Source organism: Salminus brasiliensis, chromosome 21, assembly GCF_030463535.1.
Source record: "Salminus brasiliensis chromosome 21, fSalBra1.hap2, whole genome shotgun sequence".
NCBI classification, from domain to species: domain Eukaryota; kingdom Metazoa; phylum Chordata; class Actinopteri; order Characiformes; family Bryconidae; genus Salminus; species Salminus brasiliensis.
The window spans coordinates 12,828,580-13,106,128 of NC_132898.1; the positions used below are offsets into that span (position 1 = coordinate 12,828,580).

The 277,549-nt window shown below is 39.5% G+C and overlaps 2 protein-coding genes across 3 annotated transcripts; one reads left to right on the forward strand and one right to left on the reverse strand.

Moving 5' to 3' along the window:
- The first annotated feature begins 45,438 nt into the window (after positions 1–45,438).
- On the forward strand, positions 45,439–151,577 carry fbln2 (fibulin 2). Of its 2 annotated transcripts, XM_072665405.1 has the most exons (18): positions 45,439–45,526; positions 47,625–49,542; positions 81,545–81,659; positions 83,489–83,618; positions 88,894–89,089; positions 97,050–97,259; positions 101,806–101,913; positions 105,540–105,641; positions 117,083–117,223; positions 128,582–128,716; positions 133,224–133,364; positions 137,107–137,250; positions 137,614–137,742; positions 139,097–139,222; positions 140,297–140,413; positions 141,420–141,548; positions 143,605–143,728; positions 148,096–151,577. In XM_072665405.1, exons 2-18 carry the CDS (start codon positions 47,754–47,756, stop codon positions 148,451–148,453), a joined length of 4,194 nt encoding a protein of 1,397 aa, XP_072521506.1. In that variant the 5' UTR covers positions 45,439–45,526; positions 47,625–47,753; the 3' UTR covers positions 148,454–151,577. The 2 variants fall into 2 exon arrangements, with proteins under 2 accessions (XP_072521506.1, XP_072521507.1); XM_072665406.1 differs by lacking the exon at positions 117,083–117,223.
- A 100,425-nt stretch (positions 151,578–252,002) lies between these two features.
- wnt7aa (wingless-type MMTV integration site family, member 7Aa) lies at positions 252,003–273,714 on the reverse strand. Its single transcript, XM_072665643.1, has 4 exons — positions 273,030–273,714; positions 272,114–272,340; positions 262,477–262,748; positions 252,003–254,480 (listed from the first exon to the last, which is right to left on the reverse strand). The coding sequence occupies exons 1-4, from the start codon at positions 273,098–273,100 to the stop codon at positions 254,001–254,003; spliced, it is 1,050 nt and encodes a 349-aa protein (XP_072521744.1). The 5' UTR covers positions 273,101–273,714; the 3' UTR covers positions 252,003–254,000.
- Between the last annotated feature and the right edge of the window lie 3,835 nt (positions 273,715–277,549).

Genomic DNA, 277,549 nt, shown 5'->3' on the forward strand with positions numbered 1-277,549 from the left:
CCTCATGTAATGTAAGATTTCATCACATTTCAAGCTTAAAGATGGCCTTTATGTTTTCCAGGAAATCTGACATTTTCTCTCATTTTTTATGACTTGAAAATCGGTCATCTGTTTTCCTGTTTTTCTAGAATGCATAGGAACCCTGACACACACACTATTGAGCGCACACATTTTATCCACATTATTTACCCACATAATTTACCCACATACTTTATTCATATTTATTGCAACCTTAATATCTATTTTGGAGTCCCATCATTAGCGTTGGCAAACCCTAGACCTGGTCACTTTATGTAACTAGTATCTGGGTTGTATCCTGATAAGATTTAAGCCACATGCATTTATACTGTTTAGTCAAATGTGTCTCTGGTTAGACAGAATGAAATCCTGTGTGGGTCTGAGTGTGTAAATCTTTTCGTTATTACTGGTGTTTTGAATGTACTGCATAGAGTTTTAATTGTAGAATGTGTCTAGGAGGGATGGATGTGTTTCCACTGCTATAATGTGACCCAAATGCGTCTTAGACCACCTCTTAGACAACCTGAAGTGGTTTGAGTGATGGGATTTGAATCTGGTTTAAATGTGTTTAGGGTGCGTTTACACTTGCATTTTAATGTGGCTTGGCCCCTGATACTCAAAACGCATGTAGTGACCAAGTGTAAACGGGGTCATGGCTTTTTCGCTCGACAGCTACTTAATGCTTCAAATAAAACTAAAGAAGCCATGATGTGATTTACTATAGATCTCTAATGCTATGTTACGAACTCTGGGCCTAAGCTGGATTTCGCTCTTGACAAAATTGCCACTATCTTGGCCTGTAGTCAAAAAAGAGGTTCTGAACTGGATACATTTTGCCTTGTCGAAGTTTCTCTTCGTTCCCCTGAATGTCTTTGGATCCTCTGGTCATTAAGGAGCCAAAAAATTGCTAATAGTGCTAATAGCAGGCTAATGTTCTTGTGAATTTAAATGACACTGCGTTAGGTAAGTATACAGTTTAATAATTAACACTATTTTTAACCAGAACCCACGGATTCAACTGTTCGCTACTGTTAGTTTATTTGGTGTAGTTTGTTTAAGTTTCATGGTCAAAAGACAAAATCTACAGATATCTGACACACCATGCATGTGTTCCTAGCTTAATAGCAGAATGCAACTGAGGGTGGCATTACTGTAGTAGCTGTGGTATGGTCTTGCCATGTGTGAGATAAAGATGTTCCCCACTCTTTTAAACTAAACATATTGCAAACACTGCTAATGCTGATGTTTCTAAGTGGGTGGCTGTTGGGCTTGTGTGTGTTGTGTCTAAGTTGATAACTTAGGCTTTGTCTTTCTATTTGTGTCTTTCGGACATCAGCGTCCATTGGCCGTCACGCTGTCAACACAGCATAAGGTCTTGCTAAGGTCTAATTAACTGGTTTAAACTTAATCAGGTGTGTTAATTATAAAACCTCAGTACTAAAGTAAGAATGGGGGGGGGGGAGTGCAATATATACTTGGTTAACCTAGATCATTAGGAAGGCAAAAACGAGGGTTATGCAATTTGTTACATAATGCAGAACATGTAAATTGTGTTTGACGTTGCATATTGAATATTAAATCTGAGAGCATAGGAGTTAAGATTTGGTTTCTGCATAACCGCTTCAGTGTGAGTGTTTTGAGCTTGTTCTGCACTGAATACCTTCATCCACCCCTTTATCCTTGCCGACAAGCTTTATAATCTCGCAGATGGAATTGCGTTTTCATTGGAATTGCTGGTAATCAAACATAAAGCTTTAAACAAATTCCTGTAAATTTCCCAGAAGACAGTCTGCTTTAGAATTGGAATTATTTAACCTTGTAAATGTGAGGAATGTGGTTTATTCTCCGACAATGCAGCCAGCAGGGAGAGATGTTTGATCTCGGTAAATCTGTGGGTGTTTGAATCATATTTCAGGTGTTGGTAAATAATGCTTTGATACCAAACACCCACTGTTTGACTTCCAGCTCCAAAGCTTTCATAATCTTATTCACGGCAGATAACATTTTCAAGAGCACAAACACAAGGGCTGCTTTTGCGGAAGATTAGATCTTACATACGGGCGTATCTGTTTAAGAGAACTAAGGCAGTCACTATTCAAAATTAGAGTAACCTACTGATTGGTCAGGGGGGCTATGGTTTTAGGCATGTTTTGGATTTTGTTTTGGAGACATCCATTTTTCAGTTAAATCCTTTTAACAGAAGGTTAACAAATACGTGGTCTTACAAATGCTGACCGTGGCAACACATCCCCAAAGTGTGATATGGTCACCCCTATGCTTCACAGTTGGCAATGCGGTTCCTAGTTTTCTCCAAATTTACCTTTACAGACTGTGGCCAAAAAGTTCTATTTTTGACCCATCAGTTCACAACGCTTTCCAAAACCCATCTGCCTTGTCCAGATTCTGTAGCATACTTTAAACGTTGAGTTGTGCGGTAAGGTTGCAGGTAAGGTCTCCTGCTACTCACTTTTCTATGAAAATAATGCTTGTGCAAGCAACACTCCACAGTGGAAAAGTGCACAGCCACTCTTGGCTTAGCTAAACCACTTTGCAGGTCATTGGTATTCTTATGAGGTTTTGATTTGCCTTTCTTACCAGCATACAAGCAGTTCTCTTAGATAGGTTTTGTTTGTTTCCCAGACCTTATTTTGATTTCCACGGTTCTCATGAACTACTAATTTCCTAATCACATATCGCTCTGTTTAGACCACAGGCTCAAAAAAGCTTCTTGTCTTCTTACTGCCTTGTTGGCAACAGGTACTTTTGTTTTTAGATCTTTAAACAGTTGCTTGGATGAGCCCATGGTTGCTGAGTGTTAGCACTGCCATTTATGCATCTATCCATCCATTTAATCATTTAACCATTAGCAGAAGCATTCATTGGTGACCAATTCCCTCACAGCTTGAACTGGCTTCAATAAAAAGGCAACCCTTCTGCTCTAGTGTAGTGGGGAACACCCTGGGGAGTTTGGAATATTGTAATGGCAATGCAATATAGATGGAAATGAGATTAGACTGTTTTATTAGATCTTCAGTTCAAGGTAAGCCAGTGGGCACTCTGTTGCTTCTTATTAATCTGTTTCGGGAGGGGTTTCTGGAAGGCAGCAGGTGCATAATTTATTGTTTGTATTCAGTCTCTTGTTACAGGTAAACACTTTCGTGGAGGAATATTTTTGAAACTGAATACGTTTGTGATTGCTCTCATCCATTTTGAAATAGGGCACATTCATCAAAGCTCTGTCGCTTATTTTAGGAGACATTTTTCAAGACTTTCTTGATTCAAATTTCTGCAATGGCAAATAAAATTGTGCACAACCAAAAGTGGTTTACTCTGAGGGTATGCTAAGCTGTTTTGTGGAGGTGCAGTAGTTCTTTATCAAACTCAGCTACAAGAATCATTTGGTTATCTGATTAACTTTAAACCATAAGTATTTGCCCCCCCCCTTTAATTCCCCAATTTTACAGCTACATAAATATTCATTAATAGTAGTTACTATCTAATAAGCACTGTTGCACAATGGAACACTGCATCACCACTTTTGCTAACGTTAGCGTTGTTTAATTATTAGAGATTAGTAACCAAACCAGATTAATAATCCTGCATTTTAAAGTAATACATTTATTAATCTTTGTCTGCCACATGTGTAGCATATTAACTTAGATGATGATGTAAATTTACAGAAACTATTGTCATGTGCAGAATTATTGTGATAAACGATGATACCATGAACAATAATATGTAAAGTACCTCATTGAGTGTTTCAGAGCTTTATGCAGCATCTTTTTGCAGTTTTGAGATTTACTAAGCTTGTCCAGTTTACTGTTTAGAGAATAATAAAAATAAAACATGCTGTCAAAAGTTGATGTATTAAACAACGCCTGTGCAGAAGTACAATGAACTTGTGAAATCCAGCGATATACCCAAATACCTTCGTTTTCCGATGTCTTTTAGCTTTTGCGTTCTCCATTTTTGAGTCTTTATCCTCTAATCATGTGTAAGTAGCTAGAACCGAGCCTGTAACTGTAGTGTGTGGCCAGCTGACTAAGTTAAACTAAGCTTAGCTAGACAGACATAGCTCCAGCAGCACAGCACCACAGATTTCTGTCATTCCAACACAAATCAGTCATCTTTGCCCTCTCAGAAATTGATGGGGTTATTCTTTTATAATAGATATAATAAGTAATATAATATGTTTGTAATATTAAATAATACATTATAATATAATATAAACACTTTCATCTCACCGGTGAGCCATAGGCTGTTTAAGGGAGTTAAGCAAATAAAATTGCTGTCCAACACCACCGACACACTGTCCTCATCAGATCCTCCATGATTTTATGAGTATACTTATTATAATTATTATGAAATAAGATGAAAAAGGTCAGAATACTTTTATTATTGTTATTATCTATATAATAATTCAGTGGATTTTCAGTGGATGAAGAACAAAGAAAGTAAAGACTGAATGTATATGAGTCACACTCTCTACCTGCGGCAATAAAAAAAGGAAAGACAAGTAGGAGGGAGTGAGGGGTTTGGGAGGGGGGGGGGTGTGCTCGCTTGAAATTACTCTATTTACTCATTTAGTCTGTACCATGTATGTGCATCAAACCCAGGTGGTACAAATTCACCTTTGATGGAACCCATACTTAACGTATGATTTTTTTAATGTTACATTTTTATGTACAATTTGATTAATATAATGTATGTGATTTATTAATATGAATGCTTTAAAAATCATTATAAATAATTGTCTGTTTGGTTTTGCTTAACTTGCTCATAAAAATAATGTAGTTTAAAAGGTGGTAAATTCTGTTCACATTCAGCACTGATGCCTGATGTTAGCTCTACTCTAATGAGGCCAGACTACAGTCCAGTTACAGAGAATAAAGAAAATAGACTTGTCAAAGAGAGGTTAACAGCATCCAGCAGTGCTCTCACATTCTTGGTTATGTGTCATGGACACAGATTTCCAAGCTAATGAATGCTCAGCAGGAATGGGTAAACACGGCTTACTGTTTGCATTGGTTAAAGCAACATTATGCGAGAACTGGCATTTCTTAATCTTGGGCTCCCCCTACAGTTGGAAATAAATTTGCACTTTGAGCCACCCCTAAAGGACATGCTTTTCACTTGCATTTTACAAACTCAGAGATATATAACCGGCTTCTGAGGTGAAAGAAGCATGTGGGCTGATGCTGATAATGTAGAGTAATATAACAGGATTTTACGCAAATGTGACTCGGCTTACACAGCACTACATAATTCACAATTACGCGCCGGAACCTGGAGTGGCAACAATAACAGTGCTACTACATCATTTTGAAGCAGTTATTTTGAGGTAAAAATTCGACATAAGGCTGCTTTAAGTAGTCTGTAGTAGTAAAACTAAAATATATACATAAAGTACAATTGGTTTCACTAGTTTTACATGTCAAAGAGTAACAGAACCACATGCATTTAACAGCATAAGCTATGCCACAATTTGTAGTCATTAATGATGTTCTTGCCTATTTGTATCATATGATATTATATCTTACTTTCATTTTATTTTATATTTTATAAGTCTTGTTACTGACTTCTCATTTTCTCTCAGTTCTCGCCGTCTCGTTTAGTGCGTGCATTCAGTTTTCAGGTTGTTATGCTGTTGTTCATTGGTTCACTGTTGCTATGGGTACCGGTCCACTTGCACTGATCTAACTTACACATGAACAGCATGAATAGCTAGCCAGAGTGCTCTCCTTCACTCCATTGCCAGTCCAGAGTGTTTTTAATTAGTGAAATCTGGAGTGGCTGCTGTACTGGGGAACTGTATCAGTATTCAAATTCAATGGTAAGCAGTTTGAAGGAGAACCGAGGGGTCATTAAAAATGCATGAGACATGGCAAGTGTGATGTGAGATTAAACCTAAATGAGTTAGTCTCACTGCTAATGCATGAACGAATGAAGCATGTACTCTAGTGTGTGATGCTGATTACATCTATAGCAAGATAGCTAAGCTACCATTAGTTCCAACACCATAGAACAGGTTTCATTTTGGCTCAGCATGAAAAACACAGAGAAAAGCTCTCTATAGATACCATTTATCCTTACTGTGTCTTTCCCAGATTGTGCCTATGCAGTGAATTAACCCTAAGGCTACAGTCTTCACATGCAGTAACGCTAGTAAGCTGTTGTTAGATAGTAGCAGTTAGATAGTCTCTTCACTTAAATTTTGGATTTTGGACTAAGTCAAATTTATTTGTATATATTTGTTTACAACTGTTGTTGTCACAAACCAGCTTTACATAATTACGATTAATAACCGGATAGTAAGGAATATCCTGGTGCCATTTAGCAATGCTTAAACTGTTACAGACGCTTCCGAATGGGCTTTGTCACTAACTCTGTGTAATTCTGATGGTTTAATCCGAGCTGTGATTCTGCCCAGATTTGACTGGAGCAGCTGGGCTGTCTTTAAGCAGGCCGGAAGCCAGATCCATCAGCTTTCGCAAGACAGCGAATCGCCAAAGATAAGTGGCACCTGTGCTGTGCAGGGAGCAAGACTGCAGGAGCTGTTATTAAAATCCTGTCAGAGGGAATTTACTGCAGGAAGACAACAACTCACAGCGTGACACATCACTGGCATTGGCTGGCTCTCTGCTCTGCAGAGGATCGCCAGCGGGGGAACCACGAGGGCACCTGCAGTTCCTGTACTGAAACTGTGGAGGGTCTAAGACTGTTTCTCTGTTTTTTACACCTCAGCATGGACAGGAGTTACTGCTGCTTTTACTGAAACCCCACCGGCATGTCAAATAACTCGCATAACTGCAGTGGATGCAAGCATGACTTATAGCACATTCTTTTCCGCCGAAAGTTCGGAATTGTGCATAACATTCGCAAACCATTTTAATGGAAACCCGGCTTGTGGCACATCATTTGTACACTACTTTTTGTGGTGCCCTGTGGGTTTGTATTGAGACTACACCCTGCCATTACTACTGCATGTAAAGAATTGCTGTGGTTTTTCTAGTCTTCACTACAAACCATTACAAAGCAACGCATAACAAAAGACATACTCTGACTGAATACAGTCTTTAAGCCAGCAGGCAGGACTGGTAAGACTGTCAATCCAAACACCAGCTTCTCTCCCATTGTTCTCTGCATGAATGTGAAGAAATCATATCATATGAAATCAATGGAGCGGGCCGCTAACTCTGTTCTTCAGCCACGTGCTCTGCCCAAGCTCCTTCCACTTCTAATATAATGACAGCACTCATTATCCCACACGAAAACTGGAGAGACATTTACTGATTTTACACCTTTGTTTTCCCTCCTTTGGTTTAGAGGGGCTTTTTCCCCTCCATACGCTTATTGCTGTAATCAAACAGCCTGAGCTAAAAGTCCCTTCTCCTCTCTCGGCCTAATTGAAAGGTGTGTGAATTGATATCTGCGCTGCAGGACATCACACTTGCATTGAGCACTTTCTCATCATAGCGGGAGTAAACACTGCTGATGGCTTTCACTGGATGTGGTTATGTGGTTGCAGCTTGTGTGTGTGTGTGTGATGTGCATACCCCCTGAGGTGGCCTCCAACATGACTAGTGAGAATCTGAGAGCATTCCTTTGCTTCTTCTTATCTTATTTGCGCTCCTCTGTTGGAGAAAAAAAAATGGATGGATGGATCCTAACAATCTGGAGAGCTCTCAGACGGTGGGTTTCTTTTTATTACAAAAATCTACATCATAAAGCACTAGAGACCCGCCGCAAGGCTGCAAGTGCTTTTATATGCTCATCAGTGACATTACCCTTTTGTCTATGAGCTGGGGGAGTTTTGGGCTGCACTTACTGGCATGAAGTCAGTCATTATTTGTGTTGCAGATAGCACAAAGTGCTTAAACAACTGGGCGGTGGCAGCCTTTAATCCTGCTTAACCAATACTTTTTATTGTAATAGGCATTCCCCACAAGGGAATTTTAAAAATGTCAGTGTTTGTCTCTATTGTTTCCTCCTCTCAAAATCCAGAAATTTCATAATTCCACTTTTAATATCTACTATAATATCTAATATATACTATAAGTGTACTTATGAAATTGCTGCCTTTTTGAGGGAGGAACATGCCTGAAGCCCCTCCTTTCATCAGTCTAACTTCCCATTTTTACCTATATTATGTGCATCTGAGCTCACTTGCTGTCTACCGCCACCTCACCTCACTATATGTCTTACGGACGTCTGTCTGCATTACCATTAGAATTATTCCACCTGTAATCCAGACTGAGGTCCATTCTCTAAATGCCTCACTCCAATCTGCCCACCCAGTTGCCCTCTTCTTCATCCCCCTTTCCACATGGAATGCCGAACTCTTATCAGCTGTCTCCCAGCTCTGTCTGTGGACTTATTCCTCGTGACATTGAAACAAGGTTTGTTCTACCCAATCCCACCCCAGCTACTGCTGTCCCCATCAGATCCAGTCGGCCATTTTCCCCAGACTGCCTAGACCTTGCTCTTCCCACATGGCAAGCTTGCGCTACTGTCTCGGATGCTTCCACTCTGAGATCCTGAGCTCTTCCACTTGCAAGTTCTGTTCTCACGGAATCTCTGACCAACCTCTATTCAAGCATCTGGATATAGGTTTCTGTCTCAACCTTAGGAAGTTTTCTTTGCCACTATCATCCTTGGCTTGCTCATTAGGGGGTCAGACCCGGATTCCTAGCTTTTAACATTGATTTACTCTTGCTCCACCTTGCAAACCTTACCTCTAACCTATAGAGAGTTATTTCAAGCAGTCCACCAAGTGCTATATCCAACCCTGTCAAGGCCAACACCCCTTCTCTTTAATTCAAAGTCTCTCACTCCTGGCCCACACTGGCCAAACACAATTGTCTTACACTAACCCTCCGGGCCCACACTGGCTGAACAAGTTCTACCTAGCAGCTGTGCTCCATAAGAAACACCATCAAGGACTTCCAATCATCTCAGTCTAAGCCGCTACTGTTGGTGTTCTTAGGTACACTCTGCACATAGCCAAACATTATCAACAACTTCAGAACAGTTCCTTAGTCACCTAAGAGTTTTTCCAGCTAAAACGCAGAAGCCATCTGAACTCTGAGCTCAGAGGTAACTCCCTCCTACAGTTTCCTTCTACACTATCATATCCCAATGGCATGGTCCTAATTTACAAAGTGGAGTTACAAAAGAACTGAATTTTGAGGGGAGGAACATGCTTAAAGCCCCTTCTTTTCTCAATCTAGCATCCTAGATGTCCACTGTCCCTTCCATGTCTCATGACAAAGTATCACCTCTCTTTAACTCCACACATTAGATGGGGCTCCAGCCTTCTAGCTCAAAAGCAGAAGCCACCTCAACTCAGCTTGAAAGCTCCATCTTACAGCCTCCTCCCATTTTGAAGGACAAAGAGACCCCAAGAAAGGGAGAAAGGAACAAGAGGAACACCCAGATGAGAGAAGCCTTGGCCCAAGATTTCAATTCACATGATCATGAACTCATAGTCATAGCTTTCCACCAGTCACCTGCACCATTACTCACAAATCAGTGAGTCTCATTACACACTAATCTGACTACTGTAAGCAATCCAGAGAACTGATCCTGTGCTTCAAAACAGAAGAGAAAAACTTTTTTGTGCATCTGATTATCATGCAATCTTCCTTTGCAGGGTTTTGTAGCCTGGCAGTACTGCATCTGAGGCTTCCATACTTTGTATTCACAAGGCATTTGCTGCTTTTTTGGAAAAAGAAATTGCAGAGAAATTTCGTAGCGGCTGAAATATGTCAAGAGGCATGGTTGGTTTACATTTTCCTTATGCTGATCTTAAAAAGCCTGCACCGAAGGCTTCTCTAGAACCTCATTCCAAAGTTCAAAGCATCCACCCAAAGCATCCACTTGGTTATGGACCTGAGCGGGTTTGCGATGATAGGAATGTGAGAGATAAACTCTTGATAGACTAGCTGTAAACGACAGTGTATACTTAATACATTTCTTGTTTCGCTTGTTTCCTTATTATGGCCAATTATCTCCAGATGGCCATGCATTATTCATAAATGCTGCAATATGTGCAGTGGACCAGCAGGTGGCTGCAGGAGGAGAGCATGCGTTTTGGACTATAACACATGCTGGTGGGACAGCAGAAGTTGGCCATATGTGCACATATAGGATCACTGTACTCTGTAGTGAAGATTTTCTAGCATTACACCAACATTATGTGGCATTCTTGATCATATTTTTGCTGTGGTAGATTTGCGACCCCAGACTAAGATGTCTGCATAAAATAACAGCCGTGGAACAAGGACAAAATTCTAATCTCCCTGTCTGAGGTTCTGGTCCACAGTTGTCAGTAATTAGCCAGTTTTATTTGCATCATAGGCAATGTTTCATTGGCAAAGAGAAATGTTTTCAAAACCTGTCATGACCTACATCTCCAACTCCAATGTCTGAGACACATTGTTCTGGTCAATTAACTAACCCCTTACCTTTCCAGACATTTCCCACTCATACTTTGTATTTCTTGAGTGTGATAACTGTATCAGGGTCTGTATTTAGGTCAGAAATAGAGACAGATCTCTGTTTTTTAGTACATATGTTTTAAGAACACATACACCAATCAGCCAAAACATTGTAAACAACTGCCTAATATGCTGTTGATTCTCTGTGTGTCACCAAAGCAGCTCCAACTCCCTATTTCGACTCTACATGACCTCTAAAGTTGCCCTGTGGTATTCGGCAGCAAGACATTAGCAACAGATCTTTTAAAGCATCAGTATGTAGCATTCTTACTTCAAATTAACAGCTTCTCAACCATTGTAATGCTTGCAAGATCTGCAAATCGCTGGGCGACGCTGTGTGTCATATTTGTGTAAAATCCTGTAATATTACTCAACCGTCTCAGTCCACATGCTTCTGTCACTTCATACGCCAGTTCTTTATATCTCAGCTCGTCCAGAAACGTGTCCTGTAGTGGTGGGCCAAATTGTAAATTACTGTACTGTACTGACTTTAGAGGAAGCCCAAGAGCAAGAAATACCAGTACTCACATAATGCTGCTTTAAATCCTGCAAGTTGTAAGGTGGATCACACTTTTTTTTCCAGCGCAACCCACAGATGCTCATCGGAATGAGATCTGGTGAATATGGAGGCCAAGGCCAAAGCAACTCTTGCACTCTTGATCATTCTGTTCAAGCCATTACAGAAGAATGTGTCTTGTGTGTGAGGGTGCGTTATTTTTTATTTTAAAGAGGCTGTTGCCATGGGAACGTCACTGGTCATAATGTTTTATGTTATCACATATGGGAACATTATGAAGTTTAGAAGCTGATAAATGACACTATTATTCAACATTTGTTGTTTTATCCATCTTTGACTTGGTTCGTCAAGCATGTCCACCGAGGCTAGGAGTGACGGTCCACAACGTAAACAAAAGACAGAATGGCAAATTCAAGAGTCTGTGGTGTTCACATAACAGAGACACGAGATGGATTTCCGACCGGCGTCCTCTGCAAAAGTGTGGAAGCACTTTGGCTCTGTTTGGCAACAACTACAGCCGGGGGTTTTCATTACTGCCAACCAGAGGACCATCAAGCGAGGGATGGCAGAGCTTCTACCCACCTTGGAAAGGGCCAAGCGAATTACAAACTCTGTTGCAACTTTTATTGCCAAGGATTTGCGTCCATATTCAGTCGTTAAGAATCAAGGATTTCAATGCTATGTTGCACGCTTTGGAGCCAAGATACAGCAACGTCTCGTAACAAACATATTTTACTGAGCGCCATAATCCCCACAGTCTACACTGAGATCAAAGTCTCAGTGAAAACTGGTAGGATAGATGTAACGTGATGCGTGAATCACTGCCACAGAACATAACTGCACAAATGAGTGGCAGCTACCGTCTCATGCTCCAAACAAGAGCAGTGATTGAGAGCCACACGGACGCAGATCTGGCTGAGCTGTAGCAAAGACTGTAGCAGAGGAACAGCAGATCACTAGGAAAGATCTAGCTGTAGTTACTGATGACGCTCCTAAATGGCTGTTGCTGCTGAACTGGGTGAACTCCGGCATGTGAAATGCTAAGCACACGGGCTAATCCTTTTCACTCAGCCAGCGCTCATGTTTCCCACTGTGTCAAGGCTACTAGGGAGGGTAAGATGTATTACTGAGTTTTTCTACCAAAGCCCGCCTTCTAAACCTTCCAGCTGACTTTCCCATCGCTTCAGTTTTTTAAAAAAGTTTTATTAATAAAAGAAAAGAGATTTCCACTCTTAACTGTGGCTCACAAATTGTTTTTGGCAACATTCACGTTTTTTTTTCAGAGTTATAATTAAAATCAAATATGAAGGTTTGAGCTTAACAGGCAGTGTGTGGTGGCCAGTTCAGGAGGAAATATTCCACCTTGTCACATTCCCCAGCTTTACATCAATATGATACAATTCTCATTGTTATGTTAAATAAAAATAATATCTATCATTGGTAAGGTGGGCAGAGCTGGTCCATCTTTATCAACCTTCTCAGATTTTTTTAAATCTACAGATTAAACTTTAAATAGACAGTCTACAGTTAAACAATTCTAAATAACATCCTTTATTTGTGTTGGGTTACATCTCCAGTACACGTCACTTGGGCGTTGTACTTTGCAGCTGCCTCATGGGCGGAGGTTGCTACTATTGGATTTGTGTGATCATACTGCAGATTTCAGTGGGGGAAAGAGAGAGAGAGAGAGCGAGAGAGAGAGAGCAAGGAATGAAACATTCCACAATCCTTTGTTGTGATGGTTGGCTCGCAACAGTAGAGCAGGCCTTCTCCAAGAATGCAAATTAGGCCGATAAAAACACAACACAAATAAATTTACCTCTCCAGTGATTACTATTAATGAAGGACAAGCTTTTCTAATGAACATGTTGCGTCGTACTGGGTTTTAACCGGGATGACGGTTTGCACACACTATGTTTTGGTTGCAGTCTGCTCAGATGGGTGGAGGCCATTTCCAGCAACTCTGCCATAACATAAAAATGATACACAGAGTAATAAAGGTATGGCCCACAGGGAAAGAGCAGCAATGGGAAAATCCAGTGGGGGGCCTTTCATTTCCACAGGCCCATCAGAGCTAAGCAGATGGCCATATCATTGGACCAAACCCAAATCATACTCACACTCACAATCACACTACTGACCAGCCATGACATACTCAGACATACACAGTGTGAAACAGAGACCCCCTTTTTTCCACTCAAATGAAGAGCCCATGCCCAAGTTCTGTGGCTCTCGTTGCTCAGAGACGCTTAAATCCAGTAGACACTTTCCACGGAAATGGCTCTAGTGAATCAAGGTTTTTTTTTATGCCTTCCGTCCACACTTCCAGAAAAAATAAGGAACTGTACACTGTACTCAGTGGAATGTTCTAGTTTACTGCCTTTAGTTAAGAAACATAACTGTAAACTTTATTTTAAAAAAGGTAATTTGAATAAATATAACTAGGTTTTATCAACTCAAACAAAAAGCAATTGTGTAGATTTGCCTCTCCAGTCATCACTATTAATGAAGGACATGGGCGTACGTGTGAGTTTGCTACTATGAATCAAAGCACATCCCATCCCCTAAAATATTATCTAACTATAAGCTGATTCCACTGTAGCAGCAAAGTACTGTAGCCTATGTATAGTTATGTGATGTGGAAACTCTCAGCAATGATGTGTCCTGTGATGGTTTATTGAATGAATGAATGAATTTTATTTATAAAATTTATAATTATTTTTTTTTTTGGTGGCTTTATGCAGAAATGGGATGACAGCACAATTTATGTTAAGGTTTGAGCTTTACCAGACTGATACAAGACTAACACACTTGGGAACTTTACATACTAAACTACTGAAAGCCCTTTTAATGGTGGTCCACAATTTGTTACAGACCATTTAGTGTAGCAGCATGCAGTTTCAGACATAGCCAGAGACTAATGTTATCTGAGTGCTTTCTGGTAACTTGAGTCAATGTTAGCTAACCCAAACCCTCCTAGTACATTACCATAACAAGTCATTTACATAGCTATAATGAACTGCTGCTGCTATCCATTGTGCTCTCGTCACTGACCTCAGGTTCAAATCTTCACAAACCCTACGCTCCAACAAGGCAAAGGCTGAGGCCGATAAAGCTGGTGATTGGAGGATATTTCTGAACAGGCACTTCAACACAAGCCTCAACAGAGACTAAAAGAAGACCCAGCGCCACCCAACACAAGACAGAGCATGAAATGCAAAGGATGTCTGGTCAAAGTCCTATCACTCGGCAGCCATTTTCGCAACGGCACTGGGCAGTTATGTCCACTCACACAAGACCAGGCTCCTATCTCTATGAATGAGAAGAGACCAAAATACTCAAAACTGAGGGATAGATAGATAGAAAGGTAGATAGATAGATACTTTATTGACCCCAAAGGAAATTTAGTAGCCTGTAGCAAGTACACAATACAGCACTGTAATACAATACAATAATGACAATAATAACAATAAAAAGAATAAATGCAAATATGCATTTGAACCAAACAAATCCTATTTTAAATCACTGATAAAATCGGACAAAAACCTCAATTTTTTGTGTGGGGCAAATGCAGCTGTTTTCAATATTCGGTGGGACATGTTCCACCCGCCCCACTCGATTCCTGCTCCAAAGCTCTGAATTAATTACTTGTTCATTTAGGTTTTCATTTATATTTACTACAGTTAAACTACTTCTTACCACATGATTAAAGTGTTACATGTGTCATTACACGTATCTGTTTCGTGCTTAAAAGTGTGTAGCTGTATTTGGCATGGATGTCGGTGTGGCCTTAATGTTTTCCATTTACAGTGTAAATGGAAAACATTAACACATTAAAAACTTGTATGATGACCATTTAAGGTATTATATGTTTTTCATGTTTCCAACTGAGGCTTTTGCACCTCCTGCACATCCTGCGCATCTGTCTTATATGTAAGGTATTTTTGTCCTGGGAAAATGAGAGTAGTATACCTTTCAGTATTTCGAGAAAATATATCATTTAATGGTTAAACATTTGAGAAAATAATTATTTCCAGATATTAAGTAAAAACAAAAACATATTTCCACACGAAACAGGGAAGGAGAAAATAAATTGCAGGTGATTTTCTCCCCCTCCACCTGGAAGGACTCAGTATTGAGGCTTCAACACCTTGCTTAAAAGAGTAATGTGGTGGAAAATCAAATTGTCACCTTAGCACAAATGTAGTCGATCAGCCAAGACATGGTTGGTGTCTGAGGTTTTTGGACTGAGGTTTTGTTTTTGTCTGTTCACTTAACTCCTGTGGGCTCTGCAAAAAAAGGACGTCTTCTCTAACCCCAAGGTTAATGAGGAGGTGAAAGAGGACACAGGACTGTGAGCCTGGCTGAGCAGACAATATTATGGAAAGGGGGTAGTTTGGAGAACTATAGTGAGGTCAGTTACTTGACCCATCAAGAAACGTCCAGCTGCAGACGTCTAGACAACAGAGAGGCCATGTTTTAGGTTGTGCTGTGTTACAGCACGGGCCAGGATCCGCGAGCGTTTATTTATTTCACCCCAGAGCAAACCCCCAGCTTGCAAAACCACCGTGCGAGAGCTGAACGGCCTCAGTCAGCCAGAGGAAGTTAGGCTTGTCGTCTAAACCGCAGCAACAAAGAATCCTTTGGCAATGAAATATGAATTTTGAATTGAGAACATTTAGCCCTTGGAAAGGTTTTTTTTTTTCCTTTGAGCTTTTATTCAGGATGTACAGTAAGCCTGAGATATACTGAAGGTCACCAAAAGTTTCTAAAGCTAAAGTGGACAAGTTGTGTCAGGAGACAAAGAGAAAAATAAATAATTGGTAAGACCTGCAATGACTGGTATGTATTTTACAAAACATACAGTCTTCCCAGGCCTATGTTATCTTTGTCAGTGCATTTTATAACAGATAAATAACAGAGAATGTTAAGAATTACACTCATAAAGAATCTTCAATTGAATTGATTCCACAGAGTAGTAATGTGTGAACCACAAAAGAGTTGTGTGTGTGTTTTAACCTTTAAATTAGTGAAGAAGCTCTATATCAAGCGATTGTTCTTTAGACCTGTAAGAGATCTTTATATTCACACCTCACTATTAAAAACACGGTTATTTATGGAACTAAAAGTGGTTTTACTATCACATCGCAAAAAAAAATCCCCGTGTAGGTGGACTTCATGACATTCTCTACACTTGCATCGTGTCTGGACTGTATCTGTAACCGAAGTCTCCCGTCTGGAAGCAGGAAAGACAATGTATAAGGTATCAATAATATGAGGCACACTTGGGCACACATACCACAATATTACCAAGGTGAGGGCAGAATATAAAGGGGACGACAAATGAATCCAGATGCTTTCTAGTCCTAGGTTGATTCCCAAATCTGAAGACAGGCTAGGCCAAGGCTTCTAGTCTGTCTGGAATTCCAGTGAAGAATTCTTGGCAAAACAAGACAAGAAAATGAAACCCCCAACTAGATAAACTGAAGGTACAGTATGTCAAAATTTATAAATGAAATGGAGAGGGATTGTGCGCATAGAGTGATTTAAGGATCTCAGCAATTACAAAAATACGCCTAGGTGCCAACCATCTGTGGCCAGTTGGCAAATACATGTTTTAACCTTTTAATGCTGTAGCAGGAAAGAAGCTGTTTGCTTATAATATGCTCTTTGCTGTTAATAATGTGGGTTGTGTAATAAAATGGGTTGTAGGCATAGCTTACAATTCTGTGAATACTTGTTGGGGAAACTACCACAATGCATCCAACAATAACAATTTTATGTAGTGGCTAAAAAACTCAGTCAGAACCTCTACCTGCTGATCCATTTTACTATGGCCAATGGGAACATGCAGCAGGGCACAATAGCTACAGAAGCACCTGGGCCTCCCCACTTGTGACACTAATGATAGTTTAATCACTGTGATGCATTGTCAACTGTTATTTTATTCAGTTAAGGATGAAGTCAGCAGTGGTGTGTTCTTTTCCCATCTCTAATTCATGTCTTTTTATGTTGTTGATTTCTTGTCTTTTACTGATTACTGATTGTGTAACACTGCTTTATGACAACACCAGTTATAAAAAGCCCTATTTAAATACATTTGATTTGATTCGATTATGTAAGATACAGGGATGTGGGTTAGTATAGGGTTATATGTAGAAGCTAGGGCTAGTATAGGGTTAGGAGCTAGAGTTAGGGATATGGTTAGTAGATAGGGTTAGGGTTGGGGTTAGTATAGGGATAGGAATTAGGGTTAGGGTCAGCGTGGGGTAAGGAGCTGGAGTTAGGGTTAGTATAGGGATATGGTTAGGAGATAGGTTTAGGGTTAGTATAAGGTTATGGTTAGGAGCTAGAGTTAGGGACAGTATAGGGATATGGTTAAGAGACAGGGTTAGGGTTGGAGTTAGTATAGGGATAGGAATTAGGGTTAGGGTCAGTGTGGGGTTAGGAGCTAGAGTTATGGTTAGCACAGGGTTATGATTAGGAGTTAGGGTTAGTTTATGGATACTTTAAGGAGCTAGAGCAGTGGTGGCTCAGCTGTTAGAGCGCTGGGCTATCGATAACAGGGTTGTGGGTTCGATTCCTGGGCTCAGCAAGCTGCCACTGTTGGGCCCTTGAGCAAGGCCCTTTACCCTCTCTGCTCCCCAGGCGCTGGAGTTGGCTGCCCACCGCTCTGGGTGTGTGTGTACTCATTGCCCCTAGTTCACTAGTGTGTGTGTGTGTTCACAACCACAGATGGGTTAAATGCAGAGGACACATTTCGCTGTACGGTGTACACTGTACAGTGAAAAATACTTGCACCTTTTTAGAGATAGGGTTAGGAGTTAGGGTTAAGGATAGGGATATATGTTTAGGAGTTAGGTTTAGGGTTAGTGTGGGGCTGGGAGTTAGAGTTAGGGCAAGTAAAAAGTTAGAAGTAAGGGTTAGGGTAATTCCAGCTCCTTAATGTATCCCCATAGGGTTATGGTTAGGAGCTAGGTTTAATGATAGGGATATATGGAATTATGGATAGTATAGGGTAATAATTAGGGGTTAGGGTTAGTATAGGGATAGTAGTTAGGGTAAAGTTAAGTGTAGGGTTAGAAGCTAGAGTAAGGGTTAGTATAGGGATATGTTTAGGGGTATGGTTAGGAGCTACAGTTACGGTTAGTGTGGGGTTAGGAGCCAGAGTTGAGATTAGTATATGGATATGCATAGGGGCTAGGGTTATTATAAAGTTAGACGTTAGAGTTACAGTTTGTGTGGCGTTAGGTTTAGGAACTATGGTTGTGAGGTCAGGAGCTAGTGTTAAAGTCAGAGTTCTGGACAGTTCAATTCTGGCAATACACCATTGACATGTACTGTCTAACTACTTTGGAGGCAAATTAGAATGAGTTAAAAGGAACAAATGCTCTGAATGCTTTGTATCCCCAATGACATATTATGCAAGGTAGAGCAAAAATGTATGTAAGGCTGGAGATTCCTCATTGTTTTTGAGAGATGTCAGATATATTTTTTAGATATTTACTATATGCTCTGTCAATGGAATTCATGCCCCATTTCTCAAAGCTGTCTTTTGTTCACTGCCCTATTTCGAGATGTGCGTTGTATAAAATGTACTTTGAAGCAGAAAAAGAAAAGGAAAATAAAATTGTCTGCTTGAAAAACATACTGATTGTCAACTTCATTGCTGATTCTCTTGCATTCCTGCTTGAAATCATGAGAAGGCAGGAGCTTAGAGACATTTCTCACCAGTTTTACTGACATGAAAGACCAAGTGCAAGAAACCCTGCTGGTGCAATCACCATGTGCAAGGCAAAGAGGTTTATCTGGGGCTATTAACATATTTATGCTTTCTGCATTTGTGTGTTTGAGTATGTTGTGCCGACTGCTGATTAGATGGTAGGACAGATAGAGACACCTGCAGAGAAAAAGGTTTCACAATTGCACACACATGCAGTCCATCCACCATCCTTGCTCACTGAACACCCACCCCAATACACACAGGTGAGTTTTACATAAATGTGTCAGCAACTTTATGCAATGTGCTACATATGTTTTATAGGTTGTTGGAACAAAACCTTTTTTCCTTAAAGTGGTCACTTTACAGAAAACATCATCACCTCAACTATAATTGAAAGTTTAGTTAATGATATTTGATTCCTTTCTATTTGTCCATTCATCATGAAATCTGATAAAATCAGAGGACCGGTGCAGAAAGCATGAAAAGCAAAGTATGGAACTTTTGTAAAAAGCACTGAACCATTCTGTTTGTGCTGCAATTTAGCTATGTCTGAAAATCTACTTATCCCCTTAACGCAGGTAGGCTTATTACACACTAAAGCGTGGAAAGAGCTCTGCATGTCATGCATGTCATTACAAACTGTATCATGAACTTGTGGTGAAATTATTGAGTAGAGAAGAGCTTGAGGAGAGCTTTTGAATGAGCTCCAAAAGCAATGCTTACCTATTTCTTTTTCAGAAAAGGTCAAAGTCAAACTAAATACATTTGTAAATTATTATAACAATATGAAATTACATTGACATACACACATCATAGACATGAATGGCATGGTAATATTGAGCTTTCAATGATTTCTTTGTGCACATTCAAGTTTGGGATTTTGGGGATTTTAAAATCAATACAGAACCACAATGATACAGGTAGTAACAATTACCTGTGAGCTGGGATCTATGATGGGATCTATGATGTGACATAATTTGTAAAGGGACATCATTTCATAAGGCACATTATTCAGTAACTCCAGGGACTTCTGTACAGACTGGTGGGGTTATTCTTTAGTACTAGAAAAGATTTTAAGAGGTTTTACTAAACCATCAATGGTGAAATTGGTAATATGTTAAAACTAGTCTATAGAAGTTTAACTGCTAGCTACAGTTAAACAAACTATTGGACCAACTATAGTTTAAACTAGCTTGATTGTCTCCTTACCTATACCATGTATACATACAGACTTGTGGCCCATTGTATATTGCCAATGCCTTCTATTACTGCACATGTGCTACTTTCTTGTTATTCAAACAGGAGATGCACAGTGCTGTATGTTCACTGAGGCACTCTTTCAGTGGTTAACTTAATGCAAAACAAATGTCTACCTACCTCACGCACACTGTGGGTATTTTTGACTGTTTCACAAGATCAAACCTAATTGCGCTTTACTTTTACAAGAGCCTCTTTGAACATGAGACTCTTTTAGGTCAGAGCAATATCAAAGTGCTTTGTGCACTGACTGAAACCCCACTGCAGTGCAATCACCACTTTCAGGCATAGCATAATACACAGTACTGCATACTATAAGGATTTCCAAATGGTTCCAATTGAGACTGTAAGCAGTCTTGTTACATTCCCCAGTATGTCTGAAGGACAAGGTAGCTCGAAGTGCCAAACTGGCCCCACACCAGACGTGCAGAGAACTCTGCATGTCATGCATGTCATCACCTGCAAATGTACAAGAAGTGTTTTAAACACAAACTGTATCTTGAACTTGTGGTGAGATCAGAGAAGAGCTTGAGGAAAGCTTTTGAATGAGCTCTAAAAGCAATGCATACACTTCTTTTTCAGAAAAAGTCAAACTAAACTAAACTACTAAACTACATTTGTAAATTTGTAAATTATTTCAATAATAAGAAATTATAGCTGTGGTCCGATATTGACATACACACATGTCATGGCAATATTGAGCTTTTAATGATTTCTTTGCCCTGTTGTTTTCTCTTTTTCTGAATGTACAATCTATCTGTTAAAAAAGTCTACAAACAGAATTACAGGATTTAAGTTTATGTGATTTTTTAAATCAATACAGAACCACAATGATACATACAGTGTCAAAAGTACACATTCACCACCAAAGAACCACCAAAGCACATACGTATTGACAGACCTGCCAATAAAGACTTGACCCTATTAATACCGAATGGAAGTTATTATTGTTACTGCATATGCATATTGCATAATTGCATTATATCATAAAAGTCAAAAACAGCAAAAATGGAGACACAGTGTTTTTATATGACACTGACGAATTACATCTGACAACTAATATCAGTAAAAACTTAAATTTTTTGACGTTAAAGTTCAAAACAGGTAGTATCAATTAAAGGTGGGACCCAAGGTGGGACAATTTTAACTTTTAAATATTAAAAACTTGACATTTTAAGAATTGCAACATGATTTATTGTCACATATGCAAAGTATATCTGTTCATGGCCTTCCACACATAAATACCAAATATCTTTATATTTTACTGTATGGATTTTAAGTATTACCCATAGTATCCGTTATATATTACGGAGCAATGATAATGACAAACTAGCCTTCAAACCCCAAAGAAGCTATGAAGTGTTACATACTGACTCCAACAGCTGGAATGCGAGATGAAGAAGATCACAGCTTATGATCAAAATTCTTTTCTTGCTGTAGGCCTACAGACAAACGTTCTAGCCTGCAAATATGAAAGCAAAAAAGCCACTTCGCCATGAATAATTCAGTGATGCATGTGATGCATGTCACTTGAGTAGTCTGATCACACCATGCTCTAGCTCCTTTTCATGTGAAGCTGTTTTTGATTTTTGCCCCAAACACACCACAGCAAAGCCATGCTAATGGACCAGGACATTAGCCATTAGCCTCCTACTGCTATTGCTGACATACCTGGGAAAGCGGCCCGTAAAAGTGTTTAATGTAGTGGGTGACATCATTACAGATGTAGATGTACCCTTGTATTGTCTCAGCTGAAGAGTGTCATGAAGCTCACACAAAGGGCAGTAAAAATCCCAGTGGTGTAAGATCACAACTTTGATTCTTAGAACAGCATCTGCGTCTTCCAACTACAAGCAAAATAGATTTACTTTATGGTGCACAATGGAGCAATTCATCTTTGAACCCCAAATTGAAGCTCTCTGGAGCTCATCCTACGCCTTGATTTCATTACCGTCCCTGTCTCTCTGAAAGTGGAGTCTCAGCAAAGCAGGACACAAGAATCCTTAAAGCAATACTTCTCCACTGTTCAGTCTATTCATAATCTTCCACATCTGTAGTCTATGACTGAATACCACATATAATAATTGTGGCATGTATCTTTGTATAATATGAAAACTTCTTTTTAATTTTTTAGGGAAGGGTCTAGTTTTCCACATAGAAGTATTTGTGGTAATACAGAGAAAAGTGACTTTAGTGATAGTATTTACATGCATCAGACACCTGAGCTCAAAATCAAAGACTGTATCCTGGTTTCACTTGTCAGTTAGAAGACAACGCAAAAGGGCCCGGTTTTAATTTTCTCTAAATTGTAAGATCAGAAATCCATATTTAATTTTGTTTCTTGACCTAAGTTGAGGCACCCTCTGACATATATCTGAATGGAAATATATAACTGCATATAAGCAGCATAGCTATGAAAACTGATCTCAAATTGCCTGATGATATGGCCTAGTGGTAATATACAAAGAGAAAAGCAAAGGCCCTAAAATTGATCCTTGTGGGACTCCTATATATATTTATTATATTTTTTGGAGTTGTGTACTTTACACATTTATTCCTGGACTTCAGCAACTGTCTAAATGCTTGGAAGTACATTTTGAGTCAACAGATCTTCAGTTTAAAAAAGTTTTTTATAAACCCACTGAAACATTCCTTTAATTGCCTAGCAGCCACAGCTTCAGCCCCAACAGTATATGAACACTGTCTGCTTGTCCATCCTATTCATCCCAGTAGAGTGGTATCAGGGAACTATGGTATCACAAAGAAAGAAAGAGAGAGAAAATAAGAAAGAACAAAAAATATGAGGGAGGTAGCGCAACTGCCTCAAGCTATGTCCATTCTCTCTCTGCTGTCCATATGGCGAGAGATCTTATTTCTCTCTTAGCAACAGATCTTTTCCCTGGGTTTCAAAGGAGCAGAATGACAGGGTGGTGCAGAGTGAACCCACTCAGCTTTGTTAACAGCTGAACATTTTTGATCTTTGGTGATGGTAACTCTGAAACATTAATGAATGTCTGAGTCATGGTCATTCAAGGTCATAGCCATGGCAGTAAGACTTCAGCAGCATCACCTTTAAATGTGATTAAATCAAATATGAATAGTTAATACTACAACATAATATGGCAGATAAAAAACATGCAAAGGATGTTACTCACAGCACTGCCGTGGCACATTGTGATGCCTCTCATGATTCAATAGCATCAGTTACAGGAGATGCTGCTGACCATTGGGTTTGACTTTTACTGACATTTTGATATATAACTTTGGAAAGTTCATTCTTGGTCAATGTGGGATCCAATCATTTAATTTCCAACATGGGCCATGCACTGTCTCCTGCTAAGCTTTTCTTTCTCCCCTTCTCTTTCTAAGTTCTTGGATAAATCTGACATTTAAAGGTCCTCGGGAGTCAAAGCGAACTTCAACAATGCATCCCACACTTATATTAGTGTCAAAACCTGGATTCAGCTTGTTTGTGAAGGGATCTTTTTTCCCCTCAAGAATCCAGTATAAAAAGCCAAGGCAAGCTACTGCACTTGTCCTGGAGATTAAGCTAAAGGTTATGATCAGGGCCCACTTCAGCTATAGACTGAATAGACAGCTGTCTAGAGCCTGTGCATTGTCGAAGCCTCCGCATATATTCTGTGCATCGATGAAAGGAATAAATAAGTATTATTGCTCTTATAGGGTGTCTTGGTTGCTGCTAGTCACTGATTTAAAGCCCCTAGGAACCTAAACTGTTTTGTAATTTACTCTGGGTTCTCAGGGCCCCCCAGTGTAAATGTACAAGGTATGTCTTATGAATTTATTCACAAAGTCTAATCCATTTCTGCTGTATTTCACCAGTACTGCCTTCCTGTCCATGTACACCGGGTGGGTCAGGTTTACACCGATCACAAGGCTAACATGACTCTACCCTCTCTCTGAGTCTGAGATACCCGCAAAGATAAAGCTAAAGCTAAATCTGGCGAGCTAAAGCTTGAGCTGCCCCGCATGCCCCGTTGTCTCTCAGGTGTACAGCGCCTGCCGTCTCTCCATTTCACCATGAAATCTAGGGTCTGGGTGGGAAGGACAGGAGGTCCAGACATAGCACAGTAGCCAGGGAGATCTGCTGCTTGCCACCCATCCGTACCTCGCCCTATCAGCACAGCGTATAGCTGTCCACCAAAGCAGAGTAGCAGTGAGGCGGCAGGCACTGGATGGAAAGGGCCAAAGCCTCTGAGTCACAGATCGAGCTTGTATTTATTTATGGGCTGGTAACTCAGTTACAGATATTGAAACACTATTGTAAATTGTAATTCCTATAGATCTGTGGAATCACAACCGCAATTCAAAGTAAAAAGCTAAACAACGCAACTTCACTTTGTCAAGGCTGTGTGCATTGCCATGGTTCCCATTCTCAGAGAGGTTCTTAGGGTTTTTTGAGGAGTGTTTTATAATTTTTCTGCTTTGTGTTTTCTATTTAAACTTTGCTAAACGCTTCACATGACACCCAAGTTTAGTATTTTACAAAAAAAGGCAATATATCAAAATGTACTCCCAGGAGCTTATGGTGGGCCACCAACCATTTATTGTAAGAGATTTGGTTCACATATCCTGCTTTTTGTAATGCTTTATTAAACTTCACAGTTTACTAAATCACAAATACATCAAGTCAAATGTATTTGTGTAGTGTTTTTTTACAACCTGATGTTGTTGCAAAGCAGTTTCCAGAAATAAGACATAAAGAAATGAAACAAATAAAACATGTAACCCCCAGTAAGCAAGCCAATAACAAACCATGGGAAAAACTAAGACTCATCTTCCTCTTACAAACCACTTACAAATGACTAATAAATGGTATGAAGTCACATTAAAAAAAAACCTAGGTCCATTGTTATGCACAGGTGTATTGGAATAATCATTGATATGCTTAGTGGTAGTAACAGCAATATTAACAGTAGTACTGATTATGGTTAATATTAATAATAACAACAACAATTATATTATTAATAGTTAGAGATTGTGTAAATTACAGCTTCAGCTTAGTCTTGATGAGTAAAAAGTGGAAAACTGCATCGGAAGAAGCAGTGGAGACCCCGATGGTCAGTCCTCCACCAGCATCAGAGTCGGGCTGAACAGGTGGGCAGTCAAACAAAAGGTTTGAGAAATCAGAATATTTATAAAGATCAATAACTAAACTGGCATTTCCTAGCAATGACTGAACAACCCATAGCCCTAACTAAGCTATTCAAGGTTTGAGGCCTTGTTATTTGAAAGCTCAAATCTCTTGGGGTGCTCAAATTTTTGCATGGTGTTCCATACCGTCATTCACTCTAAAATTGTGCAAAACTAAACGTTTGCATGCTCTTATAAATCCTAGACATGTATTTGTTGTTACTGACTGTGTTCTGTGGTATCGTTCTGGACATTTGGCCTATGACCGTTCAAGTGGAAATGAAGGAATATGTTTAATCCTGAACCATCTGGAAAATCAGATCCTGCACATTACATTACCCCACTGGGATTACTTACTCAAAATACTGTCTGAACACTACAGAGCCTGACATTGTCCAAAGAACACAACCAAACACGGTGTGCTTTGCTATCTGTCTCCAACAGTTCCCACCTGTACAGCACATAAACCAAAGAGAGCCCTCATCGATTACGGCCTCTCTTCATTTTCAGCATGCATTAGAAAGTCTTAATAAGGATTCAACAGTGCTGTATCCACACAATAATAGACACAAAAGACGTGGGTAGGTGTTAAAGTTCATTGAAAATTTAGTTTACAGAATTTCCCCCTCAGTCCACATGTTTGCTTTTTTGGTTTTGCAGATACTAGACATACTGTTTTCTACAAACATGGACAAACCTACAGAATAAATTCACGCTTCCAGGTGGATGCTACAACAGTATTGGGGCATCTGGTCATGTATTATTTCTTCCAAAATCCAGGTTCTTATTTGGAGTTGATCCTGCTTTTGTTGAAATAACTGTCTCTACTATACAGGGAAGGCTTTCCAAGATCACTGGATCCACTAAAAATCAAGATGTTGGATGATCACCATCCCAACTTCATCCCCAACTAATCCAAAAGTATTGAAGAGAACACAATGCCACTGCTCCACACCTCAATGCTGGATGGCTTTAGGCCCATCTAGCCCATGTCTGCCATTAGGCATGGTGCCAATATGTTCATGTATATCTGTTCCTAAGAATCCTTTTATATTGGCCAAACCTTTCTACAGGGACTAGACAAGTTGTGTCTGTGTGTGTGTGCATTTTCACATCTATGTCAGCAATGTGTGCAACCTAAAGTAGCTGAATGCATTTATTAGAAGGGTTGTCCACTAACATTTGAGTATATAGTGTACTGTGTGAGAAACTGCATATAAAAGCTGATGATTTAGAAATTTGCACAATGCAAATAGGTCCTGAATGTTCTCCCATTGCTTGTAGCTACATTAACTTTGTAGTTCCAGCTGATAAAAATCTCCTGGCTGATCGACTACATCTGGAGTATGGGGTAAATTGGGCAAATTAGATTATTCACCAAACTATCACTTTGAAGAAAAGCAGTCATTCTGGCTCTCAGTCCAAGACATGAGGTTCACCTGCAGGAATGTCAATGAGGCAATGTTAGAAGAGCTGCATGATTTGGATGCACTGTGCATCTTCAATACACACACACATACATGCACACTCTTTCAATACAAAGAGCCATGCTGAGCGCCTGCAGGTAAGAAATGAATATTTCATGAAATCAGGAGCTGATTAAGTGAGCAGGCCACGACAGCTCTAGTCAAGAATCCATTCCTCACCCACAGAAAGGGATACACTCCTCAGACATTAGTCAAAAAACACCCAGGGAGGAGATACATGAAGCCTGAGGCAGTTTCCAAACATCTTTAACCCTTTAAGACACAGTTATTGGCTTGAACACAAGCTTGTTGTCCTTGCATATTCATTTCTTATTATAGCTTCTTGAAACAAGTAGAGAATTTCTGTAAAAATGTGCAGAGCCTACACTTTTAATCCATTCCACATTTGAGTGTGTAAGTAGAAATTAGTTATATATTTATATTTGAATGAAAGTGTGTCATCTTTGTTTTACAGGGGAAAAAGTATCCATCACTTTTTTGGCATTGTTTTGGCATTTTATGACATGGAAACAATGAAAAGAAAATGCTGACTTGAACCTTGCAAAAATGTGCATTCCTGAGAAGTGAGCTTGGACAGGAGTGGGTCTGGGGTGCCAGAAATCACTATTGAGCCTTCTGGAAGTGTCATGGGCTTAATTTAGTGAAACGCTGACAAAGGGAGTTGTCTGCCTGATGACCTCTGTGAAGAGCTTGTGAATGTAGTAGATGATTGGTGTATGGCGTAGGATCTTATCAGTCCCAGTGGAAGTGTTACTGATCTGATCATAAACGTGCCTACCTGAGCTTGAGATGTAGTGGGTGGTTAGAGTATAAAGCAGGGGTTGGCCCTATGTGTAACCCCAGTTGGGCAGTGGTGGCTCAGCGGTTAGAACTCTGGGCTATTAATGACAGGGCTGTGGGTTTGATACCGGGCATGGCAAGCTGCTGCTATTGGGTCCTTGAGCAAAGCCCTTAACCCTCTCTTCTTCCCGACAATGGCTGCTCACCGGCCTCTCTGCTTCCCAGCAATGGCTGCCCACCTCTTGGGGCACGTGTGTGTATGTGTTCACTGCACACATAAGTTAAAGGCGGAAGCTAAATTCCATCTGTGTCACAAAAATGTCATGGTTGTCTTGTCTTGGTAAGTGCAGGATTTTGCCATCCTATAATATTTCAGATACATTTTTCACACAGCTTTTTGTGTGATTATGCAATTTATTAAGTAATTCCTTTTTTTGTTTTTACAGTACAATATCTAGGAATGTCCAATGCCATTTTATTTTTTGGCTTGATCCTGCCTTTCTGAGCACCTTTATGCTGAGTGTTAGCTGATACCACTCTAATTTTGTGTGTTTTTCTACCTAATTTAGCCAGATACAATATACTGCTAATCTTACAGTAAAATCACTCTTTACTTGACTATGTATATAATGTGACACTCTGGCCTACAATCTTACAATCACTTTTACTGTGTGTTTATTATGTTATATTACAGTATTACTGATCATTTGATTGCCAGTTGACTAGCCATAATTAATGACTGAAATATATATAGATAAACAGACATATAGACAAAGTAGTATATTTTCTACATAGTTTTGGTAAAAAAGTAAAGGTGCACATATTTGTCACTGTACAGCAAAATGTGTCCTCCACATTTAACCCATCTGTGGTAGTGAACACACACACACTAGTGAACTAGGGGCAGTAAGAACACACAAAACCAGAGCGGTGGGCAGCCAACTCTCAACTGTTCTCTTCACTGGCTTCCTGTAGCTGCCCGCATCAGATTCAAAACCCTGACGCTGGCCTACAAAGCTAAGAACGGACCAGCCCCTCCATACTTGATGGCAATGGTCAAAAGCCGATCCGCACCTAGAGCCCTTCGCGCTTCAAGTATGGCTCGGCTCGACCCGCCATCCCTCAAAATCCACGGAAGACAAGCGTCCAGGCTTTTTTCTGTCCAAAGTGGTAGAACGAAATTCCCCTGGGTGTCCGAACGGCCGAGTCGCTCGCTGTCTTCAAACGCAGACTGAAGACCCACCTCTTCAGAGAATACTTGGACGAATAGAGTACTATGGTCACCTTATTGTCTTGTGTTTAGTAGAGTCTAAGTTTAGAGGTATCTTTGAACTATTAGTCTATTCTAACTAGCTAAGGTTTTCTTTGGGTAAACAGTGAAGCACTTTGTAAGTCACTCTGGATAAGAGCGTCTGCTAAATGCCGTAAATGTAACTCCAGCGCCCGGGGAGCAGAGATGAGGGTAAAGGGCCTTGCTCAAGGGCCCAACAGCTTGCCAAGCCTGAGAATCGAACCCACAACCTTGTTATCGATAGTCCGGTGCTTTAACTGCTGAGCCACCACTGCCCACATGATAGACAAGTCGTGTAACAGCCGTTCTCTCTTGTTTCACGTTTGAGTTTCTATGTGATGACTTTATCAAACATGGTGAAAACACTAGATCAACAGGTGTTTTTTAAGTCACTGTATAAACAGTTACCTTCAGAAGATGCACCTCACTGCTGGAGGTTGTGAATATTGGCCATTTACACTGCTTCTAACATAGCAGTATAGTACTAACACAAATTACACATTAGTTACGGTAAGTATCGTTCCAACTGGGCTGATATTTGTGAATCGCCATGTGCTAAAACAGTATCACTCTGCTGACACTCTTGACACTTGACAAGTCTGTTCACCTGGGAGCCATCGCAGCAATTCCACTAGTCACAAAAGACTAGGCTCCCATCTCTATGCTCTATACTAAAGGTCAAATCACATTTCAAACACATATTTTAAATCACTGATGAAATCTGACTAAAACCTCATCACTCGTTTTTAGCCTTCGACTCAATAATGCACAAAACCATGCTTTTTGTGCTTGTTCTGCCTACTACCCTTGCACAGATGTCCACATCAAGGGGCGCTTTCCCCCTAGCACGTCATCCCAAGGGCAGGACATTATTTGTAAACAGACTCCATGTTGAGCGTCATGAGAACTCCCATTCATATTTTTAACCAGTGGCCAGTGTCCTCATTTACAACATTTGTAACTGCGTACAGGACTCAACAGAAACCTTACCCAACCTCTGCTTAGGCGGTCCCGGTGTATTGAAATTATTACTGTTGAATAGCAATTACTTATTTGTTGTGGAACTACTTTTTGGCAGAAGGAACTGACAGTATTAAAGCATATTGCTGAAAAACATGCATCTCCGTTCTTGTCCCTTTTTTAATTTTATTATTTGAACCCTGTAACTGCCCAGTCAACTGTAAATAACTCTGGATGAATAGACCAACAGAAATGCTCTACTGAACATTCTGTGATCTCCTGTGAAGTTACAATTTTGACAATGATCCTATCCTATACAAAGTCAGTGCAGGCTGCATGTGCAGAGATCAGGACAGGCAGAGGTCGAGAAACAGACAGGCAGTTACAAAACATATGAATTTAGAATCCAGGTCAAAGATTGGTAAAATAACAGTAACTTAACCAACAATACCCAAAACCGAGGGGCTTAAAAGAAGTCCTAAACTGTCTAATCATGAACAGCACTGAAGAGCACTCTCTTCTTTTTCTTTCTTTATGGATCAAAAAAATGGTTCTTACATGCCATCATAAAAAGAACTTTATAGCACTGTTATAGTATTGTAGCCCTTGATCTCCATTATCAGGAAACTGTCCACACGTTTGAGGAAAGACTAGAGTTCTTCCCTTTATCTTCATGACTTCTTTCAGAATCTTGATTTATAGTTACTCACTAAATCTCCTACTGGAAGTGCGTATAATAATGGGCTGCTGCGATAAGGGACTTAAGCTCAGGGATAATTAGACGGAAATTAACGAACTGTCACCAGTGCTTAATAACTAACGAGCGTGGAAATCCACCAAATCTTCTCAGACTCTTACCGTATCAATAGCTCAGATCAATGTAGCTGCTTTTTTGTCGTGAAGTGCTCAACAGCTCAACTCTTTAATTACTTTTGATCTAATAAGAGCCTTTCTTTGCATAAACCTCTGCAGGGAAATCACATAGATCAGTTATTAATGTAATTATCTGTGTCATGTACCATTTGTATTCAGTATTTAGCTTCTGGAAGCAGATCGGCTAATCTACCTGATAAGGTGTTCTTTGAAGGTCACAGTGGGTTTGGTAAGGAACATACGGTGTTCTTCCCACACTTTTTTGTGGGTTTTTTTTTGTTTCAGAGCAGACATTGGTTTTCCTTGTCTTATTTAATCACTGCAAAAAAAAAAACAAAAAAAAAAAACGAGCCCGACATCCAGGCTGCACCCACAAAAATCTAGTCTTCAGTGCTAAATACTACAATGCAATGCGAAACCATGTTGTTTTGGCTAATGTAAAGTAGTCTAATGAAAAGCTAATGAAAAGTAGTCGGGTTGGAAAGGTCAATGACAAATGAACCACTATGGTAATGTTAGCCTCTTTTCTAGATTACATGACAAAAAACACTAGAGCTGATCTTAACTTTGGGGCCTTCTGTAAAATATGTGCTAGCATAATATAAACAAGCATCTGTGGAAAAATCATTGTCCTGATAACGGCATTTATGTTCCAGAATTGAAAAAAGAGCTAACAGTTATTAGTTGAATTTGTTGTGAAACTAACTTTAAATGTGCTAACTATGTGCCCATAGTTCCACTAATTTTGCACAAATGAGCTGGTAAGAATGTGGCGAGCTAATTAGCAGAAATTGTGAACTTAGGCAAAGAAATATGAAACCAGCTGCACACATCATTAACACTGGAACACTCACTGATTGGTGTGAGCCCTAGACACAGACAAACCATTAAGGAGAGGCACAAAGAAAGAAAAAGAGAGAGAAAAAAACTCATTGCAAGTGAATGTAGGCTAGTTTCTGGTGGCCATCTCGTTGATTCACAGACATGAATTAGATTAACTGTACAGATGTGCAAACAAAAGTATGTGAGCTAAATATATGAGTTCCACTTATGTAAATTTCATCTATGAATTTAACTGCATTATCCTGTGGAGCTTGGAGGAGAATGGCTTTCACTTTCAATTCTGGATCCTCTCAGTGTTTCTTCCTTGTGCTCTTAGAAGCTTTACCCTTGCTATTTCTAATACGCTGCTTTGAGTCTAAGAAGTAGGCTACATATACAAAAGTCCTAAGATATCTGCTTTTTGAAAAGTCCCAATATGTCATGTTTAAAACAGAATTTTAAGCATGAAGTGGAAATAGGAAAAAAGCTAAACAATCATATGACCATAACCTTTGCACTTTGCAGGCATAACAATGTCCATCAGTCCAGTGGTTTCCTCTGAAACTGATCTTATTTGTCAACTGTTTGTTAAAGATATTTAAATGACCAAGACCAATTGAGTTTCCTGGCAAGTGCATGTGGCTGCAGCAGGTGAACAGCTTCTTCTTTTCCTAATCATTATTGTTAGTGGACTGGAAGCAGCAGAAGGTGGTCAAGCTGAAATCAATATCTTTAATGAGCCTGAACTCTGCAATTCTACATCCAAACCCTTTAAACAGACAAAAAACATTATCTGCCCCACCATACCCATGGCACCAAGTTTAGGATTCCAGCTGTAGCTCCATATAATTCTGTCCAAACTGCAGACTCACATACATCTGTCTGACTGTTGAACAACCAAATTCTGTCTGAACCCAACTGTAGCAGATGTTCTGTTCTGTTTGAACTTATATATATATAAGCCACAGGTAAGATTTCCTTCTTATTACTCTTCACTGAAGATTTTTTTTTTTTTACAATTTTACAAGCAATGCACCATATAACAGTGAAACACCCTTGCCTAACTTTTATTCAGGTTCTTATAGAGGTTTGATTTGCCTGTCTTACCAATATTATGTTTTCTTGGTCTTTCAGATTCTTTCTCATTGTAACCTCCACACAGCTGAACAGCCATGTCTAACTGACACAGCCTTTTATAGCCTTTCCCTTCCTTGTGGCAATCAATTCCTATCATTTCCAGGTCTGTAGACAGTTTCTTAGATTAATCAACGTTTGATGAGTGATAATATATGGTTTGAAAAGTGAGATAATGTATAAAACTTGGAAATTTGATTTAGATGACAGTTCTTAATTACAGTTGGTGACTTATCAAACTAAACAAAAAATATTATGTTTTATGTTTGATTAGCTACAGATACTTAATAGGAATGTCATAACTTGTGTTTTATCGTTAATCTGAAAAAACCCAGAAAAATAAGAACATCCAGCAACATAGGAAGCCTCGTATCATATTTCATTCATATACTGATAGAAACATGGTAGCAGAGAGTAAGCTCTGATTCTACACCATGATAAATACATTCACAAATGGAGATGCAAGTGCAAGTGCAAGTGCCATCTGTGCTCTAGCAATAAAAAGATTTAAGCAGTGGATTTCCAGGACACAATTAGACCTACAGAAAGGCAAGAAAAGGAAGAATGAAATTGAGGTAGAGGTGTATATCAACTAAAATACATTAAAGATGGGAAAATCTAACAATTCTAGATTTGTTAGAAGATTAATTAAGAGTATTTTAATCACAACAAAAACACAAATTTAAGAAATGATTGTTGAAAAGGAAATTCTGTGGAGCTTTCTATCTCTCCCTCTCTCTCAGTTGACAGGTCTCTGATAAAGAGTGTGCAAACTGAGCTCAACTTTGTCTTCCATAGTGACCACCTCTATCAGTGAAAGTATGTTAACCATTTCCTGTTTGTTAAGCCTGTGCTGTTAATTCTTAGATTTTGCACTTATGGCTGGCATTTAAATAACATTCTATTAATTATCTGCCACTTATTGAAACAAGCTGAGCTATTTAATATAAGGGGTGAGTTCCATATATGCACAATCCAAACAATCCTTTCTTAGCATATAAGTTTTTATATGATTTCAATTTGCTAATACATTGCATTACATTGCAATACATTGCTAATTGCATTGCATACAGTCTAGCACTGATGTTGTAACTGACCTATATAGCGAAAACATACACAGACCTGAAGGATCTGCTGCTAACATCTTGGTGCCAGATATCACAGACCACCTTCAGAGGAGTCAGTGGAGTCCATATCACAGGTGGGGCCTCCTCAATATTAGGCATATATTAGGGGCCTACTCGATATTAGGTGGTATTAATGTTATGGTGTTGACCAGGGCTTTTAAGTTCCAGTCCAACTGTTTTGCTTAGACTATAAAATAAAGTAAATATAACATTTTAATAACTAATCATTGGTAATGATACTTTTTCTCCCTTTTGGTCACTATATCAGTCAAGCTATTGACCAGTGTAGTTTTTACTTTTAGGCTTTGATTTCAGATGACATTAATCTGCAACTGTCAAAATAGACTTTAAATGAGTTATGTAAATATATTTATTCTATTATATATTAATTATGGAAATTGCATAGCAAACTGCAAAGATATAGTGAAATAGTTACTGATTTTCTCAATGCTGCTGGCAGATCAACCTTCTTTCGAAACTACTGAAGTACTGAAGCTACTTTTTAATCTACTGTAGCTGCTGTCTGTGAGTACCTGTCATGATGTTACATTGCTTAGATTAGCCTGAACACAAAGCCTAATGCAGATTCCAGACTTTCCTGCTACACCCACTTCCTCTCTCTGTGGACATTCCAGCGTTTTCCCACAATTTAACAGCACTGTCGCACTGTGGTGTGATACAGATAACTTGAGCTTATTAGTGAGACAGGTCATGGAAATTCTCCATAGGTGGTCTTTCTTGATAGTGCCTAGAAAAGGTGCTTCTGCCTAGGAGTTTCTCTGTGATACCATGCTCATTTCCCCCTATGTTTTCATCTGAAAAGATACAGGGATGAACTGGAATTGACTGATTTCTTTTTGAAGCAAAGATAGAAGTGAGGGAAATTCATTTTACACTATTTAATCTCCCAGCTCAGAAAAATGAGCCCAAAGCAAATAACAGGATAGAAGAAGAGAGTGATTCTGTTCCTTCTGACTGACTGACTTTATGAACGTACAGTTCTTTTGTGAAGACCTGAGCACAGAGACACTAATATTTGACTAACCAAGCCATATTGAATGTGACAAAAAGACATGGCCTATTTAAAAAGATTCTTTTACCATTTTCCTGGTATGTTTGTGTTTGGATGTGAACATTAGAAGACTAAACTGATGATTAGCCACTAGCCAAGGACAGAACCACAGCATTTATCTAATGAAAGCAAGTTACAGACCTCACAGCACATGAATTTGCAAAGAACCCCACGCAGAACCCCATAATTCAGTGTCACTGGGCTTTGTGGGTGTATCACATGACCCACAGTAAGATTTCCTTGCTGATTAGAATCATATGTTTGGGACCAGGCCAGAAAACCAAATGAAGTTTGCCTGTCCCTTAGCCAGATGGAGCCCTCGCGATGACTTCAACACGGCTGACGTATTGAGCCTTTTAGGCAATTGTCAAAAGCGTTCTTCATAAATCGAGTCGATTCTAATTCACGGTACAATTACATCTCATATTGCTCTGTCAAATGCAATTACTTTCAACTTCCCTTTTAGCCAAGGCTTTATGGTCTCTAAAATAATTTTATAAGTGGATTACTCAGGCTCAGCAGTAGCACTTTACATCAGTCTTAATGGCAGAGCAAAGTGCTCTGCTTGTAAAACCCAAAATGAAAAATAATTGGCATCTGCACATGCAAACGAGGAAATGATCAGCCTGGCCATGAGCAGGATCAGGTGAGAAAGGAGTGTATCTTGAGATTATAAATCTTTTCAGAGATCATATAGAGTTGAATTAAGTCAATGGACTTTTTATATACCTGCTATGACTTAATCTGTGCTCAAACAGGTTTCTCTAATGGACATGCACATTACTTAAATTATAGACACACTCTGCTTACTTACTAGGCTTGGGCGATTTGTCATAATTATGATTGTGACACCAAAAGACAAACGGTACCCATAAACTTGAGAACTGACCTGATCAGGCCTGACTGGTACTAGTCTATTAAAAACCCAAGCCCAACCCAAACTCAAGAGACAGAGGTAGCCCATAAAAGAGAGAGACAGCACAAGCACAGGCACATGAAAGACATTCTTTGAAAAAGAGTCGATCCAGAGCCTGGTGTTTTACATGAAAATCAGCCTGAAACCCAGTATTTTGTTGGGCCCCGTTGGGCTTGGGTGGGTGTGGGTTTGAAAAAATGTCAAAAACTAGTAAACTATTGTAAATTATATTTTTTATTATTATAAAAAATCTGCTTAAATAAAAAAGCACAGAAATGTTGTTATTTCAGTATTTAATTCCTACTTTCATGTAAATCAATGTGTAAAAAAAAAAGGCAAAATATGAAAAATATATGAAATTGCAAGTCCTTGAATCCTTGAAAATCCAAAATAGTAAAAAATACAAAAAGAGTTCAGATTGTTGTACGCAAGATGGCAATCTGTGCACTCTACAACTATTTAACACTGCTGTGTGGTCAATTTATACCATTTTAACACCAGAAAGGTCATAATTCTGCTACTACTACAAAGGGTGTGGCAATCATTTTGACTGTTTATAGAATAGCAGACAAAAAATTATATTATAAAATTCCATGATGAATTATGCCTCAAAGTACAGGCAGTCTGGAGTAAGCTACTGCTGTGGACATTAATCATAAAGTAGCTAGCTATGCTAACCCAACACACCAGCAAGCTATTTACCATTATTTAGAGCTAACTAGCTTTCCAACACAACACAAAAGGTCAGACGTGCTGTGTGGCACCATATAACATCACCCCCAAACATCCACACGTCTGCTCTTAGCATTTTGTGGAGGGGAGATTCTGTTATGAAGTGGGCACGTGGGTGCTTGTGAAGCAATCAGTTAAGAAGTTAGTGTAAGGGCTAACCTAAGAGCCTCACAAGCACCCAAAACCTCTGCATCACCAGAGCGTCAGAACCGTCTGGTGTTCTGGTGTTGGTTTTCCCTCCACAATAAGAGCAGACGTATGAACATTTGGGTGGATGTTTTAAATGTAGTGCCTTCAACCATGGAAAATCCTCTGCTCTGGAAGACTTTTAACATGGGGTGATTAACACATTTACATTGCTGTTATGCTGCTGTCTTAAGACGAAATTTGACTTGTATAATCCATCTCCACTTTGCAAAGCTTACACACAGTTCTATTGCCACTGCTTGCTCTCCAGAGAAATCCATGCCTGTGTCCCAAACCACACACTTCTATACTTTCACTACTACATTAATAAATGCACGTCTAATGTTGGTGAACTGTTTTTAACACACTATTTAGTGTGGTGGACCATGCTTGTTATGAAAATCGGCCTATTTTTGTAATTTATGGTGAGTCACTCCAGCCCTATTCTGCACATTATCACCAAAAAAAAAAAAAAAACTAGAAAAAAACCCAGCATGCTGCCTTTACTGTTGGATGCACTGCTATAATTTCTAAGCAATAAAAATCAGCTTTGTTGAATCTTGCACGCTAAAGGTAATGGTGCAACAGGACGTTGTCAGACATTCGAGGGGATTGTTATCAAAAGAGACGGGTAGATGAACAGGAAGTAAATTCCATTTTTAAGGGTTGATGAATGTCTGCAATTTAAAAAATGAATATTATTCAATCATACTCACTACATAATGACATGTGACTCCTTTCAGATAAGGCTATCTCCCGGCTTTTTCAAAGGACAGTCTGTGCACGATAACTCCCCTCCCTAAGATCACACAGGGATTCCACAAATCTCACCCTTGCGCCAGTCAGCACGCTTGACAGAGGCAAAGGCCCCAGTGTGCACTGCACACTCTCAGCCACATCAGCCTTCACCTCAGCTGTGCAGAGAACCCTTAAGCCAACACCAATCAGAACAGAAATGTGTCATCATAGGATAAAGGTGATCAGTCAGAAATACTTTGTTATGATTTGCAGTGACTGTTCCCTCTGAGAGGACAAGTGGGTTCAAACTATGCCAGCACAACACCCCCCTCCCCAAGCATTTTAGAGCCATCAGACCTGACCTGACAATAGGGGTCAAGCATTCAGTCTCCAGCTTTCTGTATACCCCATACAGTCAAAAGGTTACTGTGATAGCTGTGAATAGCTGTAAACAAAATGTACCCATCAAGTAAAATTTAAGCAATATTACTTTTCCCCATCTCGTACATCAAAATAACATAAAACAACACCTGAAGCTAAAGTTTGCATTTCCTGCTCTTTTGACGTCTATTTACAGATTTTTGATAGAATCGTATTTATTTGAACCATTATTTCCTCATCAAATGTTTACTGTGCTACTTGCTGCAACACAAGCTCAAAACATGACACCTCCACTCTGTTCCATGCATGTTTTTTCTCCAAACATGCCTTTGCTTATTGCTGCCAAAAAGCCAGTCCACAGGACTTGTTTCCATTATAGCATCAGGCTTGTTTAGATGTTCCTTTGAAAACATCTGGTGGAGAATTTTGTGCTGATGACTCTTCTACGAAGGTTGTATTTGTGCAAATGCTGCTGCACAGTAGAACAGTGCACCAAACCTCCAGAGTCTGCTAAATCAAAGTTTAGTTTTGAATTTGCAGTTTGCAATTAAAAAGGGGTTGGGATTTGTCTTTCTAGCAATCCTGTGAGTCGTTTGCTCTGAAAGTATTTTGGTCTTCCTCACCCTAATTTTACCCTACACTGTTCCTGTTAACTGACATTTCTTAAATACATTATGAGCTAAAAAAAAAACAAAAACTGCTACCTGAAATGCTTTGTTATCTTGTTATAGCCTTCAACTGCTCTATTGGGAGGGCTAGGCAAAGTACTAAGCAGATGCTTGGAGGAGCCCATGGCTGCTGATTTGTTGGGACAAGGTTTGAGTCAAAGTAATTATAAAGCTTTAAAAAGACAAAATAAAAATATACAAAACAAAATCTCTAAGAGACTATGCCTTTGGGAAATTAGTTTATCTTCTACTTACTTAACTTTTGCATGCCATTGCATGCTCTCACAAACTAACTCATTTGACCAGAGCACATTTCCTCAGACCATTTTAACACCTCATTTGTAATGAGGGGTTGATGTCCTGCAACCCCAGTGTTTCCCACACATAAGCTATACTTTGGCGGTGTGCCCAGCAGTGTCATAATCAAGACAGAATAAAAAAGGAGTCAATACCAAGTCTCTGGAGTAGTTAAGCTGGCCAAGACCAGATTAAGATAAAAAAATATATATACATGACATATTGTATAATAGTGAACAAAATATTCTATCTGATCTTAATATTAGTTCATTCATCAGACCCTGACTAAAGAGAGCAGACCAGGGAGCTTTTTTTTCCCTACTCTCATACTGTCTCAAAATATTACTGTGATATATGGTATTGGGGGGAGGGGGGTCTTTGCTTAGCTAGTATACCAATACACAGAATACCAGACAACCCAGTTTAGCTGCTGTTTACTAGTTAGCTAGTTGAAAATCTCGACTTAGACAAGTTAGCTAGCAGGTTACAAAGCACAGCACAGATTGTATTCCAATAAATTGAGGTGCAAATCACACAAGTTTAAAGGATAAAGCCTCATATCTGACAGTGAATGGTCTTAGCTCAAGTGTTTTCGACTGTTTTAGGCACATTTAGTAGACCATCCAGGTTTGCTTGCTTTCTCGTTTATTCAAACTTTATTTTTAAAAATTTAAACATGTCTCTATCCTCACAATTATCCTTTTTTTCCTAGTTTTTTTCTTTTCTCAACCTGTTTTTAAGGTGTGCCATTACCCTGTGGCTCCCTAAAATGACCATGGCGGAAAGAGGTAATTTGGCCATGAACTACATAGACATTTGAGACATCAGCCCTGTTGTTATTATGAAATACTGTCCTCATTTTAAGATACTGTAAAAATGTAAAAATTGGTATAATATAAGGTTTAAAAAATCTCCTTACCTTTAACTCCAATGTAAAAAGATAATTTCAAAGTATTTCTAATATATGAACTTGATGTAAAGAAAAAAATGCAGAGCTGTGTCCAAAACTGTGCCTTATTCACTATATAGGGCACCAGTTTGGGGTTCTGCCATTTTGTACTGATATCTGAAAATGTAGTGCTGAATTTTCAGTGCTCTATAACAATTCCACAATGCACCAAACCATGTACACTAAACGGACATGAAATGCCCATAATCCATCGCGTTGTCTGGTTTGAGGATATGCATCTCTGAGGCATGTGGCATTTCTGAGGCATGTGGCATCTCTGAGACCGATGTTCAGACTGTTTATCCGGTGCAATCTGCTGTTGCACAGCAGTGAGCTCACACACATAACGACATGTCTGACATCATTTGCTACCTTCATTCTCTGCAATAGTGCTCTACATATAGGGCTACATAATGTTACTACAGAACGGAGTGGTTTTTACTTAATAAAGACTTAGACTGCCATAAAATTCAGCTTGGTTGGTAGAAGGTTATTCGCTTGAATCTTCATTTTTTATGCATTTAATCCCTTTTTGCCAGAGATTAGTTATAGTTTTAGACATTGAACAATGAAAAATCATTGGACCACAATTTCCAGCCCCCTTTACTGATGTCTTTTCCATTGATCTAAATGCAGAAGTCACTTTAGTCACTGTTCCTAATGAAACACTTGCCGGGAGAGCAGTCCTTGTGACTTAAGCTCCAGCTCAATCCATGGCCTAGTCATGGACTTCCTGTACATTGTTTTGTTTGGATTGTTTTGCTCTGTTAAAATTACACTAAAAGGAACCTTATACAGCATTGTAAATGTTAACTGGACAGAAGCCACATTTCCAGGACGGAAACTTACTGTTTTTTTTAACTGTTATTTCAAAACAATCTTAGGCACTCAGCCACTGACGAATGTTGCAGTTTGTCCACTAATGTCCATTAGTGATATTTGTCATTTCCCTTATTACATGTCCTCTGAGCTTGCATGAGCACAAATTTTACATACATTTTCAAATCAATCAAATAAAATAGCTGAAAATGAGCTGTTAAAATGAGAATTTTGGTGGCATGTAAATCATTTTGATGTTTGAAGTTCACATTCTGTGGTATTCTTTCATATAATACAACATTTATTTCTAATACATAACTGGGTTAACTAAGGTTTTGCAGTATATCCATAACACTTACAGAAAATCAGTATTCTTAGCTGTAGAATTGTTTTTAGTGCCTTGCGCTACCGCCCACATTGTTTGTTAGCAGCATCGTACTAAAAGTCCTCAATGAATAGTATTTTCACAAGTTCGTCAACAGCTTTAGCGCGGCCTCATGAATTCCCCATTATCGCGCCCACTTCAACAGGGAACATCTCCTTGCTTCAGTTGAGCAAATCAAAACAGGGCATCTAAATGCATTCAGGAGAGCTCTCATTTCTCCATCTCATCTGCTGGCTGTGTGCTCGGCTGGAGAGAGATGGCTCAAACCTGGCAGAGAAGTATCAATTACAAGGATCACAGCAAGGCTCGTTTGTCTTCCTAGCAGCCAGACAGTTTCTGGACTCGTGAAACTGCCTTATTAGAAGGGCCTTGTCTGAGACAAGGGCCAGAACTGAGATCAGGACACTTGTCCAGGAAGTGCGGTTAACCAAATTTCAGCCATAGAGGATGGCAAGCCTGTGTTCACAGCATTTGGGGTAGGGCTGCACAATACATTGTATGTTAGATTAAACTTTATCGCAATACCAATCTTTGAGACTGGCTTTCACTAAAATATGCAAATAAGTCCTCTAAGCAAGGGGTAATAAAAATGAAAATATTTTGAAATGGTGTCCTTTGGCTTCTTTCTTTATTTGTTATTATTTTCTCCAATAGGAATGAATGATGGAACTTTGTGGGAACAAATGTGTAGACTTCTCTTGGATCACCTTGATGCTTGCACACTTGCAACACTATTGCAACCATGTGGAATACCAAACCACCAACCACCTAGCAAGCCCACAGCAACAACCTAGGTACTACAACCTGAATACTGAAAAAATGCTTACTTGGAACCACTTGGAACAACCAGGCACGTTTACATAGACTCAGAAAAAACTGCGCACCCTTGGCTATACATCATGGATCCTTTCCAAACTTTTAGAACGACGGTCCAAAAAACAGTATAATGGGCCTTATTCACCAAGCAATTCCTTCTTAAAGCCCACTAATGCAGTTCTTATGTAGATTCACATTCACCAGTGTTCTTATTTGGATTTTTTACGAGGACAATGGGATCCATCATTATTTCAGCAGAGTTGTGAACAATTCTGTGCTTTAAAATCACATCCTGAATCTGACATAGACTTTTTATGAATTAATTTAATAAAATTCTTAGATCTTGCTGAATGAGGCAGTCCCAGAATCACAGTCCCATTTATTAGTAAACTGATGCAGTCCAATATTTAATCACATACATTTGTGCAGTTTTTTGAATATATTGCGTGATGTATCGGAAAGGCGCTACTAGTAAATTGCGATGAAGGTATATGATCCTGCGTTTTTGCACATTTACCACACTAAATAGATTCACAGCTTCACAAAACGTTACATACCAAATGTTATATAAAATATAGAGGCAAAGTAACACAAAACACAGCTTTGTAACCCTTTCCAGAACAAAATATTGTGGTAACTATAACGTGCTGGGCAGGGTAGGCATAGTGACCTGCTGGAATGGTTCTGTTTAAGTGATGTTCTTAGCAGTGAATGTCCAACTTTGGTCAGCTTTGGTCATTAGCTCTGAGCTGAAAGCCTCCATTTCCAGTAAAATTGAGATCTGCCGGCCATTGAAAAGAATGGGCAGAAAAAGCAATGATGATGGAAAAGCAAGAGATGATGACGAGAGTCCTTCTGCAGTTTCACTGGGTGCTAATGATCTACCCTATCTCCTGCCCTAGAGACCTGTTTGACAGATGAGGTCCCTGAAAGATCCTGCCCTGGCCTGTTTCCTGGCTTATTAATGCACTTATGTCTGTCTGGTTTAATGGATCTCAATGATCAATTAAATTAGATTAATTGGGTGATTAAGTAACTAACAGCCCTGACTTTTATCCCTTCAATTAAAAAATTAATATAAATCTGTATTTTATGTTGACTTTAACTTACTTTTGATTTGGTTTGAAGATCTGACACAAATAACTGACAGATATGCAAAAACGGAAGAAATCAAGAGGGGCAAATGCTTTTTCACAGCACTATTCCTTCATGTGCAGTGATTCATTTATGATTTTCAGCTCCAGTTAAACAGGCAAGCATTGATGTATACAGTGTTGAGAGTTATGGGATGGTAGCAAGTGAAGGAAATAATCATCTTTCCAACAGACATTACCTACCCTTCACTCTCCATTCTATTGCACTGTTTTTATACACAGCCACATTGATTGTGTACTCTAGTGAGAGTGTAAGACCAGATGTGAATCTGCTGTAAACTTTGTATGAGAGAAGTGAATCTCGAATCTGCCTAATGTAAACCATAGAGGAGCACAATAATGCGAAGTGGATGCAGCAGGAGATTACGCTGTATTCAAGTCAAGAGCATCCGGGATGCCTGATGTATTTGTGCTATTGTGTATTGTGTGTTAGCTTGTACCTACCAGGGCTGGACGGCACTTTCAGCTGAGCCTTATGTGCTTCTTTTCTTTGGAAACACTGTTTCTTTATTTTCCCTGTGCCAAATTTCTTAGGTCATGGCAAAACTGACTATTGAATGTGAACTTCTGCGAATTACTAAAGAAACACACACACACACACACACACACACACACCAGTATCCTGAGGCGGTTCTCAAAGGTTTTTAAACAGACAGGCCAAATAATCACATGCCGTCCTTAGATACATCAAGGTCAAATTAATTCTACTTTAAAGCCAACATTGTTTCTTGGGCTTCTGAGGCTACCACAAGCTGTCATTTTTGAACACACAAGTGCCAAGAAGTCAAAGAACACCATTTAGAAGTGACCAGGGCTAAAATTCTCTGCGTTCATTGAAAATCCCTTTGTATGCTTCCTGCAGTTTTGAGCAAGCATGCAGGCTTGACTATAACATCGGCTTGAATAGTACTGCAGGCACAAAAGCCATTTGTTTAGCCAAGGTTGTAACCTTTGCTCTTAAGTGGTCGTCTACTAGAAAGGTCTGAGAAAAAAACAATATAGTGAACAAAAGTGAAGTTGACCCTGGTGTCAGTTTCCAAGGCCCTGGAGGTGACATGCTTTGAAGGTAATGGCTTACAATTTGTACAATTTTGCTGGCACCTGTGGTGTTGTGAAGAACTTTTTTCTTAGTGTTAGGAATTTCACGGGCCTGAGGTTTAATACACACTTATCAGCAATAGTAGGATAGTGAGCTATGCAAGGTATTTTTAACACAGAAAAATACTGCACTTTTAATCTTTTTCCTTGTGATAAAGGTCAGGTTATTAATATGTACTGAAGGAAAAATAACTTGCCACTGTAAAAGCAGTATATGATGCATATGCTTAATAACTATGTGCTCTGTGCTGTATATATATACTCATTCAGCACTTTACTTGGAACACTATACTAATACTGGGTAGTACTTTTATTTGCTCTCAGAGTAGCCTTGGTTCTTTGTGGTATGGATTCTGCAAGTTGTGGAAAACATTCCTTTGAGATCCTGGTCCATGTTGACATGACTGCCTCACACAATTCCATTTCCTGCTGATTTCCAGGTGCACTCTCATGCTGCCAATCTCCCGATCCCCCAATACCCCAAAGAGGTGTTCCATAAGATTCAGATCCGGTGACTGGAAAGGCCACTGAAAAACACATAAAACCAGTTTGAGATGACTTTTGCTTTGTGACATTGAGCATTTGTGACATTGAGCATTATCATGCATGAATTACCCCTTAAATTGAGTAAATTGTAGCCATATGAAGGGATGCACATGGTCAGCAACAATGCTCAGAGGCTGTGGCATTCAAGCTCTAACCAGTCTGCCCATTCACCGTTGACATCTCTCGTCAGCAAGGTGTTTCTGTCTGTTGAGATACACATGCCCGCCTGGCGCCAACAATCATGACACTGCCGTTACTTTGACTAATTGTTGCAGCCCAAGCATGTGTAGGATTGTGCAAATGTCTCTATTTACTGTGTTTTTGTCTGTAATAACGCTACATAACTTTAAAACACATACAAACATCCAGACATACTGTAGACTAATTTAATGAAACAAAAATATTGATGTTTAGCTAAACTAAGAAAAAAAAGGTATACCATTCTTTTTACTTTTACCATATATATATTTTCTTCTCACATTATATAGTGTTTTATATGCAAAAACACATTTTATGTTTTCTTGTTGTAACAGTATTTCTGTTATACCATTATTGTGTAGAAATGCTACATAACATTAAAATACATAAAAACTACTGTCGACGAATTTCATTTAACAAAGGGATTGATGTTTAGCTAAACTGAGTAAAGCAAGTATAATATTCTTTTTACTTTTACCGCATACATTACTTTTATACATATATTAATATATTCTCACATTATATATTCTTATGTTGTATATAGATATATACATATATTTATTTTTTCCTCCCGTTGTATATATATTCTCATTCTAGTGTTTCGTATGCAAAAACATACTTTTTTAATAAGACCATTATTTCCACCGCAGCATAAACTGTGAAAGTGAAGCCACGTGTGCTGAATAACAGCACCCACAGCGCAGTCACAGGCGAAGCTGACGGGTGGTGCTGTTGGGTGTCAGAGACGCTGACTGAAAGTCGTCCATTTCCCACCGTTTTACACTGGTGTGGTTTTAAAGAACAGTGGGGAAAGTCTGCAGCTCGGGTCCCTCCCCTCTTATGTACACACCAGGGTCGCGGCTGTGTGGCTCAGTAGAGGCTGCAGGCTACAGGGGAACTTTCTCTGCTGGATGGAGGAGCATCAGGAGGTAGGAGAGCAACTTTTTCGCGCGCTTTCTGGTGGCGCGCGCTGCATGTACAGCTGACTAAACCTTTTGAGGGGTTTCGTGAGGCTGTGTTTGGAGGTGGGCTGTGTTTCTGTAGGCTTTCTAGCGTCTAGCCATGTCCTTGTGGAAGTTCAAGCTGACTGCAGGAGTGCAATGAGTGGAGTTTAAACGGAGAAGGATGTAGACCAGGGGTTCCCAAACATTTTCCACGTCAGGACCCACCTTTAGAGGCAGCGTTTGTGTGTGACAAACCCAAGACTTTCAGCAGTGAGAGCGGAAATCAGTTCGTCCAAAAACTTTTGTCCACTAAATAAAGCGTGCCCTGCACTCATGCACGTTTGCTGAGGCAGTGGAATAGAAACACAGCAAAACAATGACACACTTGTTTGTTGGGTTATTGGATGTGGTCCATTCAGCTCTAGCCTTCAGCATGAACACATTCCTACATAGCAATAATAATATTTAGGATTGTTTTATTTCTTTTTTCTATTTTTTATTTTTTATTTCTGGCTCTGAAATGTTGTTAGCTATGGTTTGATTACCCCTCAGAATTACTGATATATTTATTTGTATCTATTCTCATGTTATAAAGTGTTTTATATGCAAAAACACAATTTTTATTTTTTTTCTGTGGCAACATTAGGACCTTAAATCCTCCCAAATCTGTATTTGTATAAAAAAATAGTTAAGATGTAAACACAGTATCCAGAGTCCACAGTAATGGTGATAGGAACCAGGTATCAGAATGACCAAATGTTATTCAGTCATATATTACATGTTGTCGCTGTCCAATAAAAACATGTATCTCCAAAATGTTGACTTTATAGGAGGATGGCAAAACTGTACCTAGCTTTGAATGGAAGAGTTTATTCCAAGTCATTTAGAGCATTTCTATTGGTCCATTCATTTGGAAATATTTACACAGTGTATAGAGCAGCCACAGGGTTTAAACCATGGTGCAAACTTTAAAAATGGACAAAACTGGAGATACATGGTTTTCATTGTTATTGACTTGGCTTAACGCCATGACCTTGTGCTTCCCTGATACTGGAAAAGAGGTTAGAGGTCATGATTGATGTTAGAACATGACTAGGCCAGGTAAACTGTTCTCACTGAAAACACACACGTTACACAAACGAACACAGCTGTCCTTCTGCAATTTTTTAGGCCTAATCTCTTTGGGTAAGCTGTTTCACTGCCCAGACTTTGAGACATTAGGGCTAATGTGTACTTTGGAAACTCTCAAAGTGTTTTCCTTTATCTGCTGTGAAATCTGAAGGTTCAGATGCTTAGGTCTTGAAAACTCTCCAAAGCAAACAGGACCTGTATCCCAGCTGGTTCCCAAGGCAGAGTCTTCAATACAACGGCAATTTATCAAACAATGTTTAGTTGCAATAGTGGCGCATAGTAACAGGTACTGTAGCTTTTGGGAAGAAAAAAAAAAACAACCAAATTGTTGAATGACTTTGCAAGTCTCAAATGTAAGTCCTGAATTACCTTAAGCCCACTTGACACGTCTTTAGCAAATTGCTTGACTGGAGAAAGCAACTCATGTTCACTCGGTCAGTAAAAACATCTGTTTGTAAAGTCTGCAAATGAGGGACTTGGTCTCCAGAGACTTTTTTTATTAGAGAGTTTCATTGACTGCCCTGTGCCGTAGGGAACATCGCAGTTGCATTATGAATTGCCAAAATTGCTAAAGCAATCAAATGCAATACATGAATAATTCAATGTAGCACAAATGCTGAGATCCCCCTGTGCAGCTTGTTAGTGAAAAGTTTAGTGTAACAAAAACATACACCGCCCTTATTGACTGTCAGATAATGACGATGAATTCACTCCCACGCTGTGCATGGAGCTTAATGATTATGGGGAAATAACATCGGGATTGAACAGCCCTGTGGTTTTAGAATATGGGATGGACTTAAGAGGCTGAGTTAGACTATGAAGCCAGATGTTGGCTTTCAATCCATAACATTGGGCTGCCTGAAAGAGCTCCACAGGAAATCTTCAGTGCACTCCCAAACTTGCTTCTCTCCTTCTTTTCTTTCTCCCTGACTCACTCTCGCTTTCTTTCTAGATTCAGCTGACTGCTGCCAGTTCATGAGACGAAAGGAGACCTTCTGTCAGATTGTGGAAGGCTGCGGAAAGTGGCGCACTGAATCCAGTAAACATTTGCACTGAAACAGCTGGCAGCCTACTTGTCGGAATGGGGCTGTTCAAGTTGCTGCTTTTGCTTTGCGTGAGCGGCTGTCTCTGCCAGAAAGACTGCACTGGAGTGGATTGCCCTGTTCTTAAGAACTGCATTGAGGAGGTTTTAGAAAACGGTGCCTGTTGTGCCACTTGTGTCCAAACTGGCTGCACGTGTGAAGGCTACCAGTTCTATGACTGTGTAAACGCTGGCTTCAGAAAGGGCCGGGTGCCTGAGGGAGAGTCTTACTTTGTGGATTTTGGAAGTACAGAATGCTCTTGCCCAAAGGGTGGTGGAAGGATCAGTTGCCATTTCATCCCTTGTCCTGAACTTCCAGCAAATTGCATTGACGTTTCAGAGCCTGCAGATGGATGCAGCCAGTGTGAGCGGATTGGCTGTGTGTATAAGGAGCAGAAGTATGAAGCTGGGCATTCTTTCCACATGGACCCTTGCCAGGTCTGCCACTGCCCCAACGATGGCGGGAACTTAATGTGTTACCCGATCCCAGACTGTGACCCGAGGAAAGTTCAGAAACCAATGCTGGCGACTACAACTGAGGCAAATCCAACTGGGAGGCATCAGAATGACCCCGTCCGGCATATCTTCAACCCTCAAGGCTCGAGGGCTTCCTTCTCCAAACCCTTTCCAGTATCTCACAGAGACAATCTGCCTCCTTTTAAGCTGAACCCTCAAGAAAGCCAAATAGAAGAAGAAGAGGAAGACGAGGAGGAGGAAGAGGAAGACTATGACTACTCTACAACAGACTCCTTGGAGCCATCTTTGCATGAGCTTGCCTCTCCTACAGAGCCATCCAATATCTCAGTTTCTTATCCAGAAAATGTTACACCTCATCAGGCCATCCACAGGGGGACCAAGCAGGAGCTTAGGGAGAGACTTGGTTTTCATGAAGCGACCACTGACAGACCATGGTTTCCCTTACATAAAGATAGAACGCACGAAGTAGCTCTTCACAAAGGCAACCCCGAGAAAGACATGTTGATCATTTCTAAAGATGACTCTAGAGAAGCTAAATTGAATACCCCTGAAGATAGTCCAAACGAGGAGAATTTTCCCATCTACAGAGAAACCACCTATGAAGAACAGTTCTCTATTGACAGGGACACCTCAGAAAGACAGAGTTTTGGCCTTTATAAAGACAATACCAGTGAAGAGCCACTCGAGGAAAGCAATACAGACAGTGAAGGACTTGCTGCTCCAACAGGAACCATGGTTGCTGAGATGTTTGACCTCTACGAGGATACTACTTACAGTGAAGCAGTAACGGACACTCCAATAGTCGTAGATCACACTACACCTCAATTACAGGAAACTAAGACCACAACAACGTTGCAACCTACCAGCACGGGTCAGAATCAATCACCCACACCAGAAGCTAGGGAGCATTACAGCACCCAAGTAGAAGAGGACATCCCAAGAGAGAACAGAAGTGAGGGAACTGTCATGTTAAGTAATGTCACGGATAGTAACACAAATCATGGGACTGAGAGCATGGATGGCAAACAAGAAGAAAACACTGTTATCGACTCAAACATTCAAGACAGCACCTCAGCGTCTTCAGTGACATCTGAAAAATCTTCCGAACTGCACAGAATCGAACTGGAGACCTACACAATTCCTTCTGTGAGTTTTAGCCCAACCAGCCAGCCACCCTTGAAAGTGAAGGCAGATGATGGACAACCAGGAATCACACAGTCCCAAAGCCTGTTTGATTTTGTGGAGGAGGCGGGAGAGGAAAAGAGGGAAGAAAGAGAAAACACCCTCAGTCCCTTCCCAAAGGCCCACGAGGGTGAGTAAACAAGTGCTTTGTTTTCATTTTAATCACTGTTCAGAATGCACAAGTGGTTGTGCAAATGTGTTGGGGCGTGTGTTGAGAATTTAATTAATACCCCTTTTGATTGAGAGCTGACATTGACCAGGTATTACACACTGCTATTCAGCTTAATTAGCAAATTAGCTCAGAACAACTGACGCCTGCAGCTGCTCAGAGACAATGGTGATGCATAGACACTGAACACGGTTGGAACACTGTTGTATGACAAAGCTACACAAAAGGGTCTCTCTCCTGGTGCCTGCATAGCTCACAGCTCACTTCACAGCTTACATTTGCCTCCATGGTTGATTTCAGCAGTGCTGGCTCTTTTTAGTTGCTGGAAATGTGAGAGCCAGTGAACGCAGATATCGAGCGCAGGGGGTCGGGTTGGATTGCCAAAGCCAAACACCCCTCCTGCTGTGTACATCCTTTCTACCCGGCCTCACACGAGTTAACACAATCCTTCACACACACAACAAAACGCCCTCTTGTCATTTAGAGAGCTCAAAGCATCTGTTAGTACAGGACGCTGAGGACTCTGAACATGCCACTGGCTGGAAAGTAACTTGCAACTTTAAGCCAAAAGGTGTTTATAGATTCAGTCCGTGTAATTAATTCTGATTTGGTCCACATGAAATGCCCAAGAGTAGGCATATGTGCGTTGTTGGATAAATCCGGAGGTTGTAGAAACCCAGATGTTCGCACCTGGCAACGGTGGAAAATACCATGGATTAATTAAGGGTGTAAAGCATTTATATCAAATCAAATCAAAGTTTTCACACCATTTCCATGTTTAGTCCTTTCTAAAACAGCACTACACAGCATTGACGTTGTTTTCAAAAATGCATCAATCTCAGCCTTCGATCCGTCCTTTGTTTGCCACATTTTAATTACTGTTTGGCATTTCCCCCAACTCAGACACAGCTCTTTCATTATTTAAGCATTATCGCTGTGCAGTCATCTATCTCCTTTGGATGAAAAGGTCAGCTAATTGTGTGCTGAGATCCTAGAGTAACCAGCCAAACATTATTCCTTCCTCCCTGCTTATCTGGCCTTGGGAGTCTTAGCTGCTCCACATATAACTAGGAACACTATTGCAGTAGTCTAAGTTCTAAATCCTCTAATGGTCAAATATGTGCATACAGTATTAATATATACAGTCACAGATTATCTAATTGGCCAATCGTGTGGCAGCAGTGCAGTGTGTAGAAAACTCTAGAAACTCCAGGTGACATTTACGTTAGCTGTCAAAATTGCGGGGACACACTGATATCAGTGATTTTTAGCGTGGCATTATGGCATGATTAGGTGGAAGAAGCGCTGATTTTAGGATTTGTATCTGCTAAACTCCTGGGATTTTTAGCTCAACAGTTTCTAGAGTTCTAGAGACAAGACTCGGCAGCCAATGGAAACGCCCTGTTGATTAAAAAGGGGTCAACAGAGAATGGCCAGACTTGTTTGAGCTGACAGAAAGGTTACAGGAACTCAGGCGAGTCTGTACAGATGCAGTCTGGGCACAGGTTCACCAAAACTGGACTGTTGAAGCATGGAAAAAAATTAGACTTGCCTGATGAATCACAGTTTCTGCTGAGACATGAAGATAGTAGGGTCAGAATTTGCTGCCAACAACATGAATCCATGTAGCCAACCTGCCTTGTTCCAACAGTTCAGGCTGGTGGAGGTGGTTTAAAGTTTTTCACTGTGTTCTTCAGAGGTCTTTTTTCACCAGATCTGAATCCAGTAGAACACATATACCTAGGAGTGTAAGAAAATATTGATAGTATTGTGATATTTTGTTGTGCAATATTGTATTGATTCTCAATTTTCTTTTTTTAATACTTTACATGTAAAGATTGGTGGCAGTAACAATGGTATAATTTTTTTGTTGTAATTAAATCCAGACTGCTAGATAACAGTGTTGGACATAAAAAGTGAAAATGATTTTACTCAAATTTTATAAATATATGATTCTATGTTTTACACTATGACAGTTTTCTTAAAATTTGATTATAAAAAAATCTCCTTTAATTACAGTATCACAACACATTGCATTGTAACCCCTGTATCTTACCTGTGACCTTTTTATCGTATCGTGATAAATTTTGTTATCGTGGTACACAATATGCTTTTATGATGCCAGCTGTAAATGCAAATTGTGCCTCGAGCTCTTGTTAAGGGACATATGCAAATAAATTAGGGTTTTACATAAATATGACTGGAGGTACACAGTGTTCTTATACGGCTTCACCAAAGTACTGCAGTATGGCGTCCCTGGCCCAGAGTGACAGTGGCACAGATGCCATTCTCCCTATTACAAGTCAGTGTACCTTTAACATGAAGTTATTTTGAGAGGAAATTGTTATATAATGTTGCTTTGAACACCATAAAGGTTTGCCCATCTTAACTGTGTCTTGTTGCTGTTAAGACTGCCTAAACCTTTTTTTTCATCACCCTCTTATTCATTTTTTAATAAGAGTATGGGTGTCCTGACTCTGACTTTTACTCAACCTTGAGCTTAATAACAAGTTGATTGGCTGGTTTTATTCAAGGGCAGAACATTCCACTCTATAGTCATCATGTTAAGAGGTTGTATTTGTATCCCGCAATCTTCTCTCATTGACCATTCTGCATTCAGAGACTTCGTCTTTGCCTCATTAGTAGTTGAGCCTCATGTATGTCCACACTGGAGAAAATGGATAAGCTTGTGGATTCAGAGCTGCCTGTTTTCTGCTGCCATATGTAAGAAGCATCATGCTGATGTTATTGTTGGATGACTCATGATAGTTTCTGAGCAATCATGTACACACTCACAGAATGCAATTTACATCGCTGTGGAATCACCAATTATATCATCCCTGTTGTTTCTACCTATGGTTTCATCAGAGGCCACTGAACTGTGAGGTTCTATATATTCCTATGTATGTGTTGGCTAGCTTAAAAGTTTAGTTTTTGACACAAAGTGTGTTATTCAGTAACTACAAGGACTTCTGTACAAACTGGTGGGGCTATTCTTTGGTAATAGAAGGTTGTAATAACACACTGATCTTGTTTGGCGCATGAGATGCTAGCTGCCACTCATCTGTGATAAAATGTGCAGTTACGGGGACATGGATATCCATGCATCACATGTTACAGGGATCCTGCCTGTTTTCTTCAGTGATTCCAGATTTGGCCTTGTTGTAGAGTGTGCAGATCATTGTGTCATAGCACGAAAGCCCTGGTTCTTAACAACTGAATACAGTTGGGCAGAAGTTTTGACATTGCTTGCTCAATGGTACTCTGGTTGGCAGCAAAGAAAAATGGCCCGTTGTCTACCGAGCTTCCCCCCAACTTGGAAAGGGCGAAATGATTTACAAACACTATCGCAACTTTTATTGCCAAGGATTTGTGTCCATATTCAGTGGAAATGTTTAATATGGCTTCTCAGGTTTGTTTCCAAAATATTTTACAGAAGGAGTGGGTTCTTGCTCGACCATCTTGAGTTTCTGGTATGTGCACAGCACTAACTGTCCAGGTTGGACAGGTTGGCGTTCCGCCAACAATAGGTTACAGTGTAAAAACTGTCCATGTCCACATCGAGATGCATCTAATAATCAATATTTCTATGTATGTGTTGGCTTGCCTGAAATGTTGGTTTGTGACACTGTAAATAAACCAAATACACAAAAAGCTCTTAACTATAGTGGAACCCTTTGGTGTTACATAGCACCAGTTAATGCCAGATGTGTTTTCCTATCATAAAGAAGTATTATTTGACTTACTATTGAAGTAATATTTGCCATCGTTCTATATGGAACTGCTGCATTTGCATTTAAGAACCTCCTTTTTAACCCCCCCCCCTTCTTAAAATAGGTGCCACATAGTGGAATATAGTGTAACTATCACATAGAAAAAATGTTAAAGCTATTGGTTCCAAAGCAAGAGGAACCAATTCCTTCACAAAAAAAACCTTAAAAGTTAAAGATTTGTAAATCTAGGTGCAAGTCAGCGTCGAGGGGTGTATTCTTCTCAGATAGCCCATGTGTAGCAAGATAAGCAGAGGAATTAGCTATCTAGCCATGTGCCAGCTGGCAAGTACTCAACACAAACAGCTCTCTTAGAATAGGAACACTTGAGGCTTTGACAGGTAACTTCTCCGCCTCGTATATGTCAGATACCAGGGGGAAGGGAAGGCTTCTTCATGCTGATAACGCACGTTTTTCTTAGCTTAGGCCAGACATTTATCATTACACACATACAGGGTCAGTAGAAGCATGTCCTGAATGTGAAGTTATCTTCAGGTACTTTGTTTCATATTCGGAGGTGAACAACTTCTGCTGGTGGTTGGTGTGGCGCAACAGATTACACCACTACCTGCCAGTGAGCTACCACACCATGTGGGAGACTGGGGTTCGATTCCTGGTCTGGGTGACTATGCTGTGCTACACCAATAAGAGTCCTTGGGCAAGACTTCTAACACTACACTGACCCACCTCTGTAATACCAGTAACCTTGTAAGTCGCTCTGGATAAGAGCGTCAGCTAAATGCCGTAAATGTAAATGTAAATGCTGATATGTCCAGGTTTATCAGCGCACCTTATGAATCATGGATGTCTGCTATGTTAAAAAAAAAGGGTAGCTTGTCATATGGAGCCACACAGCACAATACTGGAGATATTGGAGTTTGGATGTGATGGAAAGTCCATCACTGCCTCAGAAAAGGCCCGAGAGCCAAACCTGAGGAAGCAATTTCAAATTAATAGCACATGATGAAATGATAGAACATATGTGAGAGCTCATGTCCCGCTCACAGTCTCTTGCTTTGATGTATTTTACAGACATGTCATAACTGTAACTTTGATGGTATGACAGATGGATTCCTTGAGCCAAGTTAATTCGGGAGAAAAAGACCTTGAAGTAGTTTTCGTCATATTCCGAGGCTGTTCAGATTTAGCCAGCGCTGACAGACAAACCTGCAGTTTGGGACGGCTCTGGGAGTATTGGCTGTATTCCCAGATGAAAAGCTTTTGATGTAAAGGGTGTGATGCTTTCTCTGTCACAAACAGCAAGAAGTGTTTTGTATCTGTTCCTACAGTGGTGCTGGGTGAAACATCATCTGTAGCAGTTTAGCAGTATCAGTGTTGTACAACAATTATGATTGTGGGATGCACAACCATATCAGAATCATATCAGTATTGGCAGATAATTGCTTTTTGAAATATGTATTTTATGAATATTGGATGTATTTATTGTTCTTTATATATGTATATATATGTTGGATGTATTTATTGTTCTCTCTGTAAGCAGAACAATTGTTGGCTTGTGCTGATATGGGAATTGTGGGCTGATGCATCTAATATCCAGTATTCGTCATATTCATATATGCTGATGCTGATACGTGTAGAAATTATGACTTCTTTTGGATCACCACTACAGAGATATTGAACATGTCTGTAAAGTTAAAAATGCAGTATAATTAACAAAATACAGTCTTAAATTTTCTGCTCGTCTGAGATTCGGTGAGTTAGCGATGCCAAATATGCTTTTTTATTCATAAAATATACTTTTAACAGAACAACTGAACTGAACACTACAAAATGTAACACAGTTCTTGAAGGACTTTCAATGTCTGTTGTTTTGCTGGGTTCTGTGTTTCAGTTGGAGCTTTAAAGCTCAGCATGAAACTACTGTTTGACTTAAAGTAAAAATGCAGTTGGTCTACATGGCCAATCTTGTCCCACTCTTTATCTACTGCTGCTCAAACAGTTTGAACATATCAGCTCTAACTGGGTTGAGAACATGAGGAGCAACTTTTTTACTCTGCAGTACACTAGTATTAGTGTTATACAACACTGATCATTAGTAAGTACCCAGGTAGCAGACAATTCTGGTCGGGATAAAGCTCTTATGAGTCAGTTATGGCGATGGCAACTGTATTACGGCCTAGCTATTACAGATACAGTTGCAGGCAAGCCTTTTGGAATTGCCTGGCGCCCACTGAGTAAACATCCACAGCAGGGATGGGTGATATGACAGTAATACTGTATGGTATTTCACATGTCTGATGTGACCGTTTTTTGTTAAAGGCCCAATAAGCTTATTCCCACTTGTGCATTTAAAAGAGCCACAGAATAGGGGCGCCGTGGGAGCTTACTGATTGCTTATGTCATGCTCAAAAAACAGATGGGCAACAAACCAAGCCCACTGTAGTTGTGAGTTAACGACATGCGAAATTCGTTTGAAAGTGAGAATCAAACAAACCTGGATATCAAAGCCTCAGGTAGCTGGAGCACGGACTGTGCTGTGGTGTTTAGTGTGCTGCTAACTTACCTAAACACAGATAGGTAGTTCTAGCTAAGTCCAAACACAGCAGAACCTGACTCTCAGTCTACCCTCCTGTTCCTCCCAACACCAGCCGCTCGTCTTCTCTCTCAGACAGGAGTTTCTATTCTCAGCACTTGTGTCCGGAGCTCAGCAGCTAGTCAACAGCAGCTGGGCTGAGCTGTCTGAGCCTCGGTGGAGCTGCAGCTGAGCTAGCTCAGCAAAGGCTAGCTTAGCGAGTGAGCTACAGATCCAAAACCATGAAGACAAACCTTTCATTTCAGCTCTCTGTCCTTTTAACAGCAGTCGCTCCATCTGAGTCATTCTCGTCTAGACGTTTATAAGAGGCTTTCTGTCAGACAGACTCGAATTTGCTCTGTAGAGACAGTGAGACTGTTGACCTGCTAACTGAGCTAATGCTAACTGAGCTAATGCTAACTGAGCTAATGCTAACCAGCTTCTCCCTCCTGATTCAGAGTAGTTTACCATTACAGTTGTTTTCAGACTGACGATTTAACACTTATTGAGCACTTTTGCCACATAAGCACTAGCTAAATGTACAACTATTTGCACTACTTTCACAACTTACAGTGACTTTGATTAAGTAGATAACATTGGAAATGTGAGAGGGGTTCTTTGCTGCTTTGATTATTAAGTACAGACACAAAAAGTCTGGTTACTGACAAATTGTGTTCTTCTGGTAAGTGTGAACCTTGCCTTCATACAGACAACTCTCAGAAGACCTCAGACAGTTCCTGTAAACATGGTGGCTCAGAGCACCGGGCTATCAATGACAAGGTTGTGGGTTCAGTACCCGGGCTCTGCAAGCTACCACTGTTGGGCCTCCGAGCCCGTTACTCTCCCTGTTCCCCAGGTGCCACAGCAATGGCTGCCCACCGCTCCAGGCATGTGTGCTCACAGTCACTCTGTGTGTTGCGCTGATATGTCTGTGTTAGCTGCACAGATGGGTTAAAGGCAGAGGCCAAATTCCATCCCTGCCCAACACAAACAGTGAATGTGGTTGTCTTGTCTTGTCTTACAAAACAGTCCAATTAAATCAAACCATTTATATATTTAAAACAATTCATACCACCCAACACAACTCTATCAAAATGTACAAATTCTGTAGTTTTCACCTCCTTGTTCTTTTATCTGTGATTTTGCAATGCCGCTGCGCCTTCCACAGACAGATAATGTGATTTATAAGAGGTCCACTCACACGCCGCAGCTAAAAAGAGTGAATAGCGGGCCTGGCATGCACAGATAATGATGAGAGGGGCTATTAAGAAGAGATTATTTTTCCATGATTTAGTATACTATAGGAAGCAGATTTCAGCAGGTGAACCTTTTGGAGGTATCTGATAATTCGCAATATTTCTTTGCTTGGGGGTGGGGGGTGGATGAGTGTGAGGATGTGTAGCTATCGCTAATTCACGATTCACTGGCCATTTGATTAAAAGGCTCATGCAGAGAGGATTTCTGCGCTCCATTTTCTTTGATAAATTTTGTTGTCCCACACTTTGATCTATGCCAAAAAGTAGATCCTGACAGTATTTTTAGAGATGCACTCACAGGCTTGTATTAATAATGCATGAAAAACATTGTTGGCAAGAGATTTTCAACTTCCAAACCACTGACAAAATAGAAGGAAAATAAATTGTTTTTTATTAGACCTAAAGCCAAACAGGATTTACTCAGGCTGACAATGTACACTGTTTGTACATTCGTTTCCTTGATGAATAACATTTAGAATTTGGCATTTAAACAATATTGAAGCTGTAGGAACAGATTGGTGTTTTCAGCATCCCTGGAAATACTTGTTTAGCGTTGGAGAATTGACCTTGTAGAACATGCACAGCAACAAGCTGAGTAAATTGCATTCTACATAAGATTGTGAACTGCAGACCATTGTGCACTGTAACCACTAATCTACAACAGTGATGAATGACAGAGTTTAGATGAAATGAACTTTGTAGTTGACATGCTTCTCTGACCTCTGAGACGTCTCTGACCTGCGTGTAGCCATTTGTCTTTCAGTTTTATGTCAGAGCAAGAAATGCAGCTCTCTGTACACATCAATAGTAATCATAATTTCTTTCACTGTCATATTTATGACCCTGAAAACATTTAGCATGTCCTTTGGCAATACTAGGTAATTGATTTACTTTAGTACAGGGGTTGTTCTGCAGAGTTTTTCATGCCAGAAAAGTAAATGTACAAGTAGTGTTTGTTTATATTTTGTGACACAAACTCATCAAGCTCATAAAAACCCTTTCAGAAATTAAGACTTCACCTGTTTCCTGCTTTTCAGTAACCTTCAAACAGCACAGGAGCTTCACACTATCCTGGATTTGCATGTACAAGTCTAAGGAAAACTTTCACAGGGATGAGTCTAATTATTTGAATGTACAGAAATCCAAATACAGCTTCAGCCCTATTCGGATTGAATTAGTTTATCAGGTGAACATCTGTAATATAAACATTACTAATGTGTATATAATGTAATTAATAACATAATTATATATATATTCTAAACTATTTTATACAAGCTATAAACAATGATCATATTTGTAATATCACACGTGCTACAAATAATTGTCATTAATCATTTCATTTCTTCAGTTTTATGTTGCATCCATCTCTCATATTGATAAAATGAAGATGTCCATTTGTTTAAATATCATGCTTTTTTTTTTTTTACTTTTTGACTATACATCTGGTCAGCAATGGTCATTTGATGGTCCTTTCTATAGATGGATAAATGGTTTCTAAAAGCGGCATTCCTACAAAGTGCACCTATATGGCAAGTGTAGCTGGTAAATTGGGAAATACATGAGCTATCAAGCATATTATCATGCTGTATATAGGTATGCTTTTGAGTTTGTGTATGATAGTAGAACATCTCTCCTCAGCCCAATGAAAAAGTACAAACCTCCAGAGAGGAAACACAGGCCTCAGCCCCATCTGTTATGTCCATCAGCACCCCACAAAATAGTGCTGCCTCTCCGAGAGAGAAGAAAAAGGAAAAGATCCTCTAGAAGAAACACTAGATCAAGGATTGGAGCATGAGTATGCACTGAGTCTAGTAAACATAATTCACAGTGTCAGTGCAGTTCCTTGCTTGTGATAAATACTGCAGTAATGTCACAGTTTATCCTGGAGTATATTTATCTCTGCATTTGTTATTTTGGCCATGCGGAGGTCAAGACTGTTGTAGTGTTGGATTTACACCATTGAGTGTTGATATTGGACAGGCCTGGATGGGCTGCTCCGTGCTGACCTCACCTCACTGTTGAAAAGGGTGGGAAAGGGAATTTAGCTGAGGCTTCATCATCTCCCCTGATGCTACGATCCATTGCATCATAGAACAGAAATGCCTCATGATTCATTTGTGACTTGTGGGATTAGTGAATGCTAATCTCTCTTTGTCGCTTTGCAATAACTGAATATATTAAAGGCTCAGCGGTTTGTGCCAGTACTGTGATAGTGCTGGCTTAGAAATAATGGCAAAGATTTGAATATCTATCATCTTGTTATGATGTCAGTAGTCATCATCACTTAAACCTTTCAGGTGTTTAAACTACCATTAGGCAAAAAGGCTTCAGTGTGTACTGTGTGTTTAAAGCAACATTATGTAGCATTCTTACCTTAAAATTACAGCTTCAAAATCATTGCGATTCTACATTGACATATACAAGGGAGAATAGCATTTCTATCAATGCCTCTCCGGGCTTGGCACATCGGTTTCTGCAGTATGTACCTTTGGTGAAGTGGGCAGGACACTGTGTAACCTGAATCATATTTGTGTAAAATCCTGTCATACCACTTTATCATGCCAGTCCATATACTTCTTTCGCTCTGGGCACTTGTGCTCACTGTCACTGTGTGTTTTTGCTCACTGGTGTGTTCACTGCACGGAAGGGTTAAAGGCAGAGGCCAAATTCCATCGGTGTCCAACACTAATGATAAATATATGATGTCTTGTCTTGTCTTTCACTTTTAGTGCCTCAGCCTGTCCAGAAATGGATCAAAGCATGAATTACAGTTCCCTGTTGGGACTGTAGTGGGGAGCCCAGGAGCAGAAAATGCCAATTCTCTAATAATGCCGAGCTGAGTTTAACAGAAGTTGGCAAAATACACATAATTCAACATGTGGTTTGGTATAAAAAGTAATGCGCAGCTTTTCTGAGAAAGGCTGTTGTTCAGATTGCTTGCAATCTGTTGTCGCATCGGTGAGCTCACACAAAACGAGGCATCAGAAATTGTTTACAGTCTCAGATACAGCTACTAGGCAAAGCCTCCACTTTTCAGAGTAAGACACCTTGAACAACATAGAGCTGAGTGCTAGTCAGGAGCTGGTTTACACCAACTAAACCTTTTACAGGTATTTGTTCTTACTTAATAAGAAACTAACAGCAAACATCACTTTTCAACAGTCATGAAATGTCAAAAGGGAAGCTGCCCCCAAAGCTCTAAAAAGCTCCCACGTTACCATGAAAGCTTGCAGCTGGACAGGAGTTGTCTGTCCAGCTCACAGCATGAAGTTGTTACCCTAGTCATACTTACATGTTACGCTATCACAACTAACATGAATGACTGTTGTAAGTTCAAAAGGTGAGTTTAAAAGTTCATAGCCACATGGGTCCTTAAACAAGGCCAGCTTCTTGCGCTCTGCCAAAGAAAAGCAAAGACGGGCAGAGAAGGAGGATTTTCAGAGGCTTCACCATTTCATTTGAAGTCACAGTGTGAAAACAACATTTCAGATGATGGATGAGAGGATGGGATTATTGCCTTTTCGAGGCGTCTGGGTGCCCCCGTATCCTCTCCTTTGAGACGTAGCAATTCTTCCATCTCCATAGACTCGTGGTTCCTGAAAAACCCTTGACTCTAATTAAAAATACCAGCAGCACACTCAAGGACGTAGTTTTGGTTTGAAAGCTGAGAAGGACGTTATGAAGTTAGAGCTAACATTAGCTAGCCAAGTCAGAACCTTTTTTTTGCTGTTTATGTGAATGCAAAGCTGGAAGGTTTTTGGCTGACACACTTATCTAGAGCTGCCTACATCTGTGCGCTACACAAGTAGGTGAACGTAGAAATGATATTTGCCCAAAAATTGCTTATTGGTGTAGTGCTCACCCAGCCAGGGAATTGAACCATAACTGGCTCCACTGAAGGCAGTGTTGTTACCCACTGCGCTACACCAGCCACTCTATGCACTGATTAGGTCATTTGCATCATTAGGTCTTCTCATTCTGCTCAGTAATTTTAAATATTTTACATTTTTCCTTTTTATCACAGTAGTAGCACTCAGGCATGTGTAAAACATAGGTCAGTAATAGCCTTTATAGATCTTGATACTAATGGAAGTATATTAAGCATAATTAAAAATGGAAAATGGGTGTTACGTTGGATGGATTTAGAGTAACTCTGAAAATGAGTTTAGCATGGCTTTGGAAATGAATGTAACGTAACCATGGAAATAGGTTTTACATAGTTAATGGAAGATGGTGTTGCATAACCATGGAAATGCCTGTAGTGTAACCATAGAAACAGATGCAGCAAAACCATAAAAGCAACCATAGCATAGAGATGAGGAGATGAAAGAAGATGAAAGGATTGACCGGCTGTGTATCGATATTGGCTGTTTTTCTACTAACATATGCAGTCGGTAATCAATAATTTAGCCAATCCTGAGAGCTGGCCAGATCATATGGTCCATATTTTGCTGCACCTCTGCGTAAGGTCTCAAAACACTGCAGTTGCTCATTCAACCCCTAGTCAGCAATATGAACTTCACTCATTGCTAGCCACATCCGAGCTCCACGGAAATTCGTCCCACGTAACCATACAAATAGGTTTAGCATAATCAAAGAAAAATCAGTATAGCATAACCCATCATTAAATCAGGGTACTGAAATCATGGTCCAGGTTATAGTTTTGTTTCTACTGTCTGGATAATAACAGCCAGGCTGCGAAAACAGACTTTTAAGTGGACTATTTTGAGATTTCCACCATGTCTAGCTCACTCTTAAAATTGGGAAGGGATAAACTCGAAGTTTACAATGGAATCTCCTATTTCCTGCCTGTCTCAAGGTCTCCGTCTCAGAAACAATGGCGCATTCCAAGACTGGACACTGATCCGTCAGCAGTGGAAAATTGACCAATCGTGCTCTCTGCTCATGAACACGTTACGAAATCTCTCACATCAACGCTTGAGACAAAGCCAAGGGAAATATCGATCCTCTAACAGCGATTCTGGGCACATGCCAATGTGGGTTAGCACTTTACCGTCCTTGACAAATAGCTGAAGAACATCACCACACCATTTTTGTCCCCTGCTTTGAGGCTCTGTTTGTTTGACCTTCGTAGATATGTAGTTATTTAGTTAGTTATTCTTTCATTATCTCAGCTTTTCGAAGTTTCACTACATATCCAAATGTTTGTGGACACCCCTTCATATTAATACATTCAGCTACTTTAAGTTGCACCCATTATGACACAGATGTGCAAATACACACCTACAGCCTGTCTAGTCAGTCCTTGTCTAGAGAAGTACTGCCAATACAATAGGACTCTCTGGAGCAGATAAACATGAACCTATTGGCACCATGTCTAATGTTAGGTGGGGGCTAGGGGGGTAAAAAAACCCTGCATGATTGACCTCTGGAGCAGATAAACATGAACCTATTGGCACCATGTCTAATGTTAGGTGGGGGCTAGGGGGGTAAAAAGCCCCGCATGATTGACCTCTGGAGCAGATAAACATGAACCTATTGGCACCATGTCTAATGTTAGGTGGGGGCTAGGGGGGTAAAAACTGTGTTCTCTGGAACGATGGTGCTCCATCTAGTACTTTTGGAGAAGTTGGAGATGAGGTGGAGTGGTGATTATCCAACATCCTGACCTCGCTAACACTCTTGTCACTATATTAATCAAATGCTCACTACAATGCTCTAAAATTTTGTTGAAATCCCTGGACAGAACAAGGAAAAACTCTTGCTTTTGGAAGAAGCAATGTATGAGCAGGTGTCCCAATACTTTTGTCTATATAGTGTATGCGTCACAATCACAGACCCTACAGTATTCAGGGAAATCAAGCTCAAGGTCAATTACACTCCACTTGGCTAACTCTTCACATACTCTGTTTTTGAGATGAGAGATTCAAGCCGAAAAAGCCTTGTATAGTAAAGTTATCTGAGCTAACATACGAGTAAGATTTAGAGTGGCTGACTTTCACTGTGGTCTCGTTTTGGGTTTAATTTAACACAGTAATAGAACAAACCGAGTGGCCCAATGTGTTCCAATACTGTTGAAAGTCACTAAGCCCCATAATGACGTCTGGATTTTTTTGAAACAGGCATATAAGGCTATTCACCAAACTCATGGTGTACAGATGTCAAAATTGAGCTTCCAATCTGTACAGGTTAAGACTTACACATAAACACTACTGACTCTGACCCTTACTATTGTAAGTGTATCTGAAACCATTAGCAAGGCATGACATCAAAAATGGCATGACTAGCTCCACTTTTTCCGAAGTCCAGTGCTAATGTTGCCAACAATGAATGAAATTGTACAGCAACCAACTATGCTAAGGACACAATGCTAATTGATAGCTGCTTCCTTCTAGACATTATAAGTCTTATTTTGTGTTTATTTTACACATTGTTTATACTGTGATATACTGTGTCTATTCTTTGTTAAGCAAGTCTTTTTCCCCATTTTTCAATTATTATTTGTTCTTACATGAGCTGACAAACAGTGATGCGTTCAATTTCACATTACAGCCAAATGTATCTTATTTCTTGTTGAATCTAATTACACGTAATTCCTAGTTAAATCTTCCCAAATCTGTCTAATGACTCACATATATTTTCATTGGCGGTTGGACATTTTCAAAGCAGATGACTTGATGACTCACATTTCTCACATAAATTCCTGAAGACCCTGAAGACATTTTGCTAATCACAATTAATAAACTCAGTCACATCTGTCGAAATAATCTGTTTCCATAACTCTACGTGCCTGTTTGTAGGTTTGGTGCCTGTTCTGTCAGCTTATCTTTAAGTACAGTATGATGAATAGACATGCCATAGACTTTCCTCCTTTTGTTCAAGCTCCATTACCAGCCATGGTTGCCCTGTGTTATGTTGCTTGTTTACTTTTTGCTTTCCTTTTTTACACCAGGCTAAAGCTGCTTTACAGTTGAGCAGGGAAACCCGCTCAGCGATGATAAGTTCTTGTGGCGGGACAAAGCTGGACGCAAAACTGTGTTTGGGAAAAACATGGCTACAAAACGATTAGCTGCCACTAGAAGTGCACTTTTCCCTCACAAGCCAGCTGATTGCAGACACTATGTCGCTCTTTTTGAAAGTAATTAAGATAGCAATCTTTGTCAAACATGCAAAACAATGGCCCTCTTAGGGGAGATCTATCAACTATAATTACTCCAGAGAGAGCGCAAGAGAGAGAATTCCGCCTGGGACGGTTGACTTGGAATTAACAGTTGCTTTTAAATGAATAAACTATATATTCATTGTTCTCCTATTCAAAATGCTAATATGGTCCACCCAAGTCTCAAATCTGTCCACAAACTGGTCATGTGAGCCTTTTAGTAGAGGGTTGGAGACAGAGGCGACTTGATTTACTTTCACTAATGCTAGATATGCATTTCTAGGAACCCCCAGTGAACTGATTTACGTCCCATATGTGCGTGTGGATGTTTACATAGGTGTGGACACCAGACTGGGAACTCAACTCGCAGCTTCAAGGCCATTTCACACTGAACTGCATTTCTAAACTTTTCTTTAGTCTGATGGAACAGACATGCCTCCATTTTACTCAGGAGTCCTGCACCAGCTCCATAAAGATCCATTCAAATGTCTCATTCTGATGTACTACAGTGTTTGTGAGCTTCTTGTTGTGCTGAAGTTCCACTCCAACAAATACGCTGCAGTAAAAACAACTGTTGCCTTTTTTTGGTTAAAGCCCTTGGAACCTAAATCTGGGTTTTCTTTCTAATTAAGTTAGTCTGGCTCCTTAGTGCCACTAGTTAAGAAAAAGTATGTCTCATGTCTAATGAATTAAAATCTACCCTAAGTCTAATAAGTGTCTGCTGTATTTCACCAGTATCGAGAGGAGAGCGATACTGAGGTTTTGATATCTGTAATCAAATAAACCCTCGGTAAACCCTAAAGATCAATGAAATCACAACCCCAAAAAATGCAACTTCTCTCTCTCTCAAGATTGCCCGTGGTCTATGGCAATCAGTGATAGAGGGCTGTCAGTTACGCAGGTTTATTAGAATATTAAGACCAGGCTGTTCTTAGAGAGGTCTAAGGAGTGCATCTGGAGAGTTCATCTCATACAACACCAAAGAATTAGGTAGTAAAAGTAGAAAAAAGAAAAAAAAATGAATAGTAAGTAATTCGTATAATTAAAAAGAGTTTCCTCAGTGTTTATGTGCAGCAGAGCGTGCTTATAGAATTATTCTAAATAATGTAAGGAAACTTTCATGTTTATCAGTTTTCGTTTCTTGATTGTCTGAAAATCTAATAGGTAAATCTAGTAGGTAAGTAGGTAAACAGAAATATATAACATATATAGAAGATATATAAATAGCACTAAACCACATAACAAAGTCATTACAATAAAATATCAAAATAAAAATAAAATAACACTGAAGTATATTAAAAGTATCTTAAACCAACAAATTGACCGTGACTTGCATTAAAACATTCTACATATGATCTCAGCAACTCATAAAACTAATTTTAAGCCATCCCTTAAAAAGCAGCTGGGGCTATTTGACAGTCTAATATCAAGGTGAAGACTCTTCCGAAGTTCAAGGGCATAAGCAGAAAAAAAGCAGAAAAACACAGCCCCCCTTCAGAGCTGCACCGTAGATCAGGCTCCAAAAGGGTAGAAACACATCACTCTAAGGCCTAAGCTCTAAAGGCTATGCTTGGACATATCTTGTTATAACTGTTAAACAGTGATACAGCACACTATCTGCAAGTGTTGTGTTTCATCTCATTCAGCACAAGCTCAGCTTTCCAGCAGTACACACTTTTTAATCGTTGAAACGATTTTTCATCTCCAGATATTTACTGCAAAAGAACAAGAACAATAAGATCTACAGAAGAAAACAATTTGAATAAATAATACCCAAAAATAAACATCAGTACAAACATAGAAAAGTCACTTACGTCTCTACTGTGTGTTTTTGTACACATTTTGGGCCGTTGCTTTTTGTAGCTCTTCAGTCCCCATCTTGTTGAAAATCTTGTTTTGTAAAAGTCTGAAGATGTCTTTTAAAAGTTGAGCTGGATATGGGAAGTTAAATCTCATTTCATTGGATCTGGCTGGTGTATTCTTTCCTTCTCTGACTACGATGACCAAACAAAGGCCTCTGAACATTGATCTGTGCACACTGGGTCTAATAGGTGGGCAATACAGATGACTCTAAGGACATAGACAAGATCAGACCAAAGTCTTTGAAGTGGTGGTCCCTCAGTACTGCATTTAGAATGTTATCATCTTGTCTTGTTTGATTTAGAATGTTATTTCAGCTCAAAAGCATACTACCAGCTTTAAAGGGTTAATCCTGCTTCGTTAGATCTGCAAGGATGAGCTGCTATTACTGCCTGAGAAAATTGATGCACTGATACCATTTTTTCCTTTCCAATATTGAGAACCAATACCAATACCAACACAGACTTAAATACAGGATAGATAATTATATAGAGATATAAATTGTGATCAGTGCAACATTAATATATTGTGCATCCAGTGGGAAAGCTCGCTTATAATAGCAGATTTCCTCTCAGAAAATGACTATGGGCTAGTAATTCTCCTTTTTTTAGTTGGTAAACAGCAAACGTTTTAAGAAGGCTACGAAAATGGATAGGCCTGCCACACCTCTTCTTTGACGATGACAATCCAATGCAAGTGCTGTTGTTATTGTGCTTCAGCAGTGTTTTAGCTGTGCTATAGTTTGAAAAATGAAACGCTTTTTTAAACTGGAGGTAAAGGAGTTTTTAAATTCATGGGACACGTCCAACTAAGTGCAAAATATTTATTTTTAATTTGACGTTTGGAAAGTATGATTTTTTTGCAAGGAACAGGAGGATTAATCAATCAACTGGTAAAAGTAAATATGATAATGGCATAATGTGCAGACAGCCAATCAGTACTTGTTATGCTGTTTATGCAGTTACTGTACACATAGGTTGTTGTTGTATACAAGATCTTTGTAATTGGTCACTGGTCCTTTTAATTTTTTTTTTATTGTACAGGCTCTGTGTTCTAAAAGTACTGGCGATACTCGCAATTTACTCAAAAAAGTAGAAGAGTATTCGTAAGAAGAGTGACGTAATCTATCAGAATAACCACCCACAAATAATATCATTGATTCAGTACAGCACATTCTTGACAGGAGCCTGTGGCTTGTTATTAATTGTGTTCGGTCTCTGTCTTTCTGAAGCTCTGTCTGCTTTGTAGAACAGCCCACAAGGTTTTCGTTGGTGACCATCCAAGAGGCCCAGCCAATGGCTTCATCTGATGTGTTGGCGACAGATTGACTGATTTGGCAGGCGGTGGTCATTCCCAAGAAATGAAGCAGGAGACGAATGATTGAAAATTCTTGATCATTTGTCATGGAGTGTATGGTGTCCTTCCACAACTTATTATAAAAGATAAATCTGTCTGCAAAGTAAAATGGTTGGCTGTTAATATTATTTGTGTAGACAGATGTTATTGTGAGCTGACCAGCACATTACTGCAATAATAGGCTGCCTTTTGGATGTGTCTGAAATTAATAGACTATTTAAGTCTGAATGAGTTATTGACATTAGTAATTATTACTACATTATTAACTGTATTCTGTGATGACATATTTGAGTCTAGACTTGCAAACACAAATGAAGTGTGGTCAGAAAGCTTACAAATAAATATAAGGGAGAAATTAATAGTAGAAATTGATGACACATAATTCGTAGGGTTGTAATGGCTGTAATGTGGCTTATCTTACTGATGAACACAAATACTTTACTTCTTTGCAACACATTGTAAAGGATGTGTTCCTAAGGATGTGTTGTTAAGGACGCTTGGCAGTGTGGCTATAGGCTACTACTACTTTAGCTAGCATCAAACCAATAAAAAACATATCCTCAGAAAACTCATCCTCAGCATGTTAGAACGTTCACTTTAGAAAGCCCACAAGTCATCGCCGTCTACTGCTCTACTGGTTAGCTTTAGTGTTGGAATGAACTCATTAGCTCATCTGAAGGGATGACCTCACTTGCTCATCCACAGTAATCCACTTGCAACAGTTCACCATGCACATGTTTTTCAAACTACAAGTACATTAAGGGCAAAAAGCTCTTTAGCTGTTAGTTTCTTCCTGTAGTTGACTGAATATCATAATGAACATCCCTAGAAATAAGCCGATTTTAGTGCCAGTAAAAACTGAAACTTTTAAGAGCTAACTGAGGAAACCTGATGATTGTAGGTGATTGACATAGTAATCATGGAAAACATGACTAGCATCGATGAGTCATTACAGTGATGCAGTACTTTTGCTAATTAGCAAGGCAGTTTCTCACTGAATGAAGCCAAAGGCTTGCTTTTGGAGGGTCTTTGTAAGCAGAGGACTGTGCTGACGCGTCTGCAAGTGATAGATTAGCAGACGTGTCTGGCCTGATGGCAGCCGGCGACTGGATGGAAACTCAGGTCAGCATGAGATTAGACATGCTAAACAAAGAGACTTCATATAGTGTTGAAACAACAAAGCTAGGGAGTTCATTGTCTTGGGAGAACGGATTATATAGACTCAGAGAAGGGAAAATAACACAAAATAGCTTTTGGTGTGGTTTGTGTGTTGTTTGTCATTCAAAGGAGAATGGCAGGATGGGGTAAATTGCAGGAAGTGGAAACTTGTTCACATGCAGTGGAGTGTAGTCTAAACTAGTATGGTGAGAATTTACATCAATGGGAATTCAGTTGAAGGCTGTCATTTGGAGGTCAACCGGAAGGATCTACTAAAGTGAACATGGATTTGAAACCAGTAATTAATCCTTTGTGTTTTTCTGGTTTATATGAGGACAGTAAAAACTAGAACTGAATGATGCGGATGTAAAATACATCAACATCAAAGCACGGCAGTTTCCATGATGACATGAGAAGTGATATGCTAGCTTTTTTGGAGGTTTTACTTAGTGGGTGTGCAGAAATGTTTATTCATGCTGTGTACCTAATATCCTTTAACTTAAAATATAAATCTGAATAAATGTCTGCTAAAAGTCATTTGTAAAAATGTATTGTATTTGGACATAATAATAATAATAATAATAATAATAATAAAACCATATCACCTGCAGATGACTATAACATAGTTAGAAGGAGCCTGTCTTATTTAAACCTCAGACATTTAGTTTTCTCTTGATTAGTAAAGTGAGTTTTATCACTATGCCCAGATCCAAAGAGCTCTCTGAGGCCTTTAGACAGAAGGCTGTAGATGTAAATGAGTCTGGGAAGAGATTTAAAAAGACGATCAATCCAATGTCCAGAGAATGTTTTACATGTGAAACATCAGCCAACATCTCCAGGTCAGGCCATCCTAGCAACTTCATCCCAAAAGGGAGGGGTAATGATGTCACTTCCACTGCTGGTCTTCCATATAAAGAGAACCGAGAAGGGTGGAGCTGCTAGGACTTTGAATCTTTGAATAAAATTTCTGAGCCCAGACAATACTGTGCCATGATCCAGCACAGTTATTAATTTTAGTGACAAATAAATAGAAATTTGGGTAATTTATATCTGTGTTCATTTTATATATTTTGTTTAACAAAGTAAATCAATCCTTTGGGTCTTTTCTACACGATGAGGTATATGGTTTATTTATTCAACAATGATACTGGATCAGTATCGGCCGATGTGCTTCGTTAATGAATCATATAAGAACAGAAAAAGTCGAACTGGTGCATCCCTAATTAAACGTGTTTATCTGCATTCTCATGGAATGCAAAGGTAATATTGATTAAATGTTATTTATGTCATATTATATTTCCCTGACTATTTAGGAGACCCAGCTAATGACAGATTGAGTGATGTGGCAGACGATGGTCATTCCCAAGCAATGAAGCAGAACATGATTAAACCTTTTTGATTGGTCATGAAGGATATGCTGTCCTTCCATTTGTATATCATAAAATATAAATTTGTCACCTAAATCAAAAGTTGGTGGCTGTTGATGTGCAGTCGATTGTGCAATCAAGAGCTGAACAGTACATCACTAAAATTTAGTCTTTTTTAACCTTTCTGAAATCACTGTTTACAGTCTAGAAGGCAGCTGTAATATTAGATGCAGGTTTTAGTTCTACATTCCCATCAATCCCATCAATAACTGTAATGCTTGGTGTCTGTGATGTAATTTAATCTCTTCTGACATTGAAGCCCTTAATGATTAATCTATCTCAGAAACTCATGTCAGTGATAAAAACACAATAAATTGTTCAGCAATACAGTAATAATTGGAAACGTTCAGAGAGAAAAATGAGGTGTTCAATGATTTCTTTCTTAGTGTGAAGTTCAGAACAAGGTGCTAACTGGAGAAAGAGAAAATAGAGTCAAAGTCAGCCAGAAACACTATGTTCTGAGAAGAACCAGCGATGTGACCTGCATTGGTCTGTGAGTTCTTAACCTCTTAAGCTTAATCCTATAAAAGGGCCTTTATGTGGCCCAAGGGTATGCCCAACATCCTTGAGGGTGCATAAAATAAAATCAGACATCTTCATTTAATTGCATTCCGTTAGCTAGCTGTGCGCAGTTACATAAGTGTGTTAGTTATGAAACCCAGAACTGATCGGCTTTTGATCACTGCCATCAAGTACGGAGGGGCTGGTCCGTTCTTGGCTTTGTATCTGATGCTGGCAGCTACAGGAAGCCAGTGAAGAGAATGCAGCAGAGGACTGTCATGGCTGAACTTACAAACACTGAAGACATTCTGTGCTGCTGCATTCTGGATGAAGTGCGGGGGCCTGATGGTGTGCAACGGGAGATCAGCCAGAAGGGGGTTGCAGTAGTCAAGTCTTGATAGCTTAGCTGTCAGTACTTTGGTTATCTAGTCTGTCATAGTGCTTTGGTGGTCTCTTTCCATTGATCAGCATTGTAGATGTGAGCTGATGCTTTGTACAGGTACAGATGTGCTACAGTCAGTAAAGGTAAACATTACACAGTGCAGTTATATGGAAGGTATTTCTGAACTGCAACTGGAAGTGTAGGTACTATATACCTAATAAATTGACAAGGTGGTCTTTCATGGATGATATCAAAAATGTATAGTAGACCAAATTACTCACTTTTGTCATGAAAACCAACATATTCAAAGTTATCTGGCTGTTCAGCCTACAGCAGTTTAGCTCCACCCATTCACATTTATGCTGAAGTTATAAGGAGTTTTTATAAGGACTGTTTTTAGGTGAGATCCCACAAAGGGCAGCAACCAGAACTGAAGTTTTTATATTTACATTTACATTTATATCTATCATTCCTAAAGACACTGTTACAAAAACAGCTTGTTTAAGTCTAAGGGAGAAACAGGGGAATATGTAGAACCCTTTAAGATTGATAACTGAATAATAAGCATGCTCTTTACAAGTACAGAAGGTCTTATACATGCCATTTTGTCTGTTTGTTGTCATGATTGAGGCTTTATCTTTTATTCATAAGTCAAACTAATATAACACCAACCTAAAAATCACCTTTACTCCCCATCTTAACCATCAAATTTTCATTTTTATATTCATTCTTTTAATATTTTACAGCTGTGCTGGGGAAAGCCATTCTGCTGCCATTCTTTTTCTCAGCTGGGTTTGTGAAACAAGCAAGAACCAAAGAGGTAATTGGGATGTGAGCCTGCTAATTTGTAAAAATTGATTTTCATTCTTTAAGCAGAGGACGATTTGGCTTGCTCATTTGAAATGAAAACGCTCCAGGCTCTTGTTCAAAGCACCAGACTGATAGGTATTGTTTATCAAATGAGGGATTCAAGTGTTTGTGAAAAGGGAGCATGCAAAAGCACATGTTAAGGGCTCCCTTTGCTAAATTGCATTGTGAAATAAAACAAACCATTAAACTACTCTGGGACTTCTAGTCAGAGTGATGTAGGCGGTGGAAAGTTGGTTTGCTGTAATTGACTCAATGTTAGTGTGCGGATGTCCATTTGTCACTGTTTAAGCTAAGGCTGGGATGATGCCATTTCTGTCGCCGTTCACACACTCTGCAGTCCCGTGTGAGGTGGCATTTGCCATCATCCTCAGAGCATGCTGAGCTTTTTAATTCTTTTGGATTGCTGCATAAGAACACATTTGTTTTTGGACATGGCGCATCATGTATCCTTAGACATCTTTAGACACATAAATACTGGTTTTTATACTGTATTAAGAACAGATATGTTTTATACTGTTGAAACAGATATGTTGTAATGGATGAACTGGCCTATCCATGCTCCACATAAGCATTCTTTCTTTCATAGCATCTACTAAATAGGTCAGCAAAAAAGCCCTGATCAGCCTCATTTTTGTTAAGATGACAAATTTGTCCAATCAGTGTGACATTCCACATTCCTGCAAAATAAACATTTAAAATATTACATCATAGGGAGCTTGAGAAAAGTATGAATTGACTCAAATTGGTTTACACCTAGCACAAGCTTCTCTCAAATTTCAAGGTGGTTCCTCCAGGGTCCTACTAAAAATAAGTATATTGAGATATGTGCAAGCGTAGTGGTTCAGGGACTCCCTCAGGACCTCATTAATGAGCCACTGGAAGACCTTTGGAGCATTCATGAGTCCAAATGACGTGACCCAATACTCTTAATGCCCAGAGGGTGTGATAAAAGCGGTCTTCCACTCATTCCTTTGTTGCCCTCCAATAAGGTCCTAAGCACAGTGAAGGTCCAGTTTAGTAAAGATGGAAGCCTCCTGCAGTGATCATGAGTTCATGAGAGACAAGGGGTAGTGATCCTTAATGGTGTTTTCCTGAAAATTAATGTGGGCTGAAGACACCTGTATTTGTTCCCCACAAAGAAGATCTGGAGAGAGTACTTGGACGAATAGTTCTATGGTCGCCTTATTGTATTGTGTTTAGTAATGTCTAAGCTTGGAGGTATCTTTTGTATTATTAGTCTATTCTAACTAGCTAAGGCTTTTTCTTGGGTAAATAGCAAAGCACTTTGTAAGTCGCTCTGGATAAGAGCGTCTGCTAAATGCCGTAAATGTAAATGTAAATGTAAGTAAGAAGTAAGGATTCGCATTCTAAGCAATAGGATAATTTGGTTGATGGTGCGAGAGAGTTTTTGTCTTCTTCTTGGTGGCTGTGGTATTTGAAGGGAACTCAAGAGAGGTTCCAGGATGATGGGCAAAAATAAAGGAGCAGTGGGATTTGGAGATTCTCTGGCACTCAACCCCCAATATCACTGTGCGAGTTGGCTGATCACTTGGGGTTGTGTCATTGAAGCCAGGGGAATCCCAACACTGCAGTTCATAAACATAGATCAAGTGCTACCCAATGGTAAGGGTGACAAGGCAGGTGTGGTGAGTAACTAAACCTAAAACAAGTGTCCAGCCATCAGTGGCCAACACAGAAAGGGGATATTCAGGAGGGACAAGGGAGAACCTCTGTGAGGGCACAAGTTTGTCTGTTACTCTGGTGTCTATGAAGGCTCTGATAGGGTGTGTTTTTATAATAGAAGTACTTCCCTGAGGTCCAGGAAATAGTCACAAATATACGTAAACGTAATAAATATTTTGGAGGTGATGGAAACAGCGTCGTCTCCCCCTCTTTTTCATGCAGCACTCCCACTTCTGAGGGAGTGCTAGAGTGGCTTATTTGTGTGGACTGTTCTGGGAGCACAAAAGGCCTAGCAACCACTTGGGTGAAGAGCTTGGCAAGCACATACTTGATTTGACTAGTAAGAACTTGCTGTTAAGCAGCCATAAGTGCTTTAGCGTTCAAACCACTCTCTGCCTCAGTGGTATAGTCTGTCTTGCTATGACTGCACTTCTAAAGATGGCACGGGTGGGCAGCTGCCTCCTTACCCTGCACTGGGTGGTCAAATGTTTTGCACAGTACCTGTCATGTCACCCTAACCACTGGATAGAACGTAATCTATGTTTCTCGCCAGATTCCACTGAATCTTTAGTATTGTCCATCATCCTGGACCTCTCTAGAGTTCCCTCCAAGTTTAACTCAGCGGGTTGAAACTCCCACACTGCATTGTTTGAACACCAAAGTTTGCAAACCACCAGCACAAATCAGCACCTCACTCCAACAGAATAATGTCATGCATTCCTATGTTTCAGTTCTCGTCTCATTAGTAGATTATTGAATCATAGTCAGTGCTGAAGTGTTAATTTGCAAAGGCCCCAAAATTATGTTTTTCCGTTGCTGAGAGTTAAACTCTGAATAAATGCTTTGTGCTTTAAACATCTGTTGCTGAGTGAAGAACGGTTTGTGCCTTAATGAGCCTCTTGTTTCTGCCTCAGGACAAAACCTCAGGAGTAAGCAGTCAAAATAAGAGCTTTTTACAGGGACTGGTCATAAAGGAAGGAAGTCTGTTAGTGTTGGTGATCATTGTTGAATGTCTAAAGACATCAGATCATTAATGTCTAAAGACATCATTTTCATCATTAATGTCCTGCTTTAATACAGTTAGCTGTGCATTAATCTTCATAGCTATTTTTGAATTATTAACAATAAAACAGATGAAATAATAACATCCTGCCCACATAGAAAGTAATATATTAAAAACATATTTTGTTTCATATATATGTTTTTTCCCCGTTTTCTTTATTTATGTCTGTATCAGAAGCAGGGAATATATACCTCAAGTCAGCTTTTCATTTCAGTTTGTATTTCAAACACATGGAATGTAGTGCATTGTATAGAAATCATACTTGTAGTGCATGGTGAATTCACAAACACACACATGCACACACATTTACTCTTACTTGTTTTGATCCCACAGCTGCTGCATGCCCGTATGTGAGGGACAAGGTGAAATCTGCCTCATTGAAAGCTCAATTGTTTTTATAAGCGCTGTGTTTCATAACCATCTGCTTGGCAGATGAGCTTCAGAAGAGGAAAAAAAATGTTTATTGGTTCAGTGCTAGTGTGTAAAACCAAGGCAAATTTGCTGAAACTGAAAGTACATTTAGTGGGGTGAGATTTAAAAATTTAAGAAAACCCATTGGGGGTGCATGACACCCACACCTTTCATTGCAATTGACAAACCTACATCAACATCTATAGAGACTTACTTGTTAGAATTGACAAAACACCCTTTATGACAACTGATGAAGTCCTCATAGAAGTTTATGTAGGTTTATGTCGGTTGCCATGAAAGTGCTTTTCTTTGTATTTCCTTTATTTTGTATCTGCATCTAAAAGTAAAGAGGAAAAAAAAACACAACAAATCTTTAGTCTGCTTTTCTTTTTCAGTTTGAATTTCAAGGACAATTTGCAGTGCTGCATAGAAATCAGTAATGCATTGGGTAATTTACAAACACACACAAACACATATATATTTTGTCTCATTTGTTTTGATCCCACAGCTGATCCTGATTTTATGTTTATGTGGGCAGTAGTCATTCATTTGTTCAAAATGCTTGAATAAATTAAAATAAACAATGCATTGTATTCCAGTCAGTGTGTTGCTTTAACCGTGTCAAAGCCCCTTTGCCAATATGTAGTCTGTTACTTCATTAAATTAAAGGCGTTCTGGCGGTGGAATAGCCTCATCAGTTTCACAGAAATCACAATTTTATAACATCTTATTATTTCTATCCATCATTGTTCTCTCATTACCATACCCAGTATTACCCAATTACATCGTACAGTCATAGGGAATGCCTGCAGTGCTCAACCACCAGCCCTGACTGCTAGCCTAGCCACTGAGTCATACTTTTACTTCAGATTTTTAAACAGAATTTTTATATATATTAGTGAACTCATTCACAAGTATGCTCAGCTTCGAACTTGACTCAACAATCGGCTTAAGTTCTACTAAGTTAAGTTCTACTTTCATAGCAGCAAGTCTCATTGGACAGCACCAGCTAGTATGCAGTAGAATTGTGTTTGACAGTAAAATAAGGCATCGAACCACTAACCATTTCCGTGCTGCGTTCTGCAGTTTTGAGAAATCTGCTCATATAATGCGGCATTTATTTATAACACAGTAGCAATGACAAACAGTGGTATCTGTTGTGAAGGGAAAATGTCCTCTGTGTGCCGGAAGAGAAGCCATCCTTGTATTGTTTAAATCATTACTTAAGCCCCCCCTGTGTTTACAGGCTTATAAAAATGACTCCCATTGAATATATATTTGCAACCCAACTCATTCATATGCACCCTTGAACAAATAAACAAATCAAAACACCAGCGATACTGGAATAAAAGCATCAATCATGCTGTGCGGCTGTGAAAGCTAAGCAGGAAAGCTAGGAGAGCTCATTTATTTATTTCTTTATTTATTTATTTGTTTGTTTGTTTATTCATTGCCCTCAAGTCGTTTTTTGTGGTCCTAATGCTACACTTGCACTCATTTCAGCCTCCCTCTGTCTCTCTATTTCGGTCTCTGGAGACACTTAGCTGATGAATGTTTCCACTGCAATTTGTAGGTCAGGCTTCAGAAAATCCATTATGACTTTCAGTTGTTAAACACAACACACACACGCCTCGGCTAATGTCACTGCCTCTTCGGGTTGTTACTGTCTTCTTAACATTTCAGAATTTTGTGTTTGGCCATTTAGGGGTGATGCAGTAACGGGACTATTTGTGTCGTATAATGTACTCTATTTAATCTGCAACCAAATGCATGAACACAAGTCACACGTCTGATGGGAAAAAACAATAAACTCTTACTGACCCAAACTATGCTGAATGGGCCTATAGAAAGAGGTTAATTAATCAAGTAAGGTTAGTACATTAGGATACAGCCATTGCTGACACAGATGTTCAAAAATGCACACACAGCTTGTATAATCTCCAGAGAAAAGCGTTGCCAATAGAATAGTACGCCGCAGCAGCCCCACAAAAGCTTTAGGTTTCTATAATGTTAAGCGTTGACTTGAGGGGTATAATGCCTCCCAAAATTGGGCTGTGAAGCAGTGAAATTGTGTTCTCTGGAGCTGAATCAGAATCAGTATGTTCCAACACTAAGGTTCTTGGAGTTGAATGCAGTCAAAACCTCAGAAATATCTAAAGTCTTTACCCTTTCCAGACTTAGGGCCTGTTTACACCTGGCATTAACATGCTTTTTTGTATCTGGATAGTATCTGGACCTACTTAAACTGGATTCTGATATATATATATATATATATATATATATATATACATACATATATATATATATATATATATATATATATATATATATATATATATAGCCAGAAAAGACCAGAGGAAATCAGCACAGTGAAGTGGTGCGTTCTTGCCCTCATATAACCCAACATAAAGGAGAAATAAAGCGGCCAATGGTGACCTGACTCAGACTTTCCATGCGTTGATACTTCCACACACTGCAGTTCACACTTCTAAACAGTAATTACGCCTAATCACATAAAATCATTTAGCTGATTTACAGCATGTCACTCGCTCACAAAAGCCAAGTTTTTGAATTTTTTATTGATAGGCTTTTTTCACGCTTCTTTCCAGCAAGTTGATTTTGTCGCAGTAATTAGATTCAGTCCCTATCGCTCGCGCAGAGAGATGAATTATTCAAATTGGTATGAGAATGGATGTGAGCCATTACTGAATCCTTGTTGCTTTTTTTTGTACGGATGTCACTTGGTTTGTTGAAAAGATCGGGGTTTGGAAGGTGGGGACTCAGACTGGAAATTAAAACCAATTCAGTCTCTTTAGCTTTTTATAGCTGTGGCGGCTTAAGGCATCACTGCAATACTATTAACGCTATTAACTATTCAGCGGAAAAGTCGAGGCTGATGACGCACGAACCACAGCACGCTCTCATATCTCAAGTTTTTTACTTGAACTTGATGTTTTTCTTTGATATCTTTGTTGCAGATTGACTTAGCATGCTCACTGTCCACTTTTAAGAAACTTAAAAGAATACATAAACTGCTTTAACCCCTTAACACTCCAAGCCTTGTTACATACTAAGGTGTGTTATTCAGTAACTACAAGGACTTCTGTACAAACTGGTGGGGCTATTCTTTGGTAATAACATTTTTTAAGATTTTTTTTTTTGTTGCTGTGTGTTTATCCTCCACTACATCACTCGTTGTCATGTGCAATTTGTTGGTCACTCTCTTTCACATTAGCCATTGGTCACTTTCAAGAAAAGAAACCATAATTCTAAAACACTTTTAGGTCTCTTAGTTATTGTAGCCTTATTTGCTTTGTTGCAGTTTTTCAGTATTCTCCCAAGCAGCTTCATGAGAAAACATCAAGCCTGAAACACACATTCATCCACATTCATCAATCAGCCATAACATTAAAACACCCTGCTTAATATTGAGTAGGCCCCTCATGTGCCGCTACAGTAGATCTACTCCACAAGACCTTTGAAGGTGTCCTGTGGTATCTGGGACCAAGATGTCAGCAGCAGATCCTTTAAGACCGTAAGTTGTGATGGACCTGACCCTGTCTCCGGTTCACCTTGTCCTTTCTTGGACCACGTTTGGTAGGTTTTGACCACTGCATACCAGAAAAATTTGGAGATTTTCTGACCCAGTCATCTCGTGTAAAGAACCGTTTAAAGGTTTAATTTGGTTTCTTTTAGCTTATATATCCTGGCAGCTTAATGCATCACCGCAATACTATTAACTATTCAGTAGAGAAGTTGAGGCTGATGATGCATGAACCCCAGCACACTATTATATTATATCTCAAGCATTTTTCAATTTAACTTGCATTTTTATATTTACATTTACATTTAAGGCACTTAGCAGATGCTTTTATCCGACCTACAAATGTGCTTCACTGTTTACTTGTAAAGACAAGGATCCAAAAGATACCTCTAAGCCACAATACACTGTGTTCAGAATTATTAGGCAAATGAGTATTTTGATCACATCATCTTTTTTATATATGTTGTCCTACTCCAAGCTCTATAGGCTTGAAAGCCAACTACCAATCAAGTAAATCAGGTGATGTGCATCTCTGTAATGAGAAGGGGTGTGGTCTAATGACATCAACACCCTATATAAGGTGTGCTTAATTATTAGGCAACTTCCTTTCCTTTGGCAAAATGGGTCAGAAGAGAGATTTGACAGACTCTGAAAAGTAAAAAATTGTGAGATGTCTTGCAGAGGGATGCAGCAGTCTTGAAATTGCCAAACTTTTAAAGCGTGATCACCGAACAATCAAGCGTTTCATGGCAAATAGTCAACAGGGTCGCAAGAAACGTGTTGGAAAAAAAGGCGCAAAATAACTGCCCATGAATTGAGGAAAATCAAGCGTGAAGCTGCCAAGATGCCATTTGCCACCAGTTTTGTCATATTTCAGAGCTGCAACGTTACTGGAGTATCAAAAAGCACAAGGTGTGCGAAACTCAGGGACATGGCCAAGGTAAGGAAGGCTGAAAAATGACCACCTTTGAACAAGAAACATAAGATAAAACGTCAAGACTGGGCCAAGAAATATCTTAAGACTGATTTTTCGGAGGTTTTATGGACTGATGAAATGCGAGTGACTCTTGATGGGCCAGATGGATGGGCCCGAGGCTGGATCAGTAAAGGGCAGAGAGCTCCACTCCGACTCAGACGCCAGCAAGGTGGAGGTGGGGTACAGGTATAGGCTGGTATCATTAAAGATGAACTTGTGGGACCTTTTCAGGTTGAGGATGGAGTGAAGCTCAACTCCCAGACCTACTGCCAGTTTCTGGAAGACACCTTCTTCAAGCAGTGGTACAGAAAGAAGTCGGTATCGTTCAAGAAAAACATGATTTTCATGCAGGACAATGCTCCATCACATGCATCCAAATACTCCACAGCGTGGCTGACCAGTAAGGGTCTAAAAGAAGAAAAAATGATGACACGGCCCCCTTGTTCACCTGATCTGAACCCCATAGAGAACCTGTGGTCCCTCATGAAATGTGAGATCTACAGGGAGGGAAAACAGTACACCTCTCTGAACAGTGTCTGGGAGGCTGTGGTGTCTGCTGCACGCAATGTTGATCATAAATAGATCAAGCAACTGACAGAATCTATGGATGGAAGGCTTTTGAGTGTCATCGTAAAGAAAGGTGGCTATATTGATCACTGATTTGTTTTTGGTTTTGTTTTTGAATGTCAGAAATGTTTATTTCTAAATTTTGTGTTGTTATATTGGTTTACCTGGTGAAAATAAACAAGTGAGATGGGTATATATTTGTTTTTTATTAAGTTGCCTAATAATTCTGCACAGTAATAGTTACCTGCACAAACAGATATCCTCCTAAGATAGCCAAACCTAAAAAAAAAAAAACACTCCAACTTCCAAAAATATTAAGTGGTTCTTAAGGGATGGCAAGCTGTACTTAAAGCTCGAAGAGCTCTTGGTACAGCTAGTGACCATTGCCATCAAGTATGGAGGGACTGGTCCATCCTTGGCTTTGTAGGCCAGCGTCAGGGTTTCGAATCTGATGCAGGAGGCTACAGGAAGCCAGTGAAAAGAATGCAGCAGGAGATGAAGATAATGAAGATATTTTTCTGATATCTTCATTTCAGAGTGCTTTTATTCACTCACTGTCCACTTAATCAGAAACCCCTGCCTCCTGCTTCCATTCTCTGGCCGACCTACACCACGTAGGTATTCACTGACAGGCCGTATTTAAGCAGTTGTCATCAGCGGTGATGTGGAAACTGTGGTTGAATCTTAAATTTCAGTCTGCATCCAGTCATGTAACTGTGGAACAATGAACCACATATTTAAACCAACACTATTATTTTTGAAACAGCTTTAATATTGAAATGGTATCAAATCCCATGATTAAGTGAAAAAATTTTAACCACCTTAAAGTAAAAAAAATGTGGTTGTCATGCACAATTTGTCAGGCACTCTCTACTATATTAATCATTGGTCAGTTTCTGACCACAGGACCACAAAATATGATTGGAGTCAGCACAGCAGTGATCCGCCTCACAAAAAATGTCCAGCCAAGAGCAGTTCTGAGGTTAGGAACTGACCACTGATGAAGAGATAAAGGACGGCTAACACAAACTGTGCTCTATCAGATGGGCTACAGTCACAATCTATACACCAGCAAGATGGAGCTACAAGACAGGGGTTCTAATAAAGCGTCCAGATAGTGTAATTAGACTTCGGCTCACTCGGACAAAGAGATTTTTTTATTATTCAATTTGATATGAAAATGGACGTGAGTCGTTGGCAAATTTTTGGGCTTACTCCAATAATAACTGGTAAGTGGTGATCCTGAGGCGGTCCTATTCCATTGATGGACGACGTTGATAAATTGTACGACAAATTGGCCACAAATAGTAATTGTAAACCTAAAGAGTGCACCTTTGTGAAAGGAGTACCTAATAAACTGACATGTGTGTTTCATGTGGTTTCGCAATAACAAACTTTTTTTTTTTTTTGTAGTTACTGAAAAAATATGTCTGAATACAGATGAGCTGTGTGTGAGGTTTAACCAAGTGGTGTGTGTTTCTTACAGGACCGTCTGATCCAGCACAGTTCAAGAGCTGTTGTGAATCTGGGCAGAACTGGGCGTCCGAAAACCAGCACTGCAACCACCTCCCCACTGTAACACACCACAACTCTGTCTGTGGGTAAGGCTTGCATAAACTTGCCAACTTTTTTGCTGAGTTGCTGCCATAAGAAACTTGACTCCACTTAGGTTGGATAGTACTTCTCTTTTTCCAGCTGTCCCTTACAATGTGTGAAAATTTCTTGAAGCTTTTTAATGACAAAAAACAACAACAAAAATAATTAATATGTCAGTCTTATCTAGAGGGATTTATATTTGAATCAGGTTAAACATGTGGGCAAATGTAGAGGTTGAAATATTTACATTTACATTTAACATTTAAGGCATTTAGCAGACGCTCTTATCCAGAGCGACCTACAAAATGCTTTGCTATTTACCCAAGAAAAACCTCAGCTAGTTTGAATAGGCTAAAAATTCAAAGATACCTCTAAGTTTAAACACTACTAAACACAAGTCAGTAAGGAGACCACTCTACTCTTCGCCCAAGTAGAGGTCTTCAGCCTGCATTTGAAGACAGCGAATGACTCTACTCGTTCGTTCCACTTTGGTGCCAGGACTGCAACTCTGGTTGTAGAGACTACAAGGAGCGGACGTGTCCCTCTGCCAAGGATCAGCCGATACTGATCCAATCTTTGTGTTTGTATAAATAATGCAGTCACACAGTTTAGATAAGATGAGCTGCTGATTTATACTAAGTATAAATCACTTTATATGTATTAACAGTTTCTGTAATCAAGACATTCTTGATTTGGTTTAGTAGAGATTTTTCTTTAAATGACTGTTTTATACTGTGTTAATATCTTATAATCCAGTCTGACTCACCTCCCTGACCAGCTCCCATTTCCTTTAAAATATCGCAGTGAAGTTACTGCGTGTGTGTGTAGTGGTACACACTTTGGACTTATACATGGTGTTGTTTGTTGATGACTAATGTAAAATAACTGTTTTATAGTGAGGTCAATGTGGTAGGATGTGTGTATTAGCATTAGCGTTAGCCTTCCCCTGCCAGCCTCTGGTGAGCATGTTCACAAAGAAAGGGGCACGGTTTTCCTGCTGGCAAAACAGAGCGATAGTTTTATATATTTTCTGATATTATTGTACATTTAAATGTTCCACTGTACAATAGTTTGTCACTGAATACTATTAGCCCTTTTTATTTACATAAAAACTTTACCTTAATCAGTAGGCTGCTGTCACGACTGCTCCGATTAAAGCATTACACCTGGTTATACTGTAAACATGAACCTTCTGAGAATGCCCTTACAGCTGCCGACTGGGTATAATCTTCTTTAATGGCGCCATGAGAACACCAGTTGGCACTCCAAACTGGATATAGCTACTACTCTGTACCATTGATCAACCAGGCAAGTGTAACGTAGACAAATAAAAAAGACAGACAGACAGTGAGCATGCATATTTGGGTCAGTTAAAATCATAGAGGGTCAATATTTTTTGATAAAAGGTTCCCATAAAGTATTGAATATTGTCATTTAATTCATTGCTATAGCAACTGATATTTCCAGCAATGAGTGCATGAAGAGTAGGTTTTTCCTGTGCGTTCTTATTTATAGCGTTCCTTGTTTTCTAGTGCTTAAGGATTTTCTTGGCTATGGCAAGGGCACTGATTATGGGGGGTGGTGTGGTGCAGAGAGGTGTGCTTGACCAGCCTGGGTATCGAATCCTAGTCTGCCATAGAGAAGGTGGTGTTGCTTTACAAATAAAATTATTCAGCCTCAGTAATAATGCATAATCCATATTTGTGTCCTTTTATAGTTAACCACTCAACAGCGGATTCTCCTGTAGAGTTTTCAGAGATGAGTTATGAGGTATGCTAAAGGAATATTGGTATCCAGTGACTTTGGTTGAATTGTTTGTGTGTGTGTGTGTTAGAGTTGTTCAGGAGCAGTGCTGCGCTGGTGCTCTGAGAGAGAGCAGGTGTTTAACTGGGGTGAATGCGGCTAAAGCTGGAGAAGTGTGTGAGGAGAGCAACAGCCCACTTTGTGGAGAGGACACCCAAAAGGCAAGATACTGTACACAGACACATGCACCCACCCACAGACACACACATTTCTTCCCTTTAATCTCCACTTTTGTGTAAAAAACATGGTCACAAACTTTTTTGTAAAACAAGCAAATGCATTTATAGCAATATGTCATTAATCCATCATAGGCCATGTTTTATTGCTCCACCGGATTAAACAAATCAGTAATAACTGTATGAGTTTGCACACTAACTCTGGAAAAAATACAGTCCATCCAACAATAAGGACAGCCTCATGGTCCTTTTATGTAGTGATATTAAAATGGTAGCACACAGAAAGCTCAAAGTCTACACTGCTATGTTTAACTGTTGCTAACTGCTAACATGAACATGCGCCCTGCCTAACTCCACACTAGATACTGCATAGCTGTGCATAGGACTGTTTAAGCTGCACATTAACACTGAGCATGTGTCTTACACTCACTCACATTCTCATAACTTATGGCTTTCTGTTACATTAGCAATAGCTCTTCATTACCTCACTCTTCTTTAACTTCTGTCCAGATATTTGTTGTGCTCTCTGCTGTCATGTTTTTGCTTCATGCTGTTGCCTTTGACTTGCTCAAAAGAGGTTTGGACCCAGATCTCTGTAAAGCTGCTTTGTGACAACATTTATTGTAAAAAAATTCAAAAGAAATCGAATGAAATTGAATCGAAATAAATAAACTCTGCTGAGTTAAAGGGGCCATCAGCAATTTCTGAGAATGGGTCACCAGTAAGATTTTGCATTCAGTAGGGTTAAAGAATTTAATGAAATGCAAGGTTAAATGCGATATATGAGCAATTTGTCCCATTTATGTACTGTATGTGATAAAATATCTATATTTAAAATGTTTGATGTGTATGAAGTAATCCTATTCACAAATGATAATAATTATAATTGATTCTATATTAAATATTATAATGTCATACATATTAGTATTATGCTGTTTATACTGTATTGTTTCAATTAAATAAACGTAAAGAATAATCGAAATCTTGATCATATTCAGCAGCAGAAGAGATTGTTACCCTTTTTTTCTTTTTTTCCGTTTTTTTTCTTAAAAATGTGCTTTTTGCATATACATACTTTTTGCTATATTTATCATCATACTTTTAATTTGTGTCATTTGCTTAAATACAGTAGTTTGTTTCCATTATTTAAGGAAGTGAATCAAAAACTAGAGGCTCAATAAATAAAAATCACAGCTTGGTTGTGTTGCTTTCGTTAGCACCATAAATAAGCCTAGTTTTAAACCAGCAATATGATTTCATAGTTTCTCATGAAAACTGGCACAGCATGAAGGCGCATGTGGATTTGTTTTACTTTATGGAACAGTGCACGCTTGCACAAGGCCTTTTTTTATTGGCCGGGAATAAAGGAAACAAAAGCTGAGCTTGTGCATCGGGTGTACTCTGATGTTGTAAGCAAGTCAATCCTGAAATACAACATTATTGTTTGAGAATTGTTGATAATAAAAATGCAGTTTTCAAAGGGGAACATATTGCATTGACCTTCGTCATCGCTCTGTGGGGAGTAGTGCATAAAGCTACACAGTGAAGGTTAGACCAAGGCCTTTTCTTCACTAGACGGATGAGTACTATATGCTCCAGTGGGTTACTGAATAGTTGAATGCTACCGCATGCTGCCAGTGCAATAACCCACAAGCCACCCTCAATCCTCAATGTAGAGTTTCCCATGGGTCAGGCCTATAGAGCACAACACCGCTTTTGTGGTCATAATAACCCATTTGTTCTTGATAGTGACCTGTCTGCTCGCTGAACCTCCTCTAAACCCATCTAAATAAAGCAACTGTAATGCCACTGTAATGGTTTGTCACGCTCCAAGGCACTCCTCTTTCTTTCTATGTCTTGATTCCGTGGCCAGGCTGAGTGTATGTTTTTGGACAGGGTGTGATACAACTCATAGGAACATGTGGTAAACAGGTTAAAACATGGAACCCTCAGTTTGCCATTCAGTTATTAGCCCTAATGCATAAAAAAGCATTATGATTTAAATGCTTACCAGTTAATTTGAGTCCATAGAAGAACCACTTTTGATTCCATATAGAACCATGTTTGTAATAGAGATGTGTGAGGGTTCTTTACCAGTTTAAAGGTTCTTCACACTCTCAAGTCTTTATAAATGTTCTATATGGAACCAAAATCTCAAAGTTTTGATTTCATCATGGTACACAATTTGGAGTAGCCAATCAGAGCAGTGCCGGAGGAACACAGCCTCCCTGATAATTGTAAGGGATAAAGATAGGGTGGAAAATACATTTTATGATTATACAATCATATCAAGATTATTTTGTTACATAAATACTGCGAAAATATTATACACAGACAAGCCTAAACATTCTGATTGCTTTGGGTCTTCTACGTGGCACGACCACAGCTCTTGCTGAGGCATGGACTCTGTAAGACCTCTGCAAGTGCCCTGACGTATATAGTACTAATTAATCTAGCTTTAAGTCTAGCAAGTTGCAAGGTGGAGACATCATGGGTTGAATTTATAGTTCCAGCACATTCCTCAGATGCTTAATCGCATTGAGATTGTGGGGATTTAGCAGGTCAGGGCAAGACCCCAAGTGCTTTGTCATGTTACTCAAACCATTCCTGAACGAGGTGTGCAGTGTGTCAGGGTGCATGATGTTGCTGAAAAAAGAGGTCACTTCTATTGGGGATTACCATGACCTGGTTGACACTGATGTTTAAATAGTTGGCATGTGTTGAAATGACTTCATACACAGAAGGATAAGGTGTACTGTGTGCTGTTACACATTCCTCCCATTCAATTCAATTTTAATTAAATACTGCTTTTTTCAACAAATGTTGTCACCAAGCAGCTTTACAGAGATCCAGGTCCGAGACTCTTTTGAGCAAGCTAGTGGCAACAGTGGCAAGATCTCCATTCGGGTCGAGAGGAAGAAACCTTGAGAGAAACCAAGACTCAAAAAGGGGAACTCATCCTCCTCTGGTCGATACCGTATAATAATTCAAATTAAAACAGGAATAAAAACAACAATAATAAAAAAATGGTACATTTGGCTTCAAGCCATACAAGATGAAAATGTGAGTGAGAAGGTAAAGTCCATGCAGATAAACAATCAGAAGCATAATCATGCAGTGAGGTGAGGATGAATCAATGCGAGGCCCCAGAGCAGGGCAGCAGGCAGCAGTGTAGTGCCAGGGAGAGCCAGGTCAGGCAGAACCAGGATGAAACAGTTAGAACCAGGCTTCTCAAAACATGTGAAAGAGAAAGAGAATAAACAGAAAGGAGAGAAAAACACAAGGAGTTAGGAGGAGAGCAGGAAAATGTCATAGGGGGTTGGGGGGTTAGATAGCATGATAAGATCCAATAAATGGACTTGTATCAGCAGCAGGCAGCATAATAATCGTAGGAAAATTCTGTGACTTGTGCCACAGTAGCCCTTCCTTTGGGTTAAACCAGATGAGCGAGCCTTTGTTTCCCTCATGCATTCATGAACCCTGGCACGATTTGTGGTTTGTCCTCTTTGGATCACTGTTGGTAGGTACTTGAAATGCTTCAATCCAGTTGTCCAGTCCTCTGGCTCTAACAATTTGGCTCTTGTCAAAGCCTGACCATTTCTACTGCATTCCAACATGTTGATTACGAATCAGACAGTTCTGTCCCTTTCAATACCATCTGATATACTGTATATTCCAGACCTTGACATAGGCTGCTGTCAGTATATAATCATTTAGGCCTACTCTGTCATTTACCAGTGTTTTCTGTCTTTCTTTTTGTTTGGGACTTGGTCTATTTACAAGGACAGTGGGAGCCATTATTATACACTATATGGACAAAATTACTGGGACTCCTGCTCATTCGTTGTTTATTCTAAAATTAAGAGTATTAAAAAAGATCTGCTCTGACAAGAGCATTAGTTAGGTCAGGACGTTGGATGATCACCACCCCACCTCCTGTAACTCATCCCAAAAATATTCCCAACCCAGTACCCTCCAAGCTCACTTCACACAACTATCATTTACCAACTTCTTAACGGTACAACCACTCTGGCCTCCCTGGTGACTAAGTCTGTATCTAGCCCCACTGGCACAGTTGATGCATGCTCAGTGCCACCAGTTCCATGTGGACTCTACACACCCACAGTATATCAACGTAACTCCACATGGACCTCCCAATTGTAGAACTACGCTACTAATCCATGTGCTCTGTTTGTTTACATCCTGTCTCTGCCTTTGCTATGCCTGTTCATAAGTGTTTCCACATGTGTCTCCTTTGTAACCCTTTTGTAACCCCACCCTCATTATCCTCAGGTGTTCCTTGTTCTTCCTAGGTGTATCTGGCTATGTTTAGACGGTCAGCCCAGATCTGATTTATGGCATATCTAGATTAAATACAGATTGATTTTTGACAGCCAAAAACCACATGAAATCAGATTCAAACCACATTTAAAAAGTGGATTAAAAGGCTATTAAAGTATGGTTTGTACAGGTGTGTCTAATTCTGGGCGATCTGATTGCTTAAATCGAAATTGGAAATTGCTTTTGCGTCACTTACAACACAACACACAACATCCACAGCAATTCTACTTCTGCTTATGAAAGCAGCTTGTTCGCGCCTGTGTCGCCACCTCAGCGTCTCATTCAGGTATGTTTGTGATGTCCAGACACAGAGAAATCCGATCTGATCACTTGCCAATAACAGTGTGGACAGTCATCTCACCAGATCTGATTTGCCTGCAGAACATATGCCTCTATGTTTCCTCCTTGTTGACTCCTGTGTCAGTTGCTAATTTTGCCTTTGCCTAGCCTCTAATCGCTTGTTTCTGGACTCTGATGTTTGGCTGAGTGTTCTGTTGTTTATGGATTCAGATAAAACCCAAGTGTATTTGCATCCTGCCCTTAAGTCAGCTGATGGGTTACACACATGTTAAACTCTTTTGGCTCAGAGGTGGTGTAAACACCTGAAAGATGTATGAGAGATCCTTCAGGCAACATTCAAAACTCTCTCACACACAGTATAGCACTGCTACTACTATTGTCACAATAAAGCTGCTAGGTGCTAGCAGCTTTAACATGTAAGTAGTATTTACATACATGTTAAACTTTTTAAACTCCATGAAACTGCATAAGCATAACATTAATAACTGACTAATAATAATAATAGGACTAGGAACTCGTCCTCATTTGCATTAAAAACATTTTGAAAAGCAAGGTGACATTTTTTTCACGGCCCTCATGTCTCATGGTGCGTGCGTGGGTGTGTTTGTGTTTTTGGCAGGAGTGCTGCAGCTGCTGTGCTTTGGGCCTGCGTCTGCGGCGGGAGGGAAAGGGCTGTGATGTTCATACGCACCTGAGCTATCCCTGTGGACACATCTTCCTCACCTGCTGTGAGGAAGAGGATGAGGAGGCGGGGGTTAGCACACCTGTGCTCAGGAGGAAGGAGAAACCCAAACCTACCGCACTGCCTAAGAGAGGTATGATAACAGACACGCATACACACACACACACACAGATAGGTTCAATACCAGGGATCACTAAGCTTCCGCTGTTGGGCCCATGAGCAGGACACTTAACCATCTCTCTTAACCAGGGTCACAAATGCATGGCTGACCCTGTGCTCTGACTCCTGACAGCTTGAAAAGGGCATGGTAATTACATCTGAAATTTGGATTATGATGTATACTTTATGTCCAAATGTTTATGAACACTCCTTCTAATGACTAGATATAGCTACTTTGAGTAAGTTGCACCCATTGCTGACACAGATGTGCAAATGCACAAACACACCCACACTGCTTGTCTAGTCCCTGTTGAGAAGTACCGCCAATATAATGGGACTCTCTAGAGCAGATAAACATGAATCAATTGGCACCATGCCTAATGCTAAGCACTAGAGGGGTATAAAGCCCCCCAGCATTGAGCCGTGGAGCAGTGGAACTGTATTCTCTGGAATATGATGGTGCTCCAGACAATATTTTTAGGATGGGTTGGGGATGAGGTGACCTCACTAACACTCGTGTTGCTCCAAAATCTTGTAGGAAGCCTTCCCTGGACAGTGTAGACAGGTACTCCGACAAAAGCAGAAGTCTTTTTTAATACCCTTGATTTCAGAATAAACAATAAATGAGCAGTTTCATTTTATTCCACCAAGTGCAACCTGCTAGACCTACTAAATTACCTATAAAACATATGAGAACACATACACAAGCTCACACATGCTGCATGTTCTGCCTGGCAACATTTCATGACCTTTAAGAATTGCGTGCTGTGAATTTGACACCAAAGCTTTTTCGAGGCATGGCCGTATGAAATATGAAATACAGGTTATTTTGAATAGCATTGGCAGCCCTTTGAAAGGTTTGGTGTAGCGATATAACACATAGCTGTGAGGTTTATTCACAAAATAAATATATACACTATTCAAGCTACAGATCCGAGTTTATCATTTATTAGCAAGTCAGAATCTTCTTTATGCTTATTTGTTTTGAATAGAGCTGGATTTGTTGTTTATTTTACATCTCGAGGAGGGATCACATTTAGAATAATGGCCACCATATTGCTTTCACAAGTTTTTGCGATGGAGGAGTTGATTTTGATGGATGTCAGACGGACAGACAGTCAGAGCTCATTGGTCAGATGTCAAGTTACCATTCAAAAGAGTGCGTAAGGATGCCAGCCGGCCGAGCTGAATCAGCGGCAGATGGCACAGCAGCCTGCCTGCCTTTCACCCGTGCCAGAAAAACTTCCCCATGCTACTCCGCCTGCAGCCAGCTAATTCCAGTGACATTTCGCAGGATTTGCATGACTGCATTGTTCTTCTGTTTAAACTGATGGATTTCTCCCAAGACGGCCTGAACTTGGCCTGTGTGTTCTGGTCAGTATGCATGGACTGCCTGTCCTAAAACATTACTTAGTCATATTAGTTACGTGCTGACATTTTGGAAGTATTTCGCTTCAACGTTCAGCTCACCTGTTTAGGTAATGAGCTGTTAGAAACTTTGACCAGTTCAAAATGATTGCAGCCATTAGCGTTGTGATGTCTAGCCATGATCCGTTCCAAAACAAATAGATCTTAGAAAACCAGAGGACGGCTAAGTACCTAGCTCCAACCAGTGAATTTCTGACAAGCTACTAAGGCTGCAATTAAACCCTTTCTTACTGCAGACTGAGAGTTACATTGGACTTACATAGCCTGATAAAAGTAAACAGGGATATACATGAATATTCACCTAATTCAAAAGCCCTCCATAAAACTCAAACTCAAAAGGTGAGCAGATTATTTAGTACATTGTAGAGATGTTGGGATTGTAGAGATTTGGGAAACTCCACAAGAGGTTTCTACAAAGATGTTGTATAGTTGATTCTTGAGCCCCCTCATAAAGCAGTCCTGTAGCCCACTTTGACCTACAGGTCATGGTAACTGTTGAACTGTCAATATATACAATGTACCAGATATCCTACATATGTAAAAGAATATCTGTCAGAGGTTTTCAATGTCTTTAAAGAAGGTTAGTAGAGGAGAGAGGTAATTGAGGCCCTTGAGAATGGAGTTAATCAGTTCATAATCATGAAATCCTTCCACAGAGTTAATTCTGTAAGTAGGACCACCTGCCTAGGGTTTTCTTTCTTATATTTTCACAGGGAACTGAGAGTAGTGTAATTGTTAACTCCCAAATAAGAACAAAAACAAGGACCACCTGTATCAGTGAAGAGTCCAGAAGGTGGAGTTTAACTAAAGATAAAAATGCATTACAATGAACTTCGCCCCATTTATTTTAAAGTTTGACCATACACCAAATCTGTTGAATCGGGATAAGCCCTGTGTTATGTAGTTGTTTATTTTTAACTAATAAGAGAATAATGTCATTAGCATACAATGAGATGTGATGGATTCAAGTCTTAATGTGTATAGATGAGATCAGAGGGCACTGTCTAAGTGCTTGAGCCAAAGGTTCTGAAAGCAAAAAGAGAGCTTGGGAGATAGGACAGGCTTGCCCTGTTCCTTTCTTCAGTGCTTATGTGGTATTTTATTCATTAAAATGAATTTGTATAGGCTATGTTAAGTTTCCTTAATGCACTCTAATTACACCACTGTGGACGCTACCTAAAAAGTGAAATACAGTATGCAGTATGCTCTGTAGGGCCCCACAGCCGCCAGATGGCCTCTTAACAACTGTTGGGTTATTACCTTACTATTATATTGAAAAAGATGGAGGGGGGTGGTGCTGGTTAAAAAGAGACATCACAGAAGCACTTTGCTTTTCCGGTTCTGGCTTTAAACCGGTGTTTACCAGAATATTCAAAACCTAAGAGGGGGCTTTAAATGGTTCTTTAAGTGATGCCATAGAGAAACCCTTTTTGATTCCATAAAAACATGTTTGTGTGAATGAGTAAATGTAAAGAACCTTTAAATTGTTGAAGAAACTTTACATTAAGTGAAGGTTCTTTAGACTTGTGGAAGTGACATAGCTGTGATATATTTTTGTCAGGTAGTGTATCTTGGATTTCGTCTTGATTGACATCCACTATGCAAGGTGCTGTATTGCTTTGACCCTGTCTTTCAGTGTTTCAGATCAGGTTACAAAGTGTGTCCGTTCCACCTGACTGACGGCCCATCTGCATGACCACCGGCATAGAAAGAGCTCTTAAATGTGCTCCCTTTCCCATATTTTAGTTCGTTTCTGTCCAAACAAATTGTGGTGGCATGCCATCAGTGAATGTGACAATAACAATGGCCACATTTAGGAATTACCAGTTAATAAGACAAGGGTTAACATTTCAGGTTTTGTGTTTGTGTTTCCTTATGATGCATATTGTAGGAGTCTGCTTGCAGTGTAAAAGTTTTGTGTTAAAATATGGAGGGGATGTCTTTAATGACCATTTACCTTCTGATTTGCCCAAAGTACTTGCCCAAAAGTACTAGGCAGTCTTTTGACAGAGTAATTAGTTGTGCATTAGTTGCCAACAGTAATATCTTTTATGGGCCCATGACAAGAGAAGACTCACTTCTGAACTATACCAAATACAGCCAATAGCTATAGCTAATAGTTTGTAACACACACAAAAATACATTTATTACACCAACAGAGATACTCAAGGGGAAACCAAACAATAATGTAGTAAGACAGAAGAACATTTATTAATCCATGTACATTTTACGTCAAATAAACAACCAAAGCATACACAGAAGTCCCCACCCCATTGGCAACAGTAATATCACTGATTGGACATTTAGGTTGAGTAATCATCCTTTTGCTAGCTGGACCAGGTGTAGCAAAATCTCCTCAGCAGCAGTGATCCACAGATTGCCACCAGAGCACAAATCTCCACCACCCAAGACTAAAAATACTGAAAGTAACTTTATATATATATATATATATATATATATATATATATATAAATATTTATTTTATAAATGTTTTAGAGCATTTCTCCTGGCCTATTCATCCAGAATTATGTACATAGCACAGAGCGGCTGCAGAATTCAAATGATAGAGAAAACTGAAAATGTAATATTTTTCATTGGACAGCAGTGACCACAAATACACTATTCAATTTAGAATAAACAAACTAGATAGATAAATAATATATATATATATATATATATATATATATATATATATATATATATATATATGGGTGTTAATGCAGGCTACTGACATTAGTAAGGTATGGTTGTAGCGCTGACTATTGCATAGACAACTGATACATTGCCTTGATGCAAGTCTCACAGCAAAGAGGCATCTTCAGTGCATCAGTTCTCAACTGGCAGGTTTGCTTTAGGGGGGTTGATAACGTCACATTGAAAAATGTGGCAAACTCACATGCAGTTATTTACACTGAAAGTCAGGAGTGTTGAAATGATGATCCTCAGGCCAGGATCAACATGATAAAGATACTAATCCACAAAAACAGCGAAAAGCAGCCTCCTTTTTTCTACTGCTCTTCAGTGTGCTGGTACAATGCCCCCACCCTACCATCTCCATATCAGCTTTGGGGTGGGACAGTGGCCAAACACTGAATCTGTGTCTTTTCATGTTAAAAGAGACTTTTAAAGTTGCAGCTTGCTAAGCTGATTTATATTTTTGGTCACAGTTCATGTTACCACACTGTGAAATTTACTGAATTTAGATCATAGTAATATATGTTAATGTTTGTTTAGTCATGAACTGGACTGAATGGCAAAAAATACCACTTATGTATATTTCTATGCAAATTATTTGTTTTTTGTTGGTATCAATTTCCTTTGGATCTAAACAAAAGTTGGATCAAAAGTTGATCAATAAAGTGTTATCTTATCTTATCTTATCTTATATTATCTTAAACTGCTTAACCGCTAGATAGGTGGGTACTATTGACCTATTTCACTGAAATATGTCAGTATTGTTTTGCCCCCTTTTGCAAATGTTTGTGATAAATAATCACAACTGGTTTCCTAAGCGGCAGCAGTTGTAGTCACAGTTTGCCAACCCACAACATGCATGAATTCTGGAATTCTAAAGGAGCACTAAGAGGAGGGGTGTGCTTGCTTTGCTGTTGAGTTCAAATATCAACAGTTGTTCTTCGGAAACAGCGCCAAATAAAGTACGGTATTTTCAGAAATTTTCTGTTTCATGTAATTATTGTCTATTAATTGAGTTACTTGATTTTGAATTGAATTATTTAAATGTTGAGCTATTCTCAGTCTTAACTACTAGAGCATAGACCAGTAAATCCTGTAGAATCAAAGCATTCAACATTGACATGTTCTTGCCAATCAATCTAGACTATTGGCTAATAAGTGTTGATATGTAATTGTTTATTAGTAGGCTAAGAAGTGTCATGCCTTGATAATTTTCTGTTCTACTGCGCTCTCTGGAGCAGATGAACATGAACCTGTTAGCACCATTCCTAAAGCCAGGTGGGTTAGAGGGGTATAACCCCCCAACATCGAGCTGAGGAGCAGTGGAACTGTGTTCTCTGGCATGATGGTGCTTTATCCAATACATTTGAGATGACATCCTAACATCACTAACACTATTGCCGTTGAAAGCAATCAAATCCTCACAGCAATGCTCCAAAATCTAGTAAAAAGTCATCCCTGGCCAGAAAACAATAAAATAAACAGAATTACAGAATAAACAGTTAGTCCAACAAGAGCGGGATATCAAATTTATTTGTGTAGCACTTTTTACAGCTGATGTTGTCAAAAAGCAGCTTTACAGAATCAGTAATCAGTAAAAAGGCATTACCCATGATCAGTTAATAATTATTCTGAAGCAATAATGAATGAGCAGGTGTCCCAATACTTTTGTCAATATAGTTATTTGTCTGGTTACACAAGTCACATAGATGGAAAACCTTTTGTAGATTGATCGATATAATATCTTCTAAAATGGTTTAATATAGTATTAAAAATGTTTGAGTCAAAGAACCCTTTTTACAGTATTACAAAGACCTCTTTTTTCTTAGAGTGTACGTTTGGTGAAGGGGACACACCGCAGGGGACAAACAGTGAAGTGTGAAACATACAGTATGTCGAGGCTGGTCTCATCCCCTCGGCCTGTGGATTTTAGGTCTTGATGATGGCCTGCTAAAATGGTGGCAGGGGCAAACAGCCCTGTGCTTTTGTCATCCTCAGTTCCTAGCAGGAGCGCAGCACTATCTGCAGTGACATTCGCATTTCTCCTTAAGGGGTTAAGGTCTCGGAAAAGCACCGAGAGGTAATTATTTCCATGAGGGATGCTTTGTCATCTCCCCTGCTGCATTGCACCGAGCAAAAAGTGATTAATTATAGCGGAAATGTTTAATCCCTCTCACCACGATGCATTTACATTCAGGTAATGACGACTGTGAGGAATATTTACTTTAAACCGCTGTGCCATGCAATGCGAGCCCTGGACTTGTTTATTATGCCTAGCCAGGCGCTAATTGCTAAATGCAGCGATAGAATGGGGAATGGAGTAGAGCCTTGCCAAATTGGCATGTGGCTTCAGACGGGTGTTCATTAGTGCCGGCCGTGTTTCCATTAGGGCCGCGTGAGTGCCGAGTGGTCGTGATTGGCAGGCGGGCACGGAGGGGTGTGGCCTGAGCAGCTGGTGGAGACGGGGTTGCAGATGTTGAGTGGCGGGTTTGGCGTAATGTGTGTCTGGCACATGTTAGAGCCATCATTAGCACAGCCTGATTCTGTCTGAAGGGTGGCAGTGCGTCCTTGAGAAAATGGTGAAAGCGTTCATTAGTGTGACTGTTTTGAAGCTAATCTGGCAGGTGAGATGTCAGCGAATGTATAAACAGGTCTAACCGACCATCAAGTCACAAAACAGGCAGTCTATGGATTGGAAGTAGGCAGTGTTTATAACAGGTTCTGGCAAGATATTGAGTGGGATGCTTTACTATCAGTTGTGTTTTAGTCTTTTAGGAACTAATTATTAGCTAAATAAGAGTGAGGTACACACACAACTCCAAAATCCAGGTCATTATTTTTGTAATCATAGTGAGCACCAAGACAATCTGATTCAATTACATTAAAATTCCAACCATATTTAGAATCATTGCTTTCTAATGCAATCCAGATAAATTTTTACAGTCAAACACAAGTACATACTGTATAAAGCCATATTCGGAAGAAATAACTTTTACATGGGGAGCTGGGGTAACGTATATGTATATTCTCAATGATTTTAGTCTCGTCCGAATGCACCATGTTAGTTTAACTGACTGTTAGTATTAATCCCATGTGAATCGACATGTGGGTAAATATTATGTCATATCCTGTGGAACATTTCAGGAGTGGAGAAGGAGGAGTCATTTAGTTTTGTTATGAATGGAAATCCTGTGCAAACCGATCATAAATAAAATGTCCTGTAGTAAAATGACATTACCACCAATATACCTCCCTATGTAAAACTAATCCCTTTCCAATACTGCAGTTCTGCTTAAAGTAACATTATGAAGCAGTTTTACCTTAAAGTGAAATTGCTTCAGAATCATTTTGATGCTCTGCTGACTTGTGATATGGAGAATAGTTCCTTTATCAATGTCACTCCATGGGCAAAACGCTGTTACTGCACTGTGGCAATCTGGTAGAACTAGACTAGACCTGAATCCTGTAAATCCTGTAACATAACTCTACCTTGCCAGTCAACCTGCTTTTAAAAAAAAAAACCTCAGATGTTGTCATCTTGTCCACAAATGCATGTTTACAGCTGTCCAGGGGTGGGGATGGGGCTGAGAACCAAAACTACGCTCTTAGCATTGCTAAAGTTCTTCCCAATGGTCTGGATTTGTTAATGAAACAAATCAGTAAACAGTGAAAACAGCAGCACAAAGAAGACAACCGTTTCACATGCTGATCCACTTTACTGCCAAATTAGACATGGCCAAAGTCAAAGACAATAGGGTTAAACTTTGTTTCAGTGTTACTCCTTTAAACCCTCTCTCTCTGTCTCCTTCCAGTGGCCGAGAGCCAGTTCCCGAAGCAGCCTTTTTTTATTGAAGACCCTGAGCATGCAGCTAATTCTGTGGAAAAGCTGGAGGACGTGGACGAATGTCAGAGACATGAGGGTCAATTTTGCCATCACATCTGCATCAACACCCCAGGCTCATACAGATGTGCCTGCAACCCCGGATACTCTCTGCTGCAGGATGGACACACATGTTCACCTGGTATGTGGGCGTAGCCATTATGAGTCTGAAAATAATATCTTTCTTTGGAACTTTTTCCATTTTTAGTTTAGTAATTCCTAGTTCCTGCCCAATAGCTCGAACGCCACAATTACCTGATGCAAAACATGAATCCAGCTACGGCTTTTTTTTTTCTCCCAAACTTGTGACGTCATGGGACGGATGAAGACACTTGGAGGGTGCTAACGGCCAATTTAGCCTCCAGCCACGCGCACTGGCTAACATCATGCTGAGTGATTAGGGGAGAGGGATGGTCATTGTGCTCTCCAGGACTCTTGATCACGGATGGCTGTGGCAACACTGGGATCAAGCTGGAGATCTCCTTATGATGTAGCCAACGCTTAGACAGCTACGCCACTTCGCCACAATCCGAAGATAGTCTTACTCAGATTTTGTTTCCTATACTACACACCACACAAGGACTAGTTCGGTTACAAAACTGAATCGATAGTTTTCTTTACCCCATGTGTCCTACATCAGCCAAGATATTTTTGGTGTTAAAGTTTGGCTTGTTTAGCTTTAAAATAGGTAACACATCTAATATCTTACTAGTTAGCATTGTATAAACTACAGGTGGGCAATATGGTAAAAATAACATCACATAAATGTATATAAAAAAGTGTGGAAAAATACTACAGATAGTGTGGAGATATAACTAGAACTAAGATCACTGGCTGTGTCAGTGTAAATGCAAAGGGAGAACGTAAACAGCGCTCGTCAGGCGCAACAGAACTTACAAGACGTGGACACGAAGCTTAGGGATCAGTCGCCGTGCTCCAGAGGCGACTCAAAACAAACCAGAGCAGGAGTACTCTCATTTACATTTACATTTACATTTACGGCATTTAGCAGACGCTCTTATTCAGAGCGACTTACAAAGTGCTTTGCTATTTACCCAAGAAAAGCCTTAGCTAGTTAGAATAGACTAATAATACAAAAGATACCTCCAAGCTTAGACATTACCAAACACAATACAATAAGGCGACCATAGAACTATTCGTCCAAGTACTCTCTGAAGAGGTGGGTCTTCAGTCTGCGTTTGAAGACAGCGAGCGACTCGGCCGTTCGGACATCCAGGGGCAGCTCGTTCCACCACTTTGGTGCCAGGACAGAAAAAAGCCTGGACGCTTGTCTTCCGCGGATTTTGAGGGATGGTGGGTCGAGCCGAGCCGTACTTGAAGCTCGAAGGGCTCTCATGAACGATGATAGCCCAGCAGGACCCTTGGAAACGTGACGGACTCTCGCAGACGTCCTCATGAAGAAAGGACTAGACACTTGACTACGTGGACCTGATACAGACGCCAACCCACCAGGTTGGCTCAGAACGGCAACAGCCGAATTGAACACAGAAAGCGTGAAGGACTCCTACGGACGGCCTTGTGAATCTCTAACGAGACGATTGACCAAACTAAGACGCCAACTCATCAAGTTGGCTCACAACAGTGAATTCTCGGCAATGGGAATGTCAGCGTTCGCTCCCTAAATACCCCAGCCTCAGGTGAACCAAATCAATGAAACAATGAACACACAAATCAAATACACGCGTGAATCCAACTAAACAGAAACATGACGCAAGACGTGAACGTGAACTGAAAGTCCATGAAACTTGACATAAACTGAATTTCAACTTAAAACATGGCGTGTTACATGAACAGAATGTCAACACAAAAGTCCTTGAATTTGAAGCCTGTGAACCGCAGCTCGGGACCGCCCCCGGGGCGGGCACGGCGACGCTGACCTGACAGTAGAGACTTCTTAATATGACAGTACAAGAGCAAGAGGATATACTCAGTTACAAAGAAAGAGATCTAATTCATAAGAAACCCCATAAATATAATATATTGATCAAAGTTTGGCCCTTTTATAGAAATAATTGAGATTAAGATCCTCATTCATACCTTTAGGGAACAAAGATAAAAGTTCACAAATTCAAACGGCCTCCCTCTGAAATAATCTTTTGTTCTGATCCCCCCTCTTCTTTGCATCAAAACTCTCTCGGTCCCCGGTACATAAATCTGAAAGAGAATTTTTGAACACAATATATTATATGCAGCACCATATTTCACATATCTAAAGTTTGAGACATTTAAAAAAAGGAGTGCCACATTGTAAAAATCCCATCATAAATTAAACAAGGCTAATTAAGATTTCTTTTAATAAAACATGCAGTTGGCCAGTGTTCTAGATGGGCTAATAATACCCACAATATGCTCTGAAAAGAGCACTGTGACCTAATGTAATTTGTCACAGTAAAAATAAATAGTCATTTTGCCTACCTTTAAGGCCTTTTCACACCACGTACAATGTCTTTAGACCAAAAAAATATTATGTAGTGGAACCTTCTGTGCTCTGTAAATAACCCTAGGAACTCCATAGCGTTCATTAATTTATATTCTTTTTTCTCCTCTGCTCCCTTTCTTCTTCTGCTCTCTTTCATTTCCCTCCTCCATTGTTCATTAGCAAGGGAAGCTATAGTTTGCACTTCTTTCTGGACATGAACAGACTAGGATGCACCTAGACACACTTAAAAAAACGACTACAAAAAACCTCTTAAGTACTGACCGTCATTCCCCAGACCTTTCAGCTCTGCTCCACCATATATTTTCTTTAACTTCCACGTTGTTATAGTCACATGTTGTTTTCGTGTTGTACTATTCACCTGTTCACCTGCCATGTTGATGTCCGTTTGTTTGGTCTGTAACCATGACAGCGGAACTTTGATTGGTCAGCCTAATTTAAACGCATCCATACAAAGCAGGAAGTAGAGCAGGCTCTAATTGAAGAATGTATGCAGTGTTGCATGTCACACAGTAATACACATGAATCCGTTTTCAAAGCTTGACATGCATCGATATGAAAGGGCCTGAAGCGTAAACTACCTAGAAAAACAAAATGGCAAGTAATCTTTAGCTATTACACACTTGCCTTAGGCTAATCTTTCTTCAAAAATCTCAAATAGATTTGCTTATGTGGTTTCTGACAGTTCGACACAGAAATATAATTGAATTAAAATTGACAAATAATGTAATTTACCTAAAAACATCAGTAAAAGCCATATAGAGTTGTGAATGTTATCTGTATTTTTTTTATCCTTTTTTATGGATGAATAAAATTCATTGGTTTCATTGTTGTGTTGGTGGCTATAGTGGCTACATTTACTTGAATGAGCTATATTAGCTTTGCAGTTCCTCTTGAAACCTGTAGAACCAAGCTTCAGACTAACGACCACATGATTTAATTTGGAGTAAATTAAAGAACACGGTGTAAATCTGATTATTAGCCAAACTCTTCTTTTTAAATTTAGGCTCTTCCTGTGGTTTATGCTATTTTGCACCATTCGCACTGCAACCAGACGATAGCGGCCTTGTTCCAGAGGTCATGGGCAGGTCGTTTTCAGTTTCTGTGGCGCCTTCTTCCAAAATGCTGTGACACTTCTATTGAGTTACAATAGGGTCCCCCTCATTCATACACATACCCAGAGGCTGGCCGCCTTAGCGTCCAATTCAGGTGGTACAGCTGCCATTTGTATTCATGGTCCGAGTGCCATGCACAGTCAGAGCATTATACACCGTAACTGCCTTGCATTGAGAGAGAAGAATGCACTGCCTTTTTAGTTTTATATCCTGCCTGGAAGGATCAGTCTCACCCATAGAAAATTTTTTGGGGTTCAGCTCACCTCGTGTAATTCTCCGAATTCCTGAGGGATCTGTTGCACGTACGTGCCTACACATTGATAAGACGGACTGTGCCAAGCACTTTTCAAGAAGGATAATTGACTCCGGCCGCTACATGAACAGCATGCTGGGAATGTTTCTCAATACTCAGGCGCCGGATGAGCTTTTGGGTTGATTTGAGATGCGATGTGATTGTGTCAGTGTTTTTATAATGCTCAGTATAATCGCTTTGCGGCTAAACGCATGGATTAGCTTGCCATACTGTTTGCTAGTAGATTAAACTGTTGACCTCTCCCTTATTAGGAAACACACAAACAGCAAAACAAGTACATGATAAGAAGTCTGCTGGCCGATAAGGGCCGATTGTTCAGCTTTGTCCGCTGACTTAACTTTGTCTTTATTTACGTTGTTCCCCCGGCAGTATGGATGAAAATGAATCTAGCCCCATGCATGATGGAATTGTAATAATACATCAGTGTTGGCTTTGTATCCTTGGTGACATGTTAGCATACAGAGTTGCATTGTCCCACAATTAATGATCTCATGCTTGTAATGAGCTTATTACATGGACAGGCGCTTCTCAAACACCCAGAAATGACAGGAATTCCAACAACAGATAAATGTTTTTTTTTTTTTGTGTGTGTGTGTGTGTGTGTGTGTGTGTGTGAGTGGGGGGGGGGGGGGGGGTCAGAACTGCTGGTTTTCAATAATAGCTCGGTATAAGAATGAGATGAACCGCTGCCAGGCTGCACAGCTCATGAATTTAGGTCTCTGCCAGACTGATGACTCATTCCCCAAATGATAACAAACAGCTTTATTATGATATTTCTCACATTCATTCCTCCATCTCCCAGAGAATGCAGAAGAAGACAACAGAGTAAAAGAGGAGGACAGGCCGTTTACCCTGGCCACACCTCTACAAGAAACCACCGCACAAATCCCACCCTTGAACCCATGCTCAGGTATGTCATTTGATCTCCTGTCAAAAGTTTGGACACACTTTGGACAAAGTTTGGTAACACTGTTTTTCTAAATGTTTCTAATATAGATAAACAATATACATGAACTATATATATATATATATATATATATATATATATATATATATATATATATATATATAAACATTTACTTTAGTTAGTTCACAATATCATGTATATATATAAATAAATATAAATATTTTGCCATATTTCTTTAGCACTGTGTTGCCACATAGCAGATACATGCTAACAAAACAGACATGGTACATTGGCCACTTTGTTAGCATCCCTTCTGTCCTCAGGTCCCACTGTTCTGATTGCATAAAAAGTAAACTTTTCATTAACTCTAACAAAATGTATTACCTTATCACAACATATCGCAATATATTGAATTGTATCCTCTGAATCGTGATACGTATCGTATCACCAGGTTTTTGCCATACACAACCCTTTTAGAGGCTATAGCCCATCTGTTGATGCACAACGTACATAAGTCATTCTCTAGCCGTTCATCGGCGACCAGAGTCGCTCTTGGCTGGTTGTTTTTGGGAGGTAAATGTAGCAGTCATGCTTATGTATTGAAAAACCACAGCAACGTCTGTACTGACTTTTTCCAAGCAGCATACTCACCACCCTAATGCTACCTTGTCAGTGCCACTGCTAGGCAGAGAATGGTCAGCCACCTGAATAATATCTTGTCATAAGTCATAACAGTGGTCCTGTGATCCTGTGAGGTAGGTGGACCTCATTGAGTAGCCACTAAGCGTAAGTGCGTGGTGAAGGATGAGAGTTCCACAGTGGTTTTCCTCTTCCAAAATCAGAGCACGTTCCTGAACTCTCCTAAACCCCTGTTATAAGTAAGCATCTCTGCAGTGTCTTAACCCTAACCTCAAGCCATCTGTAACCACTGCATCCTGAGTAACCCCACTCATTCATACAGCTTTATTGGTACTGAGCTTCCAAATTCAAAGCACTTGCTAAGCATCCAATTCCATATCTACCCCAAAGGAGGCCAGCGGTCTATTTAAACTGTTAAAGGAATAAAATTACATGCCCCAACTTTCTTTTAAACCCAGATGTAGTCAGTGTACCAATATATGATTGGTGAAGTTTGCTTCTTTAGTGATGCAAAATGGCTAATTAAGCTAACCAGTAATGGAAGCTCACATAGACTCGCATTTGTTCTATACAATTGGCCTGTAGGGGAGGGTGGCTTGAAGTATAATCTCAGCAGGTGCGATTTAAATTACACTTCTAGACTCATCTCTAAACCAATCAAGGCAGTGGGTTTTGGACACTATATTTGTTCGCACTATATCACGCTATATCATATAATATACATATAGTAGGATATTTAATAGTGTAGTGTAAAAGATAAATCAACAGCTACAACTAATAGTTATTTCTATAACTATAGCATTGATTCCCTTTAGTAGTGCAATTTAGTAGCAATTTAGCCCCGCCCCACACTGAAGCATTGTGGACAGCCAATCAGAACTTAGGCCAAACAACAGCTGTGTCTGAAACTGTGCCCTATTAATTGTCTTCTATTATTGGGAACAGAATTTGCGAGGTAGTGAGCGATTTCTTACCCATTGTTGTGGCGTGTGTTGGATTGTTGCTTTGTACCACCAGATGGCGTTGCATAAACAATATGACGATCTGTCTTCCTTAGAGTAGCTACATGCAAATCTTCAAATCAGTCAACGAAATGGATTATGGGTACTTAACATCCGTTTAGTGTCCATCTTTTGGCCACCGCTACAAAACGGCAGAACCCCAAAGTAGTACCCTGTATAGTCAATAGGGCACATTTTCAGACACAGCTCATTTGTTTCATTCTAAGAGATACTAGTTGTAAAATGGTTTTGGTACATCATAAATCGACCTCTGGAGAAAACAATTCATGCAAGAACAATGGAAAGGGGCTGGAAAGGGGCTGTGTAATGACTACTCAAGCCATTACGCCTTCCTCAGTTTGCCTTTTACTGCCGCTGGTTAAAAACAATAGAAGTCATATCAACCCCAATCATTTGCTTTCTGTAGTGTTCTGTCAGAATGACCTTGAGGACCAGATATACTTTGTAGTGCAGTGGTCTCCCGCAGAGCTACCTTCATGCATGATTCAAGTCTAACTAACATCAAGCACACCCCATTCAGCCAATCATGGACTTCAGAAGGCAGTAATTACTAATTAGTTGGATCAGGTGGGGCGAATTAGGGTTGGATTCAAAGTCTGCAGGAAGGCAGCTCTCCAGGAACAGGAATACTTGTGTTTAAGGATATGACATATGAACTCTAAAAACCCACACTGACATTTTTTAGAATGAGTGTTTGACATTTTACTGAAGGGCAGTGTTCATAAGGCTGCAAGACACCCCCAACCAACATGCTCACATGGGGCTTGGTTGGAATGTTGGCTAGGTGCGTTCTAGGTGGGCATAGACTCTGAGTGGGTTTGTATGTACCTACTCATCCTAATCCTGCATGGGTCCCATCTAGGCCCAATGTGCAGTGTACAAACCAGATGGGGCTGATGTTTAACCCCTCCTGGTCCCATCACTTACCCTGGTGGGCATCCATATGTGGGGCCAACATGGAACCCATAGAATTAAAAAAAAAAAAAAATCTGTTTCCCAATTGGACTAACCATACAGGCTGCACATTAACATGTTATCTGGGCCTACCCTACATAGACCTTTCAGGTACATTGACATAAACCTTTATAATGACCTGGTCCAGCATTATTTTGCTGAGGTGAAATGACATCAGATTTCACAGATGCAGCATTTATGACAACTGTTAATAAATGTTTATGTAAGTTTGTGTCAGTTGTTATGAATGGTTTGTGTAGACTGTTCAGTAAAGTGTTTGTCCCATTTGTTGTATTTAGCCTTTTTTTAAAAATGTAGTTTAAAATATTAAGCTCACATTTAATTTGATTGTACTCTGGAATGGTCATTGCTTCCGTGTGAATGTTTCTCCACTCAGGCAAGTTATTCAAATTTACAAGCTCCCATAAGCTACAGCACTGTGCCGTGTTACAGTTACGCACAGCAGAGTGAACGAGTGCAAACAGCAAATCAGCATTTACTTTTGTGTCCTCAGCTCACGCTCCTTCCACAAGACGTATAATTTCCTTCAGGCTAGCCCAGGTGCCGTAAGGTTTAATGTACATGTGGTTAAAAGAGCAATAGAGTAATCATAGCTGTTCAAAGGCCGAAGCGTTTAATGGGAAAGTGTGTCACGTCTGAGCCTGAGCGGAGTCTCCGGTGGCCCGGCTGTCTCTCTCTCTTTATTTCTCTCTCACTTTCTCGTTCCCTGCCTCTCTGACTGCACCGGATGCATCTGGCCAACCCATCATCTCTTGAGACCTGCCTCAGCTCCTCTATGCTAGGCTATGTCTGGAACTGAAGGATATGCAGCCTCGACAATATAGACGAGATTGTATTTCAAGCAATAGTTTGGCCCCAAAAAATCCAATATACATAATTTTCCCAAATGACCACACCTTCAAACGTTGCATACAGTTAGTTAAAAGCAGTGGGCAGATTTTGTGATTCATTTGTCTGAAATGTAAATGTGTGTGTGTCCTTGTGTGTTTGTAGGCAATAGCCTGTGCTCTCAGCAGTGCTCTGTGGTTAGAGGAAAGGCCCGATGCTCCTGTTTCCCAGGATTTTCTCTGAAAGTTGATGGGCAGAGCTGTGAAGGTAAGTTGTTTTGTTTTACAATATAGTGATCCTCTAGCTTTCAATACCCTACTTTTATTTATTTATTTTATTTAATTTGTTGTAAAACCTTGTACCTTTTTTATTGAATTAAAAAAACACATGTCACTTCCTGTGTTATGGGCTGGGAGGGTTATTTTTTTGTTAGCACTCTAAGTGGCTCAGTTGTCTAATGCGCTACCACTATGGCCTGGGGGTCATAAATTCGAGCCATGCTGCTTTGCCGTCGGCAGTGCTTTCTTGAGGGTGGATAGATGACGCTCTCTTCCCTCATCACTCTTAAATGATATCTAAAGCTGTGGAGCTGTGGATGCTTTATTCTGAGCGTGTTGGCTAACCGGCGATGATGCTTCAGGGGCAGTTTCAAAAGAGGTGTTGTCTGGCTTTGCATGTATTGGAGGAGACATGTTTTAGGTCCTTACCTTCCTAGTGTTGGGAGCTTTGCTAGTGCTAAGGGAAGCTAATTGTCTGGGCTAATTGGCAGTACCAGACTGGAAGAAGAAAAAAAGAAAAATTGATATAAAAAAGAATTCCAGATTACTGATTACCTGTAATTGTAACCTAATACAAAGGGTTACTGCTATATTAAAGTAACGTAAACTGATTACTTTCCAATATTTTTGGATAACTAATCTCTCTTTTAAAAGCCATATATTCAAATAAAGACAAAAGAGAAACTTAACATGTGAAGTCACATGAAACCGTCCTGCATCTAAATCTGTTTTGTTATGTTTTGTAACGTCGGTGAAGATATACAATATTTAGATTTAGAATATTTCTGATTAATATACTATTAGTACTAAAATATTACACAGAAACACACCTGCAATCTTGTTTAGTAGTGCAAAGAAAGGCAAGCTGTAGACAACACAGAGTCCAGCTGTCAGCTAATCATACAGTCATCAGTTACCAGCTCAACTACATGGATTCAGTGGTGAAATTCTTACACTTTTGCCACTGAAGTCACAACAAACCACATCAGCAACATCTCACAAATGCACATTTACATTTACATTTACATTTATGGCATTTAGCAGACGCTCTTATCCAGAGCGATTTACAAAGTGCTTTGCTATTTACCCAAGAAAAGCCTTAGCTAGTTAGAATAGACCCATAAATCAAAGGATACCTCTAAGCTTAGACATTACTAAACACAAAGTACATTACTAAACATGCACATCTGTTTCCGGTCAGCAGATAAAGACACACACACACAAAACTATGCTCATTGTAGATTGGATGCTATTGCTGGTGCATCTGACATGTTAAACGTTCACTCCATGACAGTGATCCCTGCTGTAATGTAATCCTGCAAGAGATCACCCTATTTTATTTGCACCTGTAATGTAATGTAAAGTACCTTTTCACCTATTATGGAATAATACAATGTTTTATAGCCTAACTATGCAACTCAACAATGGTGAACACCGCTTGAGGAATGAACACCTGGTGATATACAGTGCATTGCAAAAGATAATGAAAAAAGTGAAATTGGTTTTATGTAAGACATTCTGTGACAAAAATGACTGAAAAATGCTGATTACATAATTATTGAACCCCGTTCTGTGGAAGTTCCAAGTTTACACAGATGAAAGAGATTGCCCTAATTGTGAGCAAATGGAAGCTTCATCACACTACCCAGGCACTTCCTAGGCAAGGCCGCCCCTCTAAACTCAACATTAGAGCCAGAATGGACTTTTCAGAAGCCACAAAAAAGCAAAGAATGGCTTTGAAGGAGCTGCATAGTTCAGTGACTGAGACTGGAATTATGGTGCACCAGTTAGCTATCAAAACACATCTGGAGTTTGGCAGAAAGCATCACTGACCCAGCTAAAATGTGGAATTTAACACTGCTCATTGTTCAGCAAACACCATACTGACAGTGAAGCATCATATTGTGGGGATGCTTTTCCTCAGCAGGGAGTCGGCATCTTGTTAAAACTGATGGACGGATGGATGATGCAAAATACAGAGAGATACTGCAAAACATCATGTTTCGATCTGCTAAAAAACTAAAGCTTGGAAGAAACTTTCAGCAAGACTGATCCTGAGCCCAAGACCAAAGCAAGAAATAAATTAAGTGAAATAAACTGAATGTTCTACAATGGCCAATGTCCTGAATCTGTGGTATTATTTGAAAAGTGTCATCCAACCAACCTGGAGCAAACGGTTTTAAATAGTCAGTTTTAGATATAGATAGATATACATTAGATAACTTTATTAATACCAGAGGGAAAGTCAGGTATTACAGCAACACAGTGAAACACAGACCAGCACAAACATCTGTAACATTAGGAACAACCCGTTGGCACCCCCATCAAATTTAATGCTTCCAGCATTGCAAGGACTGACACATGCCTCCTCTGACACATTGGCAATCAGCCACTGCCTCTTTATGAACTACAGCAAATGCAACGTCCGGCCACTGAGCAACCGATGCACAGAGAATGCACAGAGGAAAACGTTGGGTACCTAGCTAATAGGCTAGCAAACGCCCTTGCCAGCCAGCATCACATTGAATTGACAGACAGAGCCATGTACTCACCTGAAGAGAGCAAGGCCAGTCAGCATGACCAGCATGAGCCAGTGTTCCTCGGGTCACAGTAGCAGCTCTTTAGTCCGCTGGATCACTCAGAGCCCCACCTCAACAGACAGTGTTTGTTGTAGCAAAAGTTTGTTCTACCAAATACTAGTGTAGAGGAGTTAAAAGAGCATAATGTATTTTTGGTTATTGGGCTCCCCCTATAGTTGCAAAGTGCATTTCATCTTTGTAAATACAAATCCTGTTTTGAGCTTCACATGCATTTGTTGATGTGCATAACCCTTTCGCAAGTGAGTTCTGGTCTGCCCAGAGTGAGTTGGAATTACATTTTGCTGCCTGTAACTTCTTTACCATTTAAGGTAAAACAGAAAACTCAGTAAGAAGATGTGAATAACTGATTGTTGGTGCAGCTGTATCATAAATCTGCACACTCTGAATTTGATGGCCAAAATGTTATACTGAGGCGACGTGACAGGGTGGTTAAACTTCCAAAACAGAACGTTTTCACAAATATTACTTGTTAGGCAGCGTTACTCAGTTCTCACAAGAGGTCTCGTTCATGCTCCGCCAAAGTTACAAAGACTGCATCTGAAACTGAAAGGGATCAAGGTCTCTGTAACCGAACCATGAAGGCAACCATATATCCGTGGCATTGTATTGATCGTTTTCATTAGCTATTAGCATTTTTGCCCAATAAAATAGAAGGCTAGATTACTAATCTTGGATTCAGACATGACTGGATGCCTTCCTAGACAGCATTTTCTAGGAACATTTCAGAAGCAGCCTTCCAGCCCCGAGTGGCAATGACAGAGATGCCATTCTCCCTATTACAGTCAGTGGATCATCAACATGATTTTAAAGCTAAATTGCAAACTGCAAGCATCATGTCTCAGTTTTTTGTCTGCTAAGCAATAATAAATGTTGGCTTATAGAGCACATTGGTTTGCAATTAAATTGCTGTCTGGAACAATCTTTGTAAGTGCTGTTTGAAATCCACTTTTGCAAGGCTCTGTATATATAGACATGCTCTGTGAAACATAACCTAAAATAGCCTAAACACTGATAAATATGTCCCATTAGTCCATGGATTAGTCATATATCTTGGGTTATTTTCTAGCCGGAGGCAGTCACTTATGAAGTGTGTGCAGGTATTGCATTACAAATTTTCACCGCTTACCTGAAAAACCACACTGACTTCAGCAGCTTCGCTGATGCGGAGCCAATTAACTCCACTTCAGCCCCGGCTCCAGCAATAAAGCAGTGACCTAAACTCCTCTCTCAAGTCCACCTCTTTGCATGGTTAAACACTTTCAATACAACTGTACTTAACTTCCACTTGTTCCGTTTCCAGTATTGTCTTTGCTAAATGACTCTTTTTAGCTAAAAAAGATACTGAAAGATACTGATAAAAGTGCTGTTCAAAAGGCATCGTGATACACTATATGTCCAAATGTTTGGGGACACCACTTTTATTGAATGCATTCGGCTACTGAAATGTGCACTCACTGCTATCAGAGATGTACATACACAGCTTGTATAGAGTTATTGCCAAAAAGGATAGGACGCTGGAGCAGATAGACATGAACCTATGGGCACCATGCCTAGGCAGGCATTGGCCACAAGGGTATAAAGCCCCCCAGCATTGAGCTGTGGAGCAGTGGAACTGTATTTCTGTAATGATGGTGTTTCATCCAATACTTTTGGGATGAGTTGGGGAGTTGGGAATGAGGTGGGGTGGTGATCATCCAACATCCTGACCTCAGTAATGCTCTTGTTGCTGAGCAATGCTCTAAAAACTTTTGAAAACCTTCCATGGACAATGGAAAGTTACTCCAACAAATGCAGGATAGCAGGAAGCAGTTTCTTTTTTAATACCCTTAATTTTGGAAGGAACCATGGATGAACAGGTCTCCCAATATATTTATTTATATAGTGTATGTAAAGCTATATACCTTGGCAAGTAAGTTCAGATTTGAAGGACAAGTGTGAGTGTGTTAGATTAACCTTGTCTAAAGCTCTCTTTTAGGAAAGCCAGTATTTAAAGTTCTCATCCAACTAGTGTATGTATTCAGTCCTACATTAAAGTAAATCAGATGAGAAACTGGTGGAGTTGAACACATCCATACAGTGGCTGGAGTTCACTGGGACGTCTGCAGCCAAACCTGTGTTCATGTATATTTGTTTTAAACAACATATTAATGATTTTACATCTGACTACTAGATTTATGTTCACTTGTATTTGTTAAATGATTTTATTATATAATCACAGATTTTATTTTTCGTCTTTACAGATGAACACAGACACAGACGTTTACATAATAACATTAGTACAATGCATTTGTGAGATTAGCAGCAGAACTGAGTATGTGGGTTGTGCCCATGAAAAAGTTGCCAAATCTTCTCTGCCATTGCCTAACAAGTAGTCAGTAGTGTCTGTGTGGTCAGTAGTAGTGGTCAGTAAGTGTCTGCTCCAAGAATCAGCATATCATGCCATGTTTGACGTCTGATTTGGATATGGTCTGTGCGATAGGGCAATTATAAGATGGTGTTCCACAAAACCAAGTTAGCAGCATTATTTGGAGTGAGACCTAGTACCATCTTCAAATTGAAGGCCAAGTTCCATATAACGGGATATGAACACTAGGCGTGCTGTTCGTGACAGAGTAACCAACACAACCACATTGGCTGACTTGCAACAAATGCTGGTTGAAGAAGCCATCCCACAGCAGTGTGTGACCAGGCTGGTAACCAGCATGATGAGGAGGTGCCAGGCTGTTGTGGCTGTGTATGGTTCTTCCACACACTACTGGGGCTTTGTTAAATAAATAAATTGTTAAATTGTCAATATGTCTTGTTTCTCTAAACTTCAATTATTCAAATGAGTCAATGGCAGAATAAGCTGTTAGGCACTGGCAGAGAGGATTTGGGAATTTTTTCATGGGCACACCCACATACTTAGCTCTGCTGCTTATCCCACAAATGCATGTTCCTTACAAATTAACAGGCTTTCCATCAGTATAATATTTATTGCATTGTTACAACAAAGAAATTTCCTACCAAACACAAATTTCCTTACTTTTTGTGCTAAGTTTATATGCTCCCAGGACAAAAGCATTGTCACCTTGCATGTTAAGGTGTTTAAGGCTACCAGCAGTGGAAAGATATCCAGTCTACAGGAAGTCCTTTAATACATAATTTTGGTCTAAAGACAAAACTGACATTCAGGGAACGTTGTTGCTTCGCTTCCAGGCAATAATTGCTTCTAGACGTCCTTCACGACCAATTTCTGAAAGAACACTCTGCAAGGAACTGCATACCATGACCATATGGAGCAGAGTGGCATGCCTTAGCTCACTTCTGCTCAAGAATAATGAGAATTTTCTGATGACTGTATGCTTCAATGCACCTTCAAATTCATTTACCTTCTTTACAATATGGCCTTTGGCACGCCCCAAATGCAATCATTCCTTTTTGCCAATCATTAACATCTGCTTTACTTATTTTTCACTCATACAATCCATACAATCCATTTCCATACAATCTATGAATCCTGTCACACACCCTGCAGGTATTCATAGCCCAATCATCCTCATACAACGCCATCTGCAGGAACCTAAAGTTACTACATCTTAAACAAACAAGGTGAGTTATATAGGTTACAAATAGTCACAAAAAGAGTGTATCTCGGAATTAAAACTTAACTTGCAGTTGAAGTCAGTGTAAAAAAATATATGACAAGGAATTGGTCAAATTCTAATTCTGTCAATAAGTGAAAAGCAGCAAAAAAGAAGATGAAGGTTTTTGTACATCAGCGCAGATATTCACATAACATCCACCGAACACGTTTCTGCACTCATTGTCCATTTTATCAGCACCACTTCCCAAATAGGAGAACTTTTTATTTACCCTCCTTTCACCCTTTTCTTCAATGGTCAGGACCAACCAGGTATTATTTGGGTGGTGGGTCATTCTCAGCAAAGCAGTTACACTGACATGGTGGAGGCGTGTTAGGAGTGCACATACCTAACTAGTTGGTCCACCTTGTAGAACAGGGTTACCATTGAAGAACAGGGTGAAAGGAGGGTATTATTAAAATATGGATTACAGTCTGTAATTATAGAACTACAAAGTGCTCCTATATTTTAGGTGGAGCTGATTTAATGGTCAGTAAATGTAGAAACAAGGTTGTGGTGTTAATGTTATGGCTGATACACAGTGTATTACATTTGTATTTAAGTGTATTTGAGAGTAAAACAAAGTGAAGCAGAATTATGTGCACAGAATGAATGCATTTGTACTTGTATTTAATGTACTTAAGTACTTAATATGCTTAATTACATTATCAGTTATTTAATGATGTAATTACATTTGAGCATTTACATAATGCAAATGTAATTTAAATGTAAATTATAAAAAGGTATCATTTAAATTGACAACATAATGACAATAATTACTTTCATTTCATTAGTGTAGCTACATGACTGTACTTACACTAGGCTTCTAGGGTGAAGTTTTCAGCATGCCCTTTTTTACAATAAGAAAGCGAGGTGCTAAAAATGTGCTACCTACAGTTGGTTTGGACTGTAAATGGATCTAGTCATATGCTGTTTTTCCTGCTGGTAGTGCAGCAGCTCAATTTTATAGCACTTTACCATCTGTAATGGCTCCAGCTGCCTTACACTTAGCTCTTTGTTCCAGGCTCATGCTGTGCTGTAATATACAGTTTAATAGTAGGGTTAATTACAATGCAACCTGCGTTTTCATTCAGAAATGCTAAGTGAATGTTATGTGTCACATGTATAGTAAAACCCTCCAGCGTGGGTGTGTTCAAATAGCTCCAGCTATTCAGTCAGATAAAATAGGCTTTAAACACCGCAGGCTTTTTGTGTGAATGTGACATAAATAGCTACGAGGAGAAATGTGAACAAGTGAGGAGAGCTGTAAACACAACCACTGCCTGTCAAAAGTTTGCAGTCATTTAATGTGAGTTCTGGAGCATATTCCTGTTCATGTGTTTGCATGAAGCAAAGGAAATATCTATTAACTTAATCTGTTAAATTCTGTTTATTATACATTGTATATATGCAACAACAGCACAGTGAAATCCCTGGAATCACGTAGAAGAGTAAATTGAATGGCAGAAATACACTCACCAAGTTTATTAAACTCACCACTTATTAAAAACACTAATGTTTGTTAATGGGCAAGGCCTCATTTTGCTTCAACTTTTACTTACGTTGGTTGGTGTTGGACAGATGACTTGCTTTGTGACATGTTGCATTATCCTGCTGCAAGTAGCCATTAGAAGATGGCTGAATTGTGGCCGTAAAGGGACGCACATGGTCAGCAGCAATGCTCATATAGGCTATGGCATTCAAGCGATGATGTATTGGTATTAGCAGACCAAAAGTATGCCAAGAAAACACTCCTCACACCATTACACCACGTTCACCAGCCTGCACTGTTAACAGAAGCAGGTTGGGTCCATGGATTTATACTGTTGGCACAGAATATTGACCCTACCATCTGTGTGCCTCAGCAGAATTCAAGTTATCAGACCAGGCTACATTAGTCCCGTTTTTCCCACTGCAGCCATAGTTTTCTGTTCTTGGCTGAAACAAAGTGTAGAAACAAAGTGGATAACCACAGGGTTTGACGTGTCATGCATTCTGGGATGCTTTTCTGCTCACCGGCGGCGCTCAGAGTGGTTATCTGAGGTACTGTAGCCTTGCTGTCAGTTCCAACCATTCTTGCCATTCTCTGTTAACCTCTCTCATCAACAAGGCGTTTTTCTCTGCAGAACTGAGTTTTTCATTATTCCGCTATTCTGAGTATAACTGACTCAGCAGTTCTACAAATACTCAAATCAGCCCCTCTGGCACCGTCAAGCATGGCACATTCAAAATAACTGAGATCTCATTCATCATTCTGATGGTTGATGTGAACATTATCTGAAGCTGCTGGCCCATATCAACATTATTTTATGCATTACACTGCTGCCAAACAATTGGGTGAGTAGATAACGGCATGAATCAGTAGGTGTTCAGGTGTTACAATAAATGCTAGTGAGTGTATTTACCTCAAGTAAAAAAAAATCTTTAGGCTTTTGCAAATGCAATTAAGTAAAAGTTTTATATATAAAACATAGCTTTAGGTTGTTGTACATTGTGGGTAATGTACTATGCAACGGCCTAACCGTTAGTCTATTAAAAATGCCTGAATCAGCTCTAATGCCAATCCAGGCGATCCCTAATATTTTTGGAGAGTGTTAAAATTAATGAACAGTGCCTCTCCTTGTCAGGCGGTGGAAGCAGATTGCACTCAGTGTTGGCAGCTATCGAGCCGACAGCTCTCGCAGCGTTCAGATATCTGATACAGCATTTCTCTGCTAAATATACAGTTAAAATTCACAATTACACAATAACCACAAACTCTACACATTAGTTAGTAGACTACATCCTGAAATTGCTCTGGTATTTAAGGCAAACAGCGTTCTTTGACTCAATAACTCAGTAATAATAATGGAACAATGGAACAATATTTTATGTAGATCCATTTTGAAAGCTTTTATATAAAACTCTCCTCAAAGTATCCAGTGGTTCTGTGAGTTGTCATTGTTTTGTATTGCTCGAATTGCCTTTACTAAAGAACCCTTGGAAAAAAGCCTTTTGAAAAGTGTAGCCAATGAAAGCTAGCCACTGTATTAAGCCATCTTTTAGCGTATGCATTCGGGTTCTTTTATTGAAAACTGCATTTAGTTCTCTTGCACCAGATAATTGAGCTGTATTTATGTATTCAAAGCAAGCATTTGTCGCAAAAGCTGAATGGAGGGAGAAAATCAAATGCAGAGTTTTTAAACAGCTAGAAACTCGTACATGGAAAAAATGTAGTTACGTCTTATAGGGGGAGTTTAGTCAGTGTTTAGAATAGAGTCAGTGCATACTGGTGCCCAGACTTTAAACAGGCCAGTATTTTAGACCTCTTGTAATCCAGTTTCTATACCTTTTTAAGAACATAATTGGGTTATTGTTACAAACATTTATCTGTATTATTGTTTTTCCTAAAATAAACTTTTGTAAAGTGACAAAGGAAACATGCTCATCCGTGTCCCAAACCCTTTGACAGGCACTGTATCTGGATGGATTTTGCTCAAAAGGGAGTGGTAATTTAACTATCAGGTGTTTTTGATGAGGCCCTTTCTCTCTTTCCTTTGTTCCTTACTCTCTCTCCCTCTCTCTGTCTGCTTCTGAAGTGTTCCCATATGTTTGAGAATTGGGTGGGCCGAGAGCTTGATTTGTTCTGTACCAAAACAAACAGCACGTTTAGATGAAGCCTGGATGAAAAGCCAAATACTTCGGCAGTGCTCTAGACGAAACAGGAAATAAGAACGTTTTTCTGTAACACACTGATATCAGGTTTCGTTCAATTCACGGTAGAAATTTGAAAAAGCTGGTGCTCTAGATCTGCGCTGGATGGTCTACAGCACAGTGTACTGTAACACCCCCCCCCCCATATCAAGCATCTGGATCTCCTTAAAAAACATATTCACATGGTACAAATTATGTGTAATAGATCCATAAAATTAAAGATTCACGCAGTCTAACTACAAGGAAACAATTTGTTAATTGACTGCATGCAACTCCTTACCATTTAAACTTAATTATATCCCACCCTCTAACCTACGAAAAGAACATTACAGGGGTGCTGAACCACAAGCTCGGATTAAAGGCTGCATATCACGGGACATGTGCATATCTACCCTAGGTCAAATATTTAGACTCTTAAAAGCATGAAAAAAGCCTGCTTAATTTTAGTACATAATAAGGGGTAGGAAAACAGTATGTGAAAATAAATTCTAACATACATTGGTAAAATAAATCCTTTAAATCCATTGTAAAAAGATCCTTTAAAGCAATCAAACTTCCATGTTAGATTTGTGCATTATGGTAAATAATGCATTGGTTGTTATTTGGTCAAAATACATCATAACAGCTGATGTTTATTAACAAAGCAAAATTAAGATTTTTAAGCTTTCCACTAACTTGCAGTTCCAGCAAGTGGTTTCAACAAAGCAATAACATTGGTGTCTGATAATATAAAGGATGGAATGTGACTAGCATATAAGCTAACTCAGCTAATAACACATAGATTTGTGTCAGTGTTGATATACATAAAACTAGATGTTGTTGCTGCAAAACTTTGAAGTGATTTAGGCTAAAATTCACAAAAACCAACACTTTCCAACTACTCCAGTGTGTTGTGTGGATTTTTATGTAACGTAAGCAACCTTGAGTAGCTTACAGCCAAGATCTGAAAACCTAAATTAAGAAGTAAACTTGTAAAGAGCAGATTGTTGTTCTGTTAATTTACTGGATAATGCTCAGTGAATTCAAAACAAGGTGAATTACCTACTATCAATGACCCCGTTTACACTTGGTCACTTCATGCATCTTAAGTATCAGGATTCTATTTGGGCCAGGCCACATAAAAATACAAGTATAACACACCCAAGACTCATTAAAACCAAGCCATGTTTTAGCAGTGTAAACAACAGCATCTCTCCAAGATGCACTGGCACCCAAAACCGCTCCCAGTACAACTAAAACACCTGTACTAATTGCCACGCAACGAGCTTGACTAACCGGAGACGCATTTGACTACCCAGTGTAAACGCGTGTGGCTAAAATCTTATCAGGATACAGTCCAGATACTTATCATATGAAGCAATCAAGTATTAAGATGGGCAAAAAAAAAATTTTACACTGTGATTCCACCATGCATTTACCCTGTTTAATGTATAATGTGTTATGAAGTGGTAAACATGGAATTTGTGTATGTGTTTGTATGTATGTGTTCCTTCATCCATGTTTATGGACCATAGATGTGGATGAGTGCAGGAAGGCCACACACACTTGCTCCAGGGAGGAGGTGTGTGTAAACACAGAGGGTTCTCACAAGTGTGTCCCTCTAAATGAAAGATGCGGCGTGGGCTTTATTCACAACCACAATAGAGTGTGTGTGGGTAAGAAGGTTTTAAGGTCTTAGCCACCATCACTACACTGTGTCCTAATAAGGGTAGTCTCTGGTTTGCCAGGTATAGTATGCTCCACACACATGTTTATTTATATATATTTTATAGTAGCATGCAAAAGCTTGGGCACCAGCAAAGGTTTGAACACCCTGCAGGGTCAGTCCTCAGCATCACCTCCTTTGGCAAGTATCACAGCTTGTAAATGCTTTTTTTTTTTTTAGCTAGCTATAAATCTTTCTGTTCTTATTTGGGAGATCTTCACATATTCTTACTCTCAAAGGGCTTCTGCTTCTGTGAGCTCCTTGGGCCTGTGGCAAAATCTTCAGCCTGCACCTCTTCAGGCAGTCCATTGTGGATTGTGAGGTGTGTAGCCATCCTCTTATCTCACTTTTTACAGATGGTGTGATGTTTCCTTAAGGAATTTGCTAGTATTTAATATAATCCATGTCCTCTCTAGCAGTAAAATGTTTCCTATGCCACTGGCTGCAACACAAGCCCAAAGCATGATTGATCCACCCCCATGCTTAACATTTAGAGATGCTGATGCTGAATTCTGTGGTTAGGACGCAGGAAACGGTGTTCTGTGCGCCACCACTCCAGCGTCTGAGATATCGTTCTGAAAGCCTTTTGCAGTCAGATGGGGGTCAGATGACTTTAATTTATAATAATCCTATGCTATTTCTATTCTTCTTGTAGTCTTTCCTGCTTTTTGGTATTGATTTTCTTTAGTTATAATGTATATGTGTGTATAGTGTATATATATATATATATATATATATATATATGTGTGTGTGTGTGTGTGTGTGTGTGTGTGTGTGTGTGTGTGTGTATATGTGTGTTTGGGGGGTGCTCAAACTTTTGCATGGTGCTGAAAATAAATACTGTATATTATACTATAGTACACATATAGTACATTGTCCTCCAAAGACAATCATTTTGTCCTGGAAGTGTACAAAAACACACACACATACACACATCGAGACCCATTGGTATTCTCCCTTTCCCCAAGCTCTCATGCATGCGGTCGCATTATGAGGATCAAATTCGCATAGAATTCTCATCAAAAGCTCTGAGGCCTGTGCGGATTTGTTTTGCATTACTCCCATCATAACAGGAACACGAGCCATCAGGGCTTAAAGCATACACACAAATGTCACAGGCTATTAAAAATTCCATGCCTGAGGTAGGATTGGTTCTTAAACCAAACTGCATATCGATCTGGAGAGATCCTCCGCAGAGAAGCATGTGTGTAAGCTTCTGTGTGATTTTTTTCCCCACCCTTGGCAATTGTTAATTTTCAGTTTTCATAGACAGGATAATGTGATTTGACAAGAGCAATTGCAAAGTTAACCCTTAGAATTCACAGTAATGAAAGCAGCATTACTGTGCAGCAGCGGTTTATCAATTTATTTGATTCTTTTCAGTCATTTGTGTTTGTGAATAGACAAGATATTATTTGTGAATAGGCGTTTTATTATTTGAATTTCATAAACATTAGCTTTTTGCCATTTTTTCAGTTGCAGTTTATTATGTATTGAACTGTAATAGGTTTAGGCAATCAGTTGTCTACTAATGCAAAATTTAAATGCCAGTAATGTGTAACTCTAGAGCAAATCCACTGACAGACTTTGGCTCTAATAACCTGGAAAAACATGCTCTGAATATTCTGCAAATACATACAGTTTACAGGCTAGTAAACTGACTGGCAAACTGGAGGTAGCTACCCAATTAATTGGTCAAACTCGCGTATTCACCACACTACTAGCACTGTGTTTTCATTTCGGGCTGTGTTGTGTTTGAGGGAGAAAATAATGCTCATAATGCTGTAATTCTTACCACTTGCTCTTCAGTCACACACTCTCAGGAGTGCTCGCCTAGCCACGCCAACACATTATTCATAACACGCATGGCCTCCAATGCATTTCAGAGTGGCGCGTTTTGAAAGGACAGTGTCCTGCTGAAGCTAAATGGCATGAGAGAGGTTTTATGTAGTTGGTATGGTGACCAGGGGGACACACTGCACTTTGAAAGGGGCTACTTGGTGCTACTCTTGACAGGGAGTGTGAATTAATGTTTTTAACAGAAAACCTAATTACAGAAAGTCTTGGGCAGCTTACACATTTAAGTTTCTTTGATGAGCTACCATGTCTTTAATTGCTGTATAAAATATGTGATATCTAGGTTTTATCATGAGCATGTGAGCTCATTCAGAACACAGTTTTGATCCTTAAGCATTTTTTTTGTTCCACCTGAGTAACAATAAAATATGAGTAATATGTTACTTGATAGAGTAGAATAGAAGTACTTTATTGATACAAAAAGAAATTTGCAGTTTATGAAAAGAATTTGTGATTTCATTGTATATTTCTATTAATGTGTTTTCTTGTTCAAAATGAGTATGACTTTCTGACACAACAAAATGAAAATCAATTTTGGGGTTTGATAGATCATGTTCATTGCATATCAAATAAGCAGGTTTCTGAATCTGGCCCAGTGTATGCTGCTCTGTGAGTGGCTGGAGCTAAGGTAGGAGTTCAGTCTGAATGTGTCAAATGTGTCATTTCAAGTCCATCTGGCAGATCTATTCAGCAGTCTGACTGCCTGCAGGAAGACACTGATCACCAGTTTGGAGGACTTGGCCTGGATGAGTCTTAGCCACAGACCATTTGAAATGACTAATGTGCTGTAAATGTGCATAATTTGGCAAAAATGTGTACATGCTACATTTTCCTATTGGATTAAATGACAACTTGCTATAAAAGAAAACATTTTAATTGATTGTGACACTGCAGAATAAAGTTTTCTACTAGCTGTTGAATGGGGGGAAAGGTATGGGTGACATAGCAACTATAGGACAGCTCATGCTCAAGGGCCCTGGCAAGCCCTCTATCGGCATAGATTTAAATTAGGTTGGGCTTTACACTGTTTTTTGAGTTTCACTCAGCACACGTCCTATGAAAATGTCAGGGAGTTAACATAACACAAGCCAATTAAAACGCAGATACAGGTTTTGATATGGATTTATGCAAATGTGCAGCAGTCAGGTTATTGAATGCCAGTCAGGTTATTGAATGTGTCGCAGTAAGCATTTTTTTTGCCAGGTGTCTCGGCCATAGTCAGGCTACACACACTGAAATCGGAGATGAAAACATTTGAAAGCACATCAAGCAGGTCTTTTAATCCAGTCTGAAAATATGCTTTCTCAAACATTCAGCAAGAGGTAATTACTGATAGTTCTTTGCAATGTGTGTCAGCTAGTTTACTAGTATTACATATACACTATATGTCCAAATATTTTGTGGACGCCCCTTCTAATAAATGCATTCAGCTACTTTAAGGTGCACCCATGCTGACACAGTTGTGCAAATGCACACACGCAGCTTGTGTAGTCTCAGTAGAGAAGTACTGCCTATAAACTAGAACACTCTGGAGCAGATAAACATGAACCTTTTGGCATCATGCCTAATGTCAGGCATGGACTAGAGGGCTGTACCCTAGCATTGAGCTGTAGAGCAGTGGAACTGTGTGTTCTGGAAAGATGGTGCTCCATCCAGTACTTCTGGGATGAGTTGGGGAGTTGGGGATGCAGTAGGGTGGTGATCATCCAACATGCTGCCTCATTAACCCATTTTGTACTAAATCATTAATCAGATCCTAACAGCAATGCTCCAATCCTTTCCTGGAAAATAGAGACAGTTACTCCAACTAGAGCAGGATATTTTTTAATACCCTTGATTTCAGAAGAAACAGTGAACAGTGAGCAGATGTCCCAATACTTTTGTCTATATAGTGCATTTGTAATTGGAAGTCTACCCAAAACATTACTTAGCTCTCTAAGGTATAAATATTGGTCTACTCTATCCGTTATGTTAAATCTGTTGCAGGTCACAGTTTAACAGTTCAATGCACAATTCAGATTTACAGTGTTTACATCTCTATCTGGGTGGAGCGCTGCTGGATCTGGATTCTGAGTCCAGCTTATTACATCCCCAAGAATGTCCATTTTGGAAAAGCACTCCCAATCTTAGCTCTTGCTTTAGGACGTTTCTTGACCTGCCATTTGAGCAGTGACCGGCTTTCTCCATGTGTTAGAAGCCGAACAGATGGGTTTTGAGTTGAGCTGATCAGGAGCACTGTATATATATATATATATATATATATATATATATATATATATATATATATATATAATTATTATTAGTTTCTCACAGATTTGAAGAAGTAAGAAAAGAGAGAGAAAATCAACTAATGCTCCTTTAAAGCAGTGCTATGCGAGAGATGGTATTTCTTACTCCTGGGCTCCCCCTACTGGAATTTGCACTTTGAGTCACCTCTCAAGAAGGACATGCTTTACACATGCATTTCTGTACAAGCTGAGAGATGCAGAACCATTACTAAAAGTAAAAGAATTATGTGGATTGTTGCAGTAGAGGAATTACAGGATTCTAGATGAATATGATTCAGATTACACAGCATTACTCAGGTAGCAGCATGCTAAGCCCAAAATAGCATGGAAACTGTATTCTCCAAGTCATTGGCGCTTCAACATACTCTTGAAGCTGTTATTTTAAGATAAAAATGTTACATTGTGTTACTTTAAGTGAATAATTCTGCATATAAGATGGCCAGCACTGAACATACATTGCTGTTCATCACAGTTATGCTTTGTTTTCCTTAAGTAAAATCCAAATGTATAAAAAACAGAACCACCTGATTAGTCATATGACTGTATTCTGTTTATATTTACACTCAACATGTGTTTGCATCACAATTGAATCTCAAGAGAGTGCATGTATGCAAATTATTGCAGTTTTATTCAATTTAGCCTTCATGTCAGAATTCGCATAAACATACATGGGTGGAAACCTAGGCCATGCAAGACAGCTTGGCATGCTTCCCACTTTTGTGACTCACTGGAAAAAACGTGTGTCCCCAAATCCCAGCAAATCATCAAACCAAGAAAACAAGCATGTCCATCTTCTTGAAACAGACTTCATGAAACAGAGAGCTGTGTGATGTGAATTTTGCTTCACTCCCTGAAACACAAGAAGCAGTTGGTCCTTAAACTTAAGGAACACGGATTCATAAGTGCCGTGGGGGAAAACTGTCTGTGCTGGAAGAGAGAAAGGAAGATTGAATGCTAGCAGCTCAGTTTCTCTCATGCTGGTTTTGTATCTCTCAGCAGATTTCTCTGTCTTTCAGACAACTACTCACATAGGGAAGATTCTGCAGCACACGTCATATTTCATTGGCCTTCTGTGGCCCTGAGTCCCAAAGCAAGTCTTGGCATGTGTTTAGAGTATTAAGAATTCCTGAGGTCCTGTTTCCAGTCCTATGTCTTTTGTTCCATTGACCTTTTGTTTTTCGTGCAAAATGTGTCTGCGTCAGCGAACACTTGTAAACATGTAGTAGAGACAGACCGTCCCCATATGTACATGTGGACACAATGTCCATGTGTTCAGAATTTCCTAAGTATCCAGATATCACAGGCAAATTTAGTGCTTGACGCAAACCGCATGGATGTACGTCATGCACTCTTGAACTTTTTTAAATCATGACAAAGCAAAGTGGTATTTCTCCTCAGTCTTTTTTCTTCTTTATTCTGGTTGCCTGATATGTCCAGCATTTCAATATTCAAATCTGTATTAATGCCCTCTTTATGTATTATTTTTTGTTTACTGAATGCTTCCTGTTTTTTCTCCCAATTTGGAACTGCCAATTAGCCCACTTATTTGTAGCTCCCCCTAGCGCTAGCAATGCTTCCCACATTAGGAGGGTAAGGACTTAACAAATCTCTGCCAATACATGTAAAGCTAGCCACTGTCTCTTTTCAAACTGCCGATGAGGCATTGCCTTGAAGCAAAGTGCCGGGTACCTAGCTCCACCACACCGGTTAACACTGCTGAGAGAACACAGCGCCATCTATCCACCCGGTGAAAGCAAGGCCAGTTGTGCTCTCTCGGACTCCGGCTGATGGCAAAGTGGCATGGCTCGGGATTTGAACCTGAACAATTTGAACCTGGGCCATGGTGTACTTAACCATTACTTTTTTTAGCTGGATGATTACATCCTACATACTCAACAGCTAGATAGTATTACTGATTAACCTAGGTTAACCTAGGTTGGTTTGCTCTTGATTGTTGAAGTGAGTGGAATCACCATGGCTAGATCCAAAGAGCTCTCTGTGTAAAGGGATTTAAAAAAGTCTCAGAACACGTGAAAAAATCAGCCTTTCCACTGTCTGCAAAATAATTTAGAAGTGATGCAACTGCCAACATGGACAGGTCAGGCTGTTCTAGCATGTTCTGCCCAAGAGCAGACCACTAAAGACGTCTTAAACAATCTTAAAAATAAAAAATCTTAAAAATTTCATCAAGGGACCTACAGATAGCTCTTGCAAAAGAAGTTTCCTCAGTTGTATGTGTCTAGTTATATTACCTCTATCTCTCAATACTGTTCAAAGGAGGATCAAATTATATTTTTTATTAAAATATTAAAAGTTACACATTTTTATGGGCTATCCTATTTTTTCGATATGATGATGCTTAATTAGCTGTGTGTTCCCACATGCATCACGACTTGCCTTTATTTACATTACATTTACATTTATGGCATTTAGCAGACGCTCTTATCCAGAGCAACTTACAAAGTGATTTGCTATTTACCCAAGAAAGACCTCAGCTAGTTTGAATAGACTAATAATTCAAAAGATATCTCTAAGTTTAGACACTACTAAACACAAGTCAGTAAGGTGACCATAGTACTCTATTTGTCCAAGTACTCTCGGATGAGGTGGGTCTTCAGTCTGCGTTTGAAGACAGCGAGCGACTCTGCCGTTCGGACACCCAGGGGAAGCTCGTTCCACCACTTTGGTGCCAGCACAGAAAAACGCCTGGACGCTTGTCTTCCGCAGATTTTGAGGGATGGCGGGTCGAGCCGAGCCGTACTTGAAGCTCGAAGGGCTCTTGGTGCGGATCGGCTTTTGACCACTGCCATCAGGTACGGAGGGGCTGGTCCTTTCTTGGCTTTGTAGGCCAGCGTCAGGGTTTTGAATCTGATGCAGGCAGCTACAGGAAGCCATTGAAGAGAACGCAGCAGTGGAGTGACATGGCTGAATTTAGGGACATTGAAGACGACCCGTGCCGCTGCATTCTGGATGAGTTGCAGGGGCTTGATGGTGCGCAGAGGGAGACCAGCCAGAAGAGAGTTGCAGTAGTCAAGTCTGGAAGTGACGAGAGACTGAACAAGCACCTGGGTGGCCTCTCTAGAGAGGAAGGGTCGAATTCTCCGGATGTTGTACAGGAGAAATCTGCAGGACCGAGTTACGTTTGCAACATGACTTGAGAACGATAACTGATCATCCATGACTACACCAAGGCTTCGAGCTTCTGTAGAAGGAGTGACCAGTGAGTTCTCAAAGGTGATGGCAAGATCGTTTTTTGGTCCAGCAGTTCCTGGGATGTACAGCAGCTCCGTCTAGCTGGGGTTGAATTTGAGGCGGTGAGCCGTCATCCAAGAAGAGACGTCGGCGAGGCATGCTGAGATGCGGGCAGAAACCTGTGTGTCAGACGGTGGGAAAGAGAGCATGAGTTGAGTGTCATCGGCGTAACAGTGGTAAGAGAATCCATGAGAGGATATCACTTTACCAAGAGAGCTAGTGTAAAGTGAGAAAAGAAGAGGACCAAGCCTTGTGGAACGCCAGTGGAGAGACTACAAGGAGCGGACATGTCGCCCTGCCATGTTACCTGGTATGAGTGTCCCTGCAGGTATGACGCAAACCATTGCCACACAGAGCCGGTAATTCCAAGGCCGGCAAGGATAGACAGGAGGATCTTGTGGTCCACTGTGTCAAAAGCTGCGGAGAGGTCAAGAAGGATCAGAACCGAGGACAGTCTGGCAGCTTTAGCTGCATGGAGCTTCTCTGTAACTGCAATGAGAGCAGTTTCAGAGTCTGCTGCTTTGAAGCCAGACTGGTTAGAGTCCTGAAGTCCTGTTCAGAGTGAGAAAGAGACAGTTGGTTGTAGACAGAACGTTTGAGAATCTTTGAGAGGAAAGAGAGAAGAGAGATAGGTCTGTAGTTGCCTATGTCCAAGTTGTCCAGAGTTGGTTTCTTTAGGATAGGCACAACTCTGGCAGACTTGAAGGCTGATGATACATGACCTGACAACAAAGAGCTGTTTATGACGAAGGAGATGAAAGGAAGGAGGTTTGGAGCGATTGTTTGGAACAGAGGGGATGGAACAGGGTCTAGTGGACAGGTGGTAGGATTATTGGAGGTGAGAAGATGTAGGAGGTCATCTGTGGAAAGAGGAGAGAAGCAGGTCAGAGAAGAGGGAGGAGGAGGGCAGTGCCTAGAGAGGGGGGTAGAGGCAAACATATTTGAAAAACTTTCTATAAAGGTTTAATAAATCCACATTAGCTTCATACTAAGACAGTTAGACAGTTCATCTAGGTGATATTTTTTGTGTGACTGTGTGTAAATCACTCAGGCCGCTTGCAAATGAGGGAAATAGGTAGCAGGGCCACTTAAACAGAAATAGGTAGCAAGGCATCACTTAAACAGTAAAACAGGCAAATAATTCTCCTTAATGAGTGCACTTGGGGTGCTGTGTTATTGTTTACAGGGTTTTGGGTTCGATACCCAAGTTCACTGACCTGCCACTGCTGGGCTCTGGAGCTGTCCTTAACCTCTCTGCTCCACAGGTGCCTTTGCATTACTGACCCTGCACTCGGACCATGGCTTCTAAGCTAGGACATGCTTATTTTACTGTACTGTGCAAGTATAAATGACAATAAAAGCACATGACATTACATAACTCCACTATTTGCTCGTACCATCACAGTAAATTGGTGATGTTTAAAATAGGACATGACTTGTGCAGCTGCTAGAGGTAGTTTTCACCGGGCTGTGACCAAAACAATTGCAGTTGTCCTGACCTGAGAAGTATATAAGGACACATGCTGTAGTTCTCACCATTTTGTCCCCACAGTTGTTCTCTAATGAGCAGTTGTGCTTTGCAGAAAGGTGCCTGCTTGATTTTAGCCATGTCTCACAGGACAGTGCCACATTCAGGATGAACTTTAGCATTGGACGACAGCCACAGATGCTCAAATCCCCCACAAAACTCACACACACAAACATAAGGGAGGGTGTGTCACCCCAGCAGTGACCGTGACCCCATGGCAGGAGATTTAAGCTCCACCACAATGCTGTCACTTTCCACTGTGACTCAACACTGCCAGATAAATCCTGATGTTGTAAATCGATGTTTTTCTCGGGCTGCTGTTTACTTGTTGTTGTGCCATGCTGATAAGGCACCTCATGCTCTTTTCCTCCAACGCTGAAAGCTAAGAGATGGTGCAAACACCTCCACACCCACACACACACACACACACACACACACCAAAATTATTTTCATTGGCAATAATATGACACTGTGAATCCTCTTGGCTTGCCATGTAGTCATTGTCCAAGCTCGAAGTAATTACCTTCTCGTCTCACTCCACTCTTTCGTTATTTCTCAGCCATTTATTTGCAGCCTTGTCTAGAGTTATTGTCCGCAGTAAATCCCTCCCCCCACATCTGTTGATCTTGGCCCATGCTAGAATGGCAGTAACATAAACTAAACCCATTCGCATTAACGAATATCTGCCAAGCTAAGGCGAAACATCACCCAAGTCACCACCCAGCCACCCAGACCGTTGTGTTTGTCAGGTGGAGGTGGTAGATACAGTGCAGCAAAGAGTAAGGACAATTTTCTTGAACAGAAGTGTTTCTAAGAAAAGTAATTCAAGTAATACTTTTAGCTATCAACTACATAAGCCATCTATTACCCCACTTTAACTGTTAGTTTACACTGGATATTTTAGCAAGCTAAGTAGAACAGATTAAATATACATTTGTGTCTGTTCTACTGTTTCAACTCTTCACTTCAGTGTGATGCTCAGCATAATTTGTTGATAATTTGTTGCCAGATTTTATTAACTATAAGTGCTCACCAACCTTAACTGTGCTCTGATTTAGCATGCATACTCACAGCGCATCCAACAATAAAGGAAACATCACAAATCTTTTTTAAACTGAACTTTGGCATGTATTGACCGAATGAGATTGGTGACAGTCCAAGTCCAGTGTTTGTTAGCAGTCTTGGCCTAACATCCCCATTAAAAGCACACGTCTGATATCAAACATGTCTTGGCTGACCAACTGCATCTGGGATAAGTATTTCTGTTCATTTCATGTTCATGGGAATGCCCAGTTTTACAAAACTTGATAAAATCATATCCCGCCTATGATTGTTTCCTATTGCCTGGGAAATTTCCCTTTTACGCTGGGAAATCACATGCAGGAATGCAAATCTGTTCTGTTGTCCCACTCGCTCATATTTTGTAGTTGTAAAGTTAATTACTTCATACTTGCAACAATAAATGTCCACTTACTTGCATGTGCAATTAAAACAGTCACATTTTACATGTCTGTTAAAATAGAAATGGTTAATCAACTAACTGAGTAACTGGTATATACAAGGTTATAAAGAGCTGCATTGCTTGTTAAAATAAAATGACAATAAAAGCAGTAAAACATTTAAACATAAGTAGCTAAGCACCACTATCATTCCAGAGAACACCATACCACTGAGCTTTTGCAGGCCTTGGCCTTTGCCATATTTGCCATATCTTTATACTCCTCTAGCCAACACCTGGCATTAAGCACGTTGCCAAAAGGTTCATGTTTATAAGCTCCAGAGAGTCCTATTCTATTGGCAGTATGTCTTTACAGGGTCTAGAAGTTGTGTGTGTGTGTGTGTGCATTTGCACATGTGTTTCAGCAATGGGTGCAAGGAGTGGGTGTCCATAAACATTTGGAGAGTGTATTTCATAGTGGCAGAGCTGTTTTATGTGTTTGGAAGTACATTTATGATACCACAGATGTTAAGTAGCTAATGTTTGCTAGAGTTAACGAATCACTAGGAAAAACTACTCTAGGAGGCAGGGAATTTTGAAAAGTAGGGAGGACATACTGTTGTGGAAAGCTCACCTTTAATGACTGACAAAAAGTGCTGAACTCTTGTAATAAGGCATGTTAATTTGTTGCTTTACATACTATTGCACTTTCCTTTCCTTAGGTGTGTGTTTGCTCCTTCTGCTTCCGGCTCCATGTGCTTTGTCATGATTATGACGATGTAGCTGGCTGAGCTGCCAAACAGAGCTTTTGCAGGCCTTGGCCTTTGCCATATCTTCTCCAGCTGTGTGTCTGGCTCTGTCTCAGCGTGTTTCTGAGGCTGGATGTTTTGAGCCACAGTAACACTGAGTAATTTCAGTCACACGTGCTTCCTTCTCCCTCTCCAGATTTGAACGAGTGTGTGACGAACGCACACACCTGTCTGGCGAACGAGCGCTGCGTGAACACGGTGGGGGCGTATGTGTGTGAGAGGCAGATTTCTTGTCCAAGTGGCTACCAGCTGAGGAATGGAGTGTGTGAAGGTGGGTCTCTCTTTCTTGCTCTCTCTCTCTCTCTCTCTCTCTCTCTCTCTCTCTCTCTTTCACCTTCCAGTTCAGCGTAGTGCAGTATGCTTTATTGACAAGAATGCTTAACATAAAAAAATATATACTTCTAGCTGTAGTCATGTTATGCTCACACATGTATCATTGTGGATGAATATATATATATATATATATATATATATATATATATATATATATATATATATATATATATGTGTGTGTGTGTGTGTGTATATATGCGTGTGTGAACAAAGTAATTAAGGTCAAATGCTCTATTAATACTCTGTATTAATTCTCTATGTGTGTAGTCACGTTGTAACCAATACAGCTACATGCACCAACCTCCCAACATTCTTCCAGAGTTCCATTTTCTTGCCCTTTTTTTGTCTTTTTGAGCCTTTTTGATGATCCAGAGACCAAGGGACCAAAAGTGCTGTTATGAGTGTGTTATATGAGAAAAATAATTTACGTATGAGGGGATTATTGTGTAATGCACTTTGTGTGTTTGCACCATGCATACCTTTGCAACTTGGAAGCAACATGGAGGAGAACACAAACACCAAGCCAACTGAGCAACTCGAGCAGCTTATATAATCATATATAGGTAATATTTGCAACATCATCTGAGTAAAGTCTTGAGGCTCGAGTCAGAGTAAAGTGCATGCCCATATCATCCCATACCTGCCTCCAAATTGAGTAAGGTAATCTCTGAAAAGAAATTGCCTTATGTGGTTTCGAACACTGTATGATGTACTGTTATATAGAAATGGACAAGAAGTGTGTAGCATAGTTAAAAGCATTACCAGCAGACATCCTCAAGCTTGAATTTTGTCTGTAGGCCTACATTTGACAGTTCTGTCCTGATCTAGGACCAGCTAACCATCACAGACACACCGGAGACCTACAAATACTACTCTTTAAAGGAGCTCTGCTTTTAAATAGCCTCTTCCAAGTTATCACTGGCAGGCAGCTTTCCAGCTTACAATCCTGAGAAGCAGCCACTATCAAAGCTAACCAGGCAGTGTAAATGAACAGACTCAGACGCCTGGGTTTTTTTGTTTCCCTTGACCCCATCATGGATCCAGCACAGGGCCTCTTTTATCTCCTTTCATCTAGACGTTAGTAGAGTAGAGCCCAGTGCACCTAATCAAGCTGCACCGCTGAAGATTAGCTGCAGCGTAACAGTCGGCTAACAGCTGATTGCCTTCGGGCCTCGTTTATGGCACATCAGAGAGATCGAGCCGGATGTGTTTTGCACATCATTTGGAAGAGATATCAAATCCATTTACAGCTAAAGGCTCACACAGAAGATATGAGATAAAACTTCATTAACCTCATGCTTTTACCAACAGTCGCTCAATAAGTAGTAAACAAAGGAGAAGACCAATTCCTTCAAGCCAGTAATCACTAGCTGTAAGACAAAACATGTGCCACCAGAACAACTCACTCTAAATGACTTCTGAAGAACCGTGTAGTATTTGGCAACAAGACGTTAGCAGCAGATCCTTTAGGCCTGGAAGGTGGAGACCTCTGTATGTCAGGCTTATTATTTCAGCACATTCCACAGGTAAACAGGACACACGTACCCGGCCACCCATGGGATCTAACAGGAAGCAGGACAAGGCGACCTTCCTCCATTCCTCCAAAATCCGTTTTTCATGCTCACGTGCCCATTGTAGGTGCATTTGATGGTGGGCAGAGATTTAGCATGGTCACTCTTCACTGAGGTCTGGCTACATGACCCCATTTGCTGTAGGGTGTGATGGTTCAGACCAGACAGGAAAACCTTTGTTGTCTTAAGCACCCAACACTCTGTTGTCGGTTCATGATTTGTCCCTCCTCAGACCATAATCACCATTGTTGACCAGGAGCACAAGTCTTGCCATTTTTAAGAATGCTCCAACTTATTCATCTGTCCATATTGTTTAGGCTCTATTCAATGTTTCTTCATGCCTGCCCATCTCTGCTGTTGTGCTGTTGTTATCCAATTAATCTGTGAGTGGTCATCATGATGTGGATCATTGGTGTATATTTACATTTACATTTACATTTAAGGCATTTAGCAGATGCTCTTATCCAGAGCGACTTACAAAATTGCTTTGCTATTTACCCAAGAAAAACCTCAGCTAGTTTGAATAGACTAATAATTCAAAGATACCTCTGGGTTTAGACACTACTAAACACAAGTCAGTAAGGTGACCACTCTGCTATTCACCCAAGTCCTCTCGGAAGAGGTGGGACTTCAGTTTGCATTTGAAGACAGCGAGCGACTCTGCCGTTCAGACACCCAGGGGAAGCTCGTTCCACCACTTTGGTGCCAGGACCGAAAAAAGCCTGAATGCTTGTCTTCCGTGGATTTTGAGGGATGGCGGGTCAAGCAGAGCCGCACTTGAAACTTGAAGGGCTCTAGGTGCGGATTGGCTTTTGACCACTGCCATCAAGTACAGAGGGGCTGGTCCGTTCTTGGCTTCGTAGGCCAGCGTCAAGATGTATACATACATCTTTGAAGTACAACATTATGACAAACTGACTAGTGTTGGTTTGGGGTGAAGCATTGACTCTAAGACCTGTCCTGTGCTACCTAAGATAGTAGCATGTCCTATTGTGAGTTGAAGCCACAGTGGATCAGACTTGTTCCAGCAGATCCCACAAATGCTTAAGTGGATTGAGATCTAGGGAAATTGGAGACCAGTGAAACATCTTGAACTATTTGTCATGTTCCTCAAACCATTCCTGAACAATGTGTGCAGTGTGGCAGGACACATTTTTCTGCTGAAAGAGGCCATTACCATTGTGGAATACCATTGCCATGAATGGGTTTACCTGGTCAACACAATGTTTCAGTAGGTGGCAATCTGACAATGTCTGGCCGTGCTTGTCAGAGTTGTTCAGGTCTTCATTCCAGCCCCTTTCTCCCACGTCCAATACGTCATCTATGAGAACCGACTGTTTGCTTACTGTCTCATATATCCCAAACCTTGACATGAGTCACTGCACTTCATCTGTGAGTGATTAAAATGCTGTTTTTCATCTGATGCTGTGCTGGATTTGAGTATGCAAGACAGCTTCCTGTCCTCTAGTTTCCCAGTGCACTTTGATGGTTTAGGAAACTGTACTTAGTGACACCCTGGCTTCTTTTTTCAATTTCTCCAAAAGAAAAACTTAAACTTTCAAGTGTTATAATAATCTCCGTCATCCTTTACTAATTGCCTATTTTCTCTAGCCATTACAAGAGCAATCCTGACATGCAGTATATACCAAGAGGGCATGGTAACATAATCTGTTCCAGCACTCTGTGCTTTAATGCAGGCAGAGGGTTTGTAAGTAATCAGAAAAAGTAGGACACCCAAATTGTTTGCATCAGTTTTCAAAGCCTAATTGGCTTCCATTGCTATCTGTATCTGTAAGTTTTAAACCAATGACTTGAAGGCTTTGTTAATGACTTTATTGATTTTCTAAATGTGAAAATAAGTAAATCTTCTGCACAGCACTTCAATATGGTATATATATATCACAGTATTAATAAGAGTTTATCCTGCTTTTGTTGGAGTAACTAGTCTCTACTGTCCAGGGAAGGACAAATAGATTATGGAGCATTGCTGTGAGGATTTTGTTGTATTCAGCAACAAGAGTGTTAGTGTGTTAGTAAGGTCAGGATGTTGAATGATCACCACCCCATCTCATCCCCAACACATTCCAAAAGTACTGCATTCCTGCATTCCAGAGAACACAGTTCCACTGCTCCATTTCAATACTGCAATACTACCCCCTAGCTCACATCTGGCATTAGGCAAGGTGCCAATAAGTGTATATTAATTTGCTATCAACAGAATGAAAATCATAGAGTTTTCTTTCTCTGAAAAGGGAAATATGCAGCAGGAAGGGGAGCTGGCAAGAGGAGGAAAATGTTGGACGTGATTTTGGTGAAGGTGTCAGTGATCCTGCCATGAATTCTCTCATTCAAAACAGCTGGGCTCTGCCATTGTGCCACAGTGCCACCTACTGGCCAGTGCTAGTGTCTTTACCTTCAGCATTCATGGATTTATCCTCACTGTCTTTCAGAGATGGACCGGTTTTAACGCTATCATTTAAGTGTTTCTGTGATTTATGTATTTTTCAGTCTGGAATAGTGATTAGCTTTCTGCAACTGGCTGAACTTCCTTGTCTGCTAACAGACAGGCCATTTGATGTGTGCTATTGAGTGTATATATCCGGGCCATAAGCTTTCAGTGCAGGCTGTGGGAATTTGAGGAAAATTACACAGGTACTTTGTCCTGAATTTGGTCTACTCTTTTAAAACTAATCAATCTCCATCAGTTCTTCAGTTCATTACTCAACGTTCAAGTGTGTCTGCTTCAAAAAACAGCCATCAGTCATACAGTCATCTCTTCAGCAGTGAACTTCACTATCCAGACCAATTATTTACCCTTAATGGCGCACCTGGCTGTGAGGTCTGCTCTAACACCTGGCCTGCTCTGTCCTGCAGATATTGATGAGTGTGTGCTGAGAAGCCATAACTGCGGTCCAGGACTCCAGTGCCAGAACACACTCGGCTCCTTCCACTGCAACCCCAAACAGCAGCGCTGTCTCACAGGATTCACACAAGACACACACGGCAACTGCATTGGTGAGAGAGCGAGAGAGAGAGAGAGAGACTGAGTGACTGAATGAATGAATGAATGAATGAATGAATGAGAGAGAATAAGGGATAGATATTGTGAAATTTAGAGGCAGTGTGTGTGTGTGTGTGTGTGTGTGTGTGTGTGTAAAAGAGAATAAATGAAACTACAAGAGAGATTGAATGAGAGATAATACAGAAGAGAGACAGAGAAAGAGAGAGAGAGAGAGAGAGAGAGAGAGAGAGAGAGAGAGAGAGAATGAATGAGAGACAAAATAGAATAAGTAAGGGAGTAACAGAGGGGATGAGTAAGGGAGTTGGAGAAAGAGAGAGGATGAATAAGGGAGTTGGAGAGAGGGGATGAGTAAGGGAGAGGGAAAGGATGAGTAAAGGAGTTAGAGAGTGGATGAGTGAGGGAGTGAGAGAGAGGATGTGTAAGGGAATTGGAGATGGAGAGGATGAGTAAGGGAGTTAGAGAGTGGATGAGTGAGGGAGTGAGAGAGGATGTGTAAGGGAATTGGAGATGGAGAGGATGAATAAGGGAGTTAGAGAGTGGATGAGTGAGGGAGTGAGAGAGAGGATGTGTAAGGGAATTGGAGAGGGAGAGGATGAGTAAGGGAGTTAGAGAGTGGATGAGTGAGGGAGTGAGAGAGAGGATGTGTAAGGGAATTGGAGATGGAGAGGATGAGTATAGGGAGTTAGAGAGTGGATGAGTGAGGGAGTGAGAGAGGATGTGTAAGGGAATTGGAGAGGGAGAGGATGAGTAAGGGAGTTAGAGAGTGGATGAGTGAGGGAGTGAGAGAGAGGATGAGTGAGGGAGATAGAGGATGAGAAAGGGAGAGAGAGAGGATGAGTGAAGGAGTTAGAAAGAGGATGAGTAAGGGAGTTGGTGAGAAAGGATGAATAAAGGAGTTGGAGAGAGAGAGGAGATGAGTAAGGGAGTTGAAGAGAGGAGATAAATAAAGGAGAGGGAGAGGATGAGTAAGGGAGAGAGAGAGGATGAGTAAGGAAGTTGGAGAGGGGGTGAGTAAGAGAGAGAGAGAGGATGAGTAAGGGAAAGAGAGGATGAGTAAGGGAGTTGGAGAGGGGGTGAGTAAGAGAGAGAGAGGATCAGTAAGGGAAAGAGAGGATGAGTAAGGGAGTTGGAGAGGGGGTGAGTAAGAGAGAGAGAGAGGATGAGTAAGGGAAAGAGAGGATGAGTAAGGGAGTTGGAGAGGGGGTGAGTAAGAGAGAGAGAGAGGATGAGTAAGGGAAAGAGAGGATGAGTAAGGGAGTTGGAGAGGGGATGAGTAAGAGAGAGAGAGGATGAGTAAGGGAAAGAGAGGATGAGTAAGGGAGTTGGAGTAAAGAAGTGAGAGAGGATGAGTACATAATTGGAGATCTGTTATGTGATTGTGAATTATGTAAATTGGCAGAACATGACTGGTGTGGGTTCTAGATAGTGCCGGAGTTTATTAGAGCTGGTTTGTGTTAATGAGAGTTCAATCATCTCTAAAACATCAAGAAATGTTCTATATTCTTTACTTATTAGAGAAGTAGCCAAATAAAATAAATCTTTTAAATGTATTTAGTTAAAAATCTAAAAGATTTTTGGTTACTAAAAAGAAATCTCAATTATGTCAGTTTGGGTTTATAATAAATACTTCATGTTCAACTTCATGCATAGTGAATAAATATAATAAATAAGGCTTTATTGAACAAAGCACAAGACTTAAATACTTAATGATGTAGTGTTCCCACTGTTTCACCTCTTTTTCTTTTATTGACATAATTAGAATCTGGCAGTTCTTCTTTATGCTGTCAAATTAATGATGAATGGACCAGTAGAAAAGCTTTTTTTAATAAAATCACTTCGCTTCTGGGTAAGAATTGCTTCTAGAAGCCAACGCAGGTCCTTCACAACCGGTTTCTGAACGCACACTCTGCAGGGAACTGCATTTTCATTCACATGCCATGAAACACATTGGCAATCTCTGTCCATCAGTTTCATCTTTTGGCCAATCACCTGCTTTGCGACCTTTTTTCCACAGAGATTTACTTCACTGTACCACCTCTTCTCAATTTATTTATCCTGCCACACACCTCGCAGGTATTGATAGCCCAGTCTGCAGGAACCTGCAACATGCCTTAAACATGCAAGGTGACTAATTTTGTTATTCGGGAAGCTCATCTCCACAATGGTAACTTGCAAGGAGAAGAAAAAAACTTCACTTCCAGTGGATGTCAATGTAAAAATATTCCAGGTCATTGTGAAGCATTTCTATTAGTCCATTCATCTTGACATTTTGAAACAATACTAAGCGCAACTGCCAGATTAACATTTTGTCAATTTTTTAAAAAAGAAAAAATGGTAAAGACCCTAAGCTATGTGTAAACACATAAAAAACTGATGGATAAATCTGAATCCAACCCAAAGTATTTCATAAATGCTATTTAAACCCAGTGAATAATCAGGTCACATCAGGTTTGGGTATTTATCTCAAGCTCTAATAACTCTGCCGCCTAACTGACACTAGCAGGAATACACAACATGTGATTTGATCGGAATAAACACACCTGCTGTTTGTGCTGTCATGTTTGAAACATCTTTTAAATCTGCTGTTTAATTTGAAATGGAAAGAAGAGCCGCTGTTTATTATTCTTGCCTCATATTTACTGAATAGAGCTGAATCAGAGGCAGTGTAACTGACCTATTCATACGCTGCCCACAAATGCATCTAGGTCGGACAAGCATTACAAAACATTGGCAAGATGTTTTGTTGTCTGTTAGAGAACGATTTGTTCATTTTAAAAGGTTTTATTTTCTAAAATCACATGATTATGTTGTATGAGCAAGCTTACATTAGCGCTGTAGTCATTTCCAACCCACATCGTTTCAGTCAGCCTCAATGGCACAGAAAGCTGGAAGTTCAGCACTGTGTAGTGGCTCTAAACTAATGTTGTAGTGTTCTGAGAAGAGTCATTTAACTTTGACCAAAAGCTGTTTGTCCAACCTCACTGCAGTTGCTGCATAAGAAGGCATTCGTGGACAGACCAAGCAAAATTAGACACCCACTGAAAACCTTTGTCTTTTTTAACATATTTAAACATCTGGAGATTTGATCTTCTTCTGAACAATATTGGAAGATGGAGGTAATATATTAAAATCAATAAAATAATAGAATAGAAGAAAATCATTTGTAAATATAATTAATAGAATTCTCCTGTGAGAAAAAAGTATTAAAAAAAGACCAAATGTATTACTACTTAATGCCTAAAATTAGAATCAGGTGCAGCGCATCAGCTGCAGGTGATTAGAACATCATTAGAGAGGATTTTGGAGAGGCCTGTCTTATTTAAAGCTCAGACATGTAGTTTGGTTAGCTCTTGATTGCTGAAGTGAGTGGCTAGATCCAAAGAGCTCTCTGAGGCCTTGAGAAACAAGGTTGTAGAAGAGTCTGGAAAGGGATTTTAAAAGATCTCAGAACACTTTGAAATCAGCCGTTCCACTGTCAGCAAAAACTATGTTCTGTTCATCTACACTGATTATAAATTTAGCCATTTGAAGTAGTAATAAATGTGGGCGAAAGTTGCATTTCTGTTAATTACATTAAACATTTCTTCTCATATGTCCATCAAATGTTCACATGTTTAAATATGTTTTCAAAGATGTTTTCAAGCTGTGTCTAATTTTTTCCACATAACTCTAAACCATCTACATGTCATATGGCGTCCAACCCTTCTCCGTCCCTTCTCTTTCTCTTTCTCTCAGATATTGATGAGTGCAGTGTTTTATCAGAGCCGTGCACTTCAGGTTTTAACTGTATAAACACAGTTGGCTCGTACACATGCCAACGCAAGGTCATGACATGCAGCCGAGGATTTCACTCCAGCCACGATGGAGCACGTTGCGTGGGTAAGAACAAACCACTCACACACGCAACTACTCCTACCAGGAGTCTTTCCTTATTGTCCAGTGCAGGAGCCGGAAATGTTGCAGAAGCCGAGTACTCTTCAATGGTTGATTGCCTTTAAAACTTAATTAAATTCATTTAATATTTATTCATATAATTCATATAATATTTATATTTGATGTCCAAAAATATTTTGACAAAAGAAAGAGCACATGCTTAAAAATATATTATAACAATCTAATCAGCCATAATAGCCAGACTTCTAACAGTTAGACTAGGATTGGGTTTATGGGAAGTTAAGGCGAAAAGTAAGTGCCCTGTGCAGCTGTTTGGCTGTGTTTGAGTCTGTCCTGCTGTGTCTGTAGACATAGATGAGTGTGCGATGGGAACACACCACTGTGGGGAAGGACAGGTGTGTCACAACACACCGGGCAGCTTCCACTGTGACTGCCAGACTGGATACCAATATGACTCCACCCGCAGGACCTGCTTGGGTATGTCTTTCACACACAAAACCAACTGTGCTCTTTGTACTATTTTCTTTATTACTGACAACTATTAATTATTTACTGCCAACTGAAATCAATTTCTACAAATTTACACTGCTGGTCTAAAGTTATAGAATGCCCATATTTATTAATATTTCTGTATTTTTTTTATTAGTATTGAAGCAGTTCAAGGCCAGTTACAGCTCAAGATAGGTGCAGTAATCAGGGTAACAGCTGTAGCAGTTATTTCTTTTCCAAACAACTAAAGCTCAAACCAAGCCACGGCTTTTCTGCAGCCTAAACAACACTAAGTCAGACTTTTCAGTCCTTAACTTAGTTTAGGTCAACAAACTCTTTAGCTTCTTTTGCTGTTTGCGGCTCATGCTTCCCCGGCCAATTGGTGTCAGCTGTAGATCATTATAAGGAGTAACATGAGCACCTGGGCAGGAAGAAAAAAAGGAAAAAAGAGAGGGAGAACATCACACTGCAGCATTACTGCCAGGCCTGACCAACAGACGTATTTTATTGGCTAAGCTAAGGAACAGGAGGTGAGGCTCAGGAGGTGGTGCTTGAGGATGGTGCTGAAGGTTGCGGTGCTGGCTTGTAGTTTGAGTGTTGAGCTTTCACTACTTACCACGGCTCTCAGCAGGGCTTGTGGGCATAGTGCTGAGCATAGTACTTGCCATTCACTGTAGCACTTGTTAGCACTTGTGGATGTGGCACCAAGCTCGAGCTGATCTTGACGACACTTGTGAGTTGGTCACCAGGCTTATGCTGCTCTCCCCGACATTAGGGGATTTGGGCACCAGCCTCACAAAGATCCTAACGGCCCTCATTGTTACTTGGCACAGGGGACCTTTAATGTTTTGGGCAATTGGGGACCATTAAAGCCAAGTTCCTCCACTGATCCAATGCTTAATTATAGTTCAAGAAATAGATAAGCATGTGGTACAAATTCTTCACCTCTGCCATAAAACGTAGTCAGGTAATATGATGGGACTGCTAAATGCAAAAAAAAAGAAAGAAAGAAAACAAAGGCACACAATACATAAATTATAAATGAGAAGTTAATTTATTATATCAGATGCACCCAGAAGAGGGAGAGAGAGAGGTAGAGAAAAAAGTGTAGTTAGTTTTAGATGTGTGTCACCTGCTGGCCAAACTGAGAACTGCCTCCTGCCCCCCATTTAATTAAAAAAAAAAACAGCATAATGCACTTTTTGATCTTTTCATAATGAATGATATTATGCAGAGTCATATAAGAAAACACCAAAATGTGCAGTGGCAGGGTACTTAAGGAGAAACACAAATGGTGCGGTTGGCCTGTAACCCTCCTCTCTCTTTTTCTATCTTTCTGTAGATGTGAATGAGTGCTGGCGTTTTCCAGGTCGTTTGTGTGCTCAGTCATGTGAGAACACTCCAGGATCCTATCAGTGCTCCTGCACCACCGGCTTCTCCCTCGCATTTGACGGAAAGAACTGTGAAGGTACCTTCCATTACCTTCCATTAAAGTGCTTCCTTCTACTACCTCTCAGTAAAGTTGTACCTGGTATAACCTTTGATTAAACCAGTGGTTCCTAGCACATCTCATTAAACGTCTACCTTGCAGTACCCAGCGCTATCTTCCGGTAACTTTCTGTTACTTTACTTTAAATTGGTACCTTACTATTACTATTACTTCTTATTAATTTAAAAATATCAGTGTTGATTTAACACTGGCAAATTTACTGTGTACCTTCTATTACCCCTCATTAAACTGGAACCTTCCATTACGTCTTATTGAACTGGTACCTTCTTCTTATTAAAGAGGTAAAGTCTATTACTTCTTCTATTACATAATCTAGTACCTTTGATTACTTTTCTTTAAACTGGTACATTCTATTATCCCTCATCAAACTGGCAACTTTCATTATGTGTTTCTGTAAACTGGTACCTTCTATTACTGTTCTTATTAAACTGGTACTTTCTAGTACTGTTCTTATTAAACTGATCCCTTAAATTACTGTTCTTATTAAACGGGTACTTTCTGTTACTGTTCTTATTAAACTGGTAACTTCTATTACTTCTTATTAAACAGGTAAAGTGTATTACTTCTTAATAAACTAGTACCTTCCATTACTTTTATTTAAACTGGTACCTTCTGTTACTTTTATTATTAAACTGGTACCTTCTATTACTTATTGTTAACTGGTACCTTACATTACTTTACTTTTTGAATTGGTACCTTCTATTACCCTTTATTAAATTGGTACCTTCTATTACCCTTTATTAAACTGGTACCTTCCATTACTTCTTATTGAACTGCTCCTTTCAATCCCTTTTTAAACCTTACCTTACCTTATCCCCCATTAAACTGGCAATTTGCATTACGTACTGCTTAACAAGTTCCATGTAGTGCATATTTTCAACTTCAGCTTTAGGGTTGCTGTAATGTTATTTTGTTAAGCGAACATTAATGTAGTTATATCAAATTTATGGACTTTTTTCAATTGTAATTGTATATTTCCAGTAGTAATAATTTAGTAAAGTATATATGTATTCTCTGTTCTACCTCTTATAGATCTTAATGAATGTGACAATAACCCCTGCAGTCAAGAATGTGCCAACGTTTACGGCTCCTACCAGTGCTACTGCCGCCTGGGTTATTACCTTAAAGAGGATGGACACACCTGTGAAGGTGAATTTTTTATTAGTTCTTCTTCTGAGTATATCTAGGTATTTCTTATTGGTACACTCAACAGCTGTTGTATCATAAAAACGATTTGGACCGGTCATACACAACCTACAAATGACCATATATCAACCATTGTATAGCACCTGCCAGCTGATTAGATGCCATCTCATTATGTCCTTTATATATGTGTAATATTTTGCCCATGATTACACACACAGACACAAATGCATCACTGAAGGAAAGGAGTATACTGAGACACTGAGAATGTGCATTAATAAATCAATGTCAGTGACATATTACAGTTTTAATTGCCTTGAAATACAATGCATCCTGTTTCCAAGACAACAGTCTATACAATGTTTGAAAAGTAACAGCAATTTGTTATGTATCGATTAAAGCAATGATTCTGTGTTTCCTAGCATGGAGACGAATAAGATCAATAGATTCATGACAGGATTGATTATGTCTTGTCTGTAATGACGGATACTGAGTGCAGCATAGTTTATTAGTGACCAAATACACGCACACACACAAACGCACATGCTATACCGTTCTGTTTTCCCATTCAAATGGGGTGTAAATATGAGCATGTCAGGTAACAAATCAAATCAAATGTATTTGTATAGCGCTTTTAACACGCTTTACAGAATCAGTAATTGGTAAAAAGACAAGAAATCAACATCATATGAGTGCATGAGTGTTTATAAAGTTCCACTAACCCAACTTTAACTTCAGCAATCCATGGGTTACACCAGACGTTTTTATGGATTGTGGATTTGCTACAGAGGCTACAGAGGCTGTTTAGACTACTTCTCTCTCTCTCTCTCGCTATATATACATACATATATATACATATATATATATTCAAACATATACACATACTCTCTTTGTCCAGCCTGTCTCTCTAGCTGGTAAGTACTCGCAGGATTGTGTCGCTATGCTGTTAGCTTTTATCGTCTCCTTTCCCTGCGGGGCTGACAAAATGTCATTCTCTTGTTTGCCTTTGTAGATATCGACGAATGTTCCCAGAGCATTGGAAACCTCTGTGCTTTCCAGTGTGTGAACATCCCAGGCAGCTACCAGTGCGCCTGTCCCCCTCAGGGATACTCTATGTCCCCCAATGGACGCACCTGTCGAGGTAATGGCAATCCAGAAGTGAGCTTTAAACTCATAGTATAAAAGGTGGAATATTTTCATTTTAAAACATTTTCAGCAATTTACCCCAGGTCCAAAACAGACGATTTCAATTCTAGGAGACACAAAGGTTATGAAATAAATTACAAACAGGATCTGGTTCATAGAACCACACTAACATTGTATGTGTACAGTACATGGGAAAATAATGGCTACGGGGCCTCTTAACAGTTTATAGATCACATGATGTAATATATTAGTGTTCTCAGGTTGTACAAATAAAACAATGAAAATAGTGTTGAGTAAAATAATAAAACTTGAAAGGTAGGTAGTTCATTTAATCTTATGATTGGCATTGCACAAGCACAGAAATGAGGCACTTTGAGACTTGCAGTGCAATGACATTTTAATAGCAGGGTCTCATGCACTGCTGCCTTCAAGCAACAAAGATCTAGTCCCTTATTTATTATGCATTATTGTAGAATAATATCTGCAACACTGGGCAAAGTTGGCCAAATATCCTTCCACCTCAACTGAGACAGGCAATCAGAGCAGTGGTCATTTCTACACTAAATATTTTTACTGTAATGCATAAGTGTAGCCACTCCCATCTCCTCATCGAAATTTCACATTGATCATAACAGATGTCCTGTGGTAAAACTACACTACCCATCTTCCCATGTTTAACTAATCTGACTAGTGACTGAGCATGAAGTTTCATAATAGCGAGTCCTAACAACTACGGGCAGATTCTTTTCTTCACTCTTAAAAATAAAAGTGTGGCAAATGATTATTTTAGCATTGGCATAGAAAAACAACTTTTGGTTTCATAAAAAGGTTCTTCACACCCATCTCTATTACAAACATGCTTATTTATTGAACCATTATGGAATAATAGATCCGTTTTTAGCACCTTTATTATATAAAAAGTGTAGCGTTATTAAACTACCATATCCCAAACTCAGCATCAGCACTGACTAATAAAAAGCACCTGAGCATGTCCCCTCCTTTCTTTCTGTAATTTGAGAGGACAGGTAACTTGTCTTACAAGACCTTGACCTCAGGTCAAGTGAAGCAGTGCTCAATCTCCTGTCAAGAAAGATCACAAAGTGGCACATCTCCCTTTAGTTCCTTATGAGGGAGAGAGAGAGTAAGAGATATAGAGTAAGAGTGCAGTAGAAAGAAGCTCTACCCATTCCCAGAGGTTAGCTCGAGCATACTCTGAGCGAATTAGCGTGTGGATTGAAGACGGCGAGCCGTATCGAAAACCTCATCTGTGGGTGAGGTGCATAATTAATTGCGGCTACAGGCAATGCTATTGACTTCTGTAGGACAAAGCCCAGCTAATGACCAGCACTGACCACAGTGTTTAGGTTTAATACTGCTAGGCTTTACTATGACTCTTTATTAACAGCGTTTTCTTGATCCACTTCTACATTTTTCTTTTATTTTTTTGGATGTTTCCTCCTCATGTTTGTGTGGTTTTATGTATCTAAAGTAGCCATAATTCATAATTCATTCACATGACTATTTTACAACCTCTGGGCTTTTTTGACTTTAGAACTAAACAGACTGTTGATGTTGTGCTGTTAAGACTAAGACACTGAATGCAAATGACCTCTGTTCTGATTGGCTGCTTTGTTTTGTGCCTTGTTTCAAGAACTTGGGTTCAGGCTAAACATTCAGAGCAAAGTAAAAAGAATAAAAAACGTACTGTTTTACTACTTTTTCATTACCAGTATAATGGATGCAATTTATATAGACATTCATAAAGAAATGTTATGGAATTGTACTCGTGAGTGTTTTCAAATCCTAGAATTTGTACTTTATGTTTAGCTGTAATAATAAGGTGCCATTATATTTTGTGATGTGATCCCAAAAAGGTAATAGATCCTAATAAACCTCAGTTCTGTTTGTTCAGTTCCACTACGGATCTAGTACAGAAACTAGAAATGTGACTCAAGACTTTTTTTTTTTTTTTTTTTTGCAAATGTTTTACATCACATCTAATTTGTGTTTTGTAAGTTTTACATCTGAATGTCTTTTGTATGCTCTTTCAGATATTGATGAGTGTGCCACTGGAGCACACAACTGTTCAGCCTCCCAAACATGCTACAACGTCCAGGGCAGTTTCCGCTGCCTGTCTTTTACATGCCCTGAAAACTACCGGAAAGTGACGGACACGTGAGTGAGCCATTTATTTTTTCGCTCAGTTATCTTCACACACAGAAGCCTTATGTATGAGAATCCAAAATATGAAAATATGAAATAAATTTTTAACAGTTTGAATTTTCTAAATTAAAATGCTAGCTTGCTCTACCACACCAATTTACAATTTAAACCTCTGAGCAATGGCTTGCACTGGCTTTTACAAAATATATTAAGTGTGTATGTGTGTATGTGTGTGTGTGTGTGTGTGTGTGTGTGTGTGTGTGTGTGTGTGTGTGTGTGAAAAAAAAGAGAAAATTTCAACCTGATTGTCCTGATTGACTGATTCTGTATACACATTGAACCACATATTTTGTATATTGCATCAATTTAATATCTAGGCTTTTCAGAATAGAAAATCTAAAAAAAAATATTTTAGACCTTAAACCATCAAAATGTATATAATAAGTAATATATAATAAATTAATCTAAATAGTTGTTAAAAAATAGACTTTGCATATAGGATATACATTTTGAATCACATTTGATACATGCAAAATGTATTGCTCAGAGAAGTTTTTCAAACTAAACGAAAAATATATAACACAAAATTGTGTAACCCCCTTAAATGAGCTTTAAAGATTAATTCAAGTACATTCAAATGAGTAATCTGTATGTATCTTTCTGGTGAATGCAGTGCAAAGACTATTACACCTAGAAGCAGAAAGTACTATGTTTTTTATTTTATTTTCTTATTCATGATGAATTATTATTTATTTTATATAATTTTAGTTTTTGTAATATGTTGTTTTAATTTTTTTATTTTATTCTTATTTAAGGTCATATTTAAAATTATCACACTAATGAGGTCTGAGAAACTCAAATAAATTTTCATTTGAAATTATTAAATGATTGAAAACCATGTCAGAGTGTGTTTTTAACAAATCAATAACATATAACATTTGATTGTCAAGTGCAAAACCCACATCCAACCTCCTCTCCTGTACCCTAAACAAAAACTAAAGTGCTGATTAAGTGTTTTTTGACTTTTAACAATAGTGGAACATTTTTTTGGTGCTATAAACAACCATGTTTTTAAGGTTCCTAAATAGAACCATCTACAAAATGTTCTTCCTTAATCAAAAGGACACTTTAAGCATTGGCATGGTTCTTTGACACAATGCTGTATAGCACCTTTGGCCTTACTAAAGAAGTTCTGTAATGCCAACCAGCCAGTGAACTTCTGTGAACAACCAATGATCTTTGGGATCTAACTTGGTAATATTTTGGGATAATATGCTAACAGGAGGCACTGCAAATAGTGTGTGTGCGCTGCACAGCTACTACTGTTAAAAGCACATAATATCCTTTGGCGCAAATGTGGCCTAATCTCCTGAAAGGTGAGAGTGCTGATGAGCAACATTACAAGGGGCTAAAATGTGCGGGTTTTAGCATAGTTCCCGAGATAGCACCAACACAAAGATCGATATTGACATGTGGGACATTGCTTTCCTCTAGGCAAACCTGCTTATATACTGACAAAGCTATTTTGCACATAATATTTTGAAAAGCTAAATGTCCCCATACTTTTGATGGACTTGTTATGTGTTATGCCCTTCTGGTCTCGTGTGAGCCAGCAATTGCCATCTAAAGTAAGGAAATCCATGCCTGTGGCAAGTTTATTGAGCTCAGTCCTTCAGGAGCACGACTTTCATTAGACTGAGAGATGAAGGCAACTGTTTCTGATCAAATGGGGCTTCCGCCACACACGCCTATGCAATCTCTGGAGGACACACAAACACTCTTCTACAGCACACGCCATTCAGATGCACCTACTGTAGATAGAGGTCTACTGGGGCCCAATATTTTGTCACAATACCAGGGCCAGTTTTAATGAGCTAAAAATACCAAAAAGAGATAACTGCTGAAATGAAATTGAAAATGTAACAAGAGCTTCAACAGAGTCATTTTAAAAGTGCTTTACTGTCTGATACGGTGTCAGATTACAAGCATTTGTGGCGCAAATAATCAGCTGTTCAACAGTCACATTACTTTTTGTGTGCCTTTTCATTGTGCCATTCATTCTCTCAGTACTCTTGTGATGAGTTGAGAAGTAGGGGATGAGGTGGGATGGTAATCATCCAACATCCTGACCTCACTAATGCTCTTATTGCTTTGCTCCACAATCTAGCAGAAAGCCTTTCCTGGATAGTAGAGACAGTTACTCCAACAAAAACAGGATAAACTTTCTTAATATCCTCGATTTTAAGAAAAAAAGAAAGAATGAGCAGTGTCCCAATACTTTTGTCCACATTGTGGAGACAAGTAGATTTACATGTTTTGGTAAAATTGTGTTTATCTTATCTTTTCCACTTGAGTGTGGAACATCTGCACAAGGGACATCAATAATGCCAAATACAATAAAAAAATATTCTACTTCTAATATACATTGCTATAAAACCATACTTATTGTTCTATTTTTACATATTTGTCACACTTAATTGTTACAATATTTTTCAGAAAGACAAAAATTTTTACATTTCAGTTATCATTGAAAAACAAAAGTATTTAACACCAACTGGCTCTGTGTAAAAGGTAACTGCTATTGGGATCGGTTAAACTAAACATCAGTCAAGAATAATATAAGAAATATCAGATGAGAAAAATGTTTATAGAAATATCCAATATTCCTATATAAGTTAGTTTTGAGGCTCTGGGACTATTGGGTCAACTCTGGGTCCATTAGCTATTATCTATAAATGTAACCTACCTGTATTTCTGCCAGAGTGCGGTAACAACTTATTCACTGCAGTCACAAAAGAACTCACACCAGACCTTGTTCATCTCAGAAAGAGGCAGCATTTATGCCATTGCAGGATAAGTGACAAATGAATGAAAAGTGGAAAAATGGTTAAGGGAGAGATGAAAATCACTGTCAACCATTGCTGATATAAACAAAAAGACATCCTTCAGATTTTCCAAAAACACCTTAATCACCCCAACTCTTCTGGAATGATGTTCTGTGGACCGATGACACTAAAGTGGAACTTAGTGGAAAATAAGTGGTAACATCTGACCTAAAGCTCTAAACCCAGCATTCCACTATAAGAACATCATACCAACAATCAAACATTGTGGTATTCTAATGGTGTACAGCTTTTGCTCATTAGAGAATGCCCGATCATCAGTCTGCTCTCTGAAAGTCAATCCCAATTAGGTTATGCAGCAAGACAATGATCCAAAGCCCTAGAGCATGTCCTCCTCTCCCAGGCTCAAAAGAAACGTAAGGTTTTGGAGTGCCCAGTGTCCTAATGTGAGCCCCATTGATGTGCTGCGGCAGGACCTTAAAGAAGCAGTTCTTTTTTAAAAGCCCTCAAATGTGGCTGAATTGAGAGTGGCTGAAAATGAGATCTGAACAGTGGGCCAGAATTCCTCCATGAGAGAAATAAAAGGCTGATCTTCAGTTATAAATGCTAAAGGTGGCACATCCAGTAAAGCGTGGGTGAAATTACTTTATATGGGTGTTACATGGGCTTTCCTTTTGTTCCCCTTGTCTCATATTACGTTTTGTATATATGGGGGTCTGAAATAAGTGTAATGGATATAAAAAGGGAAGGATAAAAAGAGGAAGCAAATACTTTTTCATGACACTCTATTATTGTAGATTGCCTTTATTAGGCATCAACTTAATAAAAAGCACTACTTAGTTGTACAGTAACTACAATGACTGCTGATATCTGTAAATGCTTGATTAGTCCCCCACCTTCTACCTCCGTCATTGGTCAGTTTCTGACTACAGGACTGTTCAGCAGATATTATTTGGGGGGTGGATCATTCCCAGTTCCAGAGCAGTGACACTGACATGATTGTGTTCCATTCAAAATTCCCATTTAAACCTAATGTTCCTGGGTCAAATTGGTCCGGTGTGTGTTTAACCATTCAAAAGTAGAATATTTATCTCCATTAACTTTGTCTTTAATTAACTAATGAATGTTGATGTAATCAAAATTTTGTGTCATTAAAATTTTGGTTTTAAAGGGAATATGATGTATTCCTTTTTCCTCAAGAAAATCCAATATCAACAAAGCAGAACTTTAAAACATGTTGTTTTCAAATCTCCAAGACAGTCTTGGCCCACTTTATTCATGACTCCAAAATATACATACAACCATTCTTCTAGTAAAAGCTCTTATATTCCTGACCATTGATGGGGGGCTAGAAGAGGGTCCTGGTGGACTGGGTTCCTGCGGTTTTGTGTTTTTCTGCACAAGAGGACCTGGTTCAACTTGCCTGTTATTTGCCAGGTATTTAGGCCCCTGGTAGTAACACTTGCACGCTCTGGGTAAGCTAGGTTACCTTCACATCATTAACTATTTGTGTGTGTCTATATGTGTGTGTTTTAGACGCTGTGAGCGTGCAAGCTGTCCCAGTTTCCAGGATTGCCAGAACATGCCTCTGCGAATCACCTACTATCAGCTGAGCTTCCAAACCAACATCGTCATTCCAGCTCAGATCTTCCGGATCGGCCCGTCTCCGGCCTACTCGGGTGACAACATCATCCTCAGTATCCCTCGTGGGAATGAGGAAGGCTACTTCAGCACCCGCCGCCTCAACAGCTTCACTGGAGCTGTGTACCTGCAGCGTCAGATCCACGGCCCGCGGGACTTCCTCATCGATGTGGAGATGAAGCTCCTGCGCCAGGGCACCTTCACTAGCTTCCTTGCACGCATCTACGTCTTCATCACTGCACACTCCATGTGAAGACCACTCCGAGTCATGCTACATGAATTATGGCTGTGGTTCTTAACTCTGGTCCTGGGTACCCACTGCCCTTCACTGTTTAACATCTTCCCTACCTCAACACGTTTAATTCCGTCAGACTCATCAGTTTGCAGACACCTGTGTTGCTTCCTAAATCAAAGATAATTACAAGTCTTTACACTAGATGTTAGATCATTGCTGTAAAGATTTGATAGCATTCAGCCATAGCCAAAGAACATGATTGAGCATTAGCAATGCTGGACAGTCAATTCTGGATCACAAACACCACTCTTGATCTAGTACTTGATCACTATAGACAACACAGGGCTTTATTGCCAGTGCTAGAGGGCTTTGGACCACTGTAGCCAATGCTCAGCATTGGGCATACTAACTTGAGTCTGTTCTAGAACTTCCCATTTCTTGGCTAATGCTTTAACATTACAATTATACAACCTGTATGTGCATGATTGAATGCCTGGATTAGCAATGAGTGCACCTTCATTAGCATTATTCATAAACTGGTATTTGCTCCTGGGCCCCCCCCCCCCCCCATAGGTGGGCAGTGTAATTCATTTTTACTCCACTGCAGTATACAAATCACTCCTTGAGCACCTGAAGTGAAACTGGCATCTGAAGTGAACAAAGTATGTGGACTGTAGAGTAATATTACAGGATTTTAAACAAATATGACTCACACAGCGCTATGCAGTTCTTGCAAACCAGACAGAGATGACAGAGATGCAACATCAAAATGATCAAGCTGTTATTTTAAGGTAAAATTGTAAAATTGTTACATACTGTTGCTTTAAAACAGTAAAGCAAGTCTTTAGTTAGAAGGAGTATTTGGGTACTTTTGGATGTATCAAGCCCTGGGAAGACCAACTCCAGCCCTATTTATCTGAGTTTAGCTGCAAAGTCAGTTTAGGTGCTAACCCTAGTGCAAACTGCACTGACATCAGCCCACAGAGAATGAGATTTGAGTGTAGCCAACAATCAGGCATTCACATGTGCACAGTATATAAATATGAACAATATCATAAAATAAACATACATTCTCGACAGGGTTTACGCTAGTCCAAGGGCAATCATGTACCAGCATGCAAAAGCGATTCCGGGTGTGTGCATATTGAAATGCTGTCTGCCACCAGTACAGAGCAAATCAGCTCACATGCCACCTTCCCAAAACGTTTCAGCTTGGGGTTACACCACAGCTACCTTCTTCTGAGAATGACTCAATAGGTTAGCCGCTAGCAAGTTAAATGCGCCATACACTCTTACACCGATCAGCTATTACATTAGAATTACTAATATTGCCTAATATTGTGTAGGTCACCCTTGTGCTGCCACAACAGACCTGTCCATTCAAGACATGGGCTCCACAAGACCTCTGAAGGTATCATGTGGTATCTGGCACCAAAATATTAGCAGCAGATCCTTTAAGTCCTATAAACTGTAAGGTGGGGCCTCTGTAGATCACATCAATGAGGAGCCTTAGGGATTTTATCATAGCCCTGTTCACCGGTCGTCCTTTCTTGGAGCACTTTTGGTAGGTACTGACTACTGCATACCTGGAACACCCCACAAGACCTGTCTGATGTTTTGGAGATGTTCTGACTTGGTCTAGCCATCACATTGTGGCTCTTGTGAAAGTGGTTTAGATTCCTATGCTTGCCCATTCACCTTTAAGAACTGTCTGCTCACTTGCTGTCTAATATATCCCACCTCTTGACAGATGAATATAATCAATATATTTCAAGTCATCTGTCAGTGGTACTAATGTTATGGTTGATTTTTGTAAAAATAAAAGATCTGCAAATGGTTCTTTGAGCAATGCCATAGAAGAACCACTTTTGGTTCCAAAAAAGGATGGCTAAAATGCTTATTAGTATTGACCCATAAGTATCTTTCCAGTGAGTCATTCTCAGAGGAAGGACAGGACTTCCTAAGGTAGGCATAGCAAAAGACTGGGATAAAAAGTAAAGCGAAGATTGTTTGCTTACTGTTTTGCTCCCTACCAGTTCCAGGCAGCATCCCAGTATGCATATAGTTTCATATGTGGCTTCAGAATCTGGCCTGTAGATGCTCCTAAAGGCCTTAATTAGCTGGGTCAGATTTGTTTGATTACCAAAACTCTGCTTGACTGTAGATCTCATGTCTCTTTCTGGGCTGGGTTAGGTGTGTTTTGAAACAGTGCAGGGCAGTGTGTCTTCTGGAATGGAGCTGTAAACCACTGATTAATGGTGCTATGCTGGAGAGTGGGAGTCACTCGCTAGCTGTCAGTTCATAGGTGCTAAGCTTTTTTAAAAAAATGTTCTCGAAAGAATCTCACCAAGGACTTTTTTTCTGCCATCAACGGGGGGATCTAACAGCTTGTGTTCTGTCAGAACAGGGGACAAACAGGGGATCCGGGACTGCAGAGAGTGTTAGCTTTTGAGCTATGTTTCTTCTTTAAAGTATTAAAAATACCCTCTGCCAGATATTATTTATACTGTGCCAGTTTATCTCTTGCTTTTTATAACACCTCATTAATTTTTCATGAAAGCAATGCTTCCCAGTCCTCTCATGGCGCTGTATCCCTTCACTCCAGAGTCTGAGTTTTCCAGCTCATTTGAAATCAATTACTTACTGGATGCAAAAAAAAAATATCTAGAATTGCATCGTTATATTCACTTCTAATGAGCATCATTGACAGCACATAAAAGGTAAATTTGCAGCCAAGGCATCTTCAGTAATCAATGTGGTATATCTTTTGCAGTCAAACGGATGTATGATATTTTTGTGTCACATTTGTAGCCTCGCATTCTCCGCTGGTATATGGAATGCCTTTGACATTCACACTGTAAGTATGTGTGAGCTTCAGTACAGTGCTGAGGAGGTTTGATCGTTTTAAAGGGTTTTTGTACGTATATATTATTTTCTCTTCTTAGGCCTGTTAATGTATGTTATCTATATCTCTCAGGGGGAAACTTATTAACTCATCTCTTCAGCCTTAAAACATCAGTCTGGAAAAGAGACAGACTTCATTGGAACTTTTTAAAAGAACAAAACAGAGTGATCTGATCCAGAAGGATCAGACTAATAACCCAAATCACCATTGAATCAATAAAACAAAGACCAAAACTGAGACGAGTGCTGGAGTGACTTTTTGGGGGGAATGTTAAGGACACTCTTATTACAGCGATTGGAAGGCTTGTTTCTCTGAAATGAGCACATAGCTCCATCTGGTGGTGTTGAGCAGAACTGTTGATTTTAGCTTCAGTATCTTTGCTAATTCTAAAACCTCTTATACATATGTAATTCATTAGCTCATGCCCAACATCTGTTAAATAACTCAATATCTAATATCTAAACAAATAAATATGTGTTATGGCTAATGTACAACTGCATCTTTGCTCTGCAATTAAGGTTATGAATTATTGAGTAAAATAGTTAACTACATATTTTTAGTACCATTAACCTCACTGATGAACACAAAGGATTGCACTTATATATAAATAAGGTATTTGTCAAGTAATGATGTAAAAATCTATGCACCATGTCCCAAGTCAGCAAACTGTCCAAACATCATTTGCCTGTCCAAGCTAAGCTATTACATGCTATGGAAATGGTAGTTTCCACAAATGTTTGGTTGAATAAAAGAGTTTTACATAGAACTATATAGGAACACTTCTTGTCTCATAACAGCATAATATTTGGTGCTATATAGAACAATTTTAGGTTCTATACCATCTACAAATTGTTTTCACCAATCTAAAGAACCCTTCAACCAGTCAAACAACAATTTAAGCTTTCAAATGATTATTTGAGTCGTCATGGTTCTATGTTTGGCTTTACTAAAGAACCTTTGAGAAATGGAAAACTGTATTTTCCTTTGTAAGTTCAGTACATAAAGTAACATATTGTGAACCTCAAACACTATAGGAGGTTTTGGAATTGGCCTGTTTTTTGGTTATACCAGATTATATTTTTTGAAAGAGGAGACAAGTGTTTGAGGTTCACAGTCTGTTACTTCAGCTTAAAGCGAAAGCCCTGCTAGTCATAGTTAATGGTACGACGTGGTAATGCGCCACACAATAGGAGCTAACAAGAGCTAGCAAACAAAACACCATGCCAAAAGGACACCTAGATGATAGCACCACTATCTGGTACGACTTAATGTCTTCTAATAAAAAAAAAAATATATATATATATATATATATATATATAATAATTACAATTTTTCTATTTTATATTAAATTTCTAATTCAGTGGCACCTTAGCTGCTGACCCTTGTTGAGCCTGATGCTCAGGTTTATCTTATCACAGCTGCAGTGGAACAGCATCTGGATCTGCTTTTAAAAACAAAGTAGTCCCCCTTCTCCTGCCTCCCACTGAAGTCCTGATCGGACCCTGTGCTATCACACTTTGGTCCACCCTAAAGGCCACTCATCACTCCCTCCCATTGTGTGGGTATCGGAAAAGGGCGTGCAGCATTCAAAGCTGTGTGGGTTACACACCGTGCTGCAGATAACCTCCGACTGAGGCTTTACTAAATGGAATGAGGGATAGTATGATATGTCAGCCTAATAGCACTGTACTAAATCATACTTAAATCACAGGCCTGTTTAAAACGCTTCTCTGACCTTAGAGGTTCAGAAGGAAAGATGCATATTAAATGCATAGCTGTTCCACAGTGTAATAAGACATTGAAAAAACATCTATGAATGTGAAGATTCTAATTCAGAGTTACAGACTAAGTTGCTGTTTGTAGTAGTTATTTGTAGTATTACAACTAAACATGCAATTATTAGTGGTTTTCACAAAACAAATATCCAGCAACAGTCAAACAAAGTACACCCTATTCGAATTCTATGGTTTTACGTATCAGGACATATTGAAAAATATGACTCTTAACAGGTTTTAAAAGGTATGAACAACATACAACAGCTTCCACTGTGTCATTATTTATTTAACAAGTGTAGCCAAAATGCAGCAGCAGTGTGTGAAAAATGATCTTTACTGCTTCTATAGGTATAAGAGGGTAAATATATTTGAATCAAATGCCCTCGATTAAATGAGCATCAGCAAGTTTAACCACCTCTGTAAAATCAGAGGTTTTGACAGTTTGCTGGTCTGAGACATTCAGGTGTGTTACCACAATGCCAAGGAGGAAAGACAAGACTGCAGATATCATAGAGAAAGGTTATAATGCCTTTTCTAAACAATTTGAAGCCCATTATTACAGTACAGTGAGAGTACAGTACAGTATGGTACAGTGAGAAAGATTATTCACAAGTGTAAAACATTCCAGGCAGTTCTTAGAAGTGCACATCTCAGCAATTTACCCCAAGGTTAGAGCGTCCGATGCTCAGAAAAAAAAAATAAATAAATAACCCAAGAGCAACATCTCAGACTCTACAGACCTCAGTTAGCATGTTAAATGTTCAGGTTCATTAGAAGGTACAATTAGAAAAAACAATTAGAAAAAACATGGCAACACACCTTAAGTTTGCAAAGTTGCATCTGACCAAACCACAAGACTTCAGGAAGAATGTCCTTTGGGTAGACGAAACCATAATGTAGATGTTTGGCCACAATGCACAGCACCACATTTGGCAAAAACCAAACACAGCAAACTCACCAATTGTGATTGTGATTTTTTAGGCTTTTTTTTTGCAGCCAAATTACTTGGGCACCTTGCAGCCATTGAGTTGACAATGAACTCTGTATACCAAAGTATTCTAGAGTCAAATGTGAGACCATTTATCCCAAAGCTAAAGCTTGGCTTAAACTGGGCCATGCAACAAGACAATTATCCCAAGCACATTGGCAAATCCACAACAGAGTGGCTGAAAAAGAAAAGAATCAAGGTGAGGCAAGTTTAAACCTCATCTAATTGAAATAGTAGTAGGCCCTTATAGAGAGCTGTGCATAAACAAATGTCTACTTACCTCAATGTACTAAAGCAAAGTTGTAAAGAAGAGTGTGGTAAAATTACTCCAGAACAACTTGAAAGATCAATAAAGTCATATAGAATACCATTACTTCATGTTATGGCTGCTAAAGGAGGTTCTACAAGCTAAAGAAGTTGTATTTACCTTATTTTGAGAGCTGCTTATGATCAGATGTTTTTTTATTATAATGTCCTGATATGTGAAATCAAAGAATTCAAAGAGGAATGTACTTTGTTTTTCACACGACTCTACATTCTAACTACTGCTCATCAAGTGTGAGGAGATCATCAGTATAAACAATAACAGTAACAGCTTTAAATACTTTTCTTATCACAGAATATAAGAAATCATTAGGGAAAATGCGTATAGATGATGATCCTGCGTTCATTAAAATATTCATATTTATCATAAATTATATATAACTAAATATATTATTCATACTATAATCAATATCAACATATTATTTTCAATAAATATGTTATTGCTTTTAAGCTTATGGTTAGACAGAACAAAATCTAAATATAAACATTTTAATAACATTAATAACAATTATCATTATATATATATTACATCATGTCATATTTTAGATTAATTATTGTATTATTAATAACTTCATTGCTATAGTTCCTTTCATACAACAAACATTATTATTATATAATTATTTTTTCACCTAAAAAGTAGGCTTAGATATTGGCAACAAAAACGGAACAAATTATACTATAATAAAATAAAAAGTGCTAATACAAAGATTTGCAGTAGAACAACATCAATGTATGTAACTGAATGCCAAATGATGATGCAAAAACAAAACTGAGAAATGCTAAGATATGACATTTCAAACTGCTTTCTAAGATGATTTTAAACAGTAAACATTACATGCTTGATATGTTTGATTTGCCCAATGTTTTGGAGCATTAACCCTAACAGCAGTCTCAGCACTTCTCATTGTGTGAGGTAAGTGTGCTACAGATTAGATGCAGCATGTTCCATTAGGCTGTGCCGTGGAGGTGGTCCTTTTCCTACTTGTGGACAGAAATGAGCCTCAAACACTTCCGGCCATTCAGGTGGCGTCCCACACACTTGTAGGAGTGTGCAGCCTTTGATTGATTATTCTCTTCCCCTGTGCACTCTTTATCACTAAAGAGCTAAATATACGTCCCCATGTTCCAGGAAATCAAGTGCTCAGCCCAAGCACTGCGGCCATTCTGCTGATAAAGATGCTTGCAGGAAGTTATGAATCTCCAGATAAGTGCAGAGTTTGTCTTTAAATGGCTATTACAGTGTGTTTTTGGAGGCCCAAGACATTTTAATGGTTAAAGGAATCCTTCAGTGTTTTTCAACCTAATCTCTGTGTCGCTTATCCGTATTGTACATTCGATTGCCCCCGACAATCATTTCAACAAGTTCCCCTGGACTTAGAAGAGAACCAAAAACCTGTTGACTCGAAATTAAATACAACTTAAATACTTAAACAACAGAAGACTTTAGGATATCAGTGGTCTGTAACACAGTGATTTTTAAACTTAAATAAAATAACTTTGTAAAAATAAATTAATGAATACATAAAACACAAAACTTTGTTTTAATGCAGACTTATTTTATGCATACTATCCTACTGTTCAAGATGTAAGCAAATAGGATACCACTGCCACCAAGCAAACCCATAAAAACCACCTACCACCACCTCATCCCTAGTACTTGAGCATATGCCCACTGACTTTTGTCACACCTTCTAGGTTTCACATCCATGGTTCTTCAGGTTTGGGACACATTACAAATATTGGGCCTTTCCAGATCCAGCTACAGCTTTGTCAGGTATTAAGAGCACTAATCCAGTACTGTCAAATAATAAACATAATGTAATCACATTTGTTACACTGCTAGCACGCAGACTGATATTACTGCTCTGGAAACAAACTAAACCTCAGGCTTACATTTGCCATTTAGATGAAAGAGATTGTGGAACATGTTCAACTGGAAAAACATATTTTTTACTGAGAGAGAAAGCCAATAAATACTACGCTAAATGGCAACCTTTTATAAAATATATTTCAATAACTTTCAATTGAACCTGTAAAAAAGGGAACTGAGTATATAATAGTATAAACGAATAGAATTGTATCCATTGTATTGTTCCCTTGATAATATACATGTACTTATTATGAAGCATCTTTTTTTATAAGAAACTTACATTAAGTTTAAAAACCCACCAAAACAGTGTATAGATAGATAGATAGATAGATAGATAGACCGATAGATAGACCGATAGATAGACTGATAGATAGATAGTTATATCGCTATCTCCATTTTTGTCTGTTTTTAGTTGAATTAATTTTGGATAAACAGACAAAAGAAATGCTCCAAATTAGTTGGACTAAATATATATAGGGCTTTATTCAGAAATAGTTCCCAAGTAGACATATTTTCCATTTAGGCATATTTTGCAATAAAGATTTTATGACATTCACAAGTGTTTTCTTTCTGTTCAATTTATGACTTTGAAATCCACTATCATTAGAGCCGCCGCCCACAGGCCCAAATAAGGACTTACCCCTCGTTTGAGTTCATGTGGGTGTCGAGTCATGTTCGTTTGGTTCATGTGTTTCACCTAGGACTGGGGGTACTTAAGGAGCCTCAACCCCATGGTTCAATGCTGTGAATTGTAGCGTTTGGAACCTTGAGGTTGCCCGAGAGGTTCCCCGAACGACTAAGGTGTGTTAAGCTCAGCTTCGGCCTGGTATCTGCATTCAGGAACAGGTCACTCTGCTAACAACGCTATCAGCAAGGCTCGCTTGCTCACTGTCAGGATTTATTGGCTACCCACGTCCCAGCAAGGCAATCCACGCTCACAGCAGCACGCTGCAGTTCCAGGTTTGGTCGGCCCTGCCATTTTGCTTAGTGGCTGGTTCCCCAGCTCTCCTTGTCTATGTATTGAGCGCTGCTTTAGTGCTCGCTCAGCTCCCAATTCCTCCCAGTCTCAGGTTTGTTATGTTCACCATTTGTGTTGTCACGTTCTGATTTTGTTCATGGTTTTGCCCTCTCATTGCTCCTCATGTTTTTCGTACTCTTGTTTTTTATGTTCGTTTTGTTGAATAAACCCTCTTGCATTGGATTCCATCTCTCCCTTCACGTCTGGCCTAGCACGCCATGACAGAGCATAGCTATGATCAAATCTGCAGTTCATCATGAACACACATCATGAATATGACTTTTTTTCTTTCTCAAGAACAAATTTAAGAAAATCTATAGCAAAAAACTCTGGCTTACCCTATTATTTAGCAGTTCCCTGCATCACAACATCAAGGTTCAGATAACACAGTATAAAGAAGTGGATTTAAATAGATGTAATTGCAGTTTAAAGCCACTCCCAACACTGCATTGCTCCACTGTGAAAAAAACAACAGGCCTGGACTAATTCAAGGTATGACACCTACAGCAGTGACTGTCATATTAAAGCTATCATTTCTGGAATCAGATCAAAGCTAACAGAATATAAACAGAATATCTTGACACGTAACAACGCCAAGTCCAAACAGATTTAACTATCTATCACGCTGGTCCGTTCAAAGTATTTTAGTGTATCCTTAAGCAAGACTGCTTTCGGGTTGTCCTAAAACTGTCAACTTTAATCTGCAAGGCTTCATTCTGGCTGTTTAACTGCCACTAATGCTTTCCCCTTCAAGGTCATCTTTCTCCATCAATGCACTTGGCACTTGGCAAAGCCTCCTTGTTTGGTTAATAAAGCCCAAAAAGAGGTAATGATTAAATGGAATTGAGTTGGCCTGCCTGACACAGAAGGCTCCGGATGCTTTGTGTGTGTCAGCATGCAAAAGATATGGCACCCGTGCAGTAGTCATCTTAACTCTTCTGCCACCCCTTTGATCCTGAATGGGAATTTGAAGATAAAAGGTGCTGGTGGTGGATGTTGGCTGGGAAGGAGGGGGTGATCATTACCTGTTCTGTGAATTGGGTCAGGTCGACAAGGCTTTCATCATAGAGCGAGGGAGAAAGAGAGAGAGAGAGAGTGCTTTTAGATTGATCGACTGACGTTCCACTTCTAACGCTCCGGGGCAGGGCGCAGGCCGCAGAACTTTAACCCTCTCATGCTTCATGGCTTAACATTAAAGTCAGAGCACAAATCATCTGTGTTTTATTATAGCACTGACTTCTCTCACATTTCCCCCTCCCTGCCCACATCGCATAGAGCTGAGACTGGACTACAGTGACACTGATGAAAGTGCTGCTCTACAGCTGCTCTACAGCTCAATGTTCATAATGTTTTGGCTCACTAGTGTATGTGTTTATATAATTCCTAATAGTGGAAATAACCATCCTTGGCTCAGATGACACTAGGAAGACACCGTGGCATGGACTGTATTAGGTGATTGAAGGTGTTCATTATAGAGGTTAAATGGCCCGCTGTGCTCTGTCAATTGCTCTGTACCATTTGCCGGAGTCATCATTCCCCTCTGATATCAATGGCTGTGGGGCACCACTATTATGCCATTGAAAGGCACTCAATATGCAAAAAGTACATTTTCCCTACATTACAGTGGCTCTTACATGCTTACTGTGACAACATATTGGTGTTCACAACATTGAAATACACTGTGTTCTAAAATATGACAGAAAATGGATAATGGAACATGATTGGAATTTTAGAAATGTAGTCAAAAGGTTTTATGACCAAGATGCAATGTTTTCTAATGAGAAGGTTGGGACAATATTATGACAACATTGTTGAGAAAATGTAAACGGTGCAACCTTTGGACATTGTTGTAGCAACATTTTAAGAAAGTAGACAATGTCTGGCAAACCCTGTCATGTGGCATGTGTGACGTCCCAGGCCGAGTTCATTTCAAACCAGGGGGACATAATTTTCTTTTTATGTATATTTTACTTTTATCTATTGTAATGTAAACTGTAAAAAAAAAAACTGTAAATAAAATAATGCAAATGAAAAACTTAAATTTTTACTACTGCCTCAGCCTCTCAATTTGGTCAACCTTATGTAATGAGTTGAGCCTCAGAAACATGCAGAACTTAGATTTATAGATTTATAGTCTATGTCCCATCTGTTGGCTAGAACTTCCCCTATTACATGGGACGAGGCCATCCTAATCTCAGACTCCTGAACATGGAGGGCTGTGGTGTTGATAGGATTTGAATATATGATCTGCTGTCTTTTGACAAGCAGGCAGTTAGACAGATGCACCACTCTAGAGCTGAGAGACCATGTACCTTTTTGTGTCCAGGAAGGAATAGAAAGGTACATTTACACAGATCACTGTTTTTATGTAACTTCACAGCTCAACAGTGGCTCTACAGGCTAACTACTGCTGATCAAGTTTGATGAGGTCATTAGTTAAAATCCCAGCAAGGGTTAAAAGCTTCATTGTCAAAAGCCTCCAAGTCTGGGGTTGTCATGTGATAGGAGAAGTTGTAACCTGTAGATGTGAATAAACAGTAAACAGATTGGGGGTGGGGCACAGACTAAACATCGTACACAATATTTAGGCAACTTCAGCGGCAGCTCATTTACTAATGTTTTTGAGGCTCAACTCAAAATTTGTTGTTGACCAAACTGTGATGTAGAACCAAAAAAAAAAAAATCTGCTCAACATACATCTCTACACGAAAATAGAAAAGATACGTCCATAAACAACCTCAATAAACACATCTATGGACTAGGAGAGCTTAGCTCATAAAGAACCAAATTGATTGGTCTGTCCAACGTTAAAGAAGTCTCATGTGAGATTTCAATCAATAAACAACCCCAATAAACACTCACATACACTCGCTTAATGCATATTTATCCATAAACTACCTCAATAAATATGTTCATACACTAGGCAGTATTCCATAAAAATTCTCAGTAAACACATCCATACCAAAGAATAAGGCCCACTGACAATCTCAATAACCACAAATGTGCACACAGTCAATGATATTCACTCAAAAACAGTAACAACACACCACGCATCCGAGTCTACTAAGCTCAGGTCCTGGTGTTTCGTTAGCGTGAGGTGGATTACAGTAGGACTACTATACTACTGAAGAGGCACTGATAGGCCAGCAAAAGCTACTCTCACACTACATATTCGTACTGTGTTGACATACAGTAAGAGTTGACCACATCCCTACTGTAAAGTCAGGGACCAAAGAGCTGAGCTGCAGACTGAAGGAATGTTCACTTGCACAATCCACTTGCATAACCTGTCTGAACATCAGCCCATTGAATACGGCATGCTCACATTTTCCATTTCAGCAGGGGCAAACACACACACGACTGAACAAAATCAGCTCATCCGCCAGAAAGCACAGACACTTCTCTACAGCCCAGCTACTGAACATGTTGCACCACTTAAACACATTATGCTCATCTAGACTTATTGTGTGTCCAAATGTTTGTAGATATCTCCTCATACCAAGGTTTTCTTCCTCAAGCATTAGCATTAAGCGTTTGGGAAAAGCTTTGACTACTTTGTGAAAAGTCTGCAACCCTTGCGAGTGCAGGAAAAGCTGATGGATAAAAATGGATGAATGGATGGATGGTTCGTTGGTTGATTGGTTGGCCTGTTGGCTTTTCATAACATTGTGGACGATTTTGCACCATTCAGTTTTCAATAGTTGTCAGAGTAAACGCAGATTACCTGTTGAGGCCATACTGTAAATCACCCAATTGATTAAAAAGTTCAAACTAGCTAAGTGTTTGAGGTAAGTTAAGTTAAAGACCTCTGAGGTGGTCCTTTGATATTTCATTCACTTTGAGCAATGTACCAGTTCCACTGGCAGCAAAACAACCTCAGAAGCACCTTCATGCTTACAGTGTTCTTGGAGTCGAATTGACATGACCTTCTGATCATGTAGGTGCTGGGTAAAGCTTTACTAACCACACTGTCAACAGCCCATTCTTATTATTGGCAGCACAGACCCGTGCCTGTGTTATTATGAAAGCTGTTTTAAAGTATGGAACATTTTGACTCAAAGCTCATCTAGTTAAAACCCTGATTCCCATTTATCTAACACAATGCATCTGGAGTCCCTAAAACGGGACCCTTTTTATGTGTTCGCCATTTCTGATGACTTGCCTTGCTTTTACTGAGGAGCCTACATTTCACCTTTCACAGCATTAAAACTGCTCGGAACCATTGACACATGGACACAGTATGTTCTATGGTATCTGGCACCAAGAAGTCCCATAAATTGCGAGGTGGGATTTCCATAGAGCATCAGTTAGTCTTGGGTGGCTATGATCCTGTCACCACGTCACTTGTTCTCCTTCTTTGGAGCACTTTTGGTTGGTTTTGGAGATGCTCTAACCCAGTCAGCAAGCACAGTTGTCAAAGTGTCTCAGATCCTTCTTCCTGCTTCCACCCATTACCTTTCTGTTCACTTGTTGACAAATATGTTTTTTACTATTGCTTGACAGGATAATGTATATATATATATATATAAAATAATGATAGGTGTTATTGTAAGTAGATGTAAGTAGTTTTAATGCAATGGCTGTCAAATTGTACATACCTTTACATATAGATGCAATATTTTTAATGAAATCTTATTTTTTCAGGTGACAAAAATTAAATACTAATTCATTTAGCAGTGCTCTATGAAATATCGGCCATTAATGTCACATGTACATATTGTAGGGCCAGTGGTGGCTCAGTGGTTAGAGCTCTGGGCTATTGATGACAGGGTTGTGAGCTCGGCAAGCTGCCACTTGAGCAAGGCCCTTTACCCTCTTTGCCCTCGGGCACCGCAGCAATGGCTGCCCACAGCTCCAGGCATGTGTGCTCACTGTCCACCGTGTGTGTTTTACTGGTGTGTATATGTGTATTCACTGCATGATGGGATAAAAACAGAAGCCAAATTTCATCTGTGTCTGTCACAGATATGTTGGTCTTGTCTTGTACATACAATAATCTGCAACTGTCTGGTTGCATCTCTGTGAACTTCAGCCAGTTCCAGTTCTGATGGAATTCTCTCCTCCAGTTGGTGCGTATAACGCAAGCAGGTAAAGGAAGTAACCTATGGGCCTTAAATGTCTACCAAAAATGAGAAGGTTAGAAGGTATTGACAGAGCTATGGTGATTATAGATAACTACGCGCTTGGAATTGAATAGGGTTGGCAGGTCCCCACTAATATTCAGCAAGTACTGAACCTTCTCTGGCAATAATTTTTATATCATTTTTGATTGTCTACTAGATGTGCACATAGGCATGAGAGAGAGACACCACCCAACAGCTGTGTGTTCAATAATCACATCTCTGATTCACTAAGGGACAGAGCATTTCTCTTTTTTCTGTAAGCCACACATGGAACTGGTGGCAACCCTAATAGCTCAGATAGAGGTTGAATAAGGACTAAATTTGTAGTGAGATTCAGGATTGTGACAGATCTTAGGCTGATGATGTACAGTGGTGTTTAATATGAGAGCTTTCCTCGCTCAGCAGCGCTGTATGTGGATCATCTAACAGCTGATGTTCTGACACTGGACTTGTATGCTGCTGCCAGCTTATAAAGATAAAGTCGTCAGCTTTTTGGGGGTTTGTGACTTTCTTGTCCAACTCCATTTCAAATCTCAGTGAGGTCAGGGCTCCACTGTGGCAGCTCCTCAGGAATGATGTAGAGTTTGCATGGCAGCCAGCACAGCAGCAGAAGCTCAAGGATTTGCGGTCACATCCACCAGTTCTTTGATCTAGGGAAGTCCATAGAGATTTTCTGCAATGCCAGCAGCTGTGAGCCACGAGCCATGCTTCTGCATGATGACAAGCTGCCTTCTTAGGGCTGCCTGCGGCCTTCTTATCTCTATCATTAACAGATGCAGAATTGTATTGCACGCAGTTGTCCAGTGTAAAATAAGACCACAGAAGTCCAGTCTTGCTCAATCTTTTTTCCCCTTTGATAGCATTTAGCAGCAAGAGCTTTAGTGTGGTTAGGATGTTGCCTGATCACCATCCCAACACATTCCCAACTCCCCAACACATCCCAAAAGTACCATCATTTCAGAGAACACAGTTGCACAGCTCCAAAGCTAAAGACTAAGGACTGTATACCCCTTTAGCCCGCGCCAATAGGTTCTTGGTTCTTGGCAAAATTTCTCTACAAGGACTAGACAAACTGTGTGTGTACATTTGCACATCTGTGTCAGCAATGGAAGCCACTAAAGGCAGCTGAATGAGTTTATTAGAATTGGTGTCCACACACATTTGGACATATAGTTCATCTTATGCTCTTGAATATGTTGGTTAGTTCTGGATCACAAAAGCCACTCCAACTCATCCTGAAGGTTCTGGATGGAGCTCCATTGCTCCATTGAACACAGTTCCACTGCTATACAGCAGAATTATGGGGGGGCTTTCGATGCTTCGCATTGGCATCGATGACCTTAGACCCATCTGTGGCCGCTTCAGAGAATCCCCTTCTATTAACAGGCGCTATGTATGCAGCTGAGCATCAGCAATGGATGCAGCTCAAAGTAGTTCAGTAATTAATAGGGGTGTCTGGATATGTTTGGACTTTGGACATACAGTTAAAAGACAACAACCAGGGAAAGATTCCTGGAGGTGGCTGTGCTGTGAAGAGTTAACAGCCAGGTTGGTCTGTTGGAATTCTTCAGTAATGATAACAGCAAAAGATTTCTTCACTAATGATAGCCATAATGATAAACTCCTTATGCGTGACTCTTCTCCATTTGTTTGTTGATGTGGTTTTAATTAAATAATCTTTCTTATCTTCATCATTTGACTTTCTTGTCTTTCACTTCCAGAAAAAGCATTCCATTGTGTATTTAGCAATACTCTGTAATGATATTTTCAAACGCAGCAACCGCATTGTTAGGGTATGCTTGTACTAACGATGTCTCCCATATGAATAATATCTCTTTGTAACAGCTATAATTGCACTGATTTAAATGGAACAATGTATTATTCTTGAATTGGATCTTCACAGGAGTGAAAATCCCCCATCTAGGCATGCATCCCAATTTCACACTGGAAATGTAAATGTTTAGGTAGACAGATTTGAAAACAGATTTGATTAATAATAATAATAATAATAATAATAATAATAATAATAATAATAATAATAATACTGATACTACTACTACTACTACTACTACTACTACTACTAATAATAATAATAATAATAATAATAATGATTATGCTATGAAAACATTGAAGAGAACTGACAGTATGCAATGGGATTGAACAAAGATACAAATGTATAAAGTTGGGCAAGATGACCAGAGAAGTGCATGGAATGAAACGTTGACATGATAGGACAGTTTTGCATGTGGGGAAATTTCTCTGAATGATGAAGACTTGCACATTTTGAAAATAGGCCAAGTCAAGTCAAATGTATTTGTATAGCGCTTTTTACAACTGTTGTCGTCACAAAGCAACTTTACATAAATAGTAATAAGTAAAAGACAAAAAAAAGAAATAGCATAAGAAGACACGAAGGATCCAAGCCCCCCCCAGTGAGCAAGCCAATAGTGACAGTGGGAAAAAACTCCCTCAGAGCTGGAGGAAGAAACCTTAGGAGGAACCAAGACTCACAAGGGGGACCCATCCTACAGGACATTTTGGCTATTTCAAGGATTCAAGGATTCAAGGATTCAAGGATTCAAGGAGACTTTATTGTCATTCGCATCACATGTGGTACATGGGGTGGAACGAAATTGTGGTACCCAAGGACCCAGTTTTACCCAGACAGCAGTACTTAAATAAATAAAATATACATAAATATATAAAAATATATGTAAAAATGAAAATAAAAAATGAAAATAAAAATGAAAATAAAAATAAAAATGAAAATAAAATACAGAGAGAATTATTATATTTATTATAATATTTCAGTCTATTATAGACAAGGATAAGAGACATCAGTCCAAAAGCAAATTTCGGTAAGTATCCATACACTTTAGAACAAGAGATTTTACTTTACCTTCATATCAAAGAACATTGCACCCACCACCACCCCACTTCATCCCTTCTTCTTATTAATCCTCCCCTCAGTATGGTGGGCTCCATGCATCCATCAGCAAGGCACCCAGAACTTCAGCCCAAGGTCAATAAACACTCAGATTCTGTAATAGGAGATATTCTGCAATGAACAGCCACAACAAACATGGATCCAATCAATTTACTGCATTACTCATTTGTAGTGTCACAACCAAACTGGGATCTTAATAAGCAAGATTAAAAGCTGACTACTTCACTAAAACACTAGAGGCTACCATGTATTGCTTTATACAGAATGTTAGCAGCAGAAAAGTGCAGAGTAGATAAAAGGTGTCTAATATGGTCAGTGTCCTCAGACAGCTCAGTCTCTCTCTCTCTCTGACCGGTTCATTGCCTGAGCTTTATGCCAGACCTAGCTGACCCTACATAATATTCAGTCATGAGACCCTGGAGGCAGAAAGGGAGTCCAAAACTGTACTGGGGTTGGTGTGGCGCTACACTGTAGACTGGAGATTGATTTCCCCAGCATTGGCCATGTTTAATATGGGATTAGGAAAGAGAAGAATGAATGAAAGTTATGAGGTAGTTTATCAACTTCTTTTTTTTATCTCCAATGCAGTTCATCAGCCAAGATAAGTTGGGTGACTGATGTTTGCTTTTTTAGTTGCAAAGCTACCATTTAGCAAGCTGCACAAAGGGAAAAGGGCATTGAGCAAACTGCATATTTAGGTGAATGTGACTCAATATCCAGACTCAATATCGCCAGAGTGATCATATGACTCCTAACTTCCATCCAAGCTCTCAGTCACCTGAGTATTGAAGTTTTTCACCTGTGCCGTGTCTAATTAATGTAGTATATAAGCCCAGGATTTAGCTTTCGTACTTTAGTACTCAAAGTATTGTATCCCTTTTGGCGATCTACTGAGCGACTTTTCTATGTTTGTATTTACCGTGTTTGACGTTTGCTTTTGTTTTTCGATTCTGCCTTTTTGCCTTGCCCTTTGGACTTATTGTCTTAGTATCACTGGATTTCGACCTATCGCTTGTATCTTGACCATATTTTTTTTCCCTCTACCCTTTGGATGTGTTCGCTGGTGATGTTTATTCTGCTCTACCTTTTTGGAATTGACCTTTGCTTGTTTTTTGACCACGACTAGGGTAAGCAGTAAGCAGTTATTCCAGTGGTTGATGTAGAAGCAGGTAAATGTAGACCAATAGTGGCAATGAGAAGGCAGGACTTCTCTGCACATTAAAACATGTGGTAGAAGCAATTGCTGACATAAAATCAATGCAAAATCCTGGACATTTCACACAATTGAGAAGTTCTGTCCGGACACATTTTTCGCATTAAAGAAAAAGGGCATGCTCAGGAAAAAAAAATTATAGTCACCCTAACTCAGTTATGTCAGTTATTTTGAACAAAATCTGTAAAGTTGCAAGTCTGTAAAAGAGTGTAGCACTACTGAGCCAGAATTAAATCTGAGCTTTTTTTAGTCTCATAGCCCAAGTGTAAACATAGGATTATTTGATTTCCAGAAATTCCACATCAAATCAAAAATATAAATTAAAACAAACATACAAACCAAACAAAAATACAAACAAGCTACAAACATAAATCAAGACATGGTAAAGGATCACTGGCAAATAAAGTGCGCAATACACTGTTTTGATGTATGGTATGAATAAGGTCTGGTTTACCTGTGCTAGTTTATGGTATGAATAAGCTACTGGTTTATGTGAGTTTAATTATGACCTATTTGACCTTAGCAATACAATTAGAGGACATAATCCTAGCTAATTTAACTTAGCTTATTGTGCATGATTCTTTTCTGTCAGCACCAGTTACAAATTTTTCATGGCGTTTCGTGGCTTTGTCTACAGTAGATCTTACAAGTAAAAATACAAAAGAAAATACAGTCTAGAGAGTGACTGCAGAATACCTCACACTACATGGCGCATCACTGTATGAAAAGTCATTGTCTGGAAGGCAACATAAAACCGCTGTCAACATAAAAGTCCTTGGTAGACAACGGGTGGTGAAAAAGAAAGTACCTGAACATAGAAATCAACCCAACATCAACTTAAAAGACCCCAGGAAGCGGCACCGCGGTCAACATAAATAGTGGTCATTAAAGACTATTTCCTTGCATTGCTCTATTTCCTTGCATTGCTCTGTCCCTGCGAGTGTTCCCTTGTCTTGCCTAGCCAGCATGACAAAGGCCACCATATAGAATTGGGTCTAGAGCTTTGGAGTCAACTCATGATTCCCAAAATGAGAAGCAACTTATTGAATCACTGCCCTAAAAACAAGCAAACATTTCACACCAGGCTGAGCTTATTAGCAGCATTTCCAATAAAGGGGAAAATTATTTTATTCTATTTTTCTCTGACTGTCAATCTGAAACAGATCAAAACATAGTAACTATTCAGTCCAAAAGATAATCGGCCTCAGGCTGCTTAGTCCAGATCCAGTGGAATTTATTTTTAAACTCTACTGAGTTATCATCCCAGCTTTGAATCCAATTATCTGCATCCCTGCCAAACATTAACAGTGGGAGAGCACTCCTGGTGGTCTCCAACCAGGCCTCACCTGAGCAGAGGCCCAGAGGTCAGCGTTTTGGGGGGTTTGGAGACGAGCTTAGCTGGAGCTTAGCATTCTCCTGATGCACTGGACTTTCCTCACTTAATCAAGCAGTAGAAGTGCCTTGTGCTCTCTGAGATCAAACAACATCTGTACACGCTATTTCTTCTCTCCATCCTTTGATTTGCCTTCCTGGGGCACGAGGATGGGAAATACCAGACTTGATCCATCACAGTATGATGTTCATTTACCATGATAGTTGAAAATCTCAGTTTTCCTTTTTTAAGTGTCAACCCATATGGGAAAAATATTATGTTGACATATTTTGCATAATTCATCAAACAGGACAAATGCATGATATTATATTCACAGTCACATCTAAATACGTTGTTTATATTATATTGTTTTCACAAATTTAAGTGTAAACCATGTCTGTTGCTCTGTAATGTTGTAATGTAATCATGTTGGACTATTGAAAAGACAATAAATTTAAATAATAATTCAGATACATTTATTTAAAGGTCCTGAAAGCTCATTTTGCTATTCTGGCTTTTTTTTGTATAATGCTACACTTGGGTGTTTAGTGAAAGATTTAATGAATAGAAAACACAAAGCACAAATATGATAAAACACTCCTCAAATGCAATTCCCCAAAATGAACTCCTTAGACCTCTCTAAGAACTGTCTGGGCGTGAGTGACAGCCCTTCATCACTGGAGAATAAAGTTTTGTTTGTGTTACCATGGCAACACACAGCCTTGAGTTGTGTTTTTCAGCCCTTACTTTACGGTTGTGATTTCACAGATCTTTAGGGTTTACTGAGGTTCTAAGATCTGTAACTGAGTACCAGCCCATATATAGATAAAATCTCCCCAAAAGTCTCTCCCATCTACACCCCGTTTTGGTAGGATTGGGTACAGGTGGGTAGCGGGCCACGGTTCTTCCTGGCTTCAGTGCTGTGTTTGGACCCAGCCGCAACATTCCATAGTGAAACAGAGAAGCGCCAGGGGCCGAACATGAGGAACGACTAGTAATGCGGGGCAGCTGAAGCTTTAGCTTACCAGGTTTAGCTTTGGCTTTCTCTCGCCAGATTGCTCAGACCCAATAAGAGGGCAGCGCCATGTTAGCCATGCGATTGGTCAGATGGACCACCCATTCCGCATAGAGAGGAGAGCGGTACTGGTGAAATACAGCAGACATTTATTACACTTTGAGAAGATATTCATTAGACATACTTTGTACATTTACTTTAGAGAGAAAACTTAGATTCATGCTCGCAGGGGCTTGCATTTGTAAATTCAGTCATGGTTGGATTCTGGGTGGTTCTTTAGTGAACGAATAATGGTTCTTCTACCTTCTTTCTAGCTTTAAAGAACCCTCTTTAGCGTATGCATTTTTGACAAGTGGAGAGAAGTGCAAAGTGAATGATGGACACTGTTTGCATTCAGTGCACAAATTGTGCAAATTATAAAAATTATGTCAATTAAATGTTCTTGTCAATTTACCAGTTTAATGCCAGACACAGCCTGTGTTCAGAGATAGCAACAGAATCACACAAGCGAAAAGAGAAGAGTGCAGTGACTAAATGATTCCCTCCGGTAAGTGTCAGTAGGTGAGTGTGTTGCTGTTCCGTTTGGAAATGAAAGACTGGACTCCCCAAGAGACGGAAAGAATAACAACAACCTCGGAAACACAAATACATCCACTATGCATGACACAAGTCACGCACCGATAAAAGAATGTGTCACAAAATCTTTTTTCCAAATTGTAATCACCGGCTTTTCCATGACGGCTAATGATGTTTTTCTTCTCTGCAATGATTCCTCTGAATAACAGGCTATTTTGATTCTACGTCTGAAACCTCTTTACCCCAAACCCATATCAACTCTTTGTTCTTCTTTCTTTCTCTGGCTTAAGCAAGACACTTGTAGGCATATACTATACATCGAAGGCAAAAGATGAAATAGCAGGCAGCCGAATGCTCAGGTGCAATGCTCAGCACAAATCCAGTTCTTTCATCTGAGCTAACAGACTCGACTTAATATGCCTTTGGTCATTCTGATCTAGCTTTAATTGTGCTTCTTCACTGGTCCACTTTCTTCTGCACGGTTACATTTGTGAGTTAGCAGTAGGCCTGAGGTCAGCAAAGACATACTGCTGGGCATGGGTTAGAAGGGCTTTAGGCACAGGGTTAGTGATGCAAACACAGGTAATCTCACTTTGATCCTCATTCCACAAAGTCTTCAGCACATCTTGAATTGCAAGAATTGATATGAATTCTATTCAAAAAGCAAAAAGTGTGTTGAGTGCTGTTAGTCACTTGTGGAATAAGGGGAGGCGAGCTGAAGTAAGTGGAGACTGCTAAATCTGCCTACTTTGACCAACTTAGCTTTATTAATTAATTAGCTTTATTAATTTTGTTACTGTTTACTGTATGCTTCACTTTGCAACTATATTAACTGTCTAGTAAGTTATCTAGTAATGATACCAATGCCAATAATTAATATTTTAATTTTAAAGTGTAAAATCAGCTTGGGCCAACCTTGACTAATTCCAGGATTTCTGGAATAGGAGACTGGACCTCTGATCAGATGTGTATGTGTTCTGGTCCAATATTAATTAGAACGTTCTTATTGTTCCTTTATTTATGACATTAAAAAACTAAGAAGAGTACTAGAGGTGTACTTGTAAGGAGCTGATGGTGTGGGTCTGACAGTGAGGGTCTAAAAGTGTGGTACTGCGGCTCCACATTTCGATACTATTGAATATTTCTACTAAACAAGTTGCTAACTAGTGTAACATGTAAATTGTAAACTTGTGTAAATGTAAACTTGACTACTTACTACCAGGACTAGCTAAGAAATGTGGTTGACTAGCTACCAAACCTTGGTTAGATGTTTTATGTTGAACTAACAGTTACTGAAGTTGCCAGTTATTATTATTTTTAATAGTGTAAAGTATATTACATTTAATCATAGTTTTCCTTCTTTTATGAAGGTACTTTTGACAGCGACAGTGCATGTCCTATGATTATTATGTCAGCGTTAAGCTCCCTTTTCAGAGTCAGAACTCCATCAGTGCGCTGCGCTGAGTGCTCGTGTTTAAGCAGAATTAAAATTCCCATTCCGTAATGGAACACAGGGATGGTTTATAGAATGAATATGAGGAATCTTTCAAAATGGCATGAAACAACAGGCGTGTTGTAATTGCATCATTCAGAGGTGACCACACAGACAGTGTGGCTTTTTACTAAACTCCCTTGGGAGGCATCTCTCTGCAATGTTTTCCTACAGTGACTCAAACCTGTGGCCTGCTGATTTGTGACCTAATGTCAGCCATAGCTCAGCTTTTACCTGCAGCTCTACTTCAGGCAGTGGAAGTGAATGTAATAGCCTTACTTTTTCATCCTTTAAACGGGATGTGAGTGATGTGTCACCTAGTAGCCCACACATTTAGCTCCCAAACATGTTTAGCAGACTCAATCCACAGTGCAGTAATCCACACTATTTGCATACAATGCCTGAACAGAAGTATTGGCACAACCATTCTGACTGGCTGAACACTCTATTAACACTTGAATCTTATTTTCACCTTACTGGTGTACCTAGTAAACTGGCAAATCAATTTCACATACTACATACATACTACAACTATGTAACTACATAACACTGCACAACCTGAGTAATATTACTCTACCGGCTCAGTCCACATGCTTCTTTCACATTCAGTGACAATTCTGTATCTCTCAGCATGCCCAGAAATGCATGTGTAGAGTTGGCTCAAATCGGGAATTCCACTTTCTGACAGTAGCGGGAGCCCAAAAGCAAGAAATACTAGTTCTTACATAATGCTGCTTTAAATAGTTCTAATGTGATGCTAACACTACAATTTATAGGCTTCAAATAACTGTTAGGAACCTAAAGGATTCAGGAAATATCTAGAGTGATTTTTGGAGCTGCATGTGAGTTTAAGGTGTCTAAGAAAGCTGTCATCAAGAACAACAATTAGGAATTAGGAATTAGGAATTTTACTTTATTTTTCAGCTAATTATTTGTCACCTTCTTATTGTTCTCTTGGTGTGTGTGTGTGTGTGTGTGTGTGTGTGTGGTAGCCTGCAACAAACTGGTGCTCTGTTCAGATGTATCCCTGCCATGTGTTCTGTGATTCCAGGTCAGCTCCGGACCCTGACCAGGAAGAATCAGAAAAGATGATGAATGAATTAATGACCTATTCTTGCATGAATTATTTTTTAATATTTCAATTCACACTTAAATTAACTATAAGTTGGTACAGAATAAAACAACAGATCTTTGAACTATAGTGTAGGTTTTTATGCATGGGCAGTTTTATGGGTATATATATATATATACTGTATGTGTATATATGTATGCTAAGTGTGTTCTTCGAGACATTATAATAGGAATGTGCACTGACCTCGAAATACTGTGGTGCAGAGTGCTATAACACAGTTTCTACACTGATTTTATGTAGATAAAAGGGTTGTAAATTATGTATGTTTTATAAATGTATTATAAATGATAATACTTTTCCCCACAAAAAATATTTCTATTTCATTATTTATTAAAAGTGTAGATATATGTTAAATGAATAAAGAGGTGCTGTGGAAGAAAATAATAATTTATTCAATTTTTTTTATCTGAAAACATTGTGGACAGTCTGTGTACTAACACACATCTTCTGATCCGCACCAGTTCCTCTGGAACAGCAGAGGGTGCTCCACTGATGCTGTCGGACGAGCAGCACCATTGAACCCCTTCTCCCACGATGCTTATCACGCTCTTCAGCAGCAGGCTGCTGATAGCATCGTACATTGTTGCCTTTCATAAACCACACCTTTCATAAAACACACACACAGACAGTATTCAGACTAAAGGCTGCTAATTTGTTACGCTGCATTTCTGCTGCATTTGATCCAGTTCTTATGAAAAAGAAAACACTTTCTGTGTGTAAAAAGAAAGGCTGTGGAAGAACATCTGCACGGTATTCTCCTACAGCTAACAGTTAGCACTAGCTGTCAAGTCAAAAGAGGAGTCGACATACCAGAGGAACACCGATATTGTTGTTCTCCTAATGTTGTCCTTCAGATGCTGACAGGAAGACAGGCCTTTGTTTTTAAGACTTGGGTTCAGCTTTAAAGGAGATATGAGATGGATATATGGATATATGGCTGGAAATGAGATGTCAGATACAGAAAGAATGAATCTGCGTCTGCTTTGTTTGTCATGAGCTATTACACACATCGACAGATACATCAGATCACAACTATACTTTAAAACAAACAACAAAAACCTACAGTTTCCTAGAAAAATATGTGACAACATTTATATCTAAAATTAGAAAAATGACCAAGAAATGGTCATGTATTGTCCTGATTTCTCTAAATGCCAATTTTTGATCTGACACTGATATTAGTCTATCAGTCTATATTTATATATAAAGAATATTGTATATTGCCCGGCATAATTTTTCCAACCTATGGCATGCCACGCAAATTCTGATGGAGGCTCTTTTCTGTGTTGTAGCTGTAGGGATGGTCTTCATGTAGTTTTTCAAGTTCTGGAAAAGGGTTGGAGGCTGTAGGGCGTCCCCGGGGGCGATGTGTGTGGGGCCTGTTTTCCATAAACTGGGCTATTCCCAGGCTGTTCCAAAGCAGGCCATGGAAAACTCACCACCTGCAGGGAGGCCTGCCCACACACTGCCAGAGCGTTTCTGGGCAGTGCCACTGCCACAGGCAAAGCTTTTGAAAGCACATATATTTTTGCACATTTAAGGAATTTGTCATCCATGATTTTGTGTTCTGCACAAAATATATATTGTGTCATGTGTACACACTGTCACACTGACATCAGGCTACATATTCCTCCACTCAGGCACACATTTCTTAATACAAGGAGAAGGTGTGAGAACATGAACTAGTACAAATTGCTGTTTTCAGAAGCTAGATGAGAAGTAACATGAGCAATTATGAAGTGTGGTAGTGTTGCCGATAACACAGTGACTGCAATAGCTGGAGGAAAGATTATTCTGGTGAGCAGTGCAGTCCAGTCCAGCGGAGTAACAGTGGAGAACTCGGAGGGTCTTCTGGGCCTTTAGGGAACCTAAAAATACCATATTTATTTACTTGAATTGTCAAAGATGTGGTATTAAAGCAAGGTAGGCCGACAGCTTAGGGCCAAACGGTACTGAGCATGATGGATAACCATTCTTGCGGCCTTTCCACGCGGACATAGTTCAGCACAAAACGCTTAGAAACCAGGCTGAACCCTTTTCTTAGCTACAAGCCTTGTTCAACAGGGTTCGTGAAACACCAGTAGTGTGCCTTTAGCATGGCCCATCATTGCTAGCGTGGCGAAAGCACAAGCCAGCTCGCTTTTAGGGAACTAGCATAACCTTGGCGATGCAAACAATTAAAAATTAATTACAGGGTTACAGCTGAAGCTATCTGTTCTGTTGGTATAGCACTAACACACACAGACTGTGAATTCCAACATTATTGGCATACTTCATCAATAAAAGGGCCTCATTGCTGTGGTTTGAGGCAAGTGCAATTTATGAATGCACATTACACAACGCTAACAGATGAATTACAGAGTTTTAAAAAGTAAGCTTTGTAGTTGTAGAGCAAGACTAAAGAACAAAACTGCCACATAATTATTATGAGATGTGGTGCACTTCCTGCAAATGCAAAACGAAACTAGAATTGGTCTAATGGTTCCACACTGGCACGGAGCGGTATGGTGTGGCCTTAGTAACCATTTGGCCTTGCAGTGGAAAAGAGGAAGAGAAAAGAGAAAAAAAGTTTACTTATTTTTTTTACAAACAAAATGTTTGGTGAGGGAACAAACACTTCCTCTAAATTTGGGTGCTGGTTTAAAACATTTGGGAAACCCTTAGGTCTCATAAGCTAGTTTTAGTGTGTGTATGTGTTTTTGCTGTACAGCCAGAGTTGTCAGGTTTCCAGTTTGTGTTTGTTTAAAATACAGTCACTGAAGAAAATGATAAAGTCACAGGAAGAGGAATTTCATTTGGCTACTTTTTGGAATCTCCATATTTCTATTAGATTTAGCTTGGCTGGTATACACTTACAAAAGAATGTGACCCTGTCACTGTGTAAATCTGTAAAATGTTAGCATATGAAGGGACTAACATTAACAGTATTATTATTCTGTTATACAGAATGAGCTCTTGTTGCCTTGTCTAGTTGCAGTAAAACTTTTTTTTTATTTACCTAATTTACATACCTACTTATACAGTGTAAAATGTTCCACATATGGACAAGAACTGACCAATAACACAAAGTTCAAAAGGTTAATGAAAGTTACAAGATAAAATATATAGGTAGTAAATAGACAGGAAGTCAGTTATAAGGGTATGTAAAGACTACATAGGGAGGATTTGAGATGCAACCTTAACTGGACTCTCCCTCTCTTCTAGGCCTTCAAATTGCCTCCCTGCAGAGGAAGTGTGGCTAATAGTGGTCTTTTATGCACTACTGATATTCCAATTTGTGCCCTATTAAAGCGATATGCCACTTAAGACTGTGAAACTCAGTGATTATACCATGATTAAGCATATTGATCAATTATTTAGTATTAATAATGGCAATGAACAGCTCTTTGTTAACAGTACTGTACACTGCCTAGTAATATAATGGTATATTATGATTATTCCATGGAGGAGTTGTTGGTGCATTAGAACAGAATGTTTAGCTGATGTATGTGATCATCAGTATGGGGTCTCAAATGTCAAATGTCAGGGAGACTGACATTATTTTGTCGACTTATAGTCTATGTAGGGCCACTTTAAGGCCCCTATGAGATTGGTGATTGCATGTGTACATTGCAGATCTGGTTCACCTCTATGGAATTCTGTTTATTGTACATAGCTTAAGCTCAATAAACACAGAAGAGTTGCAGCACCTCTGACTAGAGATGCATTGTTCAGGCAGCGTAGACTGTCTCACCTCAGAAAACACAGGGAATGCGGCTACATGACACTGCTCCTCTAGTATTAAGCTCAGGCTGCAGCTTTTGCTTTTTTTTCGGTCTTGCGCAATCTGTGACATATCTGAGCCTGTGCTGTGGGTTACCTGTGTGCTCTATCAGCCTGATCTGCTGTAGCAGCGAGAGCGGAAGGCAGTGATAAGCGGCAGGGTTGAGTGACTCTGGAGCTGTCACTGGCGCACATACTCTTACTCAGTTTCCTACACACTCTGACACTGCCCATGTTGGAGCTGGATTATTTTTAACAGGAGAGGTGCTGTGCTTAGTGGACATACTGTAAAAAATCTCGAGATTGGTTCAAGCCACTTTTTGGGGGGTTGGAGTTTAATCATTTCTAATTATAAGAAATGTCATGTGCAATAAAGATGGCAGTTACAACACAGAAACACAGAGGTCTTGTTCCATGAGTGGAGTTCAAAAGATTGCCAAGTTTATCAGTGATTTTAATGTATTAAGACTCTGCCCTCTCGCTCAGTAATAGTACTGCTCCAGTCCACCCCAAGGCCTAATGGTTGAAGAAGGATGCTTGGATTTGAAGGAGTGAAGGACCAGTGCTTTCTCCCCCTTAACATTCACGTTAGGTGCCCTTGAGCACGCCACCTAACCCCAAATTGCCCCCTGGGTGCTAAAATGACTGCTCACAGCTCCAGCTGTGTATTCTCACAGCCCTAGGCAATGTTGTGGGTCTGTGTTCACTGTCATGTACAGGAAAAAAGGGAGATTCCATTGCACAGCTTTTTCAAAGGGCAATTAGTAAAAATTACTAATTGGTCATATCCTGTATTTACCCTAATGCCATCCATATCTGTAACAGTTACTGGATATTGCGGAGTTATAAGCATACTTGCGTAATTATTCGGAAAGTCAAGCCCTTTGTCATTTACACACAAGCGACTTAACCATAAGCATGCTAGTTCACTCAGAAGCCATAAGAGCTAATAACATGAGTGGAGCTATGAAAGAACTGAAAGAACTTTTTTGTGTTGTGTTCATAACACTGAGAAATTCTCCTCTTTTTCCAATTATTATGACACCCTCTAACAGAGCGTATTAATACTACTCCCTGTATGTTTATGTTTATCACTGAGGTGGATGACGGATCTGCTGTTGCACCGGAAGTTCTAACACAAAAGTAGACAAAGATTACCGTCCGCCCCCCAACCCCCTTATTGTTTAATGGAAAATAAGGTAAATAGAGTTAGAGATATCTCTCTATATGATATATGATTGAAAGAGTAACATGGTGAGGGTATATAATGGTGTAGACTGGTGCAGACACATTCTAGGCCCTCAGATAGTCTCCTGAGGAGTGGCACTGAGTTCAGTGTCTGAAGAGATTATGTAGGATATCAGGGTTCTGTGTGACATCTTGTTATATCGTGTTGCATTGTTTTGTTATAAACACTACAGACCGTAATTGTGTTTCTTTGCTTGTTATGGTTTGTAATTGAAATTGTTTACACACTGTGAGCAGATGCACATAATGGAAAACTGGAATGGATTGGAAATGGGTAACCAAACACACTGACACATGTAAAATGTAAAAAAAAAAAACCTTTTTAATACATTTCTAAAATAAAGCATTTTTTTCTTCATACATTTATTAGTGTTTATTAGTGTTTGAACCAAGTACATGCCTACTGCCCAGATTACTAGCTATTTAAATGTAATTCTCAGTGCCTCAGGCTTAGGTTCATTTAATGTAAAAAGTAGTGGCAGTTACTGCAGTGAAAGAAGGACAAAAGCTCTATTAATACCCTTGTATTCTGACAAAACAAAATTATACAGTGTGTGCAAAACTGTATGCCCCCAGTCAACAATGGCCTTAAACAGCTGCATTTTTGGTAATTACACTAAAGTAGAACTTTTTAAATATCTGAAAGAATACGATGCAGTACGACTTTCAAACTAAGGGCAACTTAATCATAGTTTAACAAAGCGGTTAACTGGCTTATTGTAATTGGCTAATTTACTGCTCACATATGAAAGCTATAAAGCTAGTGATAGCTGTACTGCTATACCGTTAAAGGTGCTATCAGAATTATGGTTAATATGAGTTCCCGACTTGGAAGCTGCACATGAACTCCCCCTCAAGTCCTAATTTTTAATAGGAAATGAGTCGAATGAGTTCCTGAGTCAAGGTGTCCATCTTTTATCAAGGTGGAAAAGTCATGAATCCGTATTGGATGGTTCTTAGTTCTTTATTTTTATCGGCCCATTAGTTGAACTTGCTGTAGAACCCCGATATTTATTGTTTTAGCAAATTGACTACTCTGCTAGTGTGGTGCAAGTTCCTGCTGACAAATCCAACCGTGGATGAGAAGAAGAACAAGAACAGTTACCTCCATACAAACAAAGCCAGCCACCACCAATGTGGCATTTCCGGGCAGCGGACACACTCGGAGGAAAGCGCCAAGTCCCCTGGTCACACAGATGTTTGTGCCGGCCAACATCGCTTAAGAGTGATGAGGGGAGAGAGAGAGTGGAGAGACTCCGGCTGCTGATGGTAAAGCAGCATGGTTTAGGATTCAAATTTGCAACCCCTGGGCCATTGTGGCCACTCAGGTTTTAAATGGTGAACTAGGACCTCTGCTTTTACAGCAATATTGTACCTCTGCTTTGACTCAAGTGCTATGCATTTGTTCAGTCCTTTCCCATCATCTTATCTGATGCTGTCAGAAAGCCCACTGTGGCTCAGTAAGGTGGCCTTCAGGCTTTTGCAGCCCGTCAGTCCACAAGCTCATCCATCCTGTCCAGCAGTGGGGAAAAACAGTGTCTCATCATGGAGGTGCTTTTGTCAGCCGCACACACACTTTTCTCATGGGCTTCTGTGTGAAAGATGGCAAAGTTTCACTGATGCGTTTCCCAAAGCAATGAGCTTCAAGTCCTGACGTGCGCGTGTATATGTGTATGTATGTGTGTCACTGTGTATGTGTCTGTGTGTGTAAGGTGTTGGGAACAGATCATCAAAAGAAAAACACATTTACAAACACCAGCCATGGGAGATCAAGTAGGATTGTGTTACACGCTGTTGACTGATAACATACAAAATATGGCATTCTTTCCTGCTGGAGAAGCGCACTCTAATAACTATTATTTCATAAATTCTGTGTTTTTGAAGATGATGAGGGCCTGAAATTTAAGACGGTTTTAGATAAAAGGGAAAGATGTTTGTTTGGCAGGTGTGTAGAACGCTCAGTTTTTAAGGTGCAAAGCAGCAGCATTACCGCATTACACGCAGTAGATGCTACGGATCATTATCCCTTAACACTGTATGTATGAGTGTATTTCTACACAAGAAGCCCAACTGAAGTCCAGACCCTAAAAAAGATTAATTCTCATGAATGAGAATGCATGTTTTATTTTCTGTAATTATACCTACACAATATGTTCAAATGCTTGTGGACACCTCTTGTAATGACTGCATTCAGCTATGTTAAGTTGCACCCATTGCTACCACAGATGTACAAATGAACACACACACAACTAGTCACTGTATTAAAGTACAGCCAATAAAGCAGCACTCTCTGGAGCAGAAAAATAAGAACCTTTTGTCACCATGCCCGATGCCAGTTGTGGGCAAGAGGGGTATAAAGACCCTCAGCATTGAGCTATTGAGCAGTGGAACTGTGTTATCTGGAATGATGGTTGGTTCTTTATCCAATATTTTTGGGATGAGTCAGGGAGTTGAGAATGAGGGGGTGAAAATCATCCAACATCCTGACCTCACTAACGCCCTTGTCGCTGAATGCAATCAAATTTTCACAGAAATGCTCCTCTGTGACTACAACAAAATCAGTGTAAACCTTTAAGTAGCCTTGATTGAACAATGATTGAGCAGATGTCCCAATACTTTTGTCCATATAGTGCCTTTTGAGCTAAATTGTTTATTTTCTTTTTTTTTTTTTATAAATCAAACTATTTGAAAAAAAAGTAAAAGAGCTCAAATCAAAAGTTTGGGCACCTGGCAGGTATCGCAGCTTGTAAATGCTTGTTGTAGCCAGCTAAGATTCTGAGAGCTGAGGGCAATTCTTGTTTGGGGGATTTCCCTCATTCTTCTGTGAAAAGGCTTCTAGTTCAGAGAGATTATTGGGCCATCTTGCATTGACAGCTTCTTTTGTGGTCTATCCACAATTTTTGATGATGTTGAGGTTGGGGGATTGTGAGGGCCGAGGGTGAAGTCATATAACATCAACAAGCATGGCTACAAGAAAAAAACAAGAAAAGTCCACATTTGATTTGATTGGAGCACCAATGGCAGGGACACTAATACCGCTGATCAGTCGTGTACACCACAACCACCAAAAGACAAACAAGACAAAGTGTGTAGTGTGAAGAGTACAACGATCTAATGACTCTGAAAGCTGTGAACTGTGTACATGGCATAACCAGGTTCTGAGGCCTTTTGAAATGTTATCTAGAGCTCTGAATGGCTCAGTCGTCAACTATGGCCAACAAGCAATGTTGACCAGCATGGAGCGTGCGTGTCGAGCATGTCGGCTGCCTGGTGATGCTGCATCGACGGCAGTTTGAAAAGGGTTGGTGGCTGACTTATCATGAATCAGATGACCAATGTGTTGAAATCAACAGGAAAAAAACAACAACAAAAGTTTAAATATATATACAAAATATGAAATATATGAGCTATTTGCTTTTTTTTCACTGTAAAATTGTACAAAACTAAAATAATACACTAATCTTCCTTAAAATGTTGAAATGAATGTTTCCTCTTTAGACTTGTTCTTATTCATTATTTTTATTTATTTTTCATGAGGTGAAAGAAAAATTTGCAGCAATTGTAAAGCCTTGGATTAGAGAGTTACACTAGCTAAACTAACCTTTAGGTCAACATTTGAGCCTCACTAACACAGTGTGCAGTAGTCTTGTGTGCATGAAAAGTGAGCTTTCCTAAAAGCTGTAACAAAAGCTAGCTGTGAAAAGTGAAAAACTCACTGAACACATTTTTAAACAGAACTTAATCACATGCCCATTCTTTATGGTTCTAAAGAGCATTTTATGAACATTTCAGCCCCCATTAGTGAAAGTCCCATAAACTGCACCTTCAGATCACATAAGCAACACCTGCATGTTTCTTAATGATGATTGATTAGAGCTGTTCAGGCTGATTGGCTCATTTAGCGAGGTGTGAAAACCCCTCACACACTTTCATCTCTTAATACTCTAATTAGTGCACCTTCATTTGCAGGCAATAATGAGAGTTCAGCAGAAACCACAGAGGGAATTTCCACTCGAATGATTCGCTCATGGTTGTACGTATTTGCTTCTGTCTGATCAAGCATGTCTCGTGTGTTGTCTAACTTCTCGCCCAAGGCGTGTTATGTACTGTGGAAAAAAAGTGGGAAATGTTTAACTTTGAACTGAGTGCACACTGGCACTAGGCTTAGCGCTGGAGAATTAGGCTTTAGGTGGTGTGTTTATCCACAGGGCTCTTCACATACTGACCTATCCCCATCACTGGGCAAACCGTCGGCCTAAAACAAAAGCATATTGTTTTCATTCAAATTCCCAATATTAGTTTATACCTTAATTCCATCCTGCTGATTAATAATGTTTCCAAACACAGATATTACACACTTCCCAGGTAGGGCTCACATGGGTGGAATGTGGGCTAGTTGGGTTCCAGGTGGGCATGGGCTTACCTGGAGAAAGCTTGTACATGTGTTTTTACCAGCACCCAGTTGGACTTCCCAAATGGGCCCCATTGTTAAAGCTCACCTTATTCTCACAGGGGTTCCATCTAGGCAACCCAGTACAACCCAGATGGGGCACGTGTTTAACCTAGCCTAATGTGAGGCCAACGTGGAACCCAAGGACAAAACTTCCTGGCTCCCAGTTATCCTACCCATACAGGCCCCACATGGACATATTAGCAGGGTTACTTATTCATAGCAGCAGAACAACTAATCTTCTACATACTCTTCTACATAAAAGACATTACAGGTAACTTTACATATAAAATTGAAGGCACCTTGTTTTATTACTAGTTGTATTTGTTAAAATGCCAATTCTAAGGTTCCTTGAATAAATGCATGAGTTGGGTACACTTAAGGTTCTAGGCACTAGACCTACATGTAAGAAAGAGTATGTTGTAGTGTGGTTGAGCATCCAAATATCAATAAGTATACTATATTACACTAAAAACACTACTTACTCATTTTCTCTTTGTTACATACATTTCTTTAAGAATACCAACTAAAGAGAAATGGATGTTTTTTGTTGCCATTTTCAGACTCATGTGGGCCAATCTCTCTCCAGCTGATAATAGCAACAGAGACTAAAATGGAATCCACTGATTCAACTTAAACATCCAATTTAAATGCTAATTCATTAGAAAGTTCACCTAACTGATAATAGTGGAGTAATATGAGGGATGTGTGCATAATTTATTTGGATGGTTTCTACCATATTTCTTGCATTAAATTATCACATTTTCATGTTACTATAAGCATTTATAAAATTGTTATATATATATATATATATATATATATATATAAATATACTTTTTTCATTTTACCTTTCATTTTAATTTTACAGTTATAATAAACTATATTTCAAGATTTCTCAGATTTGTCTTTTATTGTTAATATTATTGTTTTTACATGTTGCTTTAATCATTTATTGGATATTGTATTATTTTATCACCAAATAATTGTGTTTTTTATCATTCTTACTTTCATTCTTAACTTTTAGCTTCTCTAAATTGTGTTTTATATTGCAAGTTTCTTATATGCATAATTATATTTGTGGGTACTTTCTGTGATGCCAGGGATAACTTTGTACCAGATTTTGGAGCATTGCTGTGAGGATACAATTGCCTTCAGCGACAAGAGTTTAGAGAGGTTGTGTTGGATGTTAGATGATCAACACCACACCTCATCTTGAACTTCTCAACTTATTCCAAAAGTATTAGTGCGTTCATTAAAAAACATATAACATATGTATGAAAATTGCTATAAAAACAGCCAGTACTAATATAAATAAATTGCGTTCAGTCATCCATGTCCTTCCCTTCATTTGTAGCGCTTTTGGCGCACTTTTGGATGGAGATTGATGAACTTCTCATCAGGTTCTTAGCCCTTAACATATCACCATTGTCTAGGACACATGCCTTTGCTTAATAATTCATGCTGGTTCTGAGTTGTAGTAAATCTGCTCGTTAAATGTGAAGACAAGGCCCAATACAATAGGCCCACTTCTGAGATTATGCAAAACTTTTGCCCTGTTATTGCTTTTTATGTAACAGAATCTTCACACTTTATGAATGAGTTCCTCCGACACAGTGAGGGAAACTCAGCGTGAAAGCTTCCAGTGGCTGATTATTTGACAGAGATAATGGAACTTTACTAATTTCATTAGGCCATCTCCCTGTGTGTGCGGCTTAGCGAGCTAAAGCGCTCCTCAAACGCAGCGTGGCTTTACACTCATTCAGGTTCTGTGTGTTATCAAGCCGGTACATGATTTTGCTGAACAGCATCACACTAGAGTGCCTTTTTTCATTGCGCTTTATTCACAAGCCATTGATTCCGACTTATCGCGTCTTCAAGCTCCAATAACACAGAGCTTCTTAATGAATCGCCACAGAAGTGGTTGTGTTTTGCTATTCCACAGTCATCAGTGCGCAGATTGGAATTAGCTTGAAAGGCTCCTGCACAGACACAAGGGAGGCTAACGGCGAAGATTGAGTTTCCTGCTTTTCCAATGCACACACAGGTCCAAGACGGCACTAATGGAAGGAGTGGTTTAAACCCAAAACTGCTCAGTAGCTGCTCACCTCCAAATTACCGACTTGGCTGAGGCTGAAAGCACACATTGTGCGGCTAAGCTCTACCACAGTGACATGGAGCCTGACAAAGCAGCGGTGAACCTACCTGAACTGATTACTGAACGCAGTTAATGATATGTTTAGCGCTCTTAGCATTCGGGTGGCTTCATTTGCATGGATGAGTCAGAGCAAGTTAAGCCCAGGCCAAAACCTGCAGACATGTTTGCACAGAATGATCTAATGTTAACACTTGTAACATTTCATTGACATGCAGGCCCTATCCACTGCCTTGGCCTTTGACTCACTGGCCACTTTTTGGGATCCACATACCTTAGAGGTCTACTATATAAGGGTACAATTACTGGCTGTATGTAATCTGCTGCTTGAGCCTTCTATCTCCTTCAACCAAAGGCCAGTTTCTGGCCAACAGGACCACTGCTAATTTGAATGGTGGGCAGTTTCTAGCGCAGCGGACATGGGTAGTGGTACGGTAGTATTGTGCTAGTATGGGTCACTACTAGGCTGACCATTTATACTTTTGATAGTTGACCATTTATAAACATACACCCAAAATAAACACATGCCAAGCACAAGTGCCCAGCCACAACATTAGCACCACTGACAGGTGAAGAGAGATACATTGATTACCTTTATCTACAGTGGCATCTGTCATTGGGTGTGATATATTAGGCAGCATGTGAACAGTCAGTTCTTGAAGGTGAAGATGTTAAGGACAAGCATAAGAATTTGAGACATTTTGACAAGGGTCAAAGTGTGATGGCTGGACGACTGGGTCAGAACATCTCCAAAACATCAGACAGGTCCAGTGAATTGTTCCCGGTATGCAGTGATCAATACCAACTAAAAGTACTCAGAGAAAGTACAACCGTTGAACTGGCGACAGGGTCATGTGACCTAAGGGTCATTAATGTGATCCATGGAGGCCTCACCTCACAACTTACAGCACTTAAAGGATCTGCTTCTAACATTTTGATGCCCGGTACCACAGGACATCTTCAGGGAGTAGTGGCGTCCATCCCTCAAATTGTCAGAACTGTTGTGGTGGCACAAGGAGGACCTACTCAGTATTAAGCACTTTGAGCTGCATTTACACAATATAGACAAAGGGTATAGGACACCAGCTCATTCACTGTTTCAAAGGATTTTATCCTGCTTTTTGCATTGTATTCAGCGACAAGAGATTTATTGAGACCAGAATGCAACCATCATTCCAGAGAACACAGTTCTAGGCAGGTTATAATGTTATGACTGATAAAAGTGTATATATACACTTTATACAGTCCAAATGTTACTGGACACCTCTTCAATATATCAGCTACTTTAAGTTGCACTCATTGTTGACACAGATGTGCAATTGCCCACACACACACACACACACACAAACACACTTTGTTCTTGTAGAGAAATATGGAACATAATAGGGCAGATAAACATGAACCTATTGGCACCATGCCTAATGCTAGGCATGAGCTAGAGGGGTATAAGGCCACCCAGCATTGAGCTGTGGAGCAGTGGAATTGTTTTTCTCTTGAATGATGGTGCTTCATCCCCATGAGGGTTTGGGGAGTTGGGGATGAGGTGGGGTGGTGATCATTCAACATCCTAACCTTACTAACCCACTTGTCACTGAATGCAGTCAAATCCACACAGCAATCCAGTAGAAAGCCTTGCCTAGACAGTAAAGACAGTGATTGATTTTAAAAGAAACAATGAATGAGCAGGTGTCCCAATACTTTTGTGAGTATGTATATAAATATATATGAATACATGGGTGGGATGGGTGAGATAGCAGCTAATAATTTATTTTACTCCATTTCAGCTTACGTCAGTGCACCTTATCTTAGTTGAAGAGGTGATTATTAAAGTCAAAAGAAATGTTCTGCCAGATATTCTGCATTAATCTCCTGTATAATCATCTAAAAGCAAAGGCACGTGTATGACATTTTCATAGAAGTTGCAAAACGAAGTGTTATTGTGATGGATGACTTGGCCGGAATTCATCACAGTGTTTACTGCATGGTAGGAACTGTTCCATGCACCTCCTGCACAGGGTGTGTGTAATGCAGCCAAGCGGCTGGCTGACTGTCACCATGGTTATGGGCAGGAGATGAATATCTGGGATGGATTTGGGGTTCTTTCTACAGCTCGGCCCATTACACCTCCGTTTTCCCAAACCCAAACACTGTGGACAGTTCTTCAGGAGGAAATCCGATTATATCAAATACAGTCTCTCCCTCAGTAGCAAGTAGTCAGTTCAGCTATTCAGCTGAGTGCAATGAAACAGAAATAAACTGCTAATTACCATGGCAAACACACTCTTAAAAATAAAGGTGATTAAATTGTTCTTTGAGTGATGCCATAGAAGAACTAATTTTGGCTCCTTAAAGAATCGTGTTTGTAGAGGTGAGTAGACTATTAAGTTGGTAAATCACCTTCACATAAAGTGGTTCTTCACACTCACACATCTCTACTGAAAACATGGTTCTTTATGGCACCAAAAGTGGTTCTTCTATGGCACTTTTATTTCTAAGAATATATATGCTAACTATATAAACCATATAAATGCTGAAGCAGGTAAGTATATAAACCTACTGGCACCATGTCTAATGCCAGGTGTGGGCTAGAACGGTATAAAGCCCCCCAGTATTGAGCTGTGGAGCAGTGGAACGGTGTTCTCTGGAATGATGATTGGTGCTTCATCCAGGACTTTTGGAATGAGTTAGGGAGTTCAGGGTGAGGTAGGGTGGTGATCATCCAACATTCTGACTTCACTACTGCTCTTGTCATTGACAGCAATGCTCCCTCTCTAGACAGTAGAGACAGTTACTCCAACAAAAGCAGGATAAACTCTGACAGATTTCAGAAGAAAGTAAATAAGCAGGTGTCCAATTACATTTGTCTTCACATAGCAGATAGGCTATAAACTCCATAAAAAAACATTCCCAACAAGAATAGGATGCTCTGGAGCAGCCACACAAGTCTTAGTCAACCATGTCCAATGCCAGAAGACCAGATCCACTACAGATGTATAAAGCTTCTCTGCACATTGCCTGTCGAGCAATGGAATGGTGTGCTCTGGAAATACCAGATGAACTGATATAACCTGACATTTAACCTGTAACTTTATTAATATCTTTTCTTTTATATCAGTACAATTTAAGATAATACACATTTACAATATTTTTTGCCATAATTTTATACCACCAGCAGACTTTTACACCATCAAATATTCCAATAACAATGATCCAAAATAACCTCATCCAAAATTAATCTTGTCACATACATCAAATGTTAGTATTGGTTTATGTGTATCCTGTAACGTTAATGTTACTGTTTCTAAGAATCTGACAATGAAGTTAGGTCAGATCTGTTTAACTTAGTATTTAATTCAGTACAAGTCATTCCATTTAATCTATATCAATATTTTTAAATATAATGTCCATTGGCATCATTGACACTAAAAGAGGCCTAAATAATATCAACAAAAAACCCTTCTAAAGTCCAAGTGTGTGTCAAGGTTATTGCTTTGAAGGGGTCAATGCCGAATCGAATGACTGGCTGACACCCGACCAGCCAACAAAGCCAGACGCTGCTTCCGTTCCACTGGCCGTCTGTCGACACGGCCACAGAAGCCCCACGGCTGCTCAAACTCTTTAAAGGGAGGCCTGAGGATTTCCCCCTTTAAGGCGTGAGTGGCAGGCGTCTGTTCCGCTGTTTAATAAAGCCACAGCAGGCGTTAAAGAATGCATTTCATGTCAGAGCCATCATCACTTTTTCGGTGGGGGTGGCAGCGCTGTCTAGAGTTGGATGGACTGGTCATCTCAAACAGAGGAACATACAGAGAGATGGCACACAAGTGAAGCACAACCCAGTAGGGAAGATGTTAATGTATGCAATATGAAATAGTGAATAAATGAACAGTGAAGTGAATAAATGTACAGCTCTTTGCAGACAAAGCATTTTTAATGCATTATCAAATTAAATCAGAGGTTAATTTTGTCACACACACATGGAACACATATCAGTGAAATGCCAACTGTCCAAAATAGAAAAGTCGGTATGGATAAAAATATAACATTGAAAATGTTAAATATGTAACAAAAAAATAACATAAAAAAAAAAAAAAACTATTTATAAGATAACATGGGTTAATTTGCTGTATCTTTGTGTGGGAATAGGTTAATAATGGACCAACAATATGGTCAAGAATCGACAAAATAGGATAAGCTGTTCAAAAGTTTATATAATACATTTTTGTAGAATAATTTGTTATTAAATATTTAATTATAACTGATCATTTTTGTTCATCATTCTGAACAACGTTCTGGACAAAACATCTCAAATGTAGTTTTTTTTTTGTTTTTCATTGTTCCTACATTTTATTTTATTTTATTTTTTTCTCCATTTCTCACATTTTTCTCCCAATTTGGTACTGCCAATTAACCAACCTGTTGCTAAATATGTGCATTGGCTGGGTGATTAAGGTCCAATCTTCTCAAATCACTGATCAGGTCTGAAAAATCCTCATGAATAGTTTGCAGCATTCAGCTCAATAATACTTTTTTGACGCTGTAATTCAGGTTACTGTGCTGCACGCTTGCCATAGTGGTAGCGCATTAGACCTACTCAGCCATCCCTACTATTTCTAAAATGCTGGATATTTGATACACACAAAAAACTCACACAAAAGCACACTAAACTGATACTACAATGGCTTCAGTTTCTTCTCCTCACATTTCCCAACACATTCCCACAAGTTCTCATGGCTGTTTAAATCTGATGATGATGTTGTTCATGACATCATGTTGTTCTTGAGTTTCCTCACTCTGTAACCCACTCCATCACTTGATAAGCAATGTTGTAGGTCATTATTGTAGCAATCCACAACAGATAGACCCCTTTAAACACATCTACCATAACTGCTTAACAACAGTGTATGGATACCTACATGTGAGCCTTTCTTTAAGACTGACAATGACCATTTACATACAACCTTGTGTAAGCACTCATTCCACACCACTGAATAGTACTGTGATAACACTAATAGTAATAATAATATTACAACATAAACATAATAGTAAATGAAAACATAAATAACTGGCTTTAAGAAATAATGAGATGAACACGGAGGGAAAGATCCTGAATTAAGTCAGGAAAAAAGCATGAGAAGACTGATTTGTCATGTAGCCTGTAAGGTGATGCAATCAGTACAGACAAATTTGTTGTGCAAAGTTGGCTTCTTTCTTTCTTTTTGTCACTTGTGTCACTATTTAGAAATATTTAATGCCTCCGATGATTACTCTAAATCTGTTTTCACATATGAACTCTGGACATTGTAATTAGGTCTATACATTATCAGAGGTGTAGCGCATGCAGGAGGCACAGCAGAATGCAAAAAGTATGTTAAAGAAATAGCAGCGAGGTTACCGACTCCATAATTATCCGTAATTATGTCAATAGCACGCCCACTGTGAATTCTCTGAAAAATTACGTATGACATATTCACACATGGGCTCACTGGGTCAACACGCGGACTTTGGCAGGATCAAGTCCAGGTAATGGTTTGTGTACTGATTGTCTGGAGACTGGACTTTTGCGTTCACACACAGCTTCTCTGGTGAACGCCCAGAAAAGTTCTGGGTTAACGTGCAGGTTTCCTCGAAGAGAACTGTCTTTTCATTTTCCTGTTTGCTGAAACCAAAGCATGTGAATGGTTTATTACCACACAGAAATCCCTGCTGACTGACAACTGTTGAACCACTAGAACAGCGCTAAAACGTCAGTAACAGATCTACAGCACAAAAGCACAGTCAGATACACAAGTCAGATAACTTGGGAAGATAAACAGCAGCATTACTTCTGTACTGGAGCCAGAGAAATGCAGGTGAAAGGATGATTATGTGTATTTTAAGGATGACATTTTGAGTGTTCATGCCACTCTGAGATATGCTTTCAGTGTTTGTAAAATTAAATAGTTAGCAGTAATTAGCCTGTTAGACAAATATTTTGCTAGCTGTTTGCTTAGTTAGTTAACTTACTTTAGTTAGTCACATATTTTGGATTGTTAATAGGTGATGTGCTCGGTGAGACGTTTTAGCTACAATTGGGAATTTGCCTGGGTGAGTCTGTCAGTTGCAGTGCCACTCTATGGCAGATCAGGGCTTCAACTTGAGTTGAAGACAGAAAATTGCCACTTTAAAGGTAAAGCAGCATGAAAAAAAAATGCCGACGCATTGACGATGGAATTGGACATGACTAAACTGGAAAAAATTGTACAACCATTAGATGACAAACCAAACATGTCTTGACTGAACATTTACATTGACGTCAAAGAAGAAAGAGTGTCCATGCGATATTTGTCTGAGCCATTACTATCAGTGTATTACAGTGTCTTCATGTGATGGGTTTCAGTATAACAGTGCACCTTTCCTGTCACTAGACACCATCCCATTCATTCAGTGTCAGTGGTGTCAGGACACACAGCGACTAATCCCAGAAAGCGCGGTGCCCGGCTTTGCTGAGAAGAAAACATCAGAAAGGAGATGTTGACCAACCGCTTTGCACGCGTTTGCACTATTTACACTGGAGGTTTGGGCCAGGCAGAGAAGCGTGTTCGTATTTACCTTGGCTCGTGGCTTATCAGCGGAGATGGGAACTGTGTTATGAAAGCCGTATTTGTGGGTGGCCTTTCTGTGAGCTTGCGGTTAATATGCTTGGAGAGAAATTAAGCCTTTATGGTTGCTCAGTTGACTGTGACCATTTACAAGGAAACACACTCTTTCAGAAACTCAGCTGTTGCAGTGTAGGGAGGGAAACTGACTGACTGACTGTCATCTGATGGAATCTGCTGAAGTCCAAAGAATTCTTTGGGGGTGTGGGGGGTAAATGTCTATATTAGAGTTTTAAATAATAGTAAGAAGAAAAAGAAGAAGATGACGAATCAATTATGAACAAAGTTTATTTAATGATGAACACATTTTTTATACTTAAATGAAGTACAGTAAAGACATACTAAATCTTCTCTATTTGTATTTATTGTTGAGTTAAAGAACAAAGTACTCACTTTAAAAAGTACTTGAATATAAAGTGTTGGAGTCCTAAAGTTACACTGGAATATGTAGATTCAACAAAATTGGGCGACCATGAACACTTACCGTAAGTTAAAAGGCTTTGACCTTGGCAAGTTAAAGGCATTTCTAATAATCCAAATGGATGTGTGTGTATTTGTGACCCTGTTTGTTTGAATCTGTTTATTAAAAAAATAAAAAAACCTTTGCTCTAAATTCTTTTTGCATTTTTGTCATTCAATAAAAATTATTTCCCAGTTGAAAGCAGTCACTGACAGCCCAAAACTGACATGACATTTATGTCTATGATGAGTGTATGTAAACGCCCAGGTGGGTTCCAGGTAGGCATTGGCTCTGAGTGGGTTTGTACATATGTTGTTAGTGGGACCCAGTTAGGCCTCCCGAATGGGCCCATTGTTTCAACCCACCTTAATCTCATGCGGGTCCCATCTAGGCCACATGTGAAGTGTACAAGCCAGATGGGGCCCATGTTTAACCTCTCCCGGTCCCATCACTGACCCCGGTGGGACCCTGGTGGGCATCCATATCTGGGGCCAACATGGAACCCATGGACAAATCCTTCTGGTTTTCAATTGGGCAGCCAATAGCAGCTAATGCTACCTATGCTATCTAAGACATTTAAAATAGCTGCACATTGGTGTGTAAAAAAACACTTTTCAAATAATTATCATTGGTTCAATGTCTTCTGTGACATTTAAGCAAAGTACGTCCCCACATGGACATTTTCAGACAACAGAACACATCTATGATGGCAGGGGGACCGGTCTTTTCAGTTGGGGACAATGATTAGCACCACACTCGTGGCAATCTCAGAGTTTTAGAGGTATTAACTCCTCACACTCTCTCACACACAATTGGAAAACCTGTATTTAACTGGGTGAATCTGTTTGTTTGCTAGACAGACATTCACCATTTTGAAGGTAAAACTGCCTAGAAAAATAAATAACAACATTATCCCAAATTCAGTTTGAATATCTGTTTGATGGGCAAATATAAGAAATAAAAAATGTAATTATGTAAGTTTAAATTATATAATTTTTGAAAAATAAATATAAGTTTTAATTCAGGGACCATAAGGGTTAATTAGCATTTCACACCATTACCTTATACCCCATCATGTGTTTGTTAGCTGACATATCAGAATTGCTAGTCAGCGTTCTCCTCCCAGGGGGAGACCAGGATTGGCAATGGAATTAGACATGACTACAATAAAAAAAAACTGGACAAGCATTGGGCACCAAACTCTTGACAAAGTCTTGACTGAACATTCAAATTGACGTTAAGGGAGAAAGAGTGTGCAGGAGGCATTTGCTACACATACATTGTCACTGTCTTACTGTCCTTCTTGAATCCCTCCAGGCACAACATCCACACCACGGCAGACACATGAGTGTCGCCAGTGGCCTCCTGTTTGGAAACCCAAATGGGTTTTTGCATACCCGCTCATGTACAAAACCCAACAAAACTCAAACCTCAATTAAAACTAGAAACATTATCATATGTTCAAACACGTTTATGATCGAATAGTAGCTAACAGCATTGCCCAGAAATACCATATCTGTTCTAGTAATGCTATCATCATGTTAATATGTTGTACCGTCTGTAAGGTACAGTACCCGGAAAGATAAGATGGGGTCCAATAAAGTGGCTGGGAGAGTTTTGTTCTTTCATTCACTACAGTTATTCATACCACTTTGTGGTTGGCTAGTTTCGAAAAGACAAGCAAGATTACAGGGTTAATTAATTGTTTTCAAATGTCAAGAGTGTAAAGCCTCTCATGTGTCTACAGGCCCCAATCTCTCTCTCTCTCTCTCTCTCTCTCTCTCTCTCCCTCTTTCGCACTCATTCTTTGGAAGACAAAAAAAAAAAACCCCACAATGCCTGAAACCCATCTCTCTGCTGACTCACTTTGTGAAAAAAGTGGATCCCGTCTCAAGGTCGTTGGCGCAGCAATTGTTTAAGCTAAAACACGCAGCTTTGTAATCGATACAAAAATATCCTTTGCTTTCGCGGTGCCTCGATAAAAGGGAATTAATTTAGGGATTAAGGAAATCGGAGAGTAGAGTGAGCTGGCTCTGGCGAATGCACTTTAACCCAAACTTTCATCACCTGACTTAGGTGAGTCTGGCTACAACAAAGGATAATGGTGGTGCTGACGGACGGTGCTGTGCTCTCTCTGTGTGGCGTGTCCACCCGGACTGTTTGTGGACTGCTGCGTTACTCTAGCCCCATCAGACTCAGCCCGCAGAGCAGATCTGGGTGGCAGAGAGTTTGTTTGATGTGTCTGAGGTGCTCTGGAAAGGGATACATGCTGGGCGGCTGTGATTGCGGAAGTCAATCTCAAAGCAGATTCTTTGGCTTGAGACTGAATTGACATGAACAGTAAATTTTACTTAGTGGAAAAGGTTACGGTCTCCAAAACTACTTAGAACAACAACTGGATGTAAAAAAAGGAAATGTTTCAAACTCACAAAGCAAATGTTGAGTGGTCCATGTTCTGCATTATTCTCCACTTTTGATGTTTATGTGGTTTTATGTATTAAAAAAGACATTAATTCTTTTTAACCTTTTTTTATCTCTTTTGAATAAACAGCCTGTTTGTGTGACTGTGCCTGGTGCATGGTAGATCTATGGAGGTTTGTGGACTTATGCATAGATGTAACAGCACTCATAAAAACAATAGAGGCCAAAACAAGCTCTTTGGGATGATGCCACAGATGAACCTTTCTGATTTTCTGCCTTCACCAACCCTGTCCTCTCCCACCACTCTCCTCATATCTCTCCTCAGCCCCGTAGAAGCATTCCTGAAAAACCCGGCCCACAAATCAGCCGTGGAATGCACGTTGTCGGCCTGAAAATGGATTCGGGGGCAATAAATTCTCTAGCGCTGCAGCAATGGAAGTGCCAGTTTCATAATGACGCAGAAGAGTCAGGGCTTGCCCTCGAAAGAAACAATGCGGCTGGAGAATCGACTGCAAGCATTTGTTATTACAAAAGGCATTTTTCTCCTGTTAGGTGGGATTTTCTCAAAGTTGTAGACTGTGCTGCAACACGTTCCGTCAAACGGATGAGTCTAACACCAGCCGAGTGACAGGAGGAGTCCCGCAGCTTCTTCTGCATGATTTATGCTGCCTTCACGTGCTCATTGCCTCAAGCCTATTTGGTAAAGACACTGCTAATGACCTAGCCTGATCTATATTGGTGTTTCCCCCCTGTTGTAAAAATGTAGCTAATGCAGCCAACTCCTACAGATGCAAATAAATAGATTTTGACTATTGTCTAGAAAAATAAGGAATTACTTACCTTTGACCACAAGGGGGAGATGCGTTGATTGTCCGACCTTTTTATTTTTCAGGCTAAAACAATTAACTAACCTTGTAGCTTCCATTTGTAAGTCAGGAAACTTAGGCAACCTATCGGACTTTTCTGTGGATAAGACAACAACAAAAAGATTATTTGGCGCCCACTTCAGATGCTAACAACACTGGTCATTAATTCATTAGCAGATTAGCTTGTCTGAGAGTATACTAGATTACAGAGTATACTAGACTGCATATTATTAGGTTGCTGTACAAAAACACTTAACAATGTTACATATCACGTATGCTGTGGCAGTTGTAATGTAAAGCAATAGCCGACAGCTAGTGTTACATCTGTGGGTAACTAATGGATAAATAGCATGTTGTTGAGGACTGGATACCTGGTAGATTAGCGTGAACTAAGCGATCAATGCGTATATAAATGTATAAATAAAACAATGATTAGACTGTAAGTCAATGATGCTCAACATCTGGGCCTAAAAGTTTGGTCTGAACTTAATTATATAGTCTGGCAAAACAAGCCTTTTTAAACTGTCCTGAAGCCAAGCCGATTATTTAAAAAGTCAACATTTGTAATAGTACCTACAACCTTTTCTTACCTAAAAAAAACAAACAGAAAAACTAGTTTATAAAATTTCACTTTATAGAGGTATTAATCAATCAATACATTTAAATGCATACATTATGCATTGTTGTTGTGCTGATCTTTTGAACCTCAACCCGACTGACTCCAGTGTCCTGATTTCAAATTCGTGGTGATAGAAGTAGGAAACTCATGCCCCTGATAAGTGCTTGAGAAATGATTTCTTGTTAATCCTGTTGGGTTCGGACAAATGTTTCATACTCAGGTTATGGACAGTTTTTAAACTGTCCCACCTAAAGAAGACTATGCGCATGTCTGCACTGATTTGTACTGACCACCATTATGCTTTTCATACAACACTGGTGGTGGGTATGGAGGAGACATGTGTAGGTGAAGGGAGAGTGCTTCTGGTTTAGCTGGGGAACTGAGGGAGAGTTGAAATGAGGCCTATGTGTTTGGCGGTAGGTGGGAACACAAAGCGTAGCGGCGGTAGCCGTCAACAGCTGAGGGACTCACTAAGCAGCTGGTGACAGATCCGTCGGGATGCATGACCACTTTACACTGCGCCGTGTGTGTGTATGTGTGTGTATGCATGCATGCTTCTGAGAGATACCTCGACGGGGACACACACTCTCACACTCTGTTTTTACTGAAGACTTAACAGTCCTGCACAATGCGGCTCAGGAATTCCACCTGGGTCTTGTCCTCACTGGTAAAAAAGCAGGAATCCGCCTCCTGAACTGCAGCCTTCAGGCAGTAAAGACATCAACACTGAGCATTCCAGCTTACTCACCCGTTCCTGCTTATCAATCACAATCAAACCTAAAGACTTATTTAGTCCTGACTAAGGCTGAACAGTCACACTGGGATATTTTAGGTTTTGTAAGAAATGCTGAACTATGCTGTATGTCCAAAAGTATCCAGACATCAGACATCCAGTACTTTAAGGTGCACCCATTGCTGACAGATGTGTTCAAGTGCACACACCTAGCTTGTGTAATCTCCATGGAAAAGCATTGCCAATAGAATAGGATGCTCCAGAGCTGCCACATATGAGCTTAAGGCCAAAGGTCGGTTAGAGGGGTATAAAGCCCCCAGCACTGAGCCTTGGAACAGAGGAACTGCATTCTCTAGAGTGACGGAGGACCATCAGATCTCCCTTTGGGATCAGTTAGAATGGCGTTTGTGATTCAGAACTAATCATTCTACATTAGAAACCTGACCCTACTAATGCTCACTGCAATCTTACACTCAATCAATGGAAAGTGTGTTCTATGGCAGGGGTTTTCTATATAGAATTGCATGTGGACATAATACCACACTTCATGAATATATATAGTGATGTGATGTAATTAAGAAATTAAATATGTTTTTTACCAAAATTATTTAGATTTGGTTGATTGTGTGAATGGCCAGATTTATTTACACTGTTAAAAACCCTCATCCTCCTCCAGACTGTTAAATTGTCCTTAAATTGTTACCTTACGGATTGATCCTATCCTACTGAACTATACTTTTACAAGACAACATATATATTAAGACTACAATTAACAAAATCTACTTTTAAAAATTGTTTTCAATTCAGAATGCTTATTATTTTAATTACTTTGAAAAAAGACAAATGCCAGGGATATAATTTAATAAAATGTGTCATTTCAGTTATTAAACTTTAAAGAAATACTAAAGTGAATTAACATTTCTTGCTCCTGGGCTCCCCCTACAGACAGGAAGTGTGCGCTTTGAGCCGCCACTAAAGGACACGTTTTTCTGGACAAGCTGAGAGATACAGAACTGCCACTGAAAGTAAAAAGAAGCATGTGGACAGACATGGTACAGTAATATGACTGGAGTTTACACAAATATGGCTCAGGTTTCACAGTATTACACAGTTCTCATGAGCCCTATCCTGCTGCTTTTCCAAAGTTACAGATTCTCCTTATTACAAGTCAGTAAAGCATCATAGTGATTTGTAAGCTGTTTATAGGTCCTTCTGAAGTAAAGTAAGAATTATAAAAGTAAATATACACCACTGTAAGCTTGGTGCTAACATACGATATTGAGGTAATACTTTACAGTGTTTAGTAAGACTTTAGTAAAATGTAAAAACAAAAATTACAGTGTTCTTGTTAAAGTACTGCAAAAGAAAGTTATGCTTTGCTATACATTGCTATAATGTTTGTCTCCACAAACTAGCCAATCAGAGTAGAGCTATGTCTGAGTGATTTTAGGAGTTGCTACTTGTGAATCTTCAAAGTTACTCCAATACTCCAATCTGAGGCCATTCACAAATGAACCCAGTGATCAAATTCTAAAGAACACACAGCCTGAAGCTAACATGCCAAAACATTTTCCAAACACGCTACAATACATACCCACAAACTGCAACCCCTGCCCGTTTGCAAATTACAGGCAGATGTAGAAGCATGATCATTTTTTCCCCTCACCTATAGTTTTTGCCAAGGCCAGTCGCATTTGCTTGCAGTTCCCTTCCTTAGATCTTAGCATTGGCATAATTGTAGCAGGTTTGATGCTTGCCAGGAAAAAGTGCCCATCTTCTCAAAGTTTGTTGGGTGAAGTTACTAAGACAGTAGAATTCTAACGAGACGGCTTGTGATGTATTGAGGGTGGAACGTTAAATCCCATGTTTTCTGACCTAGACAACCCTTATTAAACTGACAGTGTTGTATGTGCACAATATGAGCCCTTATAAATAATAATAAATAATACTTTATAATAAATAATACGTTTTTAAATATTGTAAAGTCAGTTAATGAACAACTATTATATGCTATGCTTTATTTTAAGCAAATTGCGTTATTACAAGCAAAGATGAGCTTCACCTCATGCACTAGAAATGTGAAAGTCTGAAGTAAAAGAACCATGTGCATTCTTGTGGAGTAATATTTATAAATAATTTAAATAAATAATTTTACACTAATGTAACTTGGGTCTTACAGTGCTTTGCACTTCTTGTATGAGGTTTTATGCAGGTCCATCAAGTGACATGTGCTGTTGCAGTTTTCTGGCCCTTAGTGGCAATGATAGAGACACTGTTCTTTTTAAAAAATTAGGTAAAATTACTACATAATTAAAATGAAAAACTGCAAAACAAAGTTTTGTAGTGGAAGCAATGGTTCTTTTCTGCTTCACATAAGTGCTGATGATGCCTAGTTTTACAGTAAAGTTTTCATGATATAATGTGCAGCATTGTAGTCCTGATGTACCACAAATGCATCATTTGTGAGCTAGAAGTGATCACTAGACTTCACAAAAACGTCAGCAAACAGGCCACAAACAGGCCTAATCAGGGTTTCCCATCATTTGTACCTGCAGATTCCACGGAAATCTGACATGGAAGTGAAATTCCCACATTCAGAGACTGGGTTATGTTGTTGGAATCACTGTAAGGTGAAATAATTTGTTTTCGCATTCGCTCATCCTCAGGCTTCATTCCTATCCTCTGACCAAAGAAAGCGCACTCAGGTGCATTCTTTCATCTTGTGCAGACGGAGAACGCGAAGGTGTCCAGATATCTAAAACTATTAAGGCTTTTCATGCTTCACGTCAGGCTTGCTCCCAGGTAGCAGCGCTACGCTTGATCATTACCCAGCGTCTGACTTGAGTTTGATCTGAAGTGGCAAATATGAGGGTATGAAGCATAGCAAAATCAGATGATGGTGTTTTTTTTTCGTTCTTCTTTTCAATCAAGGCAGTTCAGCTGCACATGTTCAGGTGCACAGGTCTTGTGTTTCCTTTAAACTTACAGTACAGTGTTCGGTAAATTCCAGTTTAATGCTGCCCTCATGATCAAGTGTGAACTGAACTGAACTGATGTGATGAAGTTTCTGAGCTGAGGTGGGAAAAATACTCTGGAATGGCCAGCCAATACATAATTCCCACATGCTGCACAAGACGTTTTATCAGCCATGCTTTTATTCTATTTTTAGCTTTTTATTTAAAATGAAAGTCCTAGACTAGCATAGCATTCATCCAAGTTGATGAATCACTAACCAAACAACTCTTTTAACGCTAGTGTAAAAGCTTTTAAGAGCTTTTTATGTGCACTCTAGCCAAACAGGAGCTAGATTACTGAGTGTCCCATTGTTTCCGACCTCACGCAGATGGAGTTGTGTGAACATTTTTAAGTTGGGAAGTAGAAGCTCTAGGTTTAATAAATCCCAGAGTTTCCATTTGCCATAAACACTGCATAAACCTGTAACCCCTTAACCCTTTCTACCTACAAATGTTCGTCATTTCTGCTGTTTACTCACCTGTTCTCTATTAACAGTAAAAACAGAAAATCTTTACATATTACACAGTATATATTTATTATATATAATAAATATATATTAACAGGGAAACACATATAGGACTAGGAATGTGGACAATATATATATCACTTTTTCCAATAATTTTCTTATCCAAACTGTACTCTGAATTAACTAATTTATGTCAGAGAAAAACACAGTGTATCCAACAAGAACGAAAGTCTCATCTATATTATAAAGTCCCTTTAAATGGCCATTAAAAACATCTTAACTCAGAAGAAAACACTGATTTGTGTAATAGAGTTTATAGTTCAGTATTTATGTTAAATACAATGCAAATTTGAGTTATTGGAAGGAAGAATAGAAGGCTGACACAATTCATGGCATTATGCTCTCCGGGAGCCTTTGCTGTTTATATTTAAGTGATCTTAGTACTGATCAAAATATCTGATGAATAAGATTTTCATTCTAGAACATCAATGATGTTACTCATTTTCTTCACTTACAAATTAAGGATAAAGAACAAGACTGGATAGAAAAGTCAAAATGAGTATACGGTTTCCATCTTAACTGGGAGTTTTCCCGCTGATTAATCCACATCAAAGCAGGACGCGTGGGGCGGATACTGTGGTTCATCAGTCAAAGGCACAGTCAACAGCTTAACAGCACTGACAGACTGGAGGAAAGCTGCCAGGACAGAGATCTGATCATACATAAATGAATCAATAAAAGCGAATGAAACACATAAAAGTTCCTCACTTTTGTGAAATAAGAGTTTCATGTCATGTTGACTTTCTTTTGGTCATCTTCACACATTCCCACAGCAGGATCATATCTCATATTTCTCAGGATTCATATAAAAGACTGTATGTATTACACAATCTCCCTCTTGGTGGCAGTAAAATAATATATTTAGACAATCTAACCAACTGGTGGCAGGTTTAGTTAAACACAGTGTTACAGTTAAGTCAAGTCAGGTCAAATTTATTTGTATAGCACTTTTTATAACTGTTGTTCTCACAAAGCGGCTTTAAACAATAGTAGTAATTAGTAGTAATTACAAAAGACAGAAAAAAAAAGAAAAATAACTAACATAAAAAGACATGAAAAATCTAAGACCCCCAGTGAGCAAGTGGTCAGTGGTCAGTTAAGCCTCCCCAGAGATGGCAGAACTCCATATCCCCCTTATACATTTTACATTATACATAAGCTCATTGTTTGGATGATTTTTATACACAGACTAGATGTGTCACAATTAAAAAAATATTTTAATGTTAATTAGCTGTTTTTGGTAATTAACAGTAACATTAAATGATAATTAGCTACTTTTTAGTGACTGTTTCAACCACCTGCCTATGGGGTAAGTCTTAACGTTTACACACACTTCATTTTCAGCTGTTTATGGTTGTCTATAAATGTTTCATGTGTTGCAAAGCTGTGCAGGTTTAATGCATACGTTCAGAAATCTGTGGTTGCAACAGATCCAAAACTGCCCTTTAAATACACTGGTTAATCAGCTTATCTCATAAACACTGTATTGGTTCAAGTATCTTCTTATGTGAATAAGAAAATATACCAGTGAAGAATCCAGTAAAGATTTTCACCCATCAGATGAGGCTGAGGTCATGCCCCTTGGAAAAATATCATGTCGACAGACAAAGTAAAAAGAAACTGACATAACAGCATTTGACATTTACTCCAGTGACAATGCTTAATGTGTTTCCAGAAACCCAACCCAGACCAGAGTATGACACATAGGCCAGTTCTGCTGTCACTGTCTGGGAACTGCTCATCATCTCCAACCTGTAACACTAAAGGTTCATCAGATTAATCCAGGCCCGCGTCAACGCTGACAGTTGAGGATGAAACCACACATTCTCAAACCCACAACAGAACCCAGTGACCTAACATGGCAGGAGGGCACACAGATGCATCTCTGTGGCATCTAATCACCGCCTAAAGCTGGGGCTGTGGAGAGAACAATCCAGCGGCTTTGATTAAAAGCTTCATGTAGAAACATATTAGTGCATTGGAAGAATGAGTGAGGGCCCGGAGGCACGGAGCTGGAATTCTCCGTTTGTTTTGTGGAGGGAGGGAGGCAGAAGGAGAGAGAGAGAGAGAGAGAGAGAGAGAGAGAGAGAGAGAGAGAGAGAGAGAGATAGAGCATGGGGGGGTTGTTAGAGAGAGAGAGGAAAGAGAGGTAATGGAAAGTTCATCAGCAGGTTAGACTCACCTGAGAGAGGAGGAGAAAGAAAAGAAAGAGATGGAGGGAGAGAGGAGAAGAGAGAACTGAGGACAAGAGGACGGGAATGAGAGAGAAGGAGGACAGAGGAAGAGACAACATATAAAAAGCCTATTTTTCCCTCTTTTAAAATATAAAAGAAACAGAAATATAGAGAAAGAAAAAGACAGAAAGAGGGAAAGTGAGAGAGAGAGTGACCTGTAGGCCTGTATGACTGTATGAGTGCTGGTAGGTTTTGGTGGGGGGGGGGGTATTGAGGGGTATGCTGACAGACACTCAGATATCCGCGGCTCTGTGGAAAAGATAAAGGCCACATTGTTTTAGAGCAGGAGCGGGTCTTAATCTGAGCTAGCTAAAGATCAGTGTCTGAGCTGCTGGAGCATTAGCGCCGGTGTGGGGTGTACAGTGCAGAAAGGAGGAAAGTCCCTGGGACGTGAATGAAATGGGGGGAAAGTATTTTTTTTTCCTCATTCAGAAAGTTTTGACTCACTATTTGAAGCCATAAGTGCATTAACGCTGCTGATAGTGAGGTACGGCCTAATGGTGCTTTTCCACTTGGCAGTGTGGTATTGCACTGTGCGCTTTCAAAGCCGTGATCCCTCACTTTGGCATCATTTATGCTGCCAAGTGACCCGTGCCATTCCTAAATACCCATGCAGATTTTGGTTACACCTTACATTGGGGTACCAAATGTACCATACCGCAAGAAACAACCAATTGGCTGAGCAGCATTAAAAAAACTGGCCATTCTTGCTTATTCTTATGCTTTTCTGGACAAGCTGAGAGATGCAGAACTGTTCCTGAAAGTTAGACTTACTGGGTAGATTAATATTGCTGGATTTTATACTAATATGTCTCTTTTTCCACAGCATTATGCAGTTCTTGTAAGTATTGTCCTGTCTGCCTTACCAAGGATGCATAGTGCAGTTAGCAGTGTGCTGAGCCTGGAGTAGCAACAATAGAGAATCTATCCTCCTTATTACAGGCTTGGGAGAGTTACTTTAAACATGTATTTCATTACAGATTACTGACTGCCTGTTCATAAATGCAATTATAACGTAATCTAAAATATTATTATATTAAAGTGACCTAAATAGTTTTTTTTTCAGTTACTTTGGGATTACTTGTTTCTTTAAAGCCAAAAAAAAAAATAAATAAAAATAAAAAAATATCATTGCTGCTGAAACAAAACCGTATCTCTTGGTTGGTATGAGAGTTGAATAAATCTTCAAATTGAATGTAAAAAGATTATGTAAAAAAAATTATTCTTTATGTTCATTCAGATTTATACTGGTCCATTTATCATGAAATGTTCAAACATCCGGCTGACACAAACAGCTTAGACCAGCACCACTTTTGCTGGTGTATGCTGGTTTAGCTAGCAGGGCAGTGTAAAGGGCAACTGCCTTCTTAGGTTCTGTAAGAAATTAACTATAGAACAAATGGAGTATTTGCTAATGTTTTATTACATCAGCAAGGATATATAAGATTTAGCTTACAGGTTATTGTGATTAATACTATTAATATTAAAATATTGCACAGAAACACACCTGCACACTCAATTAGCAGCAGAAAGATTGGTTGTTGTGGCGAGTGGTTGTTGTGGTGCAAGAGATAACACTACCCACTAACCACTACCTGTCCGAAAACAACCACACCATGTGGGAGACTGGGGTTCAATTCCAGGTCTGGGTGACTGTGCTGTGCTACACTGTGGTGTCCTTAGGCAAGACTCCTAACACTATATTGGCCTACCTCTGTAATACAAGTAACCTTGTAAGTTGCTCTGGATAAGAGTGTCAGCTAAATGCCATAAATAAAATTAATTGAAAGAAAGATTTAGACAACACAGGGTCCAGCACTCAACTAATCATGCAGTAGTCCAGCTCATCTACATGGATTTAATGGCCATTTTCTTACCTTCAAATGTTTCTTTAAATTTCAGTGGAATCTTTTAAAGTTAAGAAAATATTTACAGCTGGAGGGCAGGATTTACATTACAGTGTGATATTCCTTTCTTTTAAAACTTAATTTCCATTAGTGTATGCAGTATATGCAGTTTTGCAGCCATGCAGGTAAAGCAAGTGATGTACTCCTGCTTATAATCACTGTATTTTTAACATGTACCTGTAATGTAATAACATGCTGTGTTTTGTTTTGTTTTTGTATCCTGATGACCTAACACTGTTACATGTATTCCCTTACTATCCTGATTACATGTCAGTGGAGCACAATTTAATGTTGTTAACATAAAGGTAAAAATTATTTTTTATATTGCAATATTAAAAAATATGTCATGATAATAATATCGAAGACTAGAGTTAAAAAAAAAACTCCTATTTAATTACTTCAAATGCCTAAAATTAGAATCAGGTGCAGCACATTAGCTTTAGATTATTAAAATATCATTAGAGGGTTTTTTTGAAAAGCCTATCTTATTTAAACCTCAGACATTAATTTTGGTTTGTTTTTGATTGGTAAAGTAAGTGTTATTACCATTGTAATTATTGTTATTCCCATCCAAAGAGCTTTCTCTGGAGCTGGAGCTGGAACCCTGGAGCTCTGTAAACTGTGTATAATTCTTAAAAGAATTATATAAAAAAATAATAATTACTTGGAATAAACCCTTGTTTTACATTGATTTTCATTCAAAGTTAAGGACCTTCTTCTATGAAGTCACCATTTTGGAGATGCATGTATTTCATTGTATTTATTCACCAGAAGTGTAAACAAACACACAAAGCATTATGGAATGTTGGAATACCCAGGATAAAATAGTTTGAAAAAAAAAGAATGCTGTGTAGAAATGCAACCCATTTTTGAGTTGTTGTTTTTTTTACATAGTTAATAGACTTATATCATTGTCTGCTACACTAGTAGCTCCAGTGTAAAACTAAAAAGCACCACTAACTTTTCCACCATCACTTTAAAGACAAGTCATAAGTCATCCACTTGTGCCACTCACCTAACAGAGCTACCATTAGCTCCAGGATGTATTCTCTGTAAATGATGACCATCCAAACATAGAGCAGGCCATAGTCTAAATGAATCAAGTGGTGTAACCCCGAGGTCACCAGATTCTGACTCCATCAGAATGCCAGGAGCTTGCATGATCAAAGCCCATTCGTCTGGTGATTGAGATCTTGAGTCTTCAAAGAGAACCAAACTGCCCTGTAATTAGTAGCAGGTTATGATCTGTAATTAAAGCAAAATTAAATCAATTAATATCTCTCAGTGAAGATGGTAACTGAGGCAATAATGACATACGGATATAAGATCTGCCGTAAAGAGGTCAGGTGATGAAGATGTGATAATTTGAGGAGACACGCATACACACACAGGTATCGATGGGCTGGAAAGGAGCGATGTAGACCAGGTGTTGAACTTCCTGAACATAGATATTAACCCGAGCTGTCAAACACTGCCATTCCCCCCTATCATTATACAGAAGTAGCCGCTGGCCTCCCTTAGTGAAAAGCAGTCATTCTGTAAGACTTCATTCAGGAAAGAAAGCAGGCAGTTTGTTTTCCCTAACTAACACCATATCTCAGAAGTGTCCTGATCTAAAAATACTGTACTGTAATTGTGTCCTTATGATTTAGATGTAATTGTATATAGTACATTATGTATATATACAATTATACAAAAGTATATTAAAAAGTATACAATTACATCTCTATAAATTTGATCTCCACTTTTGAATTACAATGACATGTGGATATTAATTTAATTTAAATTGTAACTTTATTCTTACTGCTATATAGGTTTTTGTAGTTCATTTACACATTTCTATGTATCTATCTATTTATCTATCTATCTATCAATTTATTCAGCGGTCTGTCTATCTATTTTGTTTAAGCTCTAAGCATGTTACCTCTCCCTCCCTGTTTCTCATAACTAGTACAACTGCTTCTAAGAATAAAAGACAGTAGGAAGTGAATGTCTTTTGCTCCAGGCTGCTAGTTTAACCTCCAGGCTCGAACTGACTGCTCACTCATTTTCCTGTTTGTCTGGACAGATCATGCCTCTGAAGACATAATTAGCCACGCACAGGATGGTTTCAGTTTCCACTGAGGAACCACAGCCGCTTTGAAGACTTCACGCTTCTTTCCTCCTTCAAATATGAATCTGGTGTTTATGGTTAGCGCAAACCTATAGACAAGTTTTTGTGTTTCTGATGAAATTTCCCCAAATTCCAGGCCCGCTTTGATCAAACGTCAAAAAAGTAGAACTGGCTTCAGGCGGTTCACGATCAGCAGATAGGGTGGGATTTTCCTTCTGTGCCAAACAGTAATGGCCCAATTTCTGCACAGGTGCAGGTTCCACAGATACTAGAAAAGAGATTACATTCTTTTGCATCTTTAAAGGAATATTTTTGGTGAAAAATTGAATTGTGTGGTGGTCCCTTTGCGGCATGTTGATGTGAAAGTAACTAAACAAAGTGAAAAAACAGATATTTGGAATAAATTGAAGTAAATACAATGTTGATCATAAACATAAAAAATTTAAATTTGTGAAAAAATGCATTTTGTACATATCAATTAGTTCAAATTACAAATAACAGTTTTAACCATATTAAAACAGTCAAGTATTTTTCATGTCATTACAATGGGCTTTCATCTTCTAGAACAACTGAGCAGTAACTGCACTCTTGTAAGTTGGCCATCTTAACTGGCAAACATATTTGAAGCAAGGCGTGCCAGTAAGGTGCCACTAAGATGCAGTAACTGCAATCTTCTCTCAACTAACACGTCACTACTGACACGCTTCTGTATACTTTCCACTGTTGAACACAGTGGTAATTACATTTTAATTTATTTTAGTAGAAATTAAATAAATTGTATGGCTATTGAGTGAAAAAAAGCTGTCTTAAAGATACCCTACACCAAGCCTACGAGCAAAAGCCCTACTCAAGCCCTACTAAAGCTGGTGAAGTGGTAAAGTGCGATGGCTAAAAGCTAGCCCGGCTTCCATCTCTTGAGCTTTCTAACAGCACATTACGCTCAGTAGGCTGGTAAGTCTCAGAAATAAGACCATTGTTTTTGTTAAGGTATGTAAACTATGGTATAATATGTAGCTACTGTGAGCTTTGTCAGTTCTGTAAAAGCAGAGTTTATCTTTCTGTTTTTCACCAGTCAAGGCATAACAGGGTTGTAAATAGACTTGTACAATCACATGTAAGCATTTACATTCCTTCACAAACAAAGTCACATACCTATTATTTATCAAAAAAAACTTAAAATACTCAGTAAATTAATTCTTTGCCACCTTTAAGGCGTGCAAAAATCCATAATCCAGACCTCATGCCAGACTACGTTCAGCTAAGTACCTAAAATGAAGCTCAGGTTAAAAATTACAGTTCCTAAATAGTGTAGCTGTTTCATTCTGTAGTTTGTAGAGTAGCCTGTAGGTAATGCTGCACCATTTTAGTTGGATTTTAAATTTCAAAACAAAGCCAATGACAGCCTTTGTCTCATTTAATGCATTTGATGAGTAGATTCTGAAGAGAAATTATGAAATGCATGTTAAAATTCGAATAATTTTCTATCCCGCTCAATGTTTATGCTGACTTTGTCAATTGCAATGATAACAATTGATTAAATAGGAAAGGAAAGAAAAAAATTGGTGTTCAATTGTTGAAAAATTATGGTGTTCTCCCCGTGTTCACATGGGTTTCCTTTTGGATGCTCCAGTTTCCTTCTACATCGCAAAAAAATATTTAAAACCAGTCAGGCTCAATTAATCAGGCTCTGGGTCCACAACGATACATTAAGTTAAACAAGGGGTTCATAATACTATTCATTTGGAAATGCATACTTTACCCATACAGTTGTTTTATTTGTACTTGTACTTATGCTATAATATTGTATTTATAACTGTTGGCAAACTTTTTTGAAGTAAGTCATGCCAATATGGTTGTGGGGTGCACTGAGATGCAGAAAATGGGGGCTGTATTGAGGTGTAGGTGACATGGAAATCTATTAATGTAATCTATTTTTGAGTAATTCTCTTGCAGTTTTGCTTTGGCTTTTTGCCAAATCAAATTCCATCCGCAAAGGGTTTATGTAATGTTCAGCACTGTGAGACATGCAAAGACTTCAGACTGTACAGATAGTCCACTGTAATGGAAAGTAACAGCATGTTATAGACCATTGGTTGCATGTGATCAGGCCTAAAAAGACATCCTTTGCATATCTAGTACTAGCTTTACTAAAAATTTCCTAATAAATGGTGTGCATTTTGTTCTGCTTTGTCATCTAACTTAGTACAGTTGAAGTTCAGTGTGTGTAGAATGTGTAGAATTGAAATGTAGAATATGTTTAGGTGGAGGTAGGATTTTTGTTTCATCTATATTTACTCTGGCCTGGCCTTTTTTCTTAAAATGGCAGCTTCAGAATCAAGCTAATGGTACACTGACTGTAATAAGGAGAATAGTTTCTCTGTCATTGCCACTCCAGATCTGGAACACTGCTACTGCACTATATAAATTTGGTGAAGCTGTATGAAGCCTCTCATGAAAATGGAAAAATACCAATTTTCACACAATGCTGTTTTTAATATACACACTCTTCTATGTGTTGCCTATCCATAGACCCCAGGATTATAAATACAGTTTTTAAATCATTTTGTGTATGTAAGATTCTCAAATAAATGGCTTAGGTCCCACAAAAGTCTATCTAACACTGCAAGCTGATGCTTTATTCAACATACTGTTATCATCAGTTTGACTGCACTTGTATATGCATGGGATTCTCTGAAATGATTAAACTGAGATGAGGGTGGAAAGTGAAATTGCACAGCTATTAATAAACCACTGACAAAGCCCAGTGGAAAATACATAGCTAAATATTTTTCTTCAAGGTGTGTTAAACTAACATCGCAACAGCACCTCTCCTCCTGTTTTGCCTGTCACGGATTTTCTGACTCCATATCTGCACGTATAATTACTCATTCCATTACTTCATTTATCTTTTTAAATGATGAAATATGTGTTGCTGATGAGTTCTTACAGTGAACTTATTCTTCATTAAATTTTCCCTTGCCTTATGGATGTGCTTAATTGGCGTGACTAGTATAAAATGAGAAGTTAAATAGGAATAGACATTTTAAATAGTTTTGTGTATAGGCTAAATGGGCTTATATGTCACAAAGCATTTTAAAAGAAATGATTTTACTGTTACTGTGTACATATTTGTAATATTTAAATAACATTAATACCCAAAGAACACTACAAGAATTAGTATTATGCTCTTAACTACAGGTTTAAATAATAAACAATGCAACAAGTAGGCTAAACTTCATGTTGGTTTAAGCTCACACAGACTGATTTATTAATGATACACAATTGTATAACCACCAAAATAACATGATACAGTTAGACAATATTAGACAAGTAATAACCCAGACAAAAGAGGCAAATACTACCTACACACGTGGACAAAATTGTTGGTACCCCTCGGTTAATGAAAGAAAAACCCACAATGGTCACAGAAATAACTTGAATCTGACAAAAGTAATAATAAATAAAAATGCTATGAAAATTAACCAATGAAAGTCCGACATTGCTTTTCAACCATGCTTTAGCAGAATTATTTTAAAAAATAAACTTATGAAACCTGGCCTGGACAGAAATGATGGTACCCTTAACTTAATATTTTGTCGCACAACCTTTTGTGGCAATCACTGCAATCAGACAATTCCTGTAACTGTCAATGAGACCTCTGCACCTCTCAGCAGGTATTTTGGCTCACTCCTCATGAGCAAACTGCTCCAGTCTCAGGTTTAAAGAGTACCTTTTCCAGACGGCATGTTTCAGCTCCCTTCAAAGATGCTCAATAGGATTTAGGTCAGGGCTCATGGAAGGCCACTTCAGAATAGTCCAATGTTTTCCTCTTAGCTATTCTTGGGTGTTTTAGCTGTGTGTTTTGGGTCATTATCCTGTTGCAAGACCCATGACCTGCGACTGAAACCAAGCTTTTACACTGGACAGCACATTTCTCTCTAGAATCCCTTGGTAGTCTTAAGATTTTATTGTACCCTGCACAGATTCAAGACAGCCTGTGCCAGAGGCAGCAAAGCAGCCCCAGAACATAACAGAGCCTCCTCCATGTTTCACAGTAGGGACAGTGTTCATGATATGCTTCATTTTTCATCTGTGAACATAGAGCTGATGTGCCTTGGCAAAAAGTTTAATTTTTGTCTTATCTGTCCATAGGACATTCTCCCAGAAGCTTTGGGGCTTGTCAACATGTAGTTTGGCAAATTCCAGTCTGGCTTTTTTTTTTATTTGTCAACAATGGTGTCCTCCTTGGTCGTCTCCCATGAAGTCCACTTTGGCTCAAACAACAATGGATGGTGCGATCTGACACCGATGTTCCTTAAGCTTGAAGTTCACCTTTAATCTCTTTAGAAGTTTTTTTCTGGGCTCTTTTGTTACCATTCGTATTATCCGTCTCTTTGATTTGTCATCAATTTTCTTCCTGCGGCCACGTCCAGGGAGATTGGCTACAGTCCCATATATCTTAAATTTCTGAATAATATGTGCAACTGTAGTCACAGGAACATCAAGCTGCTTGGACATGATTTTATAACCTTTACCTTTAACATGCTTGTCTATAATTTTCTTCCTAATCTCCCGAGACAACTATTTCCTTCACTTCTTCTGGTCCATGTTGAGTGTGGTACACACCATGTCACTAAACAGCACAGTGACTACCTGTAGCCCTATATATAGGTCCACTGACTGATTACCAGATTGTAGACACCTGTGATGCTAATTAGTGGACATACCTTGATTTAACATGTCCCTTTGGTCACATTATTTTTAGGGGTACCATCATTTTTGTCCAGGCCTGTTTCATGAGTTTAGTTTTTTAAATAATTCTGCTAAAGCATGGTTCAAAATCAATGTCGGATTTTCATTTGTTCATTTTCATAGCATTTTAATTTATTATTACTTCTGTCAGATTCAAGTTATTTCTGTGACCATTGTGGGTTTTTCTTTCATTAACCTTTTTCTTTCATTTTTCTTTATATTAATATTAATTAATATATACAAAACTACCTGTAGAGTAAAAAATGAAAGATCAGAGTGAGTATAGCAAAATAGAGAAAGAGAGGTAGGGAAAGAGAGGGAGAGAGAGAGCAAGGAAGAGATAGTCTGAGTGTTCAGAAGGTGCCTTGTGCAATCTCGACCCCCTGGCAGTCTTTTTCAGTTTTATTCAGAGATACTGTCATTTTATCTTGACCAGATTATTATCTTCACACAACCAGCCAATCCAAAGTGCCCACATGTTGCAAACGCCCCCAAGTTCCCCCCACTCCCCAACCCCCGTCCTTTGGGGCATTCTGTAAACCCTTTTGAGATGGGGGTTAGACAGAGCAGGGGTGCAGGATGCAAAGTTTACAACTTTATAATTTCTCCTACAGTTAGATACAGATTACGTCAGAAAGAGAAGGATTGCACTGAACAGCTTCTATGTTGCTAGGTGCTAGATATACATATATAGATATATGTCCAAATGTTTGTGGACACCTTCGAATGAATGTCTTCATTTACTTTAAGTTGCATTTCTGCAGTTCCATTTTGTAAACACAGCTTGCCTAGTCCCTATAGAGTAGAAATAAATGACTGCCAATAGAATAGGACTCTCTGGAGCAGATAAACATGTACCAATTGGCATTGACCACCCCCCCCCCCACACACACACAGTACCCCATATAGTGTACTAAGAAGTTCCACTTAATGCTACTGTACTTCTATATAAGTAAGTGCTTTTTGTCTTGTCATATGAGTGTAGGCTACCCAAATTATTGCCACTGAAGCTAAATGTTGGCATGAGTGGCACAACTGTCTAAGTGCTAGACCTATCATCAAGAAATCTTAAGTTTTATTTGCCACAGTCATCCATGGCTGGGAGTCTAAAAGAGCATAAACGGCTTTCCCCTTCCCCCTATCACTCGGCTTGATGTAATTAAATTGGCAGTTAGCATTCTCCTCTAAGTGCTCAGTTATTGACTGGTGTTGTGTTAGCGATAGTTGCATTAGCAACAGTTTATAAACATGTGAATGGCTGGCTCCAAGTGTCTCAGAGGAAGTATGCCTGATCTGAGGAGTTTAATTGTCAGGATATTGGATGATCACCACCCTACCTCATACCCAACTCTCCAACTCATCCCAAAAGTATTGGATGGAGCATCAACCATCATTCCAGAGAACACAGTTCCACTGCTCCACAGCGTAATGTTGGGGGGCTTTATACCTCTCTAGCCCATGCATGGCATAAGACATGGTGCCAATAGGTCCATGTTTATCTGTTCCACAGAGACCTTATCTATTGGCAGTAATCTCTACAGAGATAATACAAGCTGTGTGTGTGCATTTGCACATCTGTGTCAGCTTAAAGTAGCTACATGCATTCATTGGAAGGGGTGTCCACAAACATTTGGAAAGATAATGTATTTCATTTGATTCATAAACCTGATACTTCACGGTACATCATATATCATGCAAATGTTTCACAGTATAATTTTTTTGTGTATCGACCACCCTTACTCGCACCCCAGCCGAACCGTAACTGCAGAACCACCATCAGTTTCTTAACGAGAATGGAGGTAGGCTTCTCAGGTGTCCCTTCCTCAGGCTTTTACCGCAGCTGTTGATGGACGAACCTTACCTGCTGGGAAGTTCAAGTCAGCACTATTAGTCTTTCAGCGTCAGGGGCATGGTTTTGGAGCGGCCTGCCGAATGCCACTTCTGCAATGCCCCGTGTTGACTGTCCTGCTTAATTAAGGTATCCATGTCTGTTAGCAAACATTTCCCTGTCGGTGATGTTCTTTTTTTTCAGTCTTTAAAGCATGCCCAATCATCCTCACACATCATGTGTAAAAGTGGACAAGAATGGAAATGCACAAGAAAAGAAAAGAACACACATTTGGCCACCATTAGCACCAGGACGGGTAGTGTTAACGGGGAGAAAAGCAGGGTAATAAATCAAGAGCTCATGAATGAGGGCCACAGCGCTCTTGTAGGTGCATTCAGACATTCATTCAGGGAAAAAACTCTGTTCTGTTACAGTGATCACACAGAGAATGCACATTTTTAATTATGTTTTCACACATTGCTTTTACAATGTTGTAATTATATTGCATTAATGTTGTTATTTCAATAATAATTCAAAAATAACTCTTTTAACAGTTAAATAAATTGAATGAATTCTACTCAACGTATCAAGATTTCAGGATGCCTATTTTATCATGACGTCAATCATCTACAGCTTTGTAAATCTTTTTTTTCTAATTCTCAAGAGGCCATGTCCCCATCTGTCTATTGCCAGCCTCCCATACGGAGCTCTGGATATCATTAACTGGTGCACCTTCATTGCAGTTTCAGCCACTGAACTCCTAACATTCTGATTGTTGACCTCTTTGTGGCTTCCATTCTCCTTCTTGCCCTGATGCTGAGTTTTGAGGCATTGTCTAGGTGGTATTTAGTTGGACTTAGGTGGATAAGGACCTTTACATCAAGTGAAGGTTCTTTAGACTTTTTAAGGTTCTTCACACTGACACATCTTTATTACAAACATGGTTTTGAATGAAACCAAAATGGTTCTTCTATAACACTACTCAAAGAACCATTGGTAACACCTTTTTATACTTGTAAATGAATATACTTGGCCTCCTTCATGCAAAACTGCTTCAGATCAGGGTCCAGTTGCAGTATGAACTGCATTTCACATCCAGCAACAACATTTTAGTAGTGTTCAGGTTATGACTTTGACTAGACCATTGCAAAAGTTTAAATGTCTTTTTAAGGTAGACATGCTTGTGTGATTTGGGTCATTGCCTTGTTGCATGTCCCAACTCACAGATAGATGACAGGCAATTCTCTTGAGGAATTATCTGATACAGAGCAGAATTCATTGTTCTCTCAGTGGTAGCAAGGCATCCAGGTCATGAAGCAGCACATCATCACACCACCACCATCATGCTTCACAGTTGTTTTGAAAGTGAAAGGATTTCCCACCAGACATAACAGGGCCCATGTTGACTAACTAGCCCCACTTTAAATTCATCTGCTTGTAACAAATTGTTCCAGGACTCAAGAGGATGATCTAGGTAGGTGTTTCTTGGCAAAGCTGCAATGGGCATTTATATTCTTCTTGATTAGAAGTGTTTCTGTCATGGATTTCCCATGGTTGAGTCATGAGCACTGACCTTGGCTCAGGCAAGAGAGGCCTGCAGTTCTTGGCTGTTGTTCTTGGGTTCTTTGACACTTCCTAGATGATTTCACACCTTGCTCTTGGAAAGAGTTTTGGAGGGCATCCCAAGATACTACTGTTCCAAACTTTCTCTATTAGGACAGTTTGGGTATGATTGTAGTTTAGTGGCACTCTAGAGTCTTACAAATAGGATAGGTGTCCACAACCTTTTTTGCATTGGTTTTCAGAAATCTCCTCTTTTTGGCATGAAGTGCTTGATTTATATAGCCTCTGAAAAATTCTGTGTCAGATGCGCTGTCAGCGCAAGAAACATTGTGCATAGTTTAGGCAAGGAGCGGTGCCTGTGTGGCACGGGAGGATGCAAAAAGTAAGCTGCGGAAATAGCAGTGTTGCTTTACAGCACATCGAAGAACCAGAGCGAGACTACCAACTCATCCGTAATGATATTATCAACATGCCCACGGTGAATTCTCTAGAAAATGACCTGCTGTATTGACACATGGGCTCACTTTCACATTAACTGGCTTTATACTAAGGGGCTGGCAGGATAAAGTCCGGTACAACTGTTTCAGAGATTTGCGTTCACGCTTACAGCTCCTCCGACCTCTTCAACCGTAAAAGACTTTTATGATATTCAAGAAACTAAGGACAGTAAGAAAGTTTCATCACTGCACTTTTGAAGCTTTCTATGTAAAGTTGTGACATAACCAAAAGTGACGAATAAGAAGAAAACACTAACACACAGAGTCACATACATGTTCACGAGGCAGGAATGTTTCCACTGACAGCCTGCACATATATCACATTAGCCATGACTCCCATTTAACTGCACTCCTCACAAAGAGCTCTACAATATACCTGAGGAAGAATTGCCCTCAGGTGAGGGAGCTTCGCCTTGTAAACTTAGCTGAGGAGGTTCAGGGCCTAAACATCTACCCCACTGACATTTTTCTTGGGTGTCATAGTGTTTTTCTGCCACTGGAGATGTCAAGGGAAAATGAATGAGAATATAAAGAAACCTCTATGCCAAGACAGGAGATAATTATAACTGAATAGTCTCACATGTCCTTTAACATCTGTACTACAGTTTGGAAAGCCTTTTAATGCCAGTTTGTTTTAATATAACACTCGCATTTTAACAGAGGGGTCAAGTAACAAAGTACAAATACTTTGTTTCCTTATGTAAGCAGAAATGTTGGTTATAATTCTGGAGTAATTATTTTTCAGACAAATTTTTACTTCTACTCCTTACATTTTCACACAATTATTTGTACTTTCTACTACTCACATTTTAAAAATTGCCTCGTTACTCCTGTTTTATTTTGGGTTGTTTTCATTCCGGCTTGTCATTGTTAAAAAAATATATATATAATTATACAAATAAAACCCTATCCAGATACATCGGGTCATCCGGAAAGTGTGACTTTGATTGTATTTGGATGAGAAGTATAAACATATATTATTCTGACATCCTATTGGTTTGTAAGCGATCCATCACACCTGCACACGTCATGTCACACTCCAGCAAGGACCTAGCCCGTATGTAGCCTAGTATGACAATGTCCGTGTCCAAGTCTCAAGAGAACTTGAGTAAAATGTCCCAACTAAGCACCACATTTACATTCCAATAAAAGTTATTGATCACATGTCTCTGAAGTGTGACTTTGTGCACCATTACAAAACTTATAGGTAACTACTCCTCATATTTTCCCTCCATGAAACACACATTAATGCTCAGTAGTGCACATAGATGCTCCTTTAATATATTTGATATCACTAAAATGCATTAATTTTCAGGGGCAAGGGGCAGATATGCAGCTAAAACAGGTAGCCTAGTACATCCCAACATTTTTCAACATTTACATTTTAATAAAACATTATAGTCATTATGGCTTTTAGAAAAATGTTTTTTTTTTTGGGATGAGGTGGGGTACTGCACTATAGACCCCTGTGGTGCGGCCTAAGCTTTTGGCATTTATTTTCCTTGTATTACTTTCCTTTTATACTAGTAGTTTTGAAATCAGTACTTTTACATTTTTACTTGAGTAAAAAGCTTAAGTTGATACTTCAAGTCTTTTTAAACCCTAGTATCTGCACTTTTAAGGAATATTAATACTTTTCACACCATTGCATTTTAAATGCATTGCAAAGAACTGTTTTGCAACCATCTTTCTAATGTAACTGAGCCTGTGGACCTTTTTATTTGTGTAGTGCTGTGGATGGCACACTTCTAGCAACAACCAAAGGCCAGTCTGAATTTAATCATTGTTTTCTAGATTGAATTTATGTTTACTTGGCTTCTCTGCCAATCCCCACTAATCCGTGCCCCACAGCTGCTAAAATAGATTAAAAAAATTGGTCATTTGAGCTTTTGAGACATACAAGAATCATGTCTGTTAGTCGCCAAGCTAATTAAGTTGTAAGTTAAGTTACTGCTTATCAATTTTTTTTTTGCCTTTTAGACAACTGATAGCCAACTGGACTGAGGTTAGATTGGACAAGTACAGAGATATTGTGTTAAGGCTTTTTTTGGCTACAGTTCTTGGTGTCAATTGTCCTTCAATATACACAAATGAGTGCAGAAGTTGGAAGTTGGAAGTTGAAAAGCCCTGGTCAAATGACAAACATATTGGCACCATGCCTAATGCCAGGCAAGGGCTAGAGGGGTATAAAACCCCCCAGCATTGAGATGGGAGAAGTGGACCTGTGGCCTCTGAAATGATGATGCTCCATCCAATACTTTTGGGACGAGCTGGGGAGTTAGGGGATGAGATGGAATTTCCCCACTGTGGGACTAATAAAGGATTATCTTATCTTATCTTATCTTATGAAGTGGTGATCATCCAACATCCTGACCTTATTAACGCTCTGGTCGCTGAATGAAATCAGTATTTCTCACAGCAATGTTCCAAAATCTAGCAGAAAGCTTTCCCTGGACAGTAGAGACAGTTGCTCCAAAAGCAGGATAAGCTCTTTTTTTGATACCCTTGATTTCAGAAAAAACAATGAATGCTACTTTTGTCCCTATTATGTAAGTATGTTCATTACCATTATGTTTAGTTTACATTGTGCAATTACAACATTCCATTTTTTCATGTTTGTTTCAGTGTTAAAAATGTGTTGGCCTATTGTGTACAGTGTAGGCTCACGTTTACCTTCTTTTTGTGATAGGTGTGAGCATGGTTTATGGGACTACTCTTCTGTGGTTATGATGTTGGCTGTTTGCGGATGGAATACAGGCAGAACTAGTTTTTTTTTTTCAGAATGATCAATGTAAGAAAGGACATTGTTGGTGATCTTTTTTCTTTTCCTCAAGTGTTTTTTTAACAGCAGGTAGCAAATATTCTTCTTTGGAAGGCCTTTTGAAAGACGAGTTCTTTTTTTTTGTGTTTTTTGGGACAGTATTTCATTACCATGCTACCATGGTGGTACACACATACATTTATTTCATAGACACTTCACTCCATGTGTAATTGTAGTTTTGTTTTCTTTGAACACGATTGTTCATTGAATGTATGCTTATTGATCCATAAAAGGTTGTTAAGCTGAAAAGAAAACCAAATGTAAAACTCCTGTTACTGTACGCTCATGCCTGGTATATATTTATTTATTATTATTATACATCTACACTAATGGGGGTGGTGGTCTCAAAATGATCAGGTACATTTCTGGGGTATTGCTATCTTGGCAACACAAAACACAGGTGCGCCACTGAGGTGTCCAACGCGCGTACACCCCTGCTTGTTATGCACACATCTAAACGCAGCAGTGCACAAACCCATAGCTCGTGCCAGTTGGCAGCTATGCAAACTTTTACATCAACAATAAACAGAATACCAAATAAATTAACTATTCTACAGGCGAGGCACTCTAACGCTTCAGCATGCCCTCCCATACCGTGCTCGATGTGCTATTGAAATAGCAATCCGCCAAAGTCAGACCCAGGCCCAAAACACACACATGAATAATTAAGAGACTAAGTACATGCCTTTTGCGTTACGATAGCAATAACACACTGGCGCACCCTAAATCAAGCTGTGCGGTGTGTCTAAAGGTCGCTAAAATAGAGCCATGACACTGAGCCTCTGCGATTGTGAGATTGAATCCCGAGGCATGCCACCTTGCCATCAGCAGCCAGAGTCAGAGAGACCACAACTGGCCATGCTCACGTCAGGAGAATAGATGGTGCTCTCTCCACTTATCACTCTTAAAGTGATGTTGGCCGGCACATGTGCTTGTTAGCTGGTGCAGCGAAGCTGGGGACCCGGCACTTTGCTTTGAGCGCTGGCTGCCCAACAATGCCGCATTAGCGATAGTTTGAAAACAGGTTTGTTGATTTTTTTTTAAAAATCCACAAACTATAACTGTGCGGCTAATTTAATATGAAAAAGGGCTGAACATGAACATGAAAGTCTATGCTTGTTGGTGTTTGTCTGTGAACTGTTTCTTTAAGGCTGCATGTTCTTTCATATCTGAAGTAATTCAGTGTTCTTGTTGTATGAGATTAGGTTGCCACTTGAAGCTGTATGTGTTTTTATGTGAAGACCAAGAGCTGGCAGGTGACAGTGGAGTGATGACAGGTGTGTGTCCAGCTGAAGCAGGTGCGTGCTGGACACCCTTTACAGGCTGATATCTTTGGCTTTGGTGTAGCGGACACCCGTCGTAGATGTGTCTAAGTGGAGCTCTTCAAAGTGGACTTCTGGCCTTTGAAGAAATCAAACGAACCTCATTGAGTGACTCATGACAGACTACTATGCTCATATTTTGCTCCTTCCTCATATACAATTTCAGCCCAAAGTAAAGATCTTAAGTGTAGACACTAGGGTCACAGTATATAACAAGTGGTCATCAAGCATGTGCAGAGGGTGGTTCTGGAGCCAAAAAAGTTAAAGTACTCAAGCAGCTGTAAAAGTATTTATTTAAATAAAGTGAATAAGAGTAAGAAAATATGGCAACACTGTACTGAAAGGCAGTATTCATGAGGCTACACAACACCTGTATTGCAATATGAAAAAATCAGAACACCCCATGAAACCCTTTGTTTCTGTAACCTATTAAACAAATGCATCTTAATCATATTGAGATGCTGAGGAGGGATACTGAAAAGGGATGTGCATGCAAGACATCCACAGCTGAAAATATTCTGCATGGAGGTGGGGGGGGGAATGTTCAGTAGATTATTATAGGGGATTATATTATTATTATGATGATGGTTATTAAATATTGGAACCTGTTTTTTAAATTCTTTTGTTAAATAAATGATAACTAAGTCATGCTAGTTGTTGATGCTGGTCAGGCTTGCCAATTAAGGTGTATTTTGCAAGCTCTGGCTTTAGCTCAAGCTGTAGCTTTAATAAATTCACTTTAACAAATGTTACAAAAACTCATGCTAGTTGGAATTAGCCTTCATAAATGTTTATGTATGTTTATACAGTCATGTGAAAATATTGCGTATTATATAGTATTTATTATATAGTATTTAAACAGTATCTATTGATAAAGCTGATCCCTGCTGGAAAAAACCCCCAACATGGCCAGCTCAAGCTGGTTTATGCCCCTGACCAGCTTAGCCCTTGACCAGCTTAGTTCTTTTTTAGCTGGTCCACAAGCCAGCCGAAACCTGAGCAAGCTAAACAACCAGTATGACAAGCTTGGTCATACTGGTTGACCAGAGTGGTCATGCTGTGGACCATGCTGTCAACCATGCTTGTGGACCAGCTAAACCATCACACTCAAACACCAACATACATTTTGCTGATTAACCAGCGTTACCAGTGACCAGCTTGAGCTGTCAATGTTGTTTTCTTCAGTAGTGGTCACCATAACGTTGGCTGAGGTTGAATTTACTAAAGCTAGCCTTTGTAATAGTTATAAATAAATATATTTATAAGTAGAGCTTGTAAAGTAAAGCTCCCGTTTATCTTTAGTCTTCTTTAGCCATATTACTCTGCTGTTGTGTTTCCTTCACTGAATTCTCCTAGCCTGATGGCAGTGTTCAAAGCATGATCAGTACTTAGAGCTTTTTGAGCTTTCAGTACAGTTTGGCCTGAGCTGCCATCCTTTAAGACACATGGAACACACGTTTCAGGTTTTCTGTCTGGTCTCTTCTCTGTCCTGGCACCCAGATGTTGAAATGAACTTCCACTGAACTTCCTAGGAGTCGTTTGGGTGTAATAACTATAGATTTGTAGACATTTTGATCTGTAAAATGTCTTCTAAAAGACTACAACAGTTGTCCATCGTCAAAGAGAGCTTATAACCATGCAGTGAACTCATTTATGGTCATGGTTCCATATAGATCTTTACTGAAGAACCTTTGAAGAACTCCCTGGTTTTAAGGGTGTATGTTCAGTGATTAAGCCTGCAAACAACAGTCACTCAAAATGTAAAGTTAGATGAAAGTAATACATTATAGGCTGATAAAGATGATATTAGTACAGGATAAAAAGCTCTTTGTCAGACAAATAAGGAAACGGTATCACCTAAGATACAGCACATAGTATGGCTACACAATGGCCCTATAGAAAATAATGCAATAACTAAGATAAGTTTGGCAATGAATAAACTCCAGTGTCTGATCTGGTTTGTCTGTTTTCCAGGGTAAGAGTCACACACCGCATTTAGAGGCCTTAAAAGTTGGCTTAATTTCACCAGGTTTTGTAATGCGGTTGCAAAAACCCATGGCTGACCCCAGCACAGTCTGCCGCACCTTCCCACACTGTTAGAAAGAACAATTAATCCGTAGTCTGACAGCATCTGGGAAAAAAACCCTCTCCATCAGTAATCCATAATTATACGTTATCACCTCTTTATTTCTGGCACGGAGAAAATTACCAACAATGTTGACAAATTTAAGAGCGCTCTAATTCTGGATCGTCTCTGCATCAACTTTGCCTGACCCTTTCTGTTGTGTCGAGGTGCGTGCCAAATAATAATTAGCGGAGAACGTGCCCTCTGAAGAGGAGTGTTTCTGTCATCGGCAGCAATATAGGCCCAGCGTGTACCTTAATTAGCCTACAATGTTTACGCCTTCAACCATCTTCCTATGCAGTGTGAATTAAACTTTGGCTGCTACTTTTTGATGTTTCAGCATGTCTTTCAGTCCCTGCCTTGATAGCTTGCATGCTTGCACCTGTTGAGAACCGCAGCAAGGCCTTTTCCCATTCTTAGACCTTCAAATGAACTTCAGTAGCACAGCAGTGCTAATACTGTTTTTTTTAGTGATGGTAATGTGCCATGGTCAGACATGCTGAGATTCCAAGCTTAAAAGCTCAACTAGCTGTCCATTTTATGAACTTATGCAGAAGGTTTTCAGATTCATCACAGCTGCTGACCAGATTGGTGGACCATTCTCAGCAAAGAACTGAGACTGACATGGCAGTAGCATGGTGGTGTATGTGGATATCAGTACAGTGATGTTGCTGGGCTTTACTTACACAATATGGAAAAAAGTATTGGGACACCTGCTCCTGCATCCAGGGAATGCTTTCTACTAGATTGTGGAGCTCTGCTGTGAGGATGTTAAATGATCACCACCCCACCTCATCCCCAATTCCCCAGCCCATCCCAAAACTACTTGATGGAGCACCATCCATCATTCCAGAAAACGCGGTTCCACTGCTCCACAGCTCAGTGCTGGGGAGCTTTATAACCCTCTAGCCCATTTCTGACATTAGGCATGGTGCCAAAAGGTTCATGTTTATCTGCTCCAGAAAGTACTATCATATTGGCAGTACTTCTCTACTGAGACTAGACAAGCAATGGCCAGCAAAAGGTGCAACTCACTTAAAGTAGCTAAATTAATTTATTAGAAGGGGTGTCCACAAACATTTGGACTTTCACTGACACCCTACGACCACCCTACAATATTCAGCCAAGGGCAGCTGTGGTCAAGTACCAACCTCTGATGAAGAGCTAAAGGATGGCTAACACAAATTACACAGCAAAACATGGGCTAAATTCTGTTCTCGAGCACCAGGAAGGTGGAGTAAGGGTTTCTATTAAAGTGGTTGCTCAGTGTGGATGTGCTAAAAGAGGGTGTGCAGCATAGAATTTTGGGGGGTTTGTAGTATGTGGAGCCTGCAGGTGGCAGTCTTGTTCCTGAGCCTTGCAGGATGAAAACGATGTGAGGATAGCAGGACTGGAGGGAAAGGACATTTGAAAGTGAGCTCATGGCCACAGTAGGTCATTTGAATGCAGAGATATGGTGGCTGGAATCTTCATCCTAAAGACCATGTATGCATGACTTGGATTCATATTTAAGTGTGAGTTATTTATGTTTATGTCTAATTGTCTAATTTACTAATTAATCATTTATGTGATCTATTATCTTCTCTTCATGAGGGAACTTCAGAGCTGAATGTCAGTTTAAAACAATGTGAGCCTGTACAAGCTCCTACAGTGGACCATCAAAAGAAAGTGGCAACAGTTGGAACTGACATATCTGTAAATTACTGTCTTCACACAAATCTTTGCAGTGGGAAAGAAAAACAAGCTCTGTATCATTTGTGTATGAGAGCAGAAACCACATGCTTACGTGTAATTGTCTAAATGTGTGTTTCTGCGCGCAGTGGTTTCCTAAATGGAGTTAGCACAGGGTGTGTTTGATAAACTGTGGTATGCGTTCTGAGACTAAACTCTCATGTTCAATCCTGTTGTTCCTTAATAGACAGCAGGCTGCTTTTCCCTAAAGCATCCTGTGGCCTCAACAGGCCATAAAAGACATAGTTACAGTTATATAAAGGTGAAGATAAGCAACAGAGAAGCCTGTATAGTGTAGTAAAAATCTAAAGCTGATGACATTAGGCCAGTATTAAACACCACAAAGGCTTTGTAGTCTGAAATGCAAAAGGCCACATGAAATCATACTTTTCCCAAACCCGAGGCTCATTTTAAGTTTAAATTGTAAGACCTATAATTCAGTAAATACTATAGCTGATTCTACCATAAATGACTTAATAACTGCTATAATGAATCAATATCTGCTATCAATGATATTGTATCTACTATACATGATTCCATAGCTGCTATAAATGATTCACTAACTACTATAAATGATTCTGTGTAAATTATAAATGATTCTGCATCTACTATAAATGATTCAGTAACTGCCATAAATGATTCAGTCTCTATTATCATTTTCATCTATTATAACTTGTTTTGTATTTACTGTACATGATTCATTATCTTCTATAAATGATTCAGTGTGTACTATAAATGATTAAGTAACTGCTTTAAATTATTTAAAAACTACTATAAACGAGTCATTTACTGAGATAAAGGCTTTTGTATTTATTACAAATGATGCAGAAACTGATATAAATGATTTTGTATCTGTTATAAATTATTCAGTAACTGCTGTGAAGCAAATATGTAACATTTGTCTACATACAGGCCTTAAGGGTTTAAAGGTTATGGTGGATCCCACCATTAATGTCCTATAACTCCTTTTTCAACACTAAATATATAAATATATACATGTTTAACCAATGTGTCAAAATACCCTAACCTAAACCTCAACCCAAAATGTAAACCTAAATGCTGGTCTAATCCAAAACCCAAGCTCTAACCCTGGTCCTAATCATAATTCTAAGAGCATTGATAATAAATTGAGCTTCATCAGGCAGGTTCTCAACAGTTTGGGAATGTGTAACTATAGAGCAAGTGTGGTCAATATAATTTCGGGTAATAAAGTGGGACAAGCGAATGTGCCCCAGATTCTGTTGTTTTTTGTTGTGTTGGGAAAAAGTTTAAGAGAAGAAGAGGTCACCGTTACTGGCAGCCTGCCATTGGGAACAGAAAAGTCTGAAAGGCAAAGCAAGTCTCTGCTGTTTGGTCACAAACACTCAAGAGCTCAGAGAGGCCTCGATCTGTATCTCTCTCTTTCTCTCTCTCTCTCTCTCTCTCTCTCTCTCTCTCTCTCTCTCTCTCTCTCTCTCCTTTCTCTCTCTCACACACACACAACCACCCCCATCCAAGCACACACACACACACATGTATGTTCACACACTGGTTTATTTTCATAAAAATGTCAGGACATGTAGATATGTGGCTCAGTATGTCTTATGTAATTATACAGTACTGTGCAAAAGTCAGAGATCACCCTTTATTTATTTCATTTCCAGTCAGAACAACCATTAAATACGAGTTATTCCTTTTTTCAGAAGAGATAATTCAACTGCACAATTTAAAGTAAACAACAAGAATGTAAAACAGAGAAAATTAAACTGGGAATGAACAGAAATAAAGATCATAGAGCATAACCTAGACATAGAATTAAAAGCTATTAGACTCTTTAACTGTGAAAAATGTGAAAACATCACATCAACTCTGGATGACATCATCATCATCATATATAATAGTAGGCTGTTCCACAGTTTTGGAGCGGCTACGGAGAAAGCTCTGTCACCTTTAGATTTCAGTGGCTAATAGCAATCTTAAAACTTATGAGGTTGAATGTAGGCTCAGAAAGTCAGAGATACAAGTTGGAGAAACACCATTCAGAGCTTAAAAAAATACCAGTAAAACCAATTATGTACCAGTGAAGAGAAGCCCGTACAGGTATGATGATTTCCCTTTTCCTGGACCCAGTTAAAAGCCTAGCCACTGTAATGAGTAATTCCCATAGACAGAGAATTGCAGCAGTCAAGAAGTGATGTGATAAAAGCACGGATGACTGTTTCCAGGTCCTTAAATGATAAAATGGATTTTAGCTTAGCGATTGTTCTAAGCTGATAGAAAGCTAGCTCTGACCTTGGCATCGATTTGTGCATCCACTTTAAGCACAGAGTCAAATATAACGGCGAATCACTGATATAACTGCGTGTCATCCATGTAATAGGACAGTGATAGGAAATGTTGTGTTTACAAAAGACAGACCCTGGAGAAAGCATATACAGGAAGAATAATACAGGACCCAAAATAGAGCCGTGAGGTACTCCACAACTCTGCAACTTTGCGCTCAAGGCGGTCAAGAAGGATATCATGATCGGCTGTGTCAAATGCAGCACTCTCAACTGTAATACTTCTATAAGGATTTACAGGTAGAGGCCAATTATAACTCGCTAGGGCAATATCTTTCATCTGTTTAAACTTGGAGCTTCCACAGAATAGGGTAGAATGCTTATGCAAGCAACATTTCAGTTCACTTACATAAAACCAAATATGATTTTAAACTAGAAATGTGCATTTTCTACAGAAAACACAGTGCAGCCTCCAGGCAGTTGTAAGGCTGTTGCTACGTGGTCATTAGGGTGTTTTTACTAGGGGTTGTTGTGATATACCTGGTGGTTTTAATGAGGTTGCTTGGTGGTTACTTTAATTTTACTGGTGATTGCAATGGTTTCCAAGGGTCTTCTTAAAAGGGCAATATTTTTGCTAGGCACAGACACTGCACGATTAAATAATGAGTGGTCCACTCATCAAGTAATTTTGCCACCATTTAAAGAATGACTGCCAGATTCAAATTATGTCAAAAAGAGAAAAATGTAAAATGGAGATACTAGACATTTGTATGACCACAACAATATAAATGTAAAAGGAATTAGCTAAACTTAAGCTCTTAACCTTAGTTAATTAATTTTTTCACTTTTGAGAAATAAAACCTGGAAGTACATAATCCTGAAAATGGAAGACAACAGACACACAAACACACATATTCAACACAAACTTTCGACCCAGTCATTTCAACCTAATCCGGTTTTCCACACAGCTGCAAGAAAAAGTCACCTTTTGGGTTTTTTGTTCTTTTTTTTTACTGCATTTGAATGCAAACAAGGCCAGAAAGGGGCGGTCTGGTGCTAGGCGTGAATGGGAGCCGCTGTAGTCAGGGAAAAAAATGTGACAGGCAGCTTTATCACTGCTAGAAGGCCTGAGCAGCTGAAAATTATGGCCTCTTTTGAATTTTGGGGGCCTAACCCAACACATGCATTCATAATACACTCCCACACCCACAGCCTTGCTTTTGAGCATCTTTCTCACCCTTTTCTGGTTCAGCTAAGCAGATTAGCTCCAAATGACCTAATGACCAATAGTGGACTGAGGCAGCTGTTCATATAGATTCCATTTACGTATTTGAGTGAACTCAAGCTTACTCTAAGCTTACACACAACCCCACACACTGATAAACTCTTCAGCCCAAACTTCTTCATAAATACGAGTGGGCTGCCAATCAAGGCACTTATTTATCATATAAATTAGGCTCCATAGGCATTAGCTCATCGCATCCGCCAGTTCCTTTAGAATCTATGTCATTCTTACATTGCGGAGTAGCTATAAGGTAGTTACCAAGGAAAGCATTACTTGCTCTGCAAGTATGTTTGTAAGTCTGCCAGAGGCGTAATTGTATCAGCTGAATGATGAGGTCATTAGTTCATTTGGACTTAATTGAGCTGCAGATGTTAACGTTCAATAGTTGAGCTGGGATGTAGTCAGTAAAACAATTCTTAAGCGGTGAGCACGTGTGGGCCGCCATGGTAAAAAAACTCTAGACAGAAGCTCTGATTCATTTGTTTGAAATAATTTAGACCAGTTGGTCAATTGTAAGTCAGACTGTAAAACCTATCCTAAATCAAATGAAATTAGCATTAAAGCTAGTCATATTTAAAATTGCTGTAACAGTTAAATTAAGTATGTAAGATGTACTTGGTGAAAAAATACATGTGCATTTTCATGTAATAGAATCATCTTGCTTATTGTAATTAAACATACACATTGCAGTATTGCTCTTATAATACTGTTCAGCTTTGGTTGGACACAAAATTATTCTACGCAGTTACAGCCAAGCAAGCTCCCAGTGCATAGGACTTCATCAGCTGGACCAAAGGCTTTACACATTAGAGTGGCGCTAGGAATGGTTCACTCGTTAACTCATTAACTGTTCATTATATAGGTATATAGATTGCTACATACTAAACTGACTGGGGGACGATCAATATATTATTTTTTATTGGTCAACTGCAGTTTTCTCATAGGCTAAACTAGCAGGCACAGTCAATTCACTAATATTATCATTATTAATTATTTAAATAAAATGACTAGTAAATCTACTTAAATTTTGTATATAAAACTGGTGCCTTGGGCAACCTATTCCAGTATTCTTGTCACTCTGGGGTAAGTCTAAGAGAGACCAGAGACATTGTAATTGGGGGGAATGGCTACTGGTTGAAATGTGAATAGGTGAATAGGTGTGTATATATATACAGTATATATATATATATATATATATATATATATATATATATATATATAATAAATAAGTGTACCCTAAGACATTCATAGCATTTGCATGAAGGTATTTTGTACAAAGGCAGTGTTTTCCCAAATACACACATCTGTCTGCCTTGTATTCAAAGGTACATTCATGCAGCTTTCTCCATTATGAAGCTTATGGATGGAAACCTCAGCAGAAACTGTAGACGTTTCACATTTTGCTATGGTTAAGGTCAAGGTTAGGGTAAGGGTTAGGTTAAGATCCAACTTTATTTTGTACACATTGTATTTCAGTCACATATATATATATATATATATATATATATATATATATATATATATAAATTCCTCTTGAGACCAGGCTGTAGCGAGTGAGCTAACATCATTCCATACAAAGACTGTAGCCTCAGGACTATCTATGTGACCAGTGGAGGGACCATCTGGGCATAGTTTGTATAGCAGTGGTTAGCTAGTTTTTCTAACATGTTTGATAGCAGGTCTAGGATGCAGCTGAGAAAAGCTGCATTTCTTAAGCCACTGAAAGCGGCTGCTTTGTAGGAACCTTCAAATGTGGCAGGAAAATGCTCCCTTTGTTTCTGAGGAATTAAAAATAGCGGAAATGGTGCAGTAAGGCATAATGAAATGAGTCTGTTATTAAATGATCATAAATACATATGTCAACTGATGCCTGAGGTGATAGTGTTGAGATAGTGTTTGGCATAACACATACTTTTTAAAAAAAGCATATTTAGGGTGGAAAGCAACATCCATGGCGTCTTACTGTCCACATGTCCCACAGCCTCCCCACCCCCCCACTTTACGTTATCCAACTACCTTATAGGTCCACAAAATGAATGCCTGTAATCCTGTACAATCCGTCAGCCTCCCTCTACTACAATCATTATTGGTCAAATTATTACTTTAGGAGCGGCTAGATGATGGCTAACACAAATTTGGATCAAGAGATGGGCTACCATCTCTAACTGTATACCAACTAGGTGGAGCTACAACAGAGAAGGGTTTCTGATAAAGTGGCCAATGAGTGTCCCTCAGTAGAGTTGGGTATTTGCTTCAGTTCTTAACCCTGATTGTCAGTATACTGTAGAATTCACACAGTTTAGCTGCACAGTCTGCAACTGTTTGCTCAGTGAGTCCGAGTCAGACATATTGCAGCAACACTGACGGACGTCCTGTGTATTTTTGCTAAAACAATGAATCATAAGCTTCTGGAAGCAGCCTGTAGGGCAAGCTTCTCTTGATCTTCTTCAGTCACACCTCTTAAAAAAGCCAACCTGCTGACACTGGTCTGTAAAGCGCTACGCTCGAAATGTAATTTATCAAACACTAGTCAAAACAAAGCTGGTATTGGTGATATATGCAAAAAAGAAACGGAAGAAAAATGCAAATGATTGCTGTAAGCCACATTATATTTTGGTGCAATCTAAACGCTACTAAAACACTGTAAATCGCCGGTTGGTTGGGATGATGGATGACTTTAATAAGTTTGTAGCTTAAGGACATGCCACAGAGAAATGAAACCAAAAACAAATTGTGTTTCCATGTTTTCTGGCTGTAAATAACGCTGCGCTTTTTGTTCGTGTGCGGACTGGCCCAGCTACGCTCTATCCCAGAGAGAGAGGGAGAGCGAGGCAGATTTTATTCTCAGGTTGTGCCAGAACAAATGTATGCTTTTTTATATTTGAAAATATTCTCAATTACAGATGAAATGTATGCTTTCTAAGAAAGATGTTTTGACCTATATTAAACAGCAGAGATTTGTTTTTAAAAGCTCAGTATTTGTTATTATATATTTAGATCATATTTACCATAAGTATAAGTATTCAGGCTACTCAAATGAACTACAAATAGGACCACAGTTAAAGGAAGAAGATGTGGTAGTGGTGGTGGTGGTGCATCTTTGCCATGGGACAAAAAAGCTAAGACGGTAAAGGTGTATTCCATTTTAGTCGAAGGGCGGCACATCCCGAACTGTTCCTAGTTAGTGAGAAACACACGTGATGACGTCACCAACTAATCGCCAGTTGATGTCGACAGTTAGAGTTTGTAGTTTGTAGACCACGTTTTTTTGTGTTTCACGAGTCTCATAACGTAATCTAGTAGAGTATACAGGTTAGCGATTCAATCTGAACGATCCCATCAATAGCCAAAACTGAGCATAAAAAGTGCAGTTTCAGGCAGTTCTTGGACATTTACTTATTTTAATTTTATGTTACGCCTTAAATGATACAGCAGCTACATTTTGCTAGTACATGTCAGATCCTGCAGCACCATTTAAGGTGGAACGGAAATTAGTGTTATAAACCAACATCTGCCCTGTACATATAGTAGCCTCCAATATGTGCAGTGCTACTCACCTCCAACTGCTACTCCCTCTGCCATCTGTATAGACCATGCTGACTCTGTTATCCCACCCACGTCCTCAACCAAAGGCGTGCATCCTGCGTCTCCTAGGTAACCAGCATCACCAAGATGGTTGACCAACATAACCAGCAAGACCGAGCCAGTTGACTAGCAGAAGAAAGCTGGGTGACCAATATGACCAGCATGGCCAAGCATGACCATGATCAAATGTAGCATAGAATAGCAGTAACCAGCTAGCTTACCAGCATAGGGTTTTTTAACTGGGTTTTCAACCACCTTAACCATCAAAGACCAGTTTGGACCATCTGAAACCAGCTACCAGATCCTCCTGAGCTGGATGTTTCAGCAGAGATATAGCACTGAAGTATCTTTTGAGCCCCTTCCAAAAGTATAGGAACGGCAGTCAATTCTTTTGATGTTGCAATACAGTGAAGGTATTTGGCCTTGAGATTAAAAGATGAATATGAATACATCCGAATTTCAACATTTGTTTCCTGATATCTTAATGTGTTTAACAACTTGAACATGGCCCCCTTTGTTTGAAAAACAATGGACAATTTTTCTTCTTTAATACTTCCTCTCTCTCTCTCTCTTTCTCTCTCTCTCTATCTCTCTTTCTCTCTCTCTCTGTGAAAAGTCAGAGTGCTTTGTAGTCAGTATAGTAGTAACCGGAGCTTGATGTTTGAGAGGAATTCTGGGTTATGGTTGTTTTTGATCGCACAAGTATCAGCTGACAGAGCCGTGCCACATTTTATTTCAAAGGGCTCAGTGTGACAATGGCTTGTGGTAATAATAGTATATGTTTCTCCTCCGGGAGAGGCCGTCAGCGTTATCTTGCCACACCATCTCATTTCTTCTAAGCCTCGCACAAACCGCTGACATATCACACAAATGCCTCCATTATTCGCAGGCAGTGATTGGTTGCTGAATGGAAGAAAAGCCTGTGGGACCCCAGCAGACATTCCAGTACGTTTATACTTGTAAAATCTAACATTTTGGACTAAGATCCCAGAGGAAGTGGAGGTCCTGAAGAAGCTTAACCAGCTGAGCAGATTCACAGAATTATCATTAAGGAAATGACTGTTCAACATATACCCCCACTGGGCCACTTTATTAGAAATCTGTACCTTGTAGCTTTACAGGTTACTTTTTCTTTCTTTCGGTCTACTCTCTTCTTCGCTCTCTCAACCACTGTCTCTCTGACTTTTTTTTCTGACAGGATATCAGTGTTTACAGTAAACAGTGAGTAGTGACACTAACACGTGTAAAAGACTCAGCAACACTGCTGTTACTGATACGCTCATACCCATGCCACATACATTACTATGAAAATAACATGTCACTGCTGCAAATGGGGCTACCACCCGAATAATATCAGCTCAGCACTGTCAGAGGAAATACCTGAAGGCATCAGTGTGTATGGGACAGCGATGTGCTCTAAATAAAGATGAGCTAGAAGGCCAGACCCTTCTTTGATGAATGGAGCTTAGACTTTCCAAGAGACACACTATATGCACAAAAGTATTATATGGACAAAAGTACTCATTTCTTCCAAAATCAAGGGTACTTAGAAAATTAGTACTTAAAAAAACACAGTTCGACTGCTCCACAGCTTAATGCTGGGCTATACCCCTCTAGCAATGCCATCAAATCTATTGGCACCCAGTACACAGTGCCAACAGGTCCATGCATATCTGCTTTAGAGAGTCTTATTCTATTGCCAATACTTCATGCTGCTGTCAGACTCCACAACCAGCACTGCTCCCAGTGGACCACATACACACACACTCAAACAACACACACATGTTCAATGCAAAAATACAATGTGCAGAAGGTAACACAGACATGGGACCACACTGGCATCCTTCCACTCCACCATGCACAAACTTGACTGATCACATGTAAGCAGCAGTTCTTCAGCAGAAACGTTCTTCAAACTCACTTAACTCTATTACTCTATTATGTTTTTTCTGGAATAAAAAAATTATGGCATGGCAATTTACTTTTAACTTTTTGAAACACCTTTATAATATAGATTTATTAAACCATCACCCAGGCTACATTAGAAGGTCAATGCATTCTGCATGAAAGCTGCATTTGGAGTGACAGTATAAGTTGACTGCTATACGTGTTGGAGAACATGTCATGCTGTCTGTAACAATTTAATTCCACATCCGTCAGCCAGAACAGGATGAGCTATTTAATTAACGTCTCTCTCCCTCTCTCTCTCTCTCTCTCTCTCTCTCTCTCTCTCTCTCTCTCTCTCTCGTTCTTTCTCTTTCTGTCTCTCTCTCTCATTCTGACATCAACATGGGCAGCCCAGCTGTGTTTTTCTGAGAAGATGACATGGACTCTGACCCAGTGCTGAACTGCAGAAGCAGACAGTGGGGGTGACATGAAGCCTTTTCAGTAACTCTCATGTGTGAGCGACGAGCTGAAACACACACAAAAACAAAGCCCATCTCCAAATGTCCATCACATTCACAAATCAGTCTCAACAGTACAGATTGTACATGGTAAAGATACTGCAGAATATATAATGTCTGGACTGAAAAATGGATAAATGGATGGATAGACAAAGAGACTTAGCACTGTGAATGTACATGAGTATGTACTGTTTCAGAGAATAAAACCATGACCAAAGACAATTTCAAACTACTAATGAACATTTACTCTAAACTGACTCTAAACTTAAGGCCTCATAAGTGAAAGCAAGGCTATTCCTGCAGACGGTCAACACAGAAGCCTCAATCCAAAATATCAACTTTCCATTCTTGAAGAAGCTTCAAGCTGTCCAAACAATGATAGTGGGGGATAGCAACAAGCAACATGAAGCAAGCCTGGGAAAAGAGAATGCGCCACTCCGAATAGGGGTAGAGGGGGAAACAGCCTTATTTTGCTTTGCTTATGCTTTGGTGCCGAAATATGAACTTGCTTCCCACATCTGTTTGCTTAAACTTGCAAGACTGCCAGGTGCAGCGCTCTACCAGACCGTCGCTGTCACCGCTGGGATTCATGTTCAAAACACTGCACTTCCCACGATTCCCCATGTGTTGGTCAATAAGTCAATCCCTGTGGCCAGGGTTTAGAGTTGGTATGACTAGTCAACAAAGTTAATTAGTCATTGGTAATGTCAAAGACATATAGTCAGGACAGTGATGCAAGTATTTGGACAGTGATGCAATTTTAGGCATTTTGCCTCTGTAGGCCACCACAATGGATTTGAAATTTATTCAAGATTTCAGAATGAATTTAAGGGGTTTAACAAAAATATTGCATTTACTGATTACTTTGGACAATTACCTGAATAGCAGGGTTATGGCAAGGTGTGGCCTGTTCCCTCGTTGTGTCAGTAAAAATGAATATAATAAAAAATTCAGAAGTTGATATTAAGTGTGCAGTTTGCATTTGGTAGCTTAATGGGAACTCTCAATATGCGAAGTCACTGCAAGGGAAGGAAGTAATTTGTGCATTCCTTAAATATATGAATTGCCCTGGGAGCTCAACAACCCCAAACAGGTGTGGAAGACAACAGAAAACAGCTATAGTGGGTGATCACAGAATTCTTTCTTTGATAAAGAAAAACCTTTCACATTCTAGTCTCAAGGAGAAGGCAGAAAGACCCACAAACAGGCCGCAAGAAAGCAGCACACTGAACTCTCTGTCCCAACTGACCCTAAGCTGTAAGTTCCTGTTCCAAGAAGACACAGAAGTAACATCTTCAATATATGGATGAGGTGGGAAAGAGATCTGGTGGGCACCAGGTTTAAAGGTTTGTGACAGAATTGTGCAGCGAGATTATCACATGGTGGATAATAGATGAGCAGCACTGTGAATTATAGAATGAGATGTAGAGCAGCACAGTGAAGGATAGAGGGGAAAGGAGAGGAGCTCAGTGAATGATAGTGGGGCAAGGGAGAGCAGAACACCAAAAGATAGAGGGAATACTGAAGTATAGAGGAAGAGGTAGAGTAACACACTGAATGATGGAGGGAGAGAGAGTGCAGCACATCAAATGGTAGAGAAAGAGGGTGAGAAGCACAGTGAATGATACAAGGGTAGGGAGAGGAGCACAATAAATGAAAGAGGGACACGGAGAGCAGCCCACTAAAGGGACATTGGCAGGAAGAGCAGCAAGCTGAAGACAGAATATGATAGTGAGCAGCCCACTAAGGGACGGGAGCACAGTGAATGCTAGAGCGGCAGCGAGGGAGAGCAGCACACTGAATGCTAGAGCGGCAGGGAGAGAAGCACACTGAATGCTAGAGTGGCAGGAAGAGAAGTACACTGAATGCTAGAGCGGCAGGGAGAGAAGCACACTGAATGCTAGAGTGGCAGGAAGAGAAGTACACTGAATGCTAGAGTGGCAGAGAGAGAAGCACACTGAACGCTAGAGTGGCAGGGAGAGAAGCACAATGGATGCTAGAGTGACAGGGAGCACAGCACATTGAATTGTAGAGGTAAAACAAAAGCAGCACACTGAATGACAGAGGGACGATTGGGGGAGAGTATTGGGCAGTTTTGCTACTCTGGAACAGACAGACAAAACTGAATGGAAAAACGGAATGATGGTGCTGAAATGATAGTTGCAGCCCTAGCTGTAAAGCGACCCAGACCTGGCATATTTCATTCTGTAGAATACCAGTCCGGTCAGAGCAGGCAACTGAACCAGGGCCAGGATTGCAGATGACCTGTCGTTCACACAAAGTATTTTGTTATTCTCTTTCTCCTTCACTGATGGAGCCATGCCCCACTGCAACCTGAGCAAAGTGGCACAGTGTAATTGCGCTAGAGCTCTTCAGAAAACGTGTTTGATCTCCAGAGCTCTCTTTCTTGTTCTGCCAGAGTTGTTAGAACATCAGACATGTGTGCGCGCACACACACACACACACACACACACACACATACAAGATGAAAGGTCACTGGCAAGCCTGTCACCCAAGCCATTCGCTCAGGCATTGGTATTGTTTGGCCTTCTCTGAAAGGGTTTTTCTTTTTTAGCCTGACATCCACCTTCTAATACTGTTTCAAATGCTTTTTTCACTGATACTTTTCAATTAGGTACAAAATAATGTTTGGTATTTTTCTTACGCTCATTTGTCTAAAAAATTATTTGGCACTTATCCTTTTTACAAAATTTTCATGTAAAATGTCTTATTTTAAATACGGGTTGAAATATCATATGAACACTGGTATAGTTTTAATACTTCAACACATTTCCTTCACTCCAATGTCTATTTGATACCTAAGCCAATAACTTGACTGGGTTCAATTAAATCTTTTTTGGTGTCGCATAAACATTGCACACAGTCTACAGCCAGTTAGTTAATTAATTGCTTAATGAGGATTATAATTGTAGCATTTATGTGATAAAATATTAAAAAGAGTTTATCCTGGTTTTGTAGGTGTAACTGTCTCTGCTGTGGAAGGCTTTTTACTAGATTATGGAGCATTGCTGTGAAGATCTGATTGCATTTAACAACAAGAGCGTTAGTGAGGTCAGGATGGTGGATTATCACCACTCCACCACCTTCCCAACTCATCCCAAAAGTATTGGATGGATTAATGCCTAGTGCCGACAAGTTCATGTTTATGTGCTCCAGGGAGTCCTATTGTATTGTCAATATTTCTCTACAGGGACATTTGCACATCTATGTCAGCAATGGGTGCAATTTAAAGTAGCTGAATGCATTGAGTAGAAGGGTGTCCACAAACATTTGGACATACAGTGTTTGTGACACTACTGCACCCTTCCTTTGTTAGTATATTGCGGAAGTGATTCACCATTTTGCACAAGATACCACGTAAACCTGTCTGATGGTATATTTCTAGATGGGAATTGAATTTAATTATCTTTAATATAATGTCTTTCAAACATGTTTGCTCACGCTGACAAATCTTTATGAAATTCTGCACCTATACATAGGTACAGCTGAGACATACTTGAGTTTCTTGAGAAAGATTTTAGAATGCATTATAATACAGAATTCAGTATTGAGTATTTTACAATGCTGTGGTTCAGCAAATCAGATTATGAAACAGATATAGATTAGTATGTGATATAATTCCATTGCTTTTTATTGTTTTATAATATAAAAAAATATTATTAACTATTAGCAACATTGCAGAGGTGCACTTGAACCTTTTCCTCTTTTAATTGTTTTTTTTTTTTGTTTTGTTTACTGATGATGTGTGTAAAATCATCATGGTGACTTTACTAATATCAATTTATTACAGTACCACACACTGCTAATTTGTTGGTGAGTGTAATTTGTACTTTGATCCACTCCTAAAGGACACGCTTTGCACAGGCATTTCTGGATGCGCTGGGGGAGACAAAACTGGCACTGAGGTGACAGTTATATTAGAGAGAGTTTAAGAGAAGTGTTGTCCTGCCCGCTTCACCAAAGTTACATAGTGCAGTTAGCAGTGTGCCGAGGCCGGAGTAGCTTTTTGAGGCACTATTCTCAATATTAGTTCACAGGGAATTGTAGTATACTGAGATGCTGGAACTGTCGCCTCGCTGCTTGCACGCGATCACTCAGGTTTGTGGACGATGGAGCAGATGGACACTAGCGTTTCAGGGTGCTCCCGTGTCTGTGTTACCTTCTGGCTCTCTCCTTTTAACTAGCCTGTTATAGTCAGACCTGCCGAAGTCGTCAGACACACCCTGATACTGCTCAACATTCTCTGCTTTCTATAAACTGATACTGCTCCACATTCTCTGCTCTCCATAAATCCATTCAGAACTAACTCTGTCTCGTTACCTTCTCCAAGTTAATGGTCGCCCACTCATCCAGCCCGACCCCAGCAGCAAGACCGCTGGGGTCCCCTCTACCTGCATCAGACCAGCTGCCACCCACAGTCTGACAACCAAGCTTCCCCACCACCCATGCCAGACCAGCTGCACACCCTCCAACCACTGCTACCTGCCTATTGACCATGTTCAAACTTAAATGGACTCTTAACTATCTGCCACTATTAACATTACCACTATCATTACTTTCATTACTCTCAATTACTGCCATTACTATATACTAACTTATACTGCACCATAATTATTATATTATGATTAAGAATATGTTGCACACCTGAGCAGTACAACAGTTTAGATGTATAAATGATCAATAATTTATACATAGTTCTGACCAGAGGAGGATGGGTCCCCCTTGTGAGTCTAGGTTCCTCCCAAGGTTTCTTTCTCCAGCTCTGAGGGAGTTTTTTCTTGCCACTGTTGTCATTGGCTTGCTCTCTGAAGGTCTTAAATTTTTCATGTCTTCTTTTGTTGTTGATTTCTTGTCCTTTTAGTAATTACTGATTGTATAAATCTGCTACAACAACAGTTGTAAAAATGGCTCTACAAATAAATTTGATTTGATGATTAGCAATCAGCAGAAAATTAACATGATTTTAATGCTGCTATTTTTAGGTAAATAATGTTGCTTTAAAATGAATTCCTACATAAAACCACTGTCAAAAGTTGCTCTTGCAGGTCATTTTTAGAATATGGGACATACAGAAAATCTTTTAGTATGAAATGAAAGGTGGTTCAGCACTGATGAGTTCTGACAAGTGGATAACATTGGCATTGGCATTGGCATTGGCATTATTCCCAATGCTAGCATGCCATTATTGTGGGATGTTGTTTTCCTCTCTGTAAACCTTTTTGCAAACCAACAGGAAGGAAACATGTTAAGTTGTCTGAAAAAAATATGTTGTGTACATACACTCCATTCATGTATATGTGCAGTCTCTCGACACCGATTGGAGCTGAGGTCCTTTTCCCTGAAGAATCCATGTCTTGTCGCTTGTTGGAACTTGTTTTCTGGAAGGATCTCAGCAGATCCCTGAGTTCACTGAAACAGTCCTCAGCTGGTGTTGCCAGTTCATGAGACTAAGCCATGTAAGCAGGGGTTATTATTCTATTCACCTTCCAAAGCTTCTATTGGGCCATCACATTGACATGACCTCATGCTGAACTGGCATTACACTGACAATCAAAAGCAAGCAAAGTATGCACATCCTCAAAAACACACTCAATACATGTGCTCGACTAGAGAAAGGAGGGAAAGACAACAAACAAGAAGGCAGCACACAGTTGGGCGAAAATGCTCTTCACTGGACCCAAGGCCATAAAGTCATATGTCATAAAGTGTTGCAAAATCATATGTTATGACACCTAAAAACACATACACGAAAACAGCAGTGGGCCAATTTTTGGTTCTTTCTCATGAGCCAAACAGTCCACTTTTAGTGCTGTTTACTTTCTTTATCGTTCTTTCAACAATCAATAATATCAGCGTCTGTTCATGTCTATGGCAGCATACATGGAAAATGTGAATATGAATGCATGTCTTCCTCGGATGGAAAGAACTGTCTGGAACTCGGCAGACATCGCTAAGAAATGTTTGTTATGCAACCTTTCGGAGCTTCTCCTGTGTGTACTCCTTGTTCCTAGATATGCATGACGAGACACATTTGCAGTGGCTTTGCGATGCGTAAAACTTCTGAACGAGTTTCACTCCGATGATCAGCCATCGGCTCCCCTGTCAGACATTTAAAGTGATAGTGCTGTGAAAAATTATATTTACGTAATTTCCCGTCACACCACAAACATTCGATCAACCAAACCAGATTGTGGTGTCCAACATTTCGCAGGTTTGCTGTGGAGAGATTAGGCTTAATCAAACTGTGTTGAGTTGCTTTTGTTAATTTCTTCAGATAACAGTATCAACATGTATGTCATACAGTATCGGAAAGCACATAAGCAAATCTTTTTGACATTACTTAGCAAATTACCTTTTTTCAGTTTGAAGCATGTGTAATGATTTAGGTTTGCAGGGTGTTGATTTGGTGGGGTATGAGGAGAGTTAGTCAGATTATTATGAAAATAGATTTTTGTATTTTGTGTCAATTTAGTGTATATATTGCTAGTGCATATTTTTTATATATATTTTTTAGTAATATGCATTTGTTAACATGTCTGTATGTACTTTATGCTTATGCTTAATTAATGTTATTATATTTGACAAAGCTATGTCTTATTTGCTTGTCTTTTTTATATATTTATGTTGTTTCATGTGAGCAGATTCACTGTTAGTTGTAATGTATATAACTATTTATGTGACAAATAAAACTAAATGTATTGAACAACATATTTGGTAACAATTCATAAAAATGAAACAAAATACATTTAGAATACGTTTAGAATACATCTCCTTAAAGCTCAAGGGAAAACTCTTCTGTTGTCATTTTTACTTAAGTCCCACAGTTACTCGCTTTTGGTGGTTGACGTTGTCCCTAGGTTCTTTTCACAAACAACTTATGTTGGTACCTACATACATTTACAATTTAAGCCTATAAGTCAATAACCAGCATTAAATGTGTTGATGACTGTTACATTATATGGTGGCCATGTCAATGTAGCTCTTAAAACTATGAATGGTTATAATAAACCCCATCTAAATAAAAGGATTCTATTTCTCTAATATGTTTGTATTTCCTAAATATGTTGGTATTTAAAACTACTATCAATTAAAAGATTGAAAATGACTGTCAATTAATTGAATATATTTTTAATAATAAATATATATATTTACATGCATATTTAACAAATAATACACATTTACTAATCTCACCCTTGTTATAAAACTACTCAGGAGACAACTGATCATAACAATGATTTATCAGTCTACTCGTGCTTTAGCAGAGCTCAGTAACACTGAGATAAATAACTGATCAGCACAGAGATTTATCAGTCTACTCAGGCTTTAGCAGAGCTCAGTAACACTGAGATAAATAACTGATCAGCACAGTGATTTATCAGTCTACTCAGGCTTTAGTAGAGTTCAGTAACACTGAGATAAATAACTGATCAGCACAGTGATTTATCAGTCTACTCATGCTTTAGTAGAGCTCAGTAACACTGAGATAAATAACTGATCAGCACAGCGATTTATCAGTCTACTCAGGCTTTAGTAGAGCTCAATAACACTGAGATAAATAACTGATCAGCACAGTGCTGTAGCAGTCTACTCAGGCTTTAGCAGAGCTCAGTAACACTGAGATAAATAACTGATCAGCACAGAGATTTATCAGTCTACTCATGCTTTAGTAGAGCTCAATAACACTGAGATAAATAACTGATCAGCAGTGATTTATCAGTCTACTCATGCTTTAGTAGAGCTCAGTAACACTGAGATAAATAACTGATCAGCACAGTGATTTATCTGTCTACTCATGCTTTAGTAAAGCTCAGTAACACTGAGATAAATAACTGATCAGCACAGTGATTTATCAGTCTACTCATGCTTTAGTAGAGCTCAGTAACACTGAGATAAATAACTGATCAGCACAGTGATTTATCAGTCTACTCATGCTTTAGTAGGAACCTCAGTGTTGATGAAGTTTGTTGAGTTTGCCATGGGGTTTAATTGTCAAATTAAATTATTATTAAATTTAGTTCAAAATAGTGTCGCAATACATGTTACATCCCAACTCTAGAATAGGCTTTCACTACCTTAGCAATATTAATCTTATGGCTTAATTATGAAAGTGAAAAAGCAAACTTCAGTGACTGATTTATTTTCTTTATTTTTTATATTTTAATTTTTTACTTATCTTTGCTAATAAATTTTTTTTGTTAATAAACTATCACTTGAAGCATGCCACAGCAAACTTGCACATTCCCAGGGAAAAAAAAAAATCTATACAAGTTACCAAACGTATCATATTCATGAGGTGATCTACACACTGCAGGTACTTGAGTCTGCTTGGCTGACAATGAACCGCTGAACTGCATTGTGGCAGACAACATCTGAGACATATTGCCCTGAGTAGACAGACCCAGGAAGGGCACACACCTAACTCAGAGAGGAAAACAACACTCAGGTTTCCTGTGTGCTCTTAAATCTCTATGGCATTGAGGGGGAGTCAAAGTGAACAGGGCCAACTGGAGGCCCCTGAGGGCCTCTGGCTCTGTGGAGGTCTCTAGACTGGGCAGCTAAACTACCTGTCAAAGGCCTGCCGCCTGTGGCGCTGAAATCAAACACTCGGCCTTGAACTAGTGTGAACTCTGCTCTAATTATCACTGCAGTTTGTTAGGGCAATGAGGAGCATTTTATGCTACATATATGTCAAGACCCTTACAACCTTTTTCCAAAAAGAGGTGGAGTGAGCAGATGAATTTTGCAGTGTTATAAATAGTGTTTATATCATTTTATACAATTCAATTTAAAATAAAGTGAAGTGCAAACCCCAATGATCTTTCATTATGACTTTGACTGTAAAGTTTTAAGTTCATCATTCATCATAGCATTTAAAAGACCAAAAATGTGTGTTCTTGTTTTGCATTTGAATGAAAATTCTATTAACCAAAAATGTCATGTTTGATTATTAACAACCACTCACCAACTCTTTACTGAAAGTCCTCATAGCACTGTGTTATTGATATATAGCTAGTTTTAGTTTCAAATATCAGGTATTCAAAGTTGTAAGTTGTAAGACGCAAGTTTGGTTTCAACCTTGAGAGGGCTTTGTGAATTTAGGCTTATCTCTATATATGGTTGTTTTCTATCTCCTGTTATTGTTGGCACTCTTTCATTTGTACTATATGCAGTACATGCAGGCTGCCAGGTAGCTAGTGGTAGCTCTAAGATATAGCTTAGATGTGGGCAGAACAAATAATTTCTGTTTGAAAACAGACAACACCAGCCATGTTAAACACAAGACCATCTGCAGTGTCCCTTCCACCTCTGAAACTAAAACTAACATCCAGGCATTCATACACCGAGCAGCCATAACATTATCACAACCGGCTTAATAGTGAATAGATCTCTCTTGTGCTGCCACAACAGATGCGACCATTCAAGGTATGGACTCTGTGGTATTTGGCACCAAGACATTAACAGCATATCCTTTAAGTTCCTGTTCCTGTAAGTGCCAAGTTGGGGCGCCCATGAGCATCAGTGAACCTTAGGTGGCCATGACGCTGCTACCAGTTCACCGGTTGTCCTTTCTTGGGCCACTTTATGTAGACACTGACCAGCAGGAAAATTCTACAAGACCTGCCTGATGTTTGGGGATGTTCTGACCTAGTCGTCTAGTCGCCACAGTTTAGCCCTTGTCGAAGTGTCTCGTTTCTTTTTGTTCATTTTTCCTGCTTTCAACACTTTTGCTTTTCCACAATTCAAGAACGACTGTTCACTTGCTGCACATTATATCCACCCTTTGACAAATGGACACTGTAGGTAATAATAATACTAATGTTATGGCAGATCAGTGTATCACACAATAGCTGTATTGTTCTTAAAAGTAGTGAGGATGGAATGGGTAGCTCCTTTCGTCTTGATTCTGTTGGATAGTTTTGAGGACTCTTGTGCACAGAACTAGTTACTAGTGTAACTAGTGGATGCAGCCCACTGATGAAGGATCAGGGGTGCAGTTCTACTTAAGTCAACCCATTCATGTGGTAATTTAATTTTAATGGCCGGATTTTCTGCTGGACACTAAGCGTAAACGTGCTGTATTTGCTATTAAGATGGTATTTTTTCAAAATTGTCACAATGAGAAATCTAATGTTAAAAAACATGTGAGAGACACATATTAAAACAGCAGTTTCCAATAAAACTCATTCATCTTCAGTTTGTCATGAGCCTCTTTCTCAATTGTTTTAATTGAAGCGATGCAGAGTTCATCTGTCGTCGAGCAGTTGAGGATTCAGCCTTACCTTCCTTAAGTCTGTCACAACAGCCTAACTGTTTTTATTTCTTCTTTCAAGGAGACCATCAGAGATGATCCGCCGCATTCCTTCTCTTCACTGCGTTTGGCTGGAGGTGATGAAAAAGACGAGTGAATTAATATTCCACACTCATGTAGGCATATTGTGCCTGGTGATTTTTCATTCCTCATCGTTTGAATTGCTTTCCCTTGGAATGTTCTCACACTTTTTTGGTTCTCACACGTGCACACTGTATTATTGTAGTATCACTATAAAAACACCTTCACAAGCAGAGTTTATATGGATTAATATGTGATGTAGTAGTTACTAAATGTCAGTGGCAAGTCTCATAATAAGCTGTCATAAGAATTTCAGTGGCAGGATTACATGAATTCATATTTGATGAAATCAGCCTTTATGATAACTGACACTTGTTGAAATAAGCCTATGTTAAATGTATATGGCTTATGTAGGTGTTATGTAGCCTCATGAGCACTGTCCTTCAGTAAAGTTTCACCATGAATCCCATGAACCAACATTAGATTCATTAAAAGGTGCTGTGGAAAGCATTTATTACGTAGTTCTTTAGGTATGAAATGCTAGCTTTTATACCAGCACCTGCTGTCCTCCGGTAGGCCCTTCAGACTTTTCTGGTTGCCCTAACATTAACTTTTAGCCTATTAGCCTTTGTAGGCTCTCCCACAGTTATAATTCATTCATTCCGCCTTTCTCCCTTCTTCAGTCGGCTTAGCATTAACTTTAGCCTTTTTAGCCTCGCTTTTTTAGCCATATTCTGCCGAAGTAACTTTTGCGTTTACTCTCATATGGCTTAAGCTAGTGGTCAGAGAGTGAATTTTAAGGTGTAAATAATCAAATAGTCAAGACTTTTGGAAATGGCCCATTTTACAGCTTCGTTTTAGTTATGCACGATTTTCTTTTCAGTGTTATGTTTCAATGTTTCTTATTATTAATAATAATAACATCTTATTATTGGTCTGTTACAAGGCAAATGCAGGTTTCCATTCTAGGGCACCTTTAAATAGTTTTTGTTTTTTAATGTTTCAAACTCACAGTAACATTTCAAACTGTACACTGTAAACTTCCTTTGTATGCTGCAAAATGGTATCAGGATCACATCGGTTTCAACAGACTTTTTTTTAGACAAGTAGAAATTGACTGGTATTGACTGATACCATCATTTGAAATAGTGAAGCCCACAACAAAAACAACAGCACCCCTATTCTTCTTATTTAGGATTCAGGGCGTTGTTCTTTTTATCCTCCTGCTTTAGGCCACAGACGTTGCTGCTTTACTGCCCTAATCCCACTATTATTTGGGCCTTTTCTCTGAAAACGTACTCTTTTTGCTGCATTAAGTGGCGAAAAGCTAGCAGGCTGACGTACCGTTCCCAGCTTTGGCATCCTCAGGACGGTTCTGACTGTCATTAGCGCATTCCTCACACTTCTGAAGGGATAAAGGGGAGAAAGGTGTGCTTTCTGGGCCTCTAATGTAAGGCCTTTGCAAGGAACCACTCGTATTTACCTCCACCTTTAATTATCCTGCAATATTGTTCTTCCATATTCCACAAATTGGGGCCGGGCTGCAAGCTGGCGCACGTTTTCTAGAGCTTTCTACATGGCAGTGTAATTTTAGACACATGCCACACATCGAGGAGGAGAGGCCAGCAGCCAGGGAGATGTGTAATTAAAAGAGGTTTGGTGATATTTCCTATGGCTACGTAAAGGATCCGCTTCGTTGTCAGTCACGATGGGCAAAAAAACTGACAAAAAGAAGGGTGTGTAAGACCTCCTGAGTAGCACTGAGGTTCCTTTTTTTCCAAGGCTGTATCTGTCAGCGGAGCGAGCATTTCATCTTCAGGAATGCGCGTGAGGCTAATGACACCTCTAACCCTCTAAACATAAAAAAATTGAAGTCATGGCCTTGTAAAGAAAAGTGGATCTTATGAACATTATTCAAAGGCCATAAAAGTAAACTATATATCCAATGTCAGTTGAATGATGAATATCCGGTGAAGAAAATGAAAGGTTTGGAAACAGCAATGAGTAGCTGAAATTACATGTTTTTCCCTGCTCTACTGCTCTGTTCTTCTTGGCTATGCCTGTTAGCAAAAACACACTGCATGACTGTTTTGCATGAAAGCAGTGTAGCCTAATTAATTAAAGCTCTTTGTCTGGGTTCACAAGCAATGCTTACAGTGTCCGCAGGTTATCTCCATCAGCAGGATTGAGATGAGACTGAGCAGTGAAGGCTGTTGAGTGAGTGTTCTTGGCCTCGGCTTGCTCTTGTTTGGTTTCACACCTAGCACAGACGGCCACACAGAGTCAAAACGCAAATCTGAAAGGTTTGTAGACACCTGCTCACCTAGTGGTTCTTCAGAAATCAAGGGTATAATAGGGAGTTGGCCCCCCGTTTGCTGCAGTAACAACTTCCGCTCTCCTTGAAAGGATTTGATTGTGTTCGGCCTCATAAGCATTGGTGAGGTCAGGTACGGATGGATGATTAGTTCTGGACCACAAACTCCACTGCAGCTTCTCACAAATGTATTAGATGGAGCTCCATCATTCTGGAGAACACAGCTCCACTGCTCCACAGTCCAATGCTAGGGGGCTTTATATCCCTCTAGTTGATGTTTGGCATGATGAGCATCAGGAAGCTTATATGATGCAGCTTTAGTGTCCCATTCTAGTGGTTAGACCGGCTATGTGTATGTGTGTGTGTCAATATTGGGTAGCTAAATTCACTAATTTGAAGGGATATCTGGATACTTTTAGATATAATATATTGCCATATATTTACATAATATATTTACCATTTTGCAACAAGGTACAGCGACAAGGTGAAAGCAGTTTGTGTTGAGCATGAGGGACCCCCATATCTTCACTTAAACAAGATAAAGAACAGCATATTACTCAGGAGACACACACACACACCATCATACACACTATTTTGAATTCCACCGCTCAGGGGAAGTCCGAACAGCAAGCAGGTAATCCTTCGCCAAAGCAATTGCAAGTGCTGTCACCTTATCAGCAGAGGTTGAGAGATAAAACTGTGTGGAAGACCTCTACCACTGTGCTCGAGACTTTCTGTGCTCAAAGTGCATTTTTGGAAGCACAACCTAGTAAAAGAAAATGTTTGTATTGATGTTTGCTTTTGTAAAGTAAAGAACAAAAAAGAAATTTGGCCTGCAGCCTTTAATGTCAAGTTTAACTTTGGTGAACTCTGACTCATGTTTTTTTTTTTTTTGTTTTGTGTCCCCGACCAACAATGCTGTGCCTCTGGCTGTGTGACCTATGACACGGTGAACATCTGAGTTGACATGGTGGAAGTGCTGATTTTTGCAATTTTAAAACTTATATTGGATTTTCATGCATTTAAAAAAAATACAAGGACTGTTTACACCACTGATTTCTGACCCCACCTGTTGCCAAACCCACTGTGACCAGGGCTTGAGGCTACAAGTCATAGCTAAATTCACAGCAGATTAAACACAAAATTGTAGTTCATGAAATATAACCATAACATGCTTCTGCTGCGCATTGGCTAATATAGTGAAACCCGCTTTTACTTACAGTTGCAATCGTTGATCCACAGGATAATCCATAGCACTAAAACGTTCCAGTTTTGTTTCATCAGTCCACATATAATGGAATCTCAAAGCTTCTGTAGAGTGATGACACAAATCTGGACCACTTCGGGCCTATGGATCAGCGGTATATCTGGAGATGTAAGAATGAAGCATATGCTAAAAAGAACACCTTGCCTACAGTGAAGCATGGCTCTAGCTCAGTGATGCTCTGGGGCTTCATTGGATTTGATCAAGTATCAGGAAATCCTAGGAAAAAACCTTATGCCTAGTATGCAGAAGCTGAAGTTATCCCAAGCATATCTCCAAGTCCATCAAGGCTTGGTTTTATGAGAAGTCCTGGAAGATTCTGGAGTGGCCATCACAGTCACCTGACCTAAACCTCAGAAAACCAGTCCCTGCAGTGAAGTATTGAAAATAGAATAGGACTCTTCTGAAGCAGATGAACATGAACCTATTGGCGTGTGGGATATAGGAGAGAGCATTGAGCTGTGGAGTGGTGGAACTGTGTTCTCTGGAATGATGATTGTTCTCCATCCAGTTGGGGAGTTGGCGATGAGGTTGGGGGGGTGATAATAAAACATCCTGACGTCACTAACACTCTTGACGCTAAATGCAATCAAATCCTCGCAGCAAAGCTTTAAAATTCAGTAAATAGCTAATCCTGGACAGTAGAGACAGTTACTCCATCAAAAGCAGGAAAACTATTTTTAATACCATTTTTTCCCAAAAGAAACAACAAAAGAGCAGATGTCCCAATACTTTTGTCCATATCGTATGCACAGTATATTGCATTTATTTTCTTATCAATGGCAGAACTTTTTGGTAAGATAGGCTGCAACAATGATTTACAGTATTGTCCAAAATACTTCCCCATATGCAGAGGCCAAAATGGTGCTAGTAAGTTAAGCGGTAGGCTGCCGGACTTTAGTCAAGGATGTTTTAGTCATTATCACGTTGCCCAGCACTTGGCACACAAACAATATTTTTAACAAAGAGACAGAAATTGCTCAATAAAGAAGATGTCACAGAAAGATTAAGTGTGAATTCACCCTCTGAGAACAATTAGGAGCCGTAAAGGTCTGATTTATATGTGATAAATGAGAAAAGGGAAAAAAAGCATCATGCCCTTGAAAATTCCACACCACATCCTCTGCTAGACTCTAGAGGTGCATGCTTGGGATGTGATGTCATTTCTAAGACACCTACTGCTCGTGTATTACTTAATTAAGGCTCGTAATAAGACAGTAGGAATAATGACGGTTATTAGACATGTCCCATCTTGAGAGAAAAAATAGAACATCAGACGGGCAGTGGCACCCACCTGTTGACTCTGGGTGACTAAACCTGTCTGAATGTGCAGCTGTATTCATTTACACTCATGTGTTGATTTCTGCATTGTCTTTTGTGTTTGTTCTGGCCTAGATCGGGTTAAGAAAATGAGGGAAGGGGATTATGAAAGGTATATAACAATGACAAGGACTGCACATGATGGCTATGACTTTCACTGTACACCCTCACATAATGTGTACCCCGGTTATACTGTACATTAATACAGCAGCACCAACGAAAAGAGACGCGTAAGGTTTTCTCAGCAGCTTATATGAAACGGTAGTTATGAAGTCACATGTAACGTCAGCAAAAATTAGGAGCCTGGCTTAAAACTGATAAAAACTATCATTAAGTAATGTTAGAAAAAGGTCTGATGTTGACATACTTACTAATGCTGGTTGAGTACCTAGGCTGGATTCACAAACTGTCTTAAGAAAGACATTTTTGTCTTAAGAAATATGTTATTATAAATGGATATTCTTCAAAACATTGGCAAAGGTCAAAAGCCTATCTGCACCAAGAGCCCTTCGAGCTTCAAGTATGGCTCGGCTCGACTCGCCATCCCTTAAGATCCACGGAAGACTTCCCCTGGGTGTCCGAACGACAGAGCCACCTCTGCCGAGGGCGAAGAGTAGAGTATTTTGGTCTCCTTATTGATTAGTGTTTCGTAGTGTCTTAGATTAGAGGTATTTTTGAGTTTTAGTCTATTCAAACTAGCTATTTTTTAAGTTATTCTTGAGTAAATAGTGAAGCACTTTTGTAAGTCACTCTGGAAAAGAGCATCTTCTAAATGCTCAAAATGTAAATGTACATTTTAAGAAAGTTTTCTTCATTGGCATTTTTAAAAACATATGCTCTTAAATATTTTTGTAACCTTGTGATAGCCTCACACTTCTCTTAGACTCTAAAATTATAATTTTTGAATTACATTTTTGAATTACTAGAATTAATGTCTAATGTAACAAGATTAAACAGATTGTACTGTTAGGAAGTACTGTTAGGAAAATTCACTTCTAGCTCTTGTTCACTTGTTCCCTGTTTTGCTCTCCATTGCACAGATTTAACAGAATACTGGAAAATGAAAAAAAATTGCTTGATTGTTGTAAAATGCAGCACAAAAAATTACATTACAGATGTCCTAAACAATAAAAGAACAAGTTTCTTAAGGTCTTAAAAAAAAGTTTTTTAATTATTGGACCTATGGAAAATATTGGACCTAAATCTCTTAAGAGTTTTTGGAGAATTGCATTTGAGAACATTCTAAAGAACTTCTTAGTTTTTATAATAAGATCTTAGGTTCTTTCTTATGCTTAATTGTGAATCTGGCCCCAGCCTTTTCAACTGATTCTTCTGACCAGTTGTACTATCTTGGTTAACTACCCATCTGGATATTGATTCTACCATGTGATTCATAGCTTAAATGCTTAAAACATCAAGTAATGTTAGCTAACTTGCCAATTCCTGTTAAACACCGGCTTTGTTGTTTAAACTATATATAGCTATTTTACATGGCTCCGTAGATACTATTTCAACTATGTTATTAGTAACCTGGCTAACTAGTCGTTGTTCAGCTTATGCCAGGAAACCCCAGCTCAGCTTTTGTTAGATTTAAGCACAAACTGATAGCATAGCGTACAACTGCTATACGTCTTCCTTTTTATAATATTAGATAACTTGCAAATGTTGTTGCAAATATTATATGTACCGTTTAAAAGGCAACCTGGCTAGTGTCATTTGTAGAGAGTGTCTTTTCATAATTGACCTTTTAATGATTATTAACCCAGAGATGGAAGCAGAATGGAGAAGGGTATGTGCAATCTTTGCTAAATTAGAAAAGAGATTGACATCATCAGTGTGCTCCATTTTAATGTTTTCTTTCCAGAAAGGCCATTTCTGAGCAGATCAGCTGGCATACCGCCCAATTTAAAGTTGATAAGGACATGTTTCGGTAAGGGGAATGAGGCTGCAGAGCACAGCAGAGAGGAGCGGCTCGATCCAGGCACACCTCCAGCAGACAGAGACAGGCTGGCAGCCATAAATCAGCGGATCCTGTCAGATTCCAGGTGTGCACAGGTGCGCCCAGAACAGGCTGTAAAGCCTCACGTCAGGAAGGGAGAGTGAGAGAGAGAGAGAGAGATAGAGAGAGAACCCCTGTCCGTGGCCGTGCCGACCCAGACAGGCTTTGACGTTGCATGGCAAATACTTTGGCAATGAAACAATCCATATTTATGAGAAAACACTGGGAGAATCATAATTGCCGTTTCAATGATCGTTTTTTTGGCATTTATAGTCGCTGGCAGATGCAGTATGAAAGGCAGAAGCCCAAACACAGGGCAAGGGAGTGGAACAGAAGCCAGACCTTCTGCCATCGTGGAAGAACTGCTGGGTGCAGGTTCCTTTAAGTCAGGCTAATCTAGACCCTGACAGCATGGTTATGCAGCTTATGCAGTATCATTATGCAGTACATTACTGTCCACACACTGATGTGACATACAGGATGCTAAATGCTATTTAGACACTTTTAAATGTGCCATGTATTTAATGATTAACAAGCCTAGAATTTCCTATATCTGCTTAATAATACATTGCAAAAATACTACAAGGGATCTGTCCAGAACTGCCTGATCTGTCGGTCATCAACATGCCACCAAAACTCCAAAGCTCCAACTGGACAAAAAAAATCCATTGGGCCTCTAACTACTTGAATAATTTTACCCAAATACTAATACTAATAATACCCAAATATTAATACACTTTTAGGGCCTCTGTCAGTCCCAGGCCCTTAGAATCGCCCTAACTCAACCCCCACCCCCCATACGCTGACCCTGGTTATAACCTCTAAAGGTGCCCTGCTGTATCTAGTACCGAGACAGCAGCACGTCTTTAAGGTTCCAGCACATCCTAAATACATTTGAACATATTAAGATCTGGAGAATGTATAAAAGTCAAGGCAACATCAATAAACCATGTTCTTCAAGCCATTCCTGAGCAATGTGCAGTGAAACAGGCCACTACTATTGGGGAATACCTCGGGGTGTACCTGCCTGCGACCCCCAGGCAGGGGTAGCGCATTATATAAGCCACTCCAGATCCCAATCTGTCATCTTTTTGAGGTTTGTGCCACCATGGATCACTGTCAGAAGGTACTTACCACTGCTGACTTTGGAGTGCTCCACAAGCCTTGCTGTTTCTGCTCCAACCCAGGTGTCTGACCATACTGATCAAAGTCATTCAGGTCTTCTTGGTTGCCTCTTTCTCCTGCATTCAACAAGTCAAATATGAGAACCAACTGTTTCTTGCTGCCTAATATATTCCAGACCTTAACAGGCATTGTTACGAGATAATCAACGGTTGCTTCATCTGCGTTTGTTGTGTCTTGGCTGCTCACTGTAGGGAATTTGACAAAAATAATTTGTCATTAGGTTGAATAGGATTTTTGCTTTTATGTTCTATAAAGCTTATTCAGCTTTGAAACTGTTGCTATGAAAGAATGCATTTGTGGGAGGACTATTGGATTCGTTGATTAACAAGGCTCTCCTGAGTTGGGAGTGTTAAAACAGATTAAACACTAAAATGTACAGAGAGACATCTTCAAGGACCATGGTTGGAAAACACCTTTCAGATGTTTCAAGTCGAAAAACGGTGAGGGGATGAAGGTCTATTGAAACAGCCACAACCGCCGTCTTTTTCCATGGGGAGCCTCTTAACTAAATACCTTCAATTGTGGAGGAACCGTAGCCGCCGTACAAGAAGAATGAGGCTGGATGTAAAATCTGTCTCCACATAATTGTTTTGCTAACACTTCTAGCCACAAGTGTTAAGCCTTCCAAAAGCCTCGCCATTCAGAATGTGACAAACAAGAAAATGGCCTGAGCGCCAAAGCCAGCAAGCCCTCCCAGCAGGGTTTTCAAAAAACAAGATATTGTGATTCAGCTCATGGTATCCGAGAGCTGATGCTGAGGTTGTTTGGCCAGCTGCCTTTTCACGAGGTTGCCCACTGAGGCTTTTTTTCACAGATTTGCAAAGCAGAGTTTTTGTGCCAATTATTCAAGGGGAAGGCTAAGATCTTTTCTAACCCATGGTTTGAAATTCCTCTTGACATCATCCTTCACAATTGAAAAGCCCCTTTTTTTCACCCTCCCTCTTCCTTTTGGTCAGGGGGTGGAGGAGGGTGAGGGGGTGGTTTGGAACACAAAATAAATAGCATCCAGAAGTTAGCCTGATTTTGCATAGTTAACATTTCGCTAACAGGCAGCATCGCTTCTCAGGGCGACTGGGCAGCATTTTTGGGGGCCACGGCCGCGTTGTTGTGGCGACGGCTCTGAGGAGTGAATGAAGCAGATGTCAGAGTAATCCATCACCCCTCTAACCCCCCCCCTCCTCTTCCACCTCACAAACCCTCCCCGCCCAGAGCCTGGACACCCTCCATACTGCTGTTCATCAATTAAAACCTCTCCACCAGCCCTACCATTAACACAGCAGCACTTTCCTCAGCTCCTTCCCTGCCCCGCAATCATCCACACAGTAAAAACTGTCAGGAGTCGGTAGCCAACCATAACTTAGTGCCAACAAATGTTTTGTGGCTGATGACTTGTTACCACCTCACTAATTTGAGGGATTGTCATGCCTGTGATGACTCTTTTACACCAGTGTGTTTTTGGCCTGGTTACAATGTAGGCAAATGGAATGAAATACTACAGATGGAGGATTTCATTTTCAGATGGAAAAAAAAAAAAACATTTGTTTAGCACCAGAGGAATCCAGCAGTTAGCAGTTTTAGTTATATATTGTGGCATAAAACTGGATGTAATTATTAATAAATTAAATATTATTTTTTACTGTTTTAATTATTTAATTAAAACATTAAGTTCAACTGTTGTTTTATTGGAAAATCATGGTGACAGTAAAAGGTATTAACCACATTTGATGCATTCTACCTGCAAAACGTGTATTGGAATGACACCTGTTAGTCTGAATATGTAAAACTAAGGTAAACTGTAATGTACTGGTAGTAATTTCATATGTAATTTAAGGTAAATAGCATAGATAGGTGTAGTATCCAAACGTTTAATAGGTGTACTCTAAATGTACTATTCCCTTCCCAGCCTATAGCTCATATATGTTAAGTATGGGGTGTATTTGTTTTTACTTTCTGGACATGACATTTTCCTCTCTACTAACTACTTGGGATTTGAGTTATTTCAAGGTTTATGATGTTGTAGTTTGAGTCATGGACCAAAACAAGAACAAAAACAAGGATAGGCTCTGCAAACTGCTGAGGCGACTTTTATTAACACTGCTCAAAACACAATGCACAACTCAGTTATGACAATATAAGCATGCAGAACGACCAATTTGGCAAAGCATCACTTGAACTCATTGTTCGTTGTCATAAATAGGACCAAAATCAAGGATTTCAGCGAAGAACCACCTCCAAATTCAGTTGTTCTTTGGTTCCAAACCACTAAATTGTCTTATTTGACTTCTTAGTACCAGTGTTTGTCCCATTTCAATGTCCCTTATTGGTCCTGCGAGCAGGACCACTGTCAACAAACTGCATTTGTTAAATGACTAGACTAAGACGGGAGAACTTTAAAGGACCTCCCCGTTCTAACTGATTATTACTCCTAACTTTTTAGGTTGAGCCTTGAGAGCCAGTAACATCGAACAAATGATCAAGCTGGTACCATAACATTATCAACCCCATGCAGTTTTAAAGCGTAGATGACTCATTTCTGCCTACCAATGGATCGTTAAAAGAAACTGGGGAGCATGCCTTTTTTTTTTACAGCACAAATAAATAAAAAACACTCATATAAAAATAATCTCTCGCAAAATATATTCTGTTAAACTGTGTCAGCACAGGGACGACTCGTCCGGGATACCGTATTTGCCTACGGTGTTCAAAAGCACTAGTTTCAACAACAGGCATTATACAGTTTCCAAGTTGTAGCCTAGAAATTACCAGACGACTAGCAGCAAAGAGAAAGGTATAATATTTTTTATAGCAATAACAGTATCAGTGACCTCAGCGTTCAGTATCAGTAGCATGTGGAGGCATCTCCTGATTGCAGGCTATCTCGTTCCAAAATGAATTAATCGTTGCTTTGGCTTTTCGGCCAGCTGGATAGACACAGGCCGAGGCAGAGCCGTCTGCGAGCTTGCGAGCAGGAGGTTATATGTCAATTAAGGTTACTTGCGGGTTGTTCATCAAATGGATTTGGGTCACTATTATTTGTACCGTAGTAATCAGTGAACAACGTTGGTCCAAACGTAATTGATCTACTGTTAGGAACAGCAGTCCATTTCTTGCAGTATTTGAGTTGGTCACATTTAAGTCAAGTTCATTCATTTTAACAGGAGCTAGCCTTCAAGAGGGACGCAGATTTCCAGTGTATAATTTTTTTGTATAAATATATATGCATTGTGCTGAGAGCTGAGGTGGAAGACAAAACACAGTGAAACTGAAGTCTGTGGTAGACAACTTAACGGTGCAAACACTTTGTCAGACCCCACAGAATGTTTAGCACAAGTAATCGCACCAACGACATGATGCACAATGTGTTTCGTGTATGCCGGTACTGTAAAAACTACACTCAGTACATTAGTCAAAAAGCACAAAGTCGTGGGATCGAATGTGAGAGCTGGTTACAATGTTTGCTTCTAACGCAATTAAAAAAATATTTAATGGTGAAAACAGACCATAATCAGTAGTTTTATTATTAAATAAATTAATATTAGCCTTTCTTTCTCTAAATAAAAAGTTAAATATCACCGTCAATATCCACATACAGTATACTTTCATAAAGTCCATCAGAAGAAACAAACAAACCAAAAGAAAACGTCCAGTTCAGAATTATGTTTGCCAAGGTTGTCCATTCACTAAGCAGCTTATAGAGAAGGCTGTCGAGCAAAATAGGCCAAGGCCACCACCCACCAACTTTCTCATTGTCCACAGAACAGCCTCTCTCCGACTTTCTTGCAACGTCGCTCAGAATGCGCAAGGTGTCCACTGGTACCAAGACCCAAGATCGGCTTCAATCTCCTTTCCTCCGGCCATGCTCCAGGCAATATAGCGAGATCCTGGCCTACAATAGAGACCCAAGAATTCACCTTGTGCAAACGGTTCTCCTTTTTCTAAAAGCCGTGGATCAACATCGCCCAGTGCGCAATGGGATGTAACCCTGCTGATGTAATGACTCTGACATTCCCAGACCCTCTGGACTCAACACTTGCATGATACGTATGCATGAGCAAAGAACCTATACTCATTTGCATGTGTACACCTCTGTCCTCTCGCTGCAGGTGTTGCATTTGACATAGCAGCACCACAGGAACTTGCAGTTGCACTGCCAAACCCGCGAGTACTGGTGCGTGTTGTAGCCGCGGCCACAGCACATCAAATCGCAGCTGTTCGCTTGGTGGGCTGTCTTGTTGCAGATCCTCCCCTGCGTACCCATGCTGCCAGATACGGGGTCAGCTTCACAATAGTTGGGCGACTTCTCGATGTAAACCAAGTCGGTGTCCATGGGCTTGCGGTAGGAATAGGGCTTTTTGATCTTCAGGAAAGTGGGTCGTTTGTTCCGGCTTGCTCGCACAGGTTCCACGTGGACCGCCTGGTAGTACTTGTCCTTGAGGATGTAGCCTAGCTGACGGAACTTTGGCAGAGTTGTCCAACAAGTCTTGGTGGTGCAGGAGCCAGAGACGCCATGACACTTGCACTCCAATCGCATGTTCTTCTCAAGGATCTGAAGAGGAAAAGAAAACAAAAAACATCCGTTTAGCACCAGAGGGATCCAGCAGTTAGCAGTTTTAGTTATATATTGTGGCATAAAACTGGATGAAATTATTAATAAATTAAGTACGATTTTTTTACTGTTTTAATTATTTAATTAAGTTAAACTGTTGTTTTATTGGAAAATCATGGTGACAGTAAAAGGTATTTACCACATTTGATACATTCTGCCTGCAAAACGTATTGGAATGACACCTGTTAGTCTGAATAAGTAAAACTAAGGTAAACTGTGATGTACTGGTAGTAATTTCATATTTAATGCACGGGAAATAACATAGATAGGTGTGGTATCCAAAAGTTTAATAGGTGTACTGTAAATGTACTGTTCCTTTCTCAGCCTATAGCCAATATATGTATATAAGTTAAGCTACAAAAAACAGCCTATTTTGAATTCTCCATTATTGTGATGTCTCCAAAACCAACCTATTCAGCCTACAGCAGTTTAGCCCCGTCCACTCATGTTTAAAGTTATTAGAAGTGTTTCAGTCTAGACTGCATTTTAAATGACATGCAATACAGGGCAGCCTAATGCTAGGCATAGGCTAGAGGGGTATAAAGCCCTAGCACTGAGCCAGTGGAACAAGCTGTTCTCTGGAATGATGGACCCAATACTTTTGGGATAAGTTGGTGTTATCAACCTCTTGTCGCTGAATGCTCACAGCAACGCTCCTTCAAAATCTAGTACAAAGCCTTTCTCTGGACAGTAGAGAGTTCCTTTAACAAAAGCAGAATAAACTCTTTTTAATTCACCTTTATTTTGGAGGAAACGATGAATGAGCAGGTGTCTCGATACTTTTGTCCATATGTTGTACTTTAACCATGCCACAGTGATGCTCAAAATCGCCATTATATTTCTTCACAAATATCATGAGAGGAAATTTTTATACCGTCCCATCCCCTCAGGGATTTTACTGTCCCTGGTTTTCATTCAGAGGTATATAATTTTAGTCTAAGATAATTACGAGAGTAAGTGCTTTGATGATTCATTGGTTGATCCAGTTAGTCTATCTGGTGACAGCTTGATGCCTTGAGTGAGTCAATACAAACATCATTTGCAAAGCTGAGGAGGAAATATATAGGGAAAAGGTTGTGTGTGCTAGTTCTTGTACTTCTGTAAGTTCTACAGGAAAGTCGGCACTCAGGTAAAGCAACAGGCTTTAACCAGACACCAGTTCTTGAACAGAAGCAGTCTTGACTGTGCAGAAAAGGGCTGTTGGAATCGCACATTTCTCCCCGGTGGCGTTTGTGCCTACAGTCGTGGTTTTGGAACATATTTGAAGAATAGTTAAACAGGTTGAGACAAAGGTTTTTTAAAACATTCCTATTCAAGAATGCGAGGATTGTTAAACTCGCTGTGCCAGAGCCTGATCCGCCTCATGCCTGCGTGCCTGCCGAGCAGGGCTGGAAAACAGCCCGCGTGTCGACAGGTTCCCCCCGTCGACTTTTAGGAAGCTTTTTCATTTGTGTACAAAACACCTGACACAAATTGTTTCACCGAGCCGAGTTATGAGAGGTTGTCCGTAGGAGTCTTCTTCCCTTGTAGAAGCAGCCGGGTGGAATCAGGGATGGGTATGATATAAACAAACAGCGCCTGAATGATGATCGCTGACTTCTACAACAGTCAGCCTTGTGTGTAGTGTACACACATAAAGCTCTGGAGTCAGGTTTCAGGTGCCTGTGAGCTTTCCCTCTCGTTCCGACTACTCTGCGAGACTGAGACGAGGAGGTGAGTCCGACGGGTGAGGGCGGTGAAGAGGAGGGCTGAACGATGTATTATTTGTTCGCTGATATCACGGTAGTGGCTTTCACACTGATATCGCAGAAGTGCAGATATACTTGATGTCACATTGGTAAAAATAATGCAGGCTAATCTTTAACCATGTGGCATCAAGGATTCACTAATGTGATTTAAATATATTGGAAGTTACATCAGAATTGCATTCTGGGATTTCTGAGGTAAAATAATAACAGAAATATGTTCCATACCCATTGCTGCTAAACCATTTACACCAAATAAATAGTTCATTATGTTCCTTTTACACAGGATTTATATATGTCTAACAGCAGGTATGCAAGCTATTACCTGATACAGATAAAGTCCATGTATACATACTGTGGACTTTTACAGCTTGTGTATTAGTTTATAGCTTCAAAATATACAACTAAATAAAGACACTGTCGTTTTAGAGGTCAAATAAGTCCAACTGGCATGCTACATGCTGCCAATGCAGTTAGCAAATTCCCTATTTAAAAATGCATAAACACAATGCATCGGACACCCAGGAGAACTTCCTTCGACCACTTCGGTGCCAGGACAGAAAAAAGCCTGGACGCTTGTCTTCAAGGAATCTCTTTGAATTTCTTCTGAAATCAAGGACATAAAAAAGTCCTGCTTTTGTTGGAGTAACTGTCTCTACTGTCCCGGGATAAAGACTTTCTACTAGATTTTGGAGCACTGCTCCTCCCCCACACACACACACCTCAACTCCAACTCCCCAACAACAAATATAAATAACAATAAGTTGATATTTATTTGCTCCAGAGAGTCCTATTCTATTGGCAGTACTTCTTTACAGGCACTAGACAAGCTGTGTATGTGTGTGTGTGCATTTGCACATCTGTGTCAGCAATGGGTGCATTCAGATTGCATCACATGACCAATCTGAACGGCGGTCTTCCTCTAAGAAGCTGCGCACAAATCTTTAAATCAAACAGTGAATTCTGGGTATTCCACGGCCGCTAGGGTACATCGTTTGTACACTACTTATAGCGGTGCATTGTGGGATCGTTATAGTGATCTGAAAAGTCAGCAAATCGTTTGTTCGGACACCACTACTAAATGGCGGAACCTCAAATTAAGTAGTGCACTATATAGTGAATAAGGCACAGTTTTGGACACAGCTAGAGTGTAATCTAGAGTGAAATCTGCATCACCTGGCCCTTCCTAACGATGCTTGATAACAACCCTAAGCACTAAGAAGCTAATGAAGATCTGAGACCTTAAGAGAGCTCAAATAGCTTTGGGTGCCCAAATATTTGCATGCTCCTCCTTTCCTTTTTTTCCACTTCAAGACCAATAAAAATGTTGAAAAGACCTTTGATCTTTACCTTTATTTTCCTTTTTGGAGATCGGTTCAACCTCTACTCACTTAACTATTCACAGTACCAGACGATTTGACACTTGTGCAGCACTTTCCACTAAATTTGTAGACTATCAGTAGGCGAAGGTGGCGGGCAAGGGGTGTACAGAGCATACAGATTAGTGAGAATGCAATAATGAAAACGCTGAGAAAACTCACTTTAAGAAGGATTAGGACAACAGCAAAGAAAGAGATACTGTTTAGATATGGAAGGATCTGTTAATGATCGCCATCACTCAGTAGCTTCTCCGAGGCAGCATAAGCTTTGGTGCGGTTGGCAAATGCTCCCTCTCTGTTTCTCCACAATGTAATGATGCTGCTTTTCCCCTCTGTGGGTGGGAGAAGCCTCACCTAGCGTTTTAATTATTATTCCATCCTCCCTCTCTGCCTCTCAGACTTTGTGGAGTCTCCTTGGCAATTGTCTGCTCTCCCTGGGATGCATATCAGGCTTAGTGTGGTCATGCCACTGATTCCTGATAAACAGCGCGTTCAAGGAAAGTGCACTGAAGTCAAATCCGCACGCCTGAGACAATCCTTCTGACAACCCGCATGAGGTATGAGACTACAATGAGGAGATGCCATCGTGTTGACGAATGAAAACCGTACTTAAATCATATTCATCTGTCACATTCATTTTTGGATTAGCTGCCGTTTGACTCTCAAAACAAAGATACCATTGTTAAAGTTATGACTACTTTAAAAACTGTTCAAAACTGGAGACTGTGAGATGTTTTTTTTTTTTCCCTCAGAGATTAGTTCCAACCCCACAATGTGATTGAGAAACATACTGGGAGTCTAATATTTACAGAAAGCATTTTAAAGTCTCTTTAATAATCACTTCGACACATCCCCCTCTAACCTAGCAGTGGTAGCTGGCATTTAGACTCTTTCATAAACTACACAGACTACATGGACAAAAGTATTGAGTCACCTGCTTATTCACTGTTTCTTCCGAAACCAAGGATATCAAAAAAAAAAAAAAAAAAAGTTTATCCTGCTTCTGTTGAGTAACTGTCTCTTAAAGGCTTAGAAAAGCATTAAGGAGGTCAGGACATTTGGGGTAGCACCTCATCCCCAACACCCCAACTAATCCCACAAAGATTGGATAGAGCTCCTTCATTGCAGAGAACCTAGTTCCACTGCTCTACGGCTCAATGTTGGGGGGCTTTATACCAATACCAATAGGTTCATGTGTAGTATCTGCTCCAGAGAATGCTATTTTATGGGCAATATTTCTCTACAGAGACTAGATAAGCTATGTGTGTGTACATTTGCACATCTGTGTCAGCAATGGGTGCAACTTAAAGTAGCTGAATGCATTCATTAGAAAGGGTGTCCACAAACATATGAACATGTATTGTATTATCAAAAAGGATCGTGACAATTCATATTTTTTATTTGCAGTACAAGTCATGTGCTTTCAGAAGGGGGTGTTCCTAGTACGCAAGACTCTTTGTCATTTAGATTAAGTAACAGCAGTAAATCAGCAGGAGCTCACTAATGCCCAACACAAGTACCGCCAGGGGTAGATCCAGTAAGAGTAAAATAAATTTCTCTGACAAACTAATATGTTGGCATGTCGTACGCTGAGGAGAAAATATCATGTGTAGACTCTGATTTCTCATTAGCATCTTGTAGAATTTAACTGTAGTTATACACATAACTGTAACTTTAGAAGCATGACAATACCCTGTCTCTTGTTGTGTTGATGGAGGAGTGTGGCAGCGTTTTCTGAGATTTTGATGCTTTAAAAATAATTCATAATTCATGTGTATTAAGGGTGGGGGAACATTTTAGTCTTAGATGCATCTAGATGTGGATATAGACAATTCTAAATCGATTCACAACTGTCAAAAATCGATTTTTTAAATGTTAATTAATAACATAATGTTGACGGAATGCAAAAGGCGTAACTCAGAAGTAAAGGAAGTGCAGCGCCAGACAGTCTGCGTTGTGCTTATAACAGAGACTCAAGATAAATCATGAGCAGGGATAGCAACCGGCACCCTCTGCATTAAAAGCTAGCGTATGGAGGCACTTTGGCACTAACTACTATTGAGCAAGCGATGCCAGAGCTTCCACCCAACTCGGAAATGGCTAAGCGAATTACAAACTCCATCACAACATTATATTGCCAAGGACTTGTGTCCACATTCAGTCATTAGGAGGCGAGATACAGCAATGTTCTGTCTCGAAGATATTTTACTGACACAGCAATCCCCAAACTCAACAATGAGATCTAAAGCAAAGTCATCACTGAGGAAAACAGGTGGGATACCTGTATCATGATGCATGGATATCCCCTGCCACAGAATAGCCAGATGAATCATAATTAAATTGAATGGTGAGGGTGCCTAAAGATTACAACCCAGAGATTACCATGTGTATGTAGTGTGAATCAATATGTGGTCAATATCCTCAACACACCCATTTGATGTTCATACAACAGTTTCATGAATCAGACTCACACTCCACACTTTGTTTTTGGCTCGTTTGGCAATAGTTGTGGTTAAGCTACGAAGGACTATGAAGGACCTGGATTATTCATGTACACTGTCTAGTCTCTATAGCCCTGTGCTTAATAGTTGTATAGTTGTTGTATACTGTATAGAACAGTTTTGTGCAGTGTTTGTATAGTTTATGTGCTCTGTGTTTCCTGTATCTACTGTCTGTTTCTGCTGCTGTTGACTGCTGTGCTATGTTTAATATTGCACTGTGTCCTGCAGGAACACACCTGTAGTAAAAAGGAAAGGCAATAAAGTTGACTTTGACTAATAAAACTTCTGGTATAACTGCAGTAATATTATACCTTAAGGTACTGGAATTACTGCGCTAATGCACTCAGCCTACATGCATTTGACCGCAGCACTTCTTGTAGTGTAAAAGTGCAAAAGTAAACCTCAAATGCTGCCAGTTTCCGAGTCCAGGGTTACGACCCCATTGAACCAAATGATTTGATGATCTGTCCAGAGTGCTGAAACAGTCTACAGTCGAACTTAAGTGACCGTCCCAAAGTGATGATAAACCATACACATGACAAGCTAGCAATATTCAAGCTTTTCAAAACATAGGGTTAAGTAAAAGTTAATATTACTATGCAGTAAATTATAGTCAGCTTCCTGACTACGTCTGGGAAATGGCAAAAAACAAAACCATCTAAATGTCAACAGTCTGCTCCCATTAAAACAAAATACAGGACGAGGCCTACAGTCTCAGAGAGTTTCCAGAGGATAACCCTAGAACACCTCCTTTTGTAACATTCAGTGACATCTCTCAGTATGAGCAACCTAGTAAATACCTCAAGAAAACCCAAGGCAAGAAACATTAGACGTTTTGCTATCTCTTGGAACAGGAGTGAGGAGATTTAGTGATTACTCAGATTGACGCACATCTGTGCCCTTCCACCTAAAAGCCTTCACTGTTATTTCATTACAGAGGCCCTTTTTAAATCGGACTTTATCAGCACAGCCGTGCTGGGAATATCAATCACGACACCAAGGTTGCACATATCGCTACTTCCTACCATTGTTAACCCATCACGCCGAGAGCCGTATGAAGGAGGTTGTGTCAAAAGAGTGCACTCCAAAGACAAAGTTAACACGAGATTGGACAAAACAGGATATCTGTCAAAGTAATTAGAAATGCAGAGGGATTACAGCAATTCCACTATCTTGTTTGGCCCAAGGGAACACGGGCAGCATTTCAGGTCCTAGTTCCTCAAGCACTTCTCTTTTCACCTGGTTTGGAATTAAATATGGGAAAAGCGTATAGTGTATAATAAAAAAATATTATTCAGTTAATCCTATAAAGTAAAGAATTGACTGTAAAGAATTGATGTAAATTTACAGCAGACACCCTACAGTAAATACAGCAGGTTGTGGTAAAAAAGAAATGGCCACCTAACAGAGTTAAGACTTAATAGCGCCCCTTTGACAAATCCTTTTGTGGCACCTAAAAGTCTTTCAGTTCATGTAGTTGGATTTTGTCCCCCTACTTTTCCTCTAGATCTTAGATATACTTGGGCTGTCTTGCATACCCAGCTTGCTTAAAGTCTTTTCACAAATGTTGTGTCAATTGTAGAAGCCATCCACTATTCAGATTTTGACAGGTTTGATATTTGCATCTGGGATTTGCTTGTATTTTGCAGAATCCATTCTTCCCTCCACCCATTCAGTACTGCCAATGCCACAGGTGGCAATACAACCCCAAAACATGATAGATCCGCCACCATGCTCCACAGTCGGCAATGTATTCAGATGCTTGGTAGCAAACTTCTGACTTTGCCTTTGGGTCGAGGTTACAGTTCCGGTTTCCTTCTTGTGACTCCATGAAGATTGTGTTTATGTAAGCAACTCTGCTCAGTGGAACAGAGCTATGCTATGGGGGCTTGAATTTGCCTCTCTTACCAGCATACAAGCATATCAGTCTTCTAAACCTCCTGCCATTTTTAAAAACGCGTTTACTACTTCTGAATGATGAAAAGATACTAAATGTGTAATTTGGCCAAGGGCACCCCATCATCTATATGCCACTAAACATATTACTGAGTATCACTTACATTTTGATGCCACACAGACCCATTCAGAAAAAAAAAAACATTCAGAAAAATCCATTTACAAGATGGTCTTCATGATAAAGAAGAAACTTTTTGTCAAGCACTTACATGGTTCTTTCAGTTGTCCTGGATCTATTTATGACTGTTGCCTTAACTACAAAATCCCTTGATTAACTCTTTTGAAGGATGTACTATCAATTATTCATAATACTGGTCTGGAAACTGCTTTGGAAACCTTCTCCAGATATGCATACCTTACGTCCCACTTCGTTGTTGTGGAGGTTCATGAGAGTCCTGGCATTCTGCTTGATCTCTCGGGCATCCACGAATACCTTGGAGAAGCTGAGGCCGTAGCGGATGTCGGCAGAGCAGCCGCCCCACTTCCAGCCTTCATCCTGGTTATAAAAACCTTGTTTCTCCTTATCGCAGCCGCAGCCGCTCAGCGTGCCCTGTGTGCAGGCGGCCGTGATGGCATGGGCGACCCCCGCAGAGATGATGGCGTAGGTAAAAGCAGCCTCCTTACTCCCTGCAAGAAAGAGAACATGCCCAAATGTTAGTGGACACCCCTTCTAACAAATGCTTGTCTAGTCCCTGTAAAGAAGTACTGCCAAGAAAATAGGACTCCCAGGAGCAGACATAACCCTGTTGGCTCTGTGCCTAAAGCCAGGCGAGGGCTAGAGGGGTATAAAGCCCTCCAGCATTGAGCTGAGGAGCAGTGGAACAGTGTTTTCTGGAATGATGGAGCTCCATCCAATCTTTTTGGGATGAGTTGAGGAGTTGGCAATGAGGTGGGCTGGAGCTTTTCCTAGACAGCAGAGATAGTTACTCCAACAAAAGCAGATTTTCTCTTGATTTCAGAAGAAACAATGAACGAGCAGACGTCCCAATACTTTTGTCCATATAGTGTATGTAAAGCCCCCAGTGCAAGACAAAAAGCTACAAGGTACAATTAATCCCTCAATGCAGGAAGGCTTATTACAAACTAAGGTGTATTATTTAGTAACTACAGGGACTTCTTTATAAACTGATGGGGCTATTCTTTTGTAATAGATGTTTGTAATAACACTTTCAGCCCAATATGCATAAAAGAATATTATATACATACAATATACACCAATTTTATTATAATATAATTCAAATTAATATTAATATTATGCATTATTATTATTATTATTATTTATCAGACAAAATTACATGTACAATTTCAGAAAAAGTCAGTTCTAATAATAATATTCTTACAACCATGTCAAAATTTGAAAATAGATATTTTGCCTAGATATGAGATGATTACGCTTGCCAAGATATCATTCCGGTGAAAACAGATAAGAGCAACACGATCGAATGATAATCAAGTGAATGAGAAGGGCCTTGAAGACTGCAAGAGATTCTTCAAGATGAATGGAAGTAGGTAGCTTATTCTGTCAAGAAGGAATCACATACAAGACGTAGGACTGCAATGTGCAGTATAGCTGTTGGATATTGTGCTGATGATATGGTAAAAAGTACAGTTTCTATGTACTGTTTTTTGGACGAGCATAGACTCTCCACTGTCTTTACAGTGCTTTGGCAAAGTGCCTATTGCATAAACTCCTTGTATGATGATGATTAGAATACGACATGCAGCCCTGGGCTCAAGTGTTATGGAGTGAGAACGTTAGCAATCAGGATCCACTGTTCTTGGGCCATATTAAGCCCACATACATACCTGACATAGCTTGACGCTCAACAGCAATAACAAAAACGCGCGAGCCGTGCCAAGAAGTGTCCATTTATCATGCGTTCTTTTGCGCTGATGAATGGCATGGCCCCTGTTAGATGGGGTTGGATGCTGTGGACGACAAGCAGGCTCGCTGAAAATAGTCTAATATAGAGATGACAGGATTGGAGATAATGCTGTAAGCGCATGCTAACAATGGTACGATAACGGACGGCAGCCACACCGACAATCCTTGTCTTTATTTGACACGAAATAATCGTCCTTCGCTTGTCAGGAGGAGGAAACATTAGGACAAATAACTGTCTGATTGCACTCAGAAGACCATTCCAGCAAAGGAAGGAATGGAATGGCCCGTCTCTTCAAGGAGCACAATAGACGAGGGTTTATTTAAGAGACAATAGAGTGTAAGAGATAGGGGGCACACGGTATGTTTAGACTTGAGTCTGGCCACTGTCCCAGCTTCCGTCAGAAGAAGGGATCCACCCGAGCGGAGGTGAGTCCCCCGGGCATGCAGAACAGCCCCTGGCCAGAAAGACTCTGATAATTGATTGCCACTGTTAAGTAGGGCACTTCCAGGTTAAGAGCATGATTCACTCAGGTAGATGCAGATGAGGCAGAGAAGAAACAGTGGTGCAAAGCTTAGAACCTTAAAGCGCAATCCAAAAGGCTTACGCTAACCCTATGTGGCAATGCATGGTGATTAGTTGTGCTCCCCAGGCTAGAAAGGTTTGCTCCTTAAACTGTTAAGCAGGGCACTTCCAGGTTAAGAGGGCAGAGCTTACGACCTTCTGTCAAACCAACATTAACCATACAAGGCAGTGTTCCAATATTACAGGGAAATTCCTAAGATGGTTCAACATTTCTGTATAATTCAATAGTTACGATGTAGACAACGTCATTCAGAGTCATTTGGTGTGAAATGCTCTACTCATAAGAAACTCACCGAGTCAGAATTGTTCACAGGGGTGGTGATAGAAACCAGAGACCTAACGAGGTCTTAATGCTTCTAAAAGATGCCTCACATAGATATTGGTCATGGTTTTGGTTACGATGTCTGAAGACCAAGACATTTTTTTAGGACAGTTTTGATGCAATATTGTAGCCTAAAATGCGTTTTAATAAAGATTCATCACTGTTTAACCTATTTATCATCAACTTTACATATAAAAACACTAAGAAAACATGTGTAGGTTCACTGGGTATTTTGGATTGTAAATTAAGTGTCTATACACCGATCAGCCATAACCATTAGTACCACCTGTCTAATATTGTGTAAGTCCCCCTCGTGCCGCCACAACAGACCTGACCATTTAAGACATGGATTCCATCTGTCACCAAGACATTAGCACCAGATCTTTACAAGTTTTGTAAGTTGTGAGGTGGGGCCCCAATGGATCGCATCAATAAGCTCTAGGTACCCATGACCCTGGTGCCAGGTTCACTGTTTGACTTTCTTGGACCACTTTTAGTAGGTGCTGACCAGTGCATACCAGAAAACCCCTGCAAGACCTGCCTGACGTTTTTTAGCCATCACAGCTTGGTTCTTTTGAAAGTTGCTCAGATTCTTAAGTTTATTTTTCCTGCTTATAACACATAATCACTAGTAAGACTAGTACTAATGTTATGGCTGATTGGTGTATGTGTGCTGTAGACATCAAAAACATTGGTTTCTATCACCACCACCGTATGTTTCTCTACACTTTAGCATCTCACATTAAAAAACTCACTTATGACTTTGCTTTTTTCTCAACCTCCCAACATTTTAGACAATGCCTAACTGATTTCACTATGCTATAGACGCTCTTTCTGTAGCCTTTACCCTGCTTGATAAAATTAATTTTATATAAAGTGTTAATATTGATACTTTCTTCCACTAAAAAGAGTTAAACTTATGACTGTTGACTGGTCATCTGTGGAAAGACACACAGATACAACAAAATGGATATTACGCTTTCCAACCAATCCGATTGTGTGACTGACACTACTTGTGAACCTACTTGTGTAAAGCTCAATAGACTAAACTTCACATAGTACTTTGCATAAATCTCTAATTGTTTAGAGCCATTTATCTCTGCAATCCATTTTAATTTGTTTTAGCTTAAAAATATTAGATTATTAGAATAAATGCAATTAAAATAATACAGAAAAAGTAAGACGAATGTCTTGTTATCAAAAAAGAAAGTCAGAGGAACAAAGGCTTGGTTCCAGATTTATTCTCGATGCCCCTAGCCACTGCATACAGAATATTTGTTCAGATACACCTGATTTAACCTAAAGCCCTGATTAGCTAAACCAGGTATTACATAATACCTACAAAAGAAATGGGCTTCCTGAAAGACAGGTTTGGAAATCGTTAAACGAACACATTGACATGTAGCGCTGAGCAGTATGACGATATTTTTGTATTGTGATCAATTTTGTTATCATGATGCACGTTGTGAAGCATATTAAGGATATTGTTAGTGCTTAATAAACACTGAAGTGCAGCACAAGTTGAATAAAAATCACTGTACTCAGTATGAGAGAGTATCTGAATAGTAGTTTTTAAGAATCTATTTAACAATACTGATGTATTTTGCCTATAATTACATGTGTTTTGTGAAAAATGGCTTTAAATATTGTGATATAGTATTTTCACCATATCGCCCAGCCCTATTGACGTGCATAAAATTATAAATGAAAGGTATTTGTATTAATGTTATTTGTATTTATTCTAACACTGTAATTGTTTTTTTGAGCAAAGCAATGCTCATGCTAATTTTCTCAGTTGGCTAAGACTTTGGCCACAAAACTGTATGTACTTTTTCCTGTAAATGGTACTAAATAAAACTGCAAAATTAAGTTCCATTCAAGATTTTATACATTTTAAATCCCGCCTAAAGTACTTGCTGTGCAAGAGGAAGCCGTTTCAGTCCAAACGAACAGATCTAGTTTAAACACAAGTGTGCGCAAGCACGGAATTCTTGGAAAACTCCTTAGCAAAGAGAAAGCTGTCAAGGTTGTAAGATGTATTGATCAGTGCAGAGTTACATGAGCCATCGCGGAAATGTACAGCTCATCGTCTGGATTAATGAATCATCACCTATTGACTCTCCTAGGAATCATTTACACACCTTAAACTAAGAAAAAAAAACATCTGAGAGCTTTACGAAGACTGGCTGTTTCAATTTGTATGCCTCTCTGCAGCAAAGCACAAAGTACATACCAAAGGAACTGATACGAGTTAAAGTGGACAAAGCCAAAGGCTCTGAATGGGTCGCGGATGATATGTTGGGTACAAACTGGTTAAGCTGTCAACAAGTACAGCATGACTTTTCAGTACTTTCTCAGAGTTTTCTCGGGGCCTCTTCACTAACACATTGGTATGTGTTGACCTGCGGTTGATAAACATCTTGGAGCAGCGCCCATGCAATTTACGAAAGGCCAGTTTGGGGCATCAATTATACGGAGATTTTTATGAGTTGCTTGGGCTTAATGCCAAGAAAGAAAAGATGCATTCGTCAGAAAGGTTAGCGAAGAGCGACGACTTCACCAAAAGGCAGAAGCCTTGTCCACAAGGACAGGGCAGAATGGACTTTTTTTTATATAAAGTAATCATTTAGACTGTGTTTACTTAAATAAAGATATTCCGAACACAAACACGACTGATAAGAACACCATAAAACATGTGTGTTATGACATGAAGTTCGTTATTTTTCCAGAACCTGAATCAGTGGCTTAGAATGATTCTGCGCGAGATGTCCCTTGCCAAAAACTGTAAATGCAAGAGGTTAATTTATAAACCTCACACAATGTGCTTGTCTGGACTTGAGACAATGCTGGTGGGGGGAAAACTATTTTTTGAGCACGCCGGAGGGCGCAGAAGTGAGAGCAAAAATGAGGGGGAGGAAATGGAGTTGGGATTCCACAAAAAAAAAAAAAAATACCCACGCAAAATTAAACAAATGTGGCTTATGCCTTTAATATTTTGTATATCTATTCATATTATACATTCCTTCACTTCTCAGCTTTACCAATGTATATGTCTAAGAACTGGGGAAATTTACAATGGCAGACAGAAGTTCAGGGACCCTCTGCTCATAAATGCCTGTACCTGTAAATAGCTATATAAGTAAAAGATGTCCTGAAACACACATGAAGGTAAAGATGAAACATTGCTGTAATGTTTTAAGCAACATTTTATTTTCAACATTTACTGTTTAAAAATAACAAAGAAGGAAAAGGGTCTAAAGCTAAATGTTGGCACCCTGTGTTATTAGTACTTACTAACACCCACTTTGTTAAGTATCAGAGTTTATGTAGCCAGACTTCTGGATTTCGGACCATCTTTCCTTGCAAAAGACTTCTAGTTCTGTGAGAGTCATGAGCCATCTTGCATGTACTGCTCTTTTGAGGGCTAGCCACAGATCTATTACTGATGCTTTAGTTTGGCAGAGCCAATGGCAAAACCTACAGCTTCTCTTGCATCTCTTAAGGTAGTCTATTGTGGATTTTAAGGTATGTTTAGAAACATTTTCCTGCTGTAGAACCCTTCAGCTTTTTTAAACAGATGGTGTGATATGTGCTTCCAGAATTATTAGCTGATATTTCATAGAATCCATTCTTCTTTCTACCAGTGAGATGTTTGCTGTCCCACTGGATGCAAAACAAACCCAAAGCATGATCAAGCCACACCATTTTACCTTTTATTCCTCAAAACACACCTTTATGTTCTATTTGATCTCAATCCGTCTATGGGAGCTTTTTGCATAATGCATCGGGCTTGTTGAGAAGTTAACATCTGACACTGATGATTTTGTGATGATGACTCTTCCATGAAGGTCATATTTGTGCAGGTATCGCAGCACAGTAGAACACCACTCCACAGTCTGCTAAATCTTCCTAAAGGCCTTGCGGTCAAAAAGGGGTTTTCAAGCAATTCTACCAGCAGTTCAATCATTTTTTTGGTCCCGTTCCTGTTAACTTCCATTTCTTTATTTTACCACAAACAGAGGACATGGCTACCTGAAAACACTGGCTCAACCTCTTATAGCCTTTTCAAGCTCTTTGAGCATGACATATTTTACTTTTCAGAGCATTAGGCAGCTGCTTAGAGAAGCTTATGGCTGCTGATTTTTGCCGACAGGGTTTAAGAAGTTTTTATTAAAGTGTTAAGTATTTATAACACTTAAAAGGTTTCATAATACAAACTTTCCTAAGCATGACTGTAAACAAACCATAGCCCTAACAAGCTAATTAAGGTCAGATATCTCAAACTTTTTGGGGTGCCTAAACTTTTAAACATTTCCTTGTTCACTCTAAAATGATTAAGCATTATAACACATTAATCCTCCTTAAAATGCCAAAGAGAATGTTTCAAAGTACTGTTGGCCAGTTCCATAGGACCATTCATCAAGAACATGATACACCACACAATGTCAAGAGTGGATGCCATTTCAAAAAAAAAAAAAAAAAAGAAAAGAAAAGAAAAAGAAATTCAGATTTGACGCGACAGCGACGTAATGCTACAACATGCTGCTGAAAGAGGAGGAATCCTCAGTGATGATGCCAAGCCAAGAGCGTATGGTACCAGGCCCTAAGCATGAGCGAGCATTACTTCACCTCCTTCTGAACTGCGCTGCGAGGATTAGCCGCTGCTTTTCATCTCCCAGGGCTTCGCTAGGCTACTGTGTGCACGGCTGCACGTCTGGCCACTGAAACCAATCCTGTTAGAACGCTTGCCCGACCTCTTTTATCCTGACTATTCGAACCTCAGACAACGGCGGTTTGGGCAAACGCTAGTTGAGAGGGGGCTGGACCACAATGGCCGCTAAAAGGGATGGACACAAAGGTCTGTCACAGTGTGCCACTGTTCGCTATATGGTGCTTGGATGAAGAGGGTCTACAATGGAAGACTGATAGCAGCTGTGACGATATAATCAACAACCAGAACAAGCGAAGCATTTAACCCTCAGCTTGTTGCCTCGCTCTTGTAACTTAGACCACGTAAAATAGTTAAAAGACCAGTACTACATTACATAACGCAACTCCTTACATAATGCATTGGACAGTAATGTGACATGGTTAAAGATTGATCAGCATTATTTTGGATTACATGAACATCTTGATCATCAATACAGCCAAATAAATATGATCTGGGACTTTGCTTGGTCAGGAAAACACTACCTAGGCAAGAAACATGATAGAAACTTACAAACAACCCTAGTAGTTATCAATAATTCTAGTCTACTAGTTACTTTTTAAAGCCCTTGAACAGCCTTAGGCCCGGCGACAGGCTGAAAGTGTTATTACTTCTATAACCAAAGAATAGCCCCACCAGTTTGTACAAAAGTCCCTGTAGTTACTAAGTATACTGACAGTGTAATAAGCCTTGGAGTGTTCAGAATTTAACAAGTCTCACAATTAGTAACTTTATAGTAAGCCCTGAATTCAAGGGGTTAAATACGAGAGAATGCCAGAACAAGAAGGGAAAAGAGGGAAATTCTTGGGCAATGCAAGTGCTTGCAGCAAAACCTTTGCTTTTTTTCCCCCTCTCTTTTCTTTTTCACGAGGCACTTGTCTTTGATGCGGAGAGGGATAAAATACAGCTACACCTTCAGCGATGGATACAAGTCTCTACAGATCTAAGCTTTTCTCCTTTGAGTGTCGGCCGCACAATCCCTGCACTGTCTCAATCCCGCTCGAGCACAAGGTGAGAGGAGGCTGGAGAAATTATGTTAAATATGATCCGCAGGGTAAAATATGATCCATTTTTTCTGGGGGTAAACCTGAGTCATTTAAGCCCTGATATTCCCTGTGGCCATCTTCAACAGACAAACAGCCCAATAATCTGGCCCACTCTTTCCCACCAGCCAAAAAGGCTCTGAAACTAAAGCAAAGTCCTTCACATAACCATTCGTCAAAGTGTCGGAGGCTCAATAGCCCTAAAGATCCCCTAAATAGGCCCAAGTTTGCCTGAGGAAAATAAATAGTGTTAACCAGCGGAACCAAAAGTGAGGGGGGGCTGACGACCTCTCTTAATTAATTCTGTTTTGTTTATCTCGCAGTGACATATAGTGGAAATTTCTTCAAATACTGTACTATTTTGTCCTCCTCATTCATGCTCTGTGTAACTTATACTCGTGGTAAAGCGAAAAGCCCGGCTGCCAAATCATTAAAATCTCCAGATAAGACAGGATGACTAGAAAGGGACTTCTTTTCAGAGAGTGGGGTTGTTAGAGGGGCCGTAAATTTGGCCGCGTTGATACTTGTTCGGTGAAAGCAAGGCAAGCAGACTTGACGTGACATTACAGTGCTGTGCCAGAGACCAAAACTGTGAGTAAACCAAAAGCCACAAATGCTTTGACAAATCATTTCCACTTAGATATGAGCACCAGCAAAAATGCAGACTGTAACTTGAGCCAGCGAAAGGAAACCCACAACTAAAAGATGCCTTGCCTGTAATACTACTTAATCTTTTTTTAAATTTTTTTTTAGGAAAAACAGAAAACAAATTCTAGAGGGCTGGAAAAAATGTTTACATGGATTTAGATGTATAATAATAATGACGCTAGGCATCCTAATATGTAAAGTTAGAGAAAGACAATAAAATAAGAGCAACATATAAGTTCAGCTTGGAAAGTCAGGCTTAAATTTCCAGATTATATATACACTGTCAGTCATTTTCATGCACTTCAATGAAATATGAAGGGATAGATTTGTACTTTTGTGTTTTCAATTGCTAATAAATGTATTTTTACTCAAGTATGTGTGTAAAGTAATCGACCCTTTCCTAAAGTCCAGCTTAACCATTCACATTTAGTTCCAACTACCTAGTCAGCTGCTGCTTTCTTTCCGTTCTGCTGGTTCGGCTTCTGGACTGGCTCTCCTGTTGCCCACACCTCTCACTTTGAGACTTTACCATTTAAAAGACCAAAAGAGAAGAACAGTTCCTTAAAGACAAGGATCCTTTCCTGCAGTGATGCTGGATGTATCAAGTTCCACTGAAGTTCTATAGGGAGATTGTGGACCTCTTTACATCGTTATTTACCTGAGTAACTACTTTCCAGTAAGTAAGATTTCGGATTCTTGGTTAATAGCATCAGTGTTTCTGCACTGACTGACAGCATGCAAGCAGCAGCAGTCCTGCCTCAGTGGGAACAGTGAGTAATAATACTGGTAATACTGTAACATACCCACTTTCAGCTCTTTTCCAAAGACAGTTCTCTCCCCAAGCGCAGAGCAGTTCCAGCGGCCGTTCCTGAACTGGAACTGGCACTCATTGATCCCCATCTGAGCTCCTTCTCCGATCACTATGATGGCATCAGGTCTGCTCTGGCAGATAGTCCTCTGTCGAGGGGCCAGCCCAGGGATTTTATTGCAGATGATGCTCGCTCCCAGGGCCACCACAGATGAAAACCCCCTGGAAAGAAAAATTGAAATATAGAAGGATCTCATTAAAAGTGTTGTTTTGGGTTTTATTATTATTATTATTATTATTATTATTTTGCTTGCTTTCATGCATATGTGCACAAGTGCTGAAGTTATGAGGTTGTGCATCAGTTTAGGTGGATCCAGGGTGCACTGGATGCAGACTGGGTCAAAGCAATCAGAGCGCAGGTAAGCAGTTTCAGACTCCTGCGTTCATTCGTCATAATTTCGGCTAAATCAGCAGAAAAAATCATTCATGCTTAGTTTATTCCCTTTGAAAGAAAGGTGGCTTGATGCAGAAACGTGGGACCAGCAGAGATAGCTGCTGCAAATGCAATGCAATGCAACACGTGCACGAGCAGAAAATACGTATTGATAAGATGATCTTATATCATATTGCATGAATCTGCTTGATTTTTACATCCAGTGGTAAATTAGCAAGACTAAAACAAGAGCAGCTGTGATCTGCATCTTTCGTTCCTACATCAGAAAGCAAAACAAGTTGCATAAATGCATAAATGAACGCACGTTTTTAAAAGAAAGCTAATTAAACGTGGTAACTCGATTTACTCGAGCTAAATTTGCTAAAAAAAAATAAAATAAAATAAAAAAAAGCTTCTTTTTAAAAGTTAGAAGTCAGAACCAGGTGGACAGAGCCGTTTTCTCAGTCTATGTACTCACCCAATTTTCAGATAAATAATCCCCAAGCAGAGGAAGATGTGGAAAATCCAGCGGCGTGTCTTCCTGCTCATGGTGCTGTTTTTCCTTCTTCTTCTTCTTCTTCTTCTTCTTTTTGTGTTTATTAGTGTTTTATTAGCCTCGAATCTCCTTTAGCACAATCCTCCAGCATGTGGATCACTTCAGCGAAACGCACCGAGTCGTTTCCCCCCTTTTCCCCATATCTGATGTGTCAGGGCGTGTTCAGATGGAGCTCAGTCGTTCTCCAAAGGTGTCCAATTATCCGGAAAAAAAGAAGGGCTGTAAAAGACTGAAAGCCCACCAGGCAGATCAGCCACTAAAACTGTCTCTCTCTCTCTCTCTCTCTCTCTCTCTCTGTCTCTCTCTCCCCCTCAGTGGAGGTAGAACAGCAGGTACAGCTCGCTTCCGTGTAACAACACTACCTGACACTATCACTCACTATCTGTGAGAGCAAAAAAATAATAATAATTTTTTTTTTAAAATTCCAATCTAGATGGGCTCGGAACAGCCCACTGAGACTGAAACCCCTGAGCACAGGCTGGGGTCCCCTCCTCTGGGTCTTCTCCTGCTGTTGTGTCAATGCGGTGGAGTTAGGACGCTCTAATCTAGCCCAGTGGAGTGTAATCCTGGAGCCTGGAGCTTTGGCTCCCTTTACCAGCTTTTTATCTCTTTCACTGCACCCCTTTGCTCCTCCCATGAGAGAAGAAAGTTAGACTTTTTGATTCTTTCCTTTCACCCTCCTCTCTTCCCCTCCACCCCCTCCCCAGCTCTCAGAGAAAGTGCAGGAGGCATTGGCTCATCATCCTGAAGAACTCAGGCAGCGCTGATGATAACAGTATCATAACCTACAATGCTGAAAAAGTACTGAAGAGAGACACTGGGGAAAGAGGGGTACATGGATGCAGGTGTCATATACACCAAGGTTTAGGCACCCTTGATCAAATTACAAAGTACATGTTTTAAAATAACTAAAAATAATAAGTGCACATTTACAGAACACACTTCTGTACGTTCTGGAAACATAAGGGATAGAAGAATAACAAAGTGTGTCTAGTGCAAACGTTAGGGCACTTTTAATATTAAATAGCTGTTTTATTTTGTTATGTTTTATTGTTTTGGCAGGAGGTTAATAATTATTTTCACTTTACAAAATAGTCCAAACATGCACATTAAACAGGGATATGAAACTTTTTCAAAAATATAGAAATATACACAATCCAGAATCTATAGTTATACATTATAGAATGTGCAAGATTATTATGACTGTGGGTTTTTTTGTGTTTGTTTTTAACAATAATAACATTCATGAACTATTAAGGTGGTAATAATATACACACTTCAGTGCATTCCTTTATAGGGAAAACATCACCTCTATTAAAAATAAATATATATATATATATATATGTGTGTGTGTGTGTGTATAATAGTTTCAAATGTATTGCTTAAGCTTATTATGTCTTAATGTTAGAAATTAACACCATTGTGTAGCTCATATTAGTATTATATTTACATGCATATATTGACATATTTAGATATTAAAACATAATATATACATTTTTTAATGAAAGCAAATGTATGTTTATATATTTGTTCATGTATCTTAACACTCCAATTGCATCAGAATTAAAAAGTTTTATTTAACCAAGAATAAGATTACTAAGTACTAGAAAGCTCTCTTGATTAAAAATACACAGTAGTGTCAAACAGTGTTTAGTATATGGTCGCTGTGATGAAACACCCTCAAGTCTCCAAAATGGCAAATACACAGGAGAATGAAAAAGCTTTAATGGAACTTTCTATGGAAGTCTAAATAAAAAGATTTTATTGATATATTCATCACGTTTACCACAATATAAAGAACAACTGCCAGATTGACATTATGTCTAATGATTCACATATCAATTACTTCACATAATATCAAATAGTGAAAATTGGACTGATGAAACAAAAAAAATGAAACGTCTACTAGATGAAACTACAATATCCAGTCACCTTGACTTACTATATAATGAGACAATTAAGTGATCAACTCATGAGTTAATCAAATAATTATTTTTTTAACCTTCAGGTGTGAATGTGAGTGTCATTTGATGGTCCGGAGGCATGGAGAGCATGTGGGTTTGTTCAATATAACTGCAAAGATTTTAAAGAACTACAATTTCATTTTAGCGTTGCACGTCTTTACAAATCAGTGATGACCAAAAAGATAGTGTCAGTATTAAGAAGAAGTAGTCTACAGAAAAATACTTTCTTGTAATGACGTGAATGTCCATGCCAAACCAATACCAAATTAGTTCTCTTAAGAAAAACAAATTACAGCTAAACAACACTCTGATACACAGACTCAAGGGTGACATCTAATGTGGGAAAATGTAAAAAAACATCTTTGTTTTAATCTGTCCATCCTACATTTGTTTGGCAATACATCAGCACAGTAATCCAATTGACCATGACTCTCAGACATTAGCTGGCTAAGTTATTGCACAATCACAAAGATTTCACATCTTGAATTTGGCCCTGTGAGGCAAAACAAAGTACACTCTAAAGCATGACATGCTAGTAAAGAGCGCCATCTCCAGGCTGAGAGCTGTCATTCAAGAAGGGCAATGGAAACAATCCCACAATACACCAAACACCCCAAAATTGTCTAATTACATTTAATTACACACTTCTTATTTCTGTTAAACTACTGGGGATACTGTGAGTTAGTGGATTAGCGCACCTTGTTGCACTGAAACAACATTTTTACAAAGGCTGTATTTTACCACTTGAGCATACCATTTTAATATTTAATTCCACTTTTCCAGACAGAAAAAACACTGACATTTAAACTGCCTTTATCTGGAATTCACGTTTAATTTACACGTTTAACTGTCCAGATCCCCTATTTAACTTGAATTGAATCCATTGTTACTTTTAAATGATGTAAACTTGCCACAAATAGATTTTTTCCCCATTTATTCACACAAACAAGAACAGTTCATTATTTTCAAGAAACTTCAGTGCCAGTTTTGTATCATCAGTGAATTGTGTGAGTCTTACTCCCTCAGGGAAGGCAATAGATTGTATAGTTATCTTCTACACAGGATAAAATCACTACCCCACAACTATACAATCTACTACCTCACACTGTGAAAGCATAACCTTGTAACACATATAACCTCATAAATATTCTAAACATTTGCAAACAAACATTTTTATAAATAAATTAATAAAATATTATATTCAAATGAAATATAAATAAATTATATTCCATCCAATCAGCTACTTGCTACTATGCAGTTATTGTACACTGTTTGCTTACAGACCGCTCATACTTGATCTTGGTCTTGACATACATGCACATATTTAGCGCCCTAGAAATCCTTATGCTACTTATGATACACTCAGTGCAATCACATATCTCTCATATCTTGTGATGAAGGGCACAAGAAACATGATGTACTCCCTTGTCACCTTAAGAAAGACAGTAGGCTGTATAGTTATCTCCCAGTGTGGGTGTGACCCTAAAACTACACAACCTACTACCTCATCCCACGGTGCAAAGACATTGCAGATCTTCTATGAACCTGTAAAATTAACAACCGTGGCATTTATAAAAATAAATACCAGGAGCCGGAGAGCAGTCAATAAAACAATCTTTTGACTTTCTCTTGCCGTCCACATCTCTGAAGTGTTGTGCCTAGAAAGAACAGAAAGAAATGGCTTTTTGTCACGTAATATAAGGTCTATATACAGCACTAGAAACTACTGTTCTAATAAAAAAGCATGCAAATGAACAAAATAAATAAATATATAGGACAAAATACAAAACAATAAAAAATAATACTAGCAAAACACCACTGAATTCAGTTTCGTTGTGCAATACATACATCCCTATATATCACTCTCAAAGAAGCTGTCCAAATCTAAAAGCAACCAAAAAACATCCAGGCAATTCTAGCCAAACAATAAAAATCTAAATACATAATTAGCAAACCTATAAAGCACTAAGCGACTGCAACAAGGAATCCACATGATTACGGAACGTTCAGAATGTCGATCTGTTCTGATCTGTTAGCGAAAGCCCTAAGCGATGCAGCAAAATGGAGGTCTGGCCAAAGCACCAGGAAGCCATGTTGCTGTTGTGGGTCTGATGACTTGGCCGCTTGCTAACTCCTCGGTTCAAGATTAAAAGCGGTCGCTTTCGGACTCGGGCCCACTCCTGCTCTCCGTTTTTTAAGTTGGCAGTCGCTCCAGACAAGCCGGGCAGCAAGACAGTACAACAACGAAGTGTTGTTAGAGCTGCTTGTTTCCTCTCTTTTTCCCCTTCTCTTCTCAGATGCCTCCTTGCTGGAGTGCAGAGGTATTAGTGTGCAAAAACAAAACTGTAAAAAAAGATCACATGTTCATGTAAAGTCCTGTAGGTTTTAACTGATACACATACAAAACAGTATCTTACATTTTTTCAAACGTTCACAAATGAGAGGTAAAAGATTGTGAGCAGCTGAGCAGTGATACAG

What these genes read in the sequence shown, in the direction of transcription:
- fbln2 (XM_072665405.1), top strand. Translation starts at nt 47,754, where the DNA reads ATGGGGCTGTTCAAGTTGCTGCTTTTGCTTTGCGTGAGCGGCTGTCTC. An exon ending in ACCCTTGAACCCATGCTCAG is followed by an intron (nt 101,914 to 105,539) that starts GTATGTCATTTG and finishes GTGTGTTTGTAG; the next exon opens with GCAATAGCCTGTGCTCTCAG. An exon ending in CACACACGGCAACTGCATTG is followed by an intron (nt 133,365 to 137,106) that starts GTGAGAGAGCGA and finishes TCTTTCTCTCAG; the next exon opens with ATATTGATGAGTGCAGTGTT.
- wnt7aa (XM_072665643.1), bottom strand. Translation starts at nt 273,100, where the DNA reads ATGAGCAGGAAGACACGCCGCTGGATTTTCCACATCTTCCTCTGCTTG. An exon ending in ATTATTTATCTGAAAATTGG is followed by an intron (nt 272,341 to 273,029) that starts GTGAGTACATAG and finishes TTTTCTTTCCAG; the next exon opens with GGGGTTTTCATCTGTGGTGG. An exon ending in ACAACGAAGTGGGACGTAAG is followed by an intron (nt 254,481 to 262,476) that starts GTATGCATATCT and finishes TTTCCTCTTCAG; the next exon opens with ATCCTTGAGAAGAACATGCG.